This window comes from Rhinatrema bivittatum, chromosome 3 (genome assembly GCF_901001135.1).
Source record: "Rhinatrema bivittatum chromosome 3, aRhiBiv1.1, whole genome shotgun sequence".
Lineage (NCBI taxonomy): Eukaryota > Metazoa > Chordata > Amphibia > Gymnophiona > Rhinatrematidae > Rhinatrema > Rhinatrema bivittatum.
Genome location: NC_042617.1, coordinates 150,028,390 through 150,316,747, shown reverse-complemented (window position 1 = coordinate 150,316,747; position 288,358 = coordinate 150,028,390). Strand labels below are relative to the sequence as shown.

General features: G+C 43.9%; 1 long non-coding RNA gene across 1 annotated transcript; it reads left to right on the top strand.

Moving 5' to 3' along the window:
• The first annotated feature begins 171,964 nt into the window (after window positions 1-171,964).
• Window positions 171,965-252,535, top strand: LOC115088707. The gene is made up of 3 exons (XR_003855828.1): window positions 171,965-172,032; window positions 210,274-210,387; window positions 250,955-252,535. It is a non-coding gene; the product is annotated as an uncharacterized LOC115088707 (long non-coding RNA).
• The last annotated feature ends 35,823 nt before the right edge of the window (window positions 252,536-288,358 follow it).

The following is a 288,358-nucleotide window of genomic DNA, read 5'->3' as shown; positions in this document are numbered from 1 at the left end:
GGCTAACTCCAAATTTCGTAGTTAGCCCTAGAACTTATGCGGCTAACTCTGGCCCGCACATAGTGCCTCCTGCCTGCCTTCAGACTGTTGTGATTTATGCGACTAGACTTATTTATTTATTTAATTTATTTATTTAAAAGTTTTTATATACCGCACATGGGGGCACTTACGTGTCCGTCTAGGCGGTTTACAAGCTCACATACATAATAAAACAAATTTAGGTATATGACATAAACGTAGTTCGCATACATTAAGAAAATGACAATAAATAATTCTTTCATAGCAAGTGTCAAACGGAGGTGAATAATTCAGGATATTTATTTAGGTGATAGTACTGTAATTGTATGCATCGCTGAATAGAAAGGTTTTAACCAGCTTTTTTAATTCATTTCGATTAGGAGTCATCCGGATATTGTCTGGTATTGAATTCCACAGAGATGGGCCAAAAACTAAAAAAGCTCTTTTCCGCATTTGGCTTCTAATATTGTTGCTTTTCAGTTATCCATCTAATTGGCTTTTGAACATCGGCCTCTAAATATTTTCTATTGTGATCTTTGTAACATTTGACTAGAAAAAAGTTTATAGCGGCAAGTTCCTTGTGTTAGCTCTAAAGAAATCCCAAATAAAATATTCATTATCTAATACAAACAGTATTCTTTTATGTTCTAATAAGCTCAGATCACTCATAAAGGTACAGTTTATATGTTATTATATATAAACTGTACCTTACACCTGTATGCATTTTTTGAAGGAGTAATTATATATATAAATCTGATGTGCAATTAAGCTCATGCCTTTGGAACCTAAGAAGTGCCTATATCTCTCAAGGACTATGCAATAAAAACTCAGAATGTGATGTATACATACATTAGGAAATTAGCACTTGCGAAAATTGTTCCAAGAAATGAATAAAAATGCTATTAACCACAGAAAACTAATTGAATTAACCCAGTGATTAAAACATGTAAACATATTTGCATCTGCAGTGAGATTTACAAATTCCTTTTACATAAATTGGGAGGCCATGACCGGCCATGCTAGAATCCAATCTATAAGTTTCCTACAAATGAGTTTATAATGTAATGTATTTCAGTTTCAAATTCAACTGAATATGTGTGTTTGAATTTCAGATTTAGGAGAATTAAGTGAGGCGTGCATATTGTATGAGCACCAGGAACAAAAACAAATTCTCTCTGCAATGAACCTCTTCCCATTTCTGATCTTGCAATGATTTTTTATGGCAGTTTGGCTGCATGGCTTATCTTCCTTTGATGCTGCAATGACCATGCTAACTCTTCTTATCTTAAGAACATAAGAACATGACTTAATGGGTTAGATCGAGGGTCCATAAAGCCCAACACCCTATTTCCAATAGTGGCCAATCCAGGATACAAGTACCTGGCAAGTGTGTAAATGTTAAATAGCTCCCTTGTTATTGTTGCCAGTAATAAGCAGTGGATATTCTCTAAGGGCCAGATTTTCAAAAGCATTTACTCGAGCAAAACTGGTTTTTGCTCGAGTAAATACACTTTACTCAAGTAAGTGGGCTTTTCAAAATTGCTACAATATATGCCATTGAATTGTCCATAGGATTTACTCAAGTAAGTGCACTTTACTCGAGTAAATAGCTTTTGAAAATTGCTACGATAATATGTCACATTTACATGCGTAACTCCTTTGAAAATTACCCCCTAAGTCAACATGATTAATAATAGTTTATGGATTTCTCCCCAGGAACTTATTCAAACTTTTTTTAAACCCAAATATACTGCCCTAACCGACATCCTCTGGCAATGAATTACAGAGCTTAATTGTGCATTGAATGAAAAAGAATTTTATCTGATTTGTTTTAAATGTTCTACTTGCTAACTTCATGGATTGCTACTTAATCCTTGTATTATCTGAAAGAGTAAACAACAAATTCACATTTACCCATTCAGGTCCTTTCATGAATTCATAAACCTCTATCATATCCCCCCTCAGCCGACTCTTCTCCAAGCTGAACAGTCCTTTACACAGGCATTCCCTGACTAGCTACAATCTGCCTTCCCCCAGCCCAGAGCCCAACATCATCTCTAATTCCATTGTAATCTGTAATCCTTTCCACTCCTGTACATAATGTATATAATAAGCAAATATGATGTTATATAGCATGATATGTACCAATAGTTCACTATGTTAAGAACCTGCGCTAAGAACTTATAATTACTTAGGTTCAAAACCATTTGCCAGTTGCTCTATATTTCTATGCCTCTCTCTCTGCATTCCCCTGCCCTTATCATGTTATTCCCCGTTAAAATGTATTTTCCAAGCTTTTGTTATGATGTAAACCGATGTGATCTACACACTAACACCGGTATAGAAAAGGCGGTAAATAAATAAATAAACAAATAAATAACCTCTTTAGCCTTTCTTCATAGGGAAGCTGTTCCATGCCGTATATCATATTGGTTGTGCTTCTCTGTACCTTCTCTAATACAATTATATCTTTTTTGAGATCTGGCAACCAGAAATGCACATAGTATTCAAGGTGCGGTCTCACCATGGAGTGATACAGAGGCATTATGACATTTTCTGTTTTTAGGGGTGTGCAGGGTTAAAATATTTGTTTTGTTTTTGGTTCATTTTCAGGGGGGGCCTTCCCCCAAGAATTTCATTTTGTTTAATGTTTAATTTATTTTCTTTAAAAAAAAAAATAAATCAAGCATAACTCCACTCCCAAAAAAACAAACAAACTAAAAAGAAAACAGGGCCTCCCAAGGCCTTCTGCTCTACCACCCATCCCTCCCACCCAGAAAACTACTGGGGCCAGGATCCCCCTATTCCTCACTCAGTCTAGTGGGGATCTGCTGGTGAGGCCGAAGCCCAGGACAAAGCCTCAGCCTTACATAGCTCTAGGCCACAGTAGGTCACAGCGACCTTGCCCTATGCTGTATGCATAGACAAGGCTTGAAAGCCTGGTCCAATGCCTCAGCCTAGGCCAAATGCTGAGGTTTAAGCTGGATGCTGGGATCTTGGCCAGGTCCTGATGCCTGGGCTTATACCCAGCCATGATGCCTTTTCCTCAGTCTAGACCAGAGCTCAGGCCCAGATCTATCACTGGGGCCCGGTCTGGAGGATGGGTCCCGATGCCTGGGACTCAGCTTAGGCCAGGGCCCAGGCCTATGCCTGTCACTTGGGCATTGGCTTAGAATGGAACCCAGTCCAGAGTCCAGGTCTCAATGTCTGGGCCTTGGCGTAGGCCAGAGCCCAGGCCCAGGCCCAACTCCAGTGCATGTTCTGGTCCTGGACCTAGGCCAAAGCTTGTCATACCCCTTTCCAGATCATTTATAAATATATCTAAAACATAAGCACAAGTATATGTCCATGAGGGCCACCACTGTTTTCCTTTTTACACTAAGAAAATTGTCTATTTAATCCTACTCTCTGTTTCCTATTTAGACGTCTCTCATGAGGGACTTTGTTAGACACCTTCTGAAAATTCAAATACACTACATCTACCAGTTCAGCATTTTCCACATGTTTATTAACCCCTTCAAAAACTCTAGCAGATTTTTGAGGCAAGACTTTCCTCGGGTAAATCCATGCTGGCTGTCTTCCATTAAACCATGTCTTTCTATGTGTTCTGTGATTTTGATCTTTAGAATAGTTTCCACAATTTTTCCTGGCAGTGAAGTCAGACTCACCGGTCTATAGTCTCCAAGATCACCCTTTTGAATAATGAGGGGCCGGTAGCGCTGTGGGTGATAACGTTTCACGCATTATCGCTGGTAGTAGACTGGAAATAACTACAGCTTTTCTACTGGTACTACTGGGACGAAGGTGCACTTTTGCCTCCCTACCCCTTTTTTTGGCTGCAGGCAATCGTTCTGCTATATTTATAGTGGATTGATGAATCTAGGGGTTAGATAGTCAGCTAGCTTTTGAATATCTAACCCTAAATAACTCAATGATTTATGGTGTGGTGCCTGAGAGTTTAATGTTGTCAACAGTAAGGCCATTTCTTAAGGATGATAGCTGTCCTATTGATGATCTATCAATTTGCCGTCGCCTTACCCATCCTCTCAAAGATCCTTGAAAAATGTGTCTTGACTCAGCTGAATATGCAGAATCGGAAGATTTTTGATGACAGTATAGATTTAGAAGAGAACAAAACACTGAAATGCTTTTGCTTTCCCTGTTAGATATATTATATTGCTTGTTGGAGAAAGGGGGCACTGGGCTGCTAGTTCAGATAGATGTGTTGGCAGTATTTGACATGGTTAATCCTAAGCAGCTTCTCTGCCAGTTGAATCAGTTTGGTCTGGGAGGGCATGTGTTACAATGGTTTGGACCTTTTCTGAAGGACAGGAAGCAGAAAGTTCAGTTGGGTGGATATTTTTTTTTCTCATGGCAGGAACTACGATCCGGAGTCCCACAGGGCTCAACCCTGTTGTCAATATTGTTTAATTTGTATTTGTACCCAATTAGCGCATTTCTAAGGGGTTTAGGGCTGTCTTATTATACATATGTAGACAATCTACAACCATTTGTCACTAGTGGGCAAGATGTTCTTCCACTGCCATTGCTAAAATCTTGCTTAGATAGTATTAGAACCTGGCTAGCAGGAAAAGGACTATCATTAAACATATCCAAGACCAAGTTGTTATGAGTTGGGCAAGGACCCACTCCCAGTAAAGGCTCAAGTAATTGGTGAGGAATTTTCTTTACCCATATTAATGGAAGTACTTAGCACAGGAAATGCTGCAGGAGTTAGTTTCTACAAGCTAAAAATGGTGAAACCTTTGAAAGCAGCATTACCCCAGGTCCTATTCAGGACTGTTCCACAGGATCTTGTCTTCCGCCACTTAGATTACTGCAATGGTTTACTTGGAGAATTGCCAGATAAAGTATTACATGTATCACTGTATGCGACAGCTAGGATGATTATTGGTAGTGAAATGTTCGATCACATAACCGCAGTATCAAAAGAACTTTGCTGGCTATCTATTAAAAGTCATGTGCAGTTTAAAATGATGACTATTGTCACCATTGTCTGAGTATAAATGTACACAACAGACAAGGTTGCAGAAATATGATCCAGGGAGAGTTTTAAGATCACAAGGCACAGCAAAGCTGGGGTTACCCCTGAGTTGGGACTATCGTTTGAGTCTGGCTCTGAATAGAGCATTTTCTTTCTCAGCCCCTCATATGTTGCATACACTTCTTGAGACAAATTGAGAACCGAGTCTGATGTAAGAACACATTTGTTTCAGGAAACTTTTAAGTGAGCTGTATCTCTGTTTATAATATCATGTTTTATTGTTGTATTTGATTATGTTTTTATGCTTGTAACCAACCCTGAGCAGACAGGATATACATAATTTGTGGTCAGTGTGCTTTATTTTTGTCAGAGGGGGTTTTATGACTGATTCAACTGGGGATTGTTGCATATTATGAATATTTTCAAGGACTACCATATAAATAGGCTAAACATTGGGAAGACAGTTTTCAAAATAATTTATGCAAATAGAAATTTACCCATGTGAAATGGCTATCTGACATGGTCCACAGTGAATCCAACTAAAACTGTATATTGGGTTCCACTGAGGTCAGGTGTTACCCGAGATACAATTTAGTAGGCACTTGGTAACTATGTCAATTTTCAAAAGGGAAAGTACATGCGTGCCTTTCCTTTGAAAATTAGGTGCAGGGTCTGTGGGCACATGGACTTTGCAACTAGATGAACAGTTTGAAAATATCCCTCAGATGCATAAGTGCCCTTTAACTTTCTAGAAGAAGATAATTTTGTAACATTGAAGGTAACTAATGTGACAGCTATGCACAAAAGTTGCACCAATTTTCAAAGCAAACTTACATGCATAAGTTCACTTTGAAAATTATGTGAAATAACGTGCACAAACTCATCCGCATAAAGTTGTACGGCATAACATGTGCCTGTTAATTTACATGCCTGCTTTTCAAAATCAAAAGTATATACATAAATCCAAACTCTGCCCCAACTAGGCCCACTCCCACTCCCCCAGAATCCTTCTCATTTTTACACATAAAAGTATGCAGGAAATCAAGTTACATGCATACTTTTATGTTCACAAATTCTACACAATTTTATAACACATTTTTTTTGCCCATAAACCCACATTTTACAGACAGAAATGGATTTGAAAATCACCCCTAAAAGATTTATTGCCACTAGAAAAAACTTCAATGTAGTAACTTTGTTTTGCTTAGGATGGGAACAATAGAAAATTATTGGAGGGCAGTGTCATAATTGTCTGAATCAGATTAGATAGTCAACTGGTTTTGTCTGTACAGCAATATTTACAAAAAATGGCTGCAGTATCCACAGCCTCAACTCATGGCGGTAAATGGATTTTGTAAAATGGCCTCTTCAATTTGCTTGCACAATTTGTATAAATAGTCCTATTAGTGCAATTTATGGAAATGAAGCTGCACAAATTGTTAGCAAATTGAGCCCTTTATTTTTCATTCTTCTATGTCAGTGCACAGCTGAATTAAAGAACCAGTCTCAGATGCCATATCCATTTAGAAAAACTCTCAGTATCTCCAGAGTGTTCATCTGCAGCAAACAATTTCAAGTCTCACACGTTGCATGAAATGGATGCTAAAATATGTCTTCTTTCTGGAATTAGTATATTAACACTCGCTAGCAAGAACTCAGTTTCATTATAAGTAATGTAGTTAAACTATCCTTGCAATTCTTTTCAGTTTGTTAAGCTTCTGAGTGAAAGTTCCATAGTCCGAAAATAAAGAGAACTTCCTGTCCCCATTATTTTCATATTTTGCAAAAATTGTCTTTTTTTAATTTTTAAAATAGGCCAGAGTTAGCAGTATCAGTTTACTATGGCAGCCGAAAAAGACAGTTTCAGAGACAGCGCATTACAATAAATATATAGAGAATGTGATGATAAATAAAGATCAAAAAGGATCTCTAGTGTGCTCCTTTCTCCTACCTTCTACAATAATACAGATTTGATCTATTGCTTTTCATCTGTCATTAAGTATCCTCCTACAATCCTCTCCCCAGTTTGTAAATGTTTGGATTTGGATAGTTTTTCTCCTCACTACTTGCAATGGGAAGTTGTTCCATGCACCTAGTACTCGTTCTGCAAATATTGCATGCTTACCTAAATTTACACATCTGTGAGAAACATCAATGTTTGAGAGGGCAATTGTTAAATATCCTGCATAATGTTTGCTGCAAATACACACATATGATACACCAATTTTCAAAGCAGATTTACAAGCATTATTTCAGTTTGAAACTTAACCCAAATTACACCTGCTATTTGATGTATACAAAATCTTACCTGCAAATCAATGAATTTACAAAGTTTTCTGGTAAATCCAAAGCCGTTCCAACTCCACCCTCCAGGAACGTTTCAGTTCAGTCCAGGTAAATGTATATGTGAATATGACATATGCAAATATGTTAACCTATACATTTAATGGGAAATTTTCTAAAAGGCCATATTTGTGTGTAGAACACTGTTTTACCCATAGAAGTTAATTTGAAAATTACCCCCAGAGTGCACAAAATTGAAAAATGACACATGGGAACATGCACATTGCTACCTTTGTTCATAGACGGGTAGATTTTAAAAAATTGCTCGATCGCATACTTTTGTTTGCGCACCAGGAGCAAACAAAAGTACGCTGGATTTTATAAGATACGCGCGTAGCCGCGCGTATCTTATAAAATCCGGGGTCGGCGTGCGCAAGGGGGTGCACATTTGTGCAACCTGCGCGTGCCGAGCCCAGCGTGCGCTGCCTGTTCCCTCCGAGGCCGCTCCGAATTCGGAGCGGCCTCGGAGGGAACTTTCCTTCGCCCTCCCTTCCCCTACCTAACCCACCCCCCCCGGCCCTATCTAAACCCCCCCTTACCTTTATCGCACGATTTACGCCTGCGAAAAGCAGACGTAAATCTGCGCACGTCGGCCGGCTGCCCCGTCCATGTTCTGGTCCTGGGGGCTGGTCCGGAGGCCGCGGCCACACCCCTGGAATGCCCCCAGGCCGAAACCACGCCCGCGTCGCCGCCCCCAAAACACTGCGTCACGCCCCCGAAACGCTGCGTCGTTCGGCCACGCCCCCGACACGCCCCCTCCTGCCCCTTTTAAAAAACCCCGGGACTTACGCGCATCCCGGGGCTCTGCGCGCGCCGGCGGCCTAAGCAAAATAGGTACGCCGGCGCACGAGGGCACTGCGCACGTAAATCTGCACGGATTTACGCGCTCAGGGCATTAAAAATCCGCCCCAAATGTTTTAAAATGTATGATATGGATAAGGTTTTAGAAGCTATGCAAAAGGAGACTGTAAAGCGATGTTTTTCAAAATACGAGACTAATATTCAAAGTTATTTAGCTAGATAAATCACAATCTGGTTACAATTTAGCCAAATATGAAAAAAGGTGTGTTGAGGGCTTCCTGGGCAGGGACGAGTTAGCTGAATAACTCTGATGTTTGGAGTGAACCAAATAAGTTATTCGGCTATTTCCAAGTGTGCCTGAGAGCAGGTCTAACGTTACCTGGGGATGTATTTCCAGGGAACATTAGCTTAACTGGCTTTATTCAAAAAGAATATAATGGGTTATTTACTGAGGAGCATATAAAATAATAACATTTTTATTTGTGGGCCCGGAGTGCTGAATCCTTGTCCCCCCGCCACCCCACCATACACACACTCAAAGTAGCAAACAAGGTGCAAGCTTGTAAACATTCACGTCATTCTTACTGGGATTTATTATTTCTCCCGCAACAACAGTGTCAAGACTCTCGTTTAATGTGTGTTTTGCCTTTTTCTGCCCCAATGATTCCGATGCAGAAGATTTTTCGGAAATGTTGGTAAGCACTTTCAGTACTTCGTGCTTTTATCCACGCTCCCAGATGTGCTTTTCAATGGGTTCATAATCTTAGAGATGTATTGGTGCACTCAGGATTATCAGGTATTGTTGATACCTCACAATTGTCTTTTGCGCCATGGGTATGTTTCATATAATAGTTGCTCTATTTGTCCTCTGGCCATTAGTTGTCATATTTTGGTTTTACAAGAGCTTCCTTTGACACATTTAAGATTTACAACGTCATGTTTTACCAAGATTGTGATCTATGAAGTTATTTGTCCTTCCCTTGCAGCCTGTTTTACATAGGGAAAACCAGGAGAACATTTCCAATACGGATGATCAAATATAAAAGTTGTATTAACAAAAAATGTCAGGAAACTCCCATGGTCTCTCATTATCAGCTTATTGTCCACACTGCTGAGGAAATACAGTGGGGTTGTTTTGACATTTTAGAATCAACTGTTTGGGATGGAGACAAGACAGACTTTTAATCCAAATAGAGCAAAGATGAATTTTTAAAATGAATGAATACTATTACTCCTAAGGGTTTGAACACTGAAACTGATTGGATTGCTTTTATGTAATATTTTTATTTTAATATTTCTGTGGGGACTTTTCATATTTTCTCATATTGTTTATAGGCTGGGAAAATCACGTGTATGTTCCTTGTTTAAAAAGTATCTATAAATAAAGTTGTAGTATTTTGAATGTACTGATGCAGGTTTCATTTTGACTAGGTCCCCTGAGGCACATTTCAAAATGTGAATATTGGGACCAGTTTTTGATGGATTTTCCACAAGTTGAAGTTATCTTGTTTGGACCTGCATACGATGATACATAAGTTTAAAAACTAGGTATAAGTGCTTTACTTTAACATACTTTGCAAATCTTCATGCACACTATGGGTTGTATTGACTGATATCAGTCTCATCATATGGCATCTATAGAAGGACACAAAGTTAGATATATGCACATATTTTGGGGATATAAAATGAAAAACCAAGTAAATATTTTTGATACAATTACGGACTGGCAGATTACTACATAAAATGACTTTCTCAGTGAGCGACATCTCTGAGATCTGCGTTTAATTCCAGTTACAAATGTAGCTTGTAATATTTATAAGTACTTAATTAATATTTCCCTTTCATGCTTTTTGTTATTGAGCAATAGTAGTTCTAGCAGACGTCCCTCGCTCAAGATAAAAAAAATATATTTTTTTTCATTGGGGGAAACCATAGGCACAGGCAGCATCAAATAAGAAGAAGCTGTGGCTGAAAGACGATGTGCTACCTGCCACCATTGATAGGTAGTATTGGTACTGACAGTGAACAGTCAAGGACAAGGCCAGTACTAAGAGCAGAGTAGACAAAACCAGCACAACTCTCCATGATCGTTGCTGAGAAATGTCTATAGCAGGTCCTGTAAGAAAGTACTGATAAAGAGAAATCATGTCAGTGCTCCCAGAATCAGAGGAAACAGAACAGATAGCAGTGGTGTAGAAGTTTTTATTTTTGTTTTGTTTTGTTTTTTTGGGGGGTCTACTTACCAGTGCAGTGTTTTCCAACCATCTCTGTGAGGCACATCTAACCAGTCAGGTTTTCAGAATATCCACATTGAATATGCATGTGATAGACTTGTGAACATTGGAGATTCAGAGTATGCAAATATATTTCATGCATATTCATAATGGCAATCTGAATACTGGCTAGGTATGCCTCCAAGAGTCGGTTGGGAAACATTGTACAAGAGTACTATTTTCCTTTGAGCAGGTAGAGAAGGCAGAAAACAATACTGCCAGGGATTATCACAGGGTATGCTAAGTTTACCATACTACCAATGCAAAGTGGTATTTTACTGTGTGGTGCAGTAATTCTAAAATTTCCCTAAACACACCCCTTTTTCTTAACGTGGGTGTTATTAACACATTTTGATGAATTTAGGGGCAAATTCCTTATGCAAAAGTGAATGTATAAACTATATGCAGGATATTGAAGGAGCTCAAAACTATATTGATAGTACTCAAAACTTCAGTGCCAGAAAAATAGTTGAAAATATTCTAAAGATCAAAATCACAGAGCATATAGAAAGACATAGTTTAATAGAACACAGTCAAAATAGATTTACCCAAGGGAACTCTTGCCTCATAAATCTGCTTCATTTTTTAGAAAGTATTAATAAACATGTGGATAAAGATGAACCGGTAGATGTAGTGTGTTTGGATTTTCAGAAGACATTTGACAAAGTCTGTAATGAAAGGCTTCTAAGAAAACGAAAAAGTAATGGGATAGAAGATGGTGTCCTTTTGTGGATTACAAAAACTGATTAAAAGACAGGAAATAGAGAATAGGATTAAATGGTCTATTTTCTCAGTGAAAAAGCATAAACAGTGGTGCCTCAGGGATCTGTACTTGAACCAGTGCTTTTCAATATATTTATAAATGATCTGGAAAGGAATGCTATGGGTGAGGTTATCAAATTTGCAGATGATACAAAATTATTCAGAGTAGTTAAATCACACGCAGATTATGATAAATTGCAGGAGGACCTTGTGAGACTGGAAGATTGAACATCCAAATGGCAGATGAAATGTAATGTGGACAAGTGCGAGGTTTTTCATATATGTAAAAATAATCCATGTTGTAGTTACACGATGTTAAGTTCCATATTAGGAGTTACCACCCAGGAAAAAGATCTAGGAATTATAATGGATAATACATTGAACTAATCGGCTCAGTGTGCTGCAGCAGTCAAAAAAAAGCAAACAGAATGTTAGAAATTATTAGGAAGGGAATGGTAAATAAAACAGGAAATGTCATAATTAATGCCTCTGTATTGCTCCATGGTGAGACTGCACCTTGAGTACTATGTACAATTCTGGTCACCGCATCTCAAAAAAGATATAGTTGCACTAGAGAAGGTACAGAGAAGGGCAACCAAAATGATAACAAGGATGGAACAGCTCCCCTATGAGGAAAGGCTAAATAGGTTAGGGCTGTTCAGCTTGGAGAAGAGACGACTAAAGGGGGGATATGATAGAGGTGTTTAAAATCATGAGAGGTCTAGAATGGGTAAATGTGAATTGATTATTTACTCTTTTGGATAATAGATGGACTATGGGGCATTCCATGGAATTAGCAAGTAGCATATTTAAAACAAATCTGAGAAAATGATTTTTTACTCAACGCACAATTAAGCTCCAGAATTTGTTGACAGAGGATGTGGTTAGTGCAATTAGTGTAGCTGGGTTTATAAAAGGTTTGGATAAGTTCCTGGAGGAGGTCCATTAACTGCTATAAATCAAGATAACTAAGGGGTAGATCTTAAAAAAGTGTGCACGGGCATAAATGTGCAAGCGCTACCTGGCGCGCACAAGTTATAAAATCAGGGGTCAGCGCGTGCAAGGGGGATGCACAATTGTGCACCTTGCGCGCACCGAGCCACGCTGCGTTCCCCCATTCCCTTCCCCCTAACCTGACCTTCCCACCCCTTCCCCTAACTTCCCCCCCCCCCAGCCCTACTCTAACCCCCTCCCCCCCCCCCCCCCCCGGTCCTTTGTCTTACCTTTTGTGCCTGCCTCCGGGCAGGTGCAAGTTGTGCGCACCGGTAGGCTGCCGACACATGATCATCCGACACAGCGACAATCGCCGCTGTTTTGGAGGCCTCTGGCCATGCCCCACCCCGCCCCTCCCCCGTCCTGCCCTGGACCGCCCCTTTTGTAAAGCCCCGGGACTTACATGCATCCCGGGGCTTTACGCATGTTGCCAGGCCTTTTTAAAATAGGCCCGGTGCACGTAAGCCCATTTACGCACGTAACCCTTTGAAAATCTGGCCCTTTGCTAGTACTAGCATCAGTTGCATGAGATCTACTTAGTGTTTGGGTAATTGCCAGGTACTTGTCGCCTGGTTTGGCCACTGTTGGAAACAGGATGCTGGGCTTGATGGACCCTTGGTCTGACCCAGTACGTCAATTTCTTATGTTCTTAAAATTGTCAAGGCAGGTGAAAAGTCCATGGGTACTTTTATTTATTCATCAAGATAGTATGCATGCACTTCTCTTTGAAAATTGTCAATGAAAGATCACCCACAGAGATTTATACCTCCTTTACAGCAAATATTTTTCCATGTACATATTTTAAAAAATCCAAAATTATGTGCATTATTTTCTTACCCAACCTAACTCCACCCTAGAAAGGCCTCCACTATAATGTGAGTAAAGCCCAGGGATGCATGTAAGTCTGGTAAAAGGAACAGTTCCTTTTACCAGAAAAATGGCTTTTAAATATTGTTCTCCCTTTGCTGAGCAAAAGAAATTATGATTTCTGCCTTTTACTCTTCCTCTTCATTACAAACTCCCCTTTCTCTCTTTATTGCACCAGTTTGCCCTTGGTTTTTCGCCTCTCCGTTATATATCTAAAGCATGATTTATCTTCTTTTTTTATTGATTGGGCAAGTTTCTTCTACATTTGAGATGCTGCTCTCTTCTTGACCCATTCTGCCTTCCTTTTGTTTTCACTGATCATTCTGCCTTTCTTCCTCTGTTTATGATTTTTACAAATGTTTAAAGTGATAATATCTGTGCTCTTACCATTTCTGTTGCCTCCTTAGAGAATCATATCAGTTTCTCTTCTACGTTTACTGTTCTTGCTTTCTCGATGCTCCCTTTTATTGCTGACCAAAGTTTCTCTAGACCCTTCAGCTCTTGGAATCCCAATAGGCTCTCCTCAACTCTGTCATTCATTAAATTGAAGTCAATCGTCCTAAATTGTAAGATTCTAGTTTAAGCAGAGATCAAGTTTGAGTTTAATATTGAACCACACACAGTACAGTGATCAATAAACTCTAAGTTTTCCCTTATCATGAGGTCACTGGTACGGTCAGACTAGATCAAATGTAGCCTTCCCTTGAGTAGGCTTTTCTACTAGTTGCCCGAGGAATGCTAACATTCCTCTCTCCTATATCCCTCCTCATTATACTTAAAAACCAAAATAAAATACACTAATGCACATACCTGGGAAATTTTGGGTTTGCTCACTCTGAAATTAGTATAGATTAGCAGGGGGAAAAGAGCTGCAAAGACTTATTCCTTCCCCTCTCCCTCCCCCATTCACTTCCTCTCAGATAAGTTCATTGTCGTTCTGCTCTGATTCTCTGAATTTTCCCATCTTCTGTTCCAGTTTTCTCTGCCTGGTTTATTTGTTCCTCTCTTTCTTTCTGGTGTTTTTAATCTCCTTCCATGGAAGACAGGCATCTCTCCTTCCCATTTTTTCTTTCACCCCCTGTTTTTAGCTATCCCCTCCTCTCCACCTCTTCTCATCTCTCACTTCCCACCTCCCCCCCCACTAATCTTGCCCCGTTACAGCCATGGTTGACTGGTTGATTTAATTCCCAGAACCAATCAGCTATGGGAGGTGGAGAAACAACAGCAGCTAAGTAGTGAGTCTTTCTTGCTCCCACAACTGCTGAACTCATTCACCAGCACAGGAGAGAAAGCAAAGTTGCTTACCTGTAACAGGTGTTTTCCTAGAAGCCTGGCATGGAAAACTTATGTCAACATGTCTAGAAACATTGGCTGGCATACCGAGCATGCCCAGCATGCCACTATTCCTGCATCCATGAAGGGTCTCTCTTCAGTTATTTACGTAGATGCAAAAAAAAAAAAAAATCAAACCAACCAGGAGAAACCCAACTCCTCAGAGTGGCAGGTGGGTTTAGTGAAGACTAGCATCCTGTTGTCCTAGAAGAATACCTGTTACAGGTAAGCAACTTTGCTTTCTCCTAGGACAAGCAGGATGGTAGTCCTCACATGTGGGTGAATCCCTAGCTACAGGCTGGACCCAAATCAGCAGGACCAACAGACACCAAACCAGGTGCCAACAGGCTCAACAACAGAGGTGCTGTTGGTAACAGCAGGGACAGCCTAAATTTAAACAAGGGCCCATGGCTGAAAGAGTTGGATTCACAGCTGAAAGAGGTTTCTGAGGACAGATTGGCCGAATCTGCTATCTTGCCAGCTATTCTTGTCCAGACAATAGTGCGCAGCGGAGGTGTGAGAGAACTCCACGTCGCAGCCCTGCAGGTCTCTCCCATCAGAACTGTGCATAGGTGCGCCACAAAAGTCACCACAGCCCTTACAGAGTATGCCGTGATGTGGCCCTCCAGTTGCAGTCCCACCTTGTCATAGCACAAGGAGATACAGTCCGCTAGCCAGGTGGAAAGAGTCTGCTTAGTAACAGCCCCACCCAGCCTGTTGGAATTAAATGGGACAAATAGCTGGGTGGACAGCCTGTGGCCTGTTGTATGGTATAGGTAGAAGGCCAAGGCCCTGTTACAATCCAGTGTGTGCAGTGCCCTCTCCCCCAGACCGGAATGAGGACTAGGGAATAAGGTAGCTAGGATTATGGATTGGTTATAATGGAAATCCATGACCACCTTCAATAGGAACTTAGGGTGCATGCGCAGAACCACCCTGTCATGTAAAACCTCTTGTAGGGTGGATAAGTCACCAAGGTATGCAACTGACTGACCCTGCGTGCTGATGTTACTGCTATCAAGAAGACAACCTTCCATGTCAAATGCTTGAGATTGCATGAGCACAGCAGTTCAAAAGGTGGCTTTATCCGCTGGGCTAGCACCACATTCAGGTCCCAAGAAACCTCTGGGGCCAGTAGGGAAGACCTCAGCTGAAGCAGCCCATGCATGAACCGCCCCACAATAGGCTGTACCGAGATGGGTGAACCGTCCATCTCCTGGTGATAAGCTCCTATGGCACTCAGGTGCATCCAAACAGAATTGGTCATAAGCCTTGCCTCAGAGAGGTGCAACAGGTAGCTCAGGAGTTGCCGGACAGGGCAAGAGAAGTGGTTGAGGCCCTTCTGCTCACACCAGACAGAGAACCTCTTCCATTTGAAGGCATAAGACCTCCTGGTCGATGGCTTTTTTGAAGCCACCAGGACCTGGGCTACTTCCTCTGAAAGGTCTAGGGGCTGTAGGGATCAACCTTTCAACATCCTCACCATGATAGACAAGGCACAGAGGTTGGGATGGAGCATATTGCCCTGATCCTGTGAGAGGAGGTCTGGGGCCATCCCTAGATGGATCGGGTTTTGCCTGGATAGTTCCCGCAAAAGTGGGAACCAGACTTGCCTCAGCCAATGCGTGACAACAAAGATCATGGACCCCTGGTCCTGGTGAAGATTCAGGAGAGTTTTCATCACTAATGGAAGAGGTGGATAGGAATACAGGAGGCCTGCCCCTCAATGGATGGCGAATGTGTCTGTGGGCGGCATGCCGTACAACCTGGACAGAGAGCAGTACTGGGGAACTTTTGCATTCTTCAGGGAGGTAAACAGGTCCTTGTCCGGGGTCCCCCAGAGATGGTAGATCCGGTCCACCATCTCCTGTTTCAGGGACTACTCGTAGACCCGGAAGGTGTAACTCAGCCAGTCTGCCAGAGTGTTTTCTGCACCCACCAAGTTCACAGCCTGGAGAAACACCCCCTGCACCAGTGCCCAGCTCCAGATTTGCACTGCCTCCTGGCAAAAGAGGATCTGCCCCCCCCCCCCCCCACTGCTTCTTGACATACCACATGGTCACCTGGTTGTCCGTGGAAATGAGGACAACCAGGTGACCGGAAGGCGTACAGAGCATATTTGATCACCCTCAATTCCAAGAGGTTGATCAGAAACTGAGCCTCCTACATGGTCCAGAGGCCTTGGGTGCAGAGGCCATCAACATAGGCCCCCCACCCCAGGTGGGACGCAACCGTGGTAAGCACAAACTGGGGCGAGGAAGCTCGGAAAAGTACACCCTGCACCAGGTTGACTGGGGATGTCCACCAAGTCAAGGAGTTCCTGGATGCGGATCTGAAGGCCTTGGGTGGCCTGTCGCCACTGGGAGCGCAGGGTCCATTGAGCTCAGCTCATATGCAGATGGGCAAAGGGAGTGTCATGTATGGTCGCAGCCATGTGACCTAGAAGCTGCAACATATGCCGCGCCAAAACCCGCAGGCACTGCTCTCCCGCCAGGGAAACCAGGGCATGCACCCTGTCGCGTGGCAGGAAGGGCTTTGCCTGTGTTGCATCCAGCTCTGCCCCGATGAATGCCAGATAGAGAGTTATGAAGCATACATTGATCAATAGCACCTAAATATACCTTCTGTGTATCAATTATAGAATATATTATTGGCATGTAAAACTGAATGTCATCAGCATAGTTAAAAAAAATGTTAAGCCCCAATCAAGTCAGAAGTCTGCATAGTAGAATGAGATATAAATTAAACAGCATTGCTGACAGTGCTCATCCTTGTGGTGTACCAGTTTTAATATTTCTTACAGAGGAAATGTTATCATTTACATGTGCCTGAAATGTTCTTTCACACAGGTATGAGCTAAACCATTTATGGACTATTCCTGATATCCCTAATTCCTTTAGGTGGCCAATTAATATGTTGTTATCTATGGTGTCAAAAGCAGACGAGACATCAAGAAGAATTAACAGATAGACTTAACCTCCATTATGTTAGCATCTTCTAAATAGTGAGTAAGCTGTTTGAGAACCAAAGACTCAATGAGTTTTGACAGAAAGGATACATTGGAAATGGGGCGATAATTACCTAAGGCCAGATTTTGAAAGGACCACGTGCATAAAATTCACTGGTTACGCGTGCCACACATATTTTCTAAAGGTCCCAGCCACACGCATAAACCACAATATGCGCCACAGTGCTGGGTCAGATGAAAGGGGCAGGCCGGGACAGCGCCATTAGATGCTGTCCCAGAGAAGCGTGCACCGGCAGCCGGCTGGCACGCGTAACTTACTTCTGCTCATCAGAGCACATAAGTTACAAAACAAATAAAAAGGGGTTAGTTAAGCTAAGTTTAGGGGTCAGGGTGAAAAGGAGAAAAGGGAGGAAGATTAGGTGGGGGGTAGGGAAGTTCCTTCCCAGTTCACTTCTTAATTGGAGCAGTCTGAGAGGGAACTGGAAAGAAGCCCGGTCGTGTCGTTGTGCGTAATTGAAAAAAATCCCCCCTTCTGTTGCACGGAGGAGGCCACCTGCCTGCAGATGCACGCATGGACATTAAAATCTGGCGTGCATGTGCGCACGGGAATTGTATTTTATAACTTGCGTGCGCCGACGCACCGATGTTATAAAATAGCAGCATCCATATGCACACGCAGGGAACTGCGTCATATGGATGCGAATGTGGGCATTTTAAAATCTGGCCTATAGTATGTTTGGATCAAGCTTCTGGTTTTTCAAAATAGGTCTTACAATGGCTTTTTTATATTACATGGGAGAATTCCTTCTGTTAGTGATAGATTCATTAAGTTGGTAAGAAATGGGGAGATCTCTTTTCTAGCTGATTTTAATATATTAATTGAGATTGGATTGAGTTTACAAAATGTGGGGATAAGTTTGGAAATGTCTTGTTGCATTTCACAAGATGAAATATAAGTTCAATTTTCCCAACACAAATCTTTCTTATGGGTATTAAGCAATGAGTTTGAAACCGGAGGAAATTGACTTATAATGTTTTCAACTTCTCTCAATAAAAAAAATTGCATGCTCTTCATAATTGAATGGTGACTGAGCATGTTTTACAGTCAAGTTCATGGGTCTAGTTAGATTTATACCATAGATGAGGTTATAGCACTATAAAGGTTCATGGATCCAATTTTTAAAGGATTCAACAAATCAAACTTGAGAAATTGATGAGATCAACACATCCTTCATTTATTAATTAAATAATATTCTTGCACAGAGGTCTTTAGGTCTCCCGACACGGACCGTGTTTCGCCACAAGGGCTGCGTCGGGAGGGACAAAGCCCAAAAGTAGAACTAGAAAGAAATAATTAAAACAATGCTCTAATAAGGAACCATAATAATAACAAAGACACCAACAGTACAAATGAATGATTGACAACATGGTGACATTCATTTGTACTGTTGGTGTCTTTGTTGTTATTATGGTTCCTTATTAGAGCATTGTTTTAATTATTTCTTTCTAGTTCTACTATTGGGCTTTGTCCCTCCCGACACAGCCCTTGTGGCGAAACACGGTCCGTGTCGGGAGACCTAAAGACCTCTGTGCAAGAATATTATTTAATTAATAAATGAAGGATGTGTTGATCTCATCAATTTCTCAAGTTTGATTTGTTGAATCCTTTAAAAATTGGATCCATGAACCTTTATAGCACTATACCCTCTTCTATGGTGTTTACCTAACTGTATACCGCTCATCACCTCCACTTCTTATTAACCTCTAGTTAGATTTAACCATAGAGAAAAGTAGCTTATTGTTGAATCCAGAAGCATGAATCTTATCAGTTAAGTATTTTAGTTTGGCATCCTTAATCATTCTCCTATGAAGGCAGAGATAATGGAGGTTGAATAGATTGAAACCCACAAATCCTCAAATATGGAGACTGACTCAGGGTACAGTATGGTATGTTGTCTTTCATTTGGGAGACAAAACACCCTAGGATTGTTCCAAACAAGGGCTAAAACCTGAATGTGTTTTCATAGTGAGATGACTGTGCCATCATGGACTTTTCTTTTAGGATTTTTTCCTAATTTCATTTTTCACCAACGTGGCAAGCAAGGGCCTTGGACTGTGGCTGAAAGCATAATCGGTGGAGGGAAGGGGAGAGATTATGCTTCAGCTCCCTTGTGACACTTCGGAGGGACCTGATTTTTGTGTTTCTTTCCATAAAGATCCATTCATTTGGTTTAAAGACTAAACTACTACAATGAGGGTGGGGAGCCGGTGCATCTGCACGATGTTAGGCTTCATGTTAGGAGTTACCAATCAGAAAAATGATCTAGGCATCATAGTGAACAATACATTGAAATTGTTAGCTTTGTGTGCTGCAGTGGTTAAAAAGCAAACAGAATGTTAGGAATTATTAAAGAGGGGTTGGTGAATAAAACAGAGAATGTCATAATGCCTCTGTATCACTCCATGGTGAGACCACACCTTGAGTACTGTGTTCAGTTGTGGTCATCATCAAAAAAGATATAGATGCATTGGAGAAGGTTCAGAGAAGTACAAACAAAATGATAAAGGAGATGGATGGACTCCCCTTTGAGGAAAGGCTAAAGAAGTTAGGGCTGTTCAGCTTGGAGAAGAGATAGCTAAAGGTGAATATGATGGAGGTCTGCAAAATCATTAGAGGAGTAGAACAGGTAAATGTGAATTGGTTGTTTACTCTTTCAGATAATAGAAAGACTAGGGGAGCACTCCATGAAGATAGCAAATAGCACATTTAAAACAAATTGGAGAACATTTTTTTTTCACTCAATGCATAATTAAGCTCTAGAATTTGTTGCCAGAGAATGTAGTTAAGGTATTATCTTTTCTGGGTTTATAAAAGGTTTGGACAAATTCCTGGAGAAGTCTATAAACCGCTATTAGTTGAGCTTACTTAGGGAATAGTCACTGCTTATTACCAGCATAGAGAGTGGGATCTATATCATTTTGGTACTTGACAGGTACTTACCGTATATCCTGGAAAGGCCACTGTTGGAAACAGGATTCTAGGCTTGATGGACCCTCAGTCTGATCCAGTATGCAACTTCTTATGTTCTTAAAGGTTGAACTGCTACAACAGGGTGATGAGCAAGGTTCTCTCCATTCATTTGGATTAAAGACTGAACTGCTACAGCAGAAAGTTAAGGGAGCAGGGGAGTTTTCCAATGTAAAGAGCAACCATGCATAAAACTTTTTTTAAGCCCTGCAGAGGAGACTTGGCAGAGGAAGTCAAACTTGTATTGTGATGGAAGCTCAACTGGGACCCTGGATTCTGACAGCTGAGTGAAAAAAAATACTTTCTCTGATTTCTTTTGAATGCTCTACCGATTTGTTTCATGGAGTGCCCTTAGTCCTAGTACTATTTGAAAGTGTAAATAACTTTTCCCCATTCACCAAATTCATCCAACCCAATATTTTATAGACCTCTATCATATGTACTCTCAGCTGTCTTTTCTCCAGGCCGAAAAGGTCTAACCTATTTAGCCTTTCCTCATAGAGCAGCTATTCTATCTCCTTTATTATTTTGGTCACCCTATCTGTACCTTTCAGTTCTGCTATGTCTTTTTTTCAGATGGAGTGACCAGAACTACACACAATGCCCAAGGTGCAGTCACACCATGGATCAATACAGACATTATTATATCCTCTGTTTTATATGTCATTCCTTTCCTAATAATAGCTAACATTCTAATAACTTTATTAAATACTGCCACACACTAGGCTGAGGATTTCAAATAATTGTCCACAATGATTCCAAGATCCTTTTCCTGGGAGATGATGCATATTATGGAACCCAGGATCTTAACCTATAGTTTGGATTATTCTTCCCTATACGCATTACTTTGCATGTATTCACATTACATTTAATCTGTTATTTAGACATCCAAACCCCTAGGCTTGCAAGGTCCTCCTGCAATTCTTCACTATTGGCTTGTGATCTAACAACTTTGAATAATTTTGTTTCATCTGCAAATCTGTTCATCTCACATGTCACTCCCTTTTCATATCAATTATAAATAAATTACACACTGGTTCCAATAAAGATCCTAGGGACACTTTTACCTTTCTCCAATAAAACAAAACAATCATTCAGTCTTAATGACTTCATTTCCTATTCTTTAGCCAATTACCAGTCCACGATATAATATAATATTGCCTCGTATCCCATGACTTTTTAATTTCCTGATTAGTCTCTCATGAGGAACTTTGTCAAACATCTTCTGAAAATCCAAATGCACGATATCAACTGACTCATCTTAGTCAACATGTTTGACAAAAAAAGTGTTACAGATTTCTAAGACAAGAATTTCCTTTCCTAAATCTATGTTGGCTCTGCCCTATAAGTCTATGACTATCCAGATGGTCAGTAATTTTGTTCTTTAGAATAGTTTCCGCCCTTTTTAAAAATGGGTGTCACCCTCTAGTTCTCAGATACCAAAGCAGATCTGAATGAGAAGGTAGAGGTTACTAGTACTAATACTAGCAATTTCATTATTGAGTTCCTTAAGAACTCTGCGGTGTATGCCATCTAGTATACGTGATTTGTCACTTGATAGTTTGTCAGTTTGCTTGATTATTGTGTTGCATAATTTGCAAGCTTTACTAATTTCTGTTAACAGTTTTCTGTCTGTTTCCTCATCCTGGCCAGGCAAATGGATATATGTCACTTCTACAATGTAAGTGGGGGATTTTAGTAGACACGTGCACCGAAGCAATTGCCAGTTTTCCCAGTTCATTCCCAATTCTCCCAGGCAAGGGATAGGACTTCCAAAACTCCCAGGTTTAATAATCTCTCTTCCCCAATGTTAGCCCTGGCCTTTAAAACCCTGCTAACATGCCTAGATTTTTTTAATTTTATGACTTACATGCCATTCATACCAGAAGTAAAGTTGCATGGCTGGAGACACCGGCATGCACTTGTGTGAATAAAATGCGCTGGTTTCATTGAAAAATCCAGGAATGCCCATGCCCTATCCTTTTTTCAAAATACATTATTGTACATGCAGCAAGAGATATACACATTTTCGGGTGCCTTTTAAAATCCACTCAGCTTGCACCAGCCCGACTTGTGCACATATCTCACAGTTTTGGCGCGCCGGGATTTTAAAATTGACCCGAATGTCTTCATCTTTATTCAGTGCCAACGTACCTTCCAACTCTTCAGTTTTATTTTTTAGACTTATGGAATTCAGATACAGTTTTAGATAATTCAAAGCATGTTTCTTTAATTGTATTCATCATCAGACCAATATTCAGTAGGCCATTTAATGGACAAGTTAGCCAGATATTTGTTTATAGTATACTTAATTACCTAAGTAATAATGCTGGAAGTATACTGTTTAGTGTAAAAGTCTGCTTCCAGTGTTATTACCTAAATAACACTGGAATCTTCTGGGATTGCAGAACACAGCGATCCTGGCAAGGACAAAGCGGGGGACAATTTTGAAGGTAAAAGGTGGGTGGGAGGTTGTCCGCCTGTGAGGAGAGGGGAAGTAGAAGGGGCAAGTAACAGATTTTTAGTAGGGAGGAAGGAGGGAGGGGAGGCCTCCTTTTTTTTAGGTGCCCACTTTCTGGGAAAATAGGAGGGGAGGGGTATTTGAAGCATGTAGTGGTGGGGAGGTGGGCATCGAGTCACGAAGCCTACTACTTGGATTTTCTTTTTTCCTTAAGGTGCACTACTTACCTAGATATCTCTGAAGATATCTGGGCAAGTAGCTAGTTATCCGGGTAGTTATTTCTGAAGCAGGCCTAAAGTTATCCAGCTAACATAGCCGGATATACCTGATATTTGGCTACATTAGCCAGATAACTAAACCCCTTCCCGGAACACCCCTGGAATGCCATTTATATATGGCTAAATTGTAGCCGGATAAGTCATTATAATGTTTCAGTTATCCATCTAAATAGCTTTTGAATATGGACCTCCACTTGCCTAACAGTTGAAAAAGCTAGTTAGGAACATTTATCTCTGTATGTTCTTTATTTAAATACACATGGGCAAGCCTCGATCACAACCTCTCTGTTGGTACAGTATATTCTAACGTCCCCATTATGCCAGTCTCCTTTGAAAAGACCTCAGTCTGAACCTTATGGTCCTGATCAACTCTCATCTTTCTCCCACAAACTAGTTTAAAATCTCCTCTATCTCCTTTTTATATGTTAGCATCAGCACCCAGATTCTACCCTAATTGAGTGGAGCCTAAGTTCTTGTGGCCTGGTTTGGCCTCTGTTGGAAACAGGATGCTGGGCTTGATGGGCCCTTGTTCTGACCCAGCATGACAATTTCTTATGTTCTTATGTTATAATAGGCTAGCCATTCCCCAAAATAAGAACATAAGATTTGCCATACTGGGTCAGACCAAAGGTCCATAAAGCCCAGTATCCTGTTTCCAACAGTGGTCAATCTAGGTCACAAGCACCTGATTCCATGTTGCTTATCCCAGGGATAAGCAGTGGATTTCCCCAAAAATGTTCTCAAGTTCCTTAGAAATCTAAATCTCTCTCCCTTTCACCATCATCTCATCCACCCATTCAGACTCTGGAACTTTGCCTGTCTCTGGGATCCTGCACATGGAACAGGGTACATTTCTGAGACTGTTACCCTGGAGATTCTGCATTTCAACTTTCTACCTAAAAGTCTAAATTTTGCTTCCAAAATCTCCCTCCCACACTTTCCTATGTCATTGGTGCCAAAAGCTCGACATTTTCAATGAGTGAAGCCTGCCAGAGCTAAGGTGTACCAAGTTAACCGGCTCATAAGGCACAGTCCAGTCAGCCATCAGCCTGGATCAAATTTAGGCTTATGGGAAATGCACTCCTGTATAAGACAAAGTAAGCAGGCGACATTATATAAACGTAAGTCCGGAAGGAGAACCTCTCCCCTCACTCGCGCCCCAAGCAAAGAGTGTCATGGCTAATTTAAGTTGCTCCATGGATCTTATATCACCAGAACTAGAGGTGTACAGATGAAGCTATGGAACTTCGATCTATATTTAAAATGTAAAATTCTCTCTGGTGATCTCTGTCATATTTTCACTGGCTGCTTAAAATTGCAACCTTTTTGGAGTCAGGTCTACTGTTACCTAGACCGACTGCTAGGCTGTAAGATTTCTTGGTCCAACAAATCTTTTTATCTGTGTATATGGGATAAGAAGGATTGTATTCCGCAAGGGGATAGGAAATTCGTTGCAGTGCCATCCTTCTTGCCAAAAAGACTATCTTGCTTAATTGGAGGATGCGCCCTCGGTTGCACATTGGAAAGAACTAATGGCGCAAACTGCTCGTTTAGAGGCCGTCCAGTAAAAAGATCTGACATTTCATAAAGCTTTCCGTGTCTTAGGGGCTACTTTCTATGTTGGCAAAAAGTTTTAGAAGATCAGAGCTAGCTCTATCCACGCCTGTTCTTCCTTGCTACCCTATCCCAGGGAACTGTGTGTGTGTGTATATCTTTGCATAGTGTGAATGTGGTATGAATGAGATTGTGACTGTATCTGTGACTTCTTATGGGGAGAGGGGGAATAAAAGTTTGAAAAATGTTTTGGATCTATATTTTTTTTCTTTTTTTCTTGTTGTTGAGGGATCTTTGCTTTTTACGGCTGTGTATTGTTGTTTGCATGGATCCAATAAAGATGATTTACAAAAAAAAAAAAAAAAGATTTTGTAGTCTATCAAAGATATAAATAAACTCACTCTTAATTATTTCATTAATTTCTGTGGTTTGTCTCCTGCTGAGGTGGATCCACAAACAAGTTCACCATGTCTTATAACTACACCAGGGTTGTTATTTTCACCTAAAGATTTGGCACTATCCCTATCACCATCATTGATCATAGTGCTTAGACTAAGGGTAGGCACCTTTTAAGCCTATGCAACATGCAGCCAGTATATATTTTTTTTTCTTTTTGCTTCCTTTCATACTTCTGTACCAGTAGTCACATGGTTCAGATTTTGTCTAGCTATATTGCACCAGATCACCACTTGAAGATACACAGCAAGACTTGGTGAGGGAAATTTTCTCCATTTGCTCCATTCATTTACTCTCTTCACCCCAATCCTCTTATCTATGATGTTAGGATCCTGTAATTCATTCCATCATTTTTGTGATTACTGCTTGCTAGAATGCTGTTACCCAGAAGCGAAAATAAAGTTACATATTGGAACCAAGAATTCTGGTGTAAGATTCCCTTTATAAGAGGCATTCTGAGCAAGGTCTGGAAAGCAGATTTGAAGTTCCACTTTGGAGAAAGCAATTAGATGGCCACTGAGGGGAAACGTGTTTTCTTTTCCCTGTCCTGCAGTGATGCCCTACTTTGTCTTCTGAGCCTGGTCCAATCCAATATTACACCTGATTAAGTTCTGTGAACCAACAGAGCTGGTGACAGGATCAGAAACCCCAAGCATCAAGAATCTTTTATTTGAGGCGCTCTAGCAGGGGTTACATACTGAAAGCTACTTCTTCGTACAGTTTGACCTTTTAAGATAGAAACATGCTTGAAAGCTAAACCCATTAAGATATTTCCAGTTAAACCCAGAGAACAGAGAAACTTAAATGTCAGCTTTCTACTATAGTTTCATGTGGAATTATAATTTATCACTAGTGCAGACTTTGATTAAGTAAAGCCGACCAAGATAAGCTGGAGTTTAAATTTGTTCTGTGCACTTCATTGTTTAAAGATGAATATCAGAGGCAATTTAACATTATCTAAAGGAAACAATTCTTAATAATTCAATAATTCTTGATTCTCATTATTGTTGATTTCCTTCAAAAGGTTTCCACATGTAGAAGAATGTCTTGATTCTTATAACCACAGAATTGCAAAGCAGACAGGATATTGCAGCCAAGGAAGGCCCCAAAAGCAAGGAATAGAGCTGACGGATGCTTCCTCACAGCATGAACTCTATGGGCTTCCAATGAAAAACAATGTCTCGGCTATGCCAGTTCCCATGGTGCAGGTAAATCGTTCTGTTGTGTCAGTCAGGTATCTGAAAATACTCAGAAAGATAGCTTCCTGAAATTCTTCTTATAGCTGCAGCAAAAGTAGTCCAGTAAGTTTTTTGTTTGTTTGTTTTTTTAATTTAAATAGACAATATAGCAATCAAAATCCCTTCACCAACAACAGAAAATGTACTGGGCAGTATTATGTCCACCCTATAGCTACCATGGTCAGATTAGCCCCTCCAGAAAAGGGAAAGCATCATGGATATAATACACAGCACAGAAATATAGATCAGGATGATTTAGGATCCTTTACTCTCAAGCTTCTTTTGCTGGAAACTAGATGACTTCTCACATATTCATAATAACAGTTCATTGCAAACCTGTGTAAAGAAGCCAATAAAAAAGATATTTTAACTTAAAGTGGGTCATTTTCAAACAGTCCACACAGGGTTAAAGTCTGCAGTGACTTTGTATCTGTAGACCATAGCCTGAATTTTCAAAGTGGACCATTTTGAAAAATGTGTGGGTATCCCCAGTACAAATGCCAACATATGTGCAATTTGTGCATGAAGTTAAACGGGCTCCCAAGCAAGCATAACTTTGTGCATGTAGATTTACCTGCATCCTTTTGGGAAATCAAAAGTATGTGCCTGAATCCTTTCCCTGTCCCAGCTCTGCACACCTCCTTTCAAAATGTCTCCTCTGAGTGTGCCCAAAAGTGCATCTACAATGGACATGCACCTATTTTTACAAGCACTGGTTCCCAGTTGATTTATGCAGATAATCCGGGTTTTTATGCATGTAAATCTTTTTGAAAATCATCCCCTTCATAGCCACTTAGGTTTTAGGATCCCTTTGAATGACAGAAGTGGGTTGGATTCAACCTAATGGAACTTCCTTGTCCATCCAAGCCTTTTCATTCTCTTGCCAACAAAATCAAACCAATTTCACACACCAGCTTCCACCACAGTTAGGGGCTGTTAACAGAATATGAAAATGACAGGAAGCTTTTGGTTCTTAATAATTACATTTTTTTTTGTTTCCAAAGATCACAAAACCATTTAAGAACTGTCATAATGTTAAACTGCTGAAGCTAAATCTTTGTTTAAAATATAATATACTGTTATTCTATAGCCCAGTGTGGTTTCCCCTTTAAGACTGACCTTTTTGTTTTTGTATAAATGAACAGCTTTGGCAGAAAGTTTCTCTCTATCATTTAGTACACAACTGCAGAGTATAAATAAATCAACTATAAGGTCAAAGAGATAAATTTCAAGACACTTTCTTTCAGAATTTTTCCAGTTGGGTTGATAGGATCATTGCATTTTTTTCTTTCAAATACCCACATATGCAGAGATATCCCCCCCCCCCCCATTTAATTATGTCATATATATACACATTTACAGAAAACCTTAAAGAAAAAAAAATGCTTTCTATTTGAGTTACAATAATCCAGTATGTTGTAAAAGGACTAGCAGGATACAGTAGCAGAACTCGGTAAGCAAACTGAAAATATCAACCAAGACATTCTATTACATTTTAGTATAATCCAATAACCAGTCTTTCCACAGTCCTATGGACATCTATCCTGTGCTTTGTCCCCTCTCCTGTTGGATCATGTCTCAGAAAATGAACAATAGAAAGTTGACCGGCTGTGCCTTCACTTCTGTCATCTTACTAATACAGTAAAGAGACTGAGTTCATTCTACGACACCTAATCAGGGAATAAAATGGATTTATAAAAGCACTGAAATAGAGTTTGTTTTCAAAACCATTGAATACCACTTCATGATGCCATGCAATGAGCCCAAAGCAAATACACAAAGCTTTGTGACCTCATCCTGCATTAAGGAGGGACTAAACATAGAGAGACACATACAGACTAGCACATTCATCTCCATTCATTCATTTTCTGACATGTTTTTAAACTGAATCATTTGCACTGTTATCTGTAAATATTTGCAAGGAACCTAGCAGGGCTGCAAAAGACATTTTCTGGCAGCACTGTTTGCACAAAAGATTACTGCACAGATCATTGATAAATGTAAAACATTGCACTGACAGGTTGCAAAGGTTTATTCTCTTGGAGTAATGGCATACCAAAATCCAAAAGGGAAAGAGGAAATTATAAACTGGAAACTAGTAGATAAAAGAATATCAGAACTGATAGTAAATATAGAAACAATGCAGCCTTACCATCAACACTTCTAAATATAGTGTTGGTAAAGATTACTTTCAAAGGAGTTTATTGTCTTTAAAATGTCTGAATGCTAGCCAAAAGGCTTAGAATCATTTTCTGTTTCTCTTGCCCTAAATAGGAGCTTACAGACATGGCTATTATCAGAAAAACAACAGTCTGAAAACCCAGATACACCAGTTACATTGACAGACTCCTGATAGAAGCTAGATATGAATACGCACTCCAGAAATTACCCACAAATCGAAGCGTCTATCAAGCTTGGAAGAGTTTCCGTTACAATTGCTGAAAGTCCAAGTGGCAATGGTTGATATACTCCCAGAACATATGGACTCTTCCCTTCCCTTCTCCTCCAGCCAGGAGCAAACAGTTCACATCAGAATTCAAACCCAAAAGAGTAGCCCATTACTCATCCCACATTAGCAATGCCTGTATAGTAGGACTGCAGGCACAATTAATTGGAAGCATTCTGAATAATTAGCTGTGGTACACTAGTGAGTAAATGAGGTAATAAAGTAGGGCATACAAAATTATCTTATTCATCTGATGGAGCTCTTAAAATTAGTATCACCAGAGGCAACTATTAAAAGTAATACTGTGATTGAACTTACATAACCACAACCTATCTACCAGGTTTGAAATTTTAATGTTATAATCACCATTTATTAAGCCTTGCAGCATGCAGAATCCTAATTATTCTGGTCAGTATTCATAAAAAGCTAAGACTGACATTTTTCAAAATGCTTCCATCAGAAGGTATATTTATGAAAGTTTAGTAGCATGGTATTTATATTAGGGATGTGAATCGTGTCCTCGATCGTCTTAACGATCGATTTCGGCTGGGAGGGGGAGGGAATCGTATTGTTGCCGTTTGGGGGGGTAAAATATCGTGAAAAATCGTGAAAAATCGTGAAAAATCGTGAAAAATCTAAAAATCTAAAAATCGCAAAACCGGCACATTAAAACCCCCTAAAACCCACCCCCGACCCTTTAAATTAAATCCCCCACCCTCCCGAACCCCCCCCAAATGACTTAAATAACCTGCGGGTCCAGCGGCGGTCCGGAACGGCAGCGGTCCGGAACGGGCTCCTGCTCCTGAATCTTGTTGTCTTCAGCCGGCGCCATTTTCCAAAATGGCGCCGAAAAATGGCGGCGGCCATAGACGAACACGATTGGACGGCAGGAGGTCCTTCCGGACCCCCGCTGGACTTTTGGCAAGTCTCGTGGGGGTCAGGAGGCCCCCCACAAGCTGGCCAAAAGTTCCTGGAGGTCCAGCGGGGGTCAGGGAGCGATTTCCCGCCGCGAATCGTTTTGTAAACCATATTGTAATATAAATTAGGGATGTGAATCGTTTTAGGACGATTAAAATTATCGTCCGATAATTTTAATATCGTCTTAAACCGTTATGGAACACAATACAATAGAGATTCTAACGATTTATCGTTATAAATCGTTAGAATCGTGAGCCGGCACACTAAAACCCCCTAAAACCCACCCCCGACCCTTTAAATTAAATCCCCCACCCTCCCGAACCCCCCCCAAATGACTTAAATAACCTGCGGGTCCAGCGGCGGTCCGGAACGGCAGCGGTCCGGAACGGGCTCCTGCTCCTGAATCTTGTTGTCTTCAGCCGGCGCCATTTTCCAAAATGGCGCCGAAAAATGGCGGCGGCCATAGACGAACACGATTGGACGGCAGGAGGTCCTTCCGGACCCCCGCTGGACTTTTGGCAAGTCTCGTGGGGGTCAGGAGGCCCCCCACAAGCTGGCCAAAAGTTCCTGGAGGTCCAGCGGGGGTCAGGGAGCGATTTCCCGCCGCGAATCGTTTTGTAAACCATATTGTAATATAAATTAGGGATGTGAATCGTTTTAGGACGATTAAAATTATCGTCCGATAATTTTAATATCGTCTTAAACCGTTATGGAACACAATACAATAGAGATTCTAACGATTTATCGTTATAAATCGTTAGAATCGTGAGCCGGCACACTAAAACCCCCTAAAACCCACCCCCGACCCTTTAAATTAAATCCCCCACCCTCCCGAACCCCCCCCAATGACTTAAATAACCTGCGGGTCCAGCGGCGGTCCGGAACGGCAGCGGTCCGGAACGGGCTCCTGCTCCTGAATCTTGTTGTCTTCAGCCGGCGCCATTTTCCAAAATGGCGCCGAAAAATGGCGGCGGCCATAGACGAACACGATTGGACGGCAGGAGGTCCTTCCGGACCCCCGCTGGACTTTTGGCAAGTCTCGTGGGGGTCAGGAGGCCCCCCACAAGCTGGCCAAAAGGTCCTGGAGGTCCAGCGGGGGTCAGGGAGCGATTTCCCGCCGTGAATCGTTTTCGTATGGAAAATGGCGCCGGCAGGAGATCGACTGCAGGAGGTTGTTCAGCGAGGCGCCGGAACCCTCGCTGAACGACCTCCTGCAGTCGATCTCCTGCCGTCGCCATTTTCCGTACGAAAACGATTCGCGGCGGGAAATCGCTCCCTGACCCCCGCTGGACCTCCAGGAACTTTTGGCCAGCTTGTGGGGGGCCTCCTGACCCCCAGGAGACTTGCCAAAAGTCCAGCGGGGGTCCGGAAGGACCTCCTGCCGTCCAATCGTGTTCGTCTATGGCCGCCGCCATTTTTCGGCGCCATTTTGGAAAATGGCGCCGGCTGAAGACAACAAGATTCAGGAGCAGGAGCCCGTTCCGGACCGCTGCCGTTCCGGACCGCCGCTGGACCCGCAGGTTATTTAAGTCATTTGGGGGGGGTTCGGGAGGGTGGGGGATTTAATTTAAAGGGTCGGGGTGGGTTTTAGGGGGTTTTAGTGTGCCGGCTCACGATTCTAACGATTTATAACGATAAATCGTTAGAATCTCTATTGTATTGTGTTCCATAACGGTTTAAGACGATATTAAAATTATCGGACGATAATTTTAATCGTCCTAAAACGATTCACATCCCTAATTTATATTACAATATGGTTTAATTGTAGCTCTAAGCTTTGGACTATAAGCTAAGCAAGCCCTTCCTGCTTACCCAGATTCCTCTTTGGAAAGCAGCCTGTCTCAGAGGTAGTATTATTTATTTAAGAACAAAAGAACATGAGAAATGACATGCTGTGCCAAAGCAATGTCCATCGAGTCCATCATACTGAGAGAGTGACCAGTCCATAAGTGCATAAGAAGTGCCAAGGTCCATCATACCCAGCATCCTGTCTGACAGTGTCCTGTCTGGTTCACAAGTACCCGTCAGATCCCCAATAGTTGATTTATTTCTTGAATCTCTCTCCCAGGGATAAGCTCTGGCTTTCTCAGGTCTGCCTGGCTATAAACTGTTTATGCATTTTTCCTTCATGAACCTTTCCAACCCTTTATTGAACCCTACAATTGAATAACATGTGAAAGGGGTTCCACACAGAAAATTAGCATCTACATATGTAAATAACCTGTATATCTTATTTTAAAACATCAAAAGTCTGCACGGGATTTCTATTTCATGTGCACATATACCTGTACAAGAAAGGGATGGTCTAGGGGCATTCTAGGTCGGGGTCAAGAGATATCTGCTGAAGTTGTTATTTCATAAGAGTGTTACACAAATATATTAGGCAACTTATTTGCACAATTTTTACACATGCTAATTAGCACGATTAATAGAAGACTTGTCTGTTATCAGCTATTTTTGGTTGGGAGTTCTGAGTGAACAGAGGAAAGTAATTATTTGCACAGAACAGCACAAAAGCTAGCACTGACCCTGGGTGGGGTGTGATTAGAGGGGAGAAAGGGAAAGGGAAAAGAATAGGGGGTGAGTGGGGAAGAATAGGAAGGAAAAGTGAGTGGGAGGGAAGGAAGGGGAAAGAGTGAATGCGTGGGGTGAGCGAGGGGAGGAGAAGGAGTGTAAGTGAGTGAACGGGAAGGAGAGGAGTAGGGGTAAGGGTAAGTGAGAAGAATGGAAAGTAGAAGAGAGTGCGGATGAGAGAAGAAGAAGGGGTAAGGCGGTGCATGAGAATGGAAGGAAGGAAGGGAAAGGAAGAGTGTGCACGAGTGAGGTCAAAGAAGGTAGCAAGAGGAAAAGAGAGGAAAAGAGAGAGACGTAGAAAAGGAGCAAGATTGTATGGGGGGTGTGAGTGGGAGAATGGGAGAAATTGTGCCACACATCTTCAAAAGGGCCAGACTCCAAGAGACTTCCACTCAGCAAAACTCTGACACCCTAGCCTAGACCTCTCAATGATTTAACTTGTGCCACACCTTTCAGAGAGTGCCACGTAATAAAAACATAAGAACATAAGAGATGCCATACTGGGTCAGTCAAAGGGTCCATCAAGTCCAGTATCTTATTTCCAACTGTGACCAATCCAAGTCACAAGTACCTGGCAAGTACTCAAACATTAAATAAATCCCAAAGTATTAATGCTGGCAACAAGTAGTGGCTATTCCTTACTGATTAATAGCAGTTTATTGACTTCTCCTCCAAGAACTTATCCAAATCTTTTTTTTAAACACAGCTACACCAACTTCCTTAACCACATCCTCTGGCCATGAATTCCAGAACGTAATTGTGCATTGAGAGATAAAGAATGTTCTCTGATTTGTTTTAAATGTGCTACTTGCTGATTTATGGAGTGCCCTCTCAGTCTGTTATCTGAAAGAGTAAAAATAACTGATTCACATTTACCTGTTTAAGTTCTTTCATAATTTTGTAGACCTCTTTTATATCCTCCCTCAGCCGTCTCTTCACTAAGCTGAAGAACCCTAACCTCTTTAGCCTTTCCTCATAGGTGAGACATTCCATGCCTTTATCATTTTGGTTACCCCTCTCTGTTTTCTCCAATGCAACTATATCTTTTTTTGAGATGCCATGACCAGAATTGCACACAGTATTCAAGGTGCAATCTTACCATGGAGTGATACAAAGCCATTATGACATCCTCCATTTTATTTGCCATTCCTTCCTAATAATTCCTACATTCTGTTTCCTTTTTGGACCACCACAGCACACTGAGCCAATGATTTCAATATATTGTCCACTATGACTCCTAGATCTCTTTCCTGGGTGGTAACTCCTAATATGGAACCTAACATCATGTAACTACTGCATGGGTTATTTTTCCCTATATGCATCACCTTGCACTTGTTCATATTAAATTTCATTTGCCATTTGGATGCCCAATCTTCCAGTCTCACAGGTTCCTCCTGCAATTTGTCACAATCTACTTGTGATTTAACTACTCTGAATAATTTTGTGTCATCTGCAAATATGATCACCTCACTCGGTTTACCTCTTTCCAGATCATTTATAACTATATTAAAAAGCACAGTCCAAGTACAGATCTCTGAGGCACTCCACTGTTTACCTTTTTCCACTGTAAAAACCGACCATTTAATCCTCCTCTAGGTTTCCTGTCTTTTAACCAGTTTGTAATCCACAAAAGGACATCTCCTCCTATCCCATGACTTTTTAGTTTTCTTAGAAGCCTCTCATGAAGGACTTTTAAATGCACTCTGAAAATCCAAATACACCACATCTACCGGTTCACCTTTATCAACATGCTTATTCATTCCTTCATAAAAATGTGGCAGATTTGTGAGGCAAGATTCCCCTTGGGTCATCCCTCACTTCAGTCAGCAGATTGCTTTGAGCCACTCCTGTGAACATAAGTGCACTTTGAAAATTCCTGGGTGCTTCCAGTATGTGCGGGGACAGAAGCACAGTAAATTATTCCTGCTCCCAATCAGATATAACTGACCATATATATACCATACATTTACACAATACTTGCAAAAATCACAAGTATGAGTGTGAAGGTTTCCCCATTCAAACTCCAATCCCCGGAATGCCTCTTACTAATCATTTCCTCAGACTACCACTCCGGATAATTTTCAAAAGCAGATTTACTTACACAAACTGGAGTTTATGCATGGAAAGTCTTTTGAAAATTAACTCCTAAGCTAATAACTTGGATTGCTAAAGCTCCAGAGTACATAAAACTGATGGTAATGTTGTACTTGCTCTCAAATCAACCCAAAGATTAATTCGAGAAACCTCTTAGCTTAACTGAACAAACATACAGTTACATCAATAAATAGAATAAAGATGATAACTTATATGGACTGTACTGCACAGGTTGAATTAAGTCTGCACTTAGTCCAAGAAATGCACAGATAATTCAGGAATGGATTTACTCATTTCCATCACTTAATGACATGTAAATTCTACAGTGCGCAAATTTTCTGATCCTTCAAGTTTATCACAGTTTTACAGATTTAGCTTTCAAAATGCACTTTAGCCTCCCCAGGGAGTTGTTTTACAGAGGCCTTTCTCATACAGCACGATGAGTCTCTCCTGAATTTTCCACTGATGTTGTAACACATTTCCTGTGCAGCAATTTAAGTACTTTAAAGTTTCCAAAAGAACACCTGAACCAATTAGAGCATAAAAATTCAATAAAAAATAAAATGGAACATAAAATCTCAACAATGTCACCTTCAGTCTCTCTTACAGATCCTAGACTATTCATTTCAGCTTCCAACTTTACCATAGGTAGCAATTATGAGTACAAAAAAAGTAATTAATACTTTTTCTTTTTTTTTTTTTTTTTTTTTACATTGTAAGCGCTATTAAAGGTTTTACGGCTTGCAAGTTAAAGACTGTTAGGGCCTGACACCACAGCCTTCTACTAGTATGCATATTTACTACAAAAACGATATGCGGTAGACTTTGACAGTAGGGTTACAGTCAGACTTTAAAAACCTGAACACATGCGTTAGCTTGCATGTTCCAGCTCCTCATCAGTTAACACCCATTTCAGCAAGAGACCTAGAATATGAAGATGCTATGATTATTAAAAAGGGAAAAGGGTTTATCACAGTTCTATTTACTCCAAAGACAATCAAGTACAATATCATTATTTCAGCATTTATATATGTAACCTCACCTCCGTGTGTACTCCGGTGGTGGAGCCATAGAAGAATTTACGCTTGGCTCTTTGAGGCTGGAACCCTGGTAACTGGAGCATTGTCTCTCTTTTCCCCAGGTATGAGTTCTTTGCTGGTTGGGGGGAAGGTTTTCCTTTCAGGGCCCTGAGTGCTAAAGACGGAAATTATTTAGTCCCCTGGGAGAGGAGTATCCAAGTTCTGGTTCCCACTGTGGGCTATAATTGCCAAAATAAAAACCCACTACACCTCATTATAGTGTCCAAACCAAAGTTTGCAGATGTTAAGCACATGAATTTTAGCACAAACAACTTAGTCCTTAGCACCACAGGATTATGACTTGACAGTTTTTCCTTTTTAATCTGTGCAGGAGGTTTCCTTGCAGAAACCTTGGGTTATATCCATCCTCCAGGGTGTGGAATAATGAAGACCCCCCCCAGGTGGATAAAGCACCAGCTTTGTGTGGCAGGGCTACCTCTCCAATCCTGGACCTGAGGTATACAGTCTTGGCACAGAGAGTTCAAAATCCCTCACTCTCCCCAGGCGCAAAGACTCCAGGTGGGGTCCTCAAGGATGTCAAAAAAGTTCTTATTCACAGTTTGATTAGTCATTCTCTTTCTTTTCCTTTGCCCTCCAGATCCCAAATGGGAGGGATCTTCCTAGGAACAGCAGCTCTTGGTGTTCTTCTCAGGTAGGAAGGAACAGACAAACTCTTCCACCTGGACACAAAACCAAAGTCTCTTCCCATATAACTGAAATTACCACTGGAAAGTCCTGGCACAAGGTCACCGCCTGCTTCTATCCATGCAGAAGGGAAGAGTTTCCCTAGCCTGGGACTCCCAGGGAGAGGGTTCCCAGTTCTCCCTCCCCAAGCAGTGTCCAGGAGTCCCACCAAACCTCCTGCAATATAGAAAGTGATAAACCCGAGCACAAACCAGAGGGAATCCTATCCAGCCAGAGGGTGTACTGGAAGGAATATCCTCCTGAACCTGATCAGGCTCCCCAGGTTGGGTAAGCCTGGTTCCTTTGATTGGGCTTGAAAATCCAATGGAAAAACCCCAGCTCCTTACAATCTCCTAACCTGAAGCAAACTGCTAGGGACTGCCCACAGACTCTCTGTAGAGAGCTGCTTAAAAACCTTTCGGGGAAACAGCCATTTCAGCATCCTCAAAGGGAAGGGCTGAATTTGAATGCTATCCTTTCCCTTTACTAACCTATACTGCTCTATTTAGAATAGGGACTCACCCAGGGCTTACTGGTAATGTGCCCATAGGGTCCTATATACACACAAACACACACATACACAAACACACAAACACACACACACACATACAGCCCTCTGCAATGGGTGGAAAGAATGAGATATTTGCCTTGCAGTCTGGATCACACAAACATACTAAGAAAATAATGATACCTGACCATGGCTATCATGAAAAAAATATTTAAAGCTATATTTCTCTATATAATATATGCATAAAATAGGTAACTATAAGAACACATGGGAATAATAATAAACAAAACAAATATATATCAGCACATGAGCAAAATAAGTAAACGTTTCCCATCTAACAAGAAATAATTATATCTATCTATACATAAATATCTAAATGGCTTAACAATAAGTTGCACCTTCCTGTAATAAGCATCTACCTCAACTCCTCAGTCAGTGTCACTGTCAGCAAAGCAGGTTCTTTTTTGGAAAGACTGGAATACAATACTGGAGACTCCATGTCTTTGCAGTGTTTTTGTGCTAATCTCTCTCTTGGTTCTGCTCTCAGCAGAAGTCCGCCAATTCCACCAAGTATCCATGTATTATGTCTTTTGCTGGCGCAAGCTCTGAACAGTTTTCTTTGCTTTCCTAACTCTCCTAAAGTTTAACAAAAAAAAAAAAGATAAGAAAAACTGCTGCGTATGTCAGGACTATTGGTGGATTTCTTATAGTTGGTACACTACCTCTAATCACCATGTTGCACAGACATTCTCTCTCACATGTGTGACCACTACCTACCATAGTCTCTAAACCTATCACATTCCATAGGATGCTCCAAAATAATAACAAAAAATTATCATATGTTTCACTAATGTCAATGTCATATAAAATAAAAGATTATACTTTGCACAGTAAGCAAAACTAATGTAAAAGAATGTGAATACCCCAAGCACTGGTGTCCATAGTGTCTGTGAAATCCTGTGTGCAATTTATATTGTGTCTATAATCTATTACTTACTAAAGAAGTTTTACCAAATACTAATCTGGGCAGTTGCCAAGTGTTTTTATTTCTAACTCTTTATCTGTTAAAAGCACAGCTGTTTGTCAGGGTTGAGATTTAACTCCTTATCTGCTAGCTGGCTTTAAGTAAGTGGTCTTCTTATACTTGTAAGTCTTGTCTCCATTTTGTTTTCTATAATGCTGAGTGTGTGTAATGACCTTGTAGAGCTCAGCTTCAAGTTAAGTGGAAGAGAGGGATAATGTGGGCTATAGCAGGGGGAGCTGTGGGCTATGAAAATCTGTGAAGGGGAGCTATGTGACAGCCCAGAAGTTCTTCTTGATGCTTACAGCATTGTACATGTATGGAAGCAGTGCTGTGTATCCATTATCTTTTACTTTCAAAGCAAGCTACATGCTGATCTTGTATTATAGCAATGGAGTCTGAGTTGTTCATTTTTTTCCTCTCACATCCTCATTTGCCATTTCAAAAACACACTTTATCTTTACCATCTTGTCACCATTAACCTCTGATCTTACTTTTACACAGAAATGGGGGCCTACCCGAGCACAGGAAATTTATAGTCAGCTCAAGCACAAAGCTGCACTCTAATAATTATAAATCATTATAACTGTATTTTTCTCTCATATGGGACTAAATTAAGTCTTTATGCATCTCTAACTAATACACCCTCCCAGTTAATCGAAATCTGGGCATGGGTGGGAGATTCATGCACACATTTTCGCAATGGTGATACATATAGGTAGTTAAATAATGGACATACAATTCACCAGAAAGCTGGTTAGCCATTTCTACTTGGTTAGGGCCCCCAATCCCAAACAGGCTTTCCACCTGATGTAGGCACTGCCATACTCAGACTGTGGATTACATCCTTCAACAGTAAAGTTACATAGACACATCAATTTACATCCACCAGTATGGAAATGGGGATAATAAATGTGAACCTGATGGCCGGCACTGCCACTGCTAAGACATAGAAGGTCCCTTCACAACCCTTTAGATGTTATGGATGCTCTTACTATCCTGTATTGCAAAACATATTACAAAGTATACTCAACTACTACTCCCTTGGTAGGAGAAGAATTAATTTTGTCCTCCAGGATGGAGAACCGATAACCCTGGCAGCTTCACTGAACAGGGAGAAGCTATAGGAGCCTTTCCTCCAAAACCTGGGGAGAGAATTAGCAGTTAGAGGTTCTTCTGCAGATGGACACCTCTTCCTGTGGCATACTCTAGAAAAAACAGGTAAAAAGGCACTGGATACGCAGCAGACACACCCAACCTACAAAGAAAAAGTTTGCCTTAATTTAATTCAGTAGAAATAATCCAAGCACACCAGTTTCAAGCTATGTTTTCTTATTTTTATAGAAGGGGTTTTTTTTTTAATTTTTCCTTTGTGCAAAATCAATGCATAAATAAGAAGCAAAACAAAACAACCCTTAGAGTAATATTAGATAACTCATTATTCATCAAACCTAAATAGAAATATTTTATCCTTCCAATATATGGTAAGGAATGTTAGATATAACTGATGACCAAGGCAGGGTTTACTTGCCTTCTAGGCCTCTTGAAAGGCCAGGTCATATGGTTGATTGAAGAATGGACTCCAGATGGTAATTGTCCAAATTAAAGTGCTTTCCTTAAAGGAGGTAAACAACCAATCTTTACTGGAAAGAAACAATCTCTTCCCATTTGTGTCAAAAACATTTTATATTACCCCTTCTCTTTTGGGGCAAATCAACTGAGACTAATATAACAACAGAGCAGAATAATTAATTGGAATAGTGGTATTAATTCTTGCTTGGAGATGACACTGAGTATGGCTCATTGTAAGCCAGATGCTGTTTGGTGATAGCCATTCCATAGGGAAGATGGCACTCAACTGAATACTCAGTGGGATGCTTCCTACACAATAGAAAGTGATAAACCTAAAAACAACCCAAATGGGAATCCTACATAGGCAGAGAGGATACTGGAAGGAATATCCTCTTTACCCAAATCAGGATCCCCAGGCTGGATGAGCTTGATTGGGCCTGAAAATCCTATGGAAAATCCAGCTCCTTACAACCTCCTAATCTGAAGAAAACCAAAAGGGACTTCCCACAGACTCTGTAGAGAGCTGCTTAAAAACCTTTTAAGGGGGATAGCCACTCCAGCACCCTTAAAGGGAGGGGCTGCATTTAAAAGGTATCTTCCACCCTTCACTAAACTATACTTCTCTAATGAGAATAGAGACTCAACCAGGGCTTACTGATAACATGACCCTAGCATCTGTAACATATAGTACCCTAGATTCTGGCTCTTTACAACAAATTACATACAGTTACTATGATCACTACCTAGATAGGATTTTAGATAGTGCTGGGGAGGAGCCGGCTGTCGTGGTACATGTGGGCATCAATGACATATGAAAATGTGGGAGGGAGGTTCTGGAAGCCAAATTTAGGCTCTTAGGTAGAAAGCTGAAATCCAAAACTTCCAGGGTAGCATTCTCTGAAATGCTCCCTGTTCCACGCACAGGTCCCCAGAGGCAGGCAGACCTCCAGAGTCTCAATGCGTGGATGAGACAATGGTACACGAAAGAGGGATTCAGTTTTGAAGGAATTGGGGAACCTTTTGGGGTAGGGAGAGTTTTTTTCCAAAGGAATGGGCTCCACCTTAACCAGGGTGGAACCAGACTGCTGACACTAACCTTTAAAAAGGAGAAAGAGCAGCTTTTAAACTAGAACAAAGGGGAAAGCTGATAGTCACTCAGCAGTGCATGGTTCGGAGGAGGTATCTTCAAAGGATACTAATGATGTATTAGAATTAGGACATCCCAACAATGAGGTTCCAATAATAAGAAAAGTAATCCAAGTGCCTGAAATTAAAAACTCACTTGAGCTAAAAAAAATTCCAATTTATCCCTATCAATTAAAAGCTAAATGAAAATACAAACAAAAAACGCACTTTGAAATGTTTGTATGCTAAATTTGCTATTGCCAGAAGTCTAAGAAGTAAGAAAGGAGAATTAGAATGTATAGTAGTGAATGATCACATAGACCTAATTGGCATCTCAGAGATTTGTTGGAAGGAGGATAACCAATGGTACAGTGCTATATCGTGGTACAAATTATATCGCAATGAAGGCGAGGAGCATCTGGGAGGCAGGGTGGTGCTTTATGTCCGGGATGGCATAGAGTCCAACAGGACAAAGATGCTACATGAGACTAAATGCACAATCAAATCTTTGTGGGTAGAAATCCCTTATGTGTTGGGGAAGAGTATAGTGATTGTATACAACTGTCCACCTGGCCAAGATGGTGAGACAGATAGTGAAATGTTAAGAGAAATTAGAGAAGCTAACCAAATTGGTAGTGCAATAATAATGAGAGATTTTAATTACCCCAATATTGATTGACTGGGTAAATGTAACATCGGGACATGCTAGAGAAATAAAGTTCCTGGATAGAATAAATGACAGTTGTATGAAACAATTGTTTCAGGAATCGACGAGAGAGGGAACAATTTTAGATCTAATTCACAGTGAAGCACAGGATTTCATGAGAGAGGTAACAGTGGTGGGGCAACTTGGCAATAGTGATCACATTATGATCAAATTTGAATTAATGACTGGAAGGGGGACAGCAAGCAAATCCACGGCTCTAGTGCTAAACTTTCAAAAGGGAAACTTTGATGAAATGAAAAAATAGTTAGAAAAAACTGAAAGAGCAGTTACAAAGGTAAAAAGTGTGCAAGAAGCAAGGACATTGTTAAAAAATACCATCTTAGAAGCACAGTCCAGATGTATTCCACACATTAAGAAAGGTGGAAGGAAGGCAAACCGATTACCAGCATGGTTAAAAGGTGAGATGAAAGAGGCTATTTTATATGAACGTGCATTCATTTACAATGAATGTGTCCACTTCAACGAATAGGTCCCTATTAATTTCATTTGTGGGACCATGAAATGAATGACGACCCCCCAGGAATGAAACATCACATTAGTTTAATTTATTTGGTTCACAGTGCTTTCTTATCAGCCTTTTGCAATAGGAGAAGGCCATGTGGGAATATCCATAGCAACCAGCCCTTTCCAGTGAGTCATAAGTGGCCTCACAGCCCTGTCATAGAGTGGGTCGGACAGGTTGGCAAGGAGACCAGAATGCCAACATATCAGAGCGAATCCATTTTCTAATTCAGCCAATCACTGGTCTGTGGACCTAGTGATGCTCAACCTGGTGATTTTTCTACATTGAACAAGTGTACATGTTGCGATTCTACCCTCCCGGACAACTTCTCACCCTTCTTTTTCCTTATCTAACAACCCAGAGGCTGCCAACGCTTCCTACAAGCGGCCGGAGCCGCATTTCTACTACCTATGTGGCATGGAGGCCGTCCATGTCTTCAGTTCGTGGCTGGAGCCGCGCTGTGTCACCCGGTGTAGTCTGGAGACTGCCGACATCGCTGCTGCCTTCCCTGGTGGCAGGGAGCCATCGGGGTGTGCCTATATGCGGCAGGAAGCCGCCGACTGGTATCCCCATGTGGCCCAGGGGCCACCATCTTACCTTGGGCCCTCCGGGGAAAGAGGTCCTGCATCCCCGGTCTTTCCTGTGGTAGGAAGCCGCCTTTGGTCCATCCTCCACGGAAGGGAAGCCGCCATCCATCCCAGGGCCTACCCTGAGGCCTGCTTCTCCTTATGTAGCCTTTAGCATCACAGCAGGGCCGCTGTCCAGGGTCCTGCTCTGCTTCCTGTTTCCTCCTAGGGGGTGAGGCCAGCTCTCTCTTCAGCATTTAAAGCTACAGCGAGGGAGTGTCCACTTCTGATGTTATCATTGGATCTGCCTCTTCTGCAGTATAAAAAGCTTCAGTCTTCATTACTTCCTTGCCGTCGCAAGAAGCCTATCCTCCTTAGGACTTCTCATCATCAGCTTCTCAAGGCACTTCGTTCTTCGTTGGAATTCCATGTCTTCGTGATGTCTTTGTCTTCGTCTTCATATGGTCTCTAGTCTTGACCCTTCATCTCGCCAGCTTCTGTCGTCCTGATGTCTCCATTCCTCATCTCGGAAGTTCTGCTGATGTCCTGTTCTTCAGACCTCCACTTCAAGATGTCCTTTGGGCAGCGTAAGCCTTTAAGAAGATCCTGACTTTTATTTCTCCTAGCATTAGTGTCCATGCTCTGAAGTCCCTGGACCCTGTGGGCTTCCTAAGCCGGAACCCCGGTTTTAATCTTCTCTTCCCAATCCTGTCTGGATCTTTGGAGCCTCTTGCACCTGGCTCCATCTTGATATAAACTCTGCTTATCCTGTCCTTGGTGGGTGTGTCTTGTCTTAGCTAGCTGGGCCGGTGCATCTCGGTTCAGGCTTTGTTGGAGTCTTCATATCCTTTTCAAGCAACTGCATTGGGAGATCTCTAGTGTGGTCCGCGACCTGCCTCGCTTGGTAGTGTAGGGTGCGTGTATGCGTGGTCTGTGATCTGCCTTGCTTGGTAGTGTAGGGCGCATGATGTGGCAGTACCACTTAGGGATGTGAATCGTTTTTTGACGATTTAAAAAAACCGTCAGATATTTTTTAAATCGTCAAAAATCATTAAGAGTCACGATACAATAGAAATTCCCCTGATTTATCGTGAAAAATCGTAAATCAGGGGAGGGGGAGGGCAGGAAAACCGGCACACCAAAACAACCCCTAAACCCACCCCGACCCTATAAAACTAATCCCTTACCTTCCCCCACCCTCCCGAACCCCCCCCAAAAACCTTTTACGAGTACCTGGTGGTCCAGTGGGGGCGCGAGGACCGATCTCCCGCTCTTGGGCCATCGGCGCCATTTTGGCTGCCACTCAAAAGTGGTGCCGATGGCCCGATAAAAAAAGCAACCCACCTGACCCTTTAAAAATGACCCCTTAGTTTCCCCACCCTCCCGAGCCCCCGAAAACATTTTAAAATTACCTGGTGGTCTAGTGGTGGTCCCGGGAGCGATCTCCCGTTCTCAGGCCATCGGCTGCCACTCATAAAGATGACGCCGATGGCCCTTTGCCCTTACCATGTAACAGGGTATCCATGCCATTGGCCAGCCCCTGTCACATAGTAGGAGCAATGGCTGGCCGGCGCCATCTTTAAAGATGTCTGCCGCCATCGTAAAGATGGGCACCACCATCTTTAAAGATGGCCGCGCGCCATCTTCAGCCCATACTGGGGCACCTCTCACCTGCTTCAGTGCTTGCTGGAGCACCTCTGTGACTGATTTGGGGCCCAGGGGCACACGAAAACCCACGAGATGGGAACGCTACCCGCGTTCCCACAACAGTACCACAGTGCACTTTCTTCTTAGGTTCTATATGAGAAGGTTGTTTGCTGGATTGAGCTTTCTCAGAGTGTCTCATATCTGAGATATTCAATTGCTGAAAATCTGAGCTTAGCTATTCAATTGCTGAAAAAAAAAATGTCCTTTTTTGCTGCTGTGCCAAGCAGCCTGGCTTTATTTACTGCACTTATTTTTTACTGCACTCAGACTGTCTCTCTGTCTCACCCATTGAGAGAAAAGGAGTAACAAGCTGCCAGCAATGGCATTTTGCTGCTGATCTTACCTCCCTGGGGTAGGTTGCAGGGGTTTGGGTGGTGTGGGTGGGAGATAGTGGGAGAGTTGCAGTGGCTGTCTGGGCATTGTACAACTACACTCAGCATCACAGTGAGTGGACAGAGAGGACTACTGTAGGAATTTGGCTTACAGACTCACAGCAAAGATTAGTCAGGCTGAGGCTTCCAGTGTTTTATCTGGCGTTTCAGTTTTTGTGCACATAGAGCAGTTTCAGTTGTAGTGTACAGCAAGATACTGCACTGTGTGTCTGTGTGGGCATATGTAGTTTTCCACACTCACATATATTGGTACAGTGGTGTTCAGTACATTACAACCAATAAAGAAATAACCCTTTTAATCCAAATCCCCAGTAGGCAGTGACATTAAAATCCATGATGTCAGAAAAAGGTAGAAATCGAGGGAAAAATATTATTAGCACTGGCAGAGGAGAAACTTCAAGAGGGAGTCCCCAATTAAAGTTAAAAAGGGACGTGTTCCAATCCAAAATCTCTGGAGGGGCAGGCAGTTATAGGCAGAAAAAAACAAATTTAAAGATGATGCATTGCCATCACCTATTTCTGACCCTGTTGTTTTGGAGGTGAGGGAAGGAGAGGCTGAGCCATCCAAGGCAGTTGGGGCAGTGGAGAAAGCAAAAGAGTGAGACACAAAAGCAGCAGTGTGACAGCATACTCTAGTTAGTGCTGACGATGTAGCACAGTCACTGTTTGCTTTTGAATCCGATGAAGAATCATCTTGTATGGGATTTCCTTCATCAGAAATGGAAGAAATAATAGCTGAAGAAGTTTTAGGAGGATTAGTTAGTTCCGTCTTAGCCTCCACATCAGTGCTGGAGGAGAGAGAGGAAACTGGTGATGATGATGAGGAAGAGCAGTCAGCGCAAGCAGAAAGTGTGACTGATGCCCCTGGCATTTCTTCTCAGGGTCCACCCACTACTTCAACTCAAGTGCCAGCATCCACCCCGAAGGCTATAGAGAAGGAATCACAAAAGAAATCTGTGATCTGGAGACACTTTAAAGTGAGGGAGGACCCACGTTTTGCTCAGTGTAATTACTGTACCAGGGTTATTAGCAGAGGCTAGCAAGTGGGCCATCTAACTAATTCTGGAATGATGCATCATATGCAGAAGCAACACCCAACAGTACTGACATCTGGGGATGATAGCAGTACCAGTCAGGGGACCCCTTTTTTCAGGCAGTATAAAGTGGTTGAAAAGGAGCAGAGTCATCCCACGCCCTCAGCCCCTTCCAGCAGTCAGGTGGCAGGCTAGCAGCCCCCTGTCATGCGTCAGAAGCGACAACCCACCATGGAGGAAATGGGGTGGTGTTCGGTAGCACTATTCCAGGGAAGGAGGCAGGCAGCCTCAAACATTGTAACCAGGAGCATTGTGGAAATGATTGCCCTTGATGACCAGCCCCTGCAGGTAGTGGAGAATGTGGGTTTCAAGCATTTGCTGCAGGTCTTAGCTCCAAATTACAGTCCCCTCCAGAACCACATTTAGCAGAAAGGTCAACCCCAGCCTGTACAACCAGTGCCACAGTCGCATCCAGGTGCTGCTAGCTAAGGCAGAGGGGAGTGTGCATTTCACCTGCGATATCTGGACCACCATGAATGTTTCACACTCTTACATCTCCCTGACAGCACACTGATGGGACCTGGCTGAGGCAGGGGCAGGCAGCAGCTCTATCAGTGACTAAGTATCAGGGTGCAGGTGGGCTTTACTGCACACCCACCTGACAGACGAGGCACATACCTCAGCCAATATTCTATCATGCATCAGAGACATGGTGGAGGGCTGGCAGCTACTCCAGAGAGACAGGAATCTTCAGGCAGGTTATTTGTCACAGACAATGGTGCAAACACGGCAAAGGCAATATCCGAAGGGGGCTTTCAGAACATCCGATGTTTTGCACACACTTTGCACCTGGTAGTGAAGTCAGCTCTGGGGCTGGAGTCCAAGCACCAAGACAATGAATACCTGCAGGAGTTAATATAGAAGTGCAGGAACATAGCAGGGTATTTCCACAAAAGTGTGAAGGCGGGGCAGGTTCTCCGTCAAAAGCAGACTGATCTGGGGATGCCTCACAAGCGTCTCATTCAACACATTGGCACCCGGTAGAATTCCACCTATATGATGCTGCAGAGGTTAGTGGAGCAGCAGACACCCCTTCATGATCTTTCTCTGGAAATGTTGATAGGTGTGCACAGTCTCCTAGGGCATCATGATTGGATAGTCATGAGTCAGCTAGTAAAAATCCTGAAGCCCTTCAAGGATGCCATGGAGGAGATGAGTTCCAGAAGTGCCACCTTGGGTGACATCATCCCTTTAGTTAATATTCTGGAGGAAAAATTGGAAGGCTTTAAAGAGGAAGAGGGAATGACAGCAGAGGTGCCACATTATCTGGACATTTTGCAGAAGCAGGTGCAAGAGATATTAGGACCTTTAACAAAAGACGACACATACATTCTTGCCATAGTCTGTGATCCCTGTGCGAAAGGGAAACTCGCCCTACAGTCCGATGGTCTCACATTTGTGAAGAACCTGCTCTCAGAAAAGGTCTATGAATAGGAGTGCCATAGGAAGAGACAGATTAGCCATGAAGCAGAGGAGGAAACAGCGGGCACTTCAGAGAGTAGTGCAAGCCCAAGCAGGAGCAGCACTCTGTCAGCGGCAGCTTGTTACGAATGGGCACCGGTTAGGTGTGGAAAACACCACCTGTGGGGATGACTCCAGGTGGAAAGAGTCAGGGGTTGCAGGAAAGCCTCTGATACTGGCTGGAGTAGAATCTGGTGCAGGCAGGAGGAGTGTGTAAGGCTGGGTACTGGCTGGGGCTTAAGAGCTGAATACTAACAGAAGAGTGTCTGTAGTAGTGAGAGCTGGTTGGAGGGAGTCTAATACAAAGTGCGTGGAGGTAAGGGTGAACTTAAACACAGGAACAGCGTGGAGGTATGTGTGGAAGTGAATGCATGTAGAGGTGATCAGAATACTGGAGCTGGGTGCTGGTAAGGATGGACTCAGGGTTGCGTGTAGGTAAGGGTGATACTGACTGTTGGTATGAGTGACTGGACTAGGGGAACTCGGGGAAAACAAGACTGACAATGACCAGACAGACTAAGCAAACATTACAACACTAAACATAAAACACACAAGCCCGAAGGCAGCACAACTAAGCTGGATGCCCAAAGGCAACAGAGCAAGGTAGAAGCCCAAAGACAGCAGGGCAGAGCAGTAGCCCAAAGGCAGCAGGACAAGGCAGAAGCCCAAAGGCCACACAGAGGCAGACAGAGGGCCCGAAGGCCCTGTTCAACATGCAGGACTCCAGAGGATAGCTGAGCACCAGAAATCCAATACGTGTGTAGTGGATTCCCCATTTTGGTGTTTTATTATTGACTAGGGGTGTTACGGGTTCAGGTTCAGGTCCAGATGAAGAAGAAGATTTCTCTTCCGGGGTCCTTGGTGCTGTTGATCACAATCTCAGTAACCACCTCAAACTCTAGGTCAGATAGTTCCAGGAAATGTCAAACAGTAAAGAATAAGGGCAGGGAAGCCAAAATCAGCATAACAAGGAGAAACTAGGAATCACAAAAGGATCCCTCCATCCCTTAGTAAATTCACACAGTTTGTAATTGGTGTTCAAATAAAAATATAGTTTTTACAGTAACTTAAAGAATAGGATCCAAAACAAGATGACAAAAAGACATCTAAGAATGTGGTCTATCTTATTCAATGCCCATGTCCAAAAAACTATGTGGGCAGAATGTCAAGAACTATTAGGACGAGACTGATTGAGCACAGGTCAAAACTCAACACCAAAACGTTGGAAGCTCCAATAGTTGACCACTGTGTTACAAATGAACATCAGTTCCAACAATTAAGATGGACCATTCTCGATATGGTAGAGGATAATATACGAGGAGGTGACCAGAAGAGAACTTTGAATTACAACGAACAGCATTGGATTTTTAGATTGAATACGGTAGCCCCTCAAGGGCTAAATGAGGAGATTGAGTGGACAACATTGCTTTGAATAGAAGGAATTTGCTACATAACATAAGAGAAGAAAGTTTACGAGGTCAAACAGGTCCTCTGTGAGTCTTGGAGAATATAACATCGGGAACAGAGATACATTTTGATTGACAACACAACGTGTGACGTAACATGTAAGACGTCCTCTTAACCATTGGCGGAATTTTGATCTGCTGACCAATTTAAAAAAGCACAATCTTCAGTGCAGGAGAAATAACGCCGACACTCAGAGCCGTTCAGCTCGAGAGAGGAAAGAATTAGCACGCCATGGGAGATAAGTCTTACATTCTAAATTACAACTTTTGGCATTTGTATGAACAGTTCTTTGTTAAGAAAAAAGCGATATAATTTTTCACCCATTTGGGGTTCAAGGGAGAATGAATTACTGATAAGCCTTCATAGGCAGAAATCAGTAGTATGATATCGGCGTTTTGGTTATAAAATCAAAGTGGATAACAACAAGAATTTATTGAAAAGCCTTCAAGGGCATCATTTAGTGAACATTAACAGATTTTAGCAAAAACTCAATAACAAAAAAATTAAAAAAAATTGAGTAAAAAATAAAGGGAGTGGGAGGGAGGTAAATTAATGATTACATTACATAAAAGAAGCAAGGCCGTGGAAGGCATGCATTCAAGTGTATGAAACTTACCTTTCCCCGCATTATAATATTTAAAAAAAAAATTAAATAAAGAATAAAATTGATTTTGAACAAATAAGTGAAGGTTTAGAGGTGGGTGAGATTATTATTGGGATACACAGATTGCATAAGTTGTTTGGTCTCACTTTAGCGGAGATTGGAAGAATAGATTAAGAAACAAAACATAAGTGAGTGACTCACAAAAATTTCACATTTTCAGGTTAGCCCCTGATTTTATTTTGTTTTATTTTGGGGGAGGTGGAGGATAAAAGAGGGAGGGCCTTCACTGTGAACTAGAATTTGATTGATAGCTAAATTGACTGCCAAATCACCTGTTTTAATTGAGAGCCAAAAAGATGAACCTATCTTTAATTGCTCTAAATTTATGTTTTTCACTATTGTAGGTACCTTTTCCTCTTTTGTTATACAGCAGATTCCTGATGCCTTATTTTTCATTCTTGTAAATAGAAAATACCTTGAGGAATCAGGCACTAAATGGCACAAAATATATATATTTATTTATTTGTTTATTTGTTTGTTTATTTATTTAAGGTTTTTCTATACCGATATTCATTGTTGGACATCATATCGGTTTAAAGTCAACATGGAGTCAGCAACATAGCTTTACATTGTAACCCATTTAACAGCTTTTACAGAGTGACCATAATAACAGTATAACGTTTTTAACAAAAAAACAGCTAAGCAGAGTATATTTGCTTCGTGCAGCAGTAACAGGTTTATAATTTAACCAAACAGGGTTGCTAAATAATCTAATAATAATGTACATATATATCTAAAGTGACCTGTATAAATAATGTCATAATATCATTGGGAGTGTGGACTGGACTGTTTTCAGTAGGATAAACTAGAGTAAGGTGGAGATTAGTATTCTCCGAGAGGAGAGTTACTGTGTGGTGAGGTGATAAGGTATGTGTGGGGGGCGTAGGTTATTGTGATGGCAGGGAGAAGGGTGTTATAGGAAGCCAGGTGGTCTAGTAGGATGCAGTGTTGTGTCCTTGAGATCATGAGAATTCCTGTGTGAAGAACCACGTTTTTATTTGTTTAAATTTGTTCAGGCAGTGTTCTTGGCGTATGTCAGCAGGCATAGAATTCCAGAGTATGGGGCCGGCAATGGATAGGGCGCATTCTCTGGTGGCGTTGTAGTGGGTGTTGCGGTCCCAGTCGCGGCAGTCGCGATTGGGCCCTTACCTCCTTGTCCCGGCCTGTCTCCAAGGGTCTGCGGCCTGTTTCTTGGCAGGGTCCCCCCGTGGGGGGGACCCTGCCAAGAAGCCCTGCCTGGACGCCTTCTCCCTAGGCGCGTGCGCACAAGTCGCGCTTATGAAGGCCGTTTCCCGCCTCTGAAAGCTCCGCCCTATCCGCGACATCAGACGCCGTGGCCCATGTAAGGCCGCCGCGGAGCCCAGGACTTTGCCTTGCAACGGGGTTCCTTGCGGTTCTCTGTTTCGCCAAGCCCCAGAGTGTGCTATTGCGTTAGTAACTCCGTTCCTGCCTGAGACTTGTTTCACTCTGTGCCCAAGTCTTGCTTCTGTCTGTAGTAACCTGTTCTGCTTCAGTTCCAGCTTGGTTCCAGTAGCCAGCCCTGCTTCAGCTCCTGTCTGGTTCCAGTAGCCAGTCCTGCTTTAGCTCCTGTCTGGTTCCAGTAGCCAGTCCCGCTACAGCTTCTGCTTGCTCCAGTTCCAGCCTGCTTCAGTACCTGCCTGCTCCAGCTTCCGTGATCTCCTAAGTCCCAGTGGCCAGGCTCCTAAGGGCCCCTCCCAGGGGAGTACCAGCTTCCTGGGTGAAGCTCATGTCCAGCTCCTGCCTGGTATCTGCCTCCCGACCTGTCACTCATTAGAGACTATAGTTCACCTCTCCCCAGTCTCTCACAGGTCGGCCCAAGGGTCCACTAAACAGTTCACTCACAACAGTGGGTGAGTCTGGGTGAGGGAATGTTTATGGTTGCTTGGTAGCGTGAATTCGTGGGTCTGTTTGTGTCGCGGAATGAGAAGGTGCTATGGGGCCAGTTTATATCTGTGTTGGGTAGGGATTTGTGTATTATTGTGAGGGTTTTGTAGTGTATGCGCTGTTGAATATGTAACCAGTGTAGTTCTTTGAGGATTGGGGTTATGTGTTCATTCCTACCTGTGCTGGAGAGGATGCGTGCAACTGTGTTCTGCAGCAATTGGAGGGGGGAGATTGTGTTTTTTGGAAGGCCAAGGAGTAGCGAGTTGCATTAGTCTATTTTTGTGAATATTGTGGACTGAAGTATTGTCCGGAAATCGTTGACATGTAATAGTGGTTTCAGTTTTTTTAGGGTTTGTAGCTTGAAGTAGCATACCTTGAGGGTGTTGTTAATGAATTTTTTGTGGTTTAGTTGATCGTCTATGATGATTCCTAGATTCCTTGCGTGTTGAGATGTAAGAATTGAATTTATGGGAGGTTGAGATGTAAGATTTGAATTTAGAGGATTGTTGTGTTGATTAGAGATGAGATGATTGTGGGGAGGAGTAAATATTAAGGTTTCTGTTTTGAAAATCTGGCCCATTGTGAATTGGATAAGATATTGTTGCTTTCTAGGTATTCCGTAAGTTGGATGTTAACTATTTTTTCCATAACTTTTGATATGAAAGGTAAGTTGGAGACTGGGCAGTAGTTTGTAGGTTCATTTGGGTTTAGCGTGGTTTTTTTTAAGAATGGGTTTGATCACTGCTTGCTTTAAAGCTGAGGGGACTTGACCCTGGGAAAGAGATATATTTATGATTTGGGATAATGGATGGGATATAGTGCTGGGGATAGCGAGGAGGAGTTTAGTGGGTATTATGTTGTATGGGTGTGAGTTCATGGTTGCTTTTGTTTCTAGTGTGTGGGTTTTGGGTGTGTTAGGTGATGATGAAGTTAGGGTGGTGTGGAATAATAAAATAGATTTTTATCTAAGAGACTAGAAAAGGTAAGGAAAAAAAATCAAGGTTTTTGAAGTTAAAGTTAGAAGGACCTAAATGAAGGACCTGGATGAAGAGGACCTCTTATATTTTCAAGGAACTCCATCCAACTATTTTTCAAATAATGGACTATTTTGGAAAGCGATCTGGGAAAAATAAATGACATAAACATAGCTGACTAGGTCATGGTCTAGCTCTTTTTACAGATTGATAAAATCTGATACTGACCAAGGAATTAGATTAATTAACATTAACCCGATTCCATGATCAGACCACAGTTTAATTTCCTTTAATGCTAAGTTTACTGTACCTCAACTACCTAAAGAAAAGAGAGTCCCTAATTTTGGAGAGCTGGAGTCGTGTGGACATTGATAAACTAAAAAATATACTCCCAGGGTAATTAGAAAGTGTACATCCATCAAACCTTGATAATGATATTGTCCTTTGGAATAAGGTTAATCTAAGAGCCATGGATAATCTAGCCCCTTTGGAAAAATGAATGTTAGTATGAATAAAGTAAGTAAGCACTCACCCTGGTACACTGAAGAGTTAAGAGGGATTGACTAGAGGGGGAGTCATGTGCTGATCTGGGCTGGGGAGAGTAGATGAGGAATGTACTGGGGTTTTGCTAGAGAAGGAATCTAAAATGTGCTGGGCCCTGACTTAGCTAGGGCAGAAGTAAGTGTTGGGATCAGGGTGTGCAGGAGTTGGTCTGGGGTGTTGGTCTGGGGTTGGTCTGGGGTGTGCAGGAGTTGGTCTAGGGGAGGGAGGTGCACAGTGTGCTGGGAATGGGCTGGGAAAGTGGGGTCAGACTGTTGGAGTTGAGCTTGTAAGGGAGGGAGTCAGTGTGTTGGGATCTAGCTGGGGTCAGAGTGTGCTGGGGTTGAGCTAGGTAGGGGAGTCATCATGTGCCAGGGTCAGGAGTGTGCTGAATGATGAGGCCACAGAGTGGTTTAAAATGAGGCAGCCTTAGACCAGTTGTTAGCTTGGAACATGGACATTCCCTCAAAGATTTGGACTGGTGTTCAGGAGGCTTAAAAGGAATTGCTGGGAAAGGTCTAATATTTAGGCAACTAGATGGCTGAGGACTGCTGCTTGGAGCAACATCCCCAAATTGGGACATCAGGGAAACAGAAGCTAGGAAGAGTGTAAGCAAGACCCCAAGGTGGCACATCTGGAGCATGGAAAGTAGGCAATGTGTTAGCAAGACCACCAACGTTATATTCCTGGGACATGACAACTAGGCAGAGTGGCAGCTATAGTTACCATTTAGACCCTACCTGCACCTGTTGTATGCTCAGCACAGCCTTAGACTTGAATGAGTCATAGATTTGAATGGGAAACATAAAAAAATGAGATTTCTGGGCATGCTCCATTTGTTCCAAAAGTCCATGAATGAAACAAAAATTGACTCATTTCTTGCATTTTACCCATTTCAAACAAATGCACACACATCCCTACTAATTAAAAATGATCACAATTCTGCTGTAAGTTAGTATAGACAAATTCAATTGCCAGTTACTGAAATAGTGTGCATCCTTAAATCAACAACTTTCAAACTCTGCTAAGTAATCCTCTCTCAGATTTCCTTCACAATGCACACTAAAATACAGTATTTTGAATGCTAAATTGTCTCAGAGCTAAGTGTACCATGTCTAAATAATTATGTATTGATTTTTCTAACTTCTATTGTCAAAACCTGGTTGACTTTATTGGAAAGCAAAATAACACTGTGTGCTAGAAATAGATTATGAACATAATAGCCTCTTTTAGATATGAAATTGGATTCATTCATAGATAAAACTTTAAGATTATAACATAACTACTACATCTGTTTCATTTGTTAGATGATTCTTCCCGGTCATAATGGAACTAAATTATGCAATAATTTTAGCATAAACAAATGGATTACAATTCAGACAAGAGCAGTGGGGGTAGATACTGTATTTCTTCTCATACACATATAATAGAAAATAAAATATATGGTTCTGTTTGGATTATTGACCCATGTCTGTGAATTCCAAAAATGGACTTAAAATTGGAACATAGAGGTTAATGTCTTGATATTTTCTACATCAGAATAAACATAACAGGATTTTATTTCCTGCTTTTGAAGACATAATATAATTGTTGCAATTATATGGCAGATAAGATGTCATAGTACTTTACCAAAAAAATTACACATGCCTCCCACCCACCTCAAACACATACATGTATAATTTATAGAGATGTGAATCGTGTGCCAGATCGTCTTAACGATCAGATTCGGCTGGGGGAGGGGGGAATCTGATCGCTAAGATATGTGAATTGGAATCGTTTGGGAATTGGGAGGCCCGACCCTTTAAATCGACCCCCCACCCTCCCGATTCCAATTCACATCGCTAGGGAGGCCCGCGCCGCTAAAAAAAAACAAAACACCTGACCCTTTAAATCAACCCCCCCCTCCCGACCCCCCCAAAACCTTTTAAAATTACCTGGTGGTCCAGGGGGGCCTCGGGGAGAGATCCAGGGGGGTCCTCGGGGAGAGGAGAGATCCAGGGGGGCTTCGGGGAGAGATTTCGTGGCATCAGCTGTTCCAAAAAAAAAAAAAAAAAATGGCCAGCGCCATCTTTAAAGATGGCGCCCGCCATCCAGTGCTCCTACCATGTGACAGGGGCTGGCAAATGGCACGGATACCCTGTCACATGGTAAGGGCAAAGGGGCATCGGTGCCATTTTTTTTTTTTTTTAGAACAGCTGATGCCGCGAAATCTCTCTCCGAGGCCCCCCTGGATCTCTCCTCTCCCCGAGCCCCCCCCCCCCTGGATCTCTCCCCGAAGCCCCCCTGGACCACCAGGTAATTTTAAAAGGTTTTGGGGGGGTCGGGAGGGGGGGGACGATTTAAAGGGTCGGGTGTTTTTTGTTTTTTTTTGCGGCGCTGGCCTCCCTAGCGATGTGAATTGGATCAGGAGGGTGGGGAGGGTGGGGGGTCGATTTAAAGGGTCGGGCCTCCCTAGCAATGTGAATTGGATCGGGAGGTTCGATTTAAAGGGTCGGGTGGGTTTTTTTTTTTTTAGCAGCACGGGCCTCCCTAGCGATGTGAATTGGGTCGGGAGGGTGGGGGGTCGATTTAAAGGGTCGGGTGGGTTTTTTTTTTATCTGGCCATCGGCGCCATTTTAATTAGTGGCAGCCAAAATAGCGCCGATGGCCCGAGAGCGGGAGATCGCGCCGGGACCCCCCCCCCCCCCACTGGACCACCAGGTAACTTAACATTTTGGGGGGGTTCGGGAGGGTGGGGGAGGGTAAGGAATTGGTTTTAAAGGGTCGGGGTGGGTTTAGGGGTTGTTTTGGTGTGCCGGTTTTCCCACCCTCCCCCAAATAATTCCCGTGTCCTATTTAACGATACAATACAAATGCCCCTGACGATAAATCGGGGGCATTTGCATTGTATCATGCACTCTAACGATTTTGGACGATTTTAAAATTATCTGACGATAATTTTAATCGTTCAAAAACGATTCACATCCCATATTAATTTATCCTTTCTAGAAGTAATAAGTGTTATTAGAGGATGACTATTTTATCTCACAGATTCAGTTGCAGTTTAATAGTTATGTGCTTAATAAATGTGTTAATAAGCTTAATGAAGATTACTAAAAGTATATTTACTAAGGAGGCCATTTTCAAAGGAATTACAGGTGTATATCATTGCAATTTTCAAAAGCCCGTTTTTGTGGATAAAACCTTTTGATAATTCAGCCCCCATGGTATAAAAGTTTAAATTACAAAAGCCCATTTATGTTCTTAAAGTCCATATACACAAGTACAGTAGATCCTTTAGAAAATTCAGCCCTAAAAAAACAGGAGCATCATTTACTAGCAACAGCAGCATGGGATAGACTTAGTTTTGGGGTACTTGCCATGTTCTTATGGCCTGGATTGGCCACTGTTGGAAACAGGATGCTGGGTTTGATGGACCATTGGTCTGACTCAATATGCATGTTCTTATTATCTTCTTATATTCTTATGAAAGATCGTAATGCACTTTCTAGATGACTAATATTAACATTCTACCTATGAAAACTCGATCTCTACTAGGGATATGCATTAATTTGAAAATCAATGGTAGTCGAAACTAAAACGGACATTTTGTTTTGGTTTGTTTTACCAGAAAATGAATGAACTTTTCCCTGGAAAATCCCCAAATATTTTGTTTCAATTATTTTGAAAAGTATCATGCACTATTTGCAATTAGTGCATGCTATTTTCTGAAATTAAAAAAAAAAATGTAAAAAGTCCACAAAATAGAAAGAAAAAAACAAACAAATGATACAAAAACAAAAAAATGAACTAAATTGAAAACATTTCCCTGCACAATCCTAATCCTTACCTTTCAATACAGGATTGAAAATAAAACTAATAAAATTTCACTAGAAATGAAGCAATCGAACATTCATGAAATGAAAGTCTAGAAATGTGGAATTTTATTTTTTTTAGATCCAGTGGTTTGAAATGCAGTTTAGACCATGGATGACAGATCACAGATGACCTTCAGAAAATACATATTTTGGTCCTATGTAAAACATTTAAGCACTTTAACAACTAAGAGAAACTCAATCAAGGCTGAGTCATTATAAGTGGCATATAGGGGTAGATTTTCAGAGATGCACATGCACGTCCATGTGCTAGCACTACCCAGCATAGGTGTATGCATGTTATAAAATCAGGGGTCGGCGCTCACATGGGGGTGCACACTTGTGCATCCTGCACTCGCCAATGCCCGCAGCCTTCCTCAGTTCCCTCCCAGTCCGGTCCAATTTTGAAGCGGTCAGGGAGGGAACTTCCCAATCCCCTACACTAACCTCCCTTCACCTTCCCCTAACCCTAACCTAGCCACCCCCCAAATCTTTATTTTACCTTTTGCGCCTGCCTTGGGGCAGGCAAAGGTTGCACACACCGGCACCCTGCCGGCATGCGATCCCCCAGCAACACAGCAAATGGCTGTTGTGCCAGGGGCCTCTAGCCCCACCCCGCCCCTTTCCCGAGGTCCCTGGACTTATGCGTGTGACTGGGCAAGTCGAGCATAAATCCCCTGGATTTACACACATAACGCTTTGAAAATCTACCCCATAATGGACAGCTTCTGCTATTGTGCAAGACAGCTTTTCTTAGTACTCCCTTTAGCTGATTTAAACAGCCAAACACGGCGTCGTAACACAGTAAGTTGTTATGCATTAGAGTAGGGTTTCATACATCCATTTTGATAATTAAAAACAAGCAAATTATTTACAGAAACAGTCTTATTTATCAAAATTCAATAGCATCTTTGTATCGTGAGATAGCCTATGTGGTATTACAACAGCGCTGCACCTATCACATATTGAAGTTAGTTTTAAGTTTTCAAGATAATACAGCAATATTGCTTTCAGCTATAGTAGTTGTTGTTCTACAAGTATTTTAAGGTTAAATTTTGGACACACCACGGGTATATTGATATTGCTAATTATTGCCCTAATAATTTGTAGCAATATAGTACAGTCAATAATAATAATAAAATAACAAGAATCAACAAAATAGGACCAGTTCTATATTGCAATAGCATTAATGTTTAATTTTTACAGCGCAGAAAGTTATAAGAGATTTTAATGGGTAAATCATATTTCGATGTCAATTGGTACTGTATTTGTATGGATATGTAAAGGGAGTATCAAGGGTAAAACTAATAAGGAACGATGTATTTGCGATTTTTTGAATTATTACAAATTGAAGCTATGTACATTAAGACCTTCAATGTTTGTTAATATTTCCCCTTTCTTTAAAATAGTTGTTTAATACAAGTTTATTTAGTACAGTTTTTCCGCTGACAATTTTTGCATTACTTTGAGTTTATTTAGTGGTGTAGTGGTTAGTTATATGTAACCAATATATGTTGCCCATATCTTAAACATGTATCGCCTTTGTTTAACAATATCATTTACAATCATTTCACTGTACTTTGCAAATTATAAGTCATAATATGATATGCATTCATTTACAGACTATCAGACATTTGAAGCACAATATAAGAATATCTTTTTATTAAAGAAAATTCAGCATACAGGTATTAATATATTTATTCAATCATTTTATATAATCAACAAATATAATTTGTGGTTTAAGTGACATTCAATTTTTATTCATTTCTGTGGTAACCTTACATGAGTTTTCGATTTTAATCAATGTGTTTTTTGAATGTAAGTTTATTTATATGTAATATTTGTCATTCTAGCCCCTGAGGCAGCCCTAAGTGGGCGAAACTCGGCCCGAGTAGGGCGTTTGTACAAAATCTTGTCTCCACTCAAATAAAGGAAACGTTTGGACTTTTCTGGTGTCTAACCTATATTCTTGCCTACATGGCATTTTTAGACAACCTACCCTCTTGCTTCATCAGACCGGTAGCTCCTGTGACACAGGCTATTGGCGTCATGATGAAACCGGCAAATGAGGTGTGAGAATGCAGAGATGGCTTCTGGACTCTCCGCTGGACCACCAGGGAGTTTTGGTAAGTCTTGGAGGGCTCAGGAGGGTGGGGGGTTGTAGTTAATTTTAATTTTAGCCAGGGGATGAATTTAACTCGCCGTATTAATGCATCGGGGCGCCATATGGCCGAATGCAATGCATTTGCTCCCCGACGAATCCGAATCACGAATGCAACGAAAACGTTTTGGCTGCACATCCCTAACATACATAGTCAGAGGTATGAACAGCACACTATACATCAATGAAGATTTTATGTGATTTGGAGTGATGAAACATACAAAAATATGAGATTTGTACAATGTACTCTCGGCCTAGCTTGGTGCACTCTTTACCTAGCTGCTATCAAGCTAGGTCAAGAGTACAATGTACAAATCCCATCTTTGTGTACCTTTCATCACTCCAAATCACATAAAATCTGAAGTGATATCTACTGTATTGTTTGTAGCTCTGACTATAAATGTAAAACTGCCCCCTAAAACCTAGGCCAAAAGCAAACCCTAACCCTGAGTCACTAGTTGCCCTTCTTACAATGGTATAAATAGTTAACATATGAGAGCCTTATAAAGTCTCTCTTTCCCTCTCTCTCTCTCGCTCTCTCACTCTCTTTCTCCCAAAAGGTAGTAAGAACCTGTCTGGGCACTTCTCAGCTTGTGATGTAAAAATATTGTAGGTGTGATAAATTTAAACCAATTATAAAGAATAGTGCAGAAAAACTGAAAGTCCACACAAACATTTTTTATAATTATCATCAAAATTTATTTGTGGTACTGCAACTCCACTATTTCAATGAGAATAACATCAGATTCAAACAAGTCCCCTGACATGGAACCCGTGTTTCACCGCAAGGCTGCGTCAGGAGGGATAGAAATCAACTTGTAAAGTCTGAAAATACAACATTAAGAAAAACATGGTGTGGAACAATATAACGATGGGTCACTTGTAAAACAAAGACACAAAGACATACCTGTGTCATTTCGCACATAAAAGATGGCTGGAAGTGCACAGGGAAGGTAAAACAGTCATCCATTTAACACTGAAAAAAATGGCACGTAAAATGCCAGCCAATCAGAACGAGTAAAAGGCACAGAACATGTAGGACATGAAAGAAAACCAATACAGGCCAAACCATATAGAGAAAAACAAAACAATTCGAAGTTATGTGAAAAAACACCTTTTGATCTCATTGTTTAAACCGTATGGAGCGAAACTATTATTTCATTTTTTTCATTTATTAAAATTTATTAATCGCCTACCACAGGGAGGCCTAGGCGATTTACAACATTAACATACATAATGAAAACATAAAAAATAACAAATACAATAACACATGAATTGCATATGTTTCACAGAAACAGAAATAGTCAATGTCATGTAAATAAAATGAATAATCGATCACCCAAAGTATGTAACAGAATCCTCACATCTGTAGGAATATTTATTCTGCTGGCAGCACTCTAGAATATGTTGTATGCACGCTGGAGAAGGTGCTCTTTCAATAACTGTCTGAATTTTTTTGCATCATCCAAAGACCTGAGCTCAAATGGAATGAGATTCCATTGTGTTGGCGCAGCAATGGAAAAAGAGGTCTCATGAATACTATATAAGTGAGCTTGTTGAACAGAAGGAATTTCTAGCAGATTCAATTGAGAAGAACGTAAGCATCTTACTGGTTTATAAATGCGTAAAAGGGCATTTAGCCAGTAAGAGGAATCTGAAGTTAACAACTTAAAAACAACCATAGCTATTTTGTATAGATCCATTTTTGTTCCTTCCGAATAAGCATCTCTGAGAAATTTCCCCCATGACATGGAGGAGACAACACATCAGTAACAAAGAACCTCAAATAGGAAACATCATGCGCTTGTGCTAACCAATAGAGATGTGAATCGGAACCGGTTCGGATTCCGGTTCAGATTCACATGTGGGTTTTTTCCCATCGGGCCCAATCGCGTTTTGTTTATCGGCTGCCCAGCCCTATCTAAACCCCCCCACCTTTGTCGGCAAAGTTACACCTGCTGAAAGGAGGCGTAACTTTGCGCGCGCTGGCCGGCAGCTCCGCTCTGTGTTCCGGACCCGGGGGCTGGTCCGGAGGCCGCAGCCACACCCCCAGAACACCCCCGGGCCGAAACCACGCCTGCGTCACCGCCCCCGAAACGCCGCGTCACGCGCGTTGCCGCCCCCAAAACGCCGCGTCGCTCCGGCCATGCCCCCCGACACGCCCCTTTTAGAAAGCCACAGGACTTACGCGCGTCCCGGGGCTTTACGCGCGCCGGCGGCCTATGCAAAATAGGTGCGCCGGCAAACGAGTGCCCTGCGCGCGTAAATCCAGAAGGATTTACGCGCGTAGGGCTTTTAAAATCCGCCCCAAAGTGTTTTGGCGCCATTCATGACCTTTAAACACCTGTAGTGAGCCGCGTGAGTCACTTCCGCTTGGGCGCAGAATGTTTTGCTGCGGCGTTTTTGCCTGTATAATCTGAGTGTTTTAGCGATGGTAAGTATGTTTTAGTGTGTTTTAGTTTCAAGCATGCACTGTTTACAGACATGTCAGCTCTGAAGTTTAAGTTTTTTCCACTATCAATTGTCACCTTCATTATGTCTCTGCCTTTGGTTCAGAGTTACATATTGGCGCTGTTTAATCTGGCGTGCCTCTCTTATGCACGATTCACCATCCCTGTTAGTATGTAATCCAAAATACATTACAGTCTTTCCAGTCACATTTATTTAATTATTGCAATATTTCTTTTTAGCACAAACAGTGAAGTTGATCTGCTGGATGCAGGCTACCTTGGCATCTTGTGCTATAGGTATTTATTCACATTTTTCAAATGAATATTGTCCTTTTCAATCTTTTCCAATTTGGATAATTCATTCATGCCACGCTAGTTATTATTTATTCTATCATCATTTACATTTTTTCATACATTTTCATAATTGAAATCATACACATAGATGTATTAGGAGTATGAATGTGGTTGCATTTTGTGTTTTTAAGTATGTGGTTACATCTTTGTATGTCTTTATTATTTATTAAATTTATTATATTTTTATGTTTCTATTATTTTATTTTATGTTGGTATATATGGCTTCATATGTCTTAAATATTTTTAAATGTATTTACATGTATTTAATTGTTTATATATGTTCTTATATGTGTTTGTTTTAGCCCCTGAAGCAGCTCTTTCGAGCAAAACTCGGCCTGAGTCGGGCTTTTTTTATGCTTAGTGCAGAATAAAGAATCAAGAATCCTTGATGTTTACCCATACTTATCAGTTACTCAGACTGCCAAGGTTAGGGCTCTTGATGGTTACTGTTTGAGTCCAATTTTCTTCCCCCCTGCTGTTGAATCAAAGAGCAATGTGCAATGTTGGAGTAGCATCAGAAGTGTAGTATCAGGCTTTGGTTAAGAGTAGTAATTGTCACATCAAGCAAGTTACCGCCACACTTTTGTGTTTTCCTAGACCATACAATTCAATATCTTTGTTAGTTGTTGTCTGAATCCAGTTCCTCATTTCCTCTTTTCTCCCTGCCATTGAAGCAGCAAGCTGTGATGGAATTGCATCACATTTTGAAAGCTATTTGTTAAGGGTAGTATTCGCCACACTAGCAAGATAACCCCCCCCCCCCCCCCCCCCCCCCCATGCCTTACTTCATTCCCCTTCCCCTTGCCTTTAAGGATCCACAGTGTTTATACCATGCCCTTTTGAAATCTTGCACTGTTTTTGTCTTCATCACTTCCTCCGGCAGGGCATTCCAGGCATCCACCACCATGTCCGTGAAGAAATATTTCCTTTCATTGATTCTAAGTCATCCTCCCCAGAGTTTAATTTTGTGACCCCTAGTTATATTGGATTCATTCAAGCAGAAAAGGTTTGTTGTTGATTGTGCATCATTAAAACCTTTAAGTATCTGAAGGTCTGTATCATATCTCCTCTGCTTCTCCTCTCCTCCAGGGTATACATATTTAGGTCCTTCAACCTATCCTCATAAATCATTTGATGGAGAACTCTCACAATGTTGGCTGCCCTTCTCTGGACCACCACCAACCTGTCTCTGTCCCTTTTGAGATACGGTCTCCAGAACTGAACACAGTGCTCCTGGTGAGGCCTCACGAAGGACCTGTACAAGGGGATTACCACTTCCTTTTTCTTACTAGATATTCCTCTCTCTATGCAGCCCAGCATTCTTCTAGCTTTAGCTGTCCCCATGTCACATTGCTTCGCCATCTTTAGATCACTAGACACTATTACCCCAATGTCCCTCTCCTGTTCCATGCACAGCAGTGCTTCATTCCCAATTGCATACAGTTCCTTTGGATTACCACATCCCAGATGCGTGACTCTACAGTTCCTGGTATTAAATCCCAGTTAAACAAACACACAGGAGGCACTAGCAACACTCCAAAAATTATCCACACAAACGAAAGGGAGGTGTAAATGATATATACACAGTCCACAAATTTTTGTAGAAAATGAAAAGTAACTTCTTTTAATTGTTCATCAATTTAATACGGCTCAACCAAAGCTCATTGTAATATAATACAGTTCTCAATGAGGTCCCTCGACACGGACCCGTGTTTCACATGAAGCTGCATCGGGAGGGACTACTACAGTGTATACTTTCAACCACTTCATTGATAGTCCAAACAAATAGAACCAGGGAGAGCCATATTAAATCCCAGTTGCCATATCTTTGACCACTCATTAAGCTTTCCTAAATCACGTCTCATTCTCTCCAATCCTTCCAGCAAGCCCACTCTGTCCACAAATAGACAAACTTTGACTTCTATCCCTTCCGCAATGTTGTTCAAAAAGACGTTGAAAAGAACAGGTCCCAACACTGATCCTTGCGGCGCTCCACTTTATACTGTTCTCTCTTCAGAGTAGGTTCTCTCAACCTAGCTTGATGGACTCTGGGGAGTATCAAGCTAGGTTGAGAGAACATTGAACAAATCTCATAATTGTGTGAGTTTCCTCACTCCGAAGGACATCAAATCTTCACAAGAGTGTACCGTTATGTTCATATGTCTCACACATTTAGCAGAAAGGTCATCCCCAGCCTGTACAAGCAGTTTCGCAGTCGCATCCAAGCGCTGCTAGCTAAGGCAGAGGGGAGTATGCATTTCACCTGCGATATCTGGAGCAGTAAGTAATGAAATAAAAAAATTTGGGGTAGGTAGGTAGGAAAGGGGAAAGGGAAGGAAGGATGCCCAGTTTTCAAATCTCACAAGTTCTTCCTGCAATTTATCACAATCTGCTTGTGATTTAACTCTGCTTGTGATTTAACTCTGAACAATTTTGTATCATCTGCAAATTTGATTACCTCACTCAGCGTATTTCTTTCCAGATCTTTTATAAATATATTGAAAAGTAAGGGTCCCAATACAGATCCCTCAGGCACTCTACTGCCCACTCCCTTCCACTGAGAAAATTGTCCATTTAATCCTATTCTCTGTTTCCTGTCTTTTAGCCAGTTTGTAATCCACGAAAGGACATTGCCACCTATCCCATGTCTTTTTACTTTTCCTAGAAGCCTCTCATGAGGAACTTTGTCAAACGCCTTCTGAAAATCCAAGTACACTACATCTACCGGTTCAACTTTATCCACATGTTTGTTAACATCCTCAAATGTCTGAAGCCACACATACCTTATCTATTAGGTGTTACCAATTAATGTATCCAAGGTATACCTGATGTACATTTAGGCTGAGCAATCAATTGTACCAGTTCAGCATTTCCTAGCATTGTCAATATTTGCTATGTTGCAGATACCAGTGATGACTAATTTCCCATATTCAGCTGATAATGAATATACAAATTAATTCAACACAGCAAATCCAGCTGGGTGTAACCTGGTGGGAAGTGTAAGAGACATAGTGTCCAATGACAAAAACTTTTTTAATCAGAGTCTTAAGTGGTTGAGCACTCTCTTTTTTGAGTTCCATAGGCTGTAAGCACTACTTGTACATAATCACTAATCCACCTCCACACTTGTTTGGCTACCCACTGTTTAAACTTGTAACCTATAGGACATAAGGCATTCAAAAGCACTAAATCATGAGGATAATGACATGTTTCTACTAATTAAAACATACGCAGAGCAAACTGTTGAATGAAATTAATCTTCCTTTCCTCAAATAGCTCTAGCATTTATATAGGCTATATGCAAGTTGTCATCTTTAATTTTGTTAGGATTATAACATTCAAATCTTTATTGTACAGGCTGCACCAAAACTGTACCTCACAATTCTTATGACTAGAAGAAGTAATCCCTGCATATTTTCTCCTCCTGCTTAACACCAGAATCTTTGTTAACTGAGAAAGTATAAAAAGCCTTATTCTGATTCCAGGCTTACCATAAGCCCTGAATCCTTTAGGAGCATAAACAGAACCCATGAAACAAAAAACATTGTTCACTTGTCTTACAATAGTCGCACAAAGGGGCTCACCAAAGGGCAATGCTATGATGTCAGGGGCGGGCAGAGCTTCAGGCCAGCCAGTGGCAGATTGAGAAAACAGAGGCAGAAAGACAGAAAACACACGTAAAACAGAAGCAGGGATTCCTAATAGCAGCAAGCACACTCTACACATTCATGCATGGGTCTGAGCTATGATTTGTATATCATGTCTGCTACAGATCTTCTACAAAGTTTTCTCCAGCTTCAGTTCATGATTTTTAATGTTTTCTCTCTCTCTCTTGCAGTAATTTGAAGATGCTGGAAGGGGAGCACAGGTACTCGTATAACTCCAATGATCAATGAGGTGATAAATGTCACTGCCAGAATGCCCTCAAATCCCTCTCACAGTGCCTACTTTTAATGCTACTGTTGTTGCCCTGGCCCCGCTTTTGGTGTCTTTGGATATGACTATTGTTATTGGTGCCCTTTGGCCCTCTTTAGTTGTCTTGAGGTCTTCATATCCCTGTTCTTGGTACACTGTGTCTTTCTGTAGGTGCCTTGTTGTATTCATGCCACTACTGGTGCCATTTGTTCTTCTTAGTGCTTTGGAATATTCATTCCTCTGTTTGGGCTATGTTCACCCCCCTCCCCCACAGAGCCTTGGGTCATTGATGCCACTCTTCTTGCTGCATTGCCTGCATCTATGGTTTGTGGTTCTCAACAACAGTGCTTCTGCTGCATTGAGGATCTCTTGGTGCCTTTGGGTCATGGGTATGTCTGCTTCTGCTCCAGCTGTCTTCAAAATTCTTTTCAAATTCCCTTATGGTACTTAATGAGATCGGTCTTGCTGTGCCAATCTGATGCATGACACACTTACTATACCTTTCATAGAGCCTCATTTTCAAAGCAGTTTACCGCGTGCGAATTAGTAATTTCGTATTCAGGGGGCAGAGCATATGCAAAGCGGGAACCAGTTTCTCGTGTGCGGCGAAACAGCCGCAGTGTTAGCGCGGCTGATAACTACAACCCTCAAATTTGCGTTATGGACTGCGCTACAGGCCAGAAAAGGATTATTGCAGGGAGAGGGAGAGGGAGAGAGAGAGAGACTTCCTATAGTGCCTACCCCTATGGGAGGGCCACCTACTAACTCGGGGTGGGGATTAGGTATGAGCGTCGGGGGTTGGGGGCCACTTTCGCATTCCACATGAGACCTACGGAAAGAACAGTGGTCTCTAGTGAAGATTTGCTGGCCGTCGGAGTGAGGAAACTCACTCCAAGAAGAGATTTGGGCTACGTTCTCTCAATCTAGCTTGATGGACACTCTACCTGGGCAACAACAAGCTAGGTGGAGAGAACGTAGCCCAAATCTCTTCTTGGAGTGAGTTTCCTCACTCCGACGGCCAGCAAATCTTCACTAGAGACCACTGTTCTTTCCTTAGGTCTCATGTGGAATGCGAAAGTGGCCCCCAACCCCCGACGCTCATACCTAATCCCCACCCCGAGTTAGTAGGTGGCCCTCCCATAGGGGTTAAAATACCTCTCTGAAACAGGCTGTCTGGGACTATTGTGGACCGTGATGATTGAAGGGCAAATATTGTGCACTGTGATGAAACACTGAAAAAAACATTGCGTGTGGTGCTAATGTTTTCGCAAATGGCGAAAACATCGCCACATGCGATGTTTTCCCACTTTGTTAAAGATATTTTTTATAATATATTTGCCACATCTCTTCCAAGAAGCCACCTTTTGAAGCTGTAGGCTTACACAAAGCAAGAAAATCATAGCAACATTCAAATAAAAATTGAATTGTGGAAGGCTGCTGACAATTATGCTTACATTTAATCCTGAGGTGTTATATTCTTAAAGTGTGTGTATGGGAAATATTGTAAAACCTTTTATGTTTTCTGAGGAAGTGTAAAATGTGGAATATTTAAATGGAAATTCAAAGCTTTCGCATAGTAAGAAATACAATAATCTCTAATCCCGTTGGATGTTCATTTTTCTAGCAAAGGAAATGTGGATTGAGGGAATTAAAGGGTTTGAATTAGTATTTAAAATTATATGGCAAAGATAAAGATGAGCGATAATGCTCAATGAAGAGGAGAGCTTGAAATGTACAAGGAGCATGAATAACATTTAAGAAATAAATGAAAGAATGGCAATTTAATGTTTTTAAAACATTGGCTAAGTCATGAAAAGGAGTATTGTACTAATGCCGCTCAAAGATTAAAGCAACAAAAAGACCAACAAAGCACAGAGCACAGATGATAGCATAGAATGAAAAGAAATGAAAATGAATAAAAGGGGTTTTGATGCATTCTCAGCCCTAGAATTTTGCCCTTTGCATTACCTAATGACATGTGTATTTCTGTTGTAGTTTAACCTCAACTCACATGTCTTCATGAGTTCAAGACTAAGGGATCCAGGCAGAAATCGTTTAAATTACATGGTTCTAAGGTATGTCACACTTTCAAAGGGATTTATTATTACAGTTTACCATTTCTGTTTCAAGATCTATTAAAACCTTATGTCAGATGTAATCATGGCAAAGCATATCCCAGAAAGATAATGCTTTCTGCAGCTTTTTTTTCGCTGTCCTGTGAATCAAACTGAAGCTTTACTGTATGGCTCCACTATTGGAGGAACAACATAATATGAGGGGTAAAATAGAACAAATGTATATTTGCAATAGTGCTACTTTTACTTTTATAGTTGGGATGACTTGCTTTCCTATTTACATTATTTGATTATAGCACAATATAGCAGTACATTGACATAAGCAATATAATCTGCTTTGAATATTAATGTAAGTATCTAGTGCATCTTTGCTGAATCATGGTAGAGCTTACTCAGAGTCATATTGAGTATCATGGAGTTGTATCTGAAGTGGTATTCCACTGAATAAGGAATGATTATAGGTGAAATAATCAGATGATTTTATATGGATAAACCCATCTTTACTCACATAAAATGGCATTTCTAATATTGCCTCCCCCTTTCAGGTAAAAGTACATGTTGCTCACAGTATGCTTACTTTCACATGCACAAAATACTGGGCAGAGATAGCTCAATGAGGCAAACTATGCATAGAAATTGCATTAAAAAATATCCATACATATTTTTCGTCATGAACATTCTGCCTGCTTCTACCAGTCTTGCACTACAATGCCATACACTGGGCCCAATATTCAAAGCGCTATTTAGCCAGATAAGCAGAATTTATGCAGCTAATTAGTGGCTGCTGAATATGTGTCTACGTCCAGCGGCTGCTGCTTAGCCGTATAAGTTCCTTATATGGTTAAACGTTACACGCACATAAGTAGACATGTAATGGATAGGTCGGGGGTGAACCAAGTTAGCCATATAACTTATATAGCTAATTACTGATATTTAGAGTTAGCTGCATACATTTCCATCTAAGTTTAGACATCCCATACAGTAGGCGTAAACTTAGCCGGGTAGACTTATCCGGCAAACTGCGCACATATATGCATATATTCAGTGGATTTGCTGTGCTGCTGAACATACATCATAACTTAGATGGATTAGTTCTAACCGGTTAAGGCCTGGATTTTTCATTCTCGCAGAGAATGGTGAATCCCGGAAGTAACGGGGGACAGGGGGGTGGGTCTGTGAAAGCCAGCGGCGATCGCACCACAGCGGTGTTTTTGTTGCTGGCTTTCACACCCAATAGCGCCACCGTGAAAGGTGGCGCTATTGGGTGCACTACTGGTGGCGATAACGTGGCTTACCTTATCGCTGCCAGTGAAGATACCACCGTGCCTGCCTCCTCGCTGCCCCTACTCTTCCCCTCCCCACCCCAACTCTGCCCCCTGCTTACTATAGCTCTAATCTCTAATCTCCCATCTCCCATCTACCATCTCTAATCTCCCATTCTTAGCCAAAATAATGGAGAAACTGGTAAACACCCAGCTTTCAGAGTACCTAGAAGATCACAACATCCTATACCCTTCGCAATATGGTTTCCGCAAATCACGCAACACGGAAACCCTTCTCATTTCTCTTACAGACCATATTATAATGGGTTTAGACAAAGGCTACTCCTTTTTATTAGTCCTGCTAGACATCTCGACGGCATTTGACACCGTCAACCATTCCATCCTTCTGGATCGCCTAACAGATATCGGTATCTCTGGATCAGCCCACAGTTGGTTCATGTCCTTCCTCAGCAATAGAACCTTTAAAGTCAAAATAAATAATAAAGAGTCACCTTTAACGAAGTCCACTCTTGGTGTTCCACAAGGATCCTCCTTATCCCCAACCCTCTTTAACATCTACCTCCTCCCCCTTTGCCAATTACTAACCAATCTCAATCTAATTCATTATCTGTATGCAGACGACGTACAGATTCTAATCCCTATAACAGGTTCTATCTCAAAAGCTCTCTCTCATTGGAATAACTGCCTCCTATCTATCACCAGTCTTCTCAACAGCCTAAACTTGGTCCTCAATGCCTCAAAAACAGAGCTCCTCCTCATCTCTTCAAACGAAGAAAACCTCCCCCTTCCATCCCCACACAACGCCCACATCACCCATACTCATGTCAGAGACCTTGGGGTAATTCTAGATAATCGACTAAACCTAAAGAAAATGGTCAACACCACATCCAAAGACTGCTTCTACAGACTACAGGTTCTAAAATGTCTCAAACCACTCCTATTTTTCTATGATTTCAGGACAGTCCTCCAAGCGTTGCTATTCGCTAAGATCGACTACTGTAGTGCCCTCTTCCTAGGCCTCCCCAAATCTACCACCAAACCACTGCAGATGATACAAAATGCCGCAGCGAGATTGCTGACCAACACCAGCCATGGTGAACACATCTCTCCCATTCTCAGAAACCTACATTGGCTACCAGTGAATTTTAGAATATTATACAAATCAATCACCTTAATTCACAAATTCATCCACCATCAACTTCAACTCGATCTTGAATTCCCCTTCAATCTACACTCCTCCAACAGACCAACTAGAGATATTCACAAAGGAACTCTGAAATTTCCTCCGACTAAAGCCACACGCCTCTCCTCGACCAAAGACCGAGCGTTTTCGATCGCAGGCCCATCTATCTGGAATAATATCCCTTCAGACCTCAGATTGGAACCCTGCCTTTTAACTTTCAGAAAAAAACTCAAGACGTGGCTCTTTCACCAAGCTTTCGGGGATTCCCCAGACAATCACTAGTTGCCCTTCTCTTACTTGGATGATGGCCTTTGATCTTCATGAACGATGACTAGGGCACCTCTAGGTTAAAGCACTCTTAAGCTTTAACCCGTATCCTCTATTGTATTTCTTAATTACTTCCACCTTTACTTCCTTCCAGCTATATAAGCTTCCAAGTTCTTTACCCTTGTTGAATGTAACTTGCCTTATTCATTTCTTTTGTTTAATTTTCTTTAGTTATGCTACAGTTATACCCTTGTTAAATGTAAACCGATCCGATATGGTTATTACTATGAAGGTCGGTATAAAAAAGTGTTAAATAAATAAATAAATAGCTTGCGATATGGATAGAAAATAATCCCCTAAGTTACTTACAAGGCCAGCATTGAATATCTACCCCACTCTGGGGCAGATTTTAAAACATATGCGTGGGCGTAGATTTGTTATCTTTGGTATGATGCATCATATGAAGAGGCAACACCCAACAACAGTGCTTCCATCTGGGGTTGGTGGCAGTTCCAGTCAGGGGACCCCTTCCAAGCAGCATAAAGTGGTTGAAAAGGAGCAGAGTCACACCACGCCCTCAGCCCCTTCTAGCAATCAGGTGGCAGGCCAGCAAGCCCTGACATGTGGCAGAAGCGACAACCCACCATGGAGGAAATGGGGTGGAGTGCAGTAACTCTATACCGGGGTAGGAGGCAGGAAACCTCAAAAGTTGTAACCAGGAGCATTGGGGAAATGATTGACCTTGATAACCAACCCTTGCAGATAGTGGAGAATGTGGGTTTCAATCATTTTCTGAAGGTTGTAGTTCCAAATTACAAAGTCCCCTCCAGAACCACATTTAGGCAGGGTGGTAGGGAAGTTCCCTCCCAGCCCTCTCCTTAATAGGAGCAGACTGGGAGGGAACTGGGGGAGGCCTGATTGCATCACCATGCTTATTTTCTGGAAATTCACCTCTCCCCCCCACGCACACCACCCCCTGTGAGCCCACCGCCGGCACATGGGCTCCCATAATTTAAAATATGTATGCACATGTGCATGCAGCCATCAGATTTTATAACATGTAAGTGCCGTCGTGTGCATGTTATAAAAATGGCACGCCATGTGCGCATGCCGGAAATGGTGCGCACACATGGACGAACTTACTCTTTAAAATAGACCCCTTAGATTCTAGAAAAGTGTGTCCTTGGTTAGCTTGAAGAGTATATAGAAACATATAGAAACATAGAAATGACGGCAGAAGAAGACCAACCGGTCCATCCAGTCTGCCCAGCAAGCCTTACACTTATTTTTTCTCATACTTAATTGTTTCTCTTGGCTCTTAGTAACCTTATGTTCTAATTCCCTTTTCACCCCCACTATTAATGTAGAGAGCAGTGATGGAGCTGCTTCCAAGTGAAATATTAAGTTTGATTAGTTGGGTAAGCGGCAGCATAGCTCTCTGCCATGAAGCAGAGGGCAATGCTGGAAATGTGTGAAGTATCAGTTTTTCTTTTCCCCTGTCCTTGAAGCAGGGAGTCATGCCGGACATGCACCGAAAGTGAAGCATGCCCTGAAAGTCACATTAACTATCATCAAATATTGAAAAGCCTAATAATTGGTAATACCTATAGCCCAAGAACCCATCCCTGTTTTTTTCTTTTTTTCTTTTTTTTTTTTAATTGGGAGATGGATGCCCTTCATCCTTCTACTCTGTGAAGGTGGACACCTACCACTGGCCACTGGCATCCCGCTCCGTTAATGCCTCTGTGGCTACTGCCGCTCCATGCAGTGTTTTACTACCTGCTCTTTATATGCGTCCTCTAGAACTGATGGATCCCATCCCTGTTTTTTTTTTTATTATTTATTTAATTGGGAGATGACAGCCCTCCATCCTTCCGCTCCGTGAAGGTGGACACCTATCACTGGCCACTGGCATCCCGCTCCGTGAATGCCTCTGTGGCTACTGCCGCTCTGTGCAGTATTTTACTACCTGCTCTTTAAATGGACACCTACCACTGGCCACTGGCATCCCGCTCCGTGAATGCCTCTGTGGCTACTGCCGCTCCGTGCAGTATTTTACTACCTGCTCTTTATATGTGTCCTCTAGACCTGATGGATCCCATCCCTGTTTTGTTTTTTTGTTTTTTTTTATTTAATTGGGAGATGACAGCCCTCCATCCTTCTGCTCCGTGAAGGTGGACACCTACCACTGGCCACTGGCATCCCACTCCGTGAATGCCTCTGTGGCTTTCAGAAAAAATTTCTATGGCTTTAGAAAAGGGAATAACACAGAAGGATTATTGCTATCTTTGATGGATACATTGCTAAGTAGTATGAAGAGAGATAAGACTGGGATCTTAGTACAGTTTGATTTATCCTCAGCCTTTTACTCAATAAGACATGATATTTTGTTTTCTCTCCTGGAACATCTTGGTATCTCCGGAGCAGTGCTAAATTGGTTTTGCTCATATTTGAATTAATGACAGTTTAGAGTACAAATGGATTTGGACTACTCTAGCTGGCGATAAATAAAGTATGGGGTACTCCAAGGATCATCTCTGTCTTCTGAATTTAAAAAATTGAATGTGTGTGTTTTTTTTATATACGCTGACAATGTTCAGCTTTATTTACCTAGTGAAGTTCCAGGGGAAATACCATTATTGTCTTTCAATAGATGTGTCTCACTTTTTTAAAAAATGGTTGGGATCAAATGGTTTATTATTGAACACTGAAAATGCAAAAGTCTCATGGAGAGGTAAGCAGCCAGCTACTCAGCTACTCAGCTCAACTCCAGTTTAATAATTGAAGGTAATCTGATCCAAATTTTGTCTGAAATTCGCAGCCTGGGAGTAGTCTTAGGCTCTTCTTTGTCAATGAAGCCACATGTTAGCTATGAATCATGTGCGTGTTTTATATGTTAAAACTATTGAAAATGTTATGCCCTTTTTTACCCAAGGGACTATTTAGCACTCTGCTTCAATCATTGGCCTTGAGTCACCTCAACTTTTGTGCAACATTGCTGGTGGGTCTGCCAGAAAACATGCTAAGAACATTGCCATTATTGTAGAATGCTGCATCATGGATTTGTTTGGTTTTGCCCATCCGCGCTCCAGCATCTACACAAGTAGAACTTTGCGTTCACAATCCATGGGTTTATTGAACGTGCCATCAGTGAAAAAGGGTAGTTATCTCAAACTCCATCCAGAACTTTTACTTTTGTCACTCCAGCACAGTGGAATAATTTGCCAGTTGAGATGAGAGGAATGCAGGTTGTGAAAAAATTCAGGAAGGGGATACAAAATGTTTTCGAGAACCATATGGTATTAATGAAATTTGTTAATTGTATGTAATATATGGGCTTTATTTGTTATATATTTGTTGATACTTATGCATTATGTCTGTATTTATGTGATCCACCCAGGACAAATTTTAAATGTGGATGATACGAAATATAAATATTTTTAAATAAATAAAATTAAGACATCTCATCCTCTTCTTTTCTTCAACTGACACCATCCTCTGGGGTCATGCTGGAGCTAAGTCTGGCATATTCACCCAAGCAGATGGTGCCATTTTGATGTACGGCATTGCCCCAGCAAATGGGGCTGCATCTGGGCCGAGGCCCTGGTGTCAGGTCTTGGCCTCTGGGCTGGGCTATGGCATTGAGCTTGTGCTCAGGCATGGGCTCTGGCCTAGGCCATGGCCCAGGCATCAGGACCCAGCCTCTGTGTTGAGCCCTAGAATTGGGCCCTGGTCCAGGTTGAGGCTACGGTGTTGGGACCTAGCATCCGGGATGGGTTGTGACATTGGGTCTGGGTCCAGGATCTAGCTTAGGCCGAGGCCCAGGCATTGGGACCTAGCTTGGATACCCAACAGATCAGGTAAGTGTGTTTGGGGAGGGGCTCAGCCAAGGCCCCAGCATCAGCCCAGGTGTAGCCAGAGATCCTGGCATCACCCTTGGGCCTTGGCCAATGCCCTAGTTTAGGGCCCAGCTTCAGGCCTAGGTAGTAGGGGGGGGGGGTAGGAATTGGATTCAGATGATAGCATATACTGGGCCCCAGATCTTATAGTCCAGGGTGCTGATACGCAGACTTCAGGGAAAAAGCACAGTACTGCTTCTTCAGCCAAAACCATTAGCAAAGCATGATCAAGCAGCATGTCTGATAGTGATTGTAAATATTACTACCCTTAACATAAGGCTTGGGATAACCAGCACAAATCACAGTTACTACCCTAAAAAGAGACATGGAGTAACCTGCACAGAGTAGTGGTTACTACCTTAGAAAACTTGCTGGGCAGATTGAATCGATCATTTGGTCTTGTTCTGCCATTGTTACTATGTTATTATGATGGCGGAAAAAAATACAAACGACCTATCTGGTCTGCCCATCCACAACAAGCATCTTACAATCCTTTCGGCTCCCTCAGAGATCTCATGCTTTCTCGATTTCAGATACAGTCCTTGTCTCCTTGTTATATAATACTTATGTTGTTTCATTTATTAATGTCTTAACTTTTTAACTCTGAGTAATACCTCGAGGAATAGCTTTATTATTTTAATAATTTTAATTTCTATCTTTAACAGCTAAATACTTTATTAATGTGCTTTTAAAATTTTTAACTGTTATCTTTTATTGGATGTATTTATCGTATTTACATTATTGTTTTAACTGTAAACCGCTGTGGAGGCTAACGCCAATGCGGCGGTATAGAAACATTAATAAACTATAAACCTCCACCAGGTGGATGTTCCATGCATTTACCACCGTCTCCATAAAGAAATATTTCCTTAGATGTCTCCTGAGTCTATTTCTTTTCACTCTCATCCCATGACCTCTTATTCTTGAGCCATCTTTCTATTGTAAAAGGCCTACCTCCTGTGTATTGATACGTTAGAGGTATTTAAATGTCTCTATTATATCTCCCCCTACTCTGCCTTTCCTCTGGATGTTTAGGTCTGTTGCCATATAGTTTATAATGAAGATCACTGACCATTTTATTAGCTATCCTCTGGACAGACGCTATCCAGTTTGTATCCTTCTAAAGGTGTGGTCTCCAGAACTGTTCACAGTATTTCAAATGAGATCTCATGAGGGAGTTATCACAATTATCTTGAACTATCTTTGTGACTTCTCCCATCTGTTGCCTGCCTGTCCACCTTCTCTATTTCTCTTGTTATGCCCGTCACAGAAACACTCTTTCCTTTCTACGCAGGTCTGTTTCCATGTTTTGTTTTCCTTTGTACACCTTTAATCTTGTCTTCCTGTCTCCATCTGTGGGCTGCTTTGTAGTCTGCTCTTCCTGGCTATACACTGCCATCAGCTCTGTGGCGCTGTCTATATTTTTCTGTTACAAAGAGATTTAAAGATATCTTTATTGACTGATGTGCTTATCACTATTGGTGAAGGAGCAGGAACTGGTGCTTTCTCTTAGCCCCCACAGACAGCAGAAGTTCAGGCATAGTCTTTCCTATCCATGAAGGCTGCAGCACAACAGCCTGGTTTAAATACTTATATTTTTTTTAATTTGTTATTTAGTGACAAGTACATTTGGTTTACATCTTACATTTGTTATTTTATGTATGGGCTATATTGTATAGGATGATGTATGATAAATGAAATTTGTGTGTGTGAGAGAGAGAATAAATTGAAGTTAAAGGGTTCCTCTCTATAACATGTATACTGTCAACTATTTTTAAGAACTGAGTACTATGAGGTCAGTATTCAGCACCACTTAGCCAGTTATGTTCCAACTTAACTGGTTAAGTGGAGTTATCTGAAAATTCGGCCAGCTCAACAGCCACCATGTATACAACTAATTGTTTATCGTACTAAATAGCTGGATAAGTGAGGGGCAGGAAGGGGAGTTCCAGGCCAGAGTTATTTTTCCAGATAACTTAGCAAGATAAGTGCTGATATTCAGCTTTATCTTGCAGTTAGCTGCATAAGTCTAAGACAGCATAAGATGTACTAATTTGGTTTTCCTTTTGTTTCCATAAAAAGAAAAAAATAAGTATCAAAATAGCTCTCATTGAATACAAATGGAGCTGAACAACTGTGGAGGCACTTCAAAATAGAGATATTCCAGCACAAAGCAACAATAAAAATATTCAAATCTGTGAGCTCCAAAGGATTAATAAAATACATATATAATGGTGAATCTGTGGGAAGAGTGAAGGGCAATAATCGAACATTTATGGTAGTTTTCCTGCGCTTTGAATGTATTTTCTTAGACTATAATAAACAACTTTTTAATTACCCAGAATCTCTGTCAAATAAACTCTTTTATGACAGTTGCTGTGCAGAAAAAAACAAAATATCACCTAATATTAATCCTTTAGAACACTAAATGCCAGGAGGTGAATTGAAATTATTGCTTTAAAAATAGTGACTTCACTATGTCTTTTAACTTCAACTCGGTGTCTTCAGACCATTTTGGGGGGGAAAGCAGAGGGAACTGGCGTGTTTTAGTAAATACCTTCCATGAATCTTTGCCTTGAGTTATTTTCCTCTATGAATTTGTGTCTCCTGACCCTTGACATACATTTTGTGCATTTGGATCAAAAGAGTGCATTGGAGTTTGTGGACCAGTGCTCTGTTTTTCAACAGACAATTGTTTTTGACAATTTCAATGTATGTTGATCTTTGCAGGTTAAAATGTGGTATTGTAGAGCTAAGTTTAGTTTGAGCTATAATGCAGCAAATTGAAATTGTCAACTACTTAAGGATAGATTTAGATTTAGTTAGGGAAAAATGTTATATACAGTTAGAGGTTAATATTCTCTCTAATTTTATCTTCCTAAATTTGGGGTTTTAAACTTTCCATTCCTTTAAATGGGTAAGTTTTAGCTGGGTAAGTAGTTAACTGGCTAACTCTTACCTGGACAAACAAAAAGAGTTGTGGAGGAGGAGTTCTAGGGGTGTGGCTTAAATTTAGCCGGATAGCACCGACATTCAGTGCTACTCAAATAAGTTTATCTGAGTAAGTATGGTCATAGTTCAGAGCAGGTCTAAAACATTTACACAGATACCTGTAAACCTAACCAGATATATCCAGTATATTTTATTTAAATTTATTTTAATATTTATAGCCTGCCTATCAGCTATTCTAGGCAGACTATCAGCCATTCTATATAGCTGTGTAAGATTAGAATAACCCTCAAAGGCTAGCAGTGATCTTATTCCCTGCCACCATCCCCCAAAATAATTTTAAAATGTGGGGATTGTAACTTCTATCCCCCTCCTCCCACCCAGTGATGCAAATGGTGCTGACTACTTTACCTCCGGCTTTCCACCATGTTCAAAAAATTAGCCGTGGCAAATGGGGGTCACTCCTACTCCTCTTTTTTAACTGCAGTAAAGTCCACACACCCTCTCTACTCTACTCTGGAAACCATGAAAGGTTACCCAATGTACAGCAAGTGTAACCCCCAAGAACCACAAGCTCTGCAGCTCCTCACACTTTGGAAAGCCACTATTCAATGCTACTTAACCAGGTAAATAGGGACTTATGCTGCTAAGTGGCTGAATATCCAGTCCCATTCAGCGACTGCCACTTAGCTGGATAAGTAATAATATTCAAACTTAGGGGGTTATTTTCCAAGCTGCATGTGAAAAGCACTACAACGCATGGTGTGATGCAAATTTGGAAAAGGGGGAGGGGTCTTGTGCAAGTGGGTTGCACTTTGCAATCTTTTCACAAATAGCATTTTGAGAGAGAGAGAGAGAGAGAGAGAGAGAGAGAGAGAGAGAGAGAGAGAGAGAGAGAGAGAGAGAGAGAGAGAGAGAGAGACTAGCTATAAGGCCTTTATAGTAGTTAGGTATTTATATCGCTATATGCGGCCCCACATAGTAACTCGAGGTAAGGTTTAGGTAGTAGTGTAGGGGTTAGGGGCCACTCTGACATTCAGAGTGAGACATACGAACAGAACAGTACACACTTGTGAAGATTTGATGTCCTTACATATAAGTCCACTTTAAAAATAAGTGGACATATACGGAAACTAGATCTGCATATATGCACACATCTATGCCTGCTTGAGGGCAGGTGTAAGTGTGTAAACTTGCATTTACATGCATATTTTAAAAAATGAAAAATATGCACATAAATGATTTCTCCACCCCAGCTCTGCCCCCGGAAATGCTTCTTTCTAATATGCTTAAACATACACATGAAATCACTTCCATGAATACTTTTATGCACATAACCCACAGAGTAATTTTCTAAAAGCTCAATGACACATATAAAATCACATTTTATGCTTGTAAACAATTTGGAAAATTAGAAGCATTTGCTTTATTTCATGCATTTAGTTTTCTATCATCTTATGTAGTATTAATATCATTGTCTCATTAAGTATTTCTAACTTAATCATCAAAATCATTCTTTCCATAATTTAAGAGGCTTATATGTTATCATAATCAGCTTTAGTTGCACATTCTTAGCAATTAAAGAAACATAGTGTATAAAAATGCTGCATTAATTTAAAAACTTCTGAAAGTTACTTCTTTGGTTTCATCTGCTATAACCATGTTCTCATACTTTCCATCACACTGAAGTAGTACCACCAAAGTCTACTAGTAATATCTTTATGTCATTTAAAACCCTTACTGAATAGTAATTATATTTCTTGGTATCAGTTAAACCGGTCATTGTGTAGCTTTAACAAAACCCCTCCACTGCAGCCTCAGCTTGGAGCAACCCTCACTATAATTGCTGAGCTAATCCTGGTTGGTTTGACCTAAACATTCTCATTTATGCAAGATGGCACATCTTGTTCATAGGAAAAAAAATTAAATTAGAAAGCATATCCTGTTGATCAACCAAGTCTACTCTGAATCAAGACATTCCTGTTCAAAATGAATTTATAATACACCGCTCTCTGAGTCTGTCAAGTAGCACTGCATGAATACAGTTCTTGAAAAGAACTAAATAAAAAAAATGGATTACATTTTCTCCATCAATATCATATGATCATGTGTTAACACTTCTCAGTGCAAAATAAGTATACCCTGAGAAAACAGCTAATGGTCAGGTGGCATTAATATTACCTAATGACACCATAATATTTGTTAGCCTTATGGAGATTTTCGTGGATGCAGTGAAACTACATAAAAAATAAATAGGAATAAGTAAGTCTTACATTTTTGCTTATACAATAAATGATGATTTTCTGGCTATATGGCATTTCATGGTGGCAATTTTCAAACTTTTCACAAAGAGAATAACTTTCAAACATCTCTGCCTGGCCTCATAGATATGTGCATATGGGCCTGCAGAGATTTATTATATTTTAGAATCTTCATGGATTGGTTTGCACAGGTTCCTTCATATGTGTATCCATGCCCCAAAACACAAGCACTTAAAAATGTTTGCATGTATGAGAAATCTCATACACACATATGTTTGTACACATGTGAGCACAATTCTGGTTTTGCCAGTGTAGGCTCATTCCCAACAAAGCAACTAAATTTTACCACCAGGGATAATATAACTAGATAGGGCATCCTGGTGGTGAGAAGAACATCTGCTCTTCCCTATCTGGGGGGGGGTCCTGGAGAAACATGAGAACTGTGTGGCAGGCTAGTGAGGCCTGCAATTATTTAATCATGGAGCTTCCTACTTTTACAAGGTAAGCACCTAGTGGGAAATATGGAGGTGAGCAGAGAAGTGGGGATGAGGTGTGTGTAGGTTAGGAGTTGGAGATGGGGGTGGAGTGGGGTGGGGTGGGGATGAGGATGGGGTTGGGGTTAGGGTTAGGGCAAAAGCTGAAAAATATATATTGATGCACAAAGAGACAGCAAAGCACCAAAATAACATAGGATCAAGGATTTATAAGGAAATTAGATAGAGAAATGAGGAGGTCACAGAAATATCAACATTGGACTTAGAGCATTTTATTCCTAATTCTTTATATAGACTGAGGACCTCAAGAAGAAGGCCCTGGAGTTGCACCTGAGGTAGAGGTGTGGCTAGACCTGCTGTGCACTAGGTAGGAGATAGCCAAAGGAAATTTTCCTAAACACCCATCAGGGACATGGCAACATGGTCTGTCTATTTCCTGCTTCCATCACAATTGCCCCTATTTTCCTGTTGCTCAACAAGACCTGTCTATGCCAATAGCTGCTATAATCACTCATGCACTTTAATATCTTCCATATAGAGTCCATGGGCCATGGTGTGTTCTGTCATGAAACATTACTTTTAATGCACTCACAGGCCAACTATGAAGTAAGTAAGGTTTTGAACCTACTCCTAATATCCTTACCAGGGATTGCCAATGCCTCTTTTCCAAGTACCTTTGTCTTGTAGCAGCATCATAGCTGTTTATGGCTTGCAATCCAAGACTTACTTCAATACATATCTCCCAGTGCCTGGGGCTACCTCAGAGCCCTTATCACTAACTAGGCATCATACTATAAAGGATTGCTGTACAGAAGGTAGCATATATTAAGAACACTATATATGGCTTTGCAGCCCTATAGCAGATGGATAGTCTACAACATATAGGATCACTTCCCATAGCCTCCACCTTTCCCATAAATGGAATGCACTCTAATAGTTTGTATGATGCTGCACGTCAACCCCTCAGCTGAGGGCTTGACACATACTTTTGTATCTGATCATAGATATCAGCAGTATGGAGGAAGAAGATGAAGAAGAGGAGAAACTGGCCCCTCTTGCTGGAGCAGCAACTGTGCTGACTGCAGGAGGCCAGAACTCACCTCTACCTCCACCATCACTAGGCCCTGCAGGAGCACACCAGCTACTTGCCCCCCCCCCCCCAACCCCAAATGATCACTCTGGGCCACAACCTGAACAAGATGCACTTTATGTCCCCTCCTCAGGACGGTTTCCATCATGTTTCACCTCGGACCTCTGAATGCAGGTCTTAGTCTGCATTCTATTAGGGATGTGAATCGTTTTTTGACGATTTAAAATATTGTCCGATATATTTTAAATCGTCAAAAATCGTTAGGGCCACGATACAATACCAATTCCCCCGATTTATCGTTAAAAAATCGTAAATCGGGGGAAGGGGGAGGGCAGGAAAACCGGCACACTAAAACCCCCTAAAACCCACCCCGACCCTTTAAATTAAATCCCCCACCCTCCCGAACCCCCCCCCCCAATGCTTTAAATTACCCGGGGATCCAACGGTGGTCCAGAACGGCGGCAGTCCGGAACGACCCCCTCAATTGAATCCTGTTGTCTTCAGCCGGCGCCATTTTGCAAAATGGCCACCGCAAAATGGCGGCGGCCATAGACAAAAACGATTCGACGCAGGAGGTCGTTCCGGACCCCCGCTGGACTTTTGGCAAGTCTTGTGGGGGTCAGGAGGCCCCCCCAAGCTGGCCAAAAGTTTCTGGGAGTCCAGCGGGGTTCAGGAAGCGATTTCTTGCCGCGAATCGCTTTCCGTACGGAAAATGGCGCCGGCAGGAGATCGACTGCAGGAGGTCGTTCAGCGGGGGTTCCGGACCGCCGCTGAATGACCTCCTGCAGTCGATCTCCTGCCGGCGCCATTTTCCATACGGAAAACGATTCGCGGCAAGAAATCGCTTCCTGAACCCCGCTGGACTCCCAGAAACTTTTGGCCAGCTTGGGGGGGCCTCCTGACCTCCACAAGACTTACCAAAAGTCCAGCGGGGGTCCGGAACGACCTCCTGCGTCGAATTGTTTTTGTCTATGGCCGCCGCCATTTTGCGGCGGCCATTTTGCAAAATGGCGCCGGCTGAAGACAACAGGATTCAATTGAGGGGGTCGTTCCGGACTGCTGCCGTTCTGGACCACCGCTGGATCCCCAGGTAATTTAAAGCATTTGGGGGCGGGGTTCAGGAGGGTGGGGGATTTAATTTAAAGGGTCGGGGGTGGGATTTAGGGGGTTTTAGTGTGTCGGCTCACGATTTTAACGATTTTCACGATAGTTTACACACCCAAATGGCAACAATACGATTTCCCTCCCCCTCCCAGCCAAAATCGATCGTTAAGACGATCGAGGACACGATTCACATCTCTACATTCTATACTTAGCTCTGCTGAATATCCTTGCTTGAATGGGAACAACACATCCAATATGTAAGTCATCACTAAGATCTTACCTCCTCAAAAGGACAAAGATGTGAGTGCTGCCAAGCCACAAATACTGGTCTAGCCTATAGAGGGAAGAATCTTGTCTGCTTCCCCATTACTAACCACTCAATGGGGAGACAAAGAGTTGAATTTTAGTGGCCCTTTCACCAACAGCAAACCTTACAGCAGAGAAGAGGTATCACATTGATGTGCAGGTAAGAACTCTTTTCAACAGAAGCTATCTGCATCAAGGTCTAATCATCCATCTCTAGTTCCCAAAAGCTGGTGATGTCAATGAGATTAATAGGGAAATACGTTTTATCCCAAAATATTGAAGGCCAACTTGGAATACTACGTGTGTCTGATGTAATTACCAAGATTCATCCTCATCTTCTCCTTGCTTACACCAGCTTTCCTCTCCAGCAGGGCCAACTTACTCCACAAGGCTCCCAGCATCCCGTTGGAAATCCTTTCATCGCCATTCCCATAATTAAATCTCTGAAAGACTACATGCCCATGGAGATCTCCCTTCAAGAATACAGGTTTCCCCTCAGCCCCTGTCTTCTACTAGACATATAGGCTAAAGGAGTATTATAGGGGTCTCACTTTAAAGCTCCCCACTGTGAGCTATTAGGGACTTGATGTTTTCATTACCTTGTCTCCTCATACACCTGTCCACTTATAATTTAGAAGGACTCAAACAAAGCAAGGCTTGAAAGCATGGGGCAATCACCTGAAGCAGAGTCTAGACTTTAGATTATCTCACCAGCTTCCAATCCTGACATCAATTACACTGAATGGAGTTTGGGTAGATATAGCAAATGAGACCCTGTAGAAACTAACACCCAAATGTCTTCTAATTCACAGGACTCATTTAGTAACCAAAATGATTGTTTATAGGTGAATGAAGGATCTCTCCCTCTCTGATTAATTACCAGCTATACAGCATAAAATCTAAGGCCAATTAAATAAAGTACAAGCTTCAGATAATTAGTTGATCATCCGCACATGTCTTGCTTTCCTTATTCCCAATATATAGCTTATGGACTAGTGTTATCAGATTGCTCCATATCATTAGGGTCAGGCTAATGTGATCCTGGATTTATCCCCATTGAATACAAGGAAAACAAAACCAGGATGAGTTCTGCCTCTCCCTGATGAACTAGAGCCATCTGGTAACCCTATTATAGACCAATTCTACACACACACATATAAGAACAATATACATGTATAACACTATTTTATAGGGAATGTGCACACATGTATGCAACAAATTAACATGTGTACAGGTTTCACACAAAATCTCCTATTTTATAAAAGTTTAACATAAATTTTATGTGTGTAAATCCTTTCTCTTTATATGTATATTTAGGTCATTTTTGTGTTTGGATGCGGATATATAAGTGGAGGTCTCATAGCCTGAGATCTGAATTTCAAAAATATGGACTTTTTCAAAATGAGGATGTTCCTAGAGGATGAACTAGAATACGGGGAGAAAATGGGTGAGGTAGAAGAACAGTGGGCCAAATTAAAAGTAGCTATTACAAAGGCAACAAATGTATATGTTAGAAAAGTAAACAAAAGTAAGAGGAAAAAGAAAATGATCTGATTCTCAAAGGAGGTGGATAAAAAAAATAAAGAGTCAGGAAGTATAAAAGATCCAAAGGAACACAAAGAGGAATATCTGGAAGAACTGAGGGAGATGAAGAAAGAAATAAAAAAAATCAAAAGGTCACATGGAAGAAAGAATTGCCAAAGAGGTAAAATGAGGTGACAAGACATTTTCAGATATATCAGAGAAAGAAAGAAGGCCCAAAGTGATATAGTGAAATTGAAAGGTGATAAGGAGAAATGTGTGGAGAGAAATGAAGAAATGGTAGAAATATAAGTACTTTATTTCAGTGTTCACTTCACTTAAGAAGACCTTGGAGAAGGACCATTGTTGGTTCAAAAGACTATAGATGGGGGTGCGGTAAAGGAAACTTCCTTTACAGAAAAGGTCTAGGAATACTGAGAATGGACAAGGCCATGGGTTCAGATGAGGTACATCCCAGGACACAAAGACATCTCAGAGATGTGCTGGCAAGTCCGCTGAAAGACCTGTTAAATAGATCCCTGAAAACAGGAGTCATGCTGTGAAATTGGAGAAGAACTGTTGTGGTCCTACTTCACAAGAGAGGTAGCAGAGAGGAGGCCAGAAACTACAGATTAGTTAGCCTCACCTCAGTGAAGGAAAATTAATGGAGAGGATACAGAACTGTTGGGTTGCCGGACCCGAGGCAGTGTGGTTGCATGAGGAGAAGGTCCTGTCAGACAAATCTGATTGATTTTTTCGATTGGGCGACTAGAGACTTGGATCAAGAAAGAGCGCTTCATGTAATTTATTTGGATTTCAGTAAAGCTTTTGATATGATTCCGCATAGGAGGCTGTTGAATAAAAAGAGAAGCTTGGGTCTGGGCATCAAGGTGGTAGAGTAGATTACAAACTGGTTGACTAACAGCAGACAGCATGTAAGGTAAATGGAACCTCCTCTAAAGAGAGAACAGTGTTAAATAGACTCATAAGGATTGGCTTTGGGATTGGTTCTGTTCCATATCTTTGTGAGCAACATTGCAGAAGGGATAGAAGGTAAAATTTGTCTATTTGCTGATGATACTAAGTAGAGATGTGAATCAGAACCAGAATCGGTTCTGATTCCGGTTCCGATTCACATCGTGTTTTTTTTTTCGTCCAGCCTGATCGTGGTTTTTTTTATCAGCTGCGCCCGAGCCGATAAACAAAAAACCCACCCCGACCCTTTAAAACTAATCCCTTAGCTTCCCCCACCCTCCCTACCCCCCAAAAAACCTTTTTACAGGTACCTGGTGGTCCAGTGGGGGTCCCGGGAGCGATCTCCCGCTCCAGGGCCGTCGGCTGCCACTAATCAAAATGGCGCCGATGGCCCTTTGCCCTTACCACGTGACAGGGTATCCGTGCCATTGGCCAGCCCCTGTCACATGGTAGGAGCACTGGATGGCCCGCTCGATTTTTAAAGATGGTGTCGGCCATCCAGTGCTCCCTCCATGTGACAGGGGCTGCCTAATGGCACGGATACCCTGTCACGTGGTAAGGGCAAAGGGCCATCGGCGCCATTTTGATTAGTGGCAGCCGACGGCCCTGGAGCGGGAGATCGCTCCCGGGACCCCCACTGGACCACCAGGTACCTGTAAAACGTTTGTTGGGGGGTCAGGAGGGTGGGGGAAGCTAAGGGATTAGTTTTAAAGGGTCGGGGTGGGTTTAGGTGTTATTTTTGGGTGCTGTTTTTCCCGCTCTCCCCCAAAACGATAAGAGAACCCCCACAAACAATATTGTGGGGTTTTCCTTTCATTTTGGGGGAGCCCCCGATTTCTGACGATTTTGAAAACATCGTAGGATATTTTCAATCGTCCGAAGCCCGATTCACATCCCTAATACTAAGATCTGCAACAGATTGAACACATGGAATGAAAAGTGATTTAAGAAAGATTGAAAGAAGGATCCATTTGAAGAAAATTGGATAAAGCATAAGCATTGACACGTTAAATGGAGAGAATTTGAAAAGAAGTTGATCATAGAGGCAAAAACTCATAATAAAACATTTTAAAATATATCTGAAGCAGGAAGCCTGTGAGTGAGTTAGTTGGGCTATTAGATGATTGAGGGGCTAAAGGAGCACTTAGGGAAGATAAGGCCATCTTGGAAAGTCTAAATGAATTCTTTGCTTTGGTGTTTACTGAGGAGGATATTGTGGAGGTTTCAAGGGTGATAGTTCAGATGAACAGATCCAAATCACAGTGAACCTGGAAGACTAGTCTCCTTCTTCCTTGCTATGACTTCATTTTAGCTCAGGCCTTTCATTCTTGGGCCAGAGTTTCTCATACCTGTGCTTAAATCTCTATCCCAAGGAGGTATGGCCTTTGATACTCATAACAGGTCCTGCATCCTTGGGCCAGAGTTTCCGAAGTTGTTTGCAGCAAAACACTTGTACTACTTATTTCAAGTCTGTGATCTGTTCTTCAACTCCAGTTTACTACTCCAGCCTGCTTGTTTCCTGAATCTGCCTGGTTCTTGGCCTGCCACTCCAGGTCTGCCAACTCCTTTTCTTACTTGCAACCTACCAGATTCCCAGACTGCTGTCAGCCTGTCCTACTCCTGGGGCTCAGCTCTGCCTGGAGTTTATAAGTATCTGAAGTGTTGGAACCAGACACTATTTTTACAAGTAGATTAACTATGCATTCATAATTAATGAGCTGCTTTTGGACAATTTTGCATCACAGTGACTCACAGTGACACGAGGAGGAGAGCCTGCTCACCTTGGCTCCCCTCCACAGGCTCCGTTCCATCCTCCCTAGCAGCAGCAGCCAGCTCTCGGCTTCCCCAGCACCTACCCCGTACACCTCCTGATGTGCTCTTGGTGGGCACACCTCTCTGCTACCTCTCTGGGAGACCCTCTGAGGCCCACCTAAGCCCTGGCGGTCTGGGAATCCAAGGGCTCAACCCCCGGAGCCCCCGGACTGTATTGGTATAGTTCCAGCTAGCCTCTCTCTCCTCGTGTGCTCCGCCTCCTGGCAGCAGTCGCCCTCTGGGAACCCTCAGAGGGTACCTTTTAACTTATCTTGCTTGGAAAGAAAAGCCCTGGCATGGACCTCCCCGCTTTGGGAGCATTCTGACTCCATACTCCAGCAGCTCCCTCAATTAATTTCCACATTCCAATGCACCTTCGATGATCCAGGCCGACAGGCAGTCACTGGCCACCATCTCCTGCACCTCCGCCAGGGTGCCGATTCCCTCTCAGAATATACTGTGGAGTTCCAAACCCTGGCTACAGAATTGGGATGGCAGGAAGGCTGCCTTTGGGCACTCTATGTTGAGGGCCTGTCATCCACTCTGAAAGACTAATTGGCAGCCCGAGAGATTCCCATGTCATTGGAGGACCTCATCGCTTTAGTTGGGTGGATTGACCACCGCCTCCAGGAATGGCACCAGGAAGTAAAAGCCAGCTGACAACTGGCCCTGGAACCTCCTCGATCCATTAGCCCCAGGTCAAGGGCATCATTGTCGGCTTCCTCGCCAAAGGAAGAATCAATGCAAATAAACCGCGGTCATCTTACTCCCGAGGAACACCTCCATAGATAGAAGTCCGGTCTCTGCCTCTACTGTGGGGGTCCTGGTCCCTTATCCAGACCTGTCCAGTGTGTCCGGTAAACTCCAGAGCCTAAACCTGGCGGGGGTCCCGAGCTTGGGCACTAAAGTTACCGGCCCTCAACTTCTGCTGCCTGTCTCCCTCCTCAGGGAGCCACACTCCTTCTCCACCACCACCCTCGTGGATACTGGGGCTGGTGGGAATTTCATTCTCGAGGAACTTGTTACACTACTTCAAATTTTTATACAACCTCTTGAGGTGCCTTTGCGAATTGCCTCCATCCATGGAGAACCTTTAACTGATAGCATCACCCATCGCACCCTAGCCATCCGACTGACCGTAGGGACTCTCCATGAAGAAGAGATAACCCTCCTGATCCTCAAGCAGTCAGTAACCCTCATTGTCCTCAGTCTACCATGGCTACAATTGCACTCTCCACATTTCGATTGGGAGTCACTCCAGCTTACCCAGAGGGGTCCCCGGTGCCAGACCCATTGTCTACGGTGGGTATCCCTGTCTTTTCTGGTACTAATATCCATGCCCCTTCCTGGGCTACCTACACTCTATGCTGACTACCAAGATGACTTCTCCAAACAGCAAGCCAACATCTTATCCCCACTCCGGAAGTTCAACTGCCCAATCGAACTACTACCTGGCAGCACACCTCCCAAAAGCAGAACTTACCCGCTCTCACTTCTAGAGACCCAGGCTATGTCCGCCTATATTAAGCAAAACTTAGCCAAAGGTTTCATTAGACCCTCTACATCCCTGGCGGGCGCCGGGTTCTTTGTTGTAAAAAAGAAGGTCGGCACCCTATGGCTGTGTATTGACTACCGAGGCCTGAATGCCATCACCCGCAAAGACCGGTACCCACTGCAGCTCATCAGTGAGCTGTTGATGGGCTCCAAGGGGCTCAAATCTTTACCAAGTTGGACCTACCTGGGGCCTATAATTTGATCCGCATTCAACCCGATGATATATGGAAAACCGCGTTTAATACGCGGGATGGACACTACGAGTATGTAGTAATGCCTTTTGGGCTATGCAACGCCCCTGCCATTTTCCAGAGGATGATGAATGAGATCTTTTGAGACCTCTTATACTCATTCGTAATAGTCTATTTGGCTGACATTTTGATCTTTTCCAAAGACCTGGAATTCCATCGCTCTCATGTCCAGACCATTCTTCAGTGACTTAGGGACCACCATCTCTACGCCAAACTTGAAAAATACCTTTTTGAACAGTCTAGTCTCCCATTCCTGGGTTACATCATTTCCAGTCAAGGATTCACTATAAACCCAGACATGCTCCAAGGTATTCATGACTTGCCTCAGCCAGTTTGAATGCAGGATTCACAAACTATTACCGTCACTTTATCGCAGACTACTCCACACTGGCAGCTCCACTCACTGCCATGACTAAGAAGGGATGTGACCTCTGGGAGTGGAGTCCCAAAGCCCAGTCCCCATTCCAGGAAATAAAGGAGGCCTTCCATACCAGCCCATGTCTCCACCATCCAGACCCGAACCGCCCCTTCATCGCTGAGGTTGATGCGTCTGCCATTGGCGCCGGGGTGGTCCTCAGTCAATACTCTACCAAGGGAGCCCTTGTTCCATGCTTGTTCTACTCCCACAAGTTTTCACCTGCAGAACGCAACTACACAATTGGGGACCGTGAACTCCTGACCATGAAGTTGGCACTCCAGGAGTGGTGTCCCTGGCCCGAGGGGGCCCAGCACAAGTTCAACATCTACACAGATCATAAGAATTTAGAACATCTGAAAGAGGCTCAACTACTGAAAGCAAGACAGGCCCGCTGGCTCTCTTCTTCGCATGGTTCAACTTTGAACTATGCTACCACCCGGCTGAGAAGAATCTCCGTGCCGATGCACTCTCACACTCTGTAGAGCTAGAAGATACCCCTGAAACTCCAGCTCATATCATTGATCCCGCCTGCATCTCCATCGCAGTTACTACCACCGTGCCTGCTGGCAAGACGGTGGTGCCTCGCTGCCTCCAAGAGCGAATGCTTCATTGGGCCCATGACTCCCGTCTCTCTGGCCATCTCAGCTGGGCCCAAACCCTCAAGATGCTCCGCAGACACTACTAGTGGGCTACTATGACCAAAGACTCCCAAAACTACATAGACTCTTGTCCTGTCTGCGCTCAACAAAAACCACCTACTGGACATTTGTGGAGGCTTCTTCAGCCCCTTCCAGCATCCACAGAACTCTGGATTAGTCTTTCTACAGACTTCATTATGGAGTTGCCCCCCTCCAAGGGGCACACCATAATCTGGATCATAATAGACCATTTCTCCAAAATGGCCCATTTTGTGCCTTTACCCTACCTACAGTCGGCTCTTGAAGTCGCCCGACTCTTCCTGAATCATGTCTTCCGTCTCCACAGATTGCCGCAAGAGATCGTCTCGTACCATGGCCCTCAGTTCGTGGCAAAGTACTGGAGCTCCCTCTGCAAAAAATCCAATATTACTTTGAACTTAACCTCCGCCTGCCATCCGCAGGCTAACGGTCAGTCCGAGAGAACCAATCGCTCCCTGAAGGCCTTCCTCCGGTCCTACATTAACGACCAACAAGGCAATTGGGTCGATCTTCTCCCATGGGTAGAGTTGTCACACAACACCCACATTGCATCCGTCACTGGGACCTCTCCATTTGCAGTGGTTTTTGGTCGGCAGCCCCACCTGCCTCTTGCAGTCCCACTCAGCATGCCACAGCCCAGACCATCTTCCGGCTATGGGACCAGGTTAAAGAACGCCTCTGTCAAGCGGCTGATCGTGCCAAATGGGTGATGGACATCCACCATCGGGCCACCCCAGTATTTTTGCCGGGACAGAAGGTCTGGCTCAGCACACGGCACATCTGCCTTCGGCTACCCTCTCAGTGATTGGCCCCAAAGTATGTGGGACCATTTCCCATCTTAAGCCGAGTGGGGGCTGTAACATACCAACTAAAGCTACCAGCAAGTCTTGGAATCCACAATACATTCATGTATCCCTGCTCAAGCCCCTAGTCTTATCCTGGCCATCTCGGAGACCACCTACTCAGCTCTCGGCTGAACCTGAGGCCACCCTTCAGGGCCAAGAGGTCCTGGACATTCACCGCCGAAGAGGACATTGGGAGTTCCTCCTGGTGTGGGAGGGCTTTGGATCAGTGGAGAACTTGTGGGAGCCCTCCCACCACATCCTGGACAAGAACCTCCTGCGAGCTTTCCATCAACAGCACCCACAGAAGCCTAGACCGGTACTAGAAAGGGGGGTACTCTTACACAGCCCGGCGGTACTGGTGCCGCAACCTCATCTCCCTCCACGGGCTCCATTCCATCCTCCCCAGCAGCAGCAGTCAGCTCTCAGTGTCCCCAGTGCCTACCCTGGACGCCTCCTGATGACATCACATAAGCGTCCTATATAAGGCGAGGGCCTTCCCTCAGTTCCTTGCCTTGGCAAATGGGTCATCACACTTGTGTGAAGCTAGTTCCTGTTCTATATTCCTGCATTCCTTGTTCCAGTGCTCCTGGGTTCCTGTGTTCCTGTGGTCCTTCCTGTGTTCCAGCGTTTGTTCCTGTTTCCTGTTCCACGTTCTGCTACCCAGTTTGTACCTTCTCAGACTGATACAGGGTACTAACCTTGGCTTGCCTCTGACCACATTTGGACCACTGACTGGAACTGACCTCTGCTTGCTTCTGACCACGCTCGGACTGATACCTGGAACTGAACTCTGCCTGCTACTGACCACGCTTGGACTGATACCTGGAACTGACCTCTGCTTGCTACTGACCACGCTCAGGCTCATACCTGGAACTGACCTCTGCTTGCTATTGACCATGCTAAGACTGATACTCTTATTTTTTAAGATGGCGCTGGCTGTCCATTGCTCCTACCATGTGACAGGGACCGTCCAATGGCATCGATAGCCCCTGTCACATGATAAGGGCAAAGGGCCACCAGCGCCATTTTGTCTACTGGCAGCCGACGGCCCGAGAGCGAGAGATCGCTCCTGGGACCCTCGCTGGACCACCAGGTACTTTAGGAAAGTTTTTTGGGGGTCATGAGGGTGGGTGATTGTAAATAATTAGATTTAAAGAGTTGGGTGGGGTTGGGCTTGGGGCAGCTGAAAAAAAAACTGTCTGGACCGTGTGAAACAGAATTTCCCGTGGATCCACGATACCAAAACCAGAACCTATTCCGGCACATGATTCACATCTCTATTCGGAACACAGGGTCTTGAATTCAATCACTTAGTCCGGGAATGGTTTGGTTCCCTGTTGTTGCAGTGATGCTGAAATCTGTCAAGAGTTCTTTTAGTTAGGTCGTTATTCAAGTTAAACATTGTGGCATTTAAACTTGATATTTCGGTGATGTATGATGTAACCTTTTGTGAAACATTTGTTCTTAGTGAAGCAATTTATTAAAATATTTGAATATTGGTTTTTTCAAGCCATTGAGTCTGGATAAGATTTTAATTTCATGTTGGTGCACTTTTTGATTAAAGCTCTATTTTATGGATAGGACTTTAACATGTGTACACCGCTTGTGCACAACTTGAAGTTTTTCACATTCGTTTTTGGCAGCATTATATTTGAGTATTTTTAAACACTAGTGATGATTCATTTTTTTACACTACTTTAGGTGATATTCTGAAATATAGTGTGGGTTTGAACCTTGCCATTTTGTTCACTCATTTTTATATTTTTTTAATGCAGGAATTTGTTTAATACATATTTTGTGACTAACACATAGATTTTGTGATTACGTTTGAGGAAAATCTTTTTTTTTCATTATTATTGTGAGATCATTTTAAGGTAGTTAGTTGTTTAGGTCTGGAATATCCTAGTCAAAATCAGAGCCTAGGGGGCACAGTATTTGGATATGGTAAGAAATCTGGAAATGTCTGGGCAGTTTGCCAATTGAAGCCTTGTAGCACACCACATAAGATGGATTATGGGTGAGAGGATGCCTGTCCAAAGGAGACTGAGTGTGATTACAAAGGAAAGATTTGAACCATGCTAATACTGGGCCTGAGAAACCTAGGTCCATTAGGCAGGTGAAGAGAAGTTTAAGATCTGTGGTGTCAAATGCTGCTGAGATCTCCAGGAGCACTAGGTAAAATCAATCATCATTCACAAACTAGATTATTGCATTTTGTGTTCTGTGGTGGGGTCTGGAACTGAATTGAAATGGGTTCAAGTAGTTTATAGTTTGTAGAAATTTGGTTAATTGATTTAGGACTACTACTTTCAATGAGGAAAGACTAAAGAGGTTAGGACTTTTCAGCTTGGAGAAGAGACGGCTGAAGGGGGATATGATAGAAGTGTTTAAAATCATGAGAGGTCTAGAACGGGTAGATGTGAATTGGTTTTTTACTCTTTCAGATAATAGAAAGACTAGGGGGCACTCCATGAAGTTAGCATGTGGCACATTTAAAACTAATCGAAGAAAGTTCTTTTTCATTCAACGCACAATTAAACTCTGGAATTTGTTGCCAGAGGATGTGGTTAGTGCAGTTAGTATAGCTGTGTTTAAAAAAGGATTGGATAAGTTCTTGGAGGAGAAGTCCATTACCTGCAATTAATTAAGTAGACTTAGAAAATAGCCACTGCTATTACTAGCAACAGTAACATGGAATAGACTTAGTTTTCAGGTACTTGCCGGGTTCATATGGCCTGGATTGGCCACTGTTGGAAACAGAATGCTGGGCTTGATGGACCCTTGGTCTGACCCAGTATGGCATGTTCTTATGTTTTGCTGAGAAAAGGGAGATATGAGACTGAGCAATTATTGTTTAGGTCATTTGGTACAAGTTTAGTTTCTTCAGAATTGCTAACCTTACATGAGTCCCGGGGTTCTCTGAGGGGGGCATGTCGGGGGCATGTCGGGGGGCGGGCCAGATCCGCGCGGCGTTTTCGGGGCAGGACGTAGCGTTTCGGGGGCGGGCCCGGGGGTGTGCTTACGGCCCGGGGCGGTCCGGGGGCGTGGCCGCACCCTCCGGACCCGCCCCCAGGTCGCGTCCCGGCGCGCTAGCGGCCTGCTGGCGCGCGGGGATTTACGTCTCCCTCCGGGAGGCGTAAATCCCCCGACAAAGGTAGGGGGGGGTTTAGACAGGGCCGGGCGGGTGGGTTAGGTAGGGGAAGGGAGGTAGGCTGCGCACGCCAGCTATACGGAATCGATAGCCTTGCGCGCACCGATCCCGGCTTGCAGTTGCAGCAGTATTGTTTAAGCTTGACGACAGCACGTTTTTGAAATGTAAGGATTTAATCAATAAGTAGGAGTCCTTCAACTACAATATCTTATTGATAAAGGGAATGGAACAGCTCCCCTATGAGGAAAGACTAAAGAGATTAGGACCTTTCAGCTTGGTGAAGAGATGGCTGAGGGGGGATATGATAGAGGTGTTTAAAATCATGAGAGGTCTAGAACGGGTTAATGTGAATCAGTTATTTACTCTTTCGGATAATAGAAAGACTAGGGGGCACTCCATGAAGTTAGCATGTGGCACATTTAAAACTAACCGGAGAAAGTTCTTTTTCACTCAACGCACAATTAAACTCTGGAATTTGTTGCCAGAGGTCTGCGCGCGCCGGTAGGCCTATTGAACATAGGCGCACCGGCGCGCAGGGCCCTGAAACTCCGCCCCTTAGTTTTTGGGTACTTGCCAGGTTCATATTGCCTGGTTTAGCTACTGTTAGAAACAGGATGCTAGGTTTGATGGACCCTTGGTCTGACCCTGTATGGTATGTTCTTATGTTCTTATGTTCATGCGGAAGAAGGATACAAGAACATATATTAAAAATATTTTGGGACTTAAAAAAAACCTTGCATACATATTTTTTCTCTAGTGTTATTTATTGAAGTGTTGTTTTAAATTCATTGTTTTCTAAATAAAATTATGATTGAAATTTAAATAAAATTATTTTGAACATATGGTTTCTATATTGAGTTTGGAACACTTTAATAGATTACAATATATTTTAACTAATATACTAAAGCAGTTGGGTCGAGCAGGAGGAAGGGAGGGATATAAGAGGATTCCCCCATCCCCCACACTTATAAGAGTTTTTTGGGTTTTTTTTTTTTAATCCACTAGGAGGAAGAAGGGTACATCAGCCTCAGGATACTGTCAATTTATGACATGGGCCAGGAAGAAGGAGAGGAGCAATCCTGAGACAGACTTTCTTTTTAAAAAAACACAAGCAGGAGGATGGGCAGAATTAATTGAATAATTCAGGACTGACCAATTAAGGTTTAACCCCACTTTCAGAACACCTCTAGGGCTGCTTCTTTTTGTGTTGATACATTTTGTGTGGGCTGTGATTTTCCCCAAGGTTAACTGGTCATTGAGAGGAAAAACTGAAACAGTAAGAGGTAGATTTTTATAAAGTATGCTCGCACATCCATGTGTGCGTGCTACCTGGCGCACATACATGGACGCACGTTTTTATAACATGCACATGCGCATGTTATAAAATTTCAGGTCGGCACATGCAAAGGGGGGGGGGGTATAAATTTGCAAATGCATGTGGTGACTCATCGGGGCCTTCCCCAGTTCCCTCCCAGTCTGTTCCAATTAAGGAACAGTCTGGGAGGGAACTTACCAAACCCCTACCCTAACCTCCCTTCCCCTTCCCCTATCCTGCCCTCCACCTATCCCTATCCTAACTACACCTAATTTTGGTATTTTACCTTTTGCTCCTGCCAAGGAGCAAGTTTGTGTGCGCCTGCACCCTACCGGCGCGCGATCTCCCGGCACAGCAGCAAATGGCCGTTGTGCCAGCCGCCTCTAGCCCCTCCCCACCCCCCGGACTGCCCCTTTTAAAGCCCAGTCACTTACATGCGACCCGGGGTTTACACGCATGGTCAGGCCCATTTGAAAATTGGCCCGGTGCGCATAAGGCCTGGCCACGTGCGTAAACTCCGGGATTTATGTGCGGCGGGGTTTTAAAATCTACCCCTAAGTTTTATCCCACTGATTTCTAAAGTTAACTGGGCAAATTAAAGAGTAGCAAATCCCCTGGACCAGATGTTTTACACCCCAGTGTTCTGAAAGAACTAAAAAATGAAATTGCATATTTATTACTAGTAATTTGTAAACTTAAAATAGTTATTGTGCCTGAAGATTGGAGGGTGGCCAATGTGAAACCGATCTTTAAAATGGAATCTGGGGTGAACCAGGAAACTACAGATTGGAGACCCTGATAGCAGTGGGAAAATATTCTAAAGAATAAAATCACAGAACGTATAAAAAGGTACGGTTTAATATGACAGAGCCAGCATGGATTTATACCAGGGAAGACAGGCCATACCAATCTGCTACATTTTTTTGAAGGAGATAATAAACATGGTGATACATTGGATATAGTGTATTTGAATTTTCAGAAAGCAAAATCCCCCATGAGAGACTCCTGAGAAAAATAAAAAGTCATGAGATAGGAGGCAATGTCCTATTGTGGACTGCAAACTGGTTAAAAGATAGAAAACAGAGAGTTGGAAGAAATGGTTAGTTTTCTCAGTGAAGAAATGTAAATAGCGGGGTACCTCAGGGATCCATACTGAGACTTGTATTTTTTAATATATTTTTAAATGATCTGGAAAAGGAAACAATGAGTGAGATGGTTAAATTTGCAGATTACATAAAATTATTCTAAGTAGTAAAATCACAAGTGGATTGTGAGAAATTACAGAAGGACCTTGCAAAACCTGAAGATTGGGCATACAAATGCAGATGAAATTTAAAGTGGACAAGTATAAAGTAATAAACATAGGGACAATTTGGACAAATAACCCTACTATAGTTACATGATGATAGGTTCTAGAATTTCAACCTAAGAAAAGGATCTGGACGTCATCTTGAACAATACTTTGATATCCTCAGCCTAGTGTGTAGCTGCAGTCAAAAAAGCAAACAGAATGTAGGGATTATTAGGAAAAGTATGGAGAATAAAATGAAGAAAGTCATAATACTTCTGTATCTCTCCATGATTAGACTGTACCTAGAGTACTGTGTGCAATTGCTGTTGCTGTATCTTAAAAAAGATATAGCTGAACTGGAAAAAGTACAGAGAAGGATGACCAAAATGATAAAGGATTTGGAATGGCTCCCCTTATGAGGAAAGGCTAAAGAGGTTAGGGCTGTTCAGCTTGGAGAAAGATAGTTGAGAGGGAGTATGATAAAAGTCTTTAAAGTCATGAGTGGAATTAAATGGGTAAATGTGAATTGGCTATTTACTCTTTTAAACAATACAAAAAATAGGGCACATTCAATGAAGTTATGTAGCACATTTAAAACAAATCAGAAATCATTATTTTTCATTCAACACACTATTAAGCTCTGAAATTCATTGCCAGAGAATGTGGTAGAGGCAGCTAGCATAGCTGGATTTAAAACAGGTTTGGGCTAGTTCTTGGAGGAGAAGTACATAAACTGTTATTAACCAGATAGGCTCGGGAAAAGTCAATACATAAACCCGGGTATTAGCAGCATGGGATCTATCTACTGTTTGGGATTCTGCTAGGTACTTATGACCTGGATTGGCTACTGTTGGAAATAGGATATGGAATTTAATGGACCTCAGTCTGACCCAATATGGAAATTCTCATGTTCTTATGTTCAACTTCAGTTGAAGCATTTTCTGTAGATATGAACGTGAGTATGCATGTAAACCACGCTTCTGAACATAGTCTGACTTCAATGCAGATAAAATTTACATACAATTTACAGCCTCTCCATGTTTTAGCCCCAGTGCTTGCTTTTAGCTAACTAGTTTGCATGGTCGCAAATTACACCTGTTCAAGGCAAGTGCTAAATTCTGAGTGTTATCAGAAGCTAACACCCAAATTTTTGAAGCCCGGCATGTGTAAAACCTGGGAGCTATGCACGTGGCTGGGCCAAGTGCATTATAAAAATGGCCCGGCCACATGCGTATCTGCGTGTCCGCGCAGAAGTACTGGCAGATCAAACAGGGGCAGGCCGCAGGGGCTGGGGCCGGCCTGGACAGCGCCATTAGATGCTCTCCCGGTGAAGTGTGCGCTGGCAGCCGGCCAGCATGCGGAAGTTACTTCTGCTCCAAAGGAGCAGTAAGGTCTAAAACAAATAATTTTGGATAGATAAGTAGCGGTTAGCAGTTTGGGAGGAGAGGGGAAAAGGTAGGAAGGGTCGTTAGAGGGATATGGAAGTTCCCTCCCAGTCTGCTCCTTAATTAGAGTGGACTGGGAGGGAACTGGGAAAGGCCTACTCACGACACCGCACGCATTTTTTTAAAATCACCCCCCGATATTAATATCGGCCACGCATGTATGCGCGGGAATCATATTTTATAGCATGTTATAAAATAGCCACGTCGTGTGCACATGATGGGAACCACGCGCACATGGACACACGTGCGCATTTTTTAAAATCATCCCCTTTAGTTAATAGTGTGCGTTAAGAACATACCACATTTTTTGCCATCCAGATGATAAATCCTAATTTCTTTATGATGTTCCTTCATTTACATGCAGTATGCACTGAAGAGAATTTTAAAGCACTGACACTAATATCTCTGCTGACCCTTTAAAAATGAACTTTAAGGCTTTTTACACAAAACAAGCCATTAGTGTGCACTCTAGAAACCTCCTCCTTCCCCCACCTCCAATGTACATACATACACTTTATGACTATCCATTGTGGTCACAACCTAAAGGAGATCCCAAGAATTACCTTTAGGAACTGTTGTACCACTGTCAATGTAAAAAAGTGACTCTCCTTTTTATTTCAGATATGAGATGGATGAAATACCTCCTATTTTTTTTACTGTTCTGCCATCCCTAATTTACTCTTTTTATTTTTCAAGTCTCCATTTAATCTGTACCCTTTTAACCTGCTGGTTCAATAAGGAGTGTGATTTGTGCTTTACAGCAGTTATAATTTTGAAATTCTGATGTTTTAAAGGTGGCAACATTCACGTTTGACATAAATGATCTTGTTAAGTGGACAATTATCTTGCTGCCAAGATATCACTGCATATTAGAAGATATACTTAATTGATTATTAAAACTTTATTTTATAGGATCCCCACCAAAATAATCCATAAGTATTGTACCAAATGTGCTTGAACATAAAAAAGAATAGGCGGAAATAAAACTGCAACTAAACAGTGAATAAGAACAGAAAGTCCTCAGCATGGAAATTAAACATGTGCAGCTGAAAATAAACATGTCAAACTGTGATTTAAAGACTACTCAGCATTTTCATCACAAAGATGAAGAATCTCCCAAAGCAACAGAAAATAAAAGCAGGAAGTATATGTAGGCATTCTTTAAAAGTACAGACATGAATTCTGTTTGCAATAGACTTTTGCCTTAGGCACTAACTGACAGAAACCAATTTCCATGAAGTTTTGCAAATTTCAGGATGGAAGGAGTAATGAATGGCTCAGTCCAGCCAAATTCATCTCAGTGGAGAAGGTATTCACCAAGATAGACAATGGGGTCTGTGAATATAAATATTGTCATCCTGAACTCAAAAATACAGCTGAGGGAGTTTACTATAGAGCAGTAAATTCAGAATGTTAGAAATTTGGGGATGCAGTTTGATAATGGCTTACTGCTGAGCCTCATATTTCTATCTTAGTGAAGAGGATGTTTTTTTTAAGTTAAAGGGTTTGCTGAGTTTTTCAGTGTTTCCAACCATGGTTCAAGTGTTGGTTTCTTCAATATTTGATTATTGCAATGGGGTGTTGCTAGGTTTGCCTGGTAAAAGTATTTGACTACAGGTTGTACAGCGAGGTTGATCTTTGCTTGTTCCTGAAGACAGAATGGAATGCTTTTTAGGGAAAGAATCATGTTTAAGATCATGATTCTGATGTTTAAGGTGGTTCGGGGGACAGGGGCTGAATATTTATATCTGAATATTTTCAGAAATTGTTTATAAGCTAAATCTATATTCCTAATCATAGTTTACATTCAGCACATGATTATTCAATTTTACATTCAGCACATGATTATTCAATTTTCATTTAAAAATCTTTAAACAAAATCAAAGAAGTAAGACAGATGTACATCTCATCACATAATAACCAGTTTACAATAATATTCCATCTTCATTACTAAATAACGTGAGGGAGACTATTCAAATACAAATAAAAAATTAACTTCAAAGTCAGCACTGGTACAAATTCTATCTGTTTGAGAGATTTGAAAGGTGTTCCACCAGAAAAGGTTTTTTTTCGGTGATTGGCCCAGAAATTTTGAATTCAACCCAAGCTGATATCAGCTTGCAGACTATCTGGTGTTCAGAAAAAAAGTGAAAGAATAGTAGTTTCCTTGTTTTTGTATGCACTGGGGTAATGTGAGCTGTAAATGATTTATTTATGATTCAGACTTCAATTTATGTTTGTTATTTTAGGCTTTATTTTTGTTTAGGTTATTCATTTTATTGTTGGATGATTTTGTTTTGTGTGTTTATTTTGTTGGCCAAGTTTACCAGAGTATGGTACTTAAGAAATTGGAATTAAGTAAATAAAAACAGGTATATTCTTGTAGTTGCAGTTTTCCAAATCTGCCTCTCACCATTCCAGGAAGATGTGCCCCCACCTTATGATTTCATGTACACGTTGGGAATGGGTGACCAGATGCTAGTGAGCAAGTTCTAGCTGCTGGAACACAATCATAAAGTAAAACATGTGCCCAAGAAAAATAGAAATATTAGTCCATTTCTCTGCAAGAAAGATACATTAAGTCAGAAGTGGGTTGGAATTTTAAGATTCTTCAGTTTCTCACGCAGAGCCATACCTGGAGTGGAGGAGTAGACTAGTGGTTAAAGCAGTAGGTTAGAGTAACCAATTGTTTAGAGCAGCAGACTAAGAACTGGGGAAGCCAGGCTTCAAATCCTGCTGATACTTCTTGTGACCTTGGGCAAGTTAATTCATTCTTTAATGCCTCAGATAAAACCTTAGGGCTTGATTTGTTAGGCTTTTGTACTGTTAGGAAGTACATATTTACATGCTACTTAGCCAGATAAATTGGACATATCTAGTTAAGTGGCTGCTGCTGAATATCTGGCTATAACACTTAGGAACTTATCGGACTAATTGTTAGCCATATAGTTAGTGGGAGGGCAGTGGGCATAACTGGGTAGTGCTACCTATCCAGTTAAATTAATTGGATAATTTAGACATGGCTCACAGCAGGTTTATAGTTAGCCAGATAAGCTTATCCACCTAGCTTTATTACTTATCAGATATATTTAGTAGGGATATGCAATCGTTTTTTGATTAGGAAATTCGTATGATATTTCCTAAATCGTCATGGATCAGGAAACCAAAAAAACAATTGCACATTCCTCATATTTTCATAAAAAATCGTTTTTTGGCTTAGTGCGCTAACTCCCGTTAGCGTGCACTAACATAAAAATGTTAGTTATTGTTAGTTTTTGTTAGTGCACGCTAACGGGAGGTAGCGCGCACTACACCGAAAAACGATTTTTCACGGAAAAAAAATGTCGATCCGCAGGAATACGAGATTTTCCGGTGGCCACACAAACCTGAAAGTGGAAATGATCAGGCCCCCAATGCACATCTCTAATATTTAGCAGCATTGCTCTGCCACTGAATATCGCATGTAAGTTAAGTGGATAAGTCTTAGCCAGATATATTTTAATATTGGCCCTTCTGTGTCTAAGAGAAACAATGCTTAATAAATCTGACCCTTAGATTGCGAACCCTGTGGGGACAGTTAAGGTTCTACTGCACCTGAAGGTAACTAATCTTCAGCTACCAAGGTATGAGCCAAATCTAAACTAAGTGCTACAGAGAATGCACCCATAGGTATCCTCAACATGTCACCTTCTCTCTCAGGACAAGTTTGAGGAGGATCAGAGAAACTTTGATCTTAGGTAGGTGGGAAAGGACTTAGCTGATTTTCAGCACTAACCACTAACCAGTTAAGATTACTAAATCTAAATAATTACATTTTGACTAGACTGATTTAGGGCCTCATTTTCCAAGCTGCTTGCACGCGATAAGGGACCTTTCGTAATTAAAAAGTCCCTTATCGCGTGCGATACCAGAATGGGGGCGGAGTCAGGGTGGAGTCGGCGCCGGAAGAGGAGGAGTCGGGGCATCACCAGGACCGACTCTGCGCCGACGCCGTGGACAGTGAAAAGGTAGATGCCTTTTCGCTGCCTATTTTGCTCCCAATAGCTGCACCTCCTATGGTGGTACTATTGGGTGCGAAACCAGCAGCGATCGCACCGCGATGGTGCGATCGCTGCCGGCTAGCGCAGGCCCGCCCCCCGTTTCGGCCCCCTGCCCCTCATCTTCTAAAGTATCACCCTTAGTGAGATATTCAGTCATACTGTTAGTTGGATAACTGCAGCTCACTATCTAGTTAAAGAGAAATGAATACATTTACCTGTATCTTACTTATTCAGCAGGTTTTGGAAAATCTATCCTATATTAGATGATGGCAGAAAAAGAGCAAATTGGACCATTCTGTTAGTGTTTGCTCAATTGAGATTCTTTCACATTGAGTAGATGCAGCCTGAATCCAGCTCAAGCCCCTATCATGTCTTTTACCTGACCTCTCAATCTTTTTCCCACTACCACCTTCCATATCTGTCCCAGCCTTACCAAAACTCTGCTAATAGAGCTGTCCACTACCAACTCCACTGCTAGGTCATTTCAGGCCTTTTCATCTTCAAATTAAGGATGTGCTGAACAGGTCTAAAAATATTATTTTGCATCTTTTTCTATTTTTGTTTTTTTTCCCCAGGATTTGTTTTGTTTAATGTTTATTTTAATTTGGTTTATTTGACAAACCAAAATAAATATAAAAAAAAACAAAAAATTAAAAAATAAAAACAAACTGAAATGAGATCCTGCCAATTCCTTCCTGCTCCCAAGAAAAATACTGGGGCTTGGGAACTTCCTAGCCCCCACTTACCCCTTCCTTGAGGATCCTATATCAAGAAAGTGATAGGAGCACATTTAGTCTCCTGCCTCACTAGCATTTCATAAAAAAGGGTGCCAGCTAGCCTTTTTGATGTCACTATGGTGCCAGTCTCAGAGCCAACCTGTGCCATTTTTAAAGGAATACCGGTGGGGATAGGAGGAGCATCCCTCTTGCCCCTTTCTCAATTCAGGACCACATGGGAGGGGTAAATCTGGCAAAGGAGGACCCCAGCCTCTGTAACTTTTTCTGAGTCAGATTGAACTGTGTCAGAGGGGCCAGGGGATGTCTCTGTTGGGATATGTCAACTCAGCCCAGCCTAGTAGGCTTTTGCCCCAATTGATTGGTAGATGCCTTGGGGAGCCTTGATGGGTTCAGGAAGGCCCTAGAGAAGCCCTGGGCAGGCCTCAGAGAGCCCAGGAGAGTCTCAGGGAGCCCTGGAGAGGCCCTATGTAGATTTCCAGGAAGTTTTGGAGAAGCCTCGGTGAGCCCCAAGAAAACTCTAAGCCAGCCTCAGGGAGGCTCTGGGAAGGCCTCAGGGAAACCCCAATGGGGCCCCTGGTGATCCTCTGAAAAGCCTCTAAGAGCCCCAGGGAGGCCTCAAGAAAGCCTTGGGGAGGCCTCAGTGATTCCCAGGGAACCACACAGAGATCCAGAATGGCAACAGAGGATTCGTTTTTTTTTAATCAAAGTAAATCCAGTATGAACAAAAAAGAAAAACCAACAAAATGTAATTGGGGTTTTTTTATTCCTTTAAAAAAAAAATGATACAAAATAGGAAATGCCCTTGACATTTCTTATTTCTTTTCAACTGAATGCAGATTCGTACTTCAAATGTAATTATTAGACCAATACTTAATACAACACCAAGACCTTTCCACATTTAACCATGGCCTTTCCATATAAATCATTCTAGCCATCTTGGAAGCCCTAAGCTGCTCATGCAAATTATCCAAATACTTCCTTCTCATTCTGTTTGCCAATAGGGCTCCTGTGTGCTTCTTTGAATTTACATTTTATTTTGAATTCCTTAATCTGGAATTCCTATTCTGGAAGTCCATTCCCAAAATATTCTGCCTTTTCCAAGAAGAAACATTTTCTAATGTTGCGCCTAATTTTATACTCTTTGAGCCACATACATAACCTTTTGCTCTAGAGTGTTCTTTCCTGGGAAATACATTTGCTTCTTGTGCCTGATTTATTTTTTTTGAAGTATTTTAAAGTCTCAACCATTTACCCCCATCTCTCCTTTTCTCTAGAGTATACATGTTTAGGATGTTCCCCAAGTCTCAAATCATGATTTTCATTGCACACTCTATACCATTTTGATAGCCTTTCTTGGACTGTCTCCAGCCTCTCTATATTCTTTTTGAGGATCTCTTCCAGAATTGGATACAATAATATAGTTGGGGGTCTCACCAATTACCTGTATAGAGGCATTATCACCTCTTTTTTATGCTGTTTCTGTTCTTCCCTATGCACTGTAGCATCATTCTAGCTCTGGCGACCACCTCATCATGCTGTTTCACAACCTTGCGATCATCGGATGCTATCACCCTCTAAGCTTCTTTCCCAATCAGCACACATCAGCTTCTCATGCCCCATTGCTTGCATTTCTGTTCTCCAAATGCATGACTGCAAGTTTTATTATGTTGAATCCTAACTGCAAGCTGTAGACTATTCCTTGATCTTTCTTAGGTCTCTTCTCACTTCACAGGTGTCCACTCTGTTGTAATATCATAAGTGTAGTTTACAAAAAGACAAGCTTTTCCTCCCACTGCAATATCACTTACAAAGATGTTTGAACAGAATAGGCCCCAGGACAAACATATTATTTATTTCAATTTCAATGTTTTACCAATTCAAGCTCAAAACGGATTATAAAAATTTGATTGCAACAGGACCAACATTCTAAACACACACACGCACAGATCAGATCGAAAGTGTTGCAATTAAGCAGGTATGGTCAGGTATAGAGTACTGGTAAGACATTTCCTACTGGTATACTACATCAGACACAGACCAGTCCCTCTCCTTCAGTTAGTTTACAGGAAACAGCAGAGAAGTGGCTGGTGAATGAACAGAGCAATGGTTTTCTTCTACGTTGTGTGCTCTCTAGTCTCATATTCCTCACTTATGTTCCCACAGTCCCCTTAGAAGCACCAGCAGGTTTCCTGATATGAATCTGATGTGGGTGGAAACAATAAGGGAAGTACTAGAGAAGGTAGCTTGAGGATAGGTGGGGAAGAGGGCTGGAGCAGGCACTTGTGATCCTAGGTCTGGGAGAAGCGTTGGAGAAGAGGAAGGAGCAATGGTAAGTGTAGGTCGATCAGGTATCCAGTGCCAGAAAGATTTCCTGCCAGTGTGGGAATCCCACAGAGGCTGTAAAGCAGAGTAATCTACTGCACTGTTGCCAAGTCAGCAAAATCTCCAGCCTAATACCAGGGTAGGGGAAAGGCAAGTGGGCAGCTGCCCTGGCAGAGGAAGCCAGCCTATTTCTGCCACTTTCCTTTTCTTCCCTCAGTTTGCTGCAGCCATGTACTGCTCTATATTTTTGCAGCTGGCAACACGGAAACCACAGGGGAGGCGTGTGAGGAAGAGGACCCAGGAGAACTAGACTGTTGCAAGGGCACTGGAAGCTGGCACCAATGGAACTTCCCCATAACCTCACCCCAACTGCAGCCTGCTTGCTTCCAAAGACACCATAGCACAATTAAGACCTGCCACTTCTCTAGGTCCAGGCAGCTTCCCAGGGGATCAATCCAGGCGAGAAAATATCATCTGTGGCTGTAGGCTTACCCTTTATAAGGTCAAAACTATCACAAATGCTTTTCTTCCTTTGGGTAGGCTGGTCTCAGGGATGTGAGAGTGTGTGTGTGTGTGTGTGTGTGTGTAGGGATTATCGGTTTGTCTGAGTTGCTGTGAAAATGTGCTTTGTAGCATTCAGATGCGAAAGGTAGATAGCACCTAAAATCTCTATTGAATTTCCTGGCTAGGGGGAAGGAAGCACCTAAATGTTTGCTACCCGTGAAACAGAGCAGATTTTTAAGCCTTCTTTCTTCTACATTTCTGTTATTCTGGTAAGAACTTGCTAACAACCTTTCCTTTTGCAGCTTCGTCATGTAAGCTGTAGACCAGAGGTCCTCACAATTTTCAACAGAAGGGCCACATAAGACATTTTAAATCACCAAGAGGGCTGGGGTTGGGGTTGTTGATGATTTGACATTCTGGGAAAAGGAGGGGACAAGGTTCCCGCAGGTTTTGGCGGATAGAGTGCCAGTAATATTTCAAAATGTCTTGGAAGTTGGCAATCCTATCACAACCCCAGTAACCCTGCCCCCATGCCCTCTATGTCTCTTTCCTCCCACCCCATTCTCTACCTTCAATTCACTCACCCATCTCATTATCTCCCTTCCCTTCTCTTGCCTCTCATTCCCGCCCTTTCCTCTTAACCTTTTTGCCTCTCATTTCCCCTTCACCATATGGCCCAGCCAGCATTAATGTTGTTACGCTTGGGCTCCGGACAGGAGTAGTGCACACCACCCAGCAGGGTGGCTCCAGGTGGAGAGAGACAGGAAGCTCGAACAGAGTCAGGTACCAGGCTGGGTCAGGGCAGGCAGCAAGAATCAGAGTCAAGTTCAGGCTGGGTCAGGGCAGGCGGCAAGTGGCAGTGTCTAAGTACAGGCTGGGTCAGGGCAGGCGGCAAGTGGCAGTGTCAAGTACAGGCTGGGTCAGGGCAGGCGGCAGTCAGCAGTGTCTGGGTCCAGGCTGGGTCAGGGCACAGTAAGCAGGGCAGGGCAGGTCAGAAGGCCCGTAGGCCACACACACACACACACGGAAGGCCCGTAGGCCACACACCAATAGCGGGGCAAGGCAGGTCAGAAGGCCCGTAGGCCACACACACACACACGGAAGGCCCGTAGGCCACACACCAATAGCGGGGCAAGGCAGGTCAGAAGGCCCGTAGGCCACACACACACACACGGAAGGCCCGTAGGCCACACACCAATAGCGGGGCAAGGCAGGTCAGAAGGCCCGTAGGCCACACACACACACACGGAAGGCCCGTAGGCCACACACCAATAGCGGGGCAAGGCAGGTCAGAAGGCCCGTAGGCCACACACACACACACGGAAGGCCCGTAGGCCACACACCATAGCGGGGCAAAGGCAGGTCAGAAGCCCAGTAGGCCACACACACACACACGGAAGGCCTAGGGCAAGGTATGGAAATCAAGGAAGAAGGCCAAAAGGCCGCACAAGGCAAGGCAAGGAAAGGAAAGGCCCGAAGGCCACGCAAGGCAAGGCAAGGCAAGGATAGGCCCGAAGGCCGCGCAAGGCAAGGCAAGGCAAGGAGAGGCCCGAAGGCCACGCAAGGCAAGAGCCACGGCAAGGATAGGCCCGAAGGCCGCGCAAGGCAAGGCAAGGCAAGGATAGGCCCGAAGGCCGCGCAAGGCAAGGCAAGGCAAGGATAGGCCCGAAGGCCGCGCAAGGCAAGCAAGAATCAGAGTCAAGTTCAGGCTGGGTCAGGGCAGGCGGCAAGTGGCAGTGTCTAAGTACAGGCTGGGTCAGGGCAGGCGGCAAGTGGCAGTGTCAAGTACAGGCTGGGTCAGGGCAGGCGGCAGTCAGCAGTGTCTGGGTCCAGGCTGGGTCAGGGCACAGTAAGCAGGGCAGGGCAGGTCAGAAGGCCCGTAGGCCACACACACACACACACGGAAGGCCCGTAGGCCACACACCAATAGCGGGGCAAGGCAGGTCAGAAGGCCCGTAGGCCACACACACACACACGGAAGGCCCGTAGGCCACACACCAATAGCGGGGCAAGGCAGGTCAGAAGGCCCGTAGGCCACACACACACACACGGAAGGCCCGTAGGCCACACACCAATAGCGGGGCAAGGCAGGTCAGAAGGCCCGTAGGCCACACACACACACACGGAAGGCCCGTAGGCCACACACCAATAGCGGGGCAAGGCAGGTCAGAAGGCCCGTAGGCCACACACACACACACGGAAGGCCCGTAGGCCACACACCAATAGCGGGGCAAGGCAGGTCAGAAGGCCCGTAGGCCACACACACACACACGGAAGGCCCGTAGGCCAGGTATGGAAATCAAGGAAGAAGGCCAAAAGGCCGCACAAGGCAAGGCAAGGAAAGGAAAGGCCCGAAGGCCACGCAAGGCAAGGCAAGGCAAGGATAGGCCCGAAGGCCGCGCAAGGCAAGGCAAGGCAAGGATAGGCCCGAAGGCCACGCAAGGCAAGGCAAGGCAAGGATAGGCCCGAAGGCCGCGCAAGGCAAGGCAAGGCAAGGATAGGCCCGAAGGCCGCGCAAGGCAAGGCAAGGCAAGGATAGGCCCGAAGGCCGCGCAAGGCAGGCTAGAGCAGGGAGCCCAGGAGAGCTCGATGCCGAAGCACCGAGGCAACTGTCAGGCAGGGTTAAGAGGGCACACCCAGAGCATAGAGTGGACATAGGAGATGGACTGGGCCTGTCAGGAAAGCCAGCACTAGAGGGACCCCTGGTGGTGAGGCGGTAGCACAGCAGCCACAGCCGTAACAGTACCCCCCCCTCAAGGCCTCCTCCTCCTCCTGGATCCCATCTGTGCAGGAGGTAATCAAGAATAACGGGAGACCACTCCGGGGGTGATGCGGCAGGGTCAACTCCTTCCTGAGGAAATAAGGCAGTCCATAACCCCACCTGGGGTGAGAAGGCAGACACAACCCCAACCTGGGGCAGAAAAATAGTCCATAACCCCTCCTGGGACAAGGCGGCAGGGTTAGACCCCTCCTGGGGTAGCAGAGGCGGTGCAGATTTCCATAACCCCTCCTGGGGTGACAAGGGGAACACAAACCCCACCTGGGGCAGAGAAATAGTCCGTAACCCTTCTTGAGGCGATAGTAGGACCGGTCCGGACCCCTCCAAGGTCAGCATTAAGACCGGTACAGGCCCCTCCAGGGGCGGCAGCTGGGCCAGTACAGCAGGCTCGGATCCTACTCGGGCAATTGTAGCAGGCTCGGACCCCTCTCGGGGCGTTGTAGCAGGCTCGGATCCCTCTCGGGGCGATGAAGCAGGCTCGGACCCCTCTCGGGGCATTGCAGCAGGCTCGGACCCCTCTCGGGGCATTGTAGCAGGCTCGGACCCCTCTCGGGGCGATGAAGCAGGCTCGGACCCCTCTCGGGGCGATGAAGCAGGCTCGGACCCCTCTCGGGGCATTGTAGCAGGCTCGGACCCCTCTCGGGGCGTTGTAGCAGGCTCGGACCCCTCTCGGGGCGATGAAGCAGGCTCGGACCCCTCTCGGGGCGTTGTAACAGGCTCGGACCCCTCTCGGGGCGATGAAGCAGGCTCGACCCCTCTCGGGGCGATGAAGCAGGCTCGGACCCCTCTCGGGCATTGTAGCAGGCTCGGACCCCTCTCGGGGCGTTGTAGCAGGCTCGGACCCCTCTCGGGGCGATGAAGCAGGCTCGGACCCCTCTCGGGGCATTGTAGCATGGTTAAAGGTAGTGTGCATGGAAGACACAGATTGTACTGCCGTGGGCTTGATACCTCGAGCCAAAGTCTGATGCTCCTGATTTTGTTTCTGGAGGAGCAGTTTAGAGAAGGCACAGGCAGTTCTAGGACGTCTAGGGAAGGTGCTCGTTAGTGTCCACTTGGCAGCTGTGGGAAGCTGAGCCCTGCTAGAGCTAATCAGCTCTCTCCGTTGTAGAGAAACCTGTTCCCGAGGCTCTAGCACTGGTCTCACAGAAGCCTTCTTGGCCAGGTAAGTCCTGGGTTTTTCTACCCTCAAACTGCCAGCAAAAATGTCTGTTTTAGTTGAGCCAGAAACAGAATACTGGTTAGGAGAGCTGATAGCCTTTTCTAATTGCACAGCTGGTCCTAGAGCAGAACAACAGGGGCAGGGTTTGCCTGGAGGTAACAAACACGGGAGACAGGAGCATTTCCACCACCCTGGTTTAGGAGCCAGACAGTTCAAACACTCCTGATAGACAGAGACATTTTTCTTGTTGCAGTTATTGCATGACCAGTGTTCCTGATCAACCAGTTCACAGGCTAGACAGTTCTGATAGCTTGGATAATTCAAAGTCTGACAGGAATGGCAGGTATAAAACTTTAAAGAAGGAGGCATCTTGAATTAATGAAAAGTTGACTCACCGGCAGGACACAGACCTATCTCTTCCCCTGGAAAATGTGATGGCTTCGGCATACTGTTACGCTTGGGCTCCGGACAGGAGTAGTGCACACCACCCAGCAGGGTGGCTCCAGGTGGAGAGAGACAGGAAGCTCGAACAGAGTCAGGTACCAGGCTGGGTCAGGGCAGGCAGCAAGAATCAGAGTCAAGTTCAGGCTGGGTCAGGGCAGGCGGCAAGTGGCAGTGTCTAAGTACAGGCTGGGTCAGGGCAGGCGGCAGTCAGCAGTGTCTGGGTCCAGGCTGGGTCAGGGCACAGTAAGCAGGGCAGGGCAGGTCAGAAGGCCCGTAGGCCACACACACACACACACGGAAGGCCCGTAGGCCACACACCAATAGCGGGGCAAGGCAGGTCAGAAGGCCCGTAGGCCACACACACACACACGGAAGGCCCGTAGGCCACACACCAATAGCGGGGCAAGGCAGGTCAGAAGGCCCGTAGGCCACACACACACACACGGAAGGCCCGTAGGCCACACACCAATAGCGGGGCAAGGCAGGTCAGAAGGCCCGTAGGCCACACACACACACACGGAAGGCCCGTAGGCCAGGTATGGAAATCAAGGAAGAAGGCCAAAAGGCCGCACAAGGCAAGGCAAGGAAAGGAAAGGCCTGAAGGCCACGCAAGGCAAGGCAAGGCAAGGATAGGCCCGAAGGCCGCGCAAGGCAAGGCAAGGCAAGGATAGGCCCGAAGGCCACGCAAGGCAAGGCAAGGCAAGGATAGGCCCGAAGGCCGCGCAAGGCAAGGCAAGGCAAGGATAGGCCCGAAGGCCACGCAAGGCAAGGCAAGGATAGGCCCGAAGGCCGCGCAAGGCAAGGCAAGGCAAGGATAGGCCCGAAGGCCGCGCAAGGCAGGCTAGAGCAGGGAGCCCAGGAGAGCTCGATGCCGAAGCACCGAGGCAACTGTCAGGCAGGGTTAAGAGGGCACACCCAGAGCATAGAGTGGACATAGGAGATGGACTGGGCCTGTCAGGAAAGCCAGCACTAGAGGGACCCCTGGTGGTGAGGCGGTAGCACAGCAGCCACAGCCGTAACAAATGTAGCTTTACAATTCCCATCACTTCCTGAGAGACTCCCTGTATTTTTCCCATGCTTTCTTGAATTCAGAGACTGTTTTTGTCTCCATTTAGGGGCAGTAGGGTGGCTAAGATTTTCTATGATTCAGCTCTGCTGAATCTCATTCTACAGCGAATGTTCCCTGTAACAGCTCCTTACAGGAGGCGGGGGCATGAAAGCACCAAACGTCCACCTCAGCCCTTCACGCACCCCTTCGTTCAAGCCTTTCTTTCTTGTCCATCCCTCCATTCTCTTCCCTCTCACTCCACTTTCCCACCTTTCCTTCTCATTGCCTCCCTTCCCACTCAATCACCCTTCCCCCATCCCTTCCCTTCCCTCTCCCTCCCTCCCCTCCTTTCCCTTCCCTGCCTCATTCTCATTTATTCCCTTTCCATTCACTCCACTCCCCAATCATCCCACTTTCCCTCCTCTCTCTCTCCTCCTTTCACTCACACCTTTCATTCATTCCTTTATTGCCCTCTTACTCTTTTCCTCCTTCCTTTCCCTACCCTCTCATTCCCTCCCTTATTCCCCCTCTCACTCTCTCATCCTCTCCCCTCCCTTCCCTTTCTCTCCCTTCATTCTCTCACCACCAACCCTTACCTGTCAGATCTGGCTTCTTCTTTTCTTCTCCCCACCGGTGACTTTTGTGAACAGGTCCAGCTGGCTCTTCTGGAACATTCAGGAAGCTCCTAGCACTCTTCCAGCCCGAGCCCATGTCCTGTTCACAGCACACTGCAGCTCTGGACAGGACTAAGGCGCAGAGCTACCACTCAGGAACTTCTAGCCACACACATTACACAGCCTGAGCCCATCCGGCTCTCATCTGCAGGAGTCAACACCAGGCCTCCGCCCTTCCCCACGCCATGCATGCCGCAGCCCAGGGTGGGTAAGGAGGAAAGAGCAGCATCCTCTGCCACCGGAAGCCCCAAACTTTCTCTCTGCAAACGGGTTCAGCCGCTCTTCTCCCACTGATGGAGGCCTGGCTTGTCTGCAACAGATGTCTTCACTGGCGGGTCCAACTAGGTTTTTCCTTGCTAGCGTGGTCGAGGTGGCCATTCCAGCCTGTCACTGCCACTATAAGTTAAAAAAAAAGGAGGACAAAATCCTTCTGCTGCAGCTGGATCTGACCACTGTAGGAGGGTGAACTAGTAACTCGAGGTGAGGTTTTGGTGGTGGTCTAAATTTTGGGGGACAGTTTTACATGCATGGTCAGATGTACAAATAGACAGTATACATCAGTGAGCATTTGATGTGATTTGGAATGAGAAAAGGTACACAAAGATGATATTTCTATAATGTACTCTTGCCCTAGCTTGATCCACAACTGAAGCATGGCAGTAACACCTCCCCTTCCCCTATCCATATCAATGCAGTTCAGATTGTCTCTTCCTTGACCTTGGATTCTATCCCTCAATTTCTGGAATCTCCCTTCCTACCTACCTACCTCTCCTATCACTCCAGATCATAGAACCCACCATAATCCCCTCTTCCCTTCTTCCTTTACTCAATCCCAGAACCTCCTTCCCTCTCCTTCCCATTCCCCCTATCTCAGATTCCTGATTCTGTCCCCACCCCACCCCTTTTCCTCAATCTTCCCCATCTCTCATTCTCTTCAACCCCAGACTTCCCTCACTTTCCTCCCCCATCTTCATTCCTCATTCCTTCTTCTTTATCCCCCCATCCCCAGTACCTCTCATCTTCTCTCCCCATCCCTGTTCGTCCCCTCTCTTTCTCCCTGTCCCCTGATATATATCCTCTCTCTGCTGATGCTTGCAATGTCTTTTTCTTACCCAATAAAATAACATAAGCAATAAAAAAAGACATAAGCAAGGTTGGAAAATTACTTCAATTTTATAATATAAAAGATGGAAAAAAATCTCCAGTGCACTTCAGAATTTTCTTATTTTTGCCACAGAATCTACCCCTGAGCTGCCTCAGAAAACTGTGAGGCTGTTGTCTGATGTTATAATGGGGGGGGGGGGGGCAGCATTAACAGTGCCTAGGGGTGGCAAAAATCTAAATCCGTCACTGAGGTTAGAATTGATATCTATTTCTACCCCTGCTGATTGATCACATACAACAGCTCAGACACATGCACTCTTTTAACGTATAGCCCATATAAAATATTCCCTAAAATCAATAAACTCATCTGCAATAATTAACTGCAAAAAGGCATGAACAGGTTTCCTTAGAAATTCTAAAGAAAGGGCAAAGCCCAGTCCCCTCACCTCATAATAGTAAAAATCAAAATTATTGTAAAACAACCACATTGTAAGAATCATCTGAAGGACAAAAATGTTTCCGCTTGTCTAATTTCTCTGGGAAGTTTGTTCCACATTAGAGGAAAAGCTAGGGAAAAGCACTGATTTCAAATTGTCACCAATGTAGATGCCGCCTTAGAAGGAATGTGTAAAAAGAAAAGAAAATCATCATTAGAGGAATACAAAACATAGCCTGGAGGCTAATTATTCAAGCGGCAAGGCAAATAATCTGGGGCAATGCCATGCTGACATTTAAAAGTCATAGTAAGGGCTTGTAACTTAAACTCTGACTGCTACAGGCAGCCAGTGAAGCTTACTTAATAATAAAGGCAAAATGTGATCCTGCCAGGCACAGCCAGAAAGTAAACAAGAAGCTGAATTCTGAATCAACTGCAACCTCTTCATCTTTTTTGCTGCCAGCCAGAGATATAACACTTTTCCGTAGTCCAGATATGCCAACAACATAGCCTAGAGAAAGACTATAAAATATTTTAAATCAAACAACGGACATATCGCATGTAACTGCTTCAGCAAAAGGAAAAAATAAAAAGCATTCTTGAGTAAGAGCTGATAAGTGAAGCTCCAAGGTGAGGCTAGCATCAATTACAATCCCCTAAGTGGTCATCTTATCTTTTACTGAAAGGATGACTATTAATTATTTTAAATTCTTGGGCTAGGATTTCAAACATGCTGGCTTCCTGACCTACAACCCTTCACATTTGTGTGTGTCTAGTTTCAATTTGTTTTACAGCATCTGCTCAGATAACTCAGACAAGCAGAGATCTAGATGCTTTTCTGTTTCTCTCCTGGAGCCCAGGGAAGTGTAGAGTTGTATACTGCCTGAAGAGAGATGGAATCGTATCCCAAATTTCCCAGAAAATGCTTGTGACGGGTTGTCAATGCAAATTGAATAACAGTGGAGAAATGAATGAGCCCTGAGGGACTCCATTAGATAACAAACGAGATTCTAGCTAACATCCCTCAAAACTAACACACTGCAAGCATCCAGCAGGGAAGGACTGTAGACGATCTAGGGCTGTATCTTTAATGCCTAAACCCCTGAGTTTGTCAATCAAAATTCAATGATCTATGGTGTCAAGTGCCAAGCTCATAACAAGCAGCACCAGCAATGAATCCTTCGACTTTAACTAAGGGCATATAGAAGTAATCAAAAATGGTAGCTGGTGATTTGATACCATAAGATTTCCTGAAATCCTAAATAAAAACCTGTAATTTGTAATACTATTTTATATATTGTATTTTAAGATTTCATTTATTAATGTATTTATGTATGTCTTAATGTGTTTATATTTATATAGCTGTTTATTGTAAACTGGTATGATTGAACACAGAATGCTGGTATAGAAATATCTTAAATAAATAATAAATAAATAAATATTTGGGTAGCCACAACTTTTTTCTACAATTTTACTCAACAAATCTGTTACGATGCTGCTTATGGAGCTCAACCCGTGAGCAGCCTCTCACCTCGCACTGGCCGGTGCCCGACACTTCCCTGGCCCCATGATGCAGGACTCCTTTGTGTGGCCTAAGCCGCCCTAGACTGCCGCTGCCACTCCTCTTCTTCGCGGCAGAAGCCGTGGCCAGGATGTCTCTTCGCAGCCTTAGTGCCACCACTGACTGAACCTTCTTGCGGCTAGGAAGCCGCCGCCATCCTAATACTCTGCAGCATGGAGCCACCGTCGGGACACCTCACCTTCACGGCAGGAATGCTGCCGATGCCTGCTCCTGCCTGTTCCTGGACCTTTAGGCGTACGCGCACACCTCTTCACAATATTTAAAGGGCCAGCGGTGGGAAAAGCCCCGCGGCCCCAAACGCATGACGTCATCACTCTGTGCCTCATCCAGCCCTATAAAAGGGCTCAGCTTGTTCTACTCGGGGCCTTCATATCGGGTTTCACAGTTGCCTGTGGCTCTTCTCCGGTCAAGGTCCTCCGTGGTCTTCCTGTGTCCAGATGGCTCTTCGTTAGATGTTCCTGGCCTCCTTCATCTGATGTTCCTGGTCTTGTTCCTCATCAGAGCTCCTTCATCACCTGTTCCATTTCCTAATGTTCCTGATGTTCCATTTCCTGATGTTTCATGTTCTTGAAGTTTCTGATGTTCCTGACGTTCCATGTTCCAGCGTTTCATGTGCCTGATGTTCCAGTCCTGATCCTGATGTTCCTATCTCTGGCTCTTCGTCCTGCTTCCAGGTTTCCTCCTTGTCCACCTTTTCTGGCATGCCACCATCATGGTCAGTGACCAGCCCATGGGGGGCTGTATAGGGCGCTTCATGACACAAAGCCTGTCTTCACATCTGCAGCGCAAGTCCCGGAAGGCCCTTATTTTTGATGCCGAGATCTGTTCCTGAATCCTGAGTCTTGAATCCTGTTCCCAGTCTTCGGAGTATCTTGTTCCTGCTTCCGTCCATGCCCTAGACTCAAGCCAGAACCTGCTCTTCTTCAGTGTGGTCTGTGACCAGCCACAGGTGGCTATGTAGGGTGCACTTCGGTGCAGGTTTCTCCTGAATCATCGACATGTTTCCAGTTCCAAGTCTTCACTTTCTCACCTGGAGTCTGCGCTTTTGGCGTGGTTCCATGACCAGCCATGGGCTGCTGTGTAGGGTGCGCTGCAGTGCAGTACTCACCCTGTACAAGTGCCTGAATCCTGAAACCTTGTCTGAGTATTCCTAGTACCCTGAAACCTTGTCCGAGTCTTCCAAGTTCCATGAATCCTCGTCCGAGTCTTCCAAGCATCCTGAGTCCTCGTCTGAGTCTTCCAAGTTCCTCAAGTCCTCGTCTGAGTCTTTCAAGTACATGAGTTCCATGTCTCATCTTTTTCCTGCCCTCAGCCTCCATCTGGCCTCACGCACTCATCGTTCCCTAGTGGTGGGTCCAGAAGGGCTATCGAGTGGCCGGAGGGCTACTCTTGATACCAGCATTGCATTGCTGGGTCTCACCGATGCGTGTAGATTCAGTGGAGGTCTGAGCCTGCCTAGTTCCAGTCCTTGATGTTCCTCATCTTGATCCTAGTCTAGCCTTGTTCCTGCTCCAGCCCGAGCCTGAACACTCTCACCTCCCACGGTATGTGTCTTGGGTCCCCTGTTGCGCCAAAGGTGGACTCTTGGGCTGAGGTGGGGTTGATGCAACCCATAGGTAGGGACCTATGGGTCCCCACCGTCGGCAGGCATAGTGGGCTGATGGACAGAGGCCAGCTGTAGCTTCACCAATACCAGCCCTTGTTCCCCTTGGGTTGAGCCTTTGGGTGCCGAGGCTGGCTGGACTTAGGTGGGCCTCTGTATGTGGTCGATGAGGAGATTGAGATCAGCCCAGAGACAGCAGGAGGGAGATGCCATACTGGGTCAGACAAAGGGCCCATCAAGCCCAGCATCCTGTTTCCAACAGTGGCCAATCCAGGCCTTGTAGGCAATCTGAGGAAAGGTGAAGAGCAGGAACGTAGGAGCAAGGAGTCAGGGAACCAGGATCAGCGAGGAACAGGAACGCGGGAGTGAGACGAATGTCTCAGGCGGCAACGAGTACTCGACCAGCAAGGAGACCTGTTGCAAAGGCAAAAGCTAGGGAGCAGAGCCCAGGCTTAAGTACCGGTGCTCTGCTGACATCATCATCCGGGGCCACGGCTCAGTTCCCACCATGGGCCCTACTTAAGCATCAGTGATGCGCGTGCACCTAGGGAGGGGGCGCAACGCCGAGTAGCAGCTTCTCTCTGCGGGCCACGTGGAGAGGCCCGACATGGAGCAATGGAAGTGGTGGCTAGACCGGGATCGCCAAGGACTTTAGCTGTGCCGGAGGCACCCGGGTAGACCGGAGGACGGAGCTGGCGGCCCACCGCTGCCAGGGATGAGGAACCAAGTGCTAGAGTTACTGCAGAGAGGTGAGGGGGCCGTACTGCCGATCTGCCGTGGACGACATGCGTAACATCCCTCCCTGAGCCTCGCCGTGGCCCAAGGGCTCACAATCCCTCTTGAGCAAGTGACCGCACCTCCACGCTCGCAACAAAATTGGTCTATTGTTGGATCTAATTTATATATATACTAGCCTTTTTTTTTTTTTTTTTGTTACATGACTTACACGCCACCTATAGCAGAAGTTAAGTTATGCAATAGGGGACCCGAGTGCGCACTCGTGTGCGTAAATACCTACGCACTGACTTCATTTTACAGACTCGACCCGCTCAAGCCCCGCCCAGACCCTTTCCACGCCCTGCCCATTTTTTGATTTTTATGATTTGTGTGCGTAGTGGGAGATACACGCGTTCTCATGCAAATTTTTAAACCTGCGTGGCGCACGCTGAGTCACAATCATATCTCCAGGCTTCAGTGCGCATAGGGCTTTTAAAATCTACCAATGAGGAGAAGAGACCTTCATAAAGGCATAGCAGAGCAACCTCTAAAAATAGCATTATAACTTTAAACCCAAACATCATTATAAATGCTCATTAGCTGAATATGAACATGAACATTTGAGTCAAGTGCATTTTTCAAGCGAGTCTGATTTCAATATAAGTTACCCTCATTATTATATTTATTGCACTTGTTTTGTGTGTTTATCACTTGCACCAAACTTTCTTTTTTAAAAAGTGGACATTAGAACTTTTGAGACCGATGATTAGATTTGTCATAGCTAATGAGTATTTATAATGACATTTGGGAAACTGCAGTGCCACCCCCCCCCCCCCCAAAAAAAAAAGCCCAACTTCATGGATCTAGCATCCCGAATGACAGCCCCCATCCATCCAAGCTATGACAACGGTCCTAACAAGCTGAGCATTCTCACCCCCTCTCCAACCCCTCTAAAGAGATTAAATAAATCAAAAACTGAAGCGGTCTGGTGCCAGCCTGTTCCCATCCCCCTACCTACTCTCCCATTCCGCATCTTTAATGTTAAAGTACCCCTCCTTGGGCTTCTCTATCCCCCTCCTACACCTCCCACTCTAACCTTCTGGTACCTTTAACTTTGCAATTGTTCAGCCCAGAATGCAGTATACAGCGATCACGACCCGGTCCTGGCGCTTTCTTTGCTGCTATAAAAACTATGAGGCTGAATAACTTAAAACCTAACCGATGATGTTCAAAAGATAGCTGCTTAGGTTTAAATAGTACTTAATTTACATGAACAATTCTGGATCTTTCATTTGAACACAGTAGCCCCTTGTGGTCTGAACTTGGAGATTGAATGGTACTCCGTTATTTCAATGATGACATGTCAATCCTGATGTACTATCACGGTGCAATGCTGGACTTACGTCATCAGTTTGACGTCTAAGGAAGTTCCTCTATTTATATATCATTCATGTTATTGCTATTTCCGGTAAAAATTGGCGCCATTTCATGTTAACGCCGTCATTGAATGTGTGAGTAGAAGTATTAAGACTATACTTGTGATCGGCCTATGTTTTCTCACTGGAACATTTTTTCTCTGGTATTTTACAGACCTGAAAGACACAGCTCACATTAACGAAACTACCCCCAATGCAGAAACAATTGTTTTGAAACGCGGACCGTGAGCAAAGGTAAGTTTTTAAATGTAATAAAAAATCTTTTGAAAAAACAAAGTACAAAATTTTGCCAGATGATTATTTATAAGACAATGAAGGTCTCATGATGATGGCATGATAGAATATGTATATACTAGCCGTTAAGCCCGTAACAACGGGCTCGGTCCGTTTCCTTCCCACTCCCTCCCCCTCATTCTCCCTCCTCCTTCACTCTCTCCCCCCTCCCTCTCCTTCCCCCCCTCCCTCTCACTTCCCCCTCCCTCTCTCTCACCTTCCCCCTCCCTCTCCCCTTCCCTCCCACCCCCCTCTCCCTCTCCTCCCTCCCCCCTCTCCTCCCCCTCACCCCCTCTCTCCCTCCCCCTCTCTCTCACCTCCCTCCACCTCTCTCACCTTCCCTCCCTCCCTCCTCTCACCTTCCCCTCCCCCCCTCCCCCTCTCTCACCTTCCCTCCCTCCTCTCACCTCCCTCCCTCTCTCACCTTCCCCTCCCCCCCCTCACCTCCCCCTCCCCCCCTCCCTCTCTCACCTCCCTCTCTCTCTCTCACCTTCCCCTCCCTCTCTCGATCCCCTCCCCTTTACGATCGTCCACAACCGGCAGATCTCGGGGGGGGGGGGGTGTCGTGTACGCGCAGCGGCGCCGCCGCCACTTCTCCTCCCGCTCTTGCCGGCAGATCTCGGGGGGGCGGTGTTACTTCTCCTCCCGCTCCTGCCGGCAGATCTCGGGGGGGGGGGGGGGGTGTCACTCGCGCGCGCGGCGCCGCTGCTTCTCCTCCCGCTCCTGCTTCGCGGCCGCCGCCGCTCCTGCGGCCCCACCGCCATTTTTTTTTTCCGGGCACGCACGGCTCTGACCAACGTGCTGGCCCGCACATGCGCGGTAGAGCTGCTCTCTACTGCGCATTTGCGGGCCGTCGGTCAGAGCCCATTTATAAGGTAGATACACACACTGTATTTTTTTAACAGGAGTCTTAGAACCTTTATTTTTTCAAGTAGGTTGGCATAAGTCCTTTCCTTAGTGGTGACTCTTAAGACACACGGACGGGCACACATGCACATGTGTTTGCCAGCACGCACACATGGATGCAGTGATTTTATAGTATACACTTGTATATGCATGTTTATGCATATACATGCGTACATGTGCACACAATTTTATTTTGACGCACTCATGTGCATGCAAATGCCATCTTCAGCGCATAAGTTGGGGGAATTTTAGTAGCTACTCACACTAATGCAATAGCCCTTTTTCCCAGTTTTCTCCCAGTTTGCCCCAGTAAAGGAGAGGACTTCCTAATCCCCCAAGCTAACTTGCCTCCCTTTTACCCTATTAGCCCTGATGCTTAAAACTAGCCTATATTTTTTTTTGTAACATAACTTACACACCATCCATAGCTTTGGGAGTGAATAGCTAATAGGCTCTTTCACATGCATTTGCATGTGATGAGAGCTATTCTTTCACTCAGCATTGGGCGGGCGTTGTAGAGGCTCTAATCCCCTTATTGCTTTTTGACTGCCACAGCACACTGAGAGGACAATTTCAAAGTATTATCCACTATGATGCCTAGATCTCTTTCCTGGGTGGTAGCTCCTAATATGGAACCTAACATCGTGTGACTACAGCATGGGTTATTTTTCCCTATATGCATCGCCTTGTACTTATCCACATTGCATTTCATCTGCCATTTGGATGCCCAATTTTCCAGTCTCACAGGTTCCTCCTGCAAATTATCACAATCTGCTTATGATTTAACTATTCTGAATAATTTTGAATAATCTGCAAATTTGATTACAACACTCGTTGTATTCATTTCCAGAACTTTTATAAATATATTGAAAAGCACGGATTCTAGTACAGATCCTTGAGACACCTCACTGCATACCCTTTTCCACTGAGAAAATTGTCCATTTAATCCTACTCTCTGTTTCCTGTCTTTTAACCAATTTGTAATAGGGATGTGAATCGTTTTTCGACGATTAAAATTATCGTCCGATAATTTTAATATCGTCTTAAACCGTTATGGAACACAATACAATAGAGATTCTAACGATTTATCGTTATAAATCGTTAGAATCGTGAGCCGGCACACTAAAACCCCCTAAAACCCACCCCCGACCCTTTAAATTAAATCTCCCACCCTCCCCCCAAATGACTTAAATAACCTGGGTGTCCAGCGGCGGTCCGGAACGGCAGCAGTCCGGAACGGGCTCCTGCTATTGAATCTTGTTGTCTTCAGCCGGCGCCATTTTCCAAAATGGCGCCGAAAAATGGCGGCGGCCATAGAACAACACGATTCCACGGCAGGAGGTCCTTCCGGACCCCCGCTGGACTTTTGGCAAGTCTTGTGGGGGTCAGGAGGCCCCCCCCCAAGCTGGCCAAAAGTTCCTGGAGGTCCAGCGGGGGTCAGGGAGCGATTTCCCGCCGCAAATCGTTTTCCCTACGGAAAATGGCGCCGGCAGGAGATCGACTGCAGGAGGTCGTTCAGCGAGGCGCCGGAACCCTCGCTGAATGACCTCCTGCAGTCGATCTCCTGCCGGCGCCATTTTCCGTACGGAAAACGATTCGCGGCGGGAAATCGCTCCCTGACCCCCGCTGGACCTCCAGGAACTTTTGGCCAGCTTGGGGGGGGCCTCCTGACCCCCACAAGACTTGCCAAAAGTCCAGCGGGGGTCCGGAAGGACCTCCTGCCGTGGAATCGTGTTGTTCTATGGCCGCCGCCATTTTTTGGCGCCATTTTGGAAAATGGCGCCGGCTGAAGACAACAAGATTCAATAGCAGGAGCCCGTTCCGGACCGCTGCCGTTCCGGACCGCCGCTGGACACCCAGGTTATTTAAGTCATTTGGGGGGGGTTCGGGAGGGTGGGAGATTTAATTTAAAGGGTCGGGGGTGGGTTTTAGGAGGTTTTAATGTGCCGGCTCACGATTTAACGATTTTTCACGATATTTTACCCCCCCCCAAACGGCAACAATACGATTCCCTCCCCCTCCCAGCCGAAATCGATCGTTAAGACGATCGAGGACACGATTCACATCTCTAATTTGTAATCCACGAAAGGACATCACTACCTTTCCCATGACTTTTACTTTTCTTAGATGCCTCTCATAAGGAACTTTGTCAAATGCCTTCTGAAAATCTAAATACACTATGGGACAGATTTTATAAATCTACGCGCGCGCATACTTTTGTTCATGCACCAGGCGCAAACAAAAGTATGCTGGATTTTATAAGATACGCGAGTAGCCACGCGTATCTTATAAAATCCGGGGTCAGCGCATGCAAGGGGGTGCACATTTGTGCACCTTGCGCGTGCCGAGCCCTGCGCGTGCTGCCCGTTCCCTCCACCCCCCCCCCCCCGCACCTTCCCCTACCTTCCCCTACCTAACCCACTCCCCTGGCCCTATCTAAACCCCCCCTACCTTTATTCGAAAAGTTATGCCTGCCTCTGGTGTGGCAGGCCCCGACACAGGCTGCTGTGTCGGGGCACTCGGCGACGCCCCCGGACTGCCCACATGCCCCGGAACACGCCCACGAGCTGACACCACACCCCCTGGCCACGCCCCCGACCGCCCCTTTTTGCAAGCCCCGGGACTTACGTGCGCCCAGGGGCTTGCGCGCGCCTCCAAGCCTATGCAAAATAGGCTCGGCGCACACAGGGGCATTTTAAAAGGGTTACGCACGTAACTTATGCGCGTAACCCTTTTAAATCCGGCCCTATATCTACTGGTTCACCTATATCCACATGTTTATTAACCCCTTCAAAAAAGTGAAACAGATTTGTGAAGCAAGACTTGCCTTGGATAAAGCCATGCTGACTTTGTTCCATTAAACCATGTCTTTCTATATGTTCTGTGATTTTGATCTTTAGAACACTTTCCACTATTTTTCCTGGCACTGAAATCAGGCTAACTGGTCTGTAGTTTCCGGATTGCCCCTGAAGCCCTTTTTAAATATTGGGGTTATATTAGCCACCCTCCAATCAATGCCCCCTGGAATATTACCTTATTTTAAAGTTGATCTCCATAGACACGGTTCTAAATCCCTTGTTTGTGGTGTCTTCCATTTATATGGTCTTATCTTCTATCCTAACAAGGGCCTTGTTTCGCCAACCTGGCTTCTTCAGGGGAATTTACTTCAAGAGACCAAACATCAAAGGGAAAATTTCACTTCCACCTCACAATTCTGAACAAAAAGGAGTGGATCAGAAAAAGCGCACTCGATTCACTATGGCCATACGGCTCCCGTTATTATATGTGTACACAAAGTTCCCAATTCAAGTGTGCACCTCTCTGTATCGTCAAAAGCCAACCTTCACATATATCACCATATAGGTTTCTCTCCGTGGCTTTCGTGCCCTCTGGAATATTACCTTATTTTAAAGTTGAAATTCTCAATCTTCAAATTAGTAACAAAATCCAAAATGACAGCTACTGCTTTTCACCTTACGCTGTCATGAACAACTCGGGATGAACATTTTTATCCGTGTCTAATTCGAAAAATATCCCGGCTGTCCTCTGCCGTATGAAGGTTTATATGAGTACTTCACCGTCCTTATAAGGACGGGATATTTTTCGAATTAGGCACGGATAAAAATGTTCATCCCGAGTTGTTTGTGTCATACGACCGGCGCTACTTTTGCCCTCACTATGTCATACGACCGTATGACATAGTGAAGGCAAAGGTAGCGCTGGTGCAATTTTGAATATTGGCAATAAGGCCCGAGTGCAGGAGGTCGCTCCTGGACCCCCGCTGGACTTTTGGCAAGTCTTGTGGGGGTCAGGAGGCCCCCCCAAGCTGGCCAAAAGTCCCTGGGGGTCCAGCGGGGGTCCGGGAGCGATCTCCTGCACTCGTGACGTCAGGTGACAGGAACCAAAATGGCGCTGGCGCTACCTTTGCCCTGTCATATGGTAAGGGCAAAGGGCCACCGGCGCCAACTCTATTAACGCAGCCGTGGTCCGAGAGTGGGAGATCGCACCGGGACCCCCCCACTGGACCCCAGGTAATTTAAAACATTTTGGGGGGGTTCGGGAGGGTGGGGGATTTGTTTTAAAGGGTCGGGGTGAGTTTTAGGGTTGTTTTGGTGTGCCGGTTTTCCTGCCCTCCCCCCTCTTCTGATTTACGATTTTTTGACGATAAATCGGGGGAATTGCTATTGTATCACGGCTCTAACGATTTTTGATGATTTAAAATATATCTGACGAATGTTTTAAATCGTCAAAAAACGATTCACATCCCTAATGCATAATTCCAAACACCTCCCCATCCCTGTCTACAAGAATGCACCCTCAAACTGCAGGCAAACGTACTTGCCTACAGGTCACATGTGTTCACTTTTACTGCATAACAGGCAGGCAATTTTGAAAAAGCCCATTTCAACAAAGCACCATTTTACCTGCGGAAATAGCTTTGAAAATTACTCTCAAAATGTTGTCGTGCCCACAGACTGGTAATTTGGTTTGTTCAATAGTTTTTACTTATTAAGAATACAGATGTATCAGACTACAATTGAGCTCATAGGTTCGTGAGTTTACATTTATAGAATGTTAGTCATATTCATAAGAACCTAAGAAATTGCCATGCTGGGTCAGACCAAGGGTCCATCAAGCCCAGCATCCTGTTTCCAACAGCGGCCAAAACCAGGCCACAAGAACCTGGCAATTACCCAAACACTAAGAAGAACCCATGCTACTGATGCAACTAATAGCAATGGCTATTCCCTAAGGGGCGGATTTTCAGAGTCCTGCTCGCCTAAATCCGCCCAAATCCGGGCGGATTTAGGCGAGCAGGGCCCTACGCGCCGGTGAGCCTATTTTACATAGGCCTACCGGCCTACCGGCCAAACTGTCACCTGTAACATTCAAGCGTACATGTTTTTTAACCAAACAGACATGGGAGGCAGGTGGGAAGAGTCCTTACCTACCATCACTAAGATGTCTTCAGACTCCACTTCTCTGTCCGCATGGGAATCCTTTTTCTACCCCTTCTGATAGATGGTGTGCATCTTGGGTGTGGTGGGATTTGTAGGACAAACAGCTTGTAATGCGCATTCAGGGCCAGGAGGAGAAGATCAGTTCCACATTGGCAGGTGGTTGCTGAGTTCAAAGCCAAACATCAGCCAAGAAGATCGCTGGTTGAATGGATGCTCAGCATTTTGGTTGGAGGTTGCAAGGTTTGCATGTTCCTTCATAAATAGTGCATGGCCTTCTCATTCTCCTCGCCGCCAGCAGTTTTTTTTTCATCCTCCCTATTGTGGTTGTGAACTTATTGCATTTTATCAGCTACTGCATCAGAGAATCTAAACCCATTATCCTCATTTGTTTCATTCAGCATGTTGCATGCTTATCAGGGAATAGGTGCCAGTGGTGGGATATGGGACCTCTCATACAACATGATATTTGGAGTGTGATGCAGACATTGCCTTGGATTTTGAATCTTTATAGATGAGATATGGTGAAGGATGACCTTGATACATGGCAGTGGTTCACCAGATGGTGTCTAGAACACAGGATGAATGGAGGTGGCTTACTATTGGGATCTAGTGGTTGGGCTGCACAAGCTTGGATGAAGCATATGTTGGAGATTTACTAATAAATGTTTAGACTCAGGTCTGTGTTGTGTTTTAGTAAAGTTGTGGCCCTTGTAAACCCAGATATGTGTTTGCCTCTTATTTGTAAAGGGGGGAGGGGGAGAAAAAAGTACAGGACAGATGGTGGTAATCCTGCCAATTCATGTTACTTTTCTTTTATTACCTTATCGTTATCTTTATTACACATTCATTAATAGCCTACTGTAATAAACACTAAGAAATGTACATAATATATATACAAAATTTTAAAACAATAAAAAATTATAAAACATAACATATACACCATCAAAACATAAAATCAACATGAGCACAACATATCAAAGGACAAACTATACATCAATAGTACATATTCTGTCCCATCTGAAGGAACAATGAAATTACCTGTTAGACACTGTTAAAATTATTTACAGTAACCCTTGTCCACAGAGTTGTGACACTACAACTTGCCTGTATATTCAAAACAACCTGTACACTGCAATAAAAAAGATGTAGTCATTGAAAAGCTTGTCTGAACAGGAATGTTTTTAACAAGATTTTAAATGTCTTGGAACATTCCATTAATTGCATAATTTCTGGAAAAGAGTTCCAAACTCTGGAGTAACAATTGAGAAGGAGCGCTCACGTGTTTCAACAAGACATGCATGCTTCATGGAAGGGATGTCTAACAATCCCTGCTGAGACGAACGAAGAGCCTGAGTAAGATTATAGATCTGTAGAAGGGCATTAGCCAATGGAAAATAATCAGTTCCCAATAATATATGAATAAGCAAAGCCACTTTATATTTAATGCAGTATTGAGCTGGTAACCAATGTAAATAAAAAAAACAAAAAACAAACAGGCATAATATGGTCCTTTATAGACTGGCCTAAGATAAGGCAAGATGCAGAGTTATTTAATAATTAGTTTGCCTGCAAAGCAATTGCAGGAATACCAATATAAATTGCATCGCAGTAGTTAACTAACAGTGAGATCAAGGCCTATACTATGGACCAAAAATCACCATGATTGAGAAGTGGTTTTAGTCCACAAAGCAGTTGTAGCTTGTAAAACCTGTTTCTAATAATTATGTTCATTGAAGGATAGGTTTGAATTCAGCTATAACCCAATACTTCTAATACAGGAGAGAACTGGGACAGAGAGAGAATTGGGACAGAGAGAGAATGATTTAAGAAAGCTTGAAGAGTGGTCAAAGATTTGCCAGCTGGGATTCAATGCCAAGAAGTACATAGGCATGCATCTGAAGTGCAGTAATCCAAAAGAGTGTTATGTGACAGGCGATGATAGACTAATGTTTCCGGACTGGGAGAGGGACCTTGGTGTGATAATGTCTAGTGATCTGAAGGTGGCAGAGCAATGTGAAAAGGCAATAGCTAAAGTCAGAAAAATGCTGGGCTGCTTAGAGAGAGGAATAACCAATATGAAAAAGAGGTGATAATGCCCTTGTACAAGTCCATGGTGAGGCCTCACCTGCAGTTGTTAGCACCGCCGGCCGTGGCAAAACGTGACCGGGGCCGGGTGTCATGGCCGCCGGCCGCGGCGGACCTCAATCTGGGCCGGGCCAGCGGTCGCGAAGAAAATAGTTACCCAAGGCTTCGGGCGTCGTCGAGGGCTCCTGCGGTGGCAGGCAGCCCCTTCTGCTTTCTCCCGCAACTGCTGCCGCGTCCAGGCTCGGCAGCATGGCTTCTCGAGGGTTCGGCTCCTCCCCCACTGTTTCCCTAGGGCCGCGTGCGCGGCTGAAGATTGTTCCTAAAAAAGCCATGACAGGAAATAGTCATGGCTCCTCCTGAGACTCCTCCCCCGACATCCTGTACTTAAGGCAAGGTCTGGTCCTCAGACCTTGCCTTGGTATCAAGGTTCCTGCCTGAGTTTGCCTCAGAGCTTCTTGTTCCTGGTTCTTTGTCCCGCTCTGTTTCCCGGCTCCGTGGATTGACTCTTGGCTTCTGACTTCTGGACTGGCATTCGTGTTTCTCTGGCTTGATCCTGGCACGGCTTCGGACCCTTCTCCTGTCTTCTCCTGGACTGGCTTTGGACCCTTCTCCTGTTTTGATCCTGGCCTGGACTTCGACCCTTCTTGTGTACCGAACCCTCGGACCGGCTTTGGACTATTCTGTGACTCCGTCCTCAAGACTTCTATGACCTGCTGGAGGCGCCAGCCGTCTGGAACCCACAACCCACAGGAGGCGCCTGCATCCAGACCTTTCTTCAGTCTTCAAGAGAGTCTCCTAAGTCCCAGCGGCCGGGTCCCTATGGGCTTCTCCTGGGGGGATCTCGAGCTTTCAGGGCGAAGTCTTCATTCTTCAACTACAGCATTTCAGCCCTGCCCTTCGACGGTAGAGACCTAAGGGGATCATTTCCTTTTAGGTAGCGCTGACTCTACCTCGAAACAGGGGTCCACCTTCAGATTCATAACAGAATACCAAGGCCATGGACCCGGCAGAGGCTTCAGCTCGACAAGCCATTCCAGGACTAGCCCAAAAGGTCATGGAGCAGCAATGTATACTGGAGTCCATGGCATCTTCGTTGGAATGATTCAACGCACGTCTTGATTCGATGGCGGATGCTCGGGCAGTTCCCCCACCGGTACCTTTGGTAATGCCAAGTAATACCCGGAATACGTTTCCGTTACCTCTTTCTCCATGCTACGCTGGTGATCCTCACCTCTGCCAAGGATTCCTCGACCAGTACAGCATGCACTTCCATCTTCAAGCCTCTTTGTTCCCGGATGACCTTACGAAGACTACATATATCCTGTCTCTGTTAGAGGGTAAAGCCCTGGCCTGGGTTTCTCCTTTTTGGCGACGGTCGGATCCAATCCTCCTGGATCTCCCGAAATATTTGGAACTGTTTCAAGCAGTATTTGATGACCCTGGGAAACAGGTGGTCGCTGGCTCTAAACATTTACAACTTCGGCAAGGAAGTCGACCATTGGCGGACTATACTATTGAATTTTGAACGCTGGCATCTGAACTTCACTGGGAGAATTGTCTACAGTCTATATATTTGGAGGGCCTGTCTCCCAGAATAAAAGACGAGATGGCAGCCCGAGAGTTACCTCGAGCATTAGACTCTATTGTGGACTTGGTAACCTGGATCGATTGCCGACTTCAAGAAAGAGCCCGCGAGGGATCTAACTCAAGAAGGTCCATGACGGTTACTTCCTCCTCCCGTCCAGTTACTTCCATTCCACGAACTATGCCCACTACCGAAGGGACTATTGCAGAACCTATGCAATTAGGAAGTGGCCCACTCTCTCCGGAGGAACGACAAAGATGCCACCGAGAGGGCCTCTGTCTGTATTGCGGAGGAGCGGGTCATCTCAGAGCTCGTTGCCCAACATGTCCGGAAAACCTCCAAGCCTAGGCTCATGCAGGGGAGTAACCCTAGGCATCACTTCTCCGGCTCCCCCACTCATGCTACAGGTCTCCTTGATTCTTGGAGGTCTCCGATTTTCTACGATGGCACTAGTAGACTCAGGGGCAGGAGGGAGCTTCATCCTCCAAGATGTAGTGGAACAACTACACATCCCTCTTTGCCTTTGCCCTAGGCCATTGATTCTATCTTCCATCCACGGCGATCCTCTACCAGGGAGAATAATGCACCAAACTGTTCCACTGGTTTGTCACATTGAACCTAATCATTCAGAACAGATCTCATTTTACGTCATTCAGAGAGCGATACATCCTGTAGTTTTGGGCATTCCCTGGTTACAACGGCATAACCCTCAGTTCGACTGGATATCCTTAAAGCTTATTCACTGGGGTCCAGCATGCCAAGAAACCTGCCTTAAAGGAATGACTTCCACAGACAGTTATATCTGTACTACTCTTCTTGAAGGTTTGCCGTCTCAGTATGGTCAGTTTGCGGATGTGTTATCCAAAACAGCCGCTGATACCTTACCTCCACATCGAGAGTTTGACTGTGCCATTAATCTGGTTCCAGGGGCGACTCCACCTCAGGGTAGGGTTTACCCATTATCTGCCGCAGAGACCCACGCCATGTCCCAATACATTCAAGAGAATCTACAGAAGGGGTTCATTCGACAATCTACGTCTCTGGCCGGAGCCAGTTTCTTCTTCATGGGAAAGAAAGATGGGACTCTGCATCCATGTATCGATTTCCATGAACTTAATGCCATTACCATAAAGGACCGCTACCCATTACCTCTAATTGCTGAACTCTGATCGTTTACAAGGAGCCCAGGTATTTTCTAAATTAGATCTCAGAGGAGCATATAACCTAATCAGGATTCATGAAGGAGATGAATGAAAGATGGTTTTTAATACTAGAGATGGCCATTATGAATATTTCATTATGCTATTCGGATTGACCAATGCTCCTGCAGTTTTTCAACAGCTCATCAATGAAATATTTTGAGATCTACTTTACGCCTGCGTAGTGGTCTATTTAGACGACATTCTAATATTTTCTTCCAATCTTCAGTCACACCGGCAACATGTCGTTCAGATTTTACAACGACTAAGAGAAAACAAACTATATGCCAAGCTAGAAAAATGCATTTTTGAAAGAGAATCACTACCCTTCCTGGGTTACATTATATCTAAACAGGGTTTCCAAATGGATGCCTCCAAGTTGAAATGTATCAAAGAATGGCCACAACCTAAAGGATTACGTGCACTTCAACGCTTTCTTGGGTTTGCGAACTACTATCGTAGTTTTATTCAGAACTTTTCTAAACTAGCTGCACCTCTCACTGCCCTGACTCGTAAGGGGGCAAACATCAAGGCTTGGCCCATGGAGGCTGAAGAAGCCTTTCAAGCACTCAAGAACTCTTTCCTGCAACAACCGTGTCTTCGACATCCTGATCCTAGACTTCCATTTATTGTAGAAGTGGATGCATCAGCAGAAGGAGTCGGAGCCGTCTTAAGTCAAACCAATACATCGGGAACATCTCATCCTTGCTTGTACTTCTCCAAGAAATTTTCTCCGGCAGAACGCATTTACTCCATCGGGGATAAGGAGCTTGTCGCCATTAAGTTGGCATTTGAGGAGTGGCGCCAGTGGTTGGAGGGAGCACAACATCACATAAAAGTCTTCACAGACCATAAAAACTTGACATACCTGCAGCAAGCTCAACGTTTAAACCCCTACCAGGCTCGTTGGGCTCTCTTTTTCACACATTTTAATTTTTAACTATGCTACAGACCAGCCGATAAGAACATTAAGGCTGACGCCTTATCCAGATCCTTCTCCATCAATGATACTGAAGAGCCTGTAGAGCATATCATTGACCCGGCTCACATTATTCTCTCTGCTACGTTCACGGTTCCACCGGGTAAAACAGTGGTGCCTAAAAGTCTCCGTAATAAAGTATTGGCTTGGGGTCACGATTCCCAGTTAGCGGGTCACGCTCAACGAGTATGTACTCAAAAACTCCTCCAACAATACTATCAGTGGCTTGAGATGCATAAGGATATACGAGCTTATGTTGACTCCTGTCCAACTTGCGCTCAACATAAGATTCCTACAGGGAAAACTTGGGGCCTTTTACAACCTTTACCAGTGCCCACGAAACCATGGACACATATATTCTCAGACTTTATTGTGGAACTCCCACCATCTGAAGGCAACACTGTGATTTGGGTAGTGGTAGACCACTTTTCAAAAATGGCCCACTTTATCCCACTGCCCTCCCTCCCATCTGCTTCATGGCTGGCTCAATTATTCATGCTTCACATTTTCCACCTTCATGGACTGCCTCAGCACATCACCTCAGACCGTGGTCCTCAGTTGATGGCTCGATACTGGCTCAACCTCTGCAAGACGTTCCGTATTTCTCTGGATTTTACCACAGCATTCCATCCTCAGGCTAATGGTCAGGTGGAACGTACAAATCGTCGTTGAAACAGTTTATACAGCTTTATGTCAACTCCCGACAGGATGATTGGGCATCCCTTCTTTCCTGGGCTGAATTCTCGCACAATTCGCATGCCGGCACCTCTATGGAGGCATCTCCTTTTCAGATTGTCTTTGGTCGTCAGCCCAGGCCACCCCTGCCCGTACCACTGCCTATTCCTTCGCCAGCAGCTCAGCTGACGGTGGTTCAGCTGAAACAGCTTTGGGTCCATACTCAACAGATGTTACATAAAGCAGCTCACTCCACTAAGAGGTTTGCCGATCAACATAGATGACGGGCCCCCCAGTTCCGTCCAGGGGACAAGGTGTGGCTCAGCACCCGGCACATCTGTTTGAGAGTTCCGTCTATGAGATTGGCTCATCGCTACATTGGTCCTTTTCTGGTGCTGCGACAATAAGGTCCTGTGACCTACCAACTTCGATTACCTGCCACGTTGAGGATCCACAACTCCTTCCATGTGTCCCTTCTGAAGCCGTTGGTTCTTACCTGTCCTTCTCGAAAACCGCCTGAAATAGTGCAACATAGAGCAGTGGACGAAACTATATATCAAGTACGTGAAGTTCTGGATATTCGGAGATGGGGCACCACCTCGGTGTACTTTCTAGCTTGGGAAGGATTTGGACCAGAAGAGAATTATTGGGAACCTGCTAAGAATATATTGGATAAATCTCTTCTCAAGGACTTTCACTCCAAACACCCTGGTAAACCCAAGCCTTCTAGGGGGAGGCCTAAAGGAGAGGGTACTCTTAGCACCGCCGGCTGTAGCAAACTGTGACCGGGGCCGGGCCGGCGGTCGCAAAGAAAATAGTTACCCGAGGCTTCGGACGTCGTCGAGGGCTCCTGCGGTGGCAGGCAGCCCCTTCCGCTTTCTCCTGTGGCCCCTGCCGTGTCCAGGCTCGGCAGCATGGCTCATTGAGGGTTCAGCTCCTCCCCCGCTGTTTCCCTAGGGCCATGCGTTCGGCTGAAGATTGTTCTTAATGGAGCCATGACAGGAAATAGTCATGGCTCCTCCAGAGACTTCTCCCCCGACATCCTGTACTTAAGGCAAGGTCTGGTCCTCAGACCTTGCCTTGGTATCAAGGTTCCTGCATGAGTTTGGCTCAGAGCTTCTTGTTCCTGGTTCTTCGTTCCGCTCTGCTTCCCGGCTCCGTGGATTGACTCTTGGCTTCTGACTTCTGGACTGGCATTTGTGTTTCTCTGGCTTGATCCTGGTACAGCTTCGGACCCTTCTCCTGTCTTCTCCTGGACTGGCTTCAGACCCTTCTCCTGTTTTGATCCTGGCCTGGACTTCGACCCTTCTTGTGTACCGAACCCTCGGACTGGCTTTGGACTATTCTGTGACTCCGTCCTCAAGACTTCTATGACCTGCTGGAGGCACCAGCCATCTGGAACCAACGACCCGCAGGAGGCGCCTGCATCCAGACCTTTCTTCAGTCTTCAAGGGAGTCTCCTAAGTCCCAGTGGCCGGGTCCCTATGGGCTTCTCCTGGGGGGATCTCGAGCTTCCAGGGCAAAGTCTTCATTCTTCAACTACAGCATTTCAGCCTTGCCATTCAATGGTAGAGACCTAAGGGGATCATTTCCTTTTAGGTAGCGCTGACTCTACCTCAAAACAGGGGTCCACCTTCGGATTCATAACAGCAGTACTGTGTTCAGTTCTTGAGACCGTATCTCATAAGGATAGAGACATGAGGAAATGGTCCCCAGAAGGGCGGCCAAAACGGTGTGGGGTCTATAGTGGAAGGCTGAAGAATCTAAATATGTATACCCTGGAAGAGAGGAGGTGCAGAGAAGATATGATAAAGACCTTCAGATTCCTGAAAGGTATTAATGATGCACAAATTCAAACCTTTTATGTTGGAAAGGAAACAGTAGAACTAAGGTCACAAAATGAAACTCCAGGGGGGATGACTCAGAACCAACGCCAGGAAATATTTCATCACTGAGAGGGTGGTGGATGCTTGAAATGCCCTTCTGGAGGAGGTGGCGAAGAAGAAAACAGTCAATGAATTCAAAGGGGCATGGATAAGCACTGTAGATCCCTAAAGGTTAGAAGACGGAAATGAAGAAGAGGGTACATGGGGGTAACTTACACAGAGTGGCAGTTACTACCATTAACAGAAGGCATGGGGATTACTACACTCAATCAATAGCCTTGCTGCTTTTGACACAACTGCAAAATTGTTTCCCACTTCAACAACAACAAGGGGTGGGGGGGGGAGAGGGGAAATGGAAACAGACAACAGACAACATGGGCTCTGACGTTTAGAGTCTGGGTTACCAACATGCAGACATAGTGAAAAAGCACAGGACAGCTTCTAAGACCAAGTCTCAAAGCAAAGAATGTCAAGCAGCACTGTGTGAATTATCAAGAAGCTCCTCACCCAGTAAAAATGTTGCTAACAGTAATATGTTATGGGTTTGACAGCTGCTTGGTTTTGATCGTAAATATTATTACCCTTATCATAATGCTTGGGGGGTAGCTGCATGGAGTGGCAGTTGCTGTCCTTGAGAGAGTTGTGGAGGTATCATGTACAAAGCAGCAGAAACTACCATAAGAAGCTAGCTAGGCAGACTAGATGGGCCCTTCGAGTCCTTTTCTTCCATCTTTAATATGTTAATATGTTACTATGTTAATGGTATCAGACCACATGAATCTCAATAAAAAACTGGATATTGTCTGCATAAATCCTGTAATCCATACAAAGCCCAGCCAACAATTTGCACACTGGTGCCAAATAGATATTAAGCAGGGTGACTGATAGGCCTGACTTTGGGGGTCTCTGGTGGGTACAGTTTGCCAGTTACAGTGTTTGTTTCCTATCCTGTCTTGATAATGGTAAGCAAGATAGGATCTGACACAGGTCAAGACAATACTTGAGATCCTGCAGTCCTGTAAATGGTAAAGGAGGATGTGGTGATCAGGGACATTGAATGAATACAGCAGATATATCAAGTGTTACTAACAGGAATCTTTTATACCATTATCAAGACTTCTTCTGAAGGTGTCCACTAGAGAAGCCAAAACAAGTTCTTTACTCAATGACTTACGAAATCCGAACTGAAAAGGATTTAAAATCTGGTGCTCATTCAAAAAATCATTCCGCTTTGGCTAAACAAGATCTCAATAAAATGCAGTGAACAAATTTGTCTGTAATTTGCTAGATCTGATGAGTCAAGCCAGGGTTTTTCAGGGGAGGCCAAACTGAGGCCTTTAGAGATGCTGGAACCCACACCTGGATAAAGATAAATTTGCAATAGATGCCAATGAAGGCATCAGGGTTTCTCGAACCAGTTTTAATACAGTAATACCACAAATATTTAGTGGACAAAATGAGTTAATGGAGGAAATAGTCTTAGTAACTTCCAATGCAGATTCCTTTTCAAAGGAGGTCCATCGAGGTTCAGCATACTCTGCAATATCATTGTACTAAATAGGTTTTGCATTGTACAATGTGCCTGGTAGTAGAAAGACTTTTCTTTTCTGATACTGCAATGATACTAGTATCAAAATATCTTTTTTTTAATGTGAGTTGTTGGGGGAAATATCCCTGTTCTGCAAAGCACCTATTATTGGGAGTCATGGGATTCCTGTGCATGCAGAGTATAAGTTTAAATTTATCCCCACGATGGTCATGTGTTCATTGTGTCACTCATGTGAGCATCATCTGTCAAGTTCATCCCAACAGACAAAAGGTTGAGAACCACTGCTGTAAAGCAAGCCTAATGAGGTGCAATTATATACTTTTTGAGGGAAATTTTCAAAGCTATTTACTCACATAAAACTCAGTATATTGCACGTAAATGGCTGTACTGAAATAGCCCAGGGTTGAGTGCATGTAAAAGTATGTATACAAGCCAGTTATGCATCTAATTTTATGTGAACTGAGCAGAAACATTCTAGGGGCAGAGTTTGACGACACTCACGCGAATATGTTTTGATTTTAAAATCTAGTCGCATAAGTGTACATGCATAAATTAGGCCCTCCAAAGAGGAAGTATAACTTCACACAAATGAAGGTCTATGCTTATTGGGCCATGCAAACTTAGACCCCCCTATGTTCGATTTGAAAATCTTTGGTAAAGTGTGCAAGTACGATGTACACATTGATTTATCACTATGTGAAAATTACCCTCTTAATCCAAAGTGAAATCACCTCTCCATTAAAATCATGTCTGTGATAGGAAAGAAATCTTTATCTTCTCTCCGTCATTCTTAACTTCTGGTATCACACTTTGCTTCTTTCCATTTACTGCACCAATGAGCTTGCATGAAGTGTGAATGCTGAAGAGAAAACATTAAACAAGCTAATGTACTATAAATTAAGAAAGGTGCAGAAGAGGACAAAGAGATCAGCTCCCAAGGAGATTTTGTTTCATGATTTAACAACAAGAAAAGTCAAAACAACTCTAAGGTGGAGATGTTGAAGCAAGAGCTTCTTCTGCACCCTTTCGATCTTAACTACTTTGGGCTTTTTCATGAGTGTACAATCAAAAGTCGAATACAACAAAATAGGTACTCTAAACAGGTCTTCTTTTATGCAGAGGTTCACCTCTAATTCATAAGCATACCTTTATAAAGAACTTTGATGTGCTAAGCTACAAATAATAGAATTATGTAGCAATATCATCAACGAATATTTTAAGCGTACGTCATATTGCCATTACCATGAATATAAAATATACTCATGGTTCATTTAGATTTAGTAATATGGCAGAGATTAGGCAAACTGGAAATTAAAAAGTAGCTATTATGCATTCATATGCAATGACTGTGTAATCTTTATACTTGATGTGGGTTTAGTTTTAAAGCTGTTTTAATTATTATAATTACACACAAAATGGATTCATGTTTTGATGTGACTAAATTTATGAGTTCAGGGATTTCTTTTGATAATGTACTTGTATTAAAGATGAATGGATTCTAAATTGCCTGCTCTCTCCCATATCCTAGCTCCAGCCATAAATAAAATTGCTATTGCTTTCTGGGGTAAGCATGCTAAAGCATTTAAAAGTAAATCATTTGTAGCTTATTATAAAATTTGATTACAGCTAAAATGAATCAAAATAGATTGCTTAACAAATTGATATTCTAATCAAGGTAAACAAAGACAGGTATAGTTTAACAAATCCATGATTTAAAAATACTAATTCTGTTAATTTAAATTGGCTACTCAAGCTAGCAAAAGTAATAAAAAGGCATTTGCATGGCATATAAGGAGCTCAAAATAGGCTTTAGAAATTCTAAGATGTGAAACCATCAGAATACATAAAACAAAAATGTACTGGGGCTGATTCATATTAAAACATATGAGCCTCATAATTCAGCTGTGTTTCACTAGTAATTGAACTTAATTGAACTCAAGAATCGTTAAGATGCATGGTCCCAAATCAGGTACCCAAATAATGCGACCTATTCCTTTAGTCAAATGTTTTTCTTTAGGACTAATGGGCAGATTTTATGGGCTATATAGTGTTTTTCTGCAGTCGTGTTTCTATATTTCTGTGGAATGCTAACAGATGTAGGTCAAGAGCAATAAGGGGATAATTTTAAGATGGATCACATAAGTGCAAACGCTGCAGGTATGTTTAAAAATGAAAACATATGTGCACAGTTCCAATTCCCTCCCAGACCTGGGCCCTAGGAATGTCTCTTTCCACTGCAAGAAAACTTGTGCTTAGAGGCCCTACACACATATGTTTACCCACATATAAAATACTGTTTAACCCACAAAAATGGCTTTGAAAATTTTCCTCTATGGGTGTACATCAGACTTAGCAGCACAGTCCCATTTTTCTAACAAATAAGTCCTTGTGCTACCATATTATGTTTCAGCCTGGGAGTAGAATGATTTCTTAAGTTAATGGTGCACCATAACATTTACTATTGTCATGTGGCTCAAAAACAAATTAAGTCCATACTAATTATTTAAGCGAGGGGATAAACTTCTAAGCTCAAATCCTCCTCTAGACAAGAATGCATTACATTTTCACAACTATGTAGCTGCAATAAAGTTAAGAACATGGGATGGAGAGGTCTGGGGGGGGGGGGGGGTGGAGGGCGGGGAGGGATCAGTACACTGAACATAAGAATTGCTATACTGGGTCAGATCAAAGGTCCATTGTTGGACCTGGCAAGATTTGAAAGGGTAGATAGATTCCATGCTGTTCACCCCAGGTATAAGCAGTGGATTTCCTCAAGTCCACTTTAGTAATGTTTATTTTTTATAGACTTTTCTTCCAGGATCTTGTCCCAATCTTTTTTAAATGCAGCTACACTAACAGCTTTCTCCACATCCTCTGGCAATTAATTGCAGAGATTAATTATGCACAGAGTGAAAATATGTTCATTTATTAGTTTTAAATGCACAACTTAGTTATTTCATTGTGATTCCCCTAGACTTTGTACTTTTCAAAAGAGTAAACAACTGATTTAAGTTTACTCTTCTACTGCACTCATTATTTTATAGACTATCACATGGTAGAAGCACTGGATGGCCCGCACCATTTTTAAAGATAGCGCCGGCCATCCAGTGCTCCCTCCATGTGACAGGGGCCGGCCAATGGCACGGATACCCTGTCACATGGTAAGGGCAAAGGCCATCGGCGCCATTTTTATTAGTGGCAGCCGACGGCCCGAGAGCGGGAGATCGCTCCCGGGACCCCCATTGGACCACCAGGTACCTGTAAAATGTTTTTTTTGGGGGGTCGGGAGGGTGGGGGAAGCAAAGGGATTAGTTTTAAAGGGTCGGGGTGGGTTTTTTGTTTATCGGCTCGGGCGCAGCCGATAAACAAAACCGTGATTGGGCCCGATGGAAAAAACCCCCGCATGTGAATCGGAACCGGAATCTGAACCAATTTCGGTTCCGATTCACATCTCTAAAATACAATGCTAAAAAAATCAAAGGTAATACATAATGAGAGCACTACCACACCTTCTCCTTTCCAATGCAATGGGATTTTTGAATGGGCCTTGGACACAGGATATAAAATATCAGCAAGCTACCAGTGGGTTGCTTATGCATCTTGAGTTCAGCAGAGCAGAAGGCTGCCTCTCTGAGTCAGAGGTTGAACCTTGTCCTTGAGAGATTACAGAAGGTAGGGAAAAAGGAGTGCAGTGCTTGGCTTGTACCTGGAAGATGGAGGGGAAGTGGGAAGGGGGGGGGGGGCATTGAGGAAAAACAATGTCTACTAACTTTGCACAGTGGGATGGTACAGATTTTGCTCATTCTTCTTGGCTGAGTTGTTTAACTTCGTTTAGAATTATCTGTGAACTGCAGTCTTCAAGTCTTCTCACAGATTTTCTATTGGATACTGGTTTGGTCTTTGACTTGCCACGCAATGAAATTCACTTTCTTCTTGTCAAGCCATTTCATTGCTGCTTTTGTTTTGTACTTAGGATCATTATGAAACTTCTCCCCAGTCCCAGGGCTATGGAAGACTGGAATAGTTTTTCTTCCTGGATCTGCCTCTTCTTTGCATTATCCATCTTTCCTTCTATCTTCAAAAGCCTCCCTGTCTACAGCTGGCCCTACAAAATAATGCTTTATTTAAGGGATTAAATTAGCAGGGTGTTGTACTGTGTTTGTTTTTAGGCTACACATATCCCTTAGCATTGACACAAACAAGTTTCACTTTGGTCTCCAACCCCACAACCTTCTCAACCATGCACACAATGTCCCCTAAGTGTTTCTTTACAAATGCTATGTAGCATATCATATGGCTTTTCATCAGCAATGACTTCCATCTTGCCATCCTACCATATAGGCAATGTTTAAGGAGTAATCTTGAAATTTGTGAACAATCAACATTTTCTCCAGTCTCAGCCAGAGACCTCAGTAATTCTTTTATTTTGTATTTTTTAATCTATTGTTTAATATACTTTTCAATACAGTTTCAAGATAAACTTGAAATTATCACCTCTTTCGTAGTTGAAAGTTGGCAACCCTATGAACCAATGTCATCATCAGTGGCTTGATGTTGCAAGTGTGTGTCATTTCAGGCTTTTATTGATGGTGGTAGCATGGGTGGCATTTGCCATCAATGGCTAGAGACAGGCATATATGCCTTTGTTACCTGCAATGCTGGATAATTAGCCTAAGAATGGCCTTAGTATGAATGGCATTGGTGGATGGTCTGCACAGGTGCCTATGATTTCCTCCACCATCCCTGGAATGTGATTTTGAAAAGGATCAGACATGGGGTGGGCAGTCTAAGAAAAATATCAGAATTCCTTCAGCTATTAATAAATAACAGCTCAAGGGAATCTGTCGACTTTCCTTCAGTTGCCTTTTTTCATGCTCATTAGCCAGCATTTGTTTGTTCCTTAAAGGAAAAGAACTCTGTGTGGAAGCAGGCATTAGGGATGTGCATTCAATTGCAATGACATAGACAATTTCAACAAACTTGTTTCATATAATTTTCATAATGAAATGATAGAAAAAACTAAAATTTGCACACCCCATTTGATGGTCCAAGCAAAAGACCTTGTTAGGATTTGTAGGTATGTGGGCCTGGGCCGAGGTGAAAGATGGTACCGCCCTCAGGGACGAGTCCTGTGAGCCTCATCATCGGGAGGGCGAGGGTCTCAGTGGACGTCAGGCAAAGCTGTGGAATAGAGTCTTTATTAGAGAAATAGGCACTGCCCGTGAAACGGGGAGTGCAGGAGTAAAGACAACCGAGTCTGTGCGGTGGAGTATACCCAAGGGGAATACCTCTGTAGTGAAGATGCGGCAATGGTCCACAGAGTGGGGTACACCAATGAGGCTCCTTAGTAGAGATGATATGGTGGTGATCCATGGAGCAGGGCACACTGATGCAGGTTCCTCACTTAGAGATAATACGGTAGTGGTCCGCAGCATGGGGTACACTGATGAGGGTTCCTCACTAGAAATGGTATGGTAGTGGTCTGCAGCGTGGGGTACACCGATGAGGTTTCCGCACAAGAGATGGTACAGTAGTGGCCTGCAGCATGGGGTACACAGAAGATGATTCCACACTAGAGATGGTACAGTAGTGGTCTGTAGAGCGGAGCTATTCACAGTAGCGAAGGTTCCAGGAGAAGCCCCGGGAAACAGGACAAACTGCAGTCCAAGGCGAAAGGCCCTCCGAGGAGTGGATAGCTGGAGACGAGGAAGGGCCCCCAAGAAGCAGTTACCCAGAGTGTCTCACGCCAAAGGAGCAGGACTGGAATGGGAGGTCCATAGTGAGCGAAGTGGATTCAGCAATGAGGGTAGGTAGGCAGGGCAGGTAGGCAGAGCCAGCCGGCTTAAATGTCCTGGAAGGATAACATCATCCGGAGGGGATGCCCCGAGGTTCCCACCATGACGTGTTTAAGACTGGCCCGTGCGCGTGCCTAGGGAATTCCGAGGGCAAGTTGGCGGTCGGCAGTGTCTGCAGTGTCCAGGGAGGCCCGGGAACAGTGGGCAGGCCAGCAATAGCTGGAGGAGGCCGCAAGTCTTCCCAACTGAGTCAAAGCTGCAAAGAAGGAGGTGAGAAACAGAGGTCACAGCCAACTGCGACTGATGGGCATAACAGTACCCCCCTTTCTTAGGGCCCCTCCCTGGGGGTTTTGGTTTACTTGGGTGAGAAGTATGGAACTGTTTTGATCAGCTCTTTATCAAGAATATTGACTGCAGGCTCCCAGCTGTTCTCTTCGGGGCCAAATCCTTCCCACAAGATGAGATACTCCCAACGCTTCCCACGCTTCTCCACATCCAAGATGTCCTCAACCTAATACGTTATATCCTCTTCAGCAGCCAGAGGCTGGGGTTCAAGTGGTTTCTTAGAGAATTCAGATAGGATGAGCGGCTTTTATAGCGAGATGTGGAAGACGTTGTGGATCTTAAGTGATGTGGGTAGATGAAGGCTATAAGTGAACGGGCCCAGCCAGCGAAGTACTGGGAAAGGCCCAATGTATCTGGAAGCAAAGCGAGCTGAGGGTAGTTTTAAACGAATAAAGCGGGTGCTGAGCCACACTTTATCTCCGGGGTTCAATTGTGGAGCTGTCCGATGATGGACATCGTAGAACTTCTTTGCTTTCTAACCAGCTTGCTTTAGAAGTTGTTTGGTTTGTTCCCAAAGTTTGTGTAATTCTTGTGCAGAGGCCTGTGCTGCTGGGGATGACACAGGCAGGGGTACTGGAAGAGGAGGCAGAGGTTGGCGTCCGTATACTATTTGGAAGGGCGAAGATCCAGTAGAAGCAGACTGGTGGGAGTTTAAGGCAAACTCGGTCCAGGGTAGTAAGTCAGACCAGTCATTGTGCCGAGAGTTCACATATGCCTGGAGAAACTGATTTAAAGTACGGTTTGTCCTCTCTGTCTGTCCATTGGCCTGCGGATGGTAGGCTGATGTGAGGTCCAAGGATATGTCGAATTTCTTGCATAATGACCTCCAGAATTTCACCATAAATTGAACCCCTCGATCAGAGAGTATGTGTCTTGGGAGTCCGTGGAGGCGAAACACGTGGCGAATAAACGATTTTGCTAACTCCGAGGCTGAAGGTAGACCAGGTAACGCCACGAAGTGAGCCATCTTTGAAAAGCGGTCCATGGTGACCCAAATGGTGTTGTTGCAACTGGATGGGGGTAAAACCACAATGAAATCTGTGGCTATATGTGTCCATGGCTCACTAGGTGCAGGAAGAGGTTGAAGGAGCACCCAAGAGCGGCCTGCCAGCGGCTTCTGCCAGGCACAAGTGGGGCATGATTCTACATATGCTTGAGCGTCTTTTTTCATGGTGGGCCACCAGTAGAATTTCTGACGAGTGGAAAGGGTTCTAGCTTGTCCGGGGTGGCCTGCGAGCAAGGAATCAAGCGCTCAGAGGAGGATTTTCCTTCTGAGTGGTCGGGGAACCACCGTCTTTCCAGATGGCACTGTGTGTGTGGCGGAGAGGAGAACTCTCGTTGGATTGATGATGTGCCGTGGAACATTTATTTATTTATTTAAAAGCTTTTATATACCGATGTTCATGTACTGGTACATATCACGTCGGTTTACATAAAACCAAAGTTGGAAATTACATCGAACAATCGAACATTATATCAAACATGAGGGTACAAATAACAGGTCTAACATCAAGAGAAATTACAGCTAACGCTGAGAACTTATAGATAGAGCTGAAGACGATTTAGGATTAAAATTAACATAGTTATTACAAATAATAAATAAATAAATAAACAATCAACAAAGTCTGAATTACAACTGACTTAATAAACATGGGTGAAGATTGAAGTAAGGAGCCAAACAGGAGAATTACTGGTTACGGCGTCTTAGTTCTAACGTGATGGGTTAGGAAATGAGTGAATCAACCCTAGGGAGAAGTGAAGGCTTTTGTAAAAAGCCAAGTTTTTAGCTTCTTTCTGAACGTTCGACTACAGGTTTCTAGACGAAGGTCCGTGGGGAGGGCGTTCCATAGAGTAGGGCTAACAGTTGAGAAAGCTCGTTTCTTAAGAAGTGACTTGGCTGGAGGTGCATATAAAGTGCCTAAGTAGCTGGATCTGATAGGACATCTGGGACATCTTCCGTGATGAACAAATGGGAGAGTGCATCAACTCGGGTGTTCTTATTGGCTGGTCAGTATCGCAAGAAGAAATTGAACCTGGTAAAAAAAAAAAAAAGAGACCAGTGGGCCTGCCTGTGATTCAGGCGTTGAGCATGGTGTAAGTACTTGAGGTTCTTCTGGTCAGTGTATACTGTGATTTGGTGCTGCACTCCCTTAAGCCAGGGACACCACTCCTCAAAGGCCAGTTTAATCACCAGTAATTCGTTGTCCCTGATTCCATAATTATGCTCTTCTGGAGAGAAGTGTCAGGAGAAGAATGAGCATGGGTACAAGGTGTGATTAGTAGGGATGTGAATCGTGTCCTCGATCGTCTTAACGATCGATTTCGGCTGGGAGGGGGAGGGAATCGTATTGTTGCCGTTTGGGGGGGTAAAATATCGTGAAAAATCGTTAAAAATCGTAAAAAAATCCGAAAAATCGAAAAAACCGCACATTAAAACCCCCTAAAACCCACCCCCGACCCTTTAAATTAAATCCCCCACCCTCCCGAACCCCCCCCCCCAATAACTTAAATACCTGCGGGTCCAGCGGCGGTCCGGAACGGCAGCGGTCCGGAACGGGCTCCTGCTCTGAATCTTGTCGTCTTCAGCCGGCGCCATTTTCCAAAATGGCGCCGAAAAATGGCGGCGGCCATAGACGAAAAAGATTGGACAGCAGGAGGTCCTTCCGGACCCCCGCTGGACTTTTGGCAAGTCTCGTGGGGGTCAGGAGACCCCCCACAAGCTGGCCAAAAGTTCCTGGAGGTCCAGCGGGGGTCAGGGAGCGATTTCCCGCCGCGAATCGTTTTCGTACGGAAAATGGCGCCGGCAGGAGATCGACTGCAGGAGGTCGTTCAGCGAGGCGCCGGAAACCCTCGCTGAACGACCTCCTGCAGTCGATCTCCTGCCGGCGCCATTTTCCGTACGAAAACGATTCGCGGCGGGAAATCGCTCCCTGACCCCCGCTGGACCTCCAGGAACTTTTGGCCAGCTTGTGGGGGGTCTCCTGACCCCCACGAGACTTGCCAAAAGTCCAGCGGGGGTCCGGAAGGACCTCCTGCCATCCAATCTTTTTCGTCTATGGCCGCCGCCATTTTTCGGCGCCATTTTGGAAAATGGCGCCGGCTGAAGACGACAAGATTCAGAGCAGGAGCCCGTTCCGGACCGCTGCCGTTCCGGACCGCCGCTGGACCCGCAGGTTATTTAAGTTATTTGGGGGGGGGGTTCGGGAGGGTGGGGGATTTAATTTAAAGGGTCGGGGGTGGGTTTTTTTAGGGGGTTTTAGTGTGCGGCTCACGATTCTAACGATTTATAACGATAAATCGTTAGAATCTGTATTGTATTGTGTTCCATAACGGTTTAAGACGATATTAAAATTATCGGACGATAATTTTAATCGTCCTAAAACGATTCACATCCCTAGTGATTAGCTGAATGCTGGCTGAGGACTTCACCAACACCGATGTCTGAAGCATCCACTTCATCGATAAAGGGTCGTCGTGGATCTGGGTGATGTAAGCATTGTTCTCATAGGAATGCCTCCTTGAGTTCTTGGAAGGAGGTCACAGCTTCAGATGACCACTGGGAGGGATTGGCTCCCTTTCGAGTCATAGCTGTGAGTGGGGCAGTCAATGTTGAATAATGTTGGATGAATGACCTGTAGTAGTTAGTAAAACCAAGGAATTTTTGAAGCGCCTTAAGACCCGTTGGTTGAGGCCAATCCCAATACTCTTAGTCTTTTATGGATCCATCTGGAACCCTTTGCTTGAGACCACATAGCCCAGAAAAGGGACAGATTCCTGGTAAAAGGAGCATTTCTCAAGTTTGGCATATAACTGGATATCCCTTAAGTGTTGTAGAATGTTGGCGACGTCCAAGTGGTGGCTCTGAAGGTCTTGCAAAAATACCAGGATGTCGTCCAGATAAACCACAACACAACTAGAGCATGTCTCTGAAGATTTCGTTCATCATAATCTGAAATACTGCTGGGGCGTTGCAGAGGCCAAACGGCATTACCAAATATTCAAAATGGCTATCGCGGGTGTTAAATGCGGTTTTCCATTCGTTGCCCCAGCGTATCCTAACCAAATTATGCATTTCTCTGAGGTCCAATTTGGTAAATATCTTGGCTCCTTGGAGCCTGTCAAAATGTTCAGAGATTAATGGCAAGGGGTAGTGATCCTTCTGGGTAATCTAATTTAAGCTGCATTAATCTATGCATGGCTGGAGGGAGCCATCCTTTTTTCCCTCAAAAAGGAACCCAGCTCCAGCAGGAAACTTAGAAGGCCGAATGAAGCCTTTTGCAAAATTCTCTTGTATATATTCAGACATGGCCTTTGTCTCAGTCAGAGAAAGTGGGTAGACCCTTCCTTGGGGAGGCTCAGTGTTGGGTAATAAGTTTATAGCGCAATCAAATGAGCGGTGAGGCTGTAAAGTGTCCGCAGATTTCTTGGAGAACACGCCTTTAATGGAGGAGTACTGCAGTGGAAGACCCGGAATGGATGTTGTTGTAGCTAGGCAAGACATCAGTGACACGACCTCCAAGCACTTTCTATGGCAGGAGTTGCGCCAGTGGGACAATTGTAGAGTGCCCCAATTGAATTGTGGTGTGTGCAATTGTAACTATGGCAGTCCAAGGACCACAGGGTGTATAGCCTTATCCAGTATCAAGAAAGAAATGGTCTCCGTGTGCAGTGACTCGGTGCAAAGTTGGATGGGGACCATGGAGAAGGTAACTTTGCCAGGTAATGGTTTGCCATGAATAGAAGAAAGTAGCAATGGCATAGGTGTCTGAATGGTGGGATCCAAAGGTGTTCCACGAGTTGTCTGAGTATAAAATTTCCAGTGGCCCCAGAGTCCACCAGTGCCAGGGTGTGAAATTCCAGAGTGTCCGAGTTAATTGAGACAGGCAGTGTCAGCGGAGGAAAGGGTGCGTTCGGGCCTAAGAGGAGTCCTCCGGCAGATCCTAGGCTTGGGATTTTCCCAGACAGAGTGGACAGGTGAGTACCGCATGACCCTGTTGGCCACAATACATGCAAAGACCAGATCTTTGCCGACGACGCTTCTCCTTTGCGTTTAGATGGCTGTGACCCATTTGCATCGGTTCTTCTTCCTCGGTGCTAGGTGTAGGAGCAGTCTGAGTGGATGGTGTTGGGCAAATGTGTGGAACACCTGAAGACATCCTCTTGGATCCCTTAGTCTCGAGCGATCGCTCACACAGGTGACGATCAATGCGACCAGCGAGGTCAATGAGAGAATCCAATGCCTCAGGGAGTTTTCGTGCTGCTAATTCATCTTTGATGTGTGAGCTTAGACCTTCTAGGAATATGGCACGCAGGCAGCCCAGATCCAAGTGTAATTCTGAGGAGAGAGTCCTAAACTCAATGACATAATCGATCAGTGAACTGGCACCTTGTTGCAGATGCAGGAGAGTAGATCCGGGGATGGTCTTGCAACAGGGGTCGTCAAATATGGAGCGAAATAGGGCGAGGAAGCCCAGCAAGTCATTGAGGATCGGATCCATTTGCTCCCACAGAGGGGAACACCCAGGCCAAGGCTTTCCCATCCAGAAGGGACAAGATGTACGTAGTTTTGGAAACTACGTCGGGGAAATATGCAGGTTGAAAGGAAAAGTGCATGCTGCACTGGTTCAAGAAGCTCCTACACAACGAGGGATCACCTGCGAAACATGGAGGTGCTGGCAAGGGCACTGGAGGCCGGAACGGTGACCCTTGTGAAGCAGGGCTTGGCTTGACAGGCATTGGGACAGTGTCCAGCTGATTATTCAATTGATTTAAGGCGTTAGCCAAAGTCTCTAATACCTTTTGCTGCTTTGTAATTCACTGGACCAGGCCAGGGATGGCCTGAATCATCGAGACCTGTGCCGGGTCCATGGACTTAGCAATCTGTTAGGATTTGTAGGTATGAGGGCCCTTGGCCAAGGTGATAGATGGTTCCGCCCACAAGGAGGAGCCCTGTGAGCCTCACTCAGGAGGCGAGGTCTCATCGGACATCAGACACAGATGTGGAATAGAGTCTTTATTAGAGAAATAGAAAGGCAATTCCCATGAAGCGGGAAGTGCAGGAGAAAGTCACAGAGTCTGTGTGGTGGGGTATACCCAGGGAAATACCTGAGTAGTGAAGATATGGCAATGGGCCACAGAGCGAGGTACACCGATGAGGCTCCTCAGTAGAGATGATACGGTAATGATCCATGGAGCAGAGCACACCAATGAGGGTTCCTCACTAGAGATGGTATGGTAGTGGTCCACAACGCGGGGTACACCGATGAGGTTTCCACACTAGAGTTAGTATGGTAGTGGTCTGTAGAGCGGAGCTACTCACAGTAGTGAAGGTTCTGGGAGAAGCCCCGGGAAACAGGACAAACTGAAGTCCAAGGCAAAATGCCCTCCGAGGAGCAGATAGCCAGAGATGAGGAAGGGCCCCCCCGAGGAGCGGTTACCCAGAGCGTCTCACACCAATGGAGCAGGACTGGAACAAGAGGTCCGTAGTAAGCAAAGCAGATTCAGCAATGAGAGAACTTGTTCCCAAGTTGTAGGTAGACAGGGCCAGCCGGCTTAAATGTCCTGGAAGGATAACGTCTTCTGGAGGGGATACCCCCGAGGTTCCTGCCATGACGTGCTTAAGACTGGCCTGTGCGCGCATGCGCCTAGGGAATTCCGAAGACAAGATGGCAGTCGGCAGCATCCGCGGCATTCAGGGAGGCCTGGGAATGATGGGTAGGCCGGCAATAGCTGGCGGAGGCTGCAAGTGTTCCCAACGGAGTCAGAGCTGCAAAGAAGGAGGTGAGCAACAGAGGTTGCAGCCATCTGCGACGAACGGGTGTAACAAACCTCTAGTGTATGTTCCACCACATGAGTGGGATCTTTTATCAGATGACTCAGTCCTCCCAAAGACAGGATCAACAAAAGCTCATGTGCTTGCTTACAAGATGTTTCATCTATATGAAGGTTAGAATCCCCTATAATAAGTACAGGAGAATAAGTGCAAACCATGACTATCAAAAGTAAAGGATCATGATGCCCCAGTTTAACCTTCTCAATCTGCTAAATAATGTAATGGTACTGAGGGCACATAATAGATAAGGGTTTAGAAAACAAAATGCTCATAACTGAGTTACAAAATTAAGACTTATAAATTATTTAGGCATAGACACTATTGTGCAAAATATTGCATGCATACTTTTAATACCAAGACATATACAAATAAACCCAGTAGAAAAACTGTGTGTAAAATTTTGCAAAAAAAACCAAAACAAAAAATATCTCGGAGAGGTGAAATCATTTCTTTTGTGAGGTTTGGTCTACGAATTCCATTCTGCACATAGTTTAACTACATGTTAATATTTAGTTAGCTGATTTGCATAATTTTGCCTTGTAGCAGCTCTTGAACTACTGATCTGAATAAAGATTTGTATGCAAAAAACTTATGCATGAAATGTATTCATTGCAAATGTGGAAAGCTAAAAGCCAAATAGGGCACACTATGCAAATAACTCACACTATTTGATGTTTTTTGTGCATGAAGATCCATTAGTAGAGTTCCACATTTTAATTAGGGATGTGAATCGTTTTTCAACGATTAAAATTATCGTCCGATAATGTTAATATCGTCTTAAATCGTTATAGAACACGATACAATAGAAATTCTAACGATTTATCGTTAAAAATCGTTAAATCGTGTTAGTGCGCACTAACGGGAGTTAGTGCGCACTAACTCCCAGTTAGTGCGCACTAACTCGATTTAGTGCGCACTAACTGAAAATGATACAAATAAACACTTTCCAGGTCACTGAAGGTCAGTTAGGAATGAATATGTGTTCCTATTGGCTGGCTGCCCTCTTATCTATTGATGTTACCAAGGTTACCACTGAGGTGATGGTTGGGGGGATGGGAAATGGAACTGGAAACTAACGAACACCAACAGAAAATGAAACAAAGTGTTCACACTTCCCAGGTCAGTAAAGGTCACTTAGGAATGAATATGTATTCCTATTGGCTGGCTGTGCTCTTATCTATTGATGTTACCAAGGCTAACACTGAGGTAATGGTTGAGGGGATGTGAAATGGAAACAGTTGGAAGCTTGACAAAAAAGTAATGTAATGATCAGCACTCACGTGACTAGAACTTGTTTGTTTATTATTTTTGTTAGCAGGCACCTGAAATGCTAGTGCATGTTGAATTTGCCAATCACTGTGCATTTTAGAAAGGTGGTCCTGGCTGGAACTGTACACAGTTCAAATATATGTAATTGATTGTTGGTAAGTGTAGATTTTAAGTGATTTTCCTGCACACAGTGCCCTAACCCTGGCACCAGGGGTGTTGTGATCTTCCTGCACACAGTGCCCTAACCCTGATACCAGTCTGAGACAGCTCCCTCCCTGCATTACTAGTGAGAGGCTGGCTTCACAGACAGGGGGGAGCTGCCGGACCCTCACTCCTGACTTCCCCCATGTCCCAGCTAGTGAATGGTGTGTGGGTGAGGGGGGGGGAGGAGGATGGTGAAGTCTGAGACAGCTCCCTCCCTGCATTACTAGTGAGAGGCTGGCTTCACAGACAGGGGGGAGCTGCCTGACCCTCACTCCTGACTTCCCCCATGTCCCAGCTAGTGAATGGTGTGTGGGTGAGGGGGGGGGGAGGATGGTGAAGTCTGAGACAGCTCCCTCCCTGCATTACTAGTGAGAGGCTGGCTTCACAGACAGGGGGGAGCTGCCTGACCCTCACTCCTGACTTCCCCCATGTCCCAGCTAGTGAATGGTGTGTGGGTGAGGGGGGGGAGGATGGTGAAGTCTGAGACAGCTCCCTCCCTGCATTACTAGTGAGAGGCTGGCTTCACAGACAGGGGGGAGCTGCCTGACCCTCACTCCTGACTTCCCCCATGTCCCAGCTAGTGAATGGTGTGTGGGTGAGGGGGGGGGGGGAGGATGGTGAAGTCTGAGACAGCTCCCTCCCTGCATTACTAGTGAGAGGCTGGCTTCACAGACAGGGGGGAGCTGCCGGACCCTCACTCCTGACTTCCCCCATGTCCCAGCTAGTGAATGGTGTGTGGGTGAGGGGGGGGGGGAGGAGGATGGTGAAGTCTGAGACAGCTCCCTCCCTGCATTACTAGTGAGAGGCTGGCTTCACAGACAGGGGGGAGCTGCCTGACCCTCACTCCTGACTTCCCCCATGTCCCAGCTAGTGAATGGTGTGTGGGTGAGGGGGGGGGGGGGAGGATGGTGAACTCTGAGACAGCTCCCTCCCTGCATTACTAGTGAGAGGCTGGCTTCACAGACAGGGGGGAGCTGCCTGACCCTCACTCCTGACTTCCCCCATGTCCCAGCTAGTGAATGGTGTGTGGGTGAGGGGGGGGGGAGGATGGTGAAGTCTGAGACAGCTCCCTCCCTGCATTACTAGTGAGAGGCTGGCTTCACAGACAGGGGGGAGCTGCCTGACCCTCACTCCTGACTTCCCCCATGTCCCAGCTAGTGAATGGTGTGTGGGTGAGGGGGGGGGGGAGGAGGATGGTGAAGTCTGAGACAGCTCCCTCCCTGCATTACTAGTGAGAGGCTGGCTTCACAGACAGGGGGGAGCTGCCTGACCCTCACTCCTGACTTCCCCCATGTCCCAGCTAGTGAATGGTGTGTGGGTGAGGGGGGGGGGGGTGGAGGAGGATGGTGAAGTCTGAGACAGCTCCCTCCCTGCATTACTAGTGAGAGGCTGGCTTCACAGACAGGGGGGAGCTGCCTGACCCTCACTCCTCCGGGGTGATCTTCCTGCACACAGTGCCCTATCCCTGATACCAGGGGTGTTGTGATCTTCCTGCATGCAGTGCCCTATCCCTATTAATACCAGGAGTGTTGTGATCTTCCTGCACGCAGTGCCCTATCCCTAATACCAGGGGTGTTGTGATCTTCCTGCATGCAGTGCCCTATCCCTGTTACCGGGATGTGTGCAAGAAGATCCCAACACCCCCGGTATCAGGAATAGGGCACTGTGTGCAGGAAGATCACAATACCCCTGGTATCAGGGTTAGGGCACAAGTTCTAGTCACATTGACTGATCACATTACTTGTTTTGTCAAGCTACCAACTGTTTCCATTTCCCATCCCCCATATACTGTCAGTGGGAAGCTTGGTAACATGAATAAATAAGAGGGCAGCCAATAGGAATACATATTCATTCCTAAACTGACCTTAACTGACCTGAAAAGTGTCAAATTGTATCATTTTCAGTTAGTGCGCACTAACTCTCCGTTAGTGCGCACTAACTCCCGTTAGTGCGCACTAACTCGAGTTAGTGCGCACTAATCGGAAAAAACGATTTTTAACGATTTTTTAACTAAAAAATCGTGCCTAACACGATTTTCTTGCCCTGCCACACGATTTCTATCGTTAAGACGATATGGAAAACGATTCACATCCCTAATTTTAATGCATTATCTTCTCAAAATTCAAAGTATTCGTCTTATGTGAAATGAAAAACAATAACAAGTCTCATGCAGAACTAAATGATCCAACTTTCTGTGGGTGGGAGAGGAGGCTATATGTACATATGTCCGTGATACTCACATATGCATAGATTTAAAAAATACACTCCTGTCAGAATTCTCATGTGCCCTTGACATGTCTTGAAAATTTGGTGTGGATAGGACTCCAATGAAAAAAAATTATTTGGAGTATGCACTCACATAGAGCAATCTTACAAACAGGGTCATTTATCACGTTATATCGTTTTTGCATGCATTAAGGCGTTTTCCCATGCGAAAAACACCTTAATGCTTGTGAAAAGCATCATAATGCATGGTGCGATGAACATTTTTAAAAGGGGAGGAGTCAGGGGCAGGAATTTTGTAAATGCGAGCTGGCTTCGCAAAGTGCGAAGCCATAACGCATATCGCCCAGTTTTAATGCAGAAAATAACTAAACCTTTTTCAATAGCATTAAGCTGTGCAGCATGCCCATAATGCAATTTGTGATTTTTTTTGCAAATTCTGTTTTGGGTATTTTTAGGCAGGGGACGGACCTGAGATGTGGGAGAGAGAGAGAGCCTCGGGAGAGAGGGGGGAGGACCATAGTAAGCAGCTATTTATGCTACTAGAGGAGCCCTACCTATTAACTCGATGTGAGGTTTAAGTAGTAGTGTAGGGGGTTAGGAGCCACTTTTACATGCAGAGTGAGACGTACGAACAGAACAGTGCACTCTTGTGAAGATGTGTACAATGTTCTCTCAACCTAGCTTGATGTACTCTCTTCACAAGAGTGTACTGTTCTGTCCGTATGTCTCACAATGCATGTAAGTGGCCCCTAACCCCTACACTACTACCTAAACCTCACCTCGAGTTACTACGTAGGCCTCCTATAATAGCCTAAATAGCTGCTTACTGTGGTGCCACCCCCCCAGAGGCTCTGTCTCTCCCTCTCCCTCTCCTCCACCCCCCCCCCCCACCTCCAACCCGAAAATACCCAAAATGGAATTTGCAAAGAAATCACAAATTGTGTTATGGGCAGGTAAAGAGTCCATGGAAATCACAATAAGGCACACAAGGCAGTGAAGTTTACTAGATGATCCTCATTGTATGTGTGGAAAGCAGCACATTTGAGTCATGCCATATGAGACGAGAATGAAAGGCACAAGATTATGGGCCTGATTTACACCCATCTATATTATTTTACTTTAAAAAACTACAGTAAATTTTGGTAAATTATTTAAACTACAACAATATCATGTCTTAGGGCCAGGTTAGTATACTCAAGTTATTAGACAGAAAATTACAGTAATATATCTATTTGATTGCATATTAAATTAAGATTCAAAGTTTATTAAATCAAGGTTCAAAATGCTTCTTTTCTTAATTGCAGTGACATTTCTCCATGTTAACCTCAGAAAGCTGAATACCAGTGTTTTACTGTACAGTTAATGTGCCCAGGAGCAGCTTAGTTGATAAGATAATAATATGTTACCTTGTCATTATGAAATTGAATGAGGAGACCAAGTAATCTGAATAATAAGCATGTCAATATTCTATTATTCTATTTGTTACAGAGAGACAATTTAAGCTCTAGCAAAAAATAAATAAATAAATAAATAAAAACACAAACCGATAAATCAACTTTAACTAAGTGCCTGCTCCAGATCCCTGGCTATATATATCATCTGTGGTAGTTAAAGTCACTTAATTCTTGGTCTTCTGCCAGAGAACCCATCTACTGTGGAGCAATATAGCAATAGTCATAAGCATAACACAGTATGGGGAGAGATGGGCGAGAGCAAGAACGAGTGGGGATAGGGAAAGAGGTGAAGGAGAAGGGAGATGGGTATATAGATGAGGTCTGAAGTGAAAGAGGAAGGGGCTGAAGGGCAGAAAAAAAAAGGAGAGGTCTTGGGGCCAGGAAGTGAGGTCTAACCCCAAGAAACACAATGAAGGCTCTGCGGCCCCAACATAAAACAGTACGAGCTCTTGTTACTTTTAATGTGGGGGGTAGGGGTAGGGTTTATGGGTAGGGATATGGTTGGTAGTAGGAAATAATAAATTTAGGTATTGTGTAATGAACTGTGTTGTCCAGTGCAAGCCACAATTCCCATAAATGACACCTAATATTAAGAAGAGACGGTGTCCATAAGCTTCCCCAGTTAAAATGGTAGCCATCACCCCATCCATTCCTACTCTGAATTCCGCAACATTAAACAATAAATTGCCATGCCAGGAACTTGAAACAATAGACAATATTAATAGCTTTCTTTCTCCCTCCTCCCCTGCCCCCTCTACCTCCAAAAACAAAACCAGATTGCTCCAGCAAAATCAATCCAGGTAAAATATATTGTATATATATTTACTTGTGCTTTGGTAAGTATTTCACCACCTGGAGTTACAATGATGAGTAATTCTGGGGTATGACACCTGGAGCCCAAATTCATCCCTACATCTGGGTTCATCACATCACATGACTCCCATCATCCCATCTTCTCTATTAGACTCTCCTCTCTCTCCTCTCTCTCCTCCTATCCCCGTCTCTGCTTGATTTTGTCCCCTGCCCCATTTTCTCTCCCCTCAGCCTCCTTTTTTAACCCAACATTGTTCTCTCCCCTTGCTCCAACCTCCTTTCCCCATAATCTCTTCATTCACCCTCATTCTCTCCCTCCCCCACTATCTCCTCATCTCCATTATCCACCTTCCCACAAATCCCTCACTCCTTCACTCTGACTTCTTCACTAATCTCCTTCATTCTCATCCCCCACAATTCCTTCACACCTTCATTCCACTGCCTGCAATCTCCACTCTTTCACTCCCTCCTCTCATAATCCCTTTGCACCCCACAATCCCTCACTTTTTCACTCCATCCCAATCGTAATTCCCCTCATTCATCTCTACCCCCATAACTCATTCCCTATCCCCAGAATCCTCTCATTAACTTCCTTCACTCCCACCTCCTTCATTCTCACCCTCCACGATCCCCTCATCTTCACACACCCTCCCTCTCACTTTCATTCTTCCCACCCCTCTCAGGAGAGAAGCCTTATTGGTGGCAGGTAGGATGGGGCATTATTTCCTTTCCATATGCTTCCTTCTCTGATCCCCTCACTCAACCTCTGTGCTCCTAAAGAGTCAGAAGATCACAGTCCGAATGGTATTAGGCCTCTTCCTCCTTTGTGGTTATTAGTGCCTGATGACCTGATTTAGGCATCAGCAACCAAGGAGAAGAGGGCCTAAGATGCTTCCAGACTGCTATTCTCCGACTTTTCAGAAACATGGAGGCTGAATTAGGGGATCCCTGCAGGAGTAGCAGCAGTAGCAGTGGCAGTCGCCCACGGGGATGGGTATAGTGCCAACGAGGCTTCTCTTCTTTTGCTGCCAGCAGATATTTTGGGGGGCCATGGCCCCTGCAGTCCCCCTTCCTGTTCTGACACCACATTTATAGAGTATTTAAAACAATAAATATTCCCTTACGACATATAAATTAACAAAGCGCCTAGGTTATTTTTTGAGCATTCGGATTATACTAACAAATGGATAGCATTTTAAAGAAATGTTCCTTAGATTTAAAGTTGATAGTATAAAAGATTAAAAAGATATCACTAGATATTCAAACTCAGACCACTCAAGTAATTACCAATATTAAAGAATCCTTGTCCATTGAAGCATTCAGTTCATCCTTACATGATGATAAGTTTACTCGAGCATTTCTAGTCTTCTATTAAACAGATGAAAATACCTACGTTTTACTGAGAGGCGAATGATAATATTTGCCAATAGGATGTATATTTGGGCCAATGTAGAGCTTTGAAGAAACATGTCAGAAGAACATAAGAACATAAGAAATTGCCATACTGGGTCAGACCAAGGGTCCATCAATTCACATAGTGAATCAATTCACATAGTGAATTCACTAATACATTTAAAGGACGTTAGACACATTCCTACTCCCATAGCAACCTAAAACTTAATTAGGAACTGATCAAAATTGAGATGAAGGCAGCAGTCCAGCAGCAAGAGGGGGGTTTCCCACTCTTTTGCATAGAGTGTCACATGTATGATTTTTTACCCACCGGTGAGAAGTTGTACATGTGCATGCGATGCAAAGAGCTCCTGGCTCTCAGAGAACGAGTCCGATCTCTGGAGGCTAGAGTAGCAGACCTAGAGGAGCTGAGGCAGACAGAGAGGTATATAGATAAGACCTTCAGGGACATAGTAGCCAATAGGGATGTGAATCGTTTTAGGACGATTAAAATTATCGTCCGATAATTTTAATATCGTCTTAAACCGTTATGGAACACAATACAATACAGATTCTAACGATTTATCGTTATAAATCGTTAGAATCGTGAGCCGGCACACTAAAACCCCCTAAAAACCACCCCCGACCCTTTAAATTAAATCCCCCACCCTCCCGAACCCCCCCCCCAAATAACTTAAATAACCTGCGGGTCCAGCGGCGGTCCGGAACGGCAGCGGTCCGGAACGGGCTCCTGCTCTGAATCTTGTCGTCTTCAGCCGGCGCCATTTTCCAAAATGGCGCTGAAAAATGGCGGCGGCCATAGACGAAAAAGATTGGACGGCAAGAGGTCCTTCCGGACCCCCGCTGGACTTTTGGCAAGTCTCGTGGGGGTCAGGAGGCCCCCCACAAGCTGGCCAAAAGTTCCTGGAGGTCCAGCGGGGGTCAGGGAGCGATTTCCCGCCGCGAATCGTTTTCGTACGGAAAATGGCGCCGGCAGGAGATCGACTGCAGGAGGTCGTTCAGCGAGGGTTCCGGCGCCTCGCTGAACGACCTCCTGCAGTCGATCTCCTGCCGGCGCCATTTTCCGTACGAAAACGATTCGCGGCGGGAAATCGCTCCCTGACCCCCGCTGGACCTCCAGGAACTTTTGGCCAGCTTGTGGGGGGCCTCCTGACCCCCACGAGACTTGCCAAAAGTCCAGCGGGGGTCCGGAAGGACCTCCTGCCGTCCAATCTTTTTCGTCTATGGCCGCCGCCATTTTTCGGCGCCATTTTGGAAAATGGCGCCGGCTGAAGACGACAAGATTCAGAGCAGGAGCCCGTTCCGGACCGCTGCCGTTCCGGACCGCCGCTGGACCCGCAGGTTATTTAAGTTATTTGGGGGGGGGGTTCGGGAGGGTGGGGGATTTAATTTAAAGGGTCGGGGGTGGGTTTTAGGGGGTTTTAATGTGCCGGTTTTTTCGATTTTTCGATTTTTCACGATTTTTAACGATTTTTCACGATATTTTACCCCCCCAAACGGCAACAATACGATTCCCTCCCCCTCCCAGCCGAAATCGATCGTTAAGACGATCGAGGACACGATTCACATCCCTAGTAGCCAAGTCCCAACTTCAGACTGGCAGCCCTGGTGATGCCTTGGAGAAAGAAGGTCTCATGATGGGAGAGCACCAACCAGGTGCAGCAGGAAAGGATCCTGTAGCAAGGACCGGCTCTCCAGGTGATGCATTGTCCTTTCACAATGAGGAAATCTCCCCAAGGCCTACTGCCCAGGATGGAAGGGTTAGGTCGGCCATCATAGCTGGTGATTCGATTATTAGGAATGTAGATAGCTGGGTAGCCAGTGGGTGTGAGGATTGCCTGGTAACATGCCTACCTAGTGCGAAGGTGGCGGACCTCACGCGTCACCTAGATAGGATTTTAGACAGTGCTGGGGAGGAGCCGGCTGTCATGGTAAATGTGGGCACCAATGACATAGGAAAATGTGGGAGGGAGGTTCTGGAAGCCAAATTTAGGCTCTTAGGTAGAAAGCTTACATCCAGAACCTCCAGGGTAGAATTCTCTGAAATGCTCCCTGTTCCACGCGCAGGTCACCAGAGGCAGGCAGAGCTCCGGAGACTCAATGCGTGGATGAGACGATGGTACACGAAAGAGAGATTCAGTTTTGTTAGGAACTGGGGAACCTTTTGGGGAAGGGGGAGTCTCTTCCGAAGGGATGGGCTCCACCTTAACCAGGGTGGAACCAGACTGCTGCACTAACCTTTAAAAAGGAGATAGAGCACCTTTTAAACTAGAAGAAAGGGGAAAGCCGACAGTCTCTCAGCAGCGCATGGTTCAGAGAGAGGTATCTTCAAAGGAATCTAATGATGCATTAGAATTAGGGCATCCCGACAGTGAGGTTCCAATAATTAGAAAAATAGTCCAAGTGCCTGTAACTAAAAACTCACCTGAGCTAAAAAATTCTAACTTATCCCTATCAATTAAAAAGCAGAATGAAAATAGAAACAAAAAACAAATGTTTGTATGCTATGCCAGAAGTTTAAGAAGTAAGGTGGGAGAATTAGAATGTATAGCAGTGAATGATGACATAGACTTAATTGGCATCTCAGAGACATGGTGGAAAGAGGATAACCAATAGGACAGTGCTATACCGGGGTACAAATTATATCGCAATGACAGAGAGGAGCACCTGGGAGGAGGTGTGGCGCTTTATGTCCGGGATTGCAAAGAGTCCAACAGGATAAACATCCTGCATGAGACTAAATACAAAATTGAATCTTTATGGGTAGAAATCCTAGGAATGTGCAGACAAAAAGTTTATGTTCATAAGTCCATAAGTCAAAAGGGGGGGTCAATTTCGGTCAATATGGACATATGTAGAATTCCATAAGTTGAGTCTATGTCCATACGTGCACCGATTCCCTAAATAAAAATTTAAACCCCTCACCTCAGCTTGGGAGGGTCAGGAGGCCCCCCCAAGCTGGGCAAAAGTTCCGGTTGGGTCCAACGAGGGTCACGGAGCGAACGTGCGGGGAATCACGTGACGTCCGCGTCACTCCGACGTGACGCCGACGTCACGTGCTCCTCGCAAAGGAATACAGAAATGGCGACCTGGCTCCCCGCTGGACCACCAGAGAGTTTTGGTAAGTCTTGGGGGGGGGATTAAGGAGGGTGAGGGGTTTACATTTTTATTTAGGATCAACAATCGCGATTTCCAACGTATTCAACATAGCTATGTTGAATACGTTGGAAATCCAATCGTTTTCGCCTCATCACTTTTTTAAGTTAAAAAAAAAAAAAAGTTGCGTTTTACATATGCGGTCAAAACGAATGCACACCCCTAAGAAATCCCTTGTGTGTCGGGGAAGACTATAGTGATAGGGGTATACTACCATCCACCTGGTCAAGATGGTGAGACTGACAGTGAAATGCTAAGAGAAATTAGGGAAGCTAACCAAATTGGTAGTGCAGTAATAATGGGAGACTTCAATTACCCCAATATTGACTGGGTAAATGTATCATCGGAACACGCTAGAGAGATAATGTTCCTGGATGGAATAAATTATAGCTTAATGGAGCAATTGGTTCAGGAACCAATGAGAAAGGGAGCAATTTTAGATCTAATTCTCAGATGAGCACAGTACTTGGTGAGAGAGGTAACGGTGGTGGGGCCGCTTGGCAATAGTGATCATAATATGATCAAATTTGATTTAATGATTGGAAGAGGAACAGTGTGCAAATCCAAGGCTCTCGTGCTAAACTTTAAAAAGGGAAACTATGATAAAATGAGAAAAATTGTTAGAAAAAAACTGAAAGGAGAAGCTACAAAAGTAAAAAATGTCCAAGAGGCATGGTCATTGTTAAAAAATACCATTCTAGAAGCACAGTCCAGATGTATTCCACACATTAAGAAAGGTGGAAAGAAGGCAAAACGATTACTGGCATGGTTAAAAGGGGAGGTGACAGAAGCTATTTTAGCCAAAAGATCTTCATTCAAAAATTGGAAGAAGGATCCAACAGAAGAAAATAGGATAAAGCATAAACGTTGACAAGTTAAATATAAGACATTGATAAGACAGGCTAAGAGAGAATTTGAAAAGAAGTTGGCTGTAGAGGCAAAAACTCACAGTAAAAACTTTTAAAAATATATCCGAAGCAGAAAGCCTGTGAGGGAGTAAGTTGGACCGTTAGATGATTGAGCGGTTAAAGTGGCACTTAGAGAAGATAAGGCCATCGCGGAAAGATTAAATGATTTCTTTGCTTCTGTGTTTACTGAAGAGGATGTTGGGGAGGTACCCGTAATGGAGAAGGTTTTCATGGGTAATGATTCTGATGGACTGAATCACATCACGGTGAACCTAGAAGATGTGGTAGGCCTGATTGACAAACTGAAGAGTAGTAAATCACCTGGACCAGATGGTATACACCCCAGAGTTCTGAAGGAACTAACAAATGAAATTTCAGACCTATTAGTAAACATTTGTAACTTATCATTAAATCATCCATTGTACCTGAAGACTGGAGGATAGCATATGTAACCCCAATATTTAAAAAGGGCTCTAGGGGCAATCCGGGAAACTACAGACCAGTTAGCATGACTTCAGTGCCAGGAAAAACAGTGGAAAGTGTTCTAAACATCAAAACCACAGAACATATAGAAAGACATGGTTTAATGGAACAAAGTCAGCATGGCTTTACCCAGGGCAAGTCTTGCCTCACAAATCTGCTTCACTTTTTTGAAGGAGTTAATAAACATGTGGATAAAGGTGAACCGGTAGATGTAGTATACTTGGATTTTCAGAAGGCGTTTGACAAAGTTCCTCATGAGAGGCTTCTAGGAAAAGTAAAAAGTCATGGGATAGGTGGCGATGTCCTTTCGTGGATTGCAAACTGGCTAAAAGACAGGAAATAGAGAGTAGGATTAAATGGACAATTTTCTCAGTGGAAGGGAGTGGACAGTGGAGTGCCTCAGGGATCTGTGTTGGGACCCTTACTTTTCATTATATTTATAAATGATCTGGAAAGAAATACAACGATTGAGATAATCAAATTTGCAGATGATACAAAATTGTTCAGAGTAGTTAAATCACAAGCAGATTGTGATAAATTGCAGGAAGATCTTGTGAGACTGGAAAATTGGGCATCCAACTGGCAGATGAAATTTAATGTGGATAAGTGCAAGGTGATGCATATAGGGAAAAATAACCCGTGCTATAATTACACAATGTTGGGTTCCATATTAGGTGCTACAACCCAAGAAAGAGATCTAGGTGTCATAGTGGATAACACATTGAAATTGTCGGTTCAGTGTGCTGCGGCAGTCAAAAAAGCAAACAGAATGTTGGGAATTATTAGAAAGGGAATGGTGAATAAAATGGAAAATGTCATAATGCCTCTGTATCGCTCCATGGTGAGACTGCAACTTGAATACTGTGTACAATTCTGGTCGCCGTATCTCAAAAAAGATATAATTGCGATGGAGAAGGTACAGAGAAGGGCTACCACAATGATAAGGGGAATGCAGCAGCTCCCCTATGAGGAAAGACTAAAGAGGTTAGGACTTTTCAGCTTGGGGAAGAGACGGCTGAGGGGGGATATGACAGAGATGTTTAAAATCATGAGAGGTGTAGAACGGGTAGATGTGAATTCGTTATTTACTCTTTCGGATATTAGAAAGACTAGGGGGCACTCCATGAAGTTAGCATGTGGCACATTTAAAACTAATCAGAGAAAGTTCTTTTTCACTCAAAGCACAATTAAACTCTGGAATTTGTTGCCAGAGGATGTGGTTAGTGCAGTTAGTATAGCTGTGTTTAAAAAAGGATAGGATAAGTTCTTGGAGGAGAAGTCCATTACCTGATATTAAGTTCACTTAGAGAATAGCCACTGCCATTAGCAATGGTAACATGGAATAGACTTAGTTTTTGGGTACTTGCCAGGTTCTTATGGCCTGGATTGGCCACTGTTGGAAACAGGATGCTGGGCTTGATGGACCCTTGGTCTGACCCAGTATGGCATTTTCTTATGTTCCCATCAAGCCCAGTATCCTATTTCCAACACTGGCCAAACCAGGCTCCAAGAACCTGGCAAGTAGCAAACACTACAAAGATCCTATGCTACTGATGCCAGTAATAGCAGAGGCAGGCCATTCCCTAAGTCAACTTGATTAATAGCAGTTAATGACCTTCTCCTCCAAGAACCTATCCAAACCTTTTTTAAACCCAGCTACACTAAGTGCACTAATCACATCCTCTGGCAACAAATTCCAGAGCTTAATTTTTCACTGAGTGAAAAATAATTTTCTCTGATTATTTATTTATTTATTTTTATTTAGAGTTTTTTATATACCGAAGTATAGCGGGAAAGCCTTCACTCCGGTTTACAAGATAACAACTTAATACATTTTGGTAACACTGGAACAGATTAATGCAAGTTAACACTTTGGTAACATTTTGGTAGCACTGGAACGAATTGATATATAGTAACAAACTAACATTTTGGTAGCACTGGGACGAAATGATATACAGTGAAACAGGATAACAACTTGAAACAGGTTTTTAAAACAGGATCGGAATAGTAAATCGTGAACTGAGAAGTGGCCGGGATAAAAGGGGGAGCAGCGAGATACAGCCGATTACAAGCTTAACAGTTTAGGAGAGGGGGGGGGGGGGGCGGCAGTGACACACTGCAAAAGCTAGCTTTACAACAAAAAGGCGTGGAATAGCTGGCATGACTCAAGGAGTTATGCGAGGAGGTGCGAGGTTGAACGGGGGAAGAGAGGAGCGTGGAAGAAGGGTGGAATAGGCACAGGGAGGGGGGGACTGGAAGGACAGGGGGGGATGAGAAGAAGGGAGGATACTCGGGGGGGGGGGTTGGTAAGATGTGCTAGGAGGTGTAGAGAAGTGACGGCTTAGCCGACTCCGTCGATTAGTCTTAAATGTGCTATATGCTAACTTCATGTAATTCCCCCTAGTCCTTCTATTATCCGAAAGTGTATATAATAGGGGAGCTGTTCCATCCCCTTTATCATTTTGGTTACCCTTCTCTGTACCTTCTCCAGTGCAACTATATCTTTTTTGAGATGTGGTGACCAGAACTGTATACAGTAATCAAGGTGCAGTCTCACCATGGAGCAATACAGAGGCATTATGACATTTTCCGTTTTATTCACCATTCCTTTCCTAATAATTCCTAGCATTCTGTTTGCTTTTTTGACTGCTGCAGCACACTGAGCTGGGTAAATCCACGTTGACTGTATTCCATTAAACCATGTCTTTCTATATGCTCTCTGATTTTGAATAGTTTCCACTATTTTTCCAGGCTCTGAAGTCAGGCTCACTGGTCTATAGTTTTCCGGATTGCCCCTGGGGCCCTTTTTAAATATTGGGGTTTCATTGGTGACCCTCCAGTTTTCAGGTACAATGGATGATTTTAATGATAGGTTACAAATTTTAGCTAATAGATCTGAAATTTCATTTTTAAAGATGGCGCCAGCCATCCAGTGCTCCCTCCATGTGACAAGGGCCGGCCAATGGCACGGATACCCTGTCACATGGTAAGGGCAAAGGCCATTGGAGCTATTTTTATTAGTGGCAGCCGTCGGCCCAAGAGCGAGAGATCGCTCTCAGGACCCCCACTGGACCACCAGGTACCTGTAAAATGTTTTTGGGGGGGGTCGGGAGGGTGGGGGAAGCTAAGGGATTAGCTTTAATGGGTCGGGGAGGGTTTTTTGTTTATCGGCTCGGGCGCAGCCAATAAACAAAACCGCGATTGTGCCGGATGAAAAAAAAAACATGATGTGAATCGGAACAGGAATCCAAACCGATTCTGGTTCCGTTTCACATCTCTAATATTTTAAAAAGTTTTATTATGAGTTTTTGCCTCTACATCCAACTTCATTTCAAATTCTCTCCTCGCTTGACTTAATGTTTTACACTTAACTTGAAAATGCTTATGCTTTTTCCTATTTTCATCAAATGGATCCTTCTTCCAATTTTTGAAGGATGTTTTTTTGGCTAAAATAGCCTCTAACCATGCTGATAATCATTTTGCCTTCCTTCCACCTTTCTTAATGCATGGAATACGTTTGAATTGCACGTCTAAGATTGTATTTTTAAATAATGTCCATGCCTGTTGAACATGTTTAACCTTTGCAGCTGCACCTTTCAGTTTTTTTTCTAAATACTTTCCTTATTTTATCAAAGTTTCCCTTTTGAAAATTTAGTGTTAGAGCTGTAGATTTTCTTATTGTCCCCCTTCCAGTTGTTATGTCAAATTTGATTTTATGATCACTATTGCCAAGTGGCCCCACCACCGTTACATCTATCACCAAATCCTGCATTCCACTAAGACTTAGATGTAAAATAGCTACCTCTCTCATTGTTTCCTGAACCAATTGGTCCATGAAGCAGTCATTTATTCCAACCAGGAACTTTATGTCTCCAGCATGTCCTGATGTTACATTTACCCAATCAATATTGGGGTAACTGAAATCTCACATTATTATTGCACTGCCAAATTGGTTAGCCTCCCTGATTTCTCTTAGCATTTCATAATCTGTCTGACCATTTTGTCCAGGGGAATGGTAGTATACTCCCATCACTATACTCTTACCCAACACACATGGGATTTCTTCCATATAGATTCCACTGAGCATTTAGTCTCTTGTATGATCTTTATCCTGTTGGTCTCTATACCCTCCCAGATATAAAGTCAAGTGCCACATCACCACCGAGTTGATTCTTCCTATCATTGCGATATAATTTGTACCCTGATATAGCACTGTCCCATTGGTTATCCTCCTTCCACCAGGTCTCTGAGATGCCAATTATGTCAATCTCATCATTTACTGCTATACACTCTAACTCTCCCATCTTACTTCTTAGACTTCTGACATTTTTGATGACTCACCTGACAATCATTCTAGTGGTTCTGAGGAAGAGGGAAGATGGCATCATTTGCAGTCTTGAGAGTGACACTAGGGATACAGATCATGGAGACAATTGTGAGATCAATGGCCTGTTATTTTTATTTCATTTATTTATTTTAGATTTTTATATTTTGCTTTTTGGCACTGCTGGTAATGGAGGGAAACTGGCACAGACCAGCAATTCAGTCACAAACCCAACAACTTCAGTGATCAGCTTTTTGGGTATATCACTTATTACTCCCAATAAGCACTATTGAATCATTAATTATCTTTTGTACCCACCATTCTCCATGATTTCCATATATGGGTTCATCAAAGAATTTCAAGTAAGATTATATTTTTCACTATCAGATGTCCTTTGATATGTCTATTGCAAAACCTAGATTATATTGAGGTATCTGGGTTTAAAATAGGTTAAGACAAGTTCTTGGAGAAGTCCATAAAAAATGTTATTAATCCATTAGATTTAGGGAATTGCTACTATTCATCACTGTGCGATAGCAGCAGGGATATATTTACTGTTTGGGATCTTGCCAGGTACTTGTGTGACTTGGATTGGTCACTTCTGGAAACAGGACTCTGGACTTGATGGACCCTCAGACTAATCCAGTATGGTAATTCTTATGGTTTTATGTTATGTTATCATAATTACTTCATTTTTAATGCAATGATTTATTTTCAAAATTCATAATATAGCTATGGATTTTTTAGCACCCAATATACCTAGGGGTAGATTTTAAAAAGCATTTACTCAAGCAAAACTGGTTTTTGCTCGAGTAAATACACTTTACTCAAGTAAGTGGGCTTTTCAAAATTGCTACAATATATGCCATTGAATTGTCCATAGGATTTACTCAAGAAAGTGCACTTTACTCGAGTAAATAGCTTTTGAAAATTGCTACGATAGTATGTCACATTTACATGCGTAACTCCTTTGAAAATGACCCCCCTAATTTGTATGTGGCACAGTACGAAGAGCAGCACATACATTGTGCCTCATACAAACAAATATATATGTTTGGCATTCACATATTCATTATGGTCTAAATATATAGATGATATCTTTTTTTTCTGAGAGGCCAGTATTTTTGAATTATATCAGTTTCTTTAATGGTTGAACACCTTGGATCTCTATTTGGAATTTACAATGCAGTTTCACAACAGTGCAATGTTTGGATATATTGATTGACATCATTTCGGATGATTTGGACACATCTTTCTTTCATAATTCTAAGGAAAGAAACAATGTATTAAACTTTCAAAGTTATCATCCCAGATCACTGAAGTTGGATCTTCCAGTGGGACAATTGTTTAAAATATATTGGTTGTGTTCTACCTCACACAAGTATCATTCTCAAGCTTGCATTCTTACGCAAAGATTTTTGGAGCATGGATATCCTAAGTTGATAGTTCGTACAGCCTATTTGAGAGCTTTACATTCTGGACAGTTTGTTACAGTATAAGCCCAGCATTAGCTGCAGTATTCACAGATGTTGACACATATTGGGGATGCATTCTGTTTTTCAAGATCCTCCATTGATAGTTTTACCTCATGGTCATAACATCAGAGACAACACAGTCAAAAGAAGACAAATAATTTTGCATAAAAAATGTTGTCAGAACAAATATTACAAGACAACTGTGCAAGATATCACAGACATAACAGCATGATAATGTTTGGTAAACAGAAGATGGAAACAAAAAGAAGAGCATGTTACAAATAACGGAGACACCAGAATAAAGATAAACAGGTTAAAGGAAAAAACAAAACAAAACAAAATTAAAAACATGAGTGCTAGGGATGTGCTGTCATTTAAAAATGGCATATAACATGTTGACATTTGTTATTTTATTGCATCTGAAATACTGCAAAAAAATGTAGAAATGTTATTGCTGTTTGGGTCATATAGCCATGATGGTTAAAGGGGCAATAAGTCCCAAATAAAAAAACACCACTCAATGCCAAGACTCTTCCTCTCCATAAGATATTGTAAAGTAAATTGCCCTCTGTCCCTTCCCCTCCCCAAAAATGTTCACCGTTAATCCCTACTCCTTCTGGAACCCATTCCCCATCCAAAATAAAACAAAATTGGGTTCCTCCCAGGGTACTTCATTCTCCCACCTCTAGATCCCCCTTCCTCTAACTCAAAGGTCTTGGGCTCCTCCTCCTTCTGGTCAAGAACAATCCCCAGTCACTTCTGATAGTACTGCGGTCATACAAAATGAGCCGGCTGATCCGAGGATTAAAGGGCCAACCCCATTACATCCAAATTGTAATGTAGTTCTTGGAAGACAAAAAATCCTAAAGCAGCATTATTTTGTTTATAAAAAAACATGTTTTTTATGTTTCAATCTAGTGTTCTCATAATTTATGGTTCATAGGTTCACCTTTCTATTTTTTTGAGGAATAATAATGTTGATGCACCATTCAGCAAGAAATATATGGTAAGCTAAGAAAGTGTGTAATTAAGCAGATTAAGTTGTATTAGTTCAACAATTGGTTGAGTGATTCATTCAAATGCTGACAATATTACAATAGACAATAAAAGACAGGGATAGTCTCTGTTTCTTTTCATTTTACTTTTCTAAACAGATTACACAAAAAGTGGCAGCCAGCTTCCCTCAGTTAGCATAAGCTGCTGGTATGCTTAAGGTCTGCAGAAATATTGCAGCCGAGGAGAATCTCTGGCTCCAGTGCGAGTAACGTCCTCGGTTTATGCACCAGCTGACACATTTTAGCTGAACTAGGACAAGCCTCACCAAAATGACAACCTACGAAGGCTCTTGTCTGATATCTCAAAGCAAAATAAGACATGTGCTGTGCAGGGAAGTGCAAGATTCTTATGGTGAAGGAAAGCAGATCACAACTGTTTGACTAGGTTTCATTTTTATTTCTGTATACTAAGCAGATGGGATCCACAGCTTGCAACAGAAGAACTTCAAAATATCAGGAGTGTTCAGTCTTTATGTCTGGTTTTATCAACAATTGATTTACCAGGAAACTATCTACTTCCTCAAAGAGGAAACTACTAGTTTTTTTTTCCCATGTACAGAACTGAAACTCAACAAACTTCTTAAAAATGAATATCGGTAATCCGCCTCTCTTTCTAACATGCCATCTCAAGAAATTAAAAGGAGAGTTTTATCATTCAAAATCTAGAGTGTCTTTGTATGTAAATTTCTCATGCTACAGTAAGCAGGTCAAAGAGCTGAATAACTAACCTGGTGCTAATACTATTCTTCAGTAGACCCCAAGGGATACTTTTACTGGGGCCAAAAGGCCCTTTGAGGGTTGTCCCCAGGAATTATGTGGAATGCACATTAGCATTACAATATTCCTGGGGGAATGTTAACTACATCTTTTGAGGTGTAGTTAGTGTAAATCAATCAATGTGTAACACAAATCATGTTATTTAATTTGAATAGCAATGAGCTGTTTTGTATATATTTGTATGCAAAATGGCTCATTAAAGTATGTGCTCCATGCTTGTTGTGTTAGAAATAACAAATGCAATTTCACATTTGCACACATTATCTGTGTGCTAACACCTTATAACATGTAGTAAATGCGATTTACAATGAAAAATTACATTAGTGTGCCTTAGTAAATTTACACACAGTTGTTTTAGCATGTAAAAATGTCATGTGTTAAGGTTCAAAAAGCCACAAATCTATTCCCATACAAATTAACCATATATTTGCAAGGAAATTGTACCCAACTCCAAGACTTATGATCTAACCCCCAAGAATTGTTTTCTAGTAACCTGCAATCTCTTTAGATAAATCAGAAAATATCTATCACCTGCCCATAGAATAAAAAGATCTATCCCTAAACAATAATTTGAATACTAATGTCTATTCAATTTCAGTGCAAAGCAGACTATTATCTTTCTCCTTTAGATCTTCTCCTTGTTTGATGTTTTTAAAAGAGCCAAGATGTCCAAACTATCTGAAGGAGTTAAGGCTTCCATTGCACACTTTTGTGAGTTAAGTAGCTTGAGTTATAAAAAAAATCTTCTAAGCAAGAGGATATTTGTAATGCTTGCAGACAGCCATTTGGCAGAGCCCCCAGCATTATGTGTGTATCCAGGTGAGCATTAACATTAGTTTTTCTGTGCCAGTTTTCTGAGAGGGAAAAATGCTTAAGAAACTACTTGGCATAGTTAGTGCTAGAGGGCAAAGGGTGGGGCTTTGTCCCACTCCTTTGTATATGTGATGTAATGGCTGCCAAAAGTTGCTTGAGGGATCCAGCCAACACACTTCTCCTGCTATGCCACAAGCCATAGTCTAAGGCCTTGAATTGGTTCCTCACTTCAAGCTGCATTATACACCATGCTTGTTGCTGAAGCTGGAATGAAAGCACTCTGCTATTATTGTTATCAGGGAGACTAAACTGTGAGCCAACTCTCACAGTTGTCATTGTTTACTGACTTGCAGGAGAAGAGAGTACCAGAGAGTCAGAAGCACCAGGCTGTAGTCACACTAGTCTACCATATCATGTGGCCGAGTCAGGGCAGGAATCTGTGGAGCAGTCAACAGTGCAGAAAGGAGATGTACTTCTAGAGGCAGCAGCTCATCTAAAGCCACCACAGTCCAGGATGGAGAAGGAGATATGGGTTGAGGAGGAAGAACAGCCTGCTGTTAAAGAGTCCAGGTCTTATCCTTTAGTTTCTGGTTCATACCTTCTATGCCTTCCACTATCCACTAACTTCCTCCTTTCTTCTTGCATATTGTTCCATATGTTCTCTATGTGTTTGATCTGACACTGCATGCTTAACATTTGGTAAGTCTCCTTTGGTATTTGCCTTTGAGACTCCTGTAAATCTGCCTTTAATATGGTGATCTCTCTAGCTAACTGTATATTCTCACTTTGCACTTGAGAAATCCACAGCAATAATTCTGTAGTTCTTCAGTAAACTGGCTTGCTCTTTCTTCCAGCTCTACTTTAGGTTATTGCATTTGTTTTATTAACATCTCTTCCTCATTCTGCTTATTTCAGGTCTGCAGGTCTTTGTCAAATGGACCTTAATTTCCTGCATGCAGGCATAGTTGGCATCATGTGTGATGTGAGGTTCACTCTTCAACCTTTCAGCTGAGTCCTCATCTCTTGGATTTGGGGTTCATGATGACTTCTTCAATTTTCTTCCTTAACTCTATCACTTCCTGTTCCTACTTTGTGATCATGTCCTGCTAGGCCTCAGTGGTGTCGAAAGCATCTATCTTCACTGCCTCCAACAACTTTGCTAACTGGTCAGTTCCTTCTATGAGTTTTGCTCAAGCTACTCATTCTCCTGAAGTTTAACTTGGGATTTCTGAAAACATACTTCAGCTTTCTTCCATTCTTCAGCCATCTCTTTCCACTTCCCCTCAAATTTGAGATGCCTTTGGAGGGTCTCCTGTGACTCACTCCAGAATCAAGCAACTTTTTCACAGATTGCCTGGTGGTTGGTAAGGATATCTAGCAATAGCCGCTGTTCTGTTTCATATTTCCACCGGCTAAAAGATTCATTTAACTGCAGTTCTACCTCTATCTTTAATTGGATAGTTTCTGCCAATTGTTTGACAAGGGACCCCCTTTCAGACTCCTTCACTTCACTTTTCATACCAGCTAGCTCCCTCAGGTTTGGCCCTTTATTTGAAGTTTCTCTGGTTGAGGATATTTTATTTTCCCCTCACCTATTACCTATCTTACTTTTTTTCCCCCTTGTTTCATCCTTTTGGATCAAGGTCTCTTTGTAATTTCAGACTGCCATCTTTCCCTTTCCTCTGACTTTACCCTTTTGTTCAATATCTGTGGGGGTCTAACTCTGGTATACTATCAGTAGTCCAATGTTACTGCTTGGTAATAGCAACACCTTGCTTCTGTAAATTACAACAACTGGGCTACCTATAACAATCATAGGGAACATCTATTCTATTATTTCCCTCATATGTTTCATTGTGCTTACCCGGTGGCTCTACTTCCCTCTCAAGGTCTGCTAAACAACAAAACCTTATCAAGTGACCTGTTTCACCAGAAAGGAGATAATGAAGAAGAACAAGCTCTCCCCTTATTACCCTAATCCTGGTCATTAAAACCCTCCCCTGGTTCATGGGATCTCTTGTTACAACCAATACAGTAAACGAGTCCTCCTAGAACAACCACCTCATGACCATTCTCCTTCCCAAGTGCACAAAAGGAGCAGATTCCTAATCTCACTACTTTTTTGCAGAGGTAGTTTAAGGTCTTCTTTACCACAGACACACATTCTATACAGCAGCACTAATGGGTCCTTGGGATAAGACTCCATCTTGTGGCCCTTCTCAACACAACTTCAGCAATAGAGACAGTTTTTTTAAGATTTCACGCCTTATTCTTTGGGATATATTTAGTGCTTCTTGTTTTATAATACTTCTCATGTAAGCCTCAGGCTCCACAGCACCATCCTTATATCACCCCCTGTGTATCTCCTACTCATGTGGACATTGCTCTCCAAAGTAGCTGCTCTGCAACATGGTATTCCCCGAACATCATTGTTGCTGCCTCATCCTGTGCAAAATAACAGACTTAACATAAGAACATACATAAGAACATAAGATATGTCGTACTGGGTCAGACCAAGGGTCCATTGAGCCCAGTATCCTGTTTTCAACAGTGGCCAATCCAAGTCACAAGCACCTGGCAAGTACCCAAACATTAGATAAATCACAAGCTACTATTGCTTATTAATTACAGTAATAGCAGTTTATGAATTTTTCCTCTAGGAACTTATCCAAACCTTTTTTAAACCCAGTTACACTAACTGCTGAAACCATATCCTCTGGCAATGAATTCCAGAGCTTACCTATGAGCTGAGTGAAAAAAAAAGATTCTTCAATTTGTTTTAAATGAGCTACTTGCTAACTTCATGAAGTGCCCCCTGGTCCTTCAATTATCTGAGAGAGTAAATAACAAATTTACATTAACTTAAGAACATAAGAACATAAGAAATTGCCACACTGGGTCAGACCAAGGGTTTATCAAACCCAGCATCCTGTTTCCAACAGTGGCCAATCCAGGCTACAAGTACCTGGCGAGTACCCAAACGCTAAGTAGATCCCATGTTAATGATGCCAGTAATAGCAGTGGTTATTCTCTAGGCTCACTATCATCATGGCTTTGTCCTGTCACACTTAGTCTTGGCGGTGTAGTCCTGGCTCCTCCTCCAAAGCCTCAGGATCTGGGCTCCGGGCTCCCTTTGGGAGCGTGCCCCTGCTTTACCCCCTTTAGTTTCCCTTTGGGATCACCTGAAAATCCTTTAAAAAAAATACTTCGATCATCTATTTTTATACCAGATATCATCTCTACAAGTACCTTTATGCACACTACCCCTGCAGCGAGTGAAAACATCAAGTGCTACCCCTGCAGCAAGTATGGTCTCACTGCCCTTACATCCCTTGCGTGCAGGCGCTTCCCCTTTACTAGGCATCCCATACATTTTATTCCTCACCAGCATTCCTTGTCAAACTTTTAAAACCAGATTTTGCACACCTTTAGAATAATGTAAGTAGTATCTTAAGAAAGGGCCCATTCCCCCAGCCCATTTCCCTAAGATGATCATAATAGTCCCCTTTCAAAAACGTTTTTGTGTCTCTTTCCATTGGCCTTCTCAGTGCCCTGGAATCTGCTCTCCTTAGCACCCCCAGTGTAGATTGCACAGTGCAGTCCCGCCTCCCAGATTTTGGCCCAACTGCCCCATCTTCCACCAGCTTCCTTCAAAGTCTGCAGCACTGCCTTCTCTAGTCTTCTTTCCAGTCCAGTAGCTTAGGAGGAAGGGGAAAACAATCCAAGTTCAGTCTGCTTTGCATAGGACTTGCCACACTCATATTATCCCTAGTACCTTGCCCTGGAAAACCACTTCCGGTAAGGGAAGACAAACAAAGAAAAACTTTTTTTTCTTAATCCCTTTTAGCAACAGTAAAAGGGAGAAACAAATTCTATATCTCAAGGCCTTGCACTTCTCCCTTTTATATATAGGCCAGCTTAACTACTTCTTAAGTACTCTTACCAGCAACAAGGCATATTACTGCATTTCTGAGTTGCACCCATCTTTATTAAACATCAGTAGTCCACCTGTCTCCAAATACGCTTACCAAAGAGTAGACAACACGGGCCTCTCAATCACTCCATCTGAGCTGTCTGGAATCCACTCTGGTTGTTCCAAGTATCCCAGCACCATCATCATATGTAACAGATTATCAGTTGGATCCTGCACAATCTGCAAACTGAGCTAGCTACTTGAAGTCAAAACAGCTTTATTTCATATATCAGTATTTACACTTGGGGGTAGATATTCAGACATATCCAGTTAAGTAAGTTAGCCAGATAAGACATATAGATAATTTACAATGGATATTCAGCTGCTGAATATCCCATAAAAGTCACTAGTTAGCCGGATAAGTCTTCTCTGGTTAACTTTCTAAGTTATCAGGTTAACTTAACTGGATAAATCCAAATATCTGCATTTATCTGGCCAAGTTAATTGGATAAATATCTCCTCCCTGATCCATCCAAATCCCAGCCCACCACTTCTCAGGCCAATTACTTAACCGGATTAGCACTTACCTGGCTAAGTGGAGACTGCTGATCACAGCCGGATATTCAGCCACTGCTACTTAGCTGGATAAGCAGCTTCTGATCCTGTTAAGTAGGCTAATTATTGGCATCTAAAAGCTTCAAGTTCTCTCCTGAAACAAACGGTCACCCCAGTAAAGTACATTAATAGATTCAAAAGCCCTAACAGAAGGCTACAGGGATCTCTGTTCCTGGGTCCAGGTAAGCCTTCCCTCTTAGCTCCCTGCCTGGTTCTCTCCCTCCCTCTCTCTCTCTCCCCTCCCTCTCTCACTCTCCCTCCCTCCACTTAGCTTGTTCTACTTCCTGTTTCCTCTGTTTGTTTTAAACTGCAAGAGTCATGGTTCTCCCAGTTAAGTCAGCAGGTTTCTATTTGTTTTTAAGGTGGACCAGTCTAACTCCTCTAGAGAGTTTTAAGGTGAAGGTGTATTACCCTACACTTTGCCCCTTATACTAAGAGACTTTGATTATAACAGATGTCACACTTCTCATCTTAAAAATGTCTCTGTCTTCCTTTGGTACACAGCCTCATCAAAGGCCTGGCATTGTAACTTTTCCAGTTTTGCTTCTATTTTGGGTCCCTTCTCTTTCTCAATGGGCTGTGGGCTTTCACCCTAAGAAGGCCACAGGTTTTTGCCATATTATGGAACATGTAGCAGACTAGAAATATTTCACAGGCCTGTGAATCCCTTTTTCTAGTAAGAGACTAGAAAATGCTATCCTTCTTACAATGTACCATCCTTTCATGATTTTCTTCTGCTTCCTTTGCTAATAACTATGCCTTATAAGCAAGAAATCTTTAATATCTTGAAAAGCTAAACTAAGATGGATATTGAAGTGAGTTTCCTGGTATCTGGATGCCCAGGTCTTTTGTCTGCTGTGGACACGGTTGCTCTTGAATGTCAAAGATGTCTTCAAAGCAGCCTGCTGTGATGCATAATACTTAAGTAGCTTAGAGACCTATTTACTAAGCAGTGGTAAAACAACACTAGAAGTTTGATTTTATCACAGGTAAAAACTCTGCAGGTCTGTAGTTTAGTAAATCCTGCGGAGTTCTTATTTTCACTGCTGTAGCTGGAAAAATCACGTGTTTCTGGCCATGGCAATATATGATCTTGGTCCTGTCCAGCTATATTCAAAGGGACATAAATCCCATGGCAAATCTTGCACATTAAGAAAAAAATTCTGGTCCTTTCTGCCTTCCTCTCCAGCATAAACCCGCTCCCTCTCCAAGCACCCACAACATAGCAAAAATGTAACTTACCCACATCCTATCAAGATTTCAACAAATTCAGTACCCCACTGGTCTTTAGAATCAGAAGCGGTGCCCACTGCTCCTACCCACCAGTGCCAAAATTCAGACTTATGCTGGGATGATCCGCAGCTTGCCTTTGCGCCTCACATGCAAGACAAAGAAGATCTGCAGCTCAGCTGGTACCATTTTGCATTTTGGCACTTGCAGGCCAAAAATGCTTGGGATTCCTTCTACCTCTGAAAACACATTGTTTCTCTTTAGGTAAGGGGCAGAGAGGGAGAACGGATTCCAAGGGGCTAGAGGGTGCTGGATTCAGTGAAGCTTGGGTGGGTGCAGTATTTGGAATGGGGCAGAGCTTAATTCTTGCTGTGTTGGGAGGGTCTAGAGGAAAGGTGAAGGGTGAGAGGTCAGGGTTTACTTCAATGCAGTTTACAATTTTTGGATCCTAATATGCACTGATATGGTATTATATTTTTTTATTGTATGTTATTTTGTATTTAATGACCATGTATTAAATGTTCAGTGAGAAAGGGGTGGGGTTGAAAAGGTCTTTTTGTGTGTAGGATTTTTATATAATGTTTTAATACTTTGTATTTATTAAGTATTATATTTTTACATATAAGAACACAAGAATATAAAAAGTGCCATGTTGGGTCAGGCCAAGATCCATCAAGCCCAGTATCCTATCTCTGAAAGTGGCCAGTCCACAAGTACCTGGCAGATCCCTGCAGATCTCAAATAGTTGATCTTTTCACTCCTTGATCAAATCCCCTGGCAACTGATTGTGCACTGAGTGAACAAATACTTCCTATGAATTGTTTAAAGTTATTGGTTATTAGTTTCTTGACATGTCCTCTAGTCCTAGTGAGGTTGATATTCAGCACACTCATCGTAGAATTTATTATTCCACTCTAAATATAGTAGAATGATGGGGGTGATAGTGTACATTAGAGATGTGAATCGGAACTGGATTCGGTTCTGATTCACATCGTGATTTTTTTTTCGTCCAGCTCGATCGGGTTTTTTTTATCGGATGCGCCCGAGCCAATAAACAAAAAACCCACCCTGACCTTTTAAAACTAATCCCTTAGCTTCCCCCACCCCACACAAAACCTTTTACAGGTACCTGGTGGTCCAGTGGGGGTCCCGGGAGCGATCTCCCGCTCTCGGGCCATCGGCTGCCACTAATGAAAATGGCGCCGATAGCCCTTTGCCCTTACCATGTGACAGGGTATCTGTGCCATTGGCCGGCCCCTGTCACATGGAAGGAGCACTGGATGGCTTGGGAATACTCTTGGCATGGGAATACTCTTGGCATGGGAGGGTTGCGGTCCAGAGTACAACACCTGGGAACCAGCTCGAAACATCTTAGACAAAACCCTTTTGCAACAATTCCACTTGGATCATCCTGGTAAACCGGGTCCCTTGAAGAGGGGGCATAAAGGAGGGGGTACTGATGCGGTCCCGGTCGCTAGGCTAGTGACTAGGTCCTTACCTTTTTCTCTCCCGGGAAGCCGTGCCAAGTCGTGAATATGTTGGGCCTGGGGGCCGCGCTGCAGCGGCGTCTCCATGAGGGAGACGTCGCCGAGGTCCAAGTTAGCTCTACCCCTCCGGGGGTGTGCGCGCGCACGAGCGAGAGAGAACCTGTTAACGGTTCAGCACCCGCAGGCAGAAGACAGCCCCCAGGATGATGTCAGACGCCGGCAAGATACTTAAGCCAGCGTCTGCCTGCGTTGAATTGCTTAGCAACAAAGTTCCTCTTCAGAGCACTGTTGCCATCCTGTGACTGCAGCTCCTGTGAATCCAGCTCCTGTGAATCCTGCTCTGCTGATCCTGATCTTGTCCACGGTATCTGTTTCAAATTCTCTTGTCTGATTCTCTGGCTCTTGACCTCAGCTCCTCTTCTGGTTCTGTCTGCTGCTTCTGGATCGTCTTCTTATCACTACACACCACTGTCGCCTAAGTACCAGCGGTCCAGGTCCTCATGGGCTCCTTCTGGGGGATCTTGGACTTCCAGGGTTAAGACTCCCTCTTCAATACTGTTGCCTAAGTCCCAGTGGTCCAGGTCCTAATGGGCTCCTCCCGGGTGTACCACGGACTTCCAGGGTGAAGCTTCTACACGGTACTCGGTCAGCCAGCCGCCAACCCGGTCTTCTCTTCAGCGGAGTCCAACTTCTCTTCCAACTCTTCTCCGCAAGGCCGGCCCAAGGGTCCACAGTCCTGCTTACAACATCTACAGCAATTATTAGAAAATTCAGTGGCAGATTTTTAAAAATTCTGTGGCAATCATATGGAAAATTTGAATAAATGTGCATAGATTAGCAATTTAACTAATGTAATGTTTTAATTTATAAAAAAACGTTGTCTTCTGATATTTCTGTATCCAGCTACTTATTTCATTCTTTATTAAAGGAAAAAGGATCTTAGTAATTGGGGAAGGGGAGGAAAGAGGGGGTGGGATCTGGGAAGGGAAAGAGAGGGAATCTCAGAGAAGGGAAATAAAGAAAGGATCTTAGGCAGGAGGAGTAAAGGGAAAAGGTGTGGTGGAGAGAGGGAGAGCGAGGAGAGGATAGGGGATCCAGGAAGGAAAAGGAAAGGGAATGAGGGGAGAGGAAGGGAGAGTAGGGGAGGTTTGAGGGATAAGGAATGGAGAGGATCAGAAATGAAGAGATGGGGGAAAAAGGGAGTACTAGAGGATGGGGTGGAAAAGAAGGAGGGAAGATTGGGATGAAGAAGAGAAAGAGGGAGGACTAGGGATATGGGTGGTAGAGGAGGAAAGATTGGGATATAGTGGAGAAAGAAGGAAGCCACATTTCCCCCAATCACAGCATTATCCCCTAAGAACATGTCATACTGGGTCAGACCAAGAGCCATCAAGCCCAGCATCCTGTTTCCAACAGTGGCCAATTCAAGTCACAAGAACCTGGCAAATACCCAAAAGCCAAGTCTATCCCATTTTACTGTTGCTAGTAATAGCAGAGGCTATTTTCTAAGTCAACTTAATTCATAGCAGGTAATGGACTTCTCCTCCAAGAACTTATCCAATCTTTTTTAAACCCCTCTTTCCCTAATTCCTCCCTTCCAAAGCCCCTTTGTTATTCTCACACTCCAATACCCCCCTCCAATCCTCTCACTCACATCCTACACCCATTCCAATCTTCTAATACATTTGCACCCACGGTAATCCCATCATTCATGCCCCACACACATTCAAATCTCCTCACTCTCTTTCTTATTTTTCCTCCCTCACTTTCAAAATGATCCCATCACCCTAACCTACCACCTCACTATCCCTCATTCACTCTGTCAACATTCCCTCAATCTCTCTTGTACACTTCCCTCCCACCTCTCATCCTCATTTGCTCACTTACCTCCTCCCATCCCCTCACTCTTCCTTTTCACTTCCCCCAATCCCCTCACTCACTGTGATTCACCCTCACTCTCCCAATCCTTTCACCCTGGTTTACTACCTCCCTCTTTCCCCTCTCCCTGGTTCATTCCCTTTCTCTCCCTCTCCCCTCCCCCTTTCCTGATCCTCTCAATCACTAAGTCGATTTCTAGCCCTACAAGATCCTCTCACTTACCCTGGATCGCTCTCCCATCGTCCATCCCCTCACTCATGCTAGATTTCTCTCACCTCATCCCCTCTTTCAACCTGGATTATTCTCCCAACGCTCTTCCTCTCACTCACCTGGATCACTCTCACACCTTCCATTCCCTCACTCACTCTGGATCAATTCCTCCTTTCCCATCTCCCTCATCCTGATTCACTCCCTCCTTCTCTCCCCATCACCTACTGGTTCACTCTCTCCTGATCCTTTCAATCACCCTGGTTTTCTCTCTTCCCCATTTCATTCCTTCAATCACCCTGGTTCACTCCTTCTTCCCCTGCCCACCCCCCAACACAATCCCCTCACTCATCCTCTATGACTGAAAACAGTAAGACAATAGCCTTGCAATGTCTTGAGCTGCATCTTCCTCATCCACTGTCGGGGGCATGAGTTGTGCTTTGAACCACATACTTAAAATCTGTCTACATCAGGACTTCTGAAACCTGTCCTGAAAAATATGAATATGCATGAGATAAATTCACATAAGCCATTATATGCAAACTTCTCATGCATATTCACTATGGACAGCCTGAGAACTCTATTCACAGCAGAGTGCCCAGGACAGGTTTGGAAAGTCCTGGCCTACAAAATAGCAGCAGTTAAAATCTTTGAAAAATGATATGAGACGTTTTGCTTGCTTGCTTTAAAATGCAAATGAAAAAGTTCAATCTCATTTGGTGGCATGCAGGTGGCAGACATCTGTGTAAGAATACCATGAAACACCACCACAGTTTATCACATGGTGACTAGTTTTTTGGCTTTATTTAAATCAATCCTTTTGCAAAATACCCAAAGGCAACAACACGTCATAAATCTTCCAACAGATAAAATGAATGGTGCATGGATTTTGTTTTTATCACTGTTGGATTGTGAGATGACTATACTAGTATTCACATGCAGTATTTATTTCTCTGCTAACCTCTTGAGATCTATTCTCCACAAATTTTCCTATAAGAACAGATTGGAAGAATTTCGCTTGAAAACAGCGTCCTTTGTCCTGTCTGGTGTTGGAGAAGATTTATTTATTTTATTTATTTAAAGAGATTTATATGCCACCTATACAAAGTCCTAGGTGGCTTATAGCATGAAGATACATAAAATGTAAAAACAGAACAAAAGTGAACAGAAACATATCACAGCAAGCATAAATAATTTGTGCCCTCAGCCATGGAATGTCTGTTCTAAAAAGTGAGTCTTTTGCAGATTCTTAAAGGTTTTTGTACATTCAGTGTTCCTTATAGTATAGGCCATGGGTTCCACAGGACTGGGCTAGCAACAAAAAAGTCATGTATGTGGGTAAATACTGAAGGGTAGAATTTAAAAAAAAAAAATACACGCACACATCCATGTGCGTGCGCCACCCAGCATGCACACATGGACGCGTGATTTCAAAACATGCATGTGCTGGCGTGCGCATGTTATAAAATCCGGGCCAGTGCGCGCGGGGGGTGCATTTCACCAGTTTACAAAAGACGACTAGATCAGGCCTCTGCCAGTTCCCTCCCAGTCTGCTCTGCCAGTTCCCTCCCAGTCCACTCCAATTAAGAAGTGGACTGGGAAGGAACTTTCCTCCCCACCTACCTACCCTCCCTCCCTCATCCCCTCTCCTCCCCGACCTTTTATTGCCAGCAAGATGCAGCTAAGACAAAGGCTCAGTACAACTGCATGCCCCTCCCCTTCAGGAGCAGACTCTTATGCACTTTACAGTTCTTATCTTTTACACATGCGTTCTAAGCATTGCTGAGCAAGCATATTCCGGCTGAAGGGGCTACTGACCCCCTCCCTAGACACCCTGGAACTTTCGTGAAACTTCTCCCATGTTCTGCAGGAGAGGCTGCTGGGACTTGCAGTTCTGGAAAGGAATTCGCGAGTCTGCAGTAATACAGCCCATCACATAATACATCCATTGTTCTAATCTAGGTTACAGCAGTGAAAGCTTATCAGAGAATAAGAACAGCGAAGCCAAAAAAATGAAAATGTGCAATGTGCTGACAGAGAGTTTCTCAATGTCCTAATTACAGCTGTATTGCAGACTGTAAGTAAACCCGTCATGAAGCAGGGAATTCTGGTACATGAAGTCCTTTGTCAGGTTGAAGCGTTCAGACCCCTTCACTTTGAAGGCACTACCTTTTATATTTTTCTTTATTTCTGAGCTAACGCCAGCTGTACCGGTGGCCTCCAGCTCCGCCCCACCCCACCCCCTGCTCTGCCCCTCCCTGCCCCCAGGACCACCGTTTGATAGAGGCCTGGCTCTTGTGTGCATAACAGGGGTTACACGTGCGGCTGGGTCTCTACTAAAATGTGCACAGCGCGCGCAGGGCCCAGCCACGCATGTAATCCCCGTTTTCCCCACGTGCAGGGGATTTAAAATTTAGCTGTAAGCAAATTACATTACTATTCATAGCTTTATAGATTTTTTGTTTTGTCTCCATGCACTGAACGTCATCTGCCAATACTCTCAAAGTATGTACAGGAATTGTTTCAAAACAGATTCTTTTCATGCAATTTTCTTTGGTGTATAAGAGGGGTTTACACCTAAAACTAGGATTAGAAATAGAAATTGACATTCTTCTACTTGTAAGTTTGTTCCTGAATTCTTTCATACTTCTTCCCTGGCACTCATTATATTAATGGTTCATTCACCATTGGCAACTAGCCAGCTGCTGCTGTTGATTTCTTCCTTCCTCTCTTTCAAGATTTTTATTCCAGCTTGGATGATGGGTTTTGTGCACCTCACTGTAGGGAACCACTTCAGTTTCTGTCCCATTAAGGTCAGTAAAACCATTTCATTCTCATGGTGTACAGATATCAACAGACTTTTCCACCACATGACAAATGCCTCGAGCAACTCTGTCATGGTTATAGAAGAAAAGAGATTTTAGTGAAAGAAAAATAATTGCTCACTGTGAGTTGAAGGAATCATCAGGCCCAAGACTATATAAGAGACAGGCATTCTAGAATGATCATTATTTAACTGTATGTAACTGTGCTGCATATTCTGTTCCATGTGTCCTTACACAATGGAACAGTCTAGAGCTCTGAGGGCTCTGATCGGGCTATGCAACCGAAAGCTGAAAAGAGAAAATACATGTGTTACATAGAAGGCTAATAAGATAAAGGAACAGCTTAGTCTAACAAGGAAAATGAATACAGTCAGGACAACAGTGAGCGATCAGTAAAATGTATGGCATAACAGACAAGTAAGACAGATAAAACAGTCTCAATATGAGGGGGAAATTTGAAGCTGGGACCCTACATGTAAAGGAGAATAACAGGAAAGAGGAAGAGTTTAACCTTCCATAGCATTAATTCTATGTATATTGTTAGTTTATAAAATTAGTCTTGTGTGGGAGCACTGAGAGGAGAGGATCACCTTGCTGGTGGCTGAAAGGAATCAGTAAGTTTTTGCTTGGGACATTGTCTTTTTCAAACGTATTGGGGCAAAGTTAACTATTTGCGAATATTATTTAGTGTGTTTGTGTGTTTGTGCTTTTAATAGTCAGTAAGGCAGCGAATAAACAAGTTAGACTGTATTTTTAAATGGTCAGTTTGTAAGGCAACTAGTAAGCAGAACTGAGTGTTTGTATTTAAAAAAATAAAAAAAAATTAGCCAGAAGCTAGAAATAAGCTAGGAGCAGTGTATACCTAAGTAAAAAGGTTGAAAAGTTCAGTTCAGTTACTCACCTTGGAAAGATGTTGAGGTAGTGTGATTTGGTTTGATTAGGTACCAACATTTGATAATCAAGAGAGCAGTGAGTCACTCTGGCTGACTAACTGAAGTTAGACAGTTTGGATTTCTCAACCCACCCACCTCTAGCTCATCCTTTAATATATAGGCAGGTGCCACTTTCACAAAAAAAAACCAAACAAACAACAAAAACTTTATTGAGATTTTGATCAGTCCCTTGTAGGCCACTACCCAACATATAGTGAATTCACTAATACATTTAACGGATGTTAATTAGACACATTCCTACTTCCACAGCAACCTAAAACTTAACTAGGAACTGAATAAAACTGAGATGAAGGCAGCAGCCCAGCAGCAAGAGGGGGGCTTCCCAGTCTTTTGCATTGAGTGTCACATGTATGATTTTTTACCTGCCGGTGAGAAGTTTTACATGTGCATGCGATGCAAAGAGCTCCGATCTCTGGAGGCTAGAGTGGCAGACCTGGAGGAGCTGAGGCAGACAGAGAGGTATAAATATGAGTCCTTCAGGGACATAGTAGTCAAGTCCCAACTTCAGACTGGCAGCCCTGGAGCTGCCTTGGAGGAAGAAGGTCTCATGATTGGAGAGCATCAACCGGGTGCAGCAGGAAAGGATCCTGTAGCAAGGACATGCTCTCCAGGTGATGCATTGTCCTTTCACACTGAGGATATCTCCCCAAGGCCTACTGCCCAGGAGGGAAGGGTTAGGTCAGCCGTCATAGTTGGTGATTCAATTATTAGGAATGTAGATAGCTGGGTGGCTGGTGGGTGTGAGGATCGCCTGGTAACATGCCTACCTGGTGCAAAGGTGGCAGACCTCACGAGTCACCTAGATAGGATTTTAGACAGTGCTGGAGAGGAGCCGGCTGCCGTGGTACATGTGGGCACCAACAACATAGGAAAATGTGGGAGGGAGGTTCTGGAAGTCAAATTTAGGCTCTTAGGTAGAAAACTTAAATCCAGAACTTCCAGGGTAGCATTCTCTGAAATGCTCCCTGTTCCGCACGCAGGTCACCAGAGGCAGGCAGAGCTCCGGATTCTCAATGCGTGGATGAGACGATGGTGCAAGGAAGAGGGATTCAGTTTTGTTAGGGAATGGGGAAACTTTTGGGGAAGGGGAAGTCTCTTCTGAAGGGATGGGCTCCATTTTAACCAGGGTGGAACCAGACTGCTGGCGCTAACCTTTAAAAAGGAGATAGAGCAGCTTTTAAACTAGAACAAAGGGGAAAGCCGACAGTCGCTCAGCAGCGCATGGTTCAGAAAGAAGTATCTTCAAAGGATACTAATGATGCATTAGAATTAGGGCATCCCGACAGTGAGGTTCCAATAATAAGTGCCTGTAACTAAAAACTCACCTGAGCTAAAAAAATTCTAACTTATCCCTATCAATTAAAAAGCAGAATGAAAATACAAACAAAAAACAAACTTTGAAATGTTTGTATGCTAATGCCAGAAGTCTAAGAAGTAAGATGGGAGAATTAGAATGTATAGCAGTGAATGATGACATAGACTTAATTGGCATCTCAGAGACATGGTGGAAAGAGGACAACCAATGGGACATTGCTAAACCGGGGTACAAATTATATTGCAATGACAGAGAGGAGCACCCGGGAGGCGATGTGGTGCTTTATGTCTGGGATGGCATAGAGTCCAACAGGATAAACATCCTGCATGAGACTAAATGCAAAATTGAATCTTTATGGGTTGAAATCCCTTGTGTGTCAGGGAAGACTAGAGTGATAGGAGTATACTACCGTCTACCTGGTCAACTTGGTGAGACGGACAGTGAAATGCTAAGAGAAATTAGGGAAGCTAACCAAATTGGTAGTGCGTAATAATGGGAGACTTCAATTACCCCAATATTGACTGGGTAAATGTATCATCGGGATATGGTAGAGAGATAACATTCCTGGATGGAATAAATAATAGCTTTATGGAGCAATTGGTTCAGGAACCGACGAGAGAGGGAGCAATTTTAGATCTAATTCTCAGTGGAGCACAGGATGTGGTGAGAGAGGTAACGGTGGTGGGGCCGCTTGGCAATAGTGATCATAATATGATCAAATTTGAATTAATGACTGGAAGAGGAACAGTATGCAAATCCATGGCTTTTGTGCTAAACTTTCAAAAGGGAAACTTTGATAAAATGAGAAAAATTGTTAGAAAAAAACTGAAAGGAGCAGCTACAAATGTAAAAAGTGTGCAAGAGGCGTGGTCATTGTTAAAAAATACCATTCCAGAAGCACAGTCCAGATGTATTCCACACATTAAGAAAGATGGAAAGAAGGCAAAACGAGTACCGGCATGGTTAAAAGGGGAGGAGATAGAAGCTATTTTAGCCAAAAGATCTTCATTCAAAAATTGGAAGAAGGATGCTACAGAAGAAAATAGGATAATGCATAAACGTTGGCAAGTTAATGTAAGACATTGATAAGGCAGGCTAAGAGAGAATTTGAAAAGAAGTTGGCCATAGAGGCAAAAACTCACAGTAAAAACGTTTTTAAATATATCCGAAGCAGAAAGCCTGTGAGGGAGTCAGTTGGACCGTTAGATGATCGAGGGGTTAAAGGGGCACTTAGAGAAGATAAGGCCATTGCGGAAAGATTAAATGATTTCTTTGCTTCGGTGTTTACTGAAGAGGATGTTGGGGAGGTACCCGTACTGGAGAAGGTTTTCCTGGGTAATGATTCAGATGGACTGAATCAAATCACAGTGAACCTAGAACCTAGAAGATGTGGTAGACCTGATTGACAAACTGAAGAGTAGTAAATCACCTGGACCAGATGGTATACACCCCAGAGTTCTGAAGGAACTAAAAAATGAAATTTCAGACCTATTAGTAAAAATTTGAAACCTATTATTAAAATCATCCATTACACCTGAAGACTGGAGGATAGCAAATGTAACCCCAATATTTAAAAAGGGCTCCAGTGGTGATCCAGGAAACTACAGACCGGTTAGCCTGACTTTAGTGCAAGGAAAAATAGTGGAAAGTGTTCTAAACATCAAAATCACAGAACATATAGAAAGACATGGTTTAATGGAACAAAGTCAGCATGGCTTTACCCAAGGCAAGTCTTGCCTCACAAATCTGCTTCACTTTTTTGAAGGATTTAATAAACATATGGATAAGGGTGGACCTGTAGATGTAGTGTATTTGGATTTTCAGAAGGCATTTGACAACGTTCCTCATGTGAGGCTTCTAGGAAAAATAAAAAGTCATGGGATAAGTGGCAATGTCCTCTGGAGGATTACAAACTGGCTGAAAGACAGGAAACAGAGACTAGGATAAAATGGACAATTTTCTCAGTGGAAGGAGTGGGCAGTGGAGTGCCTCAGGGATCTGTTTTGGGACCCTTACTTTTCAATATATTTATAAATGATCTGGAAAGAAATACGACAAGTGAGGTAATCAAATTTGCAGATGATACAAAATTGTTCAGAGTGGTTAAATCACAAGCAGATTATGATAAATTGCAGGAAGACCTTGTCAGACTGGAAAATTGGGCATCAAAATGGCAGATGAAATTTAATGTGGATAAGTGCAAGGTGATGCATATAGGGAAAAATAACTCATGCTATAGTTACACAATTTAGGTTCCATATTAGGAGCTACAAACCAAGAATTAGATCTAGGCGTCATAGTGGATAACACATTGAAATTGTTGGTTCAGTGTGCTGCGGCGGTCAAAAAAGCAAGCAGAGTGTTGGGAATTATTAGAAAGGGAATGGTGAATAAAATGGAAAATGTAATAATGCCTCTCTATCGCTCCATGGTGAGGCCGCACCTTGAATTCTGTGTACAATTCTGGTCGCCACATCTCAAAAAAGCTATTGCGATGGAGAAGGTACAGAGAAGGGCGACCAAAATGATAAGTGGAATGGAACAGCTCCCCTATGAGGAAAGACTAAAGAGGTTAGGACTTTTCAGCTTGGAGAAGAGACGGCTGAGGGGGGGATAGAGGTGTTTAAAATCATGAGAAGTCTAGAACGGGTAGATTTGAATCGGTTATTTACTCTTTCTGATAATAGAAAGACTAGGGGGAACTCCATGAAGTTAGCATGTGGCACATTTAAAACTAATCGGAGAAAGCTCTTTTTTACTCAACGCACAATTAAACTCTGGAATTTGTTGCCAGAGGATGTGGTTAGTGCAGTTAGTATAGCTGTGTTTAAAAAAGGATTGGATAAGTCCTTGGAGGAGAAGTCCATTACCTAATATTAATTGAGTTGACTTAGAAAATAGCCACTGCTATTACTAGCAACGGTAACATGGAATAGTCTTAGTTTTTGGGTACTTGCCAGGTTCTTATGGCCTGGATTGGCCACTGTTGGAAACAGGATGCTGGGCTTGATGGACCCTTGGTCTGACCCAGTATGGCATGTTCTTATGTTCTTATTAAGGGATAACATATGGATGAATTTTGTGAGCTAGTAAAACTTAATACTTGTTTGCAAGAGTTAAGAATTCTGTGTGTTTAAGGAAAATAGACTTTGGATTAATTTTCTGAATTAGTAATTGTTAGTATTCATTTGTTAGAATTTGTGTTTGGAAAGGTCACTTATTTGATCTGAAAAGGTGAGAACACTGGTTCCTGGGTAACTAGTCACTAGTTTGATTCCCTCCCAACCCCTTCCCCTCATCGCAATCACATTTTTTTTGTTATATAGATTTATCCCCCACCCCCTCTCCCCAATCAGTTAGGCAGAACATTTTTTAAATAAAAGTCAATTATTTAGTGTTGCAGAGGGGGACCTTCACAGAGGGGGACCTTCACAGATAATGCCAACCCCACCTTGGCCCAAGGTGGGGTTGGCACTATCTGTGAAGGTCGACCCCCACTGGTCCCCACCATAAGGAGGCGAGGCCGGCAGGAAGCAGAGGAAAGCAGGAACTTCGCTAATAGCAGCCCTCGTTCCTCACAGTTAAGCCCTTGTGTGCCGGGGTCGGCTAGTTTTAGGTGGGCTTCTGCGTGAATGATCCTGGGGATGGCCAAGCGTGGAGCGAGACAAGGAACTGCAAGGATCCAGTCCAGGAGCCACAGCAGGCCACAAGAGACATCAGGTCCAGTCCAGGGGTCAGAGGTAGGTGGCAAACTCGTAGTTGGTTCCGCTCCAGGGGTCAAAGCCAAAGTCAGTCCAAAAAGCAGGGAGAAAGGAACCAAGGAAAGGCAGGAACGGATACTGGAACTCAGGATCAGGAACAAGCAGAAATGAATGCTAGAACTCAGGATCAGGAACAAGCAAGGACAAAGACTGGAAATCAGGATCAGGAACAAAGACTGGAACTCAGGATCAGGAACAAGCAGGAACGTGGCAACTCAGGAACAATGCTAAGGTCAAGGGAGATGACCTGTTGCTAAGGCAAGCTCTGACTGGCAGAGCTTGCCTTAAAAACCCTGGGTCATTGACGTCATCAGTAGGGGCTGCGGGAACTTTTCCCACCGCGGCCACTTTATATCTTGGCATGAGGCGCATGCATACGCCTAGGAGCAGGACGCCAAGCAAGGCAACAGTGGCGGTATGGGCCACGCAGCATCAGCCACCAGCCACCAGCAGAGGAGAGGAGATGTGGGTTGGCGGAGGGGAATCCCTTGCCGTGCCGGAGGAACCAGGAGGTGCAGCACGGGCGCGAAGAGGGCTGCCCACCTCAGCGAGAGCAGGAGGGATAGAGCTCGGGGCCCAGCATCAGTAGGTAGGAGGGCCTGGCCTAAGGCCTCCTTGGCTTGAAATCATAACATTTAGGATAACATACAATTAAACCTGATTTTAGTGTCTAATTTTAGTCGTCTTGTTGGTCATTCACAAACATGAGTCACATAGTTATCAATTTAAAAACCTTAGATTTAAAGGCACCAAATAAATTATTTTAAAAACCCTAATCAGATTTAAAAACATTAAATTGAGAGATAGAACTATTCCTAATAAGCTTTTAAAAATATAACAACTCAATAAATTTAAGATGCAGACAGACGTCCAGCAGAAAGTTGGGAGTTATCCAATCTTTTGCACTGAGTGGCACATATATGATGGTGAGAAGTTGTATGTGTATACCCATGCAAAATGCTCCTGTTTATACCTGTTGGTCGCAGACGATTGCGACCTCTCATGCTCACCTCTTTTTTCCCCACTCCATCTAGTCTGGGAAGAATGGCGGCCTCTGCCTGTACACGCTGACCTCTCCGGCATCCCTGGGATAGCATGGGCACTGCCAGTCACCATCTTGGACCCGGAGTTACCTAGGCACGTGCGGCCTTATTTGAATATGTCATGGTAGGAACCTCGGTGGCGTCCCCACCCGATGACGTCTACACATCAGTGTATTTAAGCGAACCTGCCCTTTCCATCATCGAGAAAGCAAGGAGTTCCGTCTTGCTGTACTCTGCACTTCATGGACTTCCTGTTCCTGTCACAGCCTTGGCTATTGGACACTCTGAGTACCCGCTCCTCAGGGGTTTCCCTGCATTCTCGGCTATCCAGTCCTCAGAGGGCCTTCCTGCCTTCCTGCCTATATGCTGCTGGATCTGCTTCTCAGATCTTACCTTGCTCCAGGAACCATCTACTCTGAGTACCTTCTGACACCTTCAATTCTGACTACACTGAGGACTCTATGCGGCGTACCCCGAATCTCTGGCCACTACCGCCTTTCTTCAGGATGTACCCCAACATTGCCACTTCCGCTGAAGCCTCAGTGACGTCCATAGCAGCTACTTGTTGCTGCTGAATTTTACGTCATTTCTCATCCAGCAGAATCTACTGGAGAGTCATCTTTAGAAGTGGATCTTGGACATAACCTAACATCTCCACTTCCATTGAAACCTTCAGTGACGTCCACAGCAGCTCAATCCATTGCTGCTGATATCATTAATAACACTCTGCAAGATTCTTCCAAATCTCAAGATCCACCTGTCATCAATGCAGAAGACGAATTAGAAATTAGATCAAAGAAATTCTGGATGTTCATATCAGAGGCAAGTCTTTTGAATACCTTCTGATTTGGGAAGGCGTCAGCCTCGATTTAATCTCTTGGGAGCCTCAAACCAATATCTTGGACAAAGAGATGCTTCATCAGTTCCACCTCACACATCCTTCCAAACCTAAGCCTGGTACCCGAAGAGGAGATCGCCCTTTGAAGGGGGGTACTGTTGCGCCTGTCACTGCTCGACGCCCCCACTCCGCCCTCTTTACCTCTGTGGTGACTCCCTCCAGGTCTGAAGGACAGCTGGCTGCCTCGGCGTCTCCATCCTCTCACATGGTAGGAGCACAAGATGGTGCCGGCCATCCATTGTTCCTTCCATGTGACAGGGGCTGACCAATAGCACCGGTAGCCCCTGTCACATGGTAAGGGCAAAGGGTCACCGGCACCATTTTGTTTCCTGGCAGCCGACCGCCCAAGCACGGGATATCGCTCCTGGGACCCCCGCTGGACTACCACGGATTTTAGGCAAGTTTGGGGGGTCCAGAGGGTTGGGGGTTGTAATAAACTAAACTGTAAGGGTTGGGGTGGGTTTTTCGTTTTTGAAGAAAAACGCCGAACAAAAAAAATACCGACCCGAAGCCTGAGCCGACATGCAAAAACAAAACACATCCCTAGTAGGCAGTGACATTAAATCCATGATGTCAGGGAAAGGTAGACATTGTCGAGTGATTGGCACTGGCAGAGGATGCACTTCAAAAGGCAGTGCCAGTATCCCATTAAAGTTAAAAAGGGAGCTGTTCCAATCTAAAATCTCTGGAAGGGCAGGCAGTTCCATCCAGAAAAAACTGAAATGTAAAGATGATGCACTGCCACCATCTGTTTCTGGCCCTGTAGTTTTGTAGGTGAGGGAAGAGGAGGCTGAGTCATGCAAGACAAAAGGGCAAGACCCAAAAGCAGCACTGCGACAGCAGACTCAACTTAGTGTTGAAAATGTAGCGCAGGCACTTCTGATTCCGATGAAGAATCATCTTCTGTGGGATTCTCATCATCAGAAATGGAAGAAGTAATAGCTGGAGAAGATTTAGGAGGATTAGTTAGTTCTTTCTTAGCATCCACCTCAGTGCTGCAGGGGAGAGATGAAACTGATGATGATGAGGAGGAGGAAGAGCAGTCAGCACAGGCACAGAGTGAGACTGATGCCCCTGGCATTGCTTTTCAGGGTGCACCCATTACTTCAACTCCAGTGCCGGCATCCACACCAAAGGCTATAGAGAAGGGATCATGAAAGAAATCTGCGATCTGGAGCCACTTTAAAGTGCTGAAGGACCCGCATTTTGCTCAGTTTAATTACTGTGCCAGGGCTATTAGCAGAGGCAAGCAAAAGGGACATCTAACTAATTTTGGCATGATGCATCATATGAAGAGGCAAAACCCAACAACAGTATTGCCACCTGGGAATGGTGGCAGTAACTGTCAGAGGACCCCTTTTTCCAGGCAGCCTCTCTTTTTCCAGGCAGCCTCTCTTTTCTTGGATCACCTGGTTGATATGAGGACATGGCAAATTCTGGTGGAAGTTAGCCCCTAGACCCCAAGATTTTTCAGATTACAAAGGTAGGAAAAAGAGATCATCCTGAGATGGAAGAAGGAGAACATCTCATGAAGAAAGCATGGAAGGAAGTCCCGTCCTAGGAATGGCAGCAATAACACCCTGACAACATCCTCAGATAAGGGGAGGGAGGGAGGACTGATAAGATCCTGGGATGGGAGAAGGATAATGTTTTCAGATGGAACAGGTACAGTTATCTTCATGCTCAAATCATCTTTATTAAAAAAACTAAAAAACTTGGGATATTCTCATAAACTGAATTATTGTATCATGCCTTCTGACATCTAAGAGATTAGCGGCTGAAGGTGCTTTTAAGTTTAATTACTCCAACATCCTGCCATCATTTGTATGAAATGGCTTTTCAGAAATCTGAAGTTCCTCCTTTATTCGCCCCTCCTCTGGTTCCTTCCCAGATTGTCTTAACAGAGAGGTTAGCGCTATTCAGCTTGGAGAAGAGATGGCTGAGGGGGGATATGAAAGAAGTCTTTAAAATTATGAGAGTCTGAAACAGGTAGATGTGAATTGGTTATTTACTCTTTTCAATAATAGGACTAAGGGGCACTGCATGAAGTTAGCAAGTAGCACATTTAAAACTAATCAGAGAAAATTATTTTCCACTCAATGCGCAATTGGTTAGTGCAGTTAGTGTAGCTGGGTTTAATAAAGGTTTGGATAGGGTTTTGGAGGAAAGGTCTATTGAGGGTTATTGATTGGGTTGATTTGAGGAATAGCCACTGCTATTGCTTGCAGCGGTAGCATGAGATCTACTTAGTGTTTGGGTACTTGCCAGGTACTTGTAGCCTGGATTGGCCACTGTGGAAACAGGCTGCGGGGCTTTATGGACCCTTGGTCTGACCCAGTAAGGCAATTTCTGATTCTGAAAGTGGTTGAAAAGGAGCAGAGTCACCCCAGGCCCTCAGCCCCTTCTAGCACTCAGGTGGCATGCCAACAGCCCCCTGCCAATTGTCAGAAGTGACAGCCCGCCATGGAGGAAATTGGGTGGTGTTTGGTAATGCAATCCTGGGGAAGGAGGCAGGCAGCCTCAAAAGTTGTAACCAGGAGCATCGGGGAAATGATTGCCCTTGATGACCAGCCCTTGCAGGTAGTGGAGAATGTGGGTTTCAAGCATTTGCTGCAGGTCTTAGTTCCAAATTACAAAGTTCCCTCCAGAACCGCATTTAGCAGAAAGGTCATCCCCAGCATGCACAACCAGTGTCACAGTCACATCCAAGTGCTGCTAGCTAAGGCAGAGGGGAGTGTGCATTTCACCTGCGATATCTGGACCGCCATAAATGCTGCACAAGCTTATCTCTCCCTGACAGCACACTGGTGGGACCTGGCTGAGGCAGGGGGCAGCAGCAGCTCTATTAGAGAACAAGTATCAGGGTAGAGGTGGGCTTTACTGCACACCCACCTGATGGCCAGGCCCATACTGCAGCCAATATTCTAGCATGCATCAGACAGATGCTGGCAGGCTGGCAACTACACCAGCGAGACAGGAATCTTCAGGCGGGGTTCTTTGTCACAGACAATGGTGCAAACATGGTAAAGGCAATGTGCAATGGGCACTGCACCTTGCAGTAAAGTCAGCTCTGGGGTTGGAGTCCAATCACCAAGAGAATGAATAGCTGCATACTTTAATACACAAATGCAGGAACATAGCAGCACACTTCCACAGAAGGGTGAAGGCGGGGCAGGTTCTCTGTGAAAAGCAGACTGATTTGAGGATTCCTCACAAGCATCTCATTCAAGACATTGTCATCCAGTGGAATTCCACCTATATGATGCTGCAGAGGTTAGTGGAGCAGCAGACACTCCTTCATGAACTTTCTGCGGAAATGGACATAGGTGTGCAGAGTAGGGATGTGCATTCATTTTGAATGAATGCGCAATCCGCAACATATAGAACCCTATTCGTTGCATTCCTGGGGTTCCAAAACATATTGCAAACCCCCATGAAAGCAACGTATCATTAACGAATAAACCCGCACCCTCCTGACCCCCACCCCCCAAGACTTGCCAAAAGTCCCTAGTGATCCCCTGTCAAAACACTAGGCAACCCCCAGAAGCTTCTAGCACCCTGTCATCCACCCAGCAAAAGGTGCCGGGCCAGGAAACACCCCATCCCCTACTTACCCCATCCATGGGGGTCCACTAAAATGCAAAAGAGGCAAGAGGGAGGCCCACTTATGTACTCTTCCTTTAATGTTCTGACCAAAATGTTACCAGTCAGCCTTGAGACCGGCAGCATAGTGACATTAAATGGCAATGGTCTTAGAACCATCCAGTGCCATTTTCTTGTATAGCCGTATGTTTGTATGGCCTTACAAGGAAATGGTGCTGCCCAGCCCTGAGACTGGCACCATTTTAAAATTGCTGGTCTCAGGGCCAACCAGCGCCATTTTGAAGACAACACTAATGGGGCAGGGGGGTGAGTGGGCCTCCTTTCTGCCCCTTTTACATTGCAGATAACTCCATATGAGGGATAAGTGGGGGCAGAGGTGGCTCCCTGCCCCAGCAGGTTTCACTGGGGAGAAGAGGAGTCAATGGAGTCTGTGACATGAGCCACAGGCCAGGATGCAGGTCCAACCGCAGGCCCAGCTGTGGGGCAGGCTCCAGCAGCCCATGGTGCAAGTTCAGAGAGAAGTTGTGGGGAAGACTCCAAGGTAGGCTCCAGGGCAAGCCACAGGGCAGGCTGGGCAGGCTGCAGGTCCATGAGGCAATCCACAGGGCTGGCCGCAGCCCCCTGAAGTTGTTTTTTTAAAGTAATGAAAAGCTATGCAATTTCATTGGGTTTTCTTTTGTTCCATTTTGAAAAATTGGTGAAACAAAATAGGAAATGTTGTTGACATTATCTATTATGTTTCAAACAAATGCACAAATGCAATGTTTTGTGACCAGGGCCCTGATACAATATTATTTTATTTGTTTTTGAAACCTTCCTGTCCATCCCATTGCAGCCAGATTGTAAAACACGCCCATCTCAGGGAATTAAGAAGATTGTATATATAAAATGTGGTGGTATACAAGTTAATCATTATTGCAGTTTAAAAGTGAAAACATTTCTTTGGGACTCTGTTATAAGTGATCATTCTCTCATGCTTTCTATTGACTGTTCCTTTTTTTGATACAGCTCCTCTCCTCTCACTCAGGCCGATGAAATATTGGCGCATGGAAAACAGGCGCTCATGATTGAGCTCCCGCTCTCCTAACGCATACTAATGCACCTCTCCGGACTGCCTGATGTAATATTCAAATGGGCTGCTGTGATAAAAAGGAAGCCCAAGGGGAAACTGTGCATCCCTAGCGCCTCCTCGGCAGCAAGTGCCCAGGAGAGGTGGCTGTCAGCTGGTTAGGAAAACGGACGCTCAATTTTTCATTAATTGAGAGTCCCTTTTCCTAACCTGATTACCAACACACATTTTTTACATTTTTTTTTAAGGTTTTTCCTTTTTTGGTTCCTCTGACTTAATATCACCATGATATTAAGTCGGAGGAACTATCAAAAAGAAGTATTTTCAGCTTTTCTGTAAACATTTTGGGCTCATCAAGAATTAACACCTGCTCCAGGGAGGCATTGATTTTTGAGGGTAAAAATGTGCATGTCGGGCACTTTTTTTTTTTTTTTGCTTCAGGGGGAAATAGCTAATAGCCTCATCAACAGCAATTTACATGTGATGAGCGCTATTAGCTATGCGCTCAGTTGTACTCGTGTTTTGGACACGTTAACCCCCATTTTGCATCGGGAGTTATGGACACTCATCCAAAACATACATCCAATCATGTGTTGAGCCGTGCGCTGCAGCCAGCTCATGGCATTGCATTGGCCTAACTGTGTACACGGTGCTGGCACCTGGTGACAATGATGGGCCAAGAGAGTTTTCTTCTTTTCACTCTCAGAATCACTCCTGATCACTGTGGGCTCTAGATCCATTCTGGACAACTTAAATGGAACTCTTACCTCTTCCCAAGAGAGAAACCATTCCCTTTTCATAGGCAATAGACTTCTCCCATTCTCCTGAGAAAGCTCCTACTCTTTCTCCAGACTCTGGAGAGGAGAGTTTCTATTCTTATCTTCTCCCTGAATTCCATGAAAACTTAGAAAAGTTCCCCTCTCCCCTACTGACTCTATGTGGGGAAAACATGCATGCTGCCACAGTATGTTCCTCCATGGGAAAAAGCACCAATTCTGGGGGTAGGGCCCATGACATACACATAGGGCTTTCATTTTGAAATCCATGCACCTGCTTTAACCCGCATACTTTGTACGTGAAAGCTCTCTGTGTCAACATCACACTGCTGGATTTTGAAAGGAACATTCTGCAGGGAGTCACCCTTTGAAAATCAACTTACAAGCACCACGGGGAGTTTAAAAGTTGACCCCCCCAGTGTATATGAATATGAATGCTAATGACAAATGTGGAAACCCAAAAGCACCCAAATATTTTTCAGCATTGCTTTTCCACTTTTCCATTCTTCAGTATCTGCATGCTTGTCACCCACATTTGCCTTTAAATTACATTTGTCATGTGAGTCATTGATTCAAAATGATGTAGAACTGGAAAAAAAAAACCCATCACATTCTGTTCTCTGGCATGATATGAAAGGGATGAAAAATGCTTCACACTTCAAATCACATGAAGTTTGAAAATGGTAGACGATGTGAAAAGGGATATTTTTTATGACACATTTAAGTGCGACAATGACAGCTGTTAAAGTAATGGTTCTGTGCTATATGGAGTAGACAAGAAAGGAATTTCCATCAAGGCCACATTTTGAGCTTCTGCACACAAAGGTGAAACTGCAAGTTAAAAAGAAAAAGAAAGCATTACTCAGGGAAAACCAAGTAACCAAAGTTTTATTAAGAAGGGAAACAAATGCTGCTGGTCTAGTTCATGAATGCTACCATTTTGCAGAAATTCATAAATGGAAGAATCCGAACAGAAATGTTGTGACTGGAAGAATTTGTGAACATCACTTAAACAATTCTTAAATGATTAAAGTCTTAAAGACACCAATCCCTTGGGCACTTCCTCCTGAAAATCAAATCTGAGCATTTTGACCATGTGCACCCATCTTCATTGCACACTGCAAAGTACTAATTTAAAGTAACACAACAAAGAAGAGAGAAGCCCAACAGAATATTGCCAGGTTGGCAAAATAGTAGATCTGGCAGACATGGATTATTTTCTCAGTGTTTTATCCCCTCTAGATTTAAGGCGATATTCTGTGACTGTACAAAAAAAAAATGTAAATACAAAGTTATATTATTTATTTTATTGTGTTTATATATCACTTAGCAGTAAATCTAAATGGTGTACAAATCTAAAACATTCCTATCAATCACAAAAAGACCATAAATTATAACTGTTTTACAATATATATCATCATTCAAAATATAAATTAAATCTCCAATGCTGATAAACATCTGCGTTCTTCCTTCAGCACACAAACATCATTTTATTAAACACTCAGGGGTAGATTTTCAAAAAATATGCGCGCTTCCATGTGCGCGCGTTACCTGGCGAGCACAAGTTATAAAATTCCGGGTCAGCACGCACAAGGGGGGGGAGCGGTATAATTTTGCAAAAACTTGCAGTGACACATCAAGACTTCCCCAGTTCCCTCCCAGTTCGCTCCAAATAAGGAGCGGACTGGGAGGGAAATTCCCAACCCCCTACCCTATCCTCCTTTCTCCTTCCCCTATCCTGCCCTCCCCAATCCCTATCCTAGCTACCCTTATTTTTTTTTATTTTACCTTTTGCTCCTGCAAAGGAGCAGGAGCAAGTTGCACATGCCGGCAACCCCACCAGCGCGCAATCCCCCGGCACAGCAGCAAATGGCCGCTGTACCGGGCGTCTCTAGCCCCGCCCCATCCCCTTTTAAGGCCCCGGCACTTACATGCATCCCGGGGTTTATGAGCATGGCCGGGCCCATTTGAAAATGGGCCCGGTACGCATAAGGCCTGGCCATGCTTGTAAACCCCTGGATTTACGTGTGCCGGGGTTTTAAAATCTACCCCTCAATATTTACCCCCTCAAATATTCTTTATTATATTACAATTGCCTGTGGGAGTAATCATCACCGTGGGAAATTCCGAGCCTTTCTTCACAATTCCCTGTAGCTTTGCACAAAAGTTGCAAGATAACTATTTAGATGAGGCACTGTTCTAAGGCCTTCTTTGGCATTATGAGGACAATTCACAAACGGCCCGATTTTAAATGGCCCACGCGCATAAAAAACAGGGGTTACCCATGTGGCCGGGCCTTGCTTGCACTGTGCCCATTTTAAAAGGGGCCCGGCCGCACACGTAACCCTCGTTACGCAGAATACGCACACAAGAGCCAAGCCAAAGAAAAGGGGTGGGGAGAGAGGCGGGGCTGGAGCCACTGGTACAGCAGCCGTTTGCCGCAAAGCCTGGGAAGCGCGTGCTGGCAGTCAGCCTGCGGGTGCAAGTTACTTCTGCTCTGGGGGAGCAGCAACTTAAAAAACAAAACCCCCTCCCAAAAGTAGGTAACATTTAGGGGGTGGGAAGGAGAGGGGAAGGGGAAGAGAGGTTAGGGTGGGTGGAAGGGAAGTTCACTCCCAGTCTGCTCCTTAATTGGAGCGGACTGGGAAGGAACTGGGGAAGGCCGTGATACGTTGCCACGAGAATCTTGCCAAATTATACCCCCCCTTGCACATGCCGCCCCCAATTTTATAACATGCGTGCACCGGCGAATGCATGTTTTAAAATTGTGCGTCCATTTGATGTGTGCATATTTTTTTAAAAATCTATCTCAAAGCAATTAAGACCTGCTAATATGGGTTCACCTTCCCAGACTGCCCTGTTTGAAAAATTGCCCACCTCCATGCAGGCAAAAATGTTTACATTGTTTCCCACTGCAGGAACCTTTAGTTGCTTTTAGCAGAGGCATTCCTGGAGACATGTTTTGGAAAGGATTGGGAAACAGTTGCAAGTGTAACTTTGCTTTTCAGTTCATTGTGCAGTATTTCCCAGCTCCAAATCTACCCCACAGAAAAAGCAATGGTAAAGTCCATGGGTCATTTGCATCCGCAGACAACCTATTACTGAGGTGTTGGCTGATTGCAGAGGGCTTCCTTTTATACCTGGGCAGGGCGTGATGTCATCAGCCAGCGCCACAGAAAGACTTGGCTGCAGGACCTATAAAAAGGGCTCTGAAGTGCAGGAAGTTCTAGCCAGGGCCCTTGGATGCAGCATGGTGTGGGATGCTATGCCGGAGGGGCTTTGAGGTAAAGAGTGTTACAGCTTGTCCAGCTAACTTTCAGTGCTAGCTGAACAAAATCTGAGATTTAAAGATTGTGTCCCACTATCCAACATAATTTTGTCCATTACCTGCATAAACTTTAGCTGGATAAAAATAGTTGGTGATATAGGGGCTTCAGGGGTATGGATACATTTTAACTCACTAACTCTGGTTGAAATAATTGTACTTTTAGTCAGATAACTAAACTAAAAAAAAAAAAAGGAGCAGATCAAGCAGCATTCAAACTGTTATGCTCAGGCTTGTGGACCCTTGTGCCGACGGAAGGATAGTATACTTTGGAGGAAGATCCGTAGGTTCTCCCGTCGGGTGGCGAGGCAGGAACAGAAGAGGTGACCAATTGACCCTCGGCACTGGAGACAGATGCGACTGTGAAGGCAGATGAAGAGTCGTGATGTCAAGGAACGGAGGTGTGTCTTCGCAACTGGAAGTCCGTGGTCCCCCCAGGAGGAGCCCGGACTGCTGGGACTTAGGTGGACCTTTGAGAGGTCAAGGAACAGACGTACGGTGCAAGGGCTGTCTGGAGCTTCACCCCTGGAAGCCCGCGGTCCGTCCCCCCCCCCCCCCGGGAGGAGCCCGTAGGGACCCGGGCCGCTGGGACTTAGGTGGGCCCTTGAAGACGATGGTCAGAAAGAGGTCCAAGGTCAAGTGCCAGAGGGTTGTCGCTTACCAGTCCGAGGTCACACACCGAGGGATCACCACTTGCCAGTCCGAAGCCACACACCAGAGAATCACCACTTGCCATTCCGAAGTCAATACCAGGAATCACCGCTAGCCAATCCGAAGTCAATACCAGGAAACACCGCTAGCCGATCCAAAGTCCGGAACCAGGAATACCAAGAGGAAACTGGAACAAGGAGTCAAGACGCTGGAACTCACCAAAGCAAGCGGACTCAAACAACTCTCACAGGAGACGTTGCCAAGTCGAGGAATGGTCAGAGGAAATCTCCTTTTATACTTCCTCTGGCCCTGTGGATAGGAATCAGCTGCAGGCAATTAAAGGGACGAGGTCTTCTGCCAAGTCGAGGAATGGTCAGAGGCATGGTCAGAGGAAATCTCCTTTTATACTTCCTTTGGCCCTGTGGATAGGAATCAGCTGCAGGCAATTAAAGGGACGAGGTCTTCTGCTGGTGAAGCTCCAGACAGCCCTTGCGGAACACAATACAAACTACCCCACTATTCCCAAAGATACAACAAAACAAAAAAACTAGGGACCAGCTTTACCCAATCCCTGCACACACAAAAAAAAAAGTCCTGGCCCACATTTCTATCCTTACCCATTTGTCAGGTGTGGGTTTTGTAGTGCACCCATTGGTTAGCTAAAATTTGTCATTATTCAAAAGATTCAAACTTACCTGAATCTCTTTATCTGAGTAACTTTATATGCAGTGACACATTTACATGGATAATTGCTACTAAATATTCAGCTAATGTTATCCAAGTACATGTATTTGGATAACTTTCCCGGTCCATAGCATACCAAATATTGACCTCAGAATTTTTACTGCCTTTTGATTTTGGGTGTCTGAAACTTTTTTCTTGAACACAGAATTTTAAAATACTTTCATGACTGCATCTTAGAGCTGGTTTCATGTATAAGAATAGCATGATTTCTTTCTGGGATATGTAATAAAAAATAAGAATGTTGTGTCCTTGGAAGAAAAACAAATTTGGGGGAGGTACAAACATTGATATAAAAACTTATTAAAAATGTGATATTATATTTAGTTATTTAAAATATCCATAGACTGTCTTTCCAAGAAAAAAAAAAAACAAAGTGGTGACAACAAAATAAACAATATATAAAATTCAAATATCCAAAATGTAAATACAATACAAAAATCTGATTGACAACATACATACACTCATAAAACTGAATCAACAAATCAATAAGAGCTCATCGGGAAAAAGTTCATCAGAGCAACATCATGAGGGTACAATTGAAAGGTACTGGTACATAGACGTCATTTGTTAACTCCACATCCAGATGAAGCAGATTGATTGCTTCCCTATCAGAGAGTTATAAATGAGGAAAATATCTGAAAAATGAAACACCCATGGTTTTGCTTTTCTTGCTGCCATGTCACTTTTCTTTAAAATTTAAAAAAATAAGATCGCTATGCTAGAGTTGAATCTTCTTAAATATAGGGAAGAAGGCAAAGAAAAGGAGGGTGAGATATCCCAAGCTGATAGGCAGTTTGGCTGTTCGTTGATAGAGGCTGGAGCAGCCATCCTGGGCTTGAGTAGCAAGACCATCTAGAGACAGAGGGAGGGAAATAGCAGAGGTTAGTTGCTGTGTCATTGTATGAGAGCAGCATACTTACCTAGAAGCCATTCCCTAGTTATGAGACCATCCTGGAAGCAGTCATGAAAGCCAAACTGTGAAAGGATGTAGGCATTGTTGAAGGCCCCTGGAAACCTGGGCACAACATCTATGATATTCCCCTTGGCCTTGCAGACCACCTGCATGTTGAGGGCGTGGAAGCTCTTGCAGTTGTGGAAGGTGGGCCTCCTTGTCTGCAGATGCCCTTATAGGGACATGAGTGCAATCGATAGCCCCTAGAACAGAAGAGAAATGTGCAATTTGGTAGAAATTAGTTATAATGTATGCTTTTTGCTGACTGCACTGGGGGAAAGCAAAATACTGATATGTTTTCCTTAGAAATACAACCAGAACCAATCTATTCATGTAGAGGTGGCTAACTGGCTTATTCCAGTCATGACCCTTATGTCATAGTGACCTTGAGGTGTACTGGCAAGATGTGGCCTCTCCAAGTGGAAGGTTGAAGGTCTTACTCTGTTGACAGAGGTATAGTATGGTTTCTTTGTTGAACCTGAACCTGTACAAAACTAGCTACTCAGACAGATCCAGAAACTGCGCCCTGATCTTGTATATTCTCCCTTTTTCTATCAATAATTTTTATTAAACATGGGATAAACAGACAGAACAGAAACAGAGAAAATCTCTTTCAAAAAGGTACATATAAAACCAGATTCAGGTTCAAATTCAAGTTAATCATCTGAACATGGAGTCTGCATCCCAAGTATTCATTTTAATTTCTATAACTGTTACATGTGCCGGGCGCAGCAGACCCATGGCTTGTCCCCCTCACCTCTTTCAAAGTAATCCAGTACCTGGTCCCACATCTCTGGCGGCTGTGGACCGCCGGCTCCATCATCGGGCCGCCTCTAGTGCCTCCGGCTCTGCTACTGCTCCTAGCGCTCCGCACCAGGCCTCTCCACGTGGGCTGCGGAGAGATGCCATTCTGACCAGCGCCACACTGCTCCCTAGGCGTGCACACGCACACAACCAGACCTTAAGTAGGGCCCGCAGCGGGAACCTAGCCACAGGCCCCGGATGATGACATCAGTAGAGCTCCGGTATATAAGGCTGGGACCCGCTACTTCAGATTGCCTTTGCAACAGGTCCCCTAGCTTGTCGAGTGCTCGTTGCTTCTGCTGTTCTTGGTTCCTAATTCTGAGTATCCTTGTTCCTGTTTCCTCATACCTGTGTTCCAGTTCCTTCATCTCCCCTTCGGATTGCTGCCTTGGTTTGACCTCTCCATTGACTGACTACTCTGTTGCCTTTCTCCAGCCCCGGACCTCTGCATTGCTTGACTACTCCATTGCTTCTCTCCAGCCCCGGACCTCTGCATAGCCTGACTACTCCATTGCCTCTCTCCAGCCCTGGACTTCTGCTTCATCTGACCATCCACTTGCTTCTCTCCTCATCCAGACCTAAGCCTTGCTTGCCACTGCTTCCGGATTGCCACCAGCCCTGAACCCAGCTTGCTCAATGACACCTCTTCAGCCCTTGTCCTGGTCGTGGCCTATTCAGGCTTCGGCCTGCTCTTGCTCGGGCGCCCCCTGTCTCACTGTGTTCCTATTAGTGCCCGGGTCTCCGGGACTCCGCCTAGTCCAGTATAGACTGATACTCTCTCCTGTTGCTGCCTCTGAGTTGACCTCGATCCATCCATTGATGACCACCGATGGAGGCCATCTAAGTCCAGCTGGCCCCGGCACCCAAAGGCTCAACCCACGGGGAACGAGGGCTGGTATTGGTGACTCGCCAGCCAGCCTCCGTCCATCAGCCCTCTCTGCCTGCCAATGGTGGGGACCCGTAGGATCCCTCCTATGGGTAGTGTCAACCCCACCTCAGCCCAATAACTTTTTTATTACTTCATGTAGGAAATCCTCTCCAGCATTACACCCCCACATACCTTCCATACCACAATCATACAACACACTCACAAATACAGAGAAGAGTGGGTCTCTCAGATCTGATAACAATTCCCAGCTATAACAGTCAACTATTAATTAATCTAATTTAAGTACTCTTTTCCATAATGCAAAATACCCCTGAAGATACAGCAAGTTTCTACTGGATGGGGAATCTTTTTTCCACACTTCCACCAGTACATCATGATCCACAGCCGTACACATTGTAGTACATCAAAATAGCACCGTCCATCGGGGTGAATGTGCCAGAGTTAATTAACCCTGATGCAATCCCAATGGATGACATTAGAAAAAAGAGGACAAAGCGAGAGCAACTGTGAGGCCCAGGCGTTGGGACCCAGCCTCTAGGCCAGGCTCCGGTATTAGGCCTGTGTTGTGGCCGAATCCCCATCAGCAGGACCTGGCCTCCAGGCCAGTTTGTGGCAATGGGAATGGGTCAGGCTTCATCCTAAGCCAAGGCCCCAGGCATTAGGACCCAGCCTCTGGGCCGGATCATGGCACAGAGCCTGGGTCTGAGATGAGGCCTTTGCATCAGGACCCAGCCTCTGGGCTGGGTCATGGTATTGGGTCTGGGTTCAAGCTTCAGTCTAGGTCAAGGCCCAGGTGCTGGGGCCCAGCCTCCAGGTCGTGTCATGGTGTCAAACTTGGGTCTCGGTTGAGGCTTGGCCTTGCCATTGGATACCCAACAGATCAAATAAGATCTTTTTCGAGTCTCGGCTGAGGTCCCGGTATTGGGCTGGGCCTAGCCTGAAACCCTGGCATCGTGCTTGGGCCTTGGCCATGGCCCCTGCTTTGAGCCTTGGCCTATGCCCCAGGCAAGGCCCCAGTTTCAGGCCTAGGCTTAGGCCTGATACATTTTTTTCAAACAAATGCAATGAATAAGGTTTGTTTCATTCAGGAGGCCCCCCAAATCATTTTGGGGTCTGCCAAATGAAACAAATTTCCTTATTCATCATGTTTTGAAATTCATTTCAATCCTCCCTAATGTTCACACTGTGGGGAGAAAATGCACATGGTCCAAGACTGTTTCTGGCAGGAATACACGAAGTGGGATCGTAGATCAATAGAGACTCTCAGTTGTAAACTTGTGAAAGGCTCGCAAGCTAGATTGAGCGAGTTTGTGAGCACAGTGGAAGTGGGAGACTTCCCCCACACAAGCTTTGCTGGTCTCAAGGGGTCTAAGGACTTTGATCCGGAGAGGCTTAGCCAAGAAAATGCCAATCGAAGATATGGAAACAGAAACCTTCACCTGTGCCTATGGGAACCTGAACTGATACCCAACAGATCTGGTGGTATTGACAACCTCAGCAGGTCAGGCCAGCCTAGAGGTATGAAAACTGCCTCATCTCCCATACCCCGTGGTACTTAGTTGAGACTATCCATGGTTTGAGACTCTCTGGGGTCACCTCATGTCTGGTTTGAACCCTCCAGACTCTAATGAACTGTATCCTCAGCAGACCTCTCCATGCAAAGATGCAACTTTATTCCACTGGCAGCCTAGGAGGGGGAAACCCCAAAAGAAGTGGCGAGGAAAGCACCTCAATAAGCTACAATCATTAGGATCTGCAGGACATAAGACAATGGTATAAGGGGACAAAGAGTGTACAGAGGTGACATAGGCAATGATAAGTCATTCTTTCCCTGGTCATGCAGATGGAACCGGGTTCCTAATCCATGGTGGTAGCCAGGAACAGGCAGCCACTCACCTTAGTAAGGGTGAACTGAGGGGGAGGGTTTGTAAAGGAGTATACCAGAAACTCCCTCAAACCACCTTAAGGGACCAGTCATAGCTATCTATCCCGGTCAGCTTAAGGTTCAGCCTGTAAGGGTGAATGGAGGCTCCCCACACCATACTATAAGGAGTTAGGGCCCAAATGGGTTAGACACACCCCGGGGGCAGCAAGCACGAAGCTAAACTATGCAAAGACCTGTTATGTTTGAGGTTAGTTATTGTCAGAACTGCAAGTGAGCAGCTTTTCTTCTGTATTGTGTTTGCACTGTAAATAAAATTGCACTTAAAGAAACCGCTTCCTTTATCCCACTAGCTGTTTCCTAAACCATGACTGACCACGTTGCCACATGTATCCTTAACAGAAGGGACAAAATTTTATCTTCACATATTTTGAAGAGAGTAGATTAAGTTCACGCTATTTGATGCTAAAAACATGGAATGTATGAAGCCTTTTGTTATGCGAAACAAGTTGCATTTCTGCTTTTCTTGGTGGTGCTTAATCCAGGAAGAAGATAATAGCATTGTCATGTTTCATAATTACCAATATGCTTTAACGAACAAGCGATCATCTGTTGTGATCACATTTTGTTAATGTTATTGGTTTACTGTTTTATCTCTAATCTGTTTAGAGCATATTTATGATTTTGCAGAATAGAATCATTTTAAATAAATACATACACATCACATACATGTGCAATTTTTTCCCAAGTTTCTCTATGACTAATCAGTATTCTTGTACAAATAACCTTATGAATATCAAGAATAGCTTATTGGTCAAGAAACAAGGTTAGACAGAATTCTGCATCAATGAATATGATGATTGTTCTGCAGGAGCTATTTAAGTCTGCTTTCAGTAAGAAATTATCCATGTTAGTTATACAACTTAATTTTGGGCAGCTAAAGTGATTGCATGAGTACCTGCCAACATTTTCTGATCCCTTTAGGGGACAATGAATCATTGTACTGGTAAAGACTCTATTGTTTCTCTGCCATGTTTCATAGTACTTTGCTGATAATGTCACTAAACAAAGGAATACGGGATCATTTAATTGTGTAATACTGTCATTAACCTAGGACTTTGCTATTATTATTATGACAACACCCATTTAGAAATAAAATGTTAGTGATATTAGGACTAATCTCACCAATTTGCATTCCAACAAAAATGAGAGAATAGCCTGGGAATATGTAATCCCGAACTTACATCAAAGCAGAGTATACAGACAGGCTTCCCCGTGGGATCTACTGACATTTACAGTACTGCACTGGGCTGCTGGTACTATAGAAACCATCTCCCAGTTTTTTTTTAAAGAACACAAAACTATTGAGAAAAGAAGAGCAGGAGAGTTTAGGAACTGCTGATCACTACCTATGATTGTAAGGACTCCCCTTCCAGTGTTTTCTAGAGAAAACAGGGAGTTTGGGAGGCTCAGATCTGGCAATCTTGCCTCAGTTCAGGGTCCATTCACAAGAAGGTGAAAAGTTATACTTCAAGCCCCTGATTTTGTTTGTTCTGTTTGTAATGGGGGAGGGAGATGGGTTAAATATTTTGAGGGTGGGTAGGGAGGGGTGAAGGGGCATAGAGAATCTGTTATTATGTGACAATTTACTTATGATGAGTTATTTGTCTGGTGCACTACATGTAAAAAGAATAACTGCATGATATGCTATGTGTGCAATATAGTTAATAAACAAATTTGAACATAAAAAAATGATTTCCCTTTATTTAAAGATGTATCTATTGTCTGTAATGCCAAAGTCTTACCTTCTAGGGCTTTTCTCAGTTAAAGTAGTAGCATCTTTTCTTCCAATAGTAAAATTAAATCCTAGAAGGGGCATAGAAGAAGCGTCGTTAGTCCTAGAAATAACTGACTCAGATTGCATATTAGCTTTCCATGTAACTACTAAGGATAAATGTAAATGTAACAATAGAATTAGGAATAGAATAACCTACCTGATAGATAGACAAAAGATTAGCTACCTTTGAAATTTTATGATCCTCACCAGCTTCTGAAAAGAATCCCCTTTGACTCTATCAATCATCTGGTGTTAATTCAACGATTATATGAGTTAGGGCTTGATGCTATAGCACTCAAGTGGTTTACGTTTTTCCTGACAGATAAGACCTACTGGGTCAATTGGGATTCAAACTTGTCATCAGTAAGATCATTATTATAGGAACTCCACTGGGCTCAGTCCTAACTTCAACACATTCTAATCTATACCTTCCACCTTTTGCAGCCTTAATTCAAGATCATGGATTTAGTTGTTATTTTTTTGTAGATGATATTCAGTTAGTGGAATACATTGATTCAACACATCTATATGACGAGAAATCTTAATAAATGTGGGTTTTTTTCTGTTTCTTCCTTGCTAATTGGGCATAAACTCAAACTAAATCCATAAAAGTTGTCGACACTTCAAAATCAAATTAGCAGTGGTAATTGCCCCGCAAAAAGTTCTCCTTTAATTTCTGGAGTTAGAATTTGTCCCAAAGATGTAATGTTCTCTCTAGGAACTGAATATAAGATCACAGGGACTTATATTCAGCATCACTTAGCCAGATAAGATCAGACTTAATCCAGCTAAGTGACACCATTTCAGCTGCATTTAGCAGCCTCCAGTTACCTGGATAATTATTTATCCAGCTAAATAGTTAGTTGGCTAAGTGAAGGGCAGAATGGGTGTTCCAGAGCAGAGCTATTTATCCAGCTAATTTAGGTCTAGTTCATCAAATTGCTATAAAAATAGTGGGAATAGTGTAAGCGCTAAAAAAATGGGTGTGGTTAGGCGAATTTCCTGTATATCGTTTTAGATAGGAAATTATCGTGTCACGTGTTACGTCAGTGCATTGCATGTCATTTTACATGGCACGCGTTGATTTCTGCATAGCACATTATTTTTCTGGTTTATGTATACTGGCTTCTTGCAGCTGCCTTTTTGAGGGTGTGTTAGGAGTTTGGAGAGAGGCGAGCAGAGTAGGTGAGCCCTTGGTTGGAGTTTAGTGGATTTAGTGGATAGCGATTCCTGAGTGAGTTGTCCTGTCTTCTGTTCTAATATATTTACCTGAAACATTGTCTCTTGTCTTTATCTGTCTGTGGAAGTTGTGATTTTTTGCCAAGTTTGTCAGTTTGCCTTTGTGTTTGAGTAAGGCATGGTGGTGAGGTGGAGGAGGAGGAGTGGTGAAGCATAGTGGTGCGGCATAGTGGTAAGGAGGACTGGTGAGGCATGGTGGGTGAGGTGTGGTGGTGTTGAGGATGGAACATGAGAGGCAGGGGAGAGAGGAAAGGAGAGGCATGAGGAGAGGAGGAGGGAGAGGGAGGACAAGAGCTGGAGTGCAAGGGAAGGAGTAGGAGTAGAAGCAGGGACAGGGACAGGAGTACAGATAGGGAGGGAGAAGGGATAGGAGGAGGCGTGAGGGGGAAGGTGATAGCCAGGTGAGTCCAGTGGGAGGAAGACAAACAGGCTAGGAATAAACAGAGAGGGAAGAGGGGAGGGAAGACAGTAGGGCAGGTACAGGGGAGAGGAAGGGAGGGGAGAGAGGAGGGGGGACATGTGGATCTGTATAATACATGTTAGGCAGCAAACAGATATTATACTGATTCACATGCCAGGCCAGTACAGGGGAGGCAGTCATCCTTGCTCTCAAGAAACAGCAGGCCTTTGAGCTGTCTGCTCTTGGGCTGTGGGGTTGGTCGAACCTACACAACTCCATCACTCCTCCTCAGTTGTCACAAAGCTGCTGACACGATGTTAGAGCAGCCAGCAAGTAGACAGAGATGCATAATGCACAGGTTGAGTCAGGATACATTATGCTGTGAATATCGTTTGCTAACCCCGTCCCCAAAAATCAACTGCAGAAATGTGCCACCACTTCTATATATGCACACTAAACATATCAAGCTATATATGGCAGATCTTTGTAGGCATCAGCTGCCAGCCTAAACATCTGGCAGAGTATGTCAAAAAAGATGTGGCCTATTGTGGCAGCCTCTATGTGGAGTGTCCAGGATCTATTCTACAGAGAGGAGGATAAATAGGCCATGGTCTAGAAAAAGGGAACCTCTGATAGGAGTGCTAGCAGGCCTCAAGGCCTCATCAATCCCCCCCCCCAAAAAAAAAAAACCAAAACAGCTAACCTTCTCTGACAACTAAAGCTCTTAGAACCATAAACAAGTCCAAATAACAAGACAATTAGGCCCACTCCAAGTATGAGGTGGAAGTACATCAGGGTTCAGGGGGTGGAACGGGTACACTACAGGCAGATATCTACTCATCCAGAAATGTAACACACCTTATCTGAGGTCTGATGCACATTCCCCCACCCCTCTGAACACAAGGAATAGAGAGTGTGAGCTGTAGATGGAATGGTCTTGAGTAAGCGTGAGCCCATTTTCTCAGCCAATGATACAATTGTATCTCTGAGGCCCCGGTTGTAAACAGTGGAAACACAGGATCACTTGGGTTGAAAGACAGTCTGTGCAAAATGGATGCACACACACTGCCTGCTCTGGGGTATGCATAAGTGTGGTAATGGAGGGAACAACAAGGCAAACATCACTCCCAGAACAAGGCTATCACAGCACGTCACTCACCCAGGAGCGCACAGTAACACATATGTGTTGGCCCTTTTTTGGGGACAGACTACCTCCAGCAGTTTGTGCACCTACACATGGCCAATGAGTATGTTCCTGGCATGTCTGTAATCGAACATCCATGCTGTCTATGGCTGCATGGTCCCTGCGTGATAATGAGGGAATCAGAGTGCAAAGTACACACAGAAGATTAGGCACACCTGCCAGCATGACAGATGACTGTGAGAAGAATATCTGATAAGCACTTTGTCAGAGGTACTGACATGGCCCCTGAAGCCCTCAGAAGGCAGGAAATGCTTGTCTTGAAAGAGGCCAACAAACAAAGTGCATAAGCCATCATGGCAATCACATGACACCTCTGGGAGCAGTTGCCCCATACATTCTGCACAGTGAGAGGTTTCCCAATGAGGCAGGTTGTATGCCTTGAGGTCATCAGTGGAAAACAGCTTCTCTAGCCTTTATTCTATACAGAGGTGATGAATGAGAGTCTATCAGCACACCTGCCCTGCTCAACACTAATTGTAAAAGTGACAACACATGAGGCACAGCCTATAGACTGCAACTCATCCTGCTTGGCCTCAAGTCCCGGCAACCATGTGGATTAGTGAGTAGGGGTGTGCATTCGTTTTGAACTTATATGTAAAACGCTACTTTTTTTTTTTTTTTACTTAAAAAAGTGATGAGGCGAAAATGATCGGATTTCCAACTTATTCAACATAGCTATGTTGAATATGTTGGAAATCGCGATCGTTGATCCTAAATAAAAATGTAAACCCCTCACCCTCCTTAATCCCCGCCAAGACTTACCAAAACTCCCTGGTGGTCCAGCAGGGAGTCAGGAAGCCATTATTCTATTCCTTTGCGAGGAGCACGTGACGTCCGAGTCACGTCGGAGTGACGCGGCCGTCACGTGGTCCACTGCGGTTCCGCTCCCGGACCCCTCCTTGGACACAAACGGAACTTTTGGCCAGCTTGGGGAGGTCAGGAGGCCCCCCCAAGCTGGCCAAAAGTTCCGTTTGTGTCCAAGGAGGGGTCCGGGAGCGGAACCGCGGTGGACCACGTGACGGCCGCGTCACTCCGACGTGACGCGGACGTCACGTGCTCCTCGCAAAGGAATAGAGGAATGGCTTCCTGACTCCCCGCTGGACCACCAGGGAATTTTGGTAAGTCTTGGGGGGGGATTAAGGAGGGTGAGGGGTTTAAATTTTTATTTAGGGAACCGGGGCACGTATGGACGTAGACTCAACTTATGGAATTCTCCATATATCCATATTGACCGAAATTGACCCCCCTTTTCGACTTATGGACTTATGAACATAAACCTTTTGTCTGCACATCCCTATTAGCGAGGGCCTGCAACCATAAAACCCCTGAAAGGTGGTGATCGACCTTGGAAAGGAGCCATTCTGCAAGCTGTTTGTCCCAGGAGTCCTCAGCCTATGTGCTTTAAGGGTGGACATAGATGGCACAAGGACAGTAAGTGATACTACCTACCACAACAAGCAAAGTACTCAGCATATTTTCTAGGTATATACAAACAAACAGCAGCACCACATGACTAGCACTGAGCTCAACCGGCTAACAGTCTTGCAGTACCGTGACATCTCCATATCTGACTAAGGCTAACTGTGATGGATCAGGCAAGGAAATTAACTTATAGCACACCTTTGTGTTGGATTTAATAATTAATCTGAACCTTTTCTTAGGAGAAGTGGGTGCTATTAGAGTCATTAGAAACTAAAATGTGACTTTGATATTTCTGAGGTGACTTGCAAATACAAGTGAAGGCATGACACCATCTGATTCCCAGTCTTGCCTTCACTCAGTCTACCCAACATCCTTGTATTAGGGATGTGAATCGTTTTAGGACGATTAAAATTATCGTCCGATAATTTTAATATCGTCTTAAACCGTTATGGAACACAATACAATACAGATTCTAACGATTTATCGTTATAAATCGTTAGAATCGTGAGCCGGCACACTAAAACCCCCTAAAACCCACCCCCGACCCTTTAAATTAAATCCCCCACCCTCCCGAACCCCCCCCAAATAACTTAAATAACCTGCGGGTCCAGCGGCGGTCCGGAACGGCAGCGGTCCGGAACGGGCTCCTGCTCCTGCATCTTGTCGTCTTCGGCCGGCGCCATTTTCCAAAATGGCGCCGAAAAATGGCGGCGGCCATAGACGAAAAAGATTGGACGGCAGGAGGTCCTTCCGGACCCCCGCTGGACTTTTGGCAAGTCTCGTGGGGGTCAGGAGGCCCCCCACAAGCTGGCCAAAAGTTCCTGGAGGTCCAGCGGGGGTCAGGGAGCGATTTCCCGCCGCAAATCGTTTTCGTACGGAAAATGGCGCCGGCAGGAGATCGACTGCAGGAGGTCGTTCAGCGAGGCGCCGGAACCCTCGCTGAACGACCTCCTGCAGTCGATCTCCTGCCGGCGCCATTTTCCGTACGGAAAATGGCGCCGGCCATACGCGTATGGCCGGCGCCATTTTCCGTACGAAAACGATTCGCGGCGGGAAATCGCTCCCTGACCCCCGCTGGACCTCCAGGAACTTTTGGCCAGCTTGTGGGGGGCCTCCTGACCCCCACGAGACTTGCCAAAAGTCCAGCGGGGGTCCGGAAGGACCTCCTGCCGTCCAATCTTTTTCGTCTATGGCCGCCGCCATTTTTCGGCGCCATTTTGGAAAATGGCGCCGGCCGAAGACGACAAGATGCAGGAGCAGGAGCCCGTTCCGGACCGCTGCCGTTCCGGACCGCCGCTGGACCTGCAGGTTATTTAAGTTATTTGGGGGTGGGGGATTTAATTTAAAGGGTCGGGGGTGGGTTTTAGGGGGTTTTAATGTGCCGGTTTTTCGATTTTTCGATTTTTTAAACGATTTTCACGATTTTTCACGATATTTTACCCCCCCAAACGGCAACAATACGATTCCCTCCCCCTCCCAGCCGAAATCGATCGTTAAGACGATCGAGGACACGATTCACATCCCTACCTTGTATTGCCTCTGTGAGAAGCTTACCTCACCAACATGACATCCCAATGCCCAATGACCTCACCATCTGGACATGATAGCTGATAACTAGCCGAAGTAAGTGGAGCATGGATCAACTAAGTATTCGTGCATGCAACCACAAAGAGGTATGCTAGCTTGTAAGGACCTGTGAGCATTATGGGATTGCCACAATGTTGCACAGGCACTTTACCAAAGGTTATAAGTGAAGGCATGCTAGGTGATCACTCTGATGTTAGCAGTGCCTCTGAAACAGCCGAGGCAGTACTTTCAGCAGTGTCTTTGCATGCCCATGTGACAGAAAACATCCCAAGTAAAGGTGCACATCTCAGCATGCAGGCGTTTGTCAGCTATGTGATGAGGATGTAAAATGGAAAGTCTGTGATTGATACCTTAAACTGTCTACCTATATCTTTAGGCTGGACCGTTAAGCTTCTGAGCCACTTGTAATGCTGCATCTTTTGCCCAATAATTTATTTTTCAGAAATTGCAAGAAAAGAAAAGCCACGCAAACAATTCTTATCTCACTTGCTCAGTTTTTGATCTAAGGAAGCAACCAATCATTAGTGAAGAAATGTATTGCTGGCCCAATTGAAAGGTATCACTTTTATTTATTATTTTTTTGTTTATTGACCTTTATTTTGATGTATTCAAATAAACTAACATAGCAACCATAGAATAATTTGCAAATCTTTGCAAAATGAAAATATGATTTTTCACATGTCCTTCAACAAGACTTCCTATAATCTACTTACAGTCTAGTAAATTCAAATGCAATTATGTATGATTTTGTTTACAATCCATTTGATTTATCAATATGATTTATAATAACTTTTAAAATGGTTTGACACTTTCTGAATTGTTCATTGATGTTAGAGGAAAAAATATGTTACTATGACCTTTCAAGAATTCCATCCTGTGACTGGATAAAATTTGAAAGCTCATTTTTAAAAGCTAGTAAACTTTGGTGACGGAAAAAAGATAGTTCTAGAAAGTGGGACAAGTATCTGCACAAAAGCCTGTATTTCAGATTTCCCCAGGGAGGATATTTCTGGAATGGCTTTAATTGGATTATGTTATTCTTCATGTTCGCTGGGTGGGCAGTGATGCATTTTTGGTCTTTACAGGAAAAAACATTAATTCATGAATTCATTCTTTGTGTGCAAGACCAAGCTGAGACCATTATAATAGTTTAAAAAAAACAATATACACACAGAATAATATGGAAACCCTCAGCTTTAGGAACTGCACATAATTAGTTAGCATGAGCAGTAGCCGAAATAAATTAAAAAAAAATCATTGTGTAAGCAAGCACAATGTTACTAGGAATCAGAATTATTAATTTAAAAATTCCCTCATAAGATGCCAGGTGGTGATCTCTGATCATACCCTTTCTAATTTCAGACATTTTCTCACACAAAACTATTTACTTTTCACCATCTTAACTGAGGCCAAAGCAAAAGCGTCAGCTTTTGATTTTTCAGAGGTTGTTATGATGGCAGTGGCAGAACTAAGGCCTATGAACACTTTAGTGATTCTAGGTCAAGGGAAAATTTTGCTAGAAAAGATTGATCAATTGAGGCTGCTCCAATATGGAAATATGTGGAGTCACTGTTTAACTCATCACATTTAGAGGGCTCTCATCCTCACAAGATGTAAAAAATCTAGGCCACCGACCTCCTGCCTAGATCACAGGTATCACTATAGGGTGGCAAGGCCAAGAAAAATGGCGTGACACTCCTTCACCACCCTGGTTTCAGAGATTGGGCCCTAGGTAACTCAAACCCTGCTCTAACCTAATGCAGTACAGTGCAGTCTGACCTGCCTATCCTCTTCCTCATCCTCTCCACACCATAAGCTAGCAGTAGGAGCAGTGTTTAAGTGATCATCATTTCCTCCTACCATGGAGCCAGTCTCACAGTAGGAGCAGCATGATATCACTGCTTGTGCCATGAAGCCGGCCCTGAGGCAGCAGGAGATGGTGATGTTTACTTCAATGCTGCTCCTGCTGCCTGCCCAGAGAGCAAGGAGAAGCATTAGGAGTGTAAGTATCTGTGCCCCAGTAACTGTGGTGCTGGATATAGTGACCCTCAATATGGAGAATGGGAAGATCCAAAGAAGGGGAAGGGTATTGAGGTAGAAAGATCCTAGGAGAGATGGGTGGAATGGTGGAGAAGAACATAGGGAGAGGGTGAGAAGGAGATAAGAACATCTGAATAGAAGAATGAGGAAAGAAGGGTGAAGAGCACCTAGAAGGAGGAAAGAGGTAGAAGATGGAAAAGAGCCAAAGGGGAGGGATACTGAGAAGGTGGGGAAGAACATTGGGATGGGATGAGAAGAGGAGAAGATCATTTGGAGGGAGGGGTGGTTGAAAAATTTGAGGAGAATCTGAAGGGAGAGAGGGAGGGAGGAAGTTAGGAGGGAAGAACCTTTTGAGGAAGGGTTGAGAAGGAGGGATGAGTCTCAGAAGAGAGGGACGGGGTGAGAGCATATGGGAAGTGAGAAAGGTGGAAGAGGTGAGAGAGTAAGGGATTGTGAAGAGGCAGAGCCCTTGACTAAAGGGAGGAATAAAATGGAGGGAATGCAAGAATGGGTGAGAAAATGGAAGGGTGTCTGGATGGAGAGATAGTGTGAAGGACCTGGTGGGGCTGGGAATTGTTTGAGGCAGTGTAAAGAGATAGGGCTGTGGAGCGGGTGAGAGAAAGAGGGAAAGGACAGGTCTGTGAAAAGGTGACAGAGTGTGGAAATGTGAATGGGGAAGAGGTTGTTGTGGTTCAGTTGAAATAAGAATGCTTAAAGCCAATAGCTGTAGATAAAATACCTATAGTACATGAATGTAATCCACTTTGATGTGCCAAAAAGTGGAATATAAATCTAAATAAATAAATAAAATAAAATGTATGCTGCATATCTTACTACTGTTGCGGTAGTGAGTTGAGGTGGACCCTTGGGCCAGCCTGATGGAACTGGGGGTTCCGTCGTGGACAGACCGGGAGGCGGAACCAAGCTGAAGCACCGAAGACGACTTCACCCTGGAAGTCCTAGATCCCCTCAGGAGGAGCCCGTAGGGATCTGGACTTAGGAGACAACCGTAAGACGAGACAAGAAGAGAGTCCGAGGGTTGAGGCAGGTGGCAGGCAAGGTACGTCAGAAGCAAACCGGAGTCAAGAACCAGGAAGTCACCAAGAGAGAGAATCAGCCGGAGCTGGAGCCTGGGCAGGAACACGAAGAGGGTCCGAGGGTCAAGGCAGGAACAGCAGGACTGGACAGCAGGATCAACAGGATCAACAGGAACAGCAGGAACAGCAGGAACAACAGGAACGGACAGCAACTAGACACTCCTAAGAGGGACCTCGTTGCAAGGCATTGTTTAGGAGTCAGACACCGACTTAAGTATTGTGCCGGCATCTGACGTCATCCAGGGGGCAGTCCAGCACTTCCGGGTGCTGGACCTTTAAATGCTCTGCCCTCGCACGCACGTGCGTAGCAGCGTGGGGGCGGAGCCAGCATCGAGCCTTGGCGGCGTCCCCCTCGTGGAGATGCCGCAGCCATGTGGCCTAGCAGGCCTGAAGCCCGGCGATTTCGGCCGCGGACCGGAGCGGAGGTAAGCGGCCACGGACCCGATCATGAGGGAGGTGATCGGGGCCGCAACAGTACCCCCTCCCTTACACCCCCTCTTCAGAGGACCCGGTGTACTGGGATGATCCAGATGAAACTGACGTAAGAGGGATTTATCTAAGATGTTGCGAGCAGGTTCCCAGGTGTTGTCTTCATCACCGCAACCCTCCCAGGATAACAGGTACTCCCAACGGCGATTGAAAAAGCGCACGTCAAGAACCTCACGCACCTGGAATGTGGGGTCCTCAGCCGTAGGAGTCGGTGCTGCTTCTGGCGGCTTGCGGTGAAAGCAAGAGAGGATCACTGGTTTAAGGAGGGACACATGGAAGACATTGTGAATCCGTAATGTGGAAGGCAATCGTAATCGATAAGACACCATCCCAATCCACTCTGCCACATGAAAGGGACCACAAAACTTAGGTGCTAATCTTTTAGAAGGTAGTCTTAGATGGATGTTCTTCGTACTGAGCCAGACGCCGTCTCCAGGAAGGAACACTGGGGCTGGTTGATGATGTCGGTCAGCATATCTCTTTGCCGTCTTGCCAGCTGAAGCGAGCTTGCTCTGTATGGAATTCCAAAGTCGTTGAAGTTGCTGAGCTGATAACTGTGCTGCAGGTGAGGAAACTGATAGAGATAAAGGCAAAGGTGGTTTAAGTTGTTTCCCATAAACTGTTTGGAAAGGGATCTCCCAGTCGCAGAGTGAATCTGGTTATTATAGGAGAACTCAGCCCAGGGAAGTAATTCCACCCAATTGTCTTGCCTCTCATTTAGAAATGCCCGGAGAAATGTCTTCAGAGAGCGATTCATACGCTCTGTTTGACCATTGCTCTGAGGGTGAAATGCCGTGGAAAAGCTGAGCTGTACCCCAAAGCTCTTACACAGGGCCTTCCAATACCGGGCCGTAAACTGTGGCCCCTAATATGACACTATGTCCTGTGGAAACCCGTGGATACGGAAAATGTGTTGTGCAAACAGGAGTGCTAGTTCTGGAACAGATGGCAGTTTGGGCAATGGGACAAAATGGGCCATTTTAGAGAAGCGGTCTACCATAACCCAAATCACGGTCTTCCCTAGTGATGCCGGCAGGTCCACCACAAAGTCCGTGGCTATATGGGTCCATGGCTCCGTTGGGACTGGAAGTGGCTGTAATAGACCCCAGGGAAGCCCGACTTTCGGTTTCTGTTTGGTGCATGTGGGGCATGAATTCACATAGGTTTGGCCATCTCGTCTTAAGTTGGGCCACCAGTAGTAACGATTCAGTAAATCTAATGTCCTGTCTCGTCCGGCATGCCCACCGGTTAGAGAATCATGGGCCCAGTTTAGTACTCTTTTTCATAGGCATTTCGGAACTAAAGTCCTCTCTTGGGACTCGACAGCGACAGCTGCCAAACGAACCTTGGCAGGGTCTAGGATGTACTGAGGGCTCTCCTCCTCCTCCTCCAAAGCCGAGATCCAGGATAAGGCATCGGCCCGGACATTCTTTGAGGCTGGACGATAGTGAAGAGTGAAGTTAAAATGGTTAAAAAAGAACGACCATCTGGCTTGTCTGGGATTCAAGCGCTGAGCTTGGGACAGGAACTCGAGGTTCTTATGGTCTGTGTAAACCGTAACTGGGTGGATTGCCCCTTCGAGCCACTGTAGCAGGCAGGCTGGAACCAAGCAGGTACAGTAGCAAGCAAGCAGGAACCAAGCAGGTACTGTAGCAGGCAGGAACCAGCAGGTACTGTAGCAAGCAAGCAGGAACCAAGCAGGTACTGTAGCAGGAACAGAGCGACGAAGCAAAGCGAGTCACTCCGGGGCACAGCACAACAGGAAACCGGGAGGCTAACCCATTGCAAGGCAAAGACTGGATGGCCGTGGCCGGCTTATCAAGGCCGAGGCATCTGACGTCAGGAGTTGGGCAGAGTCACCACGGGCATCCATGGGAGAGCTCGCTGCGGTGCAGCCCCAGTGTGGACGCCATCAACCAGGTCACAAACCAGACCTCTGGAAGCAGGAGCAGGTGCTCGCGGCCAGAACCGCAACAAACAGTGCCTGCACTACATTGTCAATGCTGTCAAGTCTGCTGTCGCACTGCTGCTTTTGGGTGTCGCCATTTTGTCTGGCATGACTCAGCTTCCCCTTCCCTCACCTCCAAAACTCCTGCCCCCTCCAGAGATTTTAGATTGGAACAGGTCCCTTTTTAACTTTAATGGGGGACTGGCCCTGCCTTTTGAGGTGCTTCCTCTCCCAGTCCCAATCATTTGACCATGTCTATCTTTCCCTGACATTATGGATTTAATGTCACTGCCTACTAGGGATTTCAGTTAAAAGAATTATTTCCAAAAGAGACCCACTGGGTATTTGGCTTCAGAGATCACCGCTGTCTCAATATACGTGAGTCTGCAAAACTGGCTGCCCACTGGAACAGTGCCTTGATGTGCAGTAATGTAATGTATGTGCACACAACAAAGTTGTAACTACAGAAGAGGCCCACTGGAGATTTGTCTTCACAGACTACCGCTGCTCCATTATAAGTGAGTCTGCAAAACTGGCTGCACACAGACACAGTGCCTTCATGTGCACTAATGTAATGTATGTGCACACAACAAAGTTGTAACTAGAAAAGAGGCCCACTGGAGATTTGGCTTCAGAGAGAACCGCTATCCCAATATATGTGTGTCTGCAAAACAACCCAGTGCCACTGTCACTGATGCCCAGTGCATTGCCTTCTTGGATTAAAAGAGCACAGAGAGACAGCGAGTTCAATAAAACAAAAAAAACTGCAGTTAACAAAAAAGCCTGGCTTGACTCAGCAGCAAAATCGATTAAATATATTTTTCAATGGCAATTCTATCAAACTAGCTAGAAATTGAATATATTTCCCACCCACAACACCCAAATGCTGCTTGCAACCTACCCCAGGGGTGGGGGTAAAATAAGCAGCAAAATGCCACTGCTAGTGCTAGCAGCTTCTCAGAGGCACAGACAGAGAGACCATCTCAGATCAATTTAAAAAAGTAAGGTAAAAAAAAAACAGGGCTAACTGGGACTGCAGCCAAATCGAACAAATATATTATTCTATCGAAGTAGCTAGCAATTGAATACAGATTTGAGACACTCAGACTAGCTCTGAGTTCAGCCACCTCCCCGAACCACCTCCCCAGACCATTCCCACCAAGAAAGTGTGTGGCATGCCGCATGCTTAATGAATAAATAGTGCTGCATCATCAGGAATAGCGTCACATGCACTGAGTGAGAGCAGCGACTGGCCACATTAGAAAAATGCTTAGCTCAGGTTGCATTCTGGTCTCCTTGCCAACCTGTCTGACTCACTCTATGACTGGGCTGTGAGGTCACTTATGACTCACAGGAAAGGGCTGGATTTTGCTATCTCCTATTTCAAATGGCCGCTAAGAAATCACTATGAGCCAAAAGAATGAAATTAATGATATATTTGTATTCGTGGGGGATCACGATAAGTTTTGCAAACTCACGAATACAACAAATAGGGACGAATACATTGCAGATTGCCAATGTGTTGAAAATGAATGCACATCCCTAGTGTGGACATAGTTTTTCTTTTGTTGCTCCCAATATGTGGAAGGCTTTACTTGCAGAGTTATTTTTGGAGAAGGATATCAAGATTTGTACTAAAAAATTGAAGGCAAAATGTTTAAGTAAGTATATACTAGGGATGTGAATCGTTTTTTGACGATTTAAAACAATCGTCAGATATATTTTAAATTGTCAAAAATCGTTAGAGCCGCGATACAATAGCAATTCCACCGATTTATCGTCAAAAAATCGTAAATCGGGGGAGGGCAGGAAAACCGGCACACCAAAACAACCCTAAAACCCACCCCGACCCTTTAAAACAAATCCCCCACCCTCCCGAACCCCCCCAAAATGTTTTAAATTACCTGGGGTCCAGTGGGGGGGTCCCGGCGCGATCTTCCGCTCTCTGGCCACGGCTGCGTTAATAGAAATGGCGCCGGTGGCCCTTTGCCCTTATCATATGACAGGGCAAAGGTAGCGCCGGCGCCATTTTGAATATTGGCAATACGTCCCGCGTGCTGGAGGTTGCTCCTGGACCCCCGCTGGACTTTTGGCAAGTCTTGTGGGGGTCAGGAGGCCCCCCCAAGCTGGCCAAAAGTCCCTGGGGGTCCAGCGGGGGTCCGGGAGTGATCTCCTGCACTCGTGACGTCGGGTGCCAGGAACCAAAATGGCGCCGGCGCTACCTTTGCCCTGTCACATGGTAAGGGCAAAGGGCCACCGGCGCCATTTCTATTAACGCAGCCGTAGCCCGAGAGCGGGAGATCGCGCCGGGACCCCCCCACTGGACCCCAGGTAATTTAAAACATTTTGGGGGGGTTCGGGAGGGTGGGGGATTTGTTTTAAAGGGTCGGGGTGGGTTTTAGGGTTGTTTTGGTGTGCTGGTTTTCCCGCCCTCCCCCGATAAAATGATTTTTTAACCAAAAAAACAATGACGATCAGATTTCCCCCCCCCCCTCAGCCAAAATCGATCGTTAAGACGATCGATCACACGATTCACATCCCTAGTAAATACTGATGTTGTTTAACAGTATTTTAGTTGATTAAGCTTTTAAGGGAGTTTAGGTTGGGGTAATAAACTGGGGAAGGCTCGATTGCGTCACCACATGGAAATTGCAAACTTGACCCTATCTTACACGCACTGCCCACACACGTGCACGTGGATTGTAAAACCTGGTGCACATGTGCGTGTGGCTCCCTGATTTTATAACATATGTTCACCACCGCGTATGTTATAAAATTGGCACAGCCATGTGTGCACGCTGGGAACCGCGTGCCCATTGACACATAAGAACATATGACATTTCCATAGTAGGTCAGACCAAGCCCAGCATCAATCCCAGCATCAATCCCAGCATCAAGCCCAACCAAGGCAAGAGTGGAAGAGTAGCCTAGTGGTTAAAGCAGTGGGCTATGTAGCAGGAGACCAGTATTCAAGTCCTGCTGTCACTCCTTGTGACTTTGGGCAAGTTGCTCTACCCTTCATTGCCTCAAGTCCAAACTTAGGCTTGGATTTATCAAAATCTGATAAGTAGCCCATGTGATAGCAAAAGGTGTGTGGTTTATGCTAATAGGCAGTTTATTGCAATTTGTGCTAGTTACCTATGCAAAGAGCTAAGTTAGTGCAAACTGCAATAACATTTTCAGACTTTGCAATAAGTGCCAGACCTGTTGTATTTCCTGCATATAACCACTGGGAGGCAATGTTTAATAGGAGAGAGCCAGCCTAGCCGTAATGTCCTCTCCCTAGATAGGTATTTGTATCCCCATGGGAGGCCCACCTAGTAACTCGAGGTGAGGTTTAGGCATTAGTGTAGGGGGTTAGGGGCCACTTTGACATTCAAGGTGAGACATACAAACAGAACAGTGGTCTCTTGTGAAGATTTGATGACCTGCTGAGTGAGGAAACTCACTCCAAGATGATATTTGTGCAAGGTTCTCTCAACCTAGCTTGATAGACACTCTACCTGGGTAACATCAAGCTAGGTGGAGAGAACATTGCACAAATCTAATCTTTGGGTGAGTTTCCTCTATCTGCAGGTCATCAAATCTTCACAAGAGACCACTGTTCTGTTCGTACGTCTCACGTTGAATGTCAAAGTGGCCCCAAACCCCCTACATTAATACCTAAACCTCACCTCGAGTTACTAGGTGGGCCTCCCATAGGGATACAAATACCTATCTAGGGTGAGGGGAACATAGCTAGGGCCTCTCTCTCTCTCCTCTCTCTCCTAAAACAGGCCTTTCAGGAGACATCACAAAATGCACTAACACAAGTTATTGCACAGCTTAACACTACTGAAAAAGGTATAGTTACATCTGTGCAATAATACTTCACAGACTGGCAAACCCTGCCCCTAACTCCTCCTCTTTTTTGGATTTGCATCACACCATATAATAAACAATATGGTGCTATTGCATGTGTTAAAGGCGTTATCACATGTGTTAACGGGCCTTAGCGCATTTTGATAAATGACCCCCTTAGATTGTAAGCCCTGTGAGGATAGGGAAATACCTACAGTACCTGAATGTAATCCAGTTTGAAGCGCTGAAAAAGTGTGAAAATTGGAATATAAATCTAAATAAATAAATAAAGCATGTTTCCAACAGTGGCTAATACAGGCTATAAGTACCTGGCAAGTACACAAAAACTAAGTCTACCCCCATGCTACTGATACTAGTAATAGAAGTGGCTATTTTCTAAGTCAGCTATTAATAGCAGGTAATGAACTTATTGAAATCTTTTTTAGACCCAGCTACACTAAATGCACTAACCACATCCCCTGGCAACAAATTCCAGAGTTTAATTATGTGTTGAGTGAAAAATAATTTTCTCCAATTAGTTTTAAATGTGCTACATGCTAACTTCATGGAGTGCCCCCTAGTCCTTCTATTATCCAAAAGAGTAAATAATTGATTCACATTTACCTTTTCTAGACCGCTCATGATTTTAAACACCTCTATCATATACCCCCTCAGCCATCTCTTCTTCAAGCTGAACAGCCCTAACCTCTTTAGTCTTTCCTCATAGGGGAGCAGTTCCATCCCCTTTATCATTTTGGTTGCCCTTCTCTGTATGTTTGAAAATCTACCCCTTATATTTTCTGATGTATATTGTTTGTTTTATGTTTGATTTATGTGTGAATTGTGTGTTTTTATTTTGCATTATTTCTATGATTTTATGGGTGTAAGAGCTGTTATCCTCACTGAACTAATTGGAAGTCATAGGGTCAGAGACTTTTAAAACAAATAAGTAAAAGGTGAAAAGAGAAAAAGCTGGGAAGGAAATTAAAGTCAGAGGAAGGTAGGAGAGGACTGGGGCATTGAGGAGAGGTGGAAATAGGGGACTAGGGAGTGAGTGAAAGACATTAATATGGTAGGGTAATAGAAGGCTGAGGAAGGAGAGATGGAGGAGTGAATGAGAGTGCTGGGGATGAGGTGAGATTAGGAGATGGGAATCTGCTTTATAGGGAGAGGTGAAAAGAAATAGATTATGCACTGGTTGGTGAGAAAAGGAGATAATCAGTCAAATCTAGCTATGAGTGGATAGAGATGCAGAAAAGAGAGAAACTGAGAAAAAAGATGAAAGGGAAAGGGAAAGATCAGTGTCAGACAGATTTGGAGAAGGAAGGTAAGATGAAAAGAGAGAGAAATAATAAAAAATAGGACATCCTGAAAAAGAAGTTAAGAGAAGACCAACGCAATTAGAAAATAAAAATATCCAGACAGCAAAGACAGAAAAGAAAACATATTTTCAGTTTTTAGATATGAGAATATACCAGCTTTGGGAAATGTATATTTCTTGTTTGTTTATATCTTGCAAAGTATTGGATAAAATGCATTTCCCTTTCTCTTTCTGAAGCATTGCACTGCTTACAGACTTTCACCTTTTGGAGTTTTCATTTTAGTTTCTGTCTGCATGTGTAAGATTCATTGACCCTTGGTGCTGTGGTGAGGTTGGTTCAACCTACAGCGAGGGCCTTCTAGGTCCTCACTGAGAGCTGGCAGATCTAAATGAGGGAGAGACAGATCAGGAACTTTACCTATACCAGCCCCTTTCTCCTTGGATTGAGTCCTCAGGTTCTGGGGCCCAGCAGATCTTAGCCAAGTGTCTCTTAGAAGAAGGCTAGAGTGTAGGTCCAGAGTCAGACTAAGGTCAGAGACAGGCAGCAGGCAAGAATGGTCAATGTCCACGCTGAGGTCAGAGGCAGGCAGAAGGCAAGAATAGTCGATTTCCAAGCTGAGGTCAAGTCCAGAAGTCAGTCCGAGGGTAGGTGAAGAAGATAAGGAGAAGGACTGGCAGGGACTGGAGGGAATAAGGCAGGGTGGGTTATGGAGGTGAGGCAGGCAAGGCTGGAAAGATAAGGCAGGCAAGGCTGGAGAGATGCAGAAGCAGCAACTCATACTACAACAATGCTGTGACCTATTGCTGAGGCAGAGATTGAGATTCCAGAAAGGCCCTTTATGCAACTGGGAGGCAGATGTCATCAGTGGATACTGTGAACACTTTCTCCACCACGGGCCCTTTAAGAGTGGCCTAGTCTGGTGCCCATGCACTTAAGCGTGCTTTGGGAGGAAGCAGGGCAGCAGTGTCCTGCAACAAAGGATTCAGATGATGGCTTCCAACCACATGGCTGGTCAGCAGTGTCGGGTGAGTGCCACCTCTTGCAAGTAAATCCCCCAAGCCACTAAATATAACAGCATGTTTCTGGTTCTAATTTCTGGTTCTTTATTCTGTATTAGGTGATGGTCTGTCTTGTTCTATGTGTGTAACCAAGGTGAGGAATTCTGTTAGAGTATAGTTCCTATGCAGAGATCTGGAGCAAATTAATTTATACCGATGAAAGGTATATTGATATTCTAGGGCCTGATGTAATATTTACAGTGCTGTCTTTTCAAAGGTAGGGTTTTGCAGTTTGATGGAATTAGTGCTGTTAACAATATGCTAGGTTTGCTTTATAAGTTCTGAGTGTCTTTTTTGCAGGGTAAGTGTTACTTCACCAAATGTCAGTGGAAGATATTTGTGTTTCTGTTACTGAGGTGACATTAGAATTTAAATGTTCTTTTTTTTCTATGATGAGCTGGTGGTCTGGTGAAATTTCTGGTGGATGCAAAGCTTTTGCCTTGCAGCCAAAGAAAAACTTTGACTCATCTAAAAACATCTTGAAATTTTCTGAAATTTTTCAGATATTTTCATTTTTGAAAAATGATACCTCTTTGCCAGGGAGCCATCAACCGCTGACATGTTTGCATTCACAATGTTAAATTGTTCCATCCTTTAAAAATGTTGGATAGACAGTAGGGATGTGAATCGTTTTTAGACGATTTAAAATATTGTCCGATATATTTTAAATCGTCAAAAATTGTTAGAGGCGATATTTAATAGGAATTCCCCCGATTTATCGTCAAAAATCGTAAATCGGGGGAAGGGGGAGGGGAAGGGGGAGGGCGGGAAAACCGGCACACTAAAACAACCCTAAAACCCACCTCGACCCTTTAAAATAAATCCCCCACCCTCCCGAACCCCCCCCAAAATGCCTTAAATTACCTGGGGTCCAGTGGGGGGGGTCCCGGTGTGATCTTTTACTCTCGGGCCTCCGGTGCGTTGTAGAAATGGCGCCGGCGCTACCTTTGCCCTGGCAAAGGTAGCGCCGGCGCCATTTTGTTTTTTGTCCGCCGACGTTTTGTCGTACAAAATGGCGCCGGCCATGGCCGGCGCCATTTTGTACAGCAAAACGATTCGAGTGCAGGAGGTCGTTCCCGGACCCCCGCTGGAATTTTGGCAAGTCTTGTGGGGGTCAGGAGGCCCCCCCAAGCTGGCCAAAAGTCCCTGGGGGTCCAGCGGGGGTCCGGGAGCGATCTCCTACGCTCCTGACGTCGGGGGACAAAAAACAAAATGGCGCCGGCGCTATCATTGCCCTGTGACAGGGCAAAGGTAGCGCCGGCGCCATTTCTACAACGCACCGGAGGCCCGAGGATAAAAGATCACACCGGGACCCCCCCTCTGGACCCCAGGTAATTTAAGGCATTTTGGGGGGGTTCGGGAGGGTGGGGGATTTATTTTAAAGGGTCGGGGTGGGTTTTAGGGATGTTTTAGTGTGCCGGTTTTCCCGCCCTCCCCCGATTTACGATTTACACGATATTTAAAAAAACAAAACCGCGACGATCCGATTCCCTCCCCCCCCAGCCGAAATCGATCGTTAAGACGATCGATCACACGATTCACATCTCTAATAGACAGACACTATTACCTGCTAAATCCCCCCCTCCTTCCCAGAGGTGCAGATTATATATTGAGATTCTTCTCCTTCCTGTTTAGACCCCAGACTTTACTCTCATATCCATATAGAACAATTGGTTGAATGAGGCTATCAAATAATTTTAATAGCAGTTTTACTGGGAGATTGAAACTGAACTGTTTTTTATTATTATTATTTAAATGCATAGAAGGCCCTTGAGACATTTTCTTATTGTGTCAGTTATAGCAAATTTAAAGGTACATGGCCATTCTGTGGGAGTGGGCATGATATGGGAAATGTCACTTTGACTTGCCCCTCTCCATACTTAGCTTGCCCCTTTATCACACTCCCTTCAGCCCCCTCACCTCCATCCAAAAAAAAACAAACAAAACCTTCTGCATAGAGATGCCACTGCTTCAGAGCTGCATGTGTGACTCAGAATCTCTTCACTGAGTTATCTGAGTTGGCTGAGTCTTATGTCTTATCTACTGACTCCCCATTATACCTTGAATCTGGAGCATGTAGATTGTCCTTACTTCTGAAGAAGGCAAGCTTAACCCCTTGGGTTTTTGGAGCTTTCTGGAGTTACTGAAAAAGTTATATTTGAGATTTTGTGAAGAGCATTAATGGATATTTAATAAAGTACTTTCTATTAATTTAATTGCAATTACAAAGTCAGCTTCAGATTTGAATAATAAGAATGATTTGTATGCATCTAGTATTTAATTTTTTAATTAAAAGAGTAGAAAATGTGGTTTCCTAAACTTCTTCACTGCAATCTGTTAAGCACTACTTAAGGAAATTTTGTCTTTAAAATATAAAACATGCAGTTTTTGAGGACTCCCTTAGGTACAAAAACCCGTGGAATGAATTTTCAAAAAGTTATTCATGTAAAAATTATCATACACTTACATAAATAGCCTGTCCTTGTGTACATGCTATTTTATAAATTTCAAACATATGTGCATATTTTTGCTTTCACGCACATATCTACATGCATAGAAAAAGAGCAGACTAGGGACATTATGGCATGGGCCAAAGAGTTACATGCTTAAGATTCTATTTTATAAGAGACTTACATGAGTGTATGTGGTAACTTATTTGTGCAATTTTACACCTACAAATTATCTCTTGCAATGAAAATCAGACACAGTCTTAAAGAATCAAATAACACATCAAAACTAAGATGTCTTCTCAATCCCCAGAATAAATAAAAGAGGGGGGGGGGGGGCGGAAACTACTACTAATAATTGAAAAAAAATTTAAATGCAAACTAATCCCGATAACACCTCCAAGAAACCACAAAATTGCTCTTTTTGTTACTAATAACATACAAATATGCCTGATTTTCTGCCCACCGAGCTTACTAGAATTAAACATATCCCCACTAACTGAATTCCTAACAACACACTTAAATACTTCAAAACCCACCATTGTACTAGGAGACTTTAACCTACACATGGACGCAAATCCCTTATCCAACACCTGCCAAACACTATTAGATATTACGACAACACTAGGATTCACTCTAACTACCAACAAACCAACTCACAAAGCAGGACACTCTCTTGATTTACCATTTATCAACCACAGCCACTTTGAACACATTAAAACCGACTACACACACATCCCTTGGTCAGATCACCTCCTCATTAGGGATGTGAATCGTTTTTTGACGATTTAAATTATCGTCCGATATATTTTAAATCGTCAAAAATCGTTAGGGCCACGATACAATACCAATTCCCCCGATTTATCGTCAAAAAATCGTAAATCGGGGGAAGGGGGAGGGCAGAAAAACCGGCACACTAAAACACCCTAAAACCCACCCCGACCCTTTAAATTAAATCCCCCACCCTCCCGAACCCCCCCAAATGCCTTAAATTACCTGGGGGTCCAGCGGCAGTCTGGAACGGCCTCCTGCAATTGAATTGTGTTGTCTTCAGCCGGCGCCATTCTGCACCGCCATTTTGCAAAATGGCGACGCAAAATGGCGGCGGCCATAGACCAACACGATTCGACTGCAGGAGGTCGTTCCGGACCCCCGCTGGACTTTTGGCAAGTCTTGTGGGGGTCAGCTGGCCAAAAGTCCCTGGGGGTCCAGCAGGGGTCCGGGAGCGATCTCCTGCCGCGAATCGTTTTCTATGGCCGCCGCCATTTTGCAAAATGGCGGCGCAGAATGGTGCCGGCTGAAGACAACACGATTCAATTGCAGGAGACCGTTCCGGACCACCGCTGGACCCCCAGGTAATTTAAGGCATTTGGGGGGGTTCGGGAGGGTGGGGGATTTAATTTAAAGGGTCGGGGGTGGGTTTTAGGGTGTTTTAGTGTGCCGGTTTTCCTGCCCTCCCCCTTTCCCCGATTTAGCTACGGACCGCTGCTGGACCCCCAGGTAATTTAAGGCATTTGGGGGGGTTCGGGAGGGTGGGGGATTTAATTTAAAGGGTCGGGGTGGGTTTTAGGGTGTTTTAGTGTGCCGGTTTTCCTGCCCTCCCCCTTCCCCCAATTTAGCTACGGACCGCCACTGGACCCCCAGGTAATTTAAGGCATTTCGGGGGGGGGGGTTTGGGAGGGTGGGGGATTTAATTTAAAGGGTCGGGGTGGGTTTTAGGGGGTTTTAGTGTGCCGGTTCACGATTTTAACGATTTTCACGATACTCTAAACACCCAAACGGCGACGATACGATTCCCTCCCCCTCCCAGCCGAAATTGATCGTTAAGACGATCGAGGACACGATTCACATCTCTACTCCTCATACAATCCTCTATAAAATACACTGAACCACAAATGACACAAAAAAGAAAAGAACCCAATGAATTTAAATATCCCCCCACCTTATAACACAGAAGCCCTGAAAGACAAATTAGAAGAAAAACTAACAGAAATGGATTACACCAATTGCTGCTCCGTGACAACTGCATGGATGCAAACAACCAAAAATCTAGCTGAGGAGATTAACCCAATAAAATATATTAGCATTAAGGAACCCAAACAATCAAACCCCTGTCATAATGAAAAGATAAAAGAAGTCAAGAGAAACCTGAGAAAAAAAGAAAAAGATTGGAGAAAAAATAAAACAACCAAAAACCTAACGAAATATAGAAAGCACCTGGCCTATTATAAACAAGTAATTCTCAGTGCAAAGAAACAATACTACAGCTCTAAAATAGAGAAGTTTGCAAATAATCTGAGAACCTTATTTACCATAGTAAAAAATCTCACCAATGACAAATCAGACTTTCCCCAAAACCTAGCAGTAAATAGATGTAATGAAATTGCTCTTTTCTTCAGTGACAAAATTATGAACCTAAAAACAAAAATCCCCAATATTACTAAACGAGAAATTAAAATGCAAAAAAGAGACGTTAAACAATGGACTACATTTAATGAGATATCAGAACTTGAAGTCGAATCTATGCTAAAAAAGATAAATCCCGCGCCACATGCACATGACACAATACCAACCATAGACATAAAAAAAGTAGCAAGCATAGTATCTCCGATCCTAACAAAGATCATTAATCTATCCTTTGAGGAAGGAACCATGCCAGACTCATTAAAAGGAGCTATCGTAAAACCAATTTTAAAGAAAAAAAACAGCGACCCGCAGATCCTGAGCAATTGCAGACCAGTTTCAAACTTACTCCTAATTGCAAAATTAATAGAAAAAACTATACAAAATCAACTAGCGGAACACTTAGACAGCAACAATATCCTGTATCCATCACAACATGGCTTTCGTAAACACTATAGCACAGAAACACTATTGCTTTCACTAACAGACAACATCATGAGAGGGTTCGACAGTGGGAAACACTACATTCTAGTGATGCTAGACTTCTCAGCGGCCTTTTATACAGTAAATCATGACATACTATTAAACAGATTAGAAGAAATAGGATTAAGCAACAAAACGATCAACTGGTTCAGATGGTACCTAAATAACAGATACTTCCAAGTACAGATTAAAGACGTAACATCAGATAGAATTAGCCTTCAAACAGGAGTACCTCAGGGTTCAGCCTTATCTGCTACACTCTTCAACATATACCTATTGCCATTATGTCACCTGCTGGCTGGTCTGTGCATCACACATTACATTTATGCTGATGATATTCAATTAATACTACCAATCAAGGACACAATTGAAAAAACTTTGAACATAGCTAACATGTATCTAGATATAATAAAACAGCTACTAAACCAAATGGAATTAGTCATTGACACAGAGAAAACAGAATTCCTACATTTAGAATGTAAAAACATAGAGATCATTCAAAACCCAAATCACACTCAAAAACAACCAAAAAATAGAATTAGCAGAGAAAGTACGGAACCTCGGAGTATTGATTGACATGGAACTAAGCATGAAACAACATATATCTTTAAAAGTAAAGGAAGGATACCCCAAACTCATGATTCTCAGAAGACTAAAACCACTACTAACAACTACCAACTTTCGATCAGTGTTACAAGCTTTAATTTTTGTAAGCACTGACTACTGTAATACCCTACTTCTGGGTTTACCATACCCATAATAAGACCACTCCAAATACTACAAAACACCACTGCAAGAATTCTGACTGGTAAAAGTAAGAGAGACCACATCATCGAAACCCTAGCTGAATTACACTGGCTACCCATTGAGCAAAGAATACAGTACAAAACACTAAGTACCATACATAAGCTAATACATAATGAAAAAGCAGAATGGCTGAACACAGCCCTTCACGTACACGTCCCTCACAGAAACCTGAGATCGGCCAACAAAGCACTCCTAGCAATTCCATCAGTCAAAACAGCAAGTCTAACCTAAGTAAGAGAAAGGGCGCTATCATTAGCAGGACCTATACTCTGGAACACCATGCCTTTAGAAATCAGATTACAAAGAGACATCAAAATCTTTAGAAAAAGTTTAAAACATGGCTCTTTAAACAGGCTTATCACAAACAGAATGGAGAATGGAAACCAGGATAGTACAGGGAGCAGATACTAAAACTCCCTCACACATCTCCTTAATCTATATGTGTGGTCTTAATTTTATTTTTTCTCTCTCCACTAAAGGATAAGATTTAATTATTAAGCAATTACTGTATTCAAATTGGATACAGATAGAATTGGACATAATTCATCTCATTTACCAAATTATATTTTTTATAAAACTATGTTACTGAAATTTTATGGCACTTGTTTAATGGATATAATTTAATATATGTAGTAACATTAATTTATGTGCCTTATTGGCACATAAATTAATGTTACTACATATATTAATGCACACACAGGACTGTAGCTATGCAATGTCTAACATACTCCCTACTAGTCAACCATCCTTTTCTTCTCAAGTTAGAAACCACGGAGTCATCATGGACAATCAACTAAACCTAAAGAGATTTATTAATAATACCACTAAGGATGGCTTCTATAAATTGCAAGTCCTAAAATGGCTCAGACTGCTCCTCCACTTCCAAGACTACCGTTCAGTTCTTCAAGCAATCATTTTCTCAAAAATTGACTATTGTAATTCTCTTCTACTCGGCCTCCCAGCTAACACCATAAAACCCTTACAAATGCTTCAAAACGCCTCAGCCAGGATTCTGACTAAGACCAACAAAAGAAATCATATTACCCCCATCTTGAGAAACCTACACTGGCTCCCAATCAAGTTTAGAATCACTTACAAAGTACTAACAATCATACACAAATCCATTCACAAGCTCATTCCACTGGAACTCAATATTCCTTTTCGACCACATATACCCTCCAGACCGGTGAGAGCAGCTTATAGAGATACTATCCTCACCCCACCCATCAAAACCTCTTTAAATAAACAAACTCTATCCACAGCGGGCCCCGCGCAATGGAACTCTCTACCTCCAGAACTCTGGCAGGAACTATGCCCGATCACCTTTAAAAAGAGACTCAAAACTTGGCTATTCGAACAAGCTTTTAATTTATGCCAATAATTTCCTCTTACCTCACCTTACTATCCTACAAGCTATTATTATATATCAGTTTAGCTTTCCAACTCTGCAGTCAATCAATCCAAATATGTGCTCCATGTACCGTGACTTTAATTAATCCAGTACGCACCTAGATCTTTAGCCAGGTTAGTCTTAGCTCCACAAAAGAATCTTATTACTTTATTATTTATTCGTTGTACTTTATTCCCCAGTTCCTTTTGATCCAAGTTTATCTCCCTGTTCAATATAATCGCATTCTTACATGCTTGTTAATGTTATAATGTAAACCGAAGTGCTATGTAACTTTGCTACATGAATTTCGGTATATAAAAATGTTAAATAAATAAATAAATAAATAAATTATTGTTAACCGTTGTGACGGCACCTATCTTAACGATGGTATAGAAAAGATTTTAAATAAATAAATAAAATAAATATTTTCTGGGTCTATTGTCAATTATTGGTTGAGTGGGAGATATGGTTAAACTGGGGGGAGTTGTGACTGAAGAACTGGAAAGATTTTGATGAACTGGGAAGGACTGGGTAAACTGTAAATAAGGGTTTTATCCCATGGAAACTATTTGTGCGTATGTTTCTAAAATAGGTCAAAAAGTACACGTTAAACACATTGAAAACACACTTTCAATGCATTGCAGTACTGTCACATAACCATATATACGCATGCATGTTGATGGGTGGACATTTGCTTATTTTATAATCTGTATGTGTCTGATACACACAGGTTATAAAATACTGTAGTAGTTCTCCGCATAGTCATATATGAATGTATATGGAGTCACATTTAGGGACAGATTTTGAAACCTACATGCGCGGCCTACATTTGTGCGCGCTACCTGGCGTGCACAAATGTACGCCTGATTTTATAATATGCACGTGCAGCCTTTCTCCCCATCTTCCCCTCCCTTCCCCTACCTGTCCCTTACCCAGCCCTAATGAAACCCCCCCATACCTTTATTGGAGAAGTCACGCCTGCCATATACTAAAATATTTGAAAATACCCAATAACTAAATGCCTTCATTCTTTAGAGAAGATTCATTTCTTTCCCTCTATTAGCCAGCTGTGAGTCTTTAAAGTTATCATGGAACCTACAGGTGGAGAGTTATTGCTATGTATTGTGGAATTTTGCTTTCCTTTGCTCTGGAAATTATTTGAGATTGTATACTAAATATTGCTATAGAAGTTGGATATCTTTTTAAGAGCCAAAGTCATGTTCCTGAGGTATTTCATAGTATGCAAAAATGTAAAAAAAAAAAAAAAAAAGACTTTCAAACAAACATTGTTGATCTTTGACCTGACCTTCAGTTAAATATTCTAGTAAGTATCAATTTAAACTTAGAAATGAGACAAATGTATTTTGGTATCCAGATCAGCTCTCTACTTTTATACAGGCAAATACTGCTAGCCCCTCAGAGTAAATCTTTTTTTTTTTTTTATGACATCGCTCCTTTATTCTTCAGGTTGAAAAAAAAAAAAGAAAAAACAGGCATGGATGTGATGCCTTGAACCTTTATTTGCAATTCCCTGTGGATATTTCTCTTATTTTAACATTCCTTCCCAATTTAGTCTAGTCATGGCAACAACAGCCCTTGGCTTAGAGTTCTGCATAGTAGATCCCCTTGTGCAGCACAGCCAGGCATGCTCTTAATTCACAAGCATCAGGCCCAATCAGATGTACAAGTCAGCAATCTTTACTGGCTGAGGTCTGATCAAAAGAAACAGCAAATTCCCTTTTAACAAAATGTGAAATTGAACTTCATACAAAACACCACAATCATAGGGAGGATAACTTTTGAAAGGACCTTTGTAGCTAAAACAGTGTTTTAGGCACAAAATGGCCTTTTACAACATTTCACAATATCAAGTGAATTTTCAAAGGAGTTACGCATGTAAATGTAAGATACTATCGTACCATTTTCAAAAGCCATTTACCCACATTAAGTACACTTTATACGGAAAAAAGCCCTATGGACAATTGAAAGGCAAATGCTGTAGAAATTTTCAAAAGCCTGCTTACATGAGATACGCGCGTATCTTATAAAATTTGTGGTCGGCGCGCACAAGGGGTGCACATTTGTGCACCTTGCGCGCACCGAGCCCTGCGCGCGCTGCCTGTTCCCTCTGAGGCCGCTCTGAAATTGAAGCGGCCTCGGAGGGAGCTTTCCTTTGGCCTCCCCCCTCCCTTCCCCTCCCCTTCCCCTACCTAACCCCCCCCCCAGCCCTATCTACACCCCCCTACATTTATCGCGAAAGTTACGCCTGCGCCGCATGATTCCCCAGCCCGGGAGTGATTTCGGAGGCCTCGGCCATGCCCCCAAAATGCCCCTGGGCTGGAACCACATCCACGGCCACGCCCCCAGGAATGCCCCCTGGATGACACGCCGCCACGACATGCCCCCGACACGTCCCCAACACGTCCCTCCCCAGGAAAACCCCAGGACTTACGCGCGTCCCGGTGCGCAGGGGGGGTTTTGAAAGGGTTACGCGCATAACTTATGCGCATAACCCTTTTAAAATCTACCCCTATATGCATAAGGTTTCACAACAAATTGCTATGGGCAATTTGCCAGGTTTAATTTGTATGTATAGATTTGGTGGGATAATTTTCAAGTCAGATATATGCACATAAGACCGCCTTGAAAACTGGTGTAAGTTTGGTGCATATTTGCTGATTTTTTTTTATAAACAATGTTACAAAAATACCCCTAGTGGATACATTTTTTTTCCTTTCAATTTAATATGTAAGGTCTGAAAAAAAGAGATAACCCTAACTCCAATGAACTGCATAACTGCACCAACAGCAGGGGCTGTAATTACTGTGGTTAAAAGAAACAAGGGAGACCCTATCTTTATGCACCTTACAGCAGACCATGTGGAGGGTTTTGCATTAACTCAGTGTTACATTGAGAACCCAGAGTTACAGGGAACTCAGTGTACATTTTCAGTGCAACCTTGTGTTTTACTAAACTTTTCTGCAATCCAAGTTCCATGGTTCGTTCCACATACAAAGATCCAGCCATAAGTAAATGTAATCAAACAGACTTATAGGGTGGAGGGAAATTCCATTTCCAGTATTTTCCCATAATGGAAAAGTCTGGCAACCTTCATAAAACATGCCAGACTGAAAGTTATTCCTGTATACAGCACTTAAAAGGGAAAGTCACTCAAATTTAAGCATGGAAAATTCCAAGAACATTATTTAACAGATGCATTTTTTTTCGCTTTTTAAAAATATTTATTGCACATGTACTATAGGGATGTGCAGAGGAAAATATTTTCATTTCATTGTTTTCATTTCGTAGAGCACTTCCATTCATTTAATTAGTTTCAAACAAAAAAATAAGTTGTATTCATTCATTCATTCATTCATTCATTCATTTACCATTATAGTTAATGGGGAAGCAATACAGCCTATTTTGGGCTCCCAGATTGTGATTTTTCTAATCATTTCAAATGAAACTGGTGGGTAGACATCATTAGAAGGGCAAAGGTGCAGGCCAATGTATCAGGATTATGTCAGCATGGCCCCAAAAGCAGCATGAAAAGCCCAAGGATTTGCAATGGGGTGAAACAGTACCAGCAGTAGCAGTTCTCCCAGGCACGGTCAGAGAATGAAAATAGCAGGGAAATTGTCCAGATCACCCTCATGTTTCAAAAGTGGGGTAAACAGTGGCATGAACCCCCGAGATTGTATGAGAGGGGCAAGATGGCACCAAATGTGGCATAAAGAGCTCAAGGGACTAGGAGGGGGGAAACAAAGCGCTAAAAGAGGCAGAACCCCCCCCCCCCCAAGGTATTAATAGAGGGGGAAATCAAGTGGAAGAGTGGCATGAAGGCTCTTAAAGCATCATGAGTGGCACAAAGCACCCACCCATACTTGCAATAACACCCTAGGAATCCAAATGAGGAGGAAAGCAAACAAACCAAATTGGTGGAACGATCAGGGCAGGGAGAAACCAGAGGAAATTCCTGGAGGAGGCATGATATTTTCATATGGAATAATAATTGTGAAGGAGCTAGCTGTTTGGGATTAGTTGATCTTCACTGAAGGCTAAGATGCTACTGGCTAGAAGCACCAAAAGCTCTTTAGCCACTAGCTGTTTAATGTCCTGCCTCCATTGCTTCAGAAACAGTAACCATTTGTAAAGGAGTATGCAACCTGTTTTGGCTGTTGTACTTCTGCTGCCCCGGTCCATTCCACTGCCCTGCTACTGTCGTGTCTGCCTTGGATCGCCTGCTTTTCCCTCTGCTCCAAAATAAGAGGGAGAGAAACAGGTGATAGTTGCAGATGCTTTCCAAATTTCCATTTCTTCTGCCTTGAACAACCTTCCATTTCTGTCACTCTCTGGCTTAAAAAGTCTCTCTTCAATTTTGGGGGCTTTTTTTTCTATTGCTGCTACTAGAGGTAGACAGGGCTGTAACTGTTGTACTCAGCAGTCCATGGCACAGAGCCATGGATCACCATTCTTACCTCACCCCTGATACCAAATATGATTCCCCAATCTGTAAAGTGGCTGACTGCTGTGCTCCTGCAGGTCTGATGCAGTCCGCGGCAGGATGACTCCAACTTCACTCTGTGCCTCCCCTAGGCACGTGCACATCTGGCACATCTGTTTGGGATTCTAAGAGACCATGGCGGGAGATTCCCCGAGGCGCCCAAGTCTTATGTCACTGCCAGTAACCCTTAAAAGGGCCTCACTCCCATCAACCCATGCTTCAGCAATAGGTTTGCCTTCCTTGGAAGTAGTGCTTTGCCACAGAGTCCTGTGCTTCAGTTCTTGGTTCTGTGTTCCTGATTCTTGTTCCTTGTTCCAGTCTTGGTGTCTGGTATCTGCTCATGAGTTTGTAGGGATGTGAATCGTGTCCTCGATCGTCTTAACGATCGATTTCGGCTGGGAGGGGGAGGGAATCGTATTGTTGCCGTTTGGGGGGGTAAAATATCGTGAAAAATCGTGAAAAATCGTGAAAAATCTAAAAATCTAAAAATCGCAAAACCGGCACATTAAAACGGCAGCGGTCCGGAACGGGCTCCTGCTCCTGAATCTTGTTGTCTTCAGCCGGCGCCATTTTCCAAAATGGCGGCGAAAAATGGCGGCGGCCATAGACGAACACGATTGGACGGCAGGAGGTCCTTCCGGACCCACACTGGACTTTTGGCAAGTCTCGTGGGGGTCAGGAGGCCCCCCATAAGCTGGCCAAAGTTCCTGGAGGTCCAGCGGGGGTCAGGGAGCGATTTCCCGCCGCGAATCGTTTTCGTACGGAAAATGGCGCCGGCAGGAGATCGACTGCAGGAGGTTGTTCAGCGAGGCGCCGGAACCCTCGCTGAACGACCTCCTGCAGTCGATCTCCTGCCGGCGCCATTTTCCGTACGAAACGATTCGCGGCGCGAAATCGCTCCCTGCCCCCCGCTGGACCTCCAGGAACTTTTGGCCAGCTTGTGGGGGGCCTCCTGACCCCCACGAGACTTGCCAAAAGTCCAGCGGGGGTCCGGAAGGACCTCCTGCCGTCCAATCGTGTTCGTCTATGGCCGCCGCCATTTTTCGGCGCCATTTTGGAAAATGGCGCCGGCTGAAGACAACAAGATTCAGGAGCAGGAGCCCGTTCCGGACCGCTGCCGTTCCGGACCGCCGCTGGACCCGCAGGTTATTTAACTCATTTGGGGGGGGTTCGGGAGGGTGGGGGATTTAATTTAAAGGGTCGGGGGTGGGTTTTAGGGGGTTTTTAGTGTGCCGGCTCACGATTCTAACGATTTATAACGATAAATCGTTAGAATCTCTATTGTATTGTGTTCCATAACGGTTTAAGACGATATTAAAATTATCGGACGATAATTTTAATCGTCCTAAAACGATTCACATCCCTATGAGTTTGTGCCTTTTTATGGTCAGTCTTCATCCCTTCTTCTTCTGTATTCAGTGTCTTTGCTCCTGCTTGGGCCAATTCTGACTTTTCATCCTTTTCTCCATCCCACTTTGCCCCTTGGACAGATCTCTAGTTTTGATTTCAGTTTAGACTCTAGCTCTGATTGAACTCCATCCACCACTGACCATTGCCTGGATACCATCTCTGATTGTACTCGACTAGCCTCTGACCACTGCCTGGACACTATCCCGAGTGAACTCCACCTGCCACTGACCACTGCCTGGACACCGACTCTCTCATTGACCTCTGCCTCCAAGGACCACTGCCAGATCTGACTCCACTGCTATCCCTTCCATCTCTGACCCTGGCCTGCAACTCTACCATCTCAATAGATCCTCACTTCGTCAGCAGAGGCCCGCAATATCTAACCTTCCTACTCTTTCCCCTCTCCTCTCCTCCCCGACCCCTAACTCCTTCCTAGCTATTTACATTTTTTTTGTTTGATTACTTAGTGCTCCTCAGGAGCAGAAGAAATCTCCGCGCACCAGCTGCTGCCGGCGCACGCTTCCACGGGATAGCATCAAATGACACTATCCTGGCCTGCCCCCTGCTCTGACCCTCCCTGCCCAGACCACACCCCATGGCCTGCCCCTTTTCAAAGGCTCAGAACTTTGGCTCATAACGGGGGATATGCACATGGCCGGGCCCTTCCGAAAATGTGCACAGTGAATGCAGGGCCACCATAATTCACGTGCGCAGGGCTTTTAAAATGTACTTGATGGCTTTGAATGTCAAACAAATAAACTAATGAAATGAATAAACATTTTTTTTGTATTGAAACTAATGAAGTAAATTATGTCCCAATGAAATAAATGAATGAAATAAAACATTTTTTTTCTTCTGCACATCCGTATTAGATATTCCATCCTGCTGCTTTATTTGCTTAGATGAAATCAGGGAAAGGACTTTTTATGTAGGTGGATCTATACTGTGCAATAGCTTGTCCAATGATATATACATTCTTCTATGTTATTCTACTTTTTGGAAATAGGTAAAGGCTTTTTCTTTCAAACACGCATTCCACTGACAATCTCAGTAAGAACATAAGAACATGCCATACTGGGTCAGACCAAGGGTCCATCAAGCCCAGCATCCTGTTTCCAGCAGTGGCCAATCTAGGCCACATGAACCTGGCAAGTACCCAAAAACTAAGTCTATTCCATGTTACCATTGCTAATGGCAGTGGCGATTCTCTAAGTGAACTTAATAGCAGGTAATGGACTTCTCCTCCAAGAACTTATCCAATCCTTTTTTAAACACAGCTATACTAACAGCACTAACCACATCCTCTGGCAACAAATTCCAGAGTTTAATTGTGCGTTGAGTAAAAAAGAACTTTCTCCGATTAGTTTTAAATGTGCCCCATGATAACTTCATGGAGTGCTCCCTAGTCTTTCTACTATCCGAAAGAGTAAATAACCGATTCACATCTACTCGTTCTAGACCTCTCATGATGTTAAACATCTCTATCATATCCCCCCTCAGTCGTCTCTTCTCCAAGCTGAAAAGTCCTAACCTCTTTAGTCTTTCCTCATAGGGGAGTTGTTCCATTCCCCTTATCATTTTGGTAGCCCTTCTCTGTACCTTCTCCATCGCAATTATATCTTTTTTGAGATGCGGCGACCAGAATTGTACACAGTATTCAAAGTGCGGTCTCACCATGGAGCGATTATGACATTTTCCATTTTATTCACCATTCCCTTTCTAATAATTCCCAACATTCTGTTTGTTTTTTTGACGGCCGCAGCACACTGAACCGACGATTTCAATGTGTTATCCACTATGACACCTAGATCTCTTTCTTGGGTTGTAGCACCTAATATGGAACTTAACATTGTGTAACTATAGCATGGGTTATTTTTCCCTATATGCATCACCTTGCACTTATCCACATTAAAGTTTTTCTGCCATTTTGATGCCCAATTTTCCAGTCTCACAAGGTCTTCCTGCCTTTTATCACAATTTGCTTGTGATATTAACTACTCCTGAGCAATTTTGTATCATCTGCAAATTTGATTATCTCACTCGTTGTATTTCTTTCCAGATCATTTATAAATATATTGAAAAGTAAGGGTCCCAATACAGATCCCTGAGGCACTCCACTGTCCACTCCCTTCCACTGAGAAAATTGTCCATTTAATCCTACTCTCTGTTTCCTGTCTTTTAGCCAGTTTGCAATCCATGAAAGGACATCACCACCTATCCCATGACTTTTTACTTTTCCTAGAAGCCTCTCATGAGGAACTTTGTCAAACGCCTTCTGAAAATCCAAGTATACTATATCTACCAGTTCACCTTTATCCACTTGTTTATTAACTCCTTAAAAAAAGTGAAGCAGATTTGTGAGGCAAGACTTGCCATGGGTAAGCCATGCTGACTTTGTTCCATTAAACCATGTCTTTCTATATGTTCTGTGATTTTGATGTTTAGAACACTTTCCACTATTTTTCCTGGCACTGAAGTCAGGCTAACCGGTCTGTAGTTTCCCGGATCGCCCCTGGAGCCCTTTTTAAATATTGGGGTTACATTTGTTATCCTCCAGTCTTCAGGTACAATGGATGATTTTAATGATAGATTACAAATGTTTACTAATAGGTCTGATGTTTAAATTGTTTTTATTGTAAATATCTAATTTTTTTGTTGCACACTTTGCTTTGATTATTATGTATGCCTACTGTAATCCACCAAGTGCTTTGAGTTGTGTGGGTTATAAATCAATTAAATACAAATTACAAATGATATTGTAACTATACCCCCACTCATAGTACCACTTGCTTTATGGAGACTTGTCTGTCAGACATACACACATATGGATGAGGTGCTGTGTGCACTAGTGCTGACTAACTGTACAGACATACACAAAATAACTGTTAAATACTAACAGAACCAAAAGGACTGGTAGCCTGGTAAGATTCTTCTCTTCAGTCTCTGAGTGAGCAAGGCTCACTTTACTGGAGTCCAGAGACAAGAAAAATCACTAGCACTGCAACTTCAATCTCCATATTGTTTCCCATGATGTCCATCCTCCAGGGAAGAAAAAAATCAACATAAACAGCAATGCACTGTCTCTCTTTCTGGCACTATAAGTTTGTGAGACCACACCTTTTACCAGTGCCAAATACAAAGTTTTTAGCAGTTAAAAAAAAACAAACTTCTGAGCTTCTAAGCACATGTCTTTCTGTACCAATGCTAGAGAGGAAATACAGAGATTCATGCACATGCTCAGAGTTTACAGTGGGAGGATGTAGTGTCATTTGGTCCAGATTGCATATATAGGCTAGTAAGAAAGATGCTTCACTCAGATTATTCTTCTGTGTGGTTTTCTTGCCAACTTGTACTGACTCAATTCTGACAAGGCTCTAACAATGCTATGAGGTCACACAGGAAAAAACTGGTTGCTAAGTTACTTACACCTGTATATATACTTAGAGCAAAGCCTTAGATTTCAATGGGCCATAGACTTGAAGAGGAAACATTAATGGATGAGATAATGATTATTTGTTTCATTTGTGGGACTACTCCATTTGTTTTGGGTAACTATGAATGAAATAAGAATGGATTATTTTCTTATTTTTACACATTTGTTCCAAATGAATGCATATGTCTAATATACCATGACACTTTCTGGAACACCTATTTGGTTAAAACACCTGGATTTTGCACTTTATTTACACTTACTCAAGTCAAGCTACATGTAGAGAACATTAAGTACCTCTGATTCTCTCTTTTTTTCTCACTCTCATCTATTTTTTTCAATTTCTTTTTCCATATTTGGTTAATTATAATATGGTAGTGTCATGCTTTGTAAAATATTAATAAATATTTAAAAAAGCATTTACTGCAAGCATTTAGAGCTTCAACAGACTGCACTGGGATATATTGCATTGTTTGGCTTACTCAATCAGATCTATAGGAAACCTTTGTCTTTTATGCCACTTGAAATATGAAAGGTTGGACTATGTGCAAGAAAAGCCAATGGTGCAGGAAAATGACAGATCTAAGTTTATATAAATATATCACACATGTTTTATTCAATTCAACAAATCCTTTATAATATAATCTGCTGTGTTACTAAAGACACAGTAGTCAATTTAGGGGTCCACACAGGGTATAATGTCACTTTCTATTGAGAAATAACAAGAGATGTTGTCTGACAACAGAACTGCAATGATTCCCATCTGCAAGAAAATGCTTTCTTTCCTCACCTCATCAATATTTAAGGACTTTCTTCATGCACAGTACAAAGACATTGATTTCTGCTTTCTTGAAAAGGAAACCATTAAGAATAGCTTATTTACAGTAGAATCTTACAGGAAAAGGGTGACAGTATTAGGACATGCAAATGGAAATGTCATACCTGAAGCCAATCAAATTCTCATTTTATTTTCTAGGGGCAATATTTTTAAATGGAAAAATCTTTGGGTACTGAGATCATTCTTCTTACTACAGTGACTTCTTACAATTAGATTAAACATTCAGAAACAATTATGTTGAAATGGCATTGCAGTCTATGGCCACCTACAAAAGACTCACTGTGATGATTCTTTTAAAGAGGAAGATGGCTAAAGGGCAGATTTTAAATGCTTGGCATGCGTAAATTCCGGCCTTTTCGCGGGTGTCGGTCAAATCTTCCAAGAGGCCCAGCCACGCGCGTAAAGGCCAGGATGAGCTCAAGTGTCAAGCCTCTTGGAAGGGGTGAGCAGGAAGGCATGTTTTGGGCAGGGAGGGATGGGGGAGTGGGCCAGGACAGCTCCATTGTTCACTGTCCTGGACCCTCGCGCACCGGTTGGCTGCCAGCGCGCGCAAGTTACTTCAGGTCGGGCGCTGAAGTAACTTGTAAAATAAAAGGTAAAAACATTTTAAATTGGTTTTAGAGGGTGGGGAGGAGAAGGAAAGGGAGGTTAGGGTAGGGGTTAGGAAAGTTCCCTCCCAGTCCGCTCCTAAATTGGAGCGGACTGGGAGGGAACTGGGGAAGGCCCCGATGCGTCACCGTGCAAAAATCCTCTTGCAAGCCCAATTTTGTAACATGCGAGCAGCGGCGCGCGCATGTTATAAAATCGCGTGTCCATATGCGTTCCCCAGGTAGCGCGCACACATCGACGCATGCTCATATTTTTTAAAAATCTACCCCTAAGGGACTAAAAATTTGGTCAGTGCCCTGGGTAGTTGTTAATAAGGGCTTCTGGGGTGTAGATTTAGGTGGAGGTCCAAAATGAGCAAGAGGAATCTTGTGGTCAAAAAATTAAATTAGATAACGATGGTAACATTGTTAAGAAACTAATTCATTGTTTTCTTTATTGGGAGAGAAGAAGAAGAGGAGGGTACAAGCGAGAGAAGGGAGATAGGATCAGGGATGGGGATAGGAGAAAGGGGGAGGGGGAGGGGGAAGGGAATCAGGCTGAGGGAGGGGAGAAAGAAGAAGGATCAAGGACGGAAAAGAGAAAGAAGATCAGGGATGGGCTAGAAGACAAAAGTTAGGAGAAGAGAAAAAGGGCAAGAGGAGAAGAGAGAGGTTCTAGGATCTTGGCCGCATCGCGGAAAGATTAAATGATTTCTTTGCTTCAGTGTTTACTGAAGAGGATGCTGGGGAGGTACCCATACTGGAAAAGGTTTTCATGGGTAATGATTCAGATGGACTGAACCAAATCACGGTGAACCTAGAAGATGTGGTAGGCCTGATTGACAAAATGAAGAGTAGTAAATCTCCTGGACTGGACTGAATACACCCCAGAGTTCTGAAGGAACTCAAAAATGAAATTTCAGACCTATTAGTAAAAGTTTGTAACCTATCATTAAAATCATCCATTGTACCTGAAGACTGGAGAATAGCTAATGTAACCCCAATATATAAAAAGGGCTCCAGGGGCGATCCGGGAAACTACAGACCAGTTAGCCTGACTTCCTTGCAAGGAAAAATAGTGGAAAGTGTTCTAAACATCAAAATCAAAGAACATATAGAAACATATAGAACATATAGAAAAACATGGTTTAATGGAACAAAGTCAGCATGGCTTTACCCAAGGCAAGTCTTGCCTCACAAATCTGCTTCACTTTTTTGAAAGAGTTAATAAACATGTGGATAAAGTTGAACTGGTAGATGTAGTATACTTGGATTTTCAGAAGTTCCTCATGAGAGGCTTCTAGGAAAAGTAAAAAGTCATGGGATAAGTGGCAATATCCTTTTGTGGATTACAAACTGGCTAAAAGACAGGAAACAGAGAGTAGGATTAAATGGACAATTTTCTAAGTAGAAGGAAATGGGCAGAGGAGTGCGTCAGGGATCTGTATTGGGACTCTTACCTTTCAATATATTTTAGGGATGTGAATCGGGCTTCGGACGATTGAAAATATCGTCGATATTTTCAAAATCGTCAGAAATCGGGGGCTCCCCCAAAACGATAGGAAACCCCCACGATATTGATTGTGGGGGTTCTCTTATTGTTTTGGGAGAGGGCGGGAAAATCGGCACACAAGATGGCGCCGGCCATCCAGTGCTCCCTCCATGTGACAGGGGCCGGCCAATGGCACGGATACCCTGTCACATGGTAAGGGCAAAGGCCATCGGCGCCATTTTTATTAGTGGCAGCCAACGGCCCGAGAGTGGGAGATCGCTCCCGGGACCCCCACTGGACCACCAGATACCTGTAAAATGTTTTTTGGGGGGTCGGGAGGGTGGGGGAAGCAAAGGGATTAGTTTTAAAGGGTCGGGTGGGTTTTTTGTTTATTGGCTCAGGCGCAGCCGATAAACAAAACCGCGATCGGGCCCGATGAAAAAAAACCCACATGTGATTCGGAACCGGAATCCGAACCGATTCTGGTTCCGATTCACATCTCTAATATATTTATAAATGATCTGGAAAGAAATACGAAGAGTGAGGTAATTAAATTTGCGACCCTCGGTGCCAGTGCTGCTGGACTAGTTTCAAAATGGCGCCGATCGCCTTTGCCCTCACTATGTCACAGGGAGCGACGGTCGCTCCCTGTGACATAGTGAGGGCAAAGGCGATCGGCGAAATTTTGAAACGAGTCCAGCACCGGCACCGAGGGTATGATTGAAGGGATGGCTCCTGGACCCCCTGCTAGACCACCAGGTACATGTAAAAGGTTTTTGGGGGGGGTCGGGACTGTGGGAGAAGCAAAGGGGTAATTTGTAAAGGGTCGGGGTGGGTTTTTTTTATCGGGCCATCGGCGCCATTTTTATCAGTGGTAGCCAAAATGGTGCCGATGGCCCGAGAGCGGGAGATCGCGCCGGGACACCCCCCCCCCAACTGGACCACCAGGTAATTTAACATTTTGGGGGGGTTCGGGAGGGTGGGGGAGGGTAAAGGATTGGTTTTAAAGGGTCGGGGTGGGTTTAGGGGTTGTTTTGGTGTGCCGGTTTTCCCGCCCTCCCCCCAAATAATTCCCGTACTCGATTTAACGATTTTTCACGATAAATCGAGGGAATTCCTATTGTATCGAGTCCCTTACTGATTAATGACGATTTTAAAATTATCGGACGATAATTTAAATCGTTAAAAAACGATTCACATCCCTACTGGATTATGCCAAAGGGGTTTAGTAACAGTGGTTTACATTAGCACCTGTTTCCTCTGAATTTTTTTTTTATTACTGCAACACAGCTCCAGCTGCTAATTATATTTTATCATCAAAGTCTAATCTAACTAGATCCCAATGTTGCCCCATTCAGCCTCTATATCCCCAGCATAGCCTACGAAACAAATCAGGCTATGTGAGCACTTGAATGTCCACTAGGATTTGTAGTTTTTGCTGCCAGACAGACCCAGTTGTAATGTGTGGTTGCCTGCATTTTTAGTAGGGTGCCTAACATTTCCTATTATCCACATTGCCATTCATTCTGGTAGCCCTAACACACATTGTTGAATCTTTCAACCAGGACTTTTTAAATACTTAAATATTTAGTAGTTCTTGCTTCTTCTATCTCTTCCCTTTTTTTGTAAATCTGAATCCTCTGTACTTATCCCACTGTTCAGAGAAGATGTTTCATGTATCCAATACCTTTTCCAATCAAAAATGTTTCCTGACATTGCTTCTGAGTCTGTTCCCTTAAAACCTTATATTATTAAGACCTCTTATGGAGACTCCAAGGGGGTAGACTCAGAGGCAATGTCAGGAAAAATGTTGTGATGTAAAAGGTAATGGATACATGGAACACACTGACAAGCTGCTCTTATTCAGGACCAGCCATTAGCATAGTCCATGCTGTCTCTCTAGGCTGCCAGCACAGTTCATTAACATACACAATTGGAATGTACAAATAGTGGCTGAGTAATTGACTGTAACAGGACTGCATGTTCTCAGCATCACCAGTTCCTGCATTGGTTAACCTTCCTTCCAGCAGTTTCCAAGGTTACCAACAGCAGAATTGCAAGCATTCTCTTCCCACCATTTCCAGGTAGCTTTCTTCTAGTTTATGTATTAATACATGTTATTGCTGTATCTGTATTTTATTGATATATTTTATATTAATGATGTATTACTCTTTTATGGTGTATCTATTGCATTATTTTGCTTTTTGTAAACTGCTTTGCATTGAACTTTGTTCGAGAAATGTGGTATAAGTGTAACATAATATGATATTCACTTTCTGTGGTCCTACGCCTTTCTCATGCAGCCTGTGGGTTGTCTTTAAAATCTCTTTCATTATTAATGTTCTGCACCTGGCTACTACCTAAATGGGTACCAGACTCATCCTGTTCCCAGAGGTCTCTTCTACTAGCAATTCAATATTATATACACAAGATGGTCCATGGCCACACATTTAGCATTTTAGCTCCTCCACAGGGCTATTTCTGTTACCCTTTGTAAAAGTTTTAGGATCTTAGTTTTATCTGATATACTTTTGAAAAAAACAACACTACCAATTTGTCTTTTTTTCTTCTCTTTATCTGAATATTTTTTTTTAATATTTTTTTATTAGTTGAAAGTTTTTATCATAAATGGATTTCTGGTCTAAAACTTACATTTCTCCTTAAAGAAAATTTAGTTTAAAAGTCTTCAAAGAACCAGAGCTAACCAGATAAAAGCCATTCATTCAACTTCTAATGCAGAAAATGTTAGGGGGAAATAGAAAGGATAACTTTGCCATGAATACAGGAGGATTGAAAGACATAAAAGAATATGCATCATTCATATAGTAAATATCAGGCAAATTAGCATGAAAACCCTGTGCACAACTGTCCCTCAGCTAGGCCCAGAAATAGAAGAAAGAAGAAAGTAACCCAAGCCTTCCCTGATGACTCTACAGTCAGGTTTTCATAATATTCACAATGAATATGCATGAGATAAATTTTCATACCCTGGGTCTCCAATGTATGCACATTTAACTCACGCATATTTGTTGTAGATATCCTAAAAAGCTGACTGGCATTGGGAGTCTCCAGGACAGATCTGGAAAGCTCTGGATTGCACCAAAAAAGCCTACTTTTGGGGACAAAAGTAAAATATACAAAGTACTTGACCCTCTGATTCCAACTAATAGAGTACAGAGGTTTGTTCAAAATTATTTTTTCTTTTGCAAAAATACCCCAAAATAATTAAAAGCAATATAATGGCTGTCAGAAGAGATAAACAAACCATATATTCTCCATTCTCTAGTGTCATTCAGAATAGTCTTATGGATGAATTAGGGATGTGCATTTGTTTGAAACTTATAGATAAAACATGATGAATGAGTCCATATTCTTTTCATTCATGGTCCCATAAATGAAACAAAAATTATTTGTCTCATTAGTTTATGTTTCCAATCAAGTCTAGGACCCATTGAAGTCTATGGCTGTGTACTGATGAGCAAAAAAGAAAACAACTGATAATTATAGCAACTGACTCTATTGCCTCTGTAACCTCACAGCCTTGTCAAAGCAGCAGTAGGACAAGTTGGCAAGGAAAGAACAAAGAAGACAAATCATATTGAAGCATGTTTCTAAGCTAGCCCATAGCTGCTATCTGAATCAAGTAACATTGATGTACTCCCACTAAAAGGACTGAGCATGTTCAAGAAGTTCTATATTTTTCTATCAGTTGTTAGGGAATGACCTGTGCTGAGAGGCTGACTCAGAGTTTTAACAAAGCTTCAAAACTTTTGGATTTGGCACTGATAAAAGCCTGATTCCGATATTCTCTGTGCTGCAGTGGTTTCGGTCATTGTGCCAGAAAGAGAGGCAGTTCACAGCTGCTGATTTTGATTTTTCTCTTTACTGGGTGAGAGATAGAGCCAGTGATATTGTGGAGAATGCAGTTGCAGCAGTGTTAGTGAATTTTTTGTCTCTGTTTGTCTGGACACTGGTTAGGTGAGCAGTGCACACTCAGGGGTACATTTTAAAAGAAGTGTGTGTCCATGTGCGTGTGCTTCCTGGCACGCACAGATGGACATGGCTGGTCTTGTTGTTGATGGAGCACCTGTTTAAGAGCAGAGCTCTTGTTCTGGGGAGAGCTTTTAGCTGTGGGTACGTACTAACCAAACTTTGGAAGGTGAATGATGGATCTGTTTAGGGGCTATGACCTGTGGTGGTTGGTCTTCTAGAAAGGTGACTATTTGCCTTGGCCAGTTATGGTAAGTATTGGGTACGATGGTGGGGGGAGAGTGGAAGCTAGGTTCTATGTATAGTACATCTTGAAAGTGATGTGGCAATGGAGGTGCTGGGTTGAGTGAAGGCAGATCCTTTAGAGAGAGTACAAGGTAAGAGTTAGATGTAGTGAAGTATGGATATGTAAAAGATCTAGTGCAAGAGTGCAAAGAGAGATGTTTAGTCTCCTGAATGCATTACAAAGCATATGAAAGAGCAAAAGGGCAGGGCCCTTTGATGCAGCCCTTGGCTTAGGGCATGTCAGTAGAGGGCCTGCCTCTGGCCAAGCCCTTACAGGGTCAAGCCTTAATCGATGACATCAGCCACTTTGGAAGGAATCTTACTGGCTCATATAAAGGGACTCTGGGGTTCCAGCATCAGTGCTGCTCTGGGAAAGGTAAGATCCAACAGGAGCAGGGCACAGGGAAAGCCCATGATAGAGTGGGCCCAAACTATTGCCAAGTATGGAATGGCCACCTGGATCTCAGCACTGTCCTTAAAAGTTCAGGTCCAGGTCAATGATATCAGCAGTTGTCAGAGGAACCTCCCAGCCTTACATGGAAGTGAGCCTGGTGTCCTGGCATTGGTGTGGCTCTGGAAAAGGCAGGTGCTAGCAGAAGCAGGGCAGTGGGAGGGGTGGGGGCTGCCTGAGAATGGGCAAAGTCATGAACTTCTCACCCCTCTACTGCCAGATCCAGCATCTGCTGGCAACAAACTCCACAACTTAGTTCTCCAACTATTCTTTCCTCCAACTATTTCTAAGGGATTCTTCTCTTTCCTGATTCACTTGTTCTGCATTTATTTTCTTTTATTTGTGGTATTTTTCACTCTCGATCTCAGGTCATTAGCAGAAAGGAACTCCCACCTCTTTCTCAAAAGTTCTTTATTAATTATTATTATTTGTATTCCACTTTGTCTTCATTTATCTCTACCTGATAGTTAAAGTGTAAATTCTCTCTCTCCCCTGCGTGGTAGTGAGATCTACCTTGCAAAATAATGACTAATTCCTTGTGCTGCATCTGAACTTGGAGAAATTTAAACATAATTCTCCGGCACTGACCCTGTTGCTTTGATGATTTATAAACTTATGTGCCACATTGAATAACAATGATTTGTTACAAGATACTGTACTATATTCAGTGTAGTGCATGATAGTGCATGACTCCTGAAACACTTGGGTCTTCTTTCCCTTCCTTTTGTATACTCTAATTTGCCATCCCAACTGACATTATTATGGTACTGTTCCCTTTCAGCACTATCGCCAACTTGTGAGCTGCATCATCAAATAGCAGCACTTTCTAGAGAAATTACTGTAGATAATACATCAAAGCAATTTCATTATGCATAAAAACAATCAAGGTAGAGAATGTTATTTTGTGGTTTCCTTAGTTCAATTCATTACCTACCCAACAGTTCATTCTCTCCTCTGCTTCTGTCATTTCAGAATCCACAGCCATTATCACGCCTTTCATTTTTAGCAGTCATAAGGCTACCTACAAAATGCCGTACCATAAAATGTCCTTTTATCTATTATTGTAAATGTTGTCTTTGTTTCAGAGGACAGCTTTTTCCTACTGTGCATTTCCAGAAACTGTCTGATGTTTATCCTTAATTAATATCTATTCTGCAGGTAGCACTAACCTCTTTTAACATTCTGTTTTTCAAATCTGTTCACTTTCTTTTCGTCTCTTCTTTTCTACTGAGTAACTGCCAGTATCCCTTAATTTCCATTTTAATAAAAGACTCCTGGAATACCTACACTATGTGGAACTAAAATGCAACATACGGAATACAAATTACATTCAGATTGATTACTGTGGGGGCAAGTCATCCGAATATACACACAGCAGTAATATTTAGAATCGAGCACTCAAACTGTAGACTGCCTGCAGGATCAGATTCGTGCTCACATGTGAGGGAGCTATGGCCCTTCTTAAGATATGTAAGAGACAGATAAAGGTAGAAGAGATAGTAAAGATAAAAGGAATAATTAGTGTATTGGGGGGGGGGGGGTGATGAGGGGGAGCAGCAGAAGGGAGAAACAATAAACAAGTTACTTTGCTCTGTAATACTGAAAAAGGGAAGTTGATGTGCCCAAGTCAAGATAAAAGGGCATAAATTATTGTGAAATAATCACAAACCTATTTCTTGAAGTACTTGAAGTGCTTATAAAACAAAAGAATAAATAAGTCAATCAAACCTGTCAGGGTATATCTAAGAATAATTGGGCCTATGCAATAAAAATGTGCTAAAATAGTACGTCCAAACTTGGCGTCCGCAGTTTCAATGCACGTACAGACTCCTCTCCTGGGCGCTCAATTCTATATTTAAATGAAATAGAAATCAAAAGGGTGCCCAAAGCACTCGCAGGATTCCCAAAAGTGTGTCTTTAGCTCTACCTATTCTTTAGCATAGGACGTCCATATAGCATCGTTTGTGCACTGAAATTCTGTTAAAGGGGCATTTCTGTCAAAAGGGCATGTAGTTTACGGAACATGACAGAGATGTTAATTGAAATTAACAGTATTATTATTATTATTGTTATTTTGAAATTTTTCATTTCCCCCCCCCCCAATGTGATGTCAGGTTGTGAGTCATGCCTCGCACCAAAATCTTGCTTCAGAGGGGTATATAAATCGCTGCATGGAGTCAGATAATCCTTTTTTTGCTCAGTTCTTTAATTGGATCTCTACTGTGAACGGGTGCAAGGGATTTATATTTGAGTCCCCATTACTGGCAGATCTACTCAACTTCAATTTCAAGAGGTAATTTTTTTCCTTAGGCGAATATCAAGGACACCCAATTCCTGGACACCCAGGTGAGGATTGGGATCCAGGTGCCCAAGGTTCAGGTCCTTGCATGGACATTCAGGTTTCAGGCACCTGGGTAAAAGCCCATCCTCACATGCACGTCTAGGACTCAAGCGTCTGGGTACAGGCCTGTACCCGGCACCCGAAACTTGGATGTCCATGAGAGGAGCTGGACCTGGGTGCTTGTAACAGGTCTGTACCCAGGCGCCCAAGTCCTTGACGTCCATGCAAGAACTTCCAAAACTTGGACTCCCAGGCATAGGCCCTTTACGAGTGCCCAGGTCGTCCTCCTCATGTGGATGTCCAGGCCCCAGGGGCCTGGATACAAGTCTGTACCCAGACGCTTGAGTCCTAGATGTCCATGTGAGGATGGACCTATACCTCCCCCATGTGCCCTGCTCCTTTGCTTTGTTGCCCGCCTGTTGTACTATCTCTCAATGCTCCCCCATGTGTCCTTCTCCTCTTGACCTTCAATTAACCACCTGTTGTGCTATCTCTCAATGCTCCCCCATGTGTCCTTCTCCTCTTGACCTTCAATTAACCACCTGTTGTGCTATGTCTCAATGCTCCCCCATGTGTCCTTCTCCTCTTGACCTTCAATTAACCACCTGTTGTGCTATCTCTCAATGCTCCCCCATGTGTCCTTCTCCTCTTGACCTTCAATTAACCACCTGTTGTGCTATGTCTCAATGCTCCTTCATGTGTCCTTCTCCTCTTGCCCTTCCATTAACCACCTGTTGTGCTATGTCTCGATGCTCCCCCAATATTCCTGCTCATCTTGCCCTTCCATTAACTGCCTGTTGTGCAATGCTCGATGCTCCCCCATGTACCCTGTTCCTCTTGCCCTTCCATTAACCACCTGTTTTGCTATGTCTCAATGCTCCACCGTTCTTCCCTGCTTCTCTTGCCCTTCCATTAACTGCCTGGACCTATTGATGCCTGTTACTCTTCATTCACAGTTAGGATGGGTGGAAAGTTAATTCATCATGGCTGAAAAGTGACCCTTCACGCAGGTGAGAGGGATGCTGAAGATCAAGAAGAGCAGGCAGGCCTCAGCAGTTGCCAAGCGCCCAAGAAGAGAACACATGATGCACTCTTCTCGTACACCGAGAAGGAACTGCTTTGCCAGGCCATATTTTGTGGGAGTCACAGTTTAGTGGACCCTCGGGCCAACCTGCTGGAGACTAGGAAGAGATGGACAATGTCTCTGATGAACAGCGGGCCGGGAGGCAGATGTTCAGGCGGGACGTAGATGTTCTTCACCCTGGAAGCTGGTGCTCCCCCGGGAGGAGCCCGTAGGAGCCCAACTGCTGGGACTTAGGTGGCTTCGCCCTTGGAAGCTGAAGCCCCCAGGGAGGAGCCCATAGGGGCCCGGCCGCTGGGACTTAGTGGGTTGTGGATCAGGACAGGTAACTAGAACCAGACTAGGACAGTAGTGATACTGTAACTGGGTATGGGTTCTGGAACCAGGCAGGAACTGTTGCGAGACTCGGGTACTGGAACCAGGCTGGAACTGTAGCAGGACTCGGGTACTGGAACCAGGCATGAACTGAGCAGGTACTGTAGCAAGCAGGCAGGAACCAAGCAGGTACTGTAGCAGGAACAGAGCAATGTAACCAAGCGAGTCACTCCGGGGCGCAACGCAACAGGAAACCAGAATGCTAACCTGTTGCAAGGCAAGGGCTGGATGGTCGTGGCCGGCTTATCAAGGCCACGGCGTCTGATGTCAGGAATTGGGCGGAGTCTGTACTGGCGGGAAACGGGCTACAAAGGCGCCCAAGTGGCGTGCGCCTAGGAACAGGGCGTCCACCAGAACCTTCACGGCGGTGCTGCCCCAGCGGGGACACCGCCAAACAGGCCGCAAGCCAGGACTCCGGAGGCGGGAGCAGGACCGGGAATCAAGAGGTAAGGGCCTGGCCGCTTTGCTCGCAGCCAGGTCCACAACACCATATGTGACAATTATAAAGAGCTCTTCCTATCAAAGGCTTCCTCTTCTATCAAGAAAAGGATTTGGGAGAGGATAGCTGTGAATGTGAGTTCCTTGTCCATAGAAACCAGAGATGTGAAATTGATCCAGCACCACTGGCGCGATACACAAAGGCATGTGAAAGAAAAGGCAGCCAAAATCAAGGCATAGGCATGACTAGTGGTGGGCCACCATTTATTTATTTTATTTATTTAAAATATTTTCTATACCATCATTAAGCGGGTGCCATCACAACGGTTCACAATAGGGCACCATGCAATATTGTTTTGACCCCCATCGAGGAGCTTGTCCTAACCACTGTTCACTTGGAGGTCATGGATGGTGTGGGTGCATGCACCATATGGGTGTGAAACTGGGGTGAATGAACGTCTGATTTTTTAATGTGCTTACATGCTTTCCTGTGATGTCTTTCTACTGGGCGTTTGTGTGGTTGACAGTTGAGAATTATAGTGAATTTCTAATTGTTTTAATCTATCTTTTTCCACAGACCAAGGAGTCAACAGTGTGGATGATAGCGCTGAATGAGAGACAGTCTCCCTCGACACCGGACTTCACCTTCCCTACGTCAACAAAAGTGTCTCCCAGCCAACAAGCCAGCTTTTCAAGGAGACCCAGCCCAAGGAACGAATTATGCTTGATCTGTCACAGATTATCCCTGAAACTCCGGTTGATGAGACAACTATGGTTCCAGATGCCCCAAGAGAGGCATTCTTTTTCATGGAGGGAATGGGCACTGACAATCATTATTGACTGAAATATAAATATACATTATTGATTGAAATATAAATATACATTTTTTAAATGAAAAAAACTATGTACAAATTATTATTAACAGAAAGGGGGGCTGGAATGGGGGTCCCTGGGGGATGAGGAGGAGCAACATAGCCATGAGTGATTGAGCTCCAGCGATTACACAGAGCAGTTCGATCACTTGCTTCTGGCCATACCTCAGGTCCACCAAATTGGCTGCCATCTGCACCATGAGCCCTTCTGTGGAGTCCAGACTCTGGCTCAAATGGACCTGCAGAGCCAGCAGCAGTTCCATGATGGGAAAAGACATGCCTTCCTACCATGGCCCTTTCTCAGGTGCTGAGTGTGGTTCCTGGAGTCATTAAGCAGTGGATGCTGGTTCTCCAGAGAGCCCAGTGTTGTCCTCAATGACAACGACCTCCTCAGCCTCCAGGGAGTGGGAGAAAAAGGAGCATCTTATGCCTCCTGAGGTGGTGGAGGTGATGGTGCTTTCTGCTGTGGCAGTGGCATGGAAGGTGCTGGTGGTGGCGGTGGTGGTGTACCTGACAGCCGTCCACCCTCCATTGGTAGATGTGCTGCTGGTATCTGAAATGATAAATATCAAAGCGTAACAAATATAACATGGAGAGTCAGTGGTAGTAAATGTAGGTCATTGGGGTTTAGTAGTCAAGCTTTATCAACAGTGCACTACAGATACAGACAAACTCGCTATCTAACTAATCATTATTTCCATGCATAAGTAACATTGGTGTTCACTGCACTTTACATTAAAAACATAACCAAAAGGAGTCACCGCATGCAACGTTTGATCAGCAATCACAATTTTGCCCTTTACCTTATTGGCATCCCTATATAACTTGCTGTACATGTGTTGACTTTTCAGAGAAACCTACACATCCAGTAAATTTAAAGTTTTTAATGTGAATAAATGACACCTGATATTTGGGAATGCATTGGTATTAATTAGTTGAATGGGATAAGCTTTTTTTTGGTTGAACATTGTATTCACTTTGAATCCAAATATACTCATCATCTAGTGGGCTGTGCCACGCGCAGAAGGCCCAGAGCCACTCTCGCTCCTTGCATCTGAGCTTCCGGGCCCTCTTCTTCAACGCTTCCACCTGGTGGGTACAATTAGAAAAGAAACATTGGTATCTGAACTTTCCACTGTTGTACAAAGAGTGCTGGACTGACATAGTATAGGATTTCATATGTTTTTATGCCCAGGAAATCCAACAAGCACTATTGTACAACAATGTTTTGAATATTTTCTATTTTTTCTTTTCAGCCATTGCCATGTAGTTTTTACTAGACATGCTCCATCAAGAAATGTTCTACTGTATAGTGTATAGTACATAGAAAATAAAAATATTTATCACTTTTAACATGGCTACCCTTATTTAAACAAGAAGCTGTCCAAATTAGTAAAGGATACCCTTATTTATTTGGGGAGCTGCCAAAACTTGTCATTGATGCTCATCTGCCTGGACATGGCAACAAAACTATTTCTAAGCACTTCAGATCCCATCTATTGTACTGTGAGACAATCCACAATTTGTAAAATGCCAACATAATAAAATAAGCTGTCATCCTGTCAAGATCATCCCAAGAGCTTCCCAGAAAATCATACCAAAGAACCCCAAACTAACACCTAAAAATCTTCAGGCTTCTCTCACTAGTTTATCTGAGGATTCATGCATAAAACATCATAAAAAAAACTGAAGGGGAATGGACCCTGCCCAACCTACCTCCCTTGCGAAGCTGGTCTGGATATTAAATGTCGCCCTGAGTGCCAGTCAGGCCTGATCCAACCGGCACCCAAGGTGAAAATATTGGTACTGCTCATCAGAGACAATGAGCTCCGCCAGCAACCGAATATCTCCCTCATGATCAGCAGCTTCCCCTTCCCCTGAAAGCAATCCTATAAAAATGTATAATTGGGTATCACATAAATGATCTCTGTTCTATGTTCCCATACAGCTGTGTTTAGACAGAAGAATCTTCTAGGTAACAAAGAAACCTCTGGTATAAGAATTCTTCTGTATGGGAATACAATCCGAGGTTTCTTCAGGATAGGACACAATTCCAACATAAAACCTGTACCTCAAGTTCTACAATAGCTGTGTTCACAGAAAATCCCCCAACAAAAGATGCAAAGCAGAACAAGGACATGCCCCTTACCACTCACCATAGAAAAATAATATTCAGATTCTGATATCACCTAAGTAACAGCAACACAAACTCCCTCCACTACCAAGAACATTGTATAATACAACATCCTGCAAAAAATGTATTCAGAACCTATAGGAAACATGCCATACCAAAACACCCTAACTGCCAGACTCAAACAGTAAGAAGTCTACCTATGAAAAGGCAACAATGCAAATATTACAGCAGACCCTAAAACATCAATAATGCCTCTGATTAGGAAACAAAATAATTCAGACTGCTATAGATTCCTATACAGAAACTACAAGCTTACAAAATGCTTCACCTCAGTCATGTATGCAGAACATAGACAAACGCTTCCAAAAAACAGACTAAAGAGATCATAAAGTAAAAATACAAAGGTAAAGACAAAAATTGATCTAGAAACAAGAAGCCAGATTCTGTGCATTGCATCAATGGAAAAATAGAAACATTACAATTCCTCATAAAACATAAAACAATAAAATAAGAAATATAAAACATCAATCATAATAGTAAAACCACATTATTAAATAATATTTCAAAACAGCTAATAAATAGAATAGCATTAAGTAATTAAAAACTCATAAACTGTTTTAAAAAATTTACCAAACACCAATAAAATATTTCAAAACAGCAGAAATATTAAATAACACCAAATAATTAAAACTCTTACCAATAAAAATTCCCTCATTATCCAGAAGTAGGAACCTTTTGATTTCCTGTAACCCTGGAATGTTTTGGATTACTGGGATGGAATGGGGGCACACAAACTTTATCTTCTCTCTGTCATGTACACCATGTTCATGCTTTCTCACACATTCTCACACACTCCCTGTCTCAGTCTATCTCTTTCTCTCTCTCACACACACACACCCTCCCTTTCCCATGCACATGCTCTTAAAAACACACACTCTCCCTCTCTCTCCCTCTCTCAAACACACACACGTGCTCTCATACACACTTCCTATCTCTCTCTATCACACACACATATGCTCTTATACACACTTCCTCTGTCTGACACTTATGCGCACATATATGCTGTCAACTCCACAGACTCCCTTTCACACACACACACACACAAACACACCCCGATAGGCTCTCAATCCCACAGATTCCCTCAAACACAAATCCACATGCTGTGAACTTCACAGGCTCCCTCTATCTCACACCCATACCTACATGCTCTCAATCCCACAGGCTGCCTCAAACACATACCCACATGCTCTCAACCCTCCATAAGCTCCCTATCATAGACACACACACATGCAAACATACGCACATACACACGCACAGACACACATATACACTGGCTCTCACTTCCACAGGCTCCCACTCTCACATGCACATTCTTTCTCACACACATTCTGTTACACATACACACACACACACACACACACACACACACATATGCTCTTAACCACATAGACTCCTTCTCACACAAAAATGTACTGACTCCATTATGTTCTTTCTTATTCACACACATACATTCTCACAGGCTTTTATTCTGGGTTTCCCCAGATCTTCTGGACTGCTTCTTTGGCCACCACAGGATTGGGTCCACGACAGCCTGTCAAGCCACCATCTTTGGTTGCTGTGGGATAGAGTCTATGGCAGCCCTATTGGGCCTATTCTTCAACCACCTTGGGATGGGGTCTGTAGTGGCCCCATTGGGCCTCTCCTTTTCTTCACAGTCTGATAGCTGCTGAAGGAGACTTGGGGCACCAAGAAGGAAACTCGGGCCATAGGTCTCATGTGCCCAGGGCTAATGACTCCCCTACTTTCTGTATAGACAGGCTAGCTGAGTTAGCTGTCTGGGCTACCTGGCTAGATCTCCCTCACCATCTGTGTATGGACTGGCTGTTGTTATCAGTCTCTGGATAGGATGGCTAGCTGGCTGGGCTATCTTGACAGGATATATGACTAGCTCACTTTGATCTTTCTTTCTTTCTTTGTGGACAGACTGAGTGGATAGCTTTCTGGATGAGATGGATCAGTTGCAGCCTGTAGGACCAATCACCAATTACCAGCATAGGCTACAGCTTGACTGCACATCTCTTCTGTGTTCTGGATCGCTCTGTAGTCATTGGTGCACCATGTGGACAGGAGACAGAAATGATAGTAGCTCAAGCCAAAGCCGGCCCTTCTGAGCAGCACACTTGAAGTACCATTGGGAGAACTGAACTAAAAAATCACTGCTATCTTGCTCTGGGAAGATACAGAGACTGCCAGAAGGAGATAGAGAGGGAGAGAAAAAAACAGCTCAGTTTAGCACGGTCAATCCAGCGAGCCCAGCCCAGTCCAGCCATGCCTGCTGGATTGACCATGCTATCATTTCTGGCTCCTGTCCACATGGTGCACCAATGACTACAGAGCGATCCAGAACACAGAAGAGATGTGCAGTCAAGCTGTAACCTATGCTGACAATTGGTGATTGGTCCTACAGGCTGCAACTGATCCATCTCTCTTCAGTGAATGAAAAGGGCAGTATGGATCCCTGGGCAATAATTCATCTTGCCCGACCATTGCAACACACCTGTATAGAACTGAAAGTTTAACTTCAGTAGTGGGCAAAGCTATGAAAAATGCTGATAAAGGAATGGAAAGTGAAGTACATTGAAACTAGCAGATTATAGGATCCTAGACAACATAATTTCACAAGACAGAGATTTTTCAAACTAACTTCATTGAGTTTTTTAAGGAAGTGATTGAAGTAGTGGATTAGGGTGGTACAATGGATGTTGTCTATCTGGACTTCAGTAGGTCCTTTCGAAAATATTCTATATGCAAAACAGGGAAGAAAACTATCCAGTACAGTAGGAGTAGGACAGAACGTTAACTGGGTGAGCAACAAGTTAAGCATAAGCAATAGAAAATGGGGTTAATGAAGTCATTCCAGTGAAAACAAATTATGCAGTGGGATGCCTCAGGTCTTGCGACTGGGCATGGTACTTTTCAACATTTGTATTAGTGACAGAGCAGAGGAACTTGAAGGACTGCTTGCAGATGACACAAAAATCTGTAATAGGGTTGACACTGGGAGGTGTGACAAAAATAAAAGAATAGTTGAAATAAAAATGAAAAAATAGGACTTCCAGTAATGCAGTGCACCTGACTGGATGTGGGCTGAAGATAGCTCTGAGAGAACACCTCCCTCCCCTCCCAATGTCAGTATGCTATTATTATTTATATTTGTATCCGGTCATTTCCTTATAGTGGCAATACATCCCATTACATATGGACAGATTGTTTTTTTTGTGAAAAACAGGGATATGAGTATAAAGCAGGTCAATTTACTGTGAAACAAAGCTAAAGTTCCAGAAAACAAGATGGCACCAGAGCCAGATGGGATAGCAGCGGCAAAGATGGAGGCAGTGATGTCTGAGGAAATGGTTGCGATTATTTCCAAATAAGTTTCAGCAGCACTGGAGGATCGACTAAGTAAGTTGTGGTCAGAAGTGGATGAAATGAGAGAGTTTTAAGTCTCATGCACAGTGGATTGCCTCGGCAGAACAGACGATTGTAGCACAAGAAGAGTGGGAAGAGCATTTGGGCCAGCAATTCTCAGAGTTAGAAAAAGAATATGTTCAGCTGCTCAAGCAGGCTGAAGCTAAAGAACATAGAGGCTATAGCAACAATAATCAGGTGATCAGTCTGCCAGATTCAGTTTAAAAATCTGATTTGCCTCAAATTTTCGAAACATGACTCCCAGAGAAGCTAGGCCTCGATGAGCACAACTTCCCAGTGAAATGTAAAAGGGAGCATAGAGTGGGAGTTCTATGAGAGAATGCAGAGCAACTTAGAATGGTCATTGCAAGAATTTTGAACTGGGCAGACAAAGTAAAACTCTTCTGTGGGTTTTGGAAAAAATGGAATGTTGATTATGAGAGAAGAGTAAATTATGTTCTTTAATGATTATTCGACTAAGGTGGCTGCCCTGTGCAGGAAACTCTTGCCTGTTTGCTCTGAACTGCTTCAGAAGGGCATACACGTTTCTTTGCTGTTCCCTGCTAAACTGAAGGCAGTGTACTGTTTCTTTTAACCATGGAGCACGTAGCGGCTTTCATGAGCAATATTCATCAAAATTGTTGATTACTATAAATAGTGCCATACATGGTATAGATCGGCTGGCAGGTTTTTTGGGGATTTTTTTTTTTTTCAGTTTACTGGATGACTCTAAGCACACTCTTGAACTATACATGCTAGATATCTGCATGGAGTCAGATTGTGACCTCTATTGGCTATTTTGCTAAACTACCCTATGAATAGGGGGCCATAGCTTTAAGAACAAGGGCTAATTGGAATGGTCTATCTTATACAGTATTGACTTCACATCAGGATAATGGAGAAATGCAGACCAGCTCTCAGTCTAATACCTTCATATTCTATTGTTTTTTAGACATCCTTCCACTGATATTAGATTGCCATATTAGTTGGAAGTGAATACCATCAATTTTGCTGATAGCAATATATATGTCCTATACAACTGCGATGCAGCAGTAAACAAGAGCTGCCATCTTTGATTATATACAAGTGCTGCGGAGCGTGAAATGCCTTGGCCTGGAGGTGCACTTTTTAAAAGCGTTTGTTCCCCTGGAGCAGAAGTAGTTTGCATACGCTGGCCGACTGCCGGCACGTGCTTCCCCAGGACAGTGGCTAATGGCCACTGTCCCTGCCAGCCTCTGTCCTGCCTTGCCTCTCCCCACCCAGACCACGCACACCCGTCCTGTCCGTTTTTTAGGGCCTGACACTTGTGTGCATATCGGCACTTACATGCATGGCCGAGCCCTTTTGAAAATGGGTGTGGTACCCACAGGGCCCAGCCACTCATGTAAGTGACAATTTTTACACGTGCAGCCATTTCAAAATTCAGCCTTAAATGTGGATGGCATACATTTGCTTATAAAACATAACAAGCTGCTCTCTACATTTAAAAAAGGCTAAAATTCATATTGCCTACCCGCAAGAAATGTATATGACTGATATGGAACATGCTAAATTAAAAAAGGATTTTTAAAAAGAATTTGCGTTTTTTCATTATATTCTAGGATCTGTCCTTTTCTAATTGGAGAAAATGGTAAAAGATGAGGAGGGCAGATATGTTCTCTTGATTGGCACCTTGTAAAGTTTAAAGAGTCTTTTGGGTGATATATATGCACCCGATGTGCACTTTCCTGCGTTTCTCAACAAATTCATTGTTAAATTGTTGTAATTTCTGGGGTGGGGGGGGGGAGGTGACTTTAATATAGTGGTGGATAGCAGCGAAGATGGCCTACAAGCCATTTAGCTGGAAGATGAGTCCTGGTATTTTCTATGATGCTTCTTTTGGGGAATATTTGAGAAACAATGATTGGAGTACATGGAGTTTAATAATATCCCTGGAAAATCTCTGGTATATTATGTTAGGCTGGTATGGATAAAATGTGAGCAGAAGTGATAGCATATACAGCAACAAAAGGAAATGAATAGAAAGCAGTAGCCTAAGCTATTGTCAAATGAGAAAAAGAAGCATATAGATACCATGTTTCCAGGAGAAAAGGTAAAAGTTCAAATAAAAACATTATTTAAATCAATTATTACATCAATACACATTGCTGTATTTTAATCATTATAGATATCAGTTCTAAACATTTGGTAATAAAACTAGTAAGATGCTGGCATGCTTGGTAAAAAATGTGAGGCTGAAATTCTTTATAAAAGGATAAACAAGGTGTACTTCATAATAACAGCCAAGATATTGTGGAACTTTTTTAGTTGTACTACAGGGATCGTTATGCAAAGAAAGAAATTAACCTTAAGGCCCTGGCTTATAACCTCTAGATTGAGTGAGGAACAAGTGATTAGGCTGAACAAGCCAGTTTCTGACATTGAAGTATTCAGAGCAATAAGTAATTTAAAATTATTATTATTTCAAATATTAATTTCAAATTTATGTATTTATTTATTGGAAATCTTTTATATACCACTGTCACAATGTAGGTAGACTGAAGCGGTTCACAAAATGTACATTCACAATAAAAACATAATCACAAAATAAGGTAAAACTGAGCAAGTCATAAAAACAATAAAAACAAAACAAAACAGGACAGTGCAACAAAAACAAATCAAGCCTCTGGATGGAAACCGTTAGGACTCAGATCCTTGTGGACTGTTTAAATGCAATAGTGCATAAGTCGGTTTTTAAACTTTTCTTAAATTATTTAATATTTGTTAATTGCTTGAGGGAACTGGAGATGGAATTCCAGAGAATGGGGGCAATGACCAAAAAGGCACGCCTTCCAGTGATGTCCAATCTGGCTACCTTAACAGAGGGGACCTCAAGGAGACTCTTGTTCATGGAGCAAAGATCATATGAGGATTGATACAGTCAAAGGGAAGAACATAACCAAATAGCAGATTTCTTGTATATGAGGTTGTGAATCATAGATAGGATTCTGTATGTATTCGAAATGAAACTGGGAGCCAGTGCAGTGAACAGAGGACAGAGTTATATGATCTCGATAATTTGAGTTTCTAAGAATACGAGCAGCTGTATTCTGTATTAGTTGTAGAGGACGTAAGACAGAATCCGGAAGCCCTAGGAATAGAGCATTGCAGTAATCTAACCAGGGCTAGTAAAACTGTACAAGAATCACTGGGAGAAAGCAAATGGTTAAATGTTTTAATAGATGGATCTTATTAAAAGAAGTTTTTACTACAGAAGAAATAAATATTTTGAGGCATGGCTAGGGCTGAGTCCAACATGAAACTGAAATTGTGAATATTAGTTGTTCTGTGGTAAACTCCTTTTTTTTTTTACAAGATCCATCTATTACAAGATCCATCTATTTCAAATATTTATATTCCATCAATTTCCAACCACGGATTTCCAATGCGGACATTAGTCAAAAGTATCTGGCATATATGGACTGGGGCCATAATTCTATAAGATTTTGAAACTCCAGCTGCTTAACCCATTATAGAAAATGGTCAATTATGGCCAGATTTTTTCTCTTCTGAAATGAATCAAACAATGATTATTGGATTGCCGAAATAGAAAAAATTATAGGGAAACTATATCCTATAGGTCAATATTGTTACTCAGCATTGATGTGAATATTCTTGCAGCAATCGTTGTGCCTCATCTGAATACAGTAATTACTAAACTGATAGACACAAATCAGATGAGCTTCACAGTTGATAGACATGGTGTTAGCAAACTGCATAAAATGTTGGCTGTGTTATATTCTAGGCAGATGAGAAATTAGCAGGGAATTATTTTGAGCCTAGGTGCTGAGAAAGCATTCAATAAAGTTATATGGGAATACATATTCTGGATATTAGATAAATTGACTTTAAAGGTCAATTAAATGATTGGATTAATTTGCTGTACTGGTCACCTCAAGCAAGACTACTGATTAACAATCTGGTTTCCTGGAGTTTGATCTTGAAGGGGAGAGGGGGGCACAAGGCACAACTGTCCCTTACCTACTTTATCATTCATTTTGACTTTGGAGACCCTAGCAGTTAAACTGCGGGAGAAAGCCTTTATCTTTGGACTGAAAGTAGGGCATCAGAAACTCAAAGCATGTATGTTTGTAAATGATACCCTGCTATTTATAGGTAATGTGGAATCTGCAAATAAACAGATATTGTATATCTTCTCCAGATTTGAATCTTTCACAGGGGCAAAGATCAATTTTGATAAAGGCAATACCTTTATGATTATTTTTAAAAGAGAACTAGAGAGGTGCATTCCCATTTAAATGGACAACCTATACACTGAAATATGAGAGGATTCGGGAGCATCATACCTTCAAAGGCTTTATAATGCAAATTTGAAGGAAATTGTATATGGTTTGCTGTGCAGTAAAATCTATGCCATGAGCTACCAATTTCATTTTTGTGAGGGTGCATCCTTTTTTAAAATAGTACTCTTCCCAAACTTGCTTTATAGACCATAGATGCTGCCTTGCTGGCTGCACAGTTGGACTTGGCATTTACTAAGTCCTTGGTTTATAGATTTTGGAGCGGGAAGGAAGAGACTGAGAGTAAGCTATGTAAAACTGATGAGGAAAAGGGCCTTAAGGAGCTTGGATTTGCCCAGTATTAGACTGTATAATGTTGTGTGCCAGATGTAGTTTTATGGGGAATGGATAATCAAGGTGTACAAATATGATAAGTTTTCCTTATTGGGGGGGGGCATGATGTCCCCTATGCATCTGCAGGTTTAGTTAATTTGTCAAATGCTGTGCTCGCTGATAACATTTGGATAAATGTATTGCTTTAACCTTTACTTTTGACCTGGAACTATCTTCGTAGTTAGTGGAGTTTTAGAGCAAAAAGCAACATTATATCTTCCACTTAGGAGTAATGTGCAATTTTGGGTGGAGACAGAAAACCAAGTTTTTGCTGAGTAGTATACTAGGACAGGGGAGGTCAACTCCAATCCTGAAGAGCCACAAACAGACCAGGTTTCCAGAATTTCCACAATAAATATGAATGACATAGATTTGCATACAATGGAGGCAGTGCATGCAAACATGTCTTGTGCATATTCATTGTGGATATTCTGAAAACCTGGCCTGTTTGAGTACTGGAGTTGGCCACCCATACTAGGGGATTGTGTTGCTTAAGACATGTTATAGATGGGTAATCTGTGAAAGTACATAGTTTTGCTCAGTTACAAACAGACATTGCTGTTCCACAAAAAATGGTTTTATGCTTACCTACATGTTCAACATTATATGCTTTCTCTAGATTTTAATATTGCTAGAGTTCCAGGGGAATTGAAATTCCCCTAGAATAAGCAGAGGCTGGGAGAAAATCCCTACCACAATGGCACAAGATGTTTTAAAGAAAAGCCTCTTGGGAGTTTCTGGAAGTCTTAGTCACCTATTGGAATAGAGAATTCGGCTGCAAAATAACTTCTAAGTGCCTGCAGCTCATGGATTGCATTTTAAAATACTTCACCACTGTTATGTAGATAACATTAAAAGGAAATAGATTGATAGCCACTGACATTTTTGATAAATATGAAATTGAACAGGGCACAATGATTTATAACTTCCTATTATGTCATAAAAATTTGTCATTCTGGAATGATATATATTATCCAGCATGGATTTTAAAACATTTGTGTCTACTGTGAACATATCTAATGGTCAGTATCAATTTATTAAGATGACCCTTCTTTTGGCAAGGAAATGTATCTTGCAAATGTGGATGGAGCAGGCAGTACTGATTGACCTTGTCAGTTTGGCAGCTAAAACTTTGGTACAAATGGAGCATTTTGTTGCGAAAGTCGGCCGAACAGGCCCGCAGCCAGACTCCCCCACCTACCTGCTCGGCCGACTCCGCCTCCTTGGACCCGGGAACCTCGCTTAAGCCGGTGGTTGCAGCCGGCGAGCTGCGCCCTGGCCCTCCCTCCAGACCGCCACGCCAACGGCGCGTGCAGGACAGCAAGCCGGAAGCCCTTGCTCTGGCCTTTCTCCTGACCCCCGGCTTCCCAGGCACGCATGCGTGCCATCTGACCCCTTTTCAGGGGTCACCGCGGGAGGGGCCGGGATTCCTCCTCCCAAACCTACAGGTACTTAAGGCAGGGCCTGCTTTTCAGACCTTGCCTTGGCTACTCCTGGCTCCAGTTCCTGTTTGGATCCTCAGTCATTTGATACCTGTTTCCTGTCTTCTGTTTCTCCGTGTCAAGACCCTTGCCTGCCTGACTACGAGATATGCTGCCTGCCAAGACCCTTGCCTGCCTGATTTCGCTGCCTGCCAGACCCCTGCCTGCCTGACTACGAGATACGCTGCCTGTCAAGACCCTTGCCAGCTTCTCTACGAGGTATGCCATTTGCCTACATCCTTGCCTGCAGACTCTAGTTCACCACCGGCCTTAGACCCCACGTAAGTCCAGCTGGCCCCGGCACCCAAGGGCTCAACCTGTGGGGAACGAGAGCTGGTAGTGGTGAAGGTCCTGCGGGGTCTCCTACAGCCTCACCTGCCATCGGAAGAGCCCTCTGGGGCTTCTCCCCATTGGTTCCCTAGTCCGCTGGCCCAAGGATCCACTCCCGTAATACATTTGCTAAGGTAGCATTTGCTAAGGTGGCATACTCAGCCTCATATCCAGATAAATTATTGCTGGATAACTACTTATCCGGCTATAATTTAGCCTTATAAAAAAGGGGCATTTTAGGGGCGTTCTAGGGAGGGACTGAAATATCCAACTAACCTAGCCGAATATCAAGCAGGTCTAAACTTATCTGGCCTTGTGTTGCCAGATAACTTTCTACATAACCGGTAAAGCAGTGTTTTCATTGTCACCCTCCTCCCCCTTCCCCCCCCCCCCAAAAAAAAAATGAAATGGCCAGCGACTTGATTGTGAGCCTTCCATTTCCCCGCCATTAAACATACATGGCCCTGTCAGGCCCAGCACCCCTCAGCTCCAAAACAGGAATGATTCTTTCTCTCCTCCCCCGCCGACCCCACCACAATTTACGCTTCCAATGCTGCCAATAGGCCAGTTATTGCAATTAAAAGATGCAGAAATTTGCAATCATGTCTGGTCCAGTGTAATCAAGGAAGTGTTACAGTGAATGAGATATGTGGACAGACAGCGTGCGGCAGTTGTTCTGTATGGACACGTGTTAAGATTACAAACTTTTGTCATCCCTGTTTGCCCTGTCCTTATAAGCTACTGCGTTCTTTTCTTGTTATTCTAAGGCAGTTATTTATGTGATCGTGTGCCCCTGTAATTTTTTGTATATAGGTCAGACTCAAAGAATGATTACGTCGAGGAAAATCGACCATAAAAGTCATATTAGATCACTGAAAGAAGAAGTTCCCTTAGTTAATCATTGGGTACTAAGGTTTCAAACCATAGATGATCTTAAATTTTTGGTTATTCATCAGGTTAAATGTGACGGGGGGGGGGGGGGGGGTGATTTTGCTCTCAAATTACGCTGGTTAAAAAAAGGTTTTATTTACATTAGAGATGTGAATCGTGTCCTCCATCGTCTTAACGATCGATTTCGGCTGGGAGGGGGAGGGAATCGTATTGTTGCCGTTTGGGGGGGTAAAATATCGTGAAAAATCGTGAAAAATCGAAAAAACGTAAAATCGCAAAACCGGCACATTAAAACCCCCTAAAACCCACCCCCGACCCTTTAAATTAAATCCCCCACCCTCCCGAACCCCCCCCACCAAATGACTTAAATAACCTGCGGGTCCAGTGGCGGTCCGGAACGGCAGCGGTCCGGAACGGGCTCCTGCTACTGAATCTTGTTGTCTTCAGCCGGCGCCATTTTCCAAAATGGCGCCAAAAAATGGCGGCGGCCATAGACGAACACGATTGGACGGCAGGAGGTCCTTCCGGACCCCAGCTGGACTTTTGGAAAGTCTTGTGGGGGTCAGGAGGCCCCCCCCAAGCTGGCCAAAAGTTCCTGGAGGTCCAGCGGGGGTCAGTGAGCGATTTCCCGCCGTGAATCGTTTTCGTACGGAAAATGGCACCGGCAGGAGATCGACTGCAGGAGGTCATTCAGCGAGGGTTCCGGCGCCTCGCTGAACGACCTCCTGCAGTCGATCTCCTGCCGGCGCCATTTTCCGTACGAAAACGATTCGCGGCGGGAAATCGCTCCCTGACCCCCGCTGGACCTCCAGGAACTTTTGGCCAGCTTGGGGGGGGCCTCCTGACCCCCACAAGACTTGCCAAAAGTCCAGCGGGGGTCCGGAAGGACCTCCTGCCGTCCAATCGTGTTCGTCTATGGCCGCCGCCATTTTTCGGTGCCATTTTGGAAAATGGCGCCGGCTGAAGACAACAAGATTCAGTAGCAGGAGCCCGTTCCGGACCGCTGCCGTTCCGGACCGCCGCTGGACCCGCAGGTTATTTAAGTCATTTGGGGGGGGGTTCGGGAGGGTGGGGGATTTAATTTAAAGGGTCGGGGGTGGGTTTTAGGGGGTTTTAGTGTGCCGGCTCACGATTCTAACGATTTATAACGATAAATCGTTAGAATCTCTATTGTATTGTGTTCCATAATGGTTTAAGACGATATTAAAATTATCGGACGATAATTTTAATCGTCCTAAAACGATTCACATCCCTAATTTACATGTGGCATACTTTTAGTCCCCCGGGGCTGAATGAGCAGGTTGAATGGGCAGCCTTTTTATGAAGGCAACAGTTGATTGGTAGTAAGCTGTATATTTAAGTGTGGTGTACGTTATGGCGTTTAGCTCCGGTTATGTCAACATAGCACCAGTCAGTGCCTTGAAGTTATGAGATCAGTGTGTATTGGATGATGAGATACGTATTCCCTCTCGAAGACTAGCCCCGAAATTCTGTGGGCCTTTCCGAATCGCCGAAGAGTGGGAGCGGTCTCATACCGTCTACGCCTACCCTTCTCCTTGCGCATACATGATGTGTTCCACATGTCATCTGCCTCCTGGCCCGCTGTTCATCAGAGACATTGTCCATCATGTCCTAGTCTCCAGCAGGTCAGCCCAAGGGTCCACTAAACTGAGACTCCCACACCAGTGCATGGGATCAACAAATCCAAATCTTTTCCCTCTATAGTTAACAAGGCATAAACACGGAAATTTTAAGAAAAAAGTTGCACCTATTGCAAGTACACAAACTTTTAAAGACAAGAAGTACTTTCTTCTAGCCTGTGTGGCCCTGGGCACATCTGGAAATATTTGCAATTTGTGCCCTCTATTAAAATGGCCCAGCTAGATAAAACGTGCAAAATGGAGGGTTGTTGTTTTTTTTACAGCGGGTAAAGTCTTCTGAAACAGTTTATCTGAATGGTTAAGGAAAACTATGTGTACTAATTTATTTTAAAATATTTATTATCTGCTTATAACAAACTCACTGCGTTAGTGGAGTACAACAACATTAATAATCAAATATGTCAATTTTAATACAGCATCATAACTATACCTTAAAACTAAGGCCTTTAAGAAACTTTTAAAAACTTAATTGTTTCAGGCAGCTTTTAATCTTGATGTCCATATTCAAAAGCATTTAGATGGATAATGTAAAAGCTATTGTTGTGCATCCCGGCTACGTCCGCTCCACGGCTGGCCCTGAACACCTTGCTCTCCCGTCCACGAGCTCCGGCTGTCCTCCTCCGCAGCTGCAGCCAGTTCATGGCATCCCTGGCTCCCCCACTCTCAGTCTCCCTTACAGGCCTCACAGTGGAGCTCCCATTGGGGATCTACGTCCTCGGCTTCTTCAGCCCTGCCCCTAGGTGCGCACGCAGCCAACCTGCAGCCCTTTAAAGGGCCAAGCGCGGGAAAACCCCGGGAGGCACATGCTGATGACATCACGGAACCACCGTATATAAGGCAGGGATCAGACCCATGATCCCTGCCCTGGCAATCGGGTCGTACACTCCAGTGTTCTCTAGTTTGCCTGTTCCACTGTCTCTTATTCCAGTGTCTCCTGTGTCTTCTGTTCCAGCGTCTCCTGTGTCTCCTGTTCCAGCGTCTCCTGTTCCTTCATCTCTCCATCTCTGGTAGTACCCTTCGGACTGATCTCACGGTACTGACCTCTGCCTGTTCCCTGACTACTCCTGATTGCTACCTGGACCTGACCTCTGCCTGTTCTCCGGATCGCTGCCTGGAATTTGACCTCTGCCTGGCCTGACTACTCCCGGACTGACTACAGGTACTGACCCCTGCTTCGGTTGACCATTCTGGACTGATATTCTGGCCTTGATCCTCGCTATCCACTCAGACCCTCTCTTCTGGTCTCCTGCGACCTCTGGACACTCTTGCCTGAATATCAACCATGCACCCTTGCTCGTAGTGGGCACTCCCCTGCATTTCCTCTCTAGGAGACCCTGCGAGGCCCACCTAAGACCAGGTGCCCAGGTAACCAAGGGCTCAACCTGAGGGAACCCCGGGCTGCTATTGGTGAAGCTCCAGCTAGCCTCTGTCTCCTCTTGTGCTCCGCCTCCTGGTGGCAGGTGCTCTCCGGGTCCGACCAGAGGGCTGTACCAATCCTGCACCAGGCCAAGGGTCCACCTCCAGCACAACAGCTATTGACAGCAAATAAGTGAGAGAGAGAGAAAGAGAGAGAGATGTCTGTCTTTTGCTATTAATATCTGGTACTCCCTGGTGGGTATCTTTCCAGAAGTTATGTTAGAGGTGGAAGGTATCTTAGTATCTGAATATCCTGCTGGTTTATCTGTGTTGTGTTCCGCGGCCGTGGCACTCCACGACCACGGCCCCCTACCTCGTCCACGGCATTCCCTCACCGCGGGAGCCCTGGGGGAAGGCTCTGATTTGGGCCGCCGCTCCCGCGCGGCCTCTGGTGCTGCTCACTGCAGGGGGGAGCCATCCTGCTCCCCCCTCGCAGCGTCCAGCGGGGGAAAATCCAAGATGGCCGCCGCCATCCTTAGGCGCGAGGCCGTGCCTCCTCTACAGATTTAAAGGGACCTAATCCCTTTAACTGGCTTCACCTGTTCCTGACCAGCCTAGGCAGGGGAAGTATAAAGGGAAGCTTCCTCTGATCATTCAGTGACTTGGCAATGTCCTCCAGTGCTGTCTAGTCTGCTTGCTTCGGTGAGTTCCTTGAGCTTTGGATCCTGTTCCTGTTTCGTCTTAGTGTTCCCGGTTCCTGACTTCGGATTGGCTTACGGTGATTCTCTGGTGTACGACTTCGGATTGGCAAGTGGTGATTCTCTGGTGTGTGACTTCGGACTGGCAAGTGGTGATCCTTTGGTGTGTGACCTCGGACTGGTGAGCGACGACCCTCTGGCACTCGACCTAGGACTCCTTCTAGACTACCGTCTCCAAGGGCATGCCTAAGTCCCAGCGGCCCGGGTCCCTAGGGCTTCTCCCGGGGGGACCGCAGGCTTCCAGGGCGAAGTTCCAGTCAGCCCTTGCACCGACACCCTGACCTCTCAAAGGTCCGCCTAAGTCCCAGCGGTCTGGGTCCCTACGGACTCCTCCTGGGGAGACCACAGACTTCCAGTGGTGAAGAAGCTGCTCCTCTTCTCGTCTCTTCATCCGTCTCTGCAGTCGCCTCAGTCGCCAGTGCCAAGGGTCAGCTGGTCCCGTCTTCTGCTCTGCCTCGCCACCCAATGAGAGAACCTACGGATCCTCCGAAAGGTATACTATCCTCCCGTCGGCCAAGGGTTCACAAGCCTGAGCATAACAATCTGTTTGTACCTTGTTGATGTTTTTATTTATATTTTGCTGTTAGCCACCTAGAAGAAGGGATACTGTGGCCTACAAATATGTTAATACATAAATAAATTGTAATAGCAGTGACAAAAAAGAGAGTCCTTCCCCTAAATTTAAAAGAGACTTTTAGTCACATAAATCCAGTCATAGCAGCTGGCTCAAGCCTTAAGAAATTAAAATTAGGAGAACATTTGCCACTAATGCCTGTTCCTCTTCTTATTGCTTTGAAGCAGGGGAAAAAGGCAGGAAAGCCAACCACGTTTGGGGTTTGCAAGGCAGGAGCAAGGATAAAGGCAGCAGAAGTGCAATGCCCGAAACCATAATGTAATCCTTCATGATTATTGCTTCTAAAATAATGGAGGCACTATTTTCAAAAACACTTTTCTGAAGGAGAATCATGTGTCAGATTCCTGAATCAGAAGATATCAAAGAGCTAGTAGCCAAAGAGAATTTGGGAGCTCAAGCTGGTATCATTTTAGCCTCCAGGGGCCATCATCAGGATGGAAATGTTAGTCTTCTTGAAAATCAATCTGCCTTTGCTGTTTCCCAGAATTTCCATGTGAGTGGCAGGACAACTGATAGCACCTTGGAGGTATTTGCTAACACTCTGCCTATCTAGCGATGTGAATCGGGTGCCGGAATCGGTTCCAATTTCGGAATTGTGGACTCGTGGGAAATTCCGTTTCCCACAGTCCGGACATTTTTTTTTTTCGGCTGTCCCGAGTTGGGAAAAAAAACCCCACCCCGACCCTTTAAATCTAATTATTTACAATCCCCCACCCTCCTGACCCTTCCAAAACTTTCCTAAAGTACCTGGTGGTCCAGTGGGGGTCCCGGGAACGATATCTTGCACTCAGGCCATTGGCTGCCAGTAAACAAAATGGCGCTGGTGGCCCTTTGCCCTTTCCATGTGACAGGGGCTATCAAAGCCATTGGCCAGCCCCTGTCACATGGTAGGAGCAATGGACAGCCGGCGCCATCTTAAAAAATTGCGTGGGCCATCCATTGCTCCTACTATGTGATAGGGGCCAGCCAATGGCACTGATAGCCCCTGTCCCATGGTAAGGGCAAAGGGCCATCGACACCATTTTGATTAGTGGCAGCCGATGGCCCGAGAGCGGGAGATCACTCCCGGGACCCCTGCTAAACCACCAGGTACTTTAGGAAAGTTTTTGGGGGGTCGGGAGAGTGGGAGATTGTAAATAATTAGATCTAAAGGGTTAGGGTGAGTGTGGGTTTTTTTTTTCTGTGTGCCCTTTCTTCCCCCTCCCCCAAAATGATAAGAAAACTGCTCGAATATTTTGTGAGGTTTTCCTATCATGACAGGTTAGAAAATATCGTACGATATTTTCATCTGTCAAAAAATTGATGCACATCCCTATGCCTATCTGTCTATCTGCCATACCCCAGTCCCTACATCCTGGGGTGTTCTTGCCACTGTGGATGACTGCTTTGTACTACTCATGGTACCTTGGAGTATTCATGCCACTCTTTATGCTACTTTGTCCATCTATTGGTGCCTTGGGGTTTTTCCTGCCATCTTTGCTGCTTTATTCTCCCTTCAGTTTGCCTTAGAATGCTCAAGCCAATCTTGGTGCCACTTTGCTCTTCTTGTGCTGCCATTGCGGGTTCATGTTATTGTTATTGGTGCCCTCTTTTGAAGCCTTGGGGTATTCTTGCCACTCTTGCTGCTACTTTGCTCCACTCATGGTGCCTTGGAGAACTCCTGCCACTGTTGATACCTCTTTTCCCTTTATGGTACCTTATGTTATTCATGTCACGTTTGGTGCTACTTTGCCACAATCTTGGTGCCTTGGAGTTCTCTCCCCTTCTGATCATGTCTAACCACAAGATCAGAAGGTGAGAGAACTCCATCAATTCTATCATTAGAATTGATTAGAAAGCCCTAATGTTGGTACTTAAAATAGGCTGCATTGCTTTCCCAGTTGATTTTTGTGGAAAATGGAAAAACAAATGGAATGAATAAACATTTTTTTGTTTGAAACAAACCAAACAAATGGAAGTGACTTGCTAAGCAAGTAAGCAAACTGAAAGAAAAATGTTGCCTCTGCACATCCCTATGATTCGGTAGTTGTGAAAGAAGGTTCATGGTACCAGGATCTCAGCCTTTGCTTCTGACTGAGCTGGAGGCCCCAAAGGAAAAGCAAGAAGTAAGTGCCAAAGTAGGCTTAAGAAATACTACTCCTTATTACTAAGAACTGAGAGGGAACATACTTGGGCTTGATGAATCATTAACCAGACCCAATATGAATTTTCTTATGTGCTGTGAAGGCATATTCACATTATGGATGCAATGAGTTTTGGCTTGTAGTCTTCTCCTAACCTTTTTGTCTAAGGTCTTGCTATCCCTGGTAGTGAGTAACAGGAACTAGATCTATGTTATGGGATCTGCCGCACTCCTGCACCCTAGGTTGGCCACTGTCAGAGACAGGATGCTGGGCTAGATGAATCTTGGGCTAACTCAGAATGGTATTCCTATGTACTATGGAGCAGATTTTAAAACCTGTGCGCGGGTGCAGATTTGTTCGCACAACCCAGCATGAACAAATCTACGAACAATTTTATAACATGCGCACGCAGCTGCGCACATGCAAGGGGGTGCACAATTGTGCAACTTGCGCGCAACTTGCGCACGCCGAGCTGCACAGCCTGCCTCCGTTCCCTCTGAGGCCGCTCCGATTTCGGAGCGGCCTCGGAGGGAACTTTCCTTCCGCCCCCCTGCACCTTCCCCTCCCTTCCCCTACCTAACCCCCCCCCCCCCCCACCCGCCCTATCTAAACCCCCCCATACCTTTGTTGAAAAGTTACGCCTGCCTCCTGGAAGGCGTAACTTACATGCGCCCGCCAACAGCCGGCCCGCGATCTCGGGCACAACGCCAAATGGCTGCTGTGCCTGGAGGCTCAGGCCACACCCCATCCCTCCCCACCCAGGACCACCCATGCCCCGCCCCTTTTTGCAAGCCCCGGGACATATGCGCGCCCCGGGGCTTGCGCACGCCACCGAGCCTATGCAAGATAGGCTCAGCCCGCGCAGGGGCAGCTTGAGGCTGCTTTTCGGGGGTTACGCATGTATCTTATGCGTGTAACCCTTTGAAAATCTACCCCTATATGTTCTTTTGTTCTATTAATCATTCTGTATCCTATAATTTTAATTACTGTTATTACCACTATTATGCATTTTTCTTCTCTTTTCTCCTTTTAACCACTTTATATATTACTTTGACAACAGGTGTACAAATTCATTTATAGTTAATAAAATTTCCTAAATCAAAATCTGAGACAATTACCAGTGGGAGAGAGAGGGGAGCAAAAAATACCAGTGTTGCTTCTCTCTTTTAATCTCCTTCCCCCACTGGTGCTTTTCTTCTGCCATGATGTTGGCAGAAGATGTACTGGCAGGTAAAAGTACTGCTCTCTTATGCCTCTGTACATAGGAGGGAGAATGGGAAGAGAGAAGGATCATGAAGTGACTGAACCCTACAACCAGTTGCAGGGATTGGGACGGTTGCCCCGATAATCCTCATCCCCACCCCCTTAAGGATGGTTCTGCCTCTGAGTACCGGCACCTTTCTTTCTAGTAAAAAAAAACCCAAAACACTGTGAGTCCACATCAGTCAGATGCACATATCAATTCTCATATACAATGGATTACCAATTCATCCCCTCCACCATGCAATAAGTCATCCTCTGCATTCCTCATGACCTACTATCAAATCTCCAGAAGCCACTTACAATGAAAAGCACTTTTATTTCATGCAACAGTTTTATATTATGTGTCTTGCGATGTACCCTGCCCCGACCTTTGCAGGATGAGGTAAATAAGTGATTTAAAATAATTAATTGAATTAATTAAAAAAATAAAGATATATTGTTAGTCACTTTCAGACAAGCCAATCCCACATGACCATATAGACCCTAACCCCAGCTATAGCTTAGCATATTCCAAAATACCTAACTATCAGGCCGATACAGTACAGTGCACTCCGGTGGAGCGCACTGTTAGCCCGGGTTTGGATGCGCGTTTTCGACGCACTAGCTTTACCCCTTATAAAGTAAAGGGTAATAGCACGTCAAAAACGCGCGGCCAACCCCCCCCCCCCCCCCCCCCCGAAACTAATAGCGCCCGCAACATGCAAATGCATGTTGATGGCCCTATTAGTTATTCCCGCGCGATACAGAAAGTAAAATGTGCAGCCAACCCGGCACCCTCCGACTTAATATCATAGCAATATTGTCAGAGCCCGCGGGTCAGAAGACGGATGCTCAATTATGCTGGTGTCTGTTTTCCGAACCCGTGGCTGTCAGCAGGTTTGATAACCGACGCCGTAAAAATTGAGCGTCGGCTGTCAAACCCGCTGACAGCCGCCGCTCCTGTCAAAAAGGAGGCACTAGGACACGCTAGTGTCCCTAGCGCCTCCTTTTACTGCAGGCCCTAATTTGCATAGGCCACCCTCCTGAATCGCGTGCCCAGGAGAGTGGCCTGTGTGTGCTCTAGGAGAGTGGGCGCTCGCCGGCTCTCCCGCACGTTTTTCTGTATTGGCCTGTATAGGCTATGAGCATCTCTGCATTTAGTTCTCTGTGACCCATTTCATATGGTTGCTCACCTGTGTCTCCAAAAGACAGTACTCTCTCCCCTTAACAGAAAGGCTGATTCTTTATAGTAGCTCTGTAATTAGCCCCAGCTGTGTCTCCCAGTTATTACCTTATTCCTGACTAGTTCTCTGCAAAGGAATGGAGGAGGATCCAATAGTTAGTGAGAAGGCTGAGAACCAGGGAAACCAGGGTTCAGATCCTGCTGACATTCCTTACAACCTCCAGCAAGTCACTTCACCTTCTATTACCTTAGACATAATCTAAAGAGGCAATTTTCAAATGGATTTATGCATGTAAAAGTAGCTTATAATGCAGCAATTTTCAAACACTCATTTATGAACATAAAATCAATTTAATCACATAAAACCTTTGAAAATGCATTGAAATTTCAAAGGGTTTATGTATGTATAAGTAGCAGTTTTCAAAAGCTCATTTATCCATGTAAATTCATTCAAAAATTACCTCCTTAGATTATAAGCCCTTTGGGGATAGGGAAACACCTTCAGTACCTGAATGTAATCTGCTCTGAAGTGTTACAAAAGGTAGAAATTTAGAAAAAGATATCCAAACTGCATTTCCCAACAGCCCCATACCTCCTGTTCTTTCTGGCTTTTCCATCCCCTCACCAACTCTTTCTCACTTTATCTTCTTTCCTTTATAGCTCTCTCTGTCTTATGGAGACTATAACTGTCCTGTCTCTTCAGGGTGTATCTCAATGAGTAAAACATTTGTTTCATCACAATATATATCTATACAGTATGCATGTATCTATCTATCTTCTATATACTATATCCTATATCTATATATCTATATACAGTATATATAAATGAAGTGAGAAGCTATAAAATCATAGCTTCATAATGTATTATGAGCTAGCTTGGATACCTTGTCACATTTCTTTTTGCTCATCTTCCTATTTAAACTCTCCTTCAGAAGTAGGAAAATTTGTGGAAACTCACAATTTCAACAACTATTTCTAGAATAGAAGGTGAGTGTGCGACCTTCTACACACTGAGCATCTGCACTGAGTTACAGTCAAGTCAAATTTGGAAGCACATAGGATACTGTACATTATCATGTTATTTTTAACACTACAAATCTGTCAGCCTTGCCCTTTATGAAAAATGTTCACAGAGGCATTGCCTGATTATTATTGTAAATTTTGCATTCTTTTTCTTCTTTGGAGATAAATAGATTCTTCTCTGATTGCTGTCAACTGTTGCACTCTATAATTTAAATTCCTGTCTTTGTTTAACAAAAAGGAGCACAATTATATAAAAAGGAATAAAAGGAATGCAGCCTCACTACAGTGAAATATTTTTTTTAGTCACTGTAGAGGATGTGCCAAGAGATACCAGGAGAGACAGCAGGAGAGTGAAAGTAAAGAAATCTTAAATTCATGTTTCAGCTAAAACAAATCATCTTTATCACAAAGAATTAGGTGATACTTAGGTAAAAACCACTTTAATTATAAATTGTAGCAATTCTATTTTATGCAATCTTTTTTAGTAATTGTTTTTATTTTATTGACTTTTATTACTACTAGTAGTAATTTGCATTAACTGATTTGCATTGGTAATTGATTACATTAATTTATTAATATAAATCCTTAGTTGTGCTTGTGGGTTAGACAATGTAGATAACTCTATTATTGATTTATATACTATAATAATTTTTTTTATACAAAATCAACTTAGCATGAGAGGATTGTGGAGGGTAATGTAAGTATGTATATATAAGGATGTGGTAAGTGTGGGGTTCATGTGTGGAATGTATTGAGTTTGGGGGTGTGGGTGTGAGAAGTGGGTTTTTGGTTTGAGGGTAGAGTGAGGGATAGGAGGATGGAGGGTATGTGGAAATGTTTTGGAGATGTCAGTGTGTGCAAGTGAGGTTGTGAATGTCAGTGTGTATGTAAGAGTGTGGGGGTATGGGATTGCATATGGGGTAAGTGAATATGTGTGGGGAATGCTGTGTGCGAAAGTTTGCAGGTGTGAAAGGGGCATGGTTGTCTGTAGATGTGGTGGATGAAGTGTGAGAGATGAGTTTGTGATGTGTATGTATGGGGGAATGTGGGGGGGATATGTGTTTGTAAGAGAGAGAAAGAAAGAGGGAGAGAAACTTTGGAAGGGTATGTGTGAGGGGTGGCTTTCAAGATGCCTTTTGGCACCATCCTTCGCCAGCTGCTTCAATTTGTTTTCCCATTCTCTGCCTGTGTTGTTTTGGTTCAAACTGCTGGAAGAATGGAAGGCACTTTTGAATTGAAGCATGCATTAATATTGTGCAGCCTGTAATTATTTCCCATAGCAAGTAAAGAAGATATTTATTTTGTTTTGAGGCTTAGTTTTGAGGCTTAGTTCTCCAAACATTGTGCTGCAAGTATACTCTCAGTATGGAGAGGCCCCAGCCAGGGGAAATACCACAATTTTTTAAAAGTACCCCATGGGCAAATCCGAACTGGCCATTTTGGTTTTTATCTGCCATCATTTACTATGCAGTGAATAGCAAGTAGACTCGGGAGCTGGAAAATTATGCAGACAAGTTTACCTGGTAAATTTACCCCTCAGTCTCTCTACCACTGCAGTTCCAGCTCTCCCTGTAAAGCAAGTTGTTCAGTGTTTAAGGTTTATGCCTTTCATCTTCAGCTAATGCTTGTTCAAATCCTCATCTTGATATCACCCCCCTCTGGGGCAGCATCAGGTTTGTGGGGATACCACTTACAGAATGCACTTAAATTAGAGAGGGAATGTATATTTTCTGCAAGCTCCCATAAACTCTCAATGGCCCATAACCTTCCACATCTACTAGATAGCATATATTATTTTTCCTTTGTTTGGAATTGAGGATGATCAGATGATATACTCTTCATGTTCCAAGATCCCTGAATGGGGGAGGAAGGAGGAAGGGGTAAGAGGCAGCTCGGAAATGTGTTTTCAGTAAAATGATTTAATAAAGAGAAATGAAATGCTGAACCTATCCCAAGGGACTGGGGCAGCTCTAAATCAAAGGTGACAGGATTGATCTGTCTTGTGATGGGAAATGGCCCAAAATCTTATGGTGCAGCTTCTAGGGATGTGCATTCATTTACAAATGAAATGAAAATCACAACAAAAAAATGTGTTGCTTCATTTTGTTGACAACGCGAAATAGTGATGCCATTGCCAACGAAAAATTTGTCATTTTTATTTTATTTTTGTTGACATTAAAGTCTGGGAGAAGCATTAAACAGCAAAGATTTTTTTTTTCTTTTACTTAATGTCAGACAACTTGGAAAGAGTTGGGAATAGGGCAAGGGGCAGAACCAATCCCTTGCAAGCAGTTTTTCAACCAGCCTATTCCAGCTGGTTTCCCTTTTTTTTTTTTAAGTAGAAACAAAAATTTGAACTAAAACAAACATTTTCTCTCTCTTGTGTGACCAATTTCAGAGTCAACACACAGGGTTTGAAGCTCCTGGAAGTTGAGAATTCCAGATAAAGGTTTAGAAAAGAATTGTGAGAAAGAAACTGTCCTGTCAGTCGTTGGTTCACCACATTGCTGTGCTGCTGCTTACTATGCACTGTGCACTGCAGTGTTTCTAGTAGAAAGAACTAGATGTAATCTTTAATTTTGGACTGATATAGTACACATCAGCAAGGCTAAGAACAGATCAAGTGTGTGTCTATAGGAAAGGTGCACTGTCTCTCAAAGACAATCTTTGTGCTTTCAGTATGCATTGTGCAGTGCCCAGCTAAAAGGATGTTGTGGTAGAATCAGAGGGCTTCAAGCTAAGCAGGCCAAAGGGCATGTACACCATTGCTTGAAAAAAGTCTTTTGTGTTTTTGGAGCTGCGATGAACTGAACTGACAGAGATTTGAACTCATAGTTCAGTTTTGTCCATGGGATTACTTTCTCCATATGACTTGAATCGGGGCAAGTAAATTGAGGTTATATGAAGCCCAGACAATCAAATTGGAGTCAATGATGTAACTGCAGAAGGTTTCCTAACATAAGGTGAATTCCACACTAGTAGGTAGTGTTCTCCATTTTTGGACAATAACTCAGCCTTCCCATTTAGAGTTCCAAGTTAGTAAGAATTTTGAAAGTCAAATCACGACAAGAAGCAATGCCACTGTATTTGCAGAGGTTCAAGGTCTTGGCTTATCACAGACATTTTAGGTTGTAATGGTCAGTTAACACTTGTGTAATGAAAGTGAACCCTTATGCTGTGGCATGGTTGATGAAACCTAGGACGCGAACATCCTAGACCCATATCGACAGCTGATGAACATGCACCAGGTTAGGAAAAAGCCGGACCTTCACCTTTAGCAGCCCGATTCCCTGCAGGTTGAGCCCTTGAGTTCCAAGAGCTGGCAGGATTTAGGTGAGAGATCCACAGGGCAGTCAGGCCTAGAGAGTCCAGAGCTGAGCCAATAGTCAGGGCAGGCGATGGTCAGACAGGAACCAAAGTCAGGCCAAGGGTCAAGGCTGGCAGAGAGCAAGGCAAGCATAGCCGAAGTCCAAAGCAGAGGTCAGTGGCAGATGGCAGGTAAGAGAGTAGTCTGGATCTGTAACAGAGATCAATATCAGGCAGGCAGATAAGGGCCAGGAGAAAGCAAGTTTGGAGGCAAGGCAGGTCAAGATGCACTGGAGAGAGCAAGGTAGACTGTATGAGGCAAGGCAGGTTGGAAAAGACAAGATGGCTGGGCAAGGCAAGTAGATTTCAACGCCTTCTGGAGTATTCCCTGGACTTCAAATTCAGTATCTGGTTCAGATTAGGCTTTGGTTGGACTGGGATGTTGACATGAAGGCCAAGTTAGAAGCATCAGTTTCAATAGGGAAACCTGGAACACATTATGAATTTTCAGCATGGGTGGGAGTTTTAGCTGATAGGCAACTGCCCCTATCTGCCACAGAATGGGGAATGGTCAATGAACCTAGATGCAAACTTAGGGCCTCATTTTCTAAAGTATCGCAGGCCTGCAGGGGGGCGGGGGCCGAAGCTGGGGGGCGGTCCGGCAGCGATCGCACCTCCGCGATGCGATCTCTGCCAGCATCGCGCCCAATAACTACACCATAGAAGGTGTAGTTATTGGGCGCGAAATAGCCAGCGAAAAGGGCCTTACCTTTCCTCTGTGTGCGCCGTTCTCATGGAGTCGGCCCCGGTGATGCCCCCTACTCCTCCTCTTCCGGGACCGACTCCGCCCCAATTTCAGTAGCGCAGGCCTGCGCTACTTTCGCTAGCTATCGCAGGCTTGCGCTAACAGCGCAAGCCTGCAATAGCTTTGGAAAATGAGGCCCACAGTCAATGGCATCTTGAGACTGAGATTCTCTGTAAAATGTTTGGCCTCACTCTGAACAAAAGTATATTTTTGAATTTGATACAATGGAAGCAAAAGGCCTGAATCTAGAAATGGATTTCTCCTTGTTTTTATGAAGTTCTGTATTAATACCTCTCAAGAGGTGTGTTCCTCCATCGTTAGATGTATTTTAATTTTATTATGTCTCTAACCTGTTCACTTATCAGTTTTCCAAGTTATGTGGTCTTTCACTACTTGACCTTCGTGATTTTATTATGTTTTTACCAGTATGCATATACCTCTAACTTTAAATCTTAATAGATTGTCCCCTATAATTTATATATTATCAATTCATTTTATTTTTATTAATATTTTTAAAGAAATTTGTTCTGTATGCATATATCATTGTCCATCACTAATTTATATTTATATTCCATGTTTTCTTTTTCTTTATTTTAGATCATATTTATTCAATATATTATTTTTCATTTTTTAATTTTCCCAAGGTATACTCATAATTTGGATTTTAGCATTTTACAGGAGTTTAACTGGAACGGTTTTTTAGTTTTAATCAGTTCCCATACTATCAGCATATTGCAATCGGGTTTACCTCTCACATACGGGTCTCACGATAGCCACGCCCCCAACAAATGATTGGCTCCGAGGTTCATGTGGTTTTTCAGTGTTTAAATGAGCAGACACGGGGCTTCACGCCCCTTGCAGATCAGAGAAGAGACTGTTCATGCACGCGATGCAACAAAAAGTATGTTTCAAAATGTATTGTGCAAACTCCAGGTTTTAGATTGTTCTCAAATGCCCCCTTTTTTTTGTATGCTACCATGCTTTGTCAGTTGACATTCCGTGCATGTAGTCAGTGTACAGTTAAGCCTTGTCACGGTCCTGCAAACGTTTACACCTTAGTGACACTGCCTAGCAATTGGGAAAAGAAAGTAGTTGAAATACCCAGTCATGATTTAAATTATGGTAATAACATAGGGAAGCAAAACAGCAGCTCGCCGCTCTAAATCCCTCTTTCCCCCCTTTACAAAAAACATAACAACCTTATGGCTTAAAACGAGGCCGCAGTTTATTAAAACATAACCCGAGCCCGCAACTTGTTAATACAACAGTCCAAACAGCAAACCCCCCAATCCACCCTCCATTGTGCTCCTCTTCGCTTACCACTACGTCCCAATGGTACGTCTACTTTGCCCCCCCCCCTCCCGTAGCTTATCCCGCCACGGCACCAGTGAGGGTAAGTGTGTGGCCTGAGCATTGCCGCCCCCCCCCCCCTTGCTCTTTAGGCCTTCCCATGTAGCAGCCCCAAACTACATGGGCATTGCCCCCCCTCCACTGAATACAAAACATTCCAACTTAGGGCTCGGGTTTTCCGCTACAAACAAAGGCAAAACCTTTGCCTTTGTTCCCCCACTGCGGCCCTTCCTACTGGGATTGCTACTCTAATCCTTCCTCCAGGGAATTATTGAATAAGTCCATTCCAATATCCGAAAGGTGCACTCCATCACCCAAAAAGAACCTTCCCAACCCCTCCCATGACCACACGTGCCGAATCCAAAAACCCCCTTGTTGAACCAACCATTTTCCAATTTGTCGATTCAACTTCTTTACCCCATTACGCCATAAAGGCTCTGAGCCATGCTTGAGGCAAATTATAATATCAGACCATCCCACTTTTGTATTTGGCATCTCTATCAAGATTTGCGCCAAATCTTTCCGCATAATGGCCACTAATTTTCGACAAGACATTTTGCCAATATCATTTCCCCCTAAGTGTATAATTAAATTCCTTGGTGCACCCCCGGTATGGACTTTCCCCCGAAGAAAGGAAAGCAATTTCCCCCACACCATGCCCCCTTTTCCGAACCATCGCACAATCCATTGGCTGTAATTCAGGTTCAAGTTTTTGCCATAAGGCCTCTTAGCAGCCCTCCGCCACGCTCAGTGAATGTGAGAATGGCCCACGACCGAAACACATTCTCGAATAGATTCCACCCCGTCAATGTCTGCAAAGCAAAGCACTGTATTAATGATGCATAAGACTCACTGCTCACCTATCCCTACTCATTTCCTTATATAGGACTGGAAAACCGCGGACTTCCAATGACCGAACATTTGAATCCTACTCGAGGACCAACCCAATTCTGCCACCATAGTCACTGCACCGATCCTAAACGAGTGCGTCGAGTACCTCCCTGCATCCCACCCTAAACCTTCCACCGCCCAATGTAACACTCAAGCAAACTGAAAGATGGTTAACAGCAAACCATTCTCATGAACTAAAAAAAATCCCTTGTTTGCTGCCCTGACTCTTACAAAATTCTGCACACACTGCACCAGACACACCACTGGATCTCGCGACCTTGCTAGTGAAATCCAACAACCTCTACCCCATTGATAAGTTTTGGATTTCCTAATGCGCAATTTGACTAGCCATTCGTATACACACATGTCTTGTGCCCGCAAACCATTTCCATCGTCCTGTGTTCTGGATTTTGCCACTAGTTCGCTCAACCGCAAGGCACCAAAAAATGCCAGTGCAAAGGCTACACAGAATAACAGAACTTCGTACCTGGACTGACATACTTCCTCCAAATGTTCTGCTAATTTTATTAGGTCCTGGTATCGTATTGGTTTACGCTGGTCTTCCTTTTGTGCATAACCTCTATTCCAGCCCCTTAAAAACCGCCGCACCATAAAACAGTCCATCGGATCTCTCCAACCCCGTAATTTCTGAAAAAAGGTGAAACCAGCCAATTGGCTTCGCACCGACCCTAACGTGTAACCCGCCCCTTTGGCCAACAAAATAAACGGAACTACCTGTCCCTCTGATACCTTCCCACCTTCCCACCCCAAAGTCTGCAGAAAACGAACTGCTCCTCTGCCTGACATATATGCTTTCCACGTCGCCAGTGCCAATGATTGTCGTATCAAGTTCCAGGCGGCATCCTGCCGAGCAGCCACAGGTTCTCTGGGAAGACCTCTCCTTGCAAACATGCTTGAGGAGCCTCGGCCCTGAAGACGTCCCACTTAAAATGAGAAAGAGCATCGGCAATCAAATTCAAGTTTCCCGGCACGTGTCTCACTCGTATAGTCACATTCCAACGTAAGCATAGAAAAACCATTTCCCTGAACAGCCTAGATACCTGTAAACATCTTGCTGCCTGCCTGTTAACCACTTGAACCACCCCTAAGTTGTCGCACCACCATTCCAGTTTTTTATTCTGTAGCTCCTTCCCCCAAATTGTCAAGGCTACTATGATAGGCAACAGCTCCAGGAATGTGATGTTCCACGTCAACCCCTCCTTAACGCATCCCTCAGGCCATGCTTCTGCACACCACCTCCCTTGGAAATATAAACCAAACCCGCATGCTCCCGCTGCATCAGAATATAACTCTAAATCCTCATTGGAAACTTCTGCCTCTTGCATCAGGCACACCCCATTGAAAGAATCCAGAAATCTTTCCCATACAGCCAATTCATCCTTCACGGCCCAGGTGACCCGAATGAAATTATGTCCTGCCCGTATGCCCACTGTCCAGGCTGACAACCTATGGATGAACGCACAACCCATCAGTATTACTCGACAGGCAAAATTCAGGGAACCGATTAGCGATTGCATTTGTCTTAGGGTCACTTTCTTCGCACACCGTACCAACCGCACTACTTCCTGTAGTTGACGTACTTTATCGGATGGTAAATGGGACACCATGTCTACCGAATCTAATTCGATACCCAAAAACGTGAGCCTAGTAACCGGCTCTTTGGTCTTATCCTGGGCTATAGGCACACCTAAAGACTTTGCTACCTCCAAGAAGCCTGTCAACTGACACTGGCATACGTTAGACTCACTGGCCCCTACAAATAAGAAATTGTCTAAGTAATGTAACATGCTCGAGCACTCGTTAAACTTCATTGTAACCCATTGTAGAAAGGTGCTAAAGGCCTCGAACAATGCGCACGAGACCGCGCAAACCATGGGCAAACAACGATCTACAAAGTAACCCCCGTCAAAGAAAAACCCCAATAAAGAAAAACAACGTGGATGTACAGGTATCAACCGAAACGCCGATTCCATGTCCGCCTTGGCTAACATTGCTCCAGCCCCTGCCGCTTGTACCAAGGCAATAGCCTCGTCAAACGAAGCGTATTTTACAGTGCAGTCCTGTCTTGGAATAAAATTTTTCACCGATGAACCATCTGAGTATGATAAATTCAGGATCAATCGGAACTTACCTGGGACCTTCTTCAGGATAACAGCTAAGGGTAATAGATGCATTCTGCTGAATGGCTGATCCCCAAATGGCCCCACGATCCTTCCTAATGATATTTCCACCCTCAACTTGTCACGTACCACTTCCGCCAATTTATCTGCTGACCTTGCATTTTTTGCTCTCCCCCCTGAACCCGGACCTTCATAAGGGATGATGAACCCCTCACTAAACCCCTCCCTCAGCAAAGTAGCTGCGCCTGAATTAAGATAACCCTGCAGACCCACTAGTAAGGCAGAGAGCACAATGGGGGACTCTGCCTTACGAAACAATTCTTCACAGTTTACTGCCCTTGGTAAGGGCAGTGTTCTGACCTTGGGCACATTTGGTAGTGAGGTGCACACCCCTACAGGAAGAGCATGCGTGCCGGAATTTGCATTCCTGGAACAAGCATGAAAGCTTGTTGAACCTCCAACAGACGTCCAATCTGGTTCCCAAGGCTTGACCACCAAGTTCAGGTTTCTGGTTAAATCCTGAACCTTGAAAGGAACTACCCTTAGCTCCCCCACCCACTGGCGCTATTGCACTGCCACTTCCTACCCCGCTTGGACCCCATCTTTTGATAGTCCCGGTGCCCTTGTTGGTCATCTGTGTTAGCTACAGATGAATGTCCTGGGTTCCCCACGACATAAACTTATTCCCAGCCATTTTATCTATACATTTTTCGTTGTAGTTGAGCCACGCCCAACCATCACAATCTCAGAAAGCTCCTAAGATGCTATCCGCGTAGGACAGCAACGCTCCGTACTGCGTTGCATCAAAATGACTAACAACACTGGCAAGGCGTAAAAAACCCCTGACCCAGTTCACAATGTTCTTTGATATTTTTGGACCCATTCCTTCGCTTCTGTTCTTCTTCTTCTTACTCTTCTTTTTGTCCCTTCTCCTTCCTCTTCTCCCTTCTAATAACTTAAATATGTCTACAAACTTATGCCTGCGAATACGCTTTACCAGGTGCTTTGGCACTTCCTCCCACAATTCGGTCAATGATGCTAGGGCGGGGTGTCCCATGTCCTGCCTGGGACCATCCCCTAAGGCAGAGCTCCTGACCATATCTGCGCTACTAGAACTAGTCGAAGATGAAGAGGAACTAGATGACCTACTGGTTCTGGACCTCTTCCTTTTCTTAGCCCGCCCCCTGCTGCTCCCAACATCACCGCTTCTTGGCATACTGTTCCCATGCCCAAAGCACCGCTCTCCTTGGCTCCTGATGCGCATCTGCTCTGGAGCTGTTCCCTGCTTCGCTGCACTTCTGTCATTCCCGGCCTGGACAATTCTCTCCTCGCCTCACACTCCCGGTCTCTCCAAGCCTCTTGCCTCGATGATCCCGGGGCTGCGTCATCTTCCAAGCCTGAAAGAAATCCACCTACCCCGGATGCTCCCTGTCTGGCTTCTGGAAAGTTAACTTCTCTCCTCTCGCCCCCAGCAACTCCCAAATGGTGGCTCTGAGCTCTGCTGCGACCACTGGGAGCCCGACGGGCCCAGTCCTCCCCATGGAAAAAAGCCTCTCCTGGTGAGGCGCTGGCCTTGTAATGTCACCCTCCAATGCTTTCCTCCCTCCTGCCTGTATCACCTTCCAACCTGCGTGTACCCCCCAACCCCTGCCCCATATACTGCCTAATCAAATCCGCAACTAGTGCAACTGGGATGTACATCTCCTGTCCTCCATATGCTTCCCCTGGGCCCCGCATGGAAATGGGGGCCATACTAGTAGGCCCACACCCTGTTCTGGTAGCCCTACCCTGACGCCCGTTAACCTTGCATCCCTGCTCTGAAGCATGTGTGGCCGGATGCTTGCCTTTACCCCTCCCCTCCTTGGACCTGCCTCCTGTGCCCTTCTTCCCTTCATCAGGAATAAGGAACTGCTCCTGCCCTCCCAATAAGGGCATGTCCCGCCCCCTCACCCATGGGCTCCTCCCCCTGCACCTTCGATCGTTCTTGCTCCCTCGCGCTAAGAGAGCCTGACCAGGGGGGGCTGACCTTTGCTGCATGCGAGCCTTGCTGCGCTTACCAGGTCCACCAAAGCCTCAGGAGGAGGCCTCATCAACTCCTTCAGTCATCGGGCCTCACAGCCACACGGGATCGACCCGCAGCGCAGTCAAAATTGTCTCAATGCCGGGCTAACGCTCCTCCCCCGTATCAGGACCAGCTGAGGCAAACTGTGGGTCTTCCTCTCCGCCGGATGAGGCTAATGAGCACAGCTCTGGTAAGGGGGAAATCGGCGCCATAGGGTCCTCCGGTTCAGGACCACTCTTGCCGGACTCGTGGGGGGGAGGGGGGAAGGCCACGAACAGGGTATGGCACGCACTGAGAGAGCAGAGGCTGCGCCGGCCGCAGAAACAACAAAATTGCCGGGTCTTGGTGCACCAACCGGGTCCCGACTGGGGGGGGGAGGTCCGGGCCCGTGACCACAGCCTTGCTCCCTGTGGCCTGACGAGATCGAGTCACGGGCGTCCCGCATGAGCCCACAGCTTGCCTGGCCTTCGCTCTCTTCATGCTGCCACTTACGAGACGGTTCTCACGTGGCTAAAATCAGAAAGCCGACTGGCAAAAAACAGTCAGGAAGGACAACCAAGCAAGAAGCAGAATTCTGCCACTTGCTTCGCTGTTTCTGCCAACTGCCAACTCTCCCCCCCTACACTCTGTTCTCGTAACCCCCAGCAGCAAATGGCAAGGCAGCAATTCAAAAATTGCTGCCGTAGCCAATGCCTGCCTCCGCATCCCCCACCTACCCACCCCCACCCTCTCTAAGCTCTCTGCCCCTTGTGCCCATGTTACCTGCAGCAGTGCAAGACCAGCTTGCACTGCTTACTATTATTTTAACTAGTATCGCTATCAAGTAAAGGAATAGCAGTAATTTTGCACCTTAAATTGAATAGCTTACACTTTTTTCAGCATAGTCTAAAGGTGTATGATTTGACTACTATTGTTGGTTTTGTTTTAAATCCCTAAGATGCAATGAATTTGAGAACGAATCAAAGCACTATTATGAAAGTGGAATCCTTTTCAGTGCAACCAGACCACAAGCGGTTTTAATATGGAGTTTAAAGTTGAAAACGTTTTTTAAACTAATAGGACAGTTTAGATGCTTTTCCAACAATGCGCTCACCCACGTCGGTAGCTCCATTATTCTTATAACGTACTCCATATGGTTTTACCTACATAGGCAGGATTCTATCTGTCCTATTTTTAAGTTTAATATATCAAGCTGCATCATTCTTTTAGTATTTTATTGATATTTCACTTTTTATTTAATACATATTTATTTTTATATATTTTTTAATATTTCAATTTATTTTTTATCATTATATTTTCTTGATTCTTAAGGTCAAATGAATAATTGTTTATATATTTTCATTTTTATATGTATACCTTTATAGACCAATCATTCAGTGAAACAGTGCCATCAGACCACACGCATATCCATTGCATCCAGGTAAAACTGATATCATCACTCTAGTAAAAATATTAGACTTTTGTATCACATATCTTTGCCAATCGTTTTTAAAAAAAAGTTTTTTTAGTACAAATATGTTTCAAGCATCATGTTCAGTCTTGACATCATCATCGTCAAACTATTTGTTGTTGAAAGACCACAATCCATGTATACTCTTCACTGTTATGATTCTACCCACAGCTGGAGCTGCAGGTAGCCTCTCACCTCTTTTTTTCAGCTCCTTTTGTGGCCCGGAGGCTGCTGATATCCTCTCCATGCATCTGGAGCCGCCTGGGTGCTGCCCTTGCAGCCAGGAGGCCGCTGACAGCGTTCCTATGCAGCCTGGAGGCCACCAACGTCATCCTCTCCCCTCCGGGGAAGAGGCCTCCACCGTCGGCTTCTTTCCTGCGGCAAGGACCCGCTCCCAGCCTCTTCTTTGCAGCTTGGACGCCGCTGCTCCAGCATCGGGGCCTGTTTCATGGCCCAGCCCTGATCCTGCACTGTGCCGCGGCAGGGACGCTGCTCTCCAAGGTCCTTCCCCTTCCTCTTTAGGCGCGAGGCTGCGCCTCTCTTCATTTCTTAAAGGGCCCACGGTGGGAGTATCCTGCGGCCCCTCCCAATGACTTCATCTTGGGTGTGCCTGCTTCAGCCCTATAAGAAGGGCCTGTCTTCATTGCTTCATTGCCCAAGGAGCCAGTCCTCCTTAGGACTCTTCTTCATTCCAAGCTTCTCCTAGGCACTCTGTTTCATGTTGGAATTCCATGTCTTCGTCTTTATCTTCGTAAGGTCTCTCGTTGGATCCGGTCTCTTCGTCTGTCCAGTTCCTGATGTTCCGATGTCCTTCTCTTCAGATTTCCTGATGTTCCTGATGTTTCATCCTTCAGATCCCCTGAAGTCCTGATGTCCTCTTCTCCTGATGTATTCACGTCCTGATCTTCTTTTATCCAGATGTCCTTCACCTCAGCAGTGCAAACCTCTGGAAGACCCCTGTATTTAATCCTCCAAGCTTCAGGTCCCATACTCTGAGTTCTACTCGAGCTCCTGCGCTGAGTTCTTTTATTTTCTCCCAGTCCTTGGATCCTGAGGTCCTTCTCCCTATCCTGGATCCTGTCCAGGTCTTCAGAGCTCCTTGCGCCTGTCTCTGTCCATGACTAAGAACTCTACCTAAACATGTTCCGTTTCAGTGTGGTCCGTGCCTTGCCTTGACTGGCTATGGAGGGCGCACCTCGGTACAGGCCTCGCCAGAGTCTTCGTCTTGAAACCCTCAAGCAACCTGAGTCGGGAACCACCAGTGTGGTCCATGACCTGCCTTGACTGGCTGTGTAGGCCGCCTGGTATGGCAGTACCTATTCAGAACTCTTGGTTTGTGACTCCGTTTGAGTCCTTCAAGTATCTTGGAATTCCATCTTATCTTTCAAGTAATTCTGCATCTTTAAGCAACCTGTGACTCCATCTGAGTCCTTCACGTATCTTGAGTCTTCATTTTAATCTTCAAGCACTCTCCTGAATCTCGTCTCAGCCCTTCAAACCTCCTGAGTCTCATCTCATCCTTCAAGTATCCTAAGTCTTCGTCTGAATCTGTTCTTTCCAGCCCTCAGCCTCTGTTCGTCCTTTTGCATCTGCCATTCCATACGGCAGGTCTGAAAGGGTTATCGAGTAGCCAGAGGGCTACTCCAGAGGCAAACATTGCATTGCTGGGTCTCTTCAATGCATTCAGGCTCAGCAGAGGCCAGGGTCCTGTATCTCCAGCTTGTCCACCCGTGCTTGGACACTCCTCGCCTGCCTCGGCGCTTATCCAGAGCTCCTCTGTGGTTACTTCGTGGCCTAAGAGTACACAATCTTTCAGAAATGGGACCGCCTCCAGCGTTCCCGTAACATTCACATTCATATACAAGTTTATATGTTACCATTTTATTTGTTGTCTGCAATGTTATGCTTTTTATTATTTTTTAATTTAGTTATTTATGCTTGTTTATGTATTTTAGCCCCTGAGGCAGTCCCAAATGTAAGGGGCGAAACTTGTCCAGAGTCGGGCTCTTTTTTAGAATCATGTCTCCATTGAATAAAAATGATCTGATTGGACATCTGGCATCTATTTCACTTTGTTACCCTCATGGCATTAATAGACAGCCTTCCTTGTTGTTTTCTTGGTCCTCACTCTGAACTTTACCTCAGGA